Source organism: Plecotus auritus, assembly GCF_963455305.1.
Source record: "Plecotus auritus genome assembly, chromosome: 6".
NCBI lineage: Eukaryota > Metazoa > Chordata > Mammalia > Chiroptera > Vespertilionidae > Plecotus > Plecotus auritus.
In genome coordinates, this window is record NC_137773.1 from 146,880,968 (window position 1) to 147,169,325 (window position 288,358).

Consider the following 288,358-nt stretch of genomic DNA (forward strand, 5'->3'; position numbering starts at 1 on the left):
AGTAAGCCAGGACAAGTGGGATAGGGAAACTGAGACAGAGAGTTAAATGGCCAAGCAGTTTACAGCTGTCTAGTAAATCACAAAATCTTATCTTCCATAACCAAGGACACTTAAGAGTAGACAGTGTACACTTCTCCCCAACCCGAGGGTGAAAAAAGCTTAAATAACCCTAATTGAGGCGATAGCAGAAATCCATTAAGTACCATTTGTGCCAACCACACCCAAGGACAGATGAAGTTAGGGGATAAATCTCATTTTGGCACATCAGCACGAAGCTGATGATTATTCTATTGAGATCCTCCCCTAAAACCTCCCTTAAACCCCCAGCCATTAAAACCCTCAATCCAAAGGACCTAGCATGCACTCTCCTCCTGGGAGCATGCCCAAGCCTTTCCCTTCTCTTTCCCCACAGGCATGCATCTCCTAACCCCTAAGGGTCCCCAGGAGACTTGCAACCGGGGGGAGGGGAGCAATGGGCAGTGGCAGCGTGTCTGGGGCTAACCTCCTGAACCTGTGTCCAAGGCCCCCTTTGCTCTGACTTCTCAGTGAGCCAAAGCAGCCCCACCTCGTCTCTCTCCTGTTGCTTCTTCTGTCCGAAGCCTTTCCTTGTTTTACGGTCCCCAGCTTTAATAAGCACACACTCGTAATCACCTGGACTCACTGTGAAGTCTTTCCTGCATCAAGTCAAGAACCCGCACACTGCAGGCTGGCCCGGGGCTGATCCGCTCTGGGCCAGTCCCTTTCCAGTAACAGAATGAGTATTCAGTGCATGGAACTGGGCAACTGAATATTAATAAATTAAGTTATATTCTACCTCACCCCATATACAAATAAAAATCCCACACATTTAAGAGCCCGGCCAGTGTGGCTCAGTGGTTGAATGTCAACCTATGAACCAGGAGGTCACTGGTTTGATTCCCAATCGGGGCACAGATAACAAAGATGTAATTTATGGAACAAGAGATATAAATATCCAATAAAGATATAAAAAGTTACTATCCTTATTTCAGAGAAATTCGAATTAAAACAACATAAATTAGCTGATTACTATTTGAGTGTTCACAGCAGACCCAGGTGAGGTCCTGCCCCCAGCGAGCTCTGGCTGTTGCAGCCACCCCATTTGCCAGCCAGGAACTGGCCCTCTGGCCTTTGATTTTGTTTGTTCAGCATTTCTTCTTCTGAGAAACATGAAGGAATTTTTTGTGGTTCTTTGCCATGAAAAGTGGAGGAGGAGCTAAGACTGTGCCCTCAGGAATGTCTCACTGTCAAGGACAACCTGGCACAACTGGTCAGCTACCATTCAAGTGTCCTCACGTTTACACACCAGGCCCCCTGTCAGAACAGCACAGAAGCAGAGGCTGGAGCCTGAACAGAGCCAGGTTCTGAACAGACCGCTGCCTAAAGACCTGCAGGTGTGCTGAGGAGACCTGGCTGTGGGGAACAGATAGTCTGAAAATGGAAAGTTACAGGTCTCAGAACTCATGAAAGGGTTCTTATTAGTGCTTTGCAGTTAATACTACTAGTTGCTTTGTGGACTCCATCAGAAATCCCACCCACAAACTTCTGGTTATGTCTTGCCTGTGGACCTCCCCAACTGGCCCATGGGCATCCCGAATGCCTCAACTCTCATCCCTGGCTGACTCCTGGCATGTGCTCCCATGGATTGTAAGTGCAACACTTTGCAGGTGACTATTGAGTGTGTGCAGAAAGCCAGCCTGAATCTGAGAACTCACAAACTTGAACATTTTAGGGTACCATGCTATGGAAAAAAGTTCTCGGTATCTGGCTTTGTAGGATTGAGAGAAAGCATATAATTATAATTGAAAAAAAGGAGGGGTATATCCATAGAAAAGATCTGAAAAATTCTCAAGAGTTCCTAACCGGACTGACCGGTGAAGGTATTTATCTCCCAAAGCCAGTCAGTAAAAATTTGAAGTAGTGACTTTCTTCAAATGTGAATACAACAATGCAAAACTTCAAAAATAAAGAAGTTGTTGCCACCAAAATAGCACAACTTTCTAGTAACTGGCCCCCACAAATGGAGATCTATGTATTCCCTGACAAAGAATTCAAAATATTGTTATAACGAAGCTCAGTGAACTACAAGAAAACGCAGACAACTCAATGAAATCAGAAATATATATGAACCAAACAAGAGGTTCAACAGAGAGATGGAAATCATAAAAAAGAACTCAACAGAAATTCTGGAGCTGAAGAATACAATGAATAAAATCTATAAAAATAAAAGCATAATATGCTAATTAGACCGGAAGTCCTTCTGGAACAAAGCCAGGGCTGCAGCCGCAGGATCCAGGCATCCACCCATGGCTGCGAGGGATCGAGGCAGCCGCTGTGGCTGCGAAGGCCTACTGTTGGACGAATTTCGTGCATCGCGCCTCTAGTTTTAAATAATAAATAAATAAATAAATAAATACTCATTCTAAAAACACTTTGGCATTTATAAATAGGTTCTTCCAATCCCTAAAAACTGGCTTTTGGCCTCATCATATCACTGAAATGCTTCTCTCTCTCCTCATTAAAGAATTCTAAATCCAAAATAATGATAATAATAATAATAATGATACAATTTTGGAGGACAGAATTATCAAGCATTAAAACATGCAGTAATTTCCATTATTGGCAAAGCTATGGAAGAATGAGTGCTCTCTTTTCTCCATGAGCAGAAAATAAATTGGTAAATCTTTTGGAAGGGCAGTTTAATAAGTTCTATAAAAATGTAAGTGGATATATCTTTGGCTTATAAATTTTACTTCTCTAATCTGATCCTATACACCTGAACCTATATAATCATATTAACCAATGTCACCCCAATAAATTAAATTAATAAATTAATAAATCCTAAAGAAATACACACGTATACAGGAAAGTACATGCAATAATCTTGAATGCAGTATAGTTTGTAATCGTAGAACATTTGAAATGACCTAAATACCCACTAATGAGAACATTTAGTCAAATTACAGTACATTTATACTATAAAATACTAAACAGAAATTTAAAAGAATGAAATAGAGCTGACATTGAAAAGTCTTCAATACATAATGTTCAGAGAAAAAAATGATCATATATTTATTTTTAAATATATTTTTATTAATTTCATAGAGGAAGGGAAAGGGAGAGATAGAAACATAAATGATGAGAGAGAATCACTGATCAGCTGCCTCCTGCACACCACACCCCCTACTGGGGACTGAGCCCGAAACCTGGGCATGTGCCCTTGACCGGAATCGAACCCAGGACACTTCAGTCCGCAGGCCATCGCTCCATCCACTGAGCCAAACCAGCTAGGGCTGATTATATATTTAAATGTATGTGTTCTTATTTAACTGCATGCATGCTTGCATGTATACCAGTACACATACATTAAACTTTTATCAGTGGTTATACACCTGAGAGGATACTGACATTGGCCCTTGGGGAGAGTGGCATTTTCATTTTTATGTATTTTTCTGGGACTTGAAGGTTTTACGATGAACTTAGATTATTTTTGTGATTTAAAAAACGAAATGGTAATACCAGCTGGTAGGATAATACACAATGATATAAAGAAGAAAAATCAGCTTTAATCCCATCATTAAGAGAAAACCTCTGTCAACATTTTTTTTTTTTTTTTAAAGTTGCCTCACTTTTTTTTTTTTTAAATATATTTTATTGATTTTTACAGAGAGGAAGGGAGAGGGATAGAGAGTTAGAAACATCGATGAGAGAGAAACATCGATCAGCTGCCTCCTGCACACCTGCCACCGGGGATGTGCCCGCAACCAAGGTACATGCCCTTGACTGGAATCGAACCCAGGACCCTTCAGTCCGCAGGCCGACGCTCTATCCACTGAGCCAAACCGGTCAGGGCTCTGTCAACATTTTAATGTCAATCTTTTCAGTTCTTTTTCTGGGTATAACTAATTTTTTAAAAATGTTTTTATTGATTTTAGAGAGAATGAGGAAGGGAGAGGGAGTGAGAGAAACATCGATTGGTCTTGATTAGCTTTCCACATGCCCTCTACTGGGGATCTAACAGCAACCCAGGCATGTTCCCTGACCAGGAATCTAACCGGCAACCTCTTGGTGCACAGGACCATGTTCAATAACCTGGTTGAGATATAGACTGAACAGGATTTAAATTCTGTTTATCTTTCTTTTTTCACTTTAACTTTCTCTAGAAGTTATCTAGTTGGAATTCTCCCTCTAACATTGAAGTCACTGTTTCATTCAGGCTCTAACCTCTGGATCAAAGTTAATGCCTCTTGCTCTGGAGGACTCTCCCCTGATGGTCACTAGGTTTGAAGCTCCAGATCCTAGACAGGCACAGGGGTGGCTCAGCAGGAGCCCGTACCAACCGGTGCTGTGAGCCTCAGACTACTTGGGAGCTCGTGGGAAGTAAAGGCACACCAAGGTGCAGGGCTGACTCAGCTTGGGGATCAAGGGAGGGGGCTAAGGAGCCCCTGGCTGTAGCTGACCTTGATTGTTAAAAATAAATAATCAAAAGACGATAGTAACATCAGTATTCCCCCAAGTGAGGTTTGACACTGCTTCTGCCAGGAGTCAGAACTTTGCTTCTTTCATCGGGGTTGCAGGGCAGTGTGAGCTGGAATGAGAGTCTTCTGCACGATGCTTTCTGCAGTATGGATTCCTTCCACTCGAGCTTAGTTCAATGGGGAGAGTGTTTACTTAGACATCAAGAGCAAATCCACACTTCTGATTTACAAAGGACCCTTAAACAATGCTCCTGTGGATTTAAACAGTGACCAGCCTGAGTTGGTTTAGCTCAGTGGATAGATCGTTGGCCTGCGGACCAAAGGGTCCCAGGTTTGATTCCGGTCCAGGGCATGTACCTTGGTTGCAGGCTCCTTCCCGGCCCAGCCCTGGTCAGGGCAAGTGCAGGAGGCAACCAATCAATGTGTTTCTTTCATATGGATGTTTCTCTGTCTTTCCCTCTCTCTTCCACTCTCCCTAAAAATCAATGGAAAAATATCCTCAGGTGAGGATTAATAAAAAACAAACAAACAAAAAACAGTGACCAGTAGGCGTAGGCAGGCCAAGTGTGGGAGTGGGTCTTAGCCAGAAAACTGCCTGCACCATCCTCCCAGACCCCAGCTGTGCAGAACTGAGTGTGGGGGGGTGAGGGGTGGGGTAAGCAGATCTGCAAGTGGATGAGCAGGCCCTAGCCTCCAGGGAAGAGGCCACAAGTTAGATGAGCATCTGAATTTAATCTAATTGTGATCGTACACAGTATGGGACTAGAATCCATGCATAAATTTGTAATCAGAGGAAATAAACATTTAACATACAAGAGTCAAGTGACAGAGAATCTGATTACAGGATGGAAAAGGAAAGTTACCAAGATTGTGAAGTGTTTTTAAATTTCTTTCCAGTAATCATTTTGCAATATCATATATCAAATCATTAGGTTGTACTCCTTAACCTATTACAATGTTTACATGTCAATTTTATCTATACTAATAAAAGGGTAATATGCTAATTAGACCGGCTGGACTGGACATCTTCCAGTCATATGGTCCTCCTTCTGGACAAAATCACAGTGGCGGGAGCCGAGGCAGAGGTGGTTAGAGGTGATCAGGCTGGCAGGGGAGCAGTTAGGGGCGATCAGACCGGCAGGGGAAGGTGGTTAGGGGCGATCAGGCCTATAGGCAGAAATGGTTAGGGGCAATCAGGCAGGCAGGCAGGTGAGTGTTTAGGAGCCAGCGGTCCCAGATTGCGAGAGGGATGTCCCCTGAGGGGTCCCAGATTGGAGAGGGTGCAGGCTGGGCTGAGGGCCCCCTCCACCCCGTGCATGAATTTCATGCACTGGGCCTCTAGTATCTCAATAAAACTGGAAAAATACAAAATCCCTTTCCATAAAACAAAATGGTCCTCAGCCCTTCCAGTCGAGACTAAAAGATTTTAGAAGTTCCTTTAGCAAACATACTTGTTGATTTATATGCGAACACTACTACAGTAAGATATTTGGAAAGGGACACAGTCTTCTTGATTAAGTCCAAACCTGCTATCTCTTTACATCCTCAGCTCTTCTACCTTAGTGAGGAACTTGATACATTTTGTGGCTGATGGCAAAGCTATGGTGTTTCTGTAGTCAAATCTGATTATTCTCCCAAAGGAGTGTGGGAAAGGCACCAATAACGCCAAATAAGAATCCATGAATATATTTGATTTTGAAGTATATTGTGATAATTGTATGGTAAATTGTCCTTTGTTCACTTTATTAATAATTCCTGAGCATGAATTAATAGTTAACACAGGAATCAGCCCTCTCACTAAGGAAACTGTAAGTGTCCCTAGAGGATCCTTCCAACAGAAACTTCCACTCCCTGCTCCAGTATGGCATGTGACACAAGCTCCACCAATCAAATGCTCTCTCCTAGGGCTTTGGCATTTGAACAAACTGAGAGGGGGGATATGATCTTTGGTCTCAGTGGACTAAGAATGGAGTAGACCTCTAAAGAGAAAAGGGAAATTATTGTCCTTATAGTAAACTCCAAAAGGGACACCAGGATTCAATTCCTTCATTTAAGTTATGCATTTAACAGACATTTACTGAGCATGAGTGTGTACCAGGCACTGTACTAGATGCTTGCACATAACCATTTCATTTAAGCCCTAGCTGGTGTAGCTCAGTCAGTTGAGCATTGTCCCTTGCACCAAAGGTGGCTGGTTCAATTCCCAGTCAGGGCACATACCCAGGTTGTGGGTTTGGTCCCAGATCAATGTACAGGAGGCAACCATTCCATGTTACTTTCTCTGTCTCTTCCTCTCCCTTCCTCTCTCTCTAAAAATCAATTAAAATAAATATTTTAAAAACATTTCATTTAACAGGTAAGAAAAAAATTCAAACTTTCAAAAAACTTGCTCAAGGTCACACAGCCAGGACAAAAAGGCCAGGATTCAAGCTTTATTTACCAGTGCTTCACTTACTATTCCACAATTGTCTCCAAGGCTTGCCCACATTTAGTTTTAGGGATAAATTGAAGGATAAGACCAAAAATTCTTTTTCAACAGATGAGGCTGACTTAAAAGGTAGAACTAAACATATTTGAGAACACATTGCTGGTAGGGGTGGAACCTGGAAGGTAGAGAGATTTCCTAGGACAGAATGGGTGGGGACACACACAGAGAACAGAACCTCCCTAGATCAGAGAGGAAGAATCTCAATCCACCAATAGAATGATGTTGAGGTGTTTGGAATGAATAAGGTAAACAGTCAGATTCTTGGCTACAAGTGAAAGAAACTCAATTCTACTAGCTTAGACAGCCACAGAAAGTGCCTCAAGGGCAATTGCAACTAAGACAGCTCTCTTTCTCCCCTTCCTTCTCTGGGTATCTCTCTAAATATCAACTCCATTCTCTCTCAGACAAGTTCCTACAAGTGAATGGGAGAATAGCTGTTGGCAGTTTTAAGACCGCATCTCCCAACTACCCCACCCAGAAACTTTATTCCTTCCCTTAGTGCTAATTCAAACATCCTGGTGCAGGACTGGGGGAGTTAGGTAGGCGGCGGGAAGGCAGCCAGGGGCTTTGATTTTCCAGAAGAAATGGAAAGATATAAGCCTGCAGTGATAACATTAAATGTCCTCCACGTGGAGTTATGATTCTCATTGGCCTCTGTTCTTTCTGAATATAATTACATCACTGTTTCCACAAATTCAGGAAAGATGTGGATGAAACAGGAGGTTAATGGGCTCAATCCTATCCCTCATCTACATTAACAGCATCATTATTTTCATTAATGGGTATATTTTGTTGATTAGCTTTTTTGCCTATTAGCTCTTGATAGACGATGACGTATGGAAATTTTGAGTGAGTTGATTATCTCTGATAACCATCCTAGATTTTTCTGTAGATATTTTCTCTCTCCATTGACTCTTACCTTCTATTTCTGTTATGTCAGGGGTGGGGAACATCGGCCCTCAGGCCATATAAGGCCTGAGAAATCATCTGGTCTGGCCCTGCCAAGGCATTAAGAGTGAGTTAATTAAATGTTTGACCAAATATGGCAGGCTAATTTTTAAATTGATAATTTTGTATGGCCCGCAAATGATGTTATAAATATACAAGTGGCCCTTGGCAGAAAAAAGGTTCCCCACCCCTGTGTTATGTGGTCCATTAAAAAGAATAATTCCAAGTAATTATTATAGCATTTCAGAATTGGTTACGCATTGCAGATTCCACTAGATAGATTCAAACCAGAGTTTGCTTACCAAAAAATTTATTGGAGCCCTAGATTTGCATCCTTTTCCCCTCAATTAGCATAGAAAAAGAAAAAGGGCCCAAACTGGGGTGAGGATGCGGGTTGGATGGATTCCTCGCTTTATCATGCACCCTGGGACCTTGGGTAAGTCGTTTAGATTTCCATTTCATTCTCTCTAAAATGTTTAATATTACTTACTTAGGGCTATTGGGAGGAGTAGAGATAACAGATGCTTAGCACAGAGTATGGGAGGCTTAATAAATGGTGCTTACTGATTTTGGCCTAAGCCATTCTCCTACAGATGCCCTGAGGTACCCTTGTCCTGGTTGGGAGGACTCAGCAGTGCTCCACTACATACTCAGCTGTCCAAGTTACACAGAAAGTGACCAATCAGCAATTTACAGGGATCTTCCCTCTCAGAGCTGAAATTGCCCTACATGGGCTCGTGGTCCATTTGATCTTTCTATTCCGCTGCATGCTTCAGGGCATGTCTTGTACTGTTAACTCAAGACTATTAACTCCCACATTGTTCAATGTTTCACCATCGGTTGCCAAACTGACCTTATTTCCTGCCAAGCTAACCTCATTTCCGTTTTTTGATAGGGTTACTAAACTGGAAGGGTTCTGAGAATACTGCAGACACAGTATATCTGGATTCTGCAAGGGGGATGATAAGGTCCCGTGGTCTCTCTGTGGCCAGAATGGCCAAACAAAGTGGGAGAGAGGGTAGATAGCAGGAGTCATAACTGGCTGAACAATTTTTCCTGAAGCCCTTTGATCAGACCAAGACGTGTGGGAAGTCGGATAGAAAGCCCATCAACTCATTTATGTAGCAAATATTTATTGAGTGCCTGTGTGGGGCATTGTATAAGGCTCTGGGCTAGAAGAGAACAAATAGACAAAAGACTCCTGCCTTTTTAGAGCTTATATTCTAGTAGACAGAGAGAGAGACAGTGAACCCATTGTGGCCCTCGAGTCAAAAAGTTTGCCCACACCTGCCCTAGCCCCTACTTACTGCCCTATTGCCCATGTCCATGGGCTCTGCATATCCTATATAATAAAAGGCTAATATGCAAATTGACTGAACAGCACAACGACCGGTCACTATGACACACGCTGACCACCAGGGGACAGACGCTCAACACAGGAGTTGCCCCCTGGTGGTCAGTGCACTCTCACAGGGGGAGCTCCACTCAGCTAGAAGCCCTGAGCTGGGCTCACAGCTGGCAAGCACAGCGGCAGTGGTGGGAGCCTTTCCCGCCTCCACGGCAGTGCTAAGGATGTCTGACTGCCAGCATAGGCCCGCTCCCCCGAGGGCTCCCAGACTGCAAAAGGGTGCAGGCCGGGCTAAGGGACCCCCCAAGTGCACGAATTCCATGCACCGGGCCTCTAGTAAGTATATAAGTTCTTCGGTTTATCTCTTCTCATCTCCCCAACCCTACATCGAGGTATGTCAGTCTGTTCCATGCCTCCATGCTTCAGGTCTTATTTTTTTTTTTTAAATATATTTAATTGATTTTTACAGAGAGGAAGGGAGAGGGAGAGAGAGTTAGAAACATTAACGAGAGAGAAACATCGATCAGCTGCCTCCCGCACACCTCCTACTGGGCATGTGCCCGCAACCAAGGTACATGCCCTTGACTGGATTCGAACCTGGGACCCTTGAGTCCGCAGGCTGACGCTCTATCCACTGAGCCAACCTGGCCAGGGCGCTTCAGGTCTTATTTTGTTGGTCAATTCATTTTGTTCATTAGATTCCACAAATAAGTGAGATCATGTGATATTTGTCTTTCTCAGATTAGCTTATTTCACTTAGCATAATATTTTCCAGGTCCATCCATGCTGTCACCAAGGGTCTGGAAATTTCTGAAACTGGTGTTACCCAAAAAATAGCTTGACGTGGGGCAGGAGAGGAGCGCTCCTTTAGGTGTGGTTATCTAGTGACCTGAAGAATGAGTTGTCAGCTGTGAGAACTTCTGGAGGGAACAGCGAGTGCAAAGGCACTAAAATGAGAATGTGCTTGGTGTGTTTAAGGTCTAGAAAGCTAAGCAGGTCCTGGTACCTGAAATGAAGTCAGAGGGGTACAGAGGGGCAAGGAGTGGACCCTCGAGCCCACAACCCAGTAATGTGCCCCGAGGGGTTTCACGTGGTCCCAGCTGTGACCCGCTCAGCCCTCAAGGCAGCAGAAGTAGGATCAGGGGCAGCCTGATCCCTCCCTACCACCACCACCACTACAAAAAGTTCCATCTACTTACCACAGTGTTCCAGGACATATTATAATTTCCTTTATATTCTATGATGTGGAATGTTGGGAAGTGCTAATGTAGGTTTTTGTAGAACATCTTAAACACTTTAGTCTGGCCAGTGTGGCTCAGTGGTTGAGCGTCGACCTATGAACCAGAAGGTCATGGTTCAATTCCCAGACGGGGCACATGCCTGGGTTGCGGGCTCGATCTCTGAAATAAATGAAAATATATTTTTAAAAAACACACTTCAAATTTTAACTTCTGTGTAGTTTCAAAGGACAAAATTAGAACTATTACCTAGAAAATACAAAAAGACATGCACTTCAAAACAAGGGGAACTTTAAAAACTATTAGAACCATCCAATAATGGAATGGGTTGCCTCAAAAAATAGCCTGGTAGGAGAAGGAACATATATATTATTAAATAGGAAGACTCAATATTCTAAAGATGTCAATTTACAATAAATTAATCTGACATTTAGCATAACCAGGATTATTATTTTGTTGTTGTTAATCCTCACAACAAGGACATTTTTCCATTGATTTTTAGAGAGAGTGGAAGGCGGGGAGAGACAGAAAGAAACATTGACGTGAGAGAGACCCATTGATTGGATGCCTCCTGCATGTCCCCTACCTAGGATTGAGCCCATACCCTAGGCATGTGCCCTGACTGGGAATCGAACCAGCAACCTTTCGGTGCATAGGATGCTGCCCAACCAACTGAGCCACACCAGCGAGGGCTATATGTATATAACCTTGTTAGCCGAGACTGCCTCAGCATGGTAAAACAAACATACAAATAAATAAGTTTAAAAGAAGCTATAAAACAAAGTGCTAATAAATTCCACCTCCCCCCCCCCAGCTACAATGAAGTATAATGAAAAAAAATGAAATTGTATATATTTAAGGTGTGCGACATAATGTTTTGACATACATATACACTATGATTACCACAATCAAGCCAATTAACATACCTGTCACCTTACATAGTTACTTTTTGGTGGTGCTAGTAGTGGTGATGGTGATGTAATAGAATGAAATAATCAGTCCTCCTGACTTCATCTTGCTTGAGCCTGCCCAGTTCCCATGTTTGTTAGCAACTTTTGCTTTGTCCTGCATATAATGTGCTGATCATTAAAGGAATCTAACCTGTAGCGTAGGAATTATTGAAACAATCCCCCAAGGAGATAAGGAAGGCATATACAAAAATAATGATTGTTTATCAAAAGATTTATAGGAACTTCTTGGCTGAGACCACAAAAGCAAAGACGTTTCACCATTCTCCTTAGACCCTTGTTGATGTCCAGATGTCTGCAGTCATCATTCACCTTCTGGCCTCAAAACCCTCCCGTTCCTCGTTACACTGACATTTAAAAAAGCCTGAATTCTGTACTTTCTCAAGATGGTTCTTTAGGATGTTAGTCTGCCATCTTCTCAGCATGCTGGCTTTCCAAATAAAATCACTTTCCTTTCCCCAACTCCTTGTCACTCGACTTATTGGCTGTTGTGCGGCAAGCAGTTCAAACTTTTGCTCAATTACAGAGAGAACCCCTGAGATCTACTCTCTTAGCAAATTTCAACTAGATAATACATTATTGTTAACGCTAGTCACCATGTTATACAATAGGCTCCAGAACTTACTCATCTTGTAACTAAAAATATGTATGCTTTGACCAACATCTCATTTCCCCCATCATCCCCAAACACTAATAATCACCATTCTACTCTGTTAGGTGTTCCACTTTTTTAGATTCCACATATAAGTGAGCTCATGCAGTATTATTTGTCTTTCTGTAACTGGCTTATTTTACTTAAATTTACTAAATTCAACTATTAAATTTTTTTAAAAGTCTTAAAAACAATTTTTTTAAATCCTCTCCCAAGGTTATTTTTTTTCCATTTTTTTAAAGAGGGGTGGGTGGGAGAGGGAGGAGAGAGAGAGAGAAACATCAATGTGAGAGAGACACTTCAGTTGGTTGCCTCCCATTCCCACACTGGGATTGAGCCTACAACCGAGGTACATGCCCTTAACCGGGAATCAAACCCGTGACCCTTTTACTAGTAGATATTTATTGTACAAATTTGTCTACATCCATTAAAAAGATGTATAGTCAGAGTTATCCATTGCAGCCTTGTTTGTAATAATGAAAGGTTGAAAACACCAAAATATTCATAAGTAGATTGATTCAGTAAATTATGACATATCCGTACAATGAAATGCTATGCACCTGCTAAAAGGAATAAAACACCTCTAAGTAATGGTTATGGAATAATGTCGAAAGAAGGAAATATTGTATATGGTATACTAACACAGGTATTTTAAAAAGAATGTTAACGTGCTTGCAAATGCATACACAGTCTCTGGTAGGATACACATAAAATTACTAATAGTGGTTGACTCTGGGGAGGAGAAGACTCTAGAGAGAGAGGGAAGGAGATAGAAGGGAGGCTTTCTCTTCATTGTATATTCTTTTATTTTATTTTTTTAAAATATATTTTATTGATATTTTACAGAGAGGAAGGGAGAGGGATAGAGAGCTAGAAACATCGATGAGAGAGAAACATCGATCGGCTGCCTCCTGCACACCCCCCACTGGGGATGTGCCCGCAACCAAGGTACATGCCCTTGACCAGAATCGAACCCGGGACCCCTCAGTCCGCAGGCCGACGCTCTAGCCACTGAGCCAAACCGGTTTTGGCCATTGTATATTCTTTTATACCTTTTTACTTTTTATAGCAAAAATGAGACTTTTATTGATTTTTATATTGTACATATGCTATCTACTTTTTCAAATAGCTTACAATTTGAAAGTATGTGGTGAAAATGTTCATATGTGTTTGAACAAGTATAGAAAATAGCCATCCTTAACAGTCCTCACCAGCTGGTGGGAGGTGAAAGATTGGAGGTGAGGTTTCACTTTTTACTTTTCTACTCTGCATTATTGTTTCAATGTGTTACATTAAGCATATATTGCTTTTCTAATGTAAAAAAATTAATAGTAGGTTCTTTATAAGAGAAATGTTTGTATAAAGATGAAAAACAACAGCTATTTGCAGAGTACTTTGTAGGGGGAATTCTACCTTGGTGGGGAATGTAAAGACCAGATGCGTCTCCAGGCAGCCTTCAATGTAAAACATTACTTAGTTCTATCTATCTATATATATAAAAGTCTAATATGCAAATTGTCCCCTCAGGAGTTTGACTGGGAGACCGGGAGTTCGATTGCTTCCTATGACATGTGTGGACTACCAGGCGGTGGCACGGAATGAAGGGAGACCCCGGCCAGCAGCCAGAAGGCCCTGATTGGCAGCCAGAAGGCCCCGATCGGCCCTGATCGCCAGCCAGGCCTGGGGACCCTACCCGTGCACAAATTTCATGCACCGGGCCTCTAGTGATCTATAACTCCAGGTGGACTAGCTTATTACTCCAACTAAATTATAGGTTCCTAAGGACAGGGGGTCTGAATTTCACTTTTTTAAAAAAATGCCTCCCTTGCTCTGGCCAGGATGGCTCAGTCAGTTGAACATTGTCCTGTATATCAGTAGGTCCCCAGTTTGGTACCCAGTTAGGGCACATGCTTAGGTTGCAGGCTCTATCCCCAGATGGAGTGAGTGCGGAAGGCAGCCCATTAATGTTTCTCTCTCTCTCTGCCTTTCTCCCCCCGACTTCCCTTCCTCTCTCTCTAAAATCAATAAAAACATATTTTCAACATCATTTTTTTTAAATCCTCACCTGAGGGTATTTTCCATTAATTTTTAGAGCGAATGGAAGAGAGAGGGAAAGACAGAGAGAAATATCAATGTGAGAGAAACATCGATTGGTTGCCTCCTGTACTCACCCTGGAGTCTGCAACCGAGGTATGTGCCCTTGACCAGAATTGAACCCAGGACCCTTCAGTCCACAGGCTGATGCTCTATCCACTGAGCCAAACCAGCTAGGGCAAAAACATGTTTTAAAAATAAGTAAATGCTCTTCACCCTGGCTGGTGTGGCTGTTAGTTGAGGGTTGTCCTGTGCACCAAAGGTTGCCAGTTCAATTCCCAGCCAGGGCACATGGCAGGGTTGTGGACTTGATCTCCGATAAGGGGGGGTGCAGGAGGCAGCCAATGGGTGTTTTACTCTCACATCAATGTTTCTCTCTCTCTCTCCCTCTCCTTTCTGATCTCTCTAAAAATCAGTAAAAAAAAATAATAATTATATATATATATATGTGTGTGTGTGTGTGTATATATATATATATATATATATATATATATATATACTTTTTTTTTTTTTAAATGCTCCTTATTCATTAGCACAAAGGTACATAAACTTGCCAAAGAAAGGCTGCCAGTTGAATGCAGGGACATCTGTTTTTTCACAGCTGACATAGTGTACTCAGTGCTCAGAACTAACTGTAAGGTCACATATTGTTATTCCAACCTTTTCTATCACAAAGGGAAAAAATAATACAATATTCCTAATAAAGAAGGCTCAGTTAGTATATTTTGTTTCTGGTTTGGTAAAACAAGAGTTTAGTTGTTCAAAGTCAGTGGACCAAGAAGGCTTGGCCAGCACGTTGCCATGATCTCAATTTATGCACCAACAACATGGCTGCAGGTCTACAGCCTGGGACCTTTCTCTGGATACCCACGTGGATTCCTAACTAATTATTATTGATCACTCTAGTATAAATCTTATGCTTAATAAATGTATACCAAATGAATGAAAGTTGCGCCAACATGCTTAAATGAAAAGATGCTTTTGTCTGCGTTTCCTCCTCCATATCTACCCCCACACCTAGGAAAGAACCTAAGTGAGGAGTGTTCCTACTGCCCTGAATAATTCCTTAAACATAGTAAGTACTCAATAAATATCTGTTTAACTAATGAATCATTTAAAATAGTGAAAATGAAAACAAATGTGGAAAATAAAGTAATAAGTACATTTTGGCATAGATCTTTTTTTCTTTATTGAATTTATTGGGGTGACATTAATTAAGAGGATCATATAGGTTTCAGGTATAGATTTCTATGATACAAGATCTGTATATTACACTGTGTGTCCACCACCCAAGTCAAATCTTCTTGCATCACCATATATTAGGCCCTCTTCACCCCACACCTCCCACCCGCTTCCCTCTGGCAACCACCACACTGGTGTTTATTTCCACAAGTTTCAGTTTTATATCCCACATTTGAGTGAAATCATATGGTTCTGAGCTTTTTCTGTCTGGCTTATTTCACTTAGCATAATATTCTCAAGGTCCATCCATGTGTTCAAGTTCTTTGGGTATATACCCAGGAGAGGGATTGCTGAATTAGGCATAAACCTTTGATTGACTATTAAGTAGTCATTGCAAATGTAATTATAATAACCATATTAACATGGAAAATAGACATATTGTTGTGGGGAAAGCAAAATGCAAAATAGCATGCAAATGTGGTAGATGGTTACCATAAAGGACCCAATGAACCACACCTGCCTATATCTGGTCTTTCATGAAGTCTCCTCTCACATTGACTCTGGGCTTCCCCATGTGACTTTCTTTGGTCCCTGGGACATTAGCAAAGATGATTCAGGCAGCAGCTTGAACACAGTTTGCACAGTGGGTCTTGACTTTTTTCTCTTGCTTTTTTTAAAACTCAGCTGCGTAGGGAGCATGCTGAAAATATACCACCCAGCCCATAGCCAGCACAAGACACAGAATGTCTCATTCATAGAATGAGTCCATATGATAGCATCCAGCCCCAGTGGAAGCGCCGGAAGACTGCAGTGGCATGGACACCCTCGCTGATGGCAGCAGAACAAATGCCCAGCTGAGCCCTGCCCCAAATGATGACTCACAGAAATGAGTGGAGCAAGCGTAAGTGTTGTCGTTTTAAGCAAGACGTTTTGGAATAGTTTGATATAATATCTACTTGGCTAAACATAAATGTGTATACATAGAAGGGACATAAAAATGCTGTTTACACAGAAAAACCCCTCACAGCAATCCTGTGATGAAAGAAGCTCAAGTGAAGAGACCTCTTGACTAGGGCCCCAACTACCAGCACAGAGACCAACATCTTTAGAGAAAAAGTTATTTAAACAACGACAAACAAACAAACAAACAAAAAACACAAAACCAAGCACAATGAGTACAGAGGTTCTGTTTAGATGAAAAAGTTTTGAAAATAGGTAGTGGTGATGCTTGTACAGCATTGGGATTGTAATTAATGTCATTAAAATGTATATTTAGCTCTGGCCAGTGTGGCTCAGTTGGTTGGATCTATGTCCTGTGCACCAAAGAATCCTACGTTGGATTCCTGGTCAGGGCATATACCCAGGTTTTGGGTTTGATCCTGAGTCAGGGCATGTTTGGGAGTTGATTGATCAATGTTTCTCCCTCACATCAATGTTTCTCTCTCTCTCTCTCTCTCTCTCTCACTTCCTCTCTCTCTGAAATCAGTGAAAACATTTTCAGGCGAGGATTAAAAAATAAATAAAAGAAAATGTATATTTAGCAATGGTTAAAATGGTAAATATATTTTACCACAATTTGAAAAACAAACCCAAAACCATATGATCAAAGTCATCCAGCCTTCTCGGGATAACTCTGTTGAAGCATTGTCCAGATGTGCCAAGGTTGTGGATTCAATCCCCGATCAGGACACATACAGGAGTCAACCAATGAATACATAAATAGGTAGAACAATGAGTCTCTCTCTCTCTCTCTTTCTCTAAAATCAATAAATAAAAATTTAAGGAGGGGAGGGGAAGTTAACCATCACAAACTTTTTCCCAACAAGGGAAATCTCTCTAGCATGCAGTACAAATGCAGCCACCATGAGCTAACAGCTTGCATACTGGGCCAATGCCAGCTCTGGGTCACTTTCTGTTTCCATGTACCTAGGCAGAATAATACACCCTAATCCTGCCATCCTTTCAAGAGGCATGAATGTCAGTAGTGAGAGGTGGAGCTTACTTTCCTCAAAGGAACCAGACACCAGTTGGCCAGATCCCCACCCAGTTCCTCACTCTCCCCCAGGAGGCACCAAGACTCACTGTGCACTTCCAGTCACGCCCAGGACTGAGAAGATTCTTTAGTTTCAGGGACCTTTCCCTGCCTCCTGCTTCAAGATGTGACATTCACAACCATCATCTGTCACTTATCCCTTTGCCTATGTCACCCTTGGCTTTAGACAACTCTATGGCACTAAACAAAGGGTGGCATATCTGGCTGAAACCTCCTGGCAGAGGAAGGCAAGGGAGTTTAAAACAGCACCTCACGCTCAGTCTGCATGCAAATGAGACTGTGGGGCAGGGTCCAGGGCCAACTTAGTGGGATTCCTTATTGGATTGGTCAGCTAGCGCTCTCATTGGAAAGGTATTTGCCCAGTGTCTTCTCAGTGGCTCTTTTATCCTAAACTTGGATCTGCTGGGACTGACTCATCTCTCCCTTGAGGCACCGATACTCAATATGAGGCCACAGTAGCTGTGGCAAAATCCCGGCCTGGCTGGTGGCTTTCTCTCCTCCTGTCCTGAACCTGGTGGCCCTGGCCCAGTCCTTGCTGCCCACCTCAGGTGTCCTCAGTGCCTGTCCAATCAGCCCCGAGGGGTTTTTGTTTTGCTTCTCCACACCAGTGAATATTTGTTACTAATTTCCCCAACTGTCATCTTCGTGTGCTAGTTAGCTTTAGCGTTCCTTTCTGGGAGCTCCTGGGTCTGGATAATTACACCTTATAACTCAATTACAGGACCTAATTTTTTCCCCACTTCCTCTTTCCTTCCATTGTTATGCAGAGGGAGGGGAGGCTGCTAAACCTGCGAAGAATATTGAATTGGGTAGCAGGGTATCTCAGCAGCTCTTCCTGGTTCCTTGAGATCTCACTTCCAACACTCCCCACACCCAATCACACCGCCTTTCCACCTGCAAAAAACCGCCAAAGAACCAGAGATGTGAAGGAAATCAAGAAGGGTGCCTTGGCTGAGGCAGTGAAGGGAGGCGCTGGGAGGATTCAAAGATTATGGCATTGGAAGGGAGGAAAAAGTTTCACTCCACCGTCTTAGGGCCCCTGGCTGGGTCTGAAAATTAAACTGGCAAAGACAGAATAACAGGAGAAAAGCATACGGATGTTATTAACATTTTACGTGTACCTAGGAGCCTTCACAAGGGAATGAAGACCTGAAGTGGTGACCAGAGCATTTGTGAAGAATTGACAAGACAAGGGATTTGGGCTAGAAATAGTAAGTGGTGAAGAAGTAACTAAGAAGATGAGGGTTCGTTTAACAAGTTTTGCTTATACAGCCTCGGCCCCCAATTCCCTGTCTCTGAAGATGAATGTCCTCTTTTCTCCTGGTACAGGGCAGGTACCTTTCACACGAGAGTTTTATTACCTGTTTCAGGGAAGAAGGGGAGGGAGGTCAGAGTGACCCTCCTGCTTCTGCCACTTTTTAAAATTCCTTCCGCTTTAAACATTTAATATGCCAATGTGCCATATTTCAGGGTACCGTTCTGAACCTCATTAGCATATTGTTATCACTTACGCAGGTGAACAAGAGGAGATCCTGACATTACAAAATAATAAATTCAAACGATTACATACAGGAAGAAAACAGTAGTGTTGCGAAGAAAAGTAATTTGATTCAAGAAAATCAATGCTGAGAACATGTATATAAAATCTCCGTCCTGGAGCTACTTATTCAAATGACTATTCTTACCCTTTTGGGGGGACATACCCCCCGTTGGAAATCTGGTTAGTTACCCAGAATTGTATCCCCAGGAAAGTGTACATAAACACTGAAATAAACCTTAGGGGCTCACTGCCTCCTGGGATCCTGGGTAAGTAGCGTAAGGAAGGAGTTGAGAGCAGCCAACAGGCTTTTCGCTCTTTGTAAATCCCATCTAGAGTTCAGTGTAGCTGGGAGAAAGCATTCATTTGTTCATTCATTCAACAAGTAACTCTTTGAGAAACTTCCAAGTGTCAGGCCCCATGCTGGGCCACACTGTGAAGCAGAAAGAGGTGAATCGGACACAGTGCCTGCTCCCAGGATGCTCATGGTCTGTCTGGGGAGACCTACAGAGAACAGACAATGAATGTACAGTGATTAGAGAGGCAGCCGAGAGAAGGGTAGGAGCCTGGAGGGGAGGGGGCCGAGCTTCTTCCCACAGCGGTCAGTTCCTATACTTCTGACTACAAAGCAAAGCGGTTTGGAAAAGCCCAGCTATTCTCTGAGGGGTTAGCTGAACTGTGCCAGTCAGAGCTCTCACCCCCACCCCCCACCCCACCCCACCCAGCCCCATCCAGCTTTCACACCTCCACTGGGCTGGAGTCGGTTTTCCTGGCTCTCCCCGCAGGCTCCCAGGTGCTATCTAGGCTTCACAGCCACCTCGGGTCAGCTTTTAAATAAGTAACCAATCCACCCCGCACCTCCTCCTTTCTCTGCTTAAACCCTATTCATGTTGCTAGTTGAGCTGCAGGGAAATAAGGAGTAACAGAAATAACTAACTTTAAGGAAGTTACAGATTTGCAAGAAACCTGGGGAGTCCTGGTTTGAGCTGGTCTTTATTCACAGGGCGGAAGGCTAGACCACTGAGCTGGGCCTGGCTGGGCTTCCTCTCACCTCTTCCCCTAATTCTCCTTCTTGAGGGGGCCTCAGGGAAAAGTTGCTAGCTTCAAGGTTGGGTGTCAGCAATCCTGCCTGACTGGGTTGGACGCTAGGCTGCATCTGCTTATCCTAGCTGCTTCCCTGTCACACTTCGGGCCCCTGGCCCCTGAGTACCTCTTAGAAGGATCTGGCTGCCCCTCTCTCCTCCTGGGTTCAGGTCCTGGGGGAGAACGTGCTTTCCCTCTTTGGTGTTAAAGAGCCCTCCCCAAGTCTTCTTTCCCCACTCACAGAGGTTGCTCTGACTTGGATATCTGCAAGTCCTACTGTAATATGAATTTTTCACAGACTTCGATTTATTTTAGAAAATGAGTAAGTTTACAGTTTGTAAAATAAAGGCAAAGCCATTTAGAAATCTGGTAAGTGAAGATAGTAATTCTATATAAACATAGGCTGGAAGGACCAAGAGTTCCCTACCACTTTTGAGGTACTGAATATACATGAGGCACTGGAACTCTATATATTCATGAGACCCTAAATCAGGGGTGGGCAAACTTTTTGACTCGAGGGCCACAATGGGTTCTTAAACTGGACCGGAGGGCCGGAACAAAAGCATGGATGGAGTGTTTGTGTGAACTAATATAAATTCAAAGTAAAGGAGCGGAGGGGAGAGCAAGAGAACCCTCTGCTCTTTCGGCTCTGTGGGCCAGATAGAACACCCGAACGGGCCGGATGCGGCCCGCAGGCGGTAGTTTGCCCACGGCTGCCCTAAATATTCATGCATGAAGTCTTAATGTGGAGGAGGACAACCATTCTGGCCCAATCCTCTCCCCAAAATATACAAATGAAATCTATAGCTGATCAGCTGGCTCATTGGTGAGCTACCTCAATGGCCAGGTATACTGGGCTGTGTATTTCTTTGGCACTGGTGTGCTATTGATCTAGGGAGACTTCTATCTATGGGCATGCCCATTGTTCAGACCTCAACTCTGGTCCTTATTAACGGCACCATTAGCAGGGAAGGCTGATGTGGCCAAGAGACAACATACAAACATCGCGTCCCCCAGAATTCAGGCCCTGTCATGCTTGCACCCCTCTGCATCCTACCCTAAATGAGGTAACCTACCCCATCCCTTTCCCCTTGCTCTTCCCTATGTGTGCTTTAATAAAGGATGTAATTTGAGGAGTTAGCCTAGTTTGAGAGCCTTTCAGTTCTATGGGCTCTGAGATAGCTGCCTTGTTGCTGCACTTGGAGAACACCTACTCTCATACCCCTTCTTTCTGGGTATCCCATTTGACTTGTTATAACAATGAAGTTCAGTGTAGGCTCCCATCCTGCATACATTTTGCCCCCATGTTTTTTCCTTCCCCTCTCCTAGTGCCCTCCCCATGTCAAATGCTTTCCTAATGGCCTTGGGGACTGAGAGCCTAGATTACCAGTTAACACAAATCCTGTTATACAAAGGCAAGGCTCAGCCCCCCACCCCTACCCCATGTCTAGAAGGAAAACAAAACTAATTCTCTCTCTTTTTTAAAAATATATTTTATTGCTTTTTTACAGAGAGGAAGGGAGAGGGATAGAGAGTTAGAAACATCGATCAGCTGCCTCCTGCACACCTCCTACTGGGAATGTGCCCCCAACCAAGGTACATGCCCTTGACTGGAATTGAACCTGGGACCTTTCAGTCCGCAGGCCGACGCTCTATCCACTGAGCCAAACCGGTTAGGGCAAAACTAATTCTCTTAACTCTAGGTGAGCCCTTCCCTATTCCTGGGGTTCTTGGATTTTGTTTCTTTCTTTCTTTTCTGATTGTAGGCTCTCCCCTGCTGTAAGTTCATTGAAGGCAGGCCTTGTCTTAGGTTCTGCTGTCTTAGCTCCAGGTTGTCTAAGATATACCAATTGCTCTGTGGCTGTTGAACTCAGCATGTATTAAATTATCTATTTTATTCATTCATCTTGACAGTTCAGCCCCTTACCTCTATCTAATCTAAGACCAAGTCCTAGCACCTTGACCAAAATTATGTTTGCTTCTCATCACCTCTATATATTTATAGCTTAGACTATATCATAGCTTCCCCGCTTTCTTTATAAACTCCTTTAACATTTCTCCACACAGTCAATACAAAGGAAAAAAGGAAGAAGGAGAGCCTGGCCAGGTAGCTCAGTTGGTTAGAGCATCATCCCAATATGCCAAGATTTCAGGTTCAATCCCTTGTCAGGGCACATACAAGAATCAACCAATGAATGCATAAATAAGTGGAACAATAAATTAATTTCTCTCTCTCTTTCTCTCTCTCCCCCTTCCTCACTCTTTAAAATCAATCAATAATTTTATTTTATTTTTATAGGAAAAGCCCTGGCCAGTGTGGCTCAGTCAGTCATCCAGAGCACCAAAAAGTTGCTGGTTCCACTCCCAGTCAGGGCACATGCCAGGGTTGCAGGCTTCATCCCCATAGGGGGTGTGCAGGAGGCAGGCTGTCTAGGTTCCGCTCTCACATGCATGTTTCTTTCTCTTCCTCTCCCTTCCTCTTCCTATGAAAATAAATAAAAATATTTTTAAAAAATAAAGTAAAAAAACAAATTTTAAAAAAGTCACCAACTTCATAAAAGTCACCAATTTCATAAATTGGAACCTTTGAAATCTGGCATAGTCTAGGCAAATTTTTCATTCATGGAAGAATTGTGTCTCTTCTTATTTTTATTTATTGATTTGAGAGAGAGACAGGAAGGGAGAGAGAGAGAGAAAGATCAATTTTGTTGTTCCACTCATTTATTTATTTATTTATTTTGTTGTTGTTTTTTGTTCCACTTATTTATACATTCCTTGGTTGATTCTTGTATGTGCCCTGATCAAACCCACAACCTTGGTTTGGGACCACGCTCTAAACAACTGAGCTACTTGTTCTTTTTTGTTTTGTTTTGTTCATGCCCACCTGAGGATATTTTTTTTACTGATTTTTTTTTTAGATAGAGTGGAAGGGAGGGAAATAGGGGGAAAGCGAAAGAGAGAGAAAACGCTTGAGAGAAACATTGATGTGACAGAGACACATTGATTGATTGCCTCCCACATACACTTGGACCAGGGGTGGTGATGGAACCTGCAACCCAGGTGCATGCCCTTGACCACGAATCAAACCTGAGACCCTTCGGTTCGAGGGCTGATGCTCTCACCTGAGCCACACCAGCCACGGCAGGGCTTGTTCCTCTTTAAAAAAATAAATTAATTGACTTTCTACTATTTCTTTCATACTTGTAGTCAGTTACAAGAACAGAGACCCCACTAAAACCAGCACTTGGGGAGAGTGAAGTTATTTGCTCAAACACTTGCGAAGTGTTGCTAATCTGCTGGCTTTCAGGCCTGTGTGGACTCAGAGTTTCAAATGATGTTCTCTTTCTCTCTCTTGCTTCTGCAGATTGCTCTCCTTTTCTCTGTATTTCAACTTCATTTTCTTTCTTTCTTTTTTTTTTATTGTCTAAAGTTTTACATATGTCTCCTTTTTCCCCAATTGACCCCCCCTCAACATTCCCACCCCAGGCAAGCCCCACCGCCCCAGTGTCTGTGTCCATTGGATATGCTAATATGCATGCTTACAAGTCCTTTGGTTGCTCTCTAACCCCTCCACCTCTCCTGTTATTTGTCTCTGGATCTATTCTTGTTCATCAAATAATGTTGATCATTATATCCCACATATGAGTGAGATCATGTGATATTTATCTTTCTCCGACTGGCTTGTTTCGCTTAGCATAATGCTCTCCAGTTCCATCCATGCTGTTGCAAATGGTAAAAGTTCCTTCTTTTTGCCAAAACCGGTTTGGCTCAGTGGATAGAGCGTCAGCCTGTGGACTGAAAGGTCCCAGGTTCGATTCCGGTCAAGGGCATGTACCTTGGTTGCGGGCACATCCTTATTGGGAGGTGTGCAAGAGGCAGCTGATCGATGTTTCTCTCTCATCGATGTTTCTAACTCTCTATCCCTCTTCCTTCCTCTCTGTAAAAAATCAATAAAATATATTTTTTAAAAAAAAGTTCCTTCTTTTTTATAGCAGCATAGTATTCCATTGTGTAGATGTACCACAGTTTTTAATCCACTCATCTGCTGATGGGCACTTAGGCTGTTTCCAAATCCCAGCTATTGTAAATTGTGCTGCTATGAACATAGGGGTGCATATATCCTTTCTGATTGGTGTATCTGGTTTCTTGGGATATAGTCCTAGAAGTGGGATTACTGAGTCAAATGAGAGTTCCATTTTTAACTTTTTGAGGAAACTCCATATTGCCTCCCACAGGGGCTGCACCAGTCTGCATTCCCACCAGCAGTGCAGGAGGGTTCCTTTTTCTCCACATCCTCGCCAGCACTTGTCGTTTGTTGATTTGTTGATGTCAACTTCATTTTCTGATCTGGTCTCCTTATACAATGGAAGAGAGTTCAGGCTTCACTTAATCTTACATCTGCAGTCGTAGAGAAAAAGAGATCCTTTTCACATACCAAAGATGACTTCAACTGGTCCAGTTGAGGTCACTTGCTCTTCCCCGAACTAATCACATTCATCACTGTGGCCAGGGAAATGAAGATTTCTGATTGGCTCCACCCAGGCCAAGGTGGAGCAGGGCATATTGGGGCTTCCATAGGAAAAGTGTGGACATAGCCCTGGCATCTTCCCAATATGCTAAGGTTTCAGTTTGATCCCGGGTCAGGGCACATACAAGAAGCGAGGCGAGGCTCAGTGGTTGAGTGTTGACCTATGAACCAGGGGGTCACAGTTTGATTCCTAGTCAGGGCACATGCTTGGGTTGTGGGCTTGATCCCCATTGGGGGCGTGTAGGAGGCAGCCGATCAATGATTCTCATCACTGATGTTTCTATCTCTCTCTCTCTTCTCCCTTCCTCTCTGAAATCAATAAAAATATATTGGGGATTGAACCTGAAACCCAAGCATGTGGCCTTGACTGAAATCAAACCCTGGGACCCTTCAGTCCACTGGCTGACACTCTATCCGCTGAGCCAAACCAGCTAGGGCTATACATATACTAGTATTTTTTTAAAGAAGCAACTAATAAATGCATAAATAAGTGAAACAACAAATCCATGTCTCTCATGTCTCTTTCTCTCCTCCCCACTCCTCTCTCTCCCTCTCAAGTCAATCAATAAAAATAAAATAAAAAGTGGGGACAGAAACAGCAGAGCTCCAGCCCCTCTTTGGGGAGACGTGTTACACGTGCCCAACTCCTTGCCTCTGTTCATTGACATGAATGCTCTTTCCTCTGCCTGGAATGCTCTACCCATGCCCTTGCCTTTCAAATCCTACGTAGCTAATGCCCACTTGGACTTTAGGTCTCAGCTTAGATGTCTCCTACTCTGAGAGATGCCTCCCTTGACCCCACACATTAAGTTACATCTATCTGACTGACATTCTTATAGCAATTTGTAAATTTTTTAATTTTTTAAAATTTAATTTAATATTGGTTGAAAGCCTGTCTCCCTCAGTAGGCTCCAAGCTCCACCATGGCAAGGATCCTCATAGCTTTGGCTCTTAGTTTTGGCCAGTTCACTTGCACATGGTAGGTATTCACCCCCTCATTTATTCAGGAGGGAAAAGGGGGTGTTAGGTGCTAGGGACACGGGTGCATAAACTGTTTGTGTTACTGTACTCAAGGAGTATCAACTTCTGCATATGTATTGGGCCAATGTTTCTCAAATTGCAAGACTCAATGGGGGGTGAAATTAACTTGGTGGATTGCAACTACAATTCTTAAAACATAAAATAAAATAGATAAAAAATAGGAATGGGCTAGAAAACATCAGAGTGCATCACACATAATAAGGGTGTTATTCCATCACATTTTGATTTCAGTTTATAGTATAAAAGCAGACACACAAACACCCCTTTGTACTGGGTTGCAGTGTAAAATGCATCTTTCACTATTCCAGAGACCCTCCATTAAGCTGCCTGGACTGAAGTGTGTTAAGATAGTATCCTCCCTGTTCGGAGCAGTCCAGAGCTCCAGATACTGAGTCATGTCACCACTGGGAAGTAACACCTGGGAAGCTCATTCAAAGAATCAAAGTGGAAGTGGAGACACAATTTCAGGATGTTGTTGCAGGGTGAACTTGGGATTTTTGTGCTTTGGTTGGCTTGTGTTACATCCTCAAGGCCATTTAATCATATATAGAGTCAGGTGTGTTTTTTCTTTTTTTTCAAATAACAGATGACTTAATGGTTTTCAAAGTTGAATACAGAATTTTTTTTAAAAAACATTTGCTGCCATGTAAGGTTAGGCCATAAATTGCATATCCATAGAACACACTGAATTAACTAAAATCCTGGAGGAAAGGAACTCAGGGAGGCTAGAAGACAGGAGTTATGTGGTATGGAAGGCACAGGGGCTATTGTCCTAAACAGGTGGTGTTGGAGTCCCTGTTTCAGTAACTTGCTGGCTATGTGGATTCAGGTGAAGGGACCAAACACACTTTTGCTGAAGACTCACTCAGAGCAAGGCCCTGTGTCTACTGTGGGAGGTATAAAAATAAACACAATATCCATATGCTCTCCCCAAGGAGTTTGCAATCTGGTAGGACTGAGCTCAGTTTCCTCATCTGTTAAATGCATATAATAATAGACCTATTTCATTTGGCTATTAGGAAGATTAAATAAACAAACTCAGGTACAAATGGCCATGTTCCCTCCTTGCCTTGGCTGCTCTGATTGGGAAATGTTTTGCCCCTGATAGCATTGTAATTAGCTAGCTATTAATAATAGGAAAGGAGAAAGGGGGAAGGCCAGACCTTATAGGCATGTCATATGGGCAGCTTAATTGGGAAGCTGCAATTTCGAACTCCCCAGGGATCCAATAAAGGGAAGATAGACACATGCCCAGGAAAGTTGGGGTGACTACAGAAGGTGTCTGTCAATCGTACCTGCGGACAGAGATGGTTGGCCAGAATGGGTGTGGCCACAGCAAGTACACTGAACATTTGAGAATACATAATCCCGGGCTTAATCACAAGGAACAACAACAGCCTGTAATTATTGGAATCGAGAGTCTAGGTCAGTGGTCGGCAAACTCATTAGTCAACAGAGCCGCAGTTTGCTGACCACTGCCCTAAACAAAGGTGTTCGCTCTCTTGCACTCTTGGGACTCTTTATTTTTTTTTTTTTAAAGATATTTTTATTGATTTCAGAGAGGAAGGGAGAGGGAGAGAGAAATAGAAGCGTCAATGATGACAGGAAATCATTGATTGGCTGCCTCCTGCACACCCCACACTGGGGATCAAGCCCACAACCTGAGCATCAAGCCCGCAACCTGGGCGTGTGCTCTGACCGGGAACTGAGCCGTGACCTCCTGGTTTTTAGGCCGATGCTCAACCACTGAGCCAGGCCACTCTTGGGACTCTCGTTGCTTGCGTGGCTCGGGCTTGGCTTTCTTGTATTCGCCCCTTTGAGCCATGGCCATGCAGACCCCACACGCAATGGACTAATGGACTGCAACGGGAAACACAAGCTAAGCTAGCCTGATGCTGGGGGCGGCTCCAACATGGAGAGGAGACTGGACAGCAGCTCTGATTGAAGCTCTACTGGAACCCCAACTAGACTGGGCTAAGGGAAATGGGGTGTAATTCCATGGGAATAAAGCTTTCTACTATATCTCATCCTCCCATGGGGGCCTCCAAAATGCTATTCTAGCGGTACCCCAAGAACCCCACTCCCACTAGCAACTGGGAGCCCCTCCCCTCTCCTGTAACACTCCCAACTCTTTGCCTCCCTTAATCTTCCTTCAGACTTAGCCAAGTTTTCCCCTCCTTAGGGAAAAGTTTGCTTTCCCCTCTCAGTCAATTCCCCCATTATTATTTACTTCCAGAGCATCCGGCGCCCCACCTTATGGTACTTAGCTGTAATTTACAGTTAATCATGAGATGACTTCATTAAAGACTTTCTTCCTCTGCAGCATATGCTGTAGGAATCACATTGTTTTGTTCACTCCTGTATCCCCACCATTTATTCCAGTGCCTGAGACTGTTGCTGAGTGAACGAAGAAATAAATATTCTCAAGATTCTGGGAATAATTTTTTTACCCTCCAAAGAGTCAGCATATTATTGGAATTTGAGAAACATCGCCTTGTATGAATTTCTCTTAGCTCTTCTGGAACCCCAGCTTAAATTACTAAAAAACTATTGAGAAGACACTTGAAAAAAAAGAATAAGAAGACACTTGACAAATGCTTGCTGATTTCAGTCTGAAAGTTTATTCTCAATGGAACATCCCTGAACCCTCTGACAGTGTGAGTTTTGATCTCGTAAAAGAAACATCTGTCTGCCTCTGGGCCCATCTAGAGGACGGAATATGAGGAAGTCATTTCACATTTCACTCCAGTCCCTACCAGTGTTGAGCAATCCAGGTTTTGGTTGTCCAGACCTATCCTGTACCTACCAGCTTCCCCATTCATTTGCATAGGTATTTCAAGACTGCTCTCAAACGGTGAGCTCAGTTTGATTTAAGAATCAGAAGTTAGTGCAAGAAGCCAAACTGCCTTATCTATAATAATAAAAGCGTAATATGCTAATTAGACCAGACAGCCGAATGACCTTCCAGATGAAGCCACAGCAGCAGGGGCAGAGGCAGAAGCGGTTAGGGGCCATCAGGCAGGCGGGCAGAGTGGTTAGGGGCAATCAGGCAGGCAGGCAGGTGAGCGGTTAGGAGCCAGCAGTCCCAGATTGTGAGAGGGATGTCCAACTGCTGGTTTAGGCCCCATCCCACAGGTCTAAACCAGCAGTTGGACATCCACTGAGGGGTCCCAGATTTCGAGAGGGTGCAGGCTGGGCTGAGGGACCCTCCCCCCATGCACGAATTTCATGCACTAGGCCTCTAGTCTACCTATATTTTGAAATAAAGACTTAAAATGCAGAAGTTGGCAGGGGGTGCAAGGTGGAGGGAGTCAATAGGGGAAGAAAGGGGGGGGCATCTGTAATACTTTCAACAATGAAGATAAATTTTTAAAAAAGATGGAGAAGCTAAAGAAAGTCAACTCTTTGGTTTGAGTTTGCTTGAAGAAAAAGGATGTGATGGAGAGCACTTTTTTTTAGCTAAAGGCATTCCCTTTGCAGTTGGAATTTGTTTTACAAGGGTAAGGCCTTGTGAGCTGCCTAAGGAGCTGAATCTAGGCTCTCCAATAAAAGTTCAGTAATATGGTGAGTTAGGGTGAAACTGCCAACAGGCCACTGGCACTAGAGTTTGAGACACTTCTTCCTCCGATGTCTTCTTAATGAGCCAGAAAATATTTGTTTTAATTGGATTTAGTGGGGTGACATTGGTTAATAAAATTATGTAGGTTTCAAGTGTACAACTTTAAAATGTGAATCTAATGACATTACATTATCTTCCATATTTATAAAAACAGGTTAAATTGGAGTCTCCGTGGCTTGTCCACAACAACAAACAGGGCAGGGCAGTGCCTTTGTTGATGAATTGCTCACATTCCACAGGGCAGAGTCACACCCAAATCCCTTGGGAACCAGGGCTACAATCTTTGATCTACCTAACCCTGCATACCAGCACTAATTGGTTTTAAAAGTACCTGATTTATTATTTTTCAACATTCAACTTATATTTCTTTAGTGAATGACACTGTTTCTAGTGGTGCAAGTTAATAGCATTGAAGAGAGATTGTGCTTAAAATACAATGTGATCAGCCTTCTCACTTTGCAAGGCTGGTTCCTGAGCCTACATCCTGTCCTTCTAGTGCCTTCATTGCCACACAGGCTCACTCCCGCACTCGGCTCCACCCCTTCCTCTGGCTTTTTTGCCTCTCCTTTCTCAATGACAGTAGTACCTCTTGCTAAATTTTAGCCCTTTGATATGATATATATATATATACATGTGAGTGAGGAGGAGCAGAGTTTGACACATCAAAATATGCCTTTATTAGGATATTGATTATTTTAAACCTTTTATTTTTAAGAAACAAAAGACACAGGAAGAAACTTGGACCTTTCCCTAACTGTCTAAAAGAATTTAGATAGAGAATCTGCTTCAGTAAGGGATCTATTATGATAGATAATTGTACTTTAAGATGAACTAAGTGTGGCAGTCAGGGAGGAACCAGCAATCTTGCTGTTAGACTCCCCACTGTGTCCCATTGTTTCTGGGTGGCCCTGGCAAGAATTTGTTCACCAAATGTTTACTCCTTCTCATCTACCTGTGAATTGCCCACCTTCCCTTTGAAGTCCAAGCTACTATTCCCCTTTCTCCTTAGCTCAAGATTGCCTAGAAGCCTCAAATGCCCCATTTGTTCTGGGGTGCTATAGTCTTATGGAACCCCTGTATGTACATATATAATTAATTTTGGTTATTTCCTCCAGTTAATCTGTCTCATGTCAACTTGATTATTAGATCATCCAGAAGAATTATGAGGAAAAAGAGGGGAAATCCCTATCCCACAAAAGCATGATAAAAATGTCAAATAGCAGCCAGGCTGGCGTGGCTCAGTGGTTGATCAACCTATGAACCAGGAGGTCATGGTTCTTTCCTGGTCAGGGCGCATGCCAGGGTTTCCGGTTCTATCCTAGGTGTGGGGCGTGCAGGAGGCAGCTGATCAATGATTCTCTCTCATCATTGATGTTTCTATCTCTCTTTCTCCCTTCTTCTCTGAAATTAAGGTCAAATAACATAAAAGAGAACAACCACAAAAATTTATTATCCTTTCCACTCTTTTTTTCTCCTTTACATTCTTGTTTTCCAGACTTTAGTTTTCTGTCTTCCAGGCAACCACTGTTAACTTCTTATATCTGGCTGATGATAATCTATGTACATCCAAAAAGTAGCATATTTTACTGTTCTGCATCTTGCCTATTTTATTAAACAATATTTTGGAGACCAGTACATTTAGAAATGCCTATATTTTAAAATTGATTTTAGAGAGAGAGGAAGGGAAAGAGACAGAGAGAAACATTGATGTGAGAGAGAAACATTCATTGGCTATCTCCTGTATGCGCCCTGACCAGGGATCAAACCTGCAATCTTTTAGTGTATGGGACGATGCTCCAACAAGGCCAGGGTGCCTTGTTCTAAAGTTGTATAATATCACATAATTCAGCTAAAATCTCTGTGTCTGTATGTATGCATGTGCTCATGTGCATGTGTGTGTAATTGTGTTTTATTGCATTTTTCTCCAAAGCCTTATATATCTCTTTGATTTCCAGGAGCATGTAGTATCTGGTCCTCCTTGTGTCCCAATGCTTGACATTCTCCTTCTTTTCAGAATGCCCTCCCTATTTCTACAGGCTCCAGCCCCGAAGGTTGTACATTGGTGTATCCAGATACTCTACTCTAACCCTTTCCTAAAACAATATGGCTAAAAATGTGAGTGGAGAAGAGAAGTTGATTCTTCAAAAGAAAGCCTTCAATTAAAACCAGCTGCCCTTTCTGGGACCTGAAGATAGAAAAGGGAGCAAGAAAGTATTCCAGCCCTCAGGTTTCTTGCAGCCCCGTGAGAGACAGACAGGCTGGAAAACCAGTGATTGTCCAACAGAGAGGTGGGAGTCTGTGTATTGGTTTGATCCGATTTCAAATCCGTTTGTTTATGACAAGTAACATTGTTTTAATCCACCTATGGCCAAGGGACATTTAGACTATAAAAACTGAAAGTTTATGAGGACTGTTCAAGAGTTTTGGTTTGGGTAAGTGGATGCTTTGCCGACTTAAGGAGTTCTCCAGAGATCTTGAAATGCTTGCTCCTGCAATGGCCAAGGGGACTCTTTGGTGGGTGGTGGCACTAAACTGTGTAATGGTCCCTGGAGAGATAGCCCTCAGGGCAGCATAGCTTGTCTGCCAACACTGGCCGTCTTCATCCCCTAGCAACGTGCTCTAGCAACAAGGGACTTCCGTTTTGCTCTAGTAGCTGAAAATCAGCTTGCAGGTGGTTTAGCCATCTCTCCCAAGAAACCTAACTCCTATAAACAGTACACCTCTAAATTTGGACTTTATTCCTTTTGCCTCCCCTTGCCTGTGATTAATCTGTCATTTGTTTGGAGTATGTTATTTATTTGCCTTATTAAGAGATATATTATCCTGTATGCTATTGGCTCATAAAATTATTATAATTCTCACAGTGAACCTATGCAAAATAAATTGCTGGAAAAAACAGAATCAGTCTCCGAGTGTAACTTTTCTGCCTCCAATCAAAAACAAAATAAGAGTCTCATAGTGGAGCAGGGAGAGGCCAGCAGTCACAAGGAAGTGAAATTGAGGCTGAGGCCATGGAGAAGGGTTGGCCAAGATAATCAGGCAGATGTGGCTTCGATTACGGAGAGTGGTAGGGAAAATTTAAAAGTGAACCTAGCCCTAGCTGGTTTGGCTCAGTGGATAAAGTGTTGGCCTGCGGATTGAAAGGTCCCGGATTCGATTCTGGTCAAGGGCACATGCCTGGGTTGTGGGCCCGATCCCCAGTAGGGGACATGCATGAGGCAGCCGATCAATGATTCTCTCTCATCATTGATGTTCCTATCTCTCTCTCTCTCTCCCTTCCTCTCTGAAATCAATAAATATATTTAGTAAAAAAACAAACAAACAAAAAAAAACCCAACTGAACCTAAATCCCCCTGGACCTTCAGCACCAAAGTAGATACACCCTAGGAAGGCAGGCAGGAAAGATGTCACCAGTCAGGATAAACCTACTCTCCGGTGCCTATGAAAATACACTTTGAGCCCTAGCCAGTTTGGCTCAGAGGATGGAGTGTTGGCCCAAGGACTGAAGGGTCCCAGGTTTGATTCCAGGCAAAGGCTATACCTTGGTTGCAGGCTCAATCCCTGGCCCTTGTTGGGGTACATGTGGGAGGCAACCAATTGATGTGTCTCTCTCACATCAATGTTTCTCTCTCTGTCTCTCCCCCTCCTCCCACTCTCTCTAAAATATCCATGGAAAAATATCCTCAGGTGCGGATTAACAAAACAAAACAAATGCATCTTGACTCTTCTGACAAAGCTATGTGGGTGTCATCAGTCTCAGCAGTCCAGGAATGGTTCCTCAGTATTCCTAGAGAATTTCTCACTCAGCTAGGAATGCTGGCATAAGTAGTGCTTGGAAACCTAATGAGGCCATTTCAATGGGTTATGAGGAGCAACTGGCAGCACTTCAGCAAATTAGGAGCCTAAAAGATCTGGGTTTCCATGGCCTCTGTGACTAGGAGCAAGCCCCTTAACCTCTCTGGGCCTCGGTTTCTGCTATGTAATTTCTTCATTCAAAAATATCTAATAAGCATCTACTATATGTTAGGAATAAATCTCAGTCCTGGGGAGGCAACAGATAAAAGAAACAAATGTGAGGAGACCAGATAATTTTACTCCAGATATCCAGTTTAAAGGAGGCTTTTTATATTTGATATTATTGACAATCAGGCATTTGTGAAAATGTTTTTCTTATCTGGAGAAAAGACAGAAATCCATGCCTTTTGCCTTTCTTTCTCTCTCCAATATCACTGTCCACCTTTATCTGTTACCCAAGTTTTCATTTTCCTCCCAAGTTTTCTTTTCTATCGCAGAGTTTATCTTTCCTCAAGTGTCTGCTCTCACCCTTTCACCTTCTCCTCTGCCCTCCATCTGCCTTCCCCTTTCTGTTTTTTCCCCTCCCATGTTTGGTGGCCCTGGCGTGTGTGGCCTTTTTGTGCTGGTCTTTGAAGACGGTTGGAAGAGGAGGGGAGAGGAGGGCAGCATGCCAATAGCTGTGGGCAGGACAGGATGTGTGAGGCTTTGTTGGCTCTCTCTGATACTGGAGACCAGCATCCAAGCCTCCTCCTTCAGGACCTGGGGATAGCAACTAACTTGCTCTCTGGCTTTGTACAGTCTTTTCACCCTTAAGGGCTTTAATTTTTCTCTGTGTAAGATGAGTGGGCTGTACAATGTGATCTTTAAGTCTCCAAGCTCCAAGCTCTAAAATTCCAAGAAAGAAAGCTCTCAAATACTCTGCTGGCAGGAGTATAAAGAGTCCATCGTGTATGGAGGGTAATTTGGTAATATCCTTAAAAATTACATATACCTATACCTGTTGACCCAGTAATTCTGCTTCTAAGAATTTATTCTGTAGTTATACTTGTACATGTGCCAAATGATATAAATTCAAGGTTGTTCGTTGCAGGTTTGTATATCAAAAGATTGGAAACATTCTAACTCTCCATCAATAAGGGACCAGATAAATAAGTTATAGAATATCTTTACAGTGAAATATTACATAGCCATAAAATAGAAGGCAGATATAATGAAATACTATATAGCAAAGCATGAACAAAGTCCTGTTACTGCAGTAGTGTATGACTCTTAAAATAATGTGGAGGCCAAAACCGGTTTGGCTCAGCGGATGGAGCGTCGGCCTGCGGACTCAAGGGTCCCGGGTTCGATTCCGGTCAAGGGCATGTGCCTTGGTTGCGGGCGCATCCCCGGTGGGGGGGCGTGCAGGAGGCAGCTGATCCATGTTTCTAACTCTCTATCCCTCCTCTCCCTTCCGCTCTGTAAAAAATCAATAAAATATATTTAAAAAAAAAATAATGTGGAGGAAATGTAGAGCAAATGAAACCAAACACAAAAAGAGCACACACTGCATGAATTTATTTGATTGAAGTTTAAAAACAGGAAGTTAGAAGCTGGGATAGTGGTTACCCCTGGAGGCAGGGTAGTGACTGGGTTCTGAGATATTCATTATGCTCTCTTTATTGATTTAGGAACTGGTTACACAAGCGTTTGATAGGTGAAAAATTATGAAGTGCAGTTTTTTTGTATATATTCTATACACCAGCAAAAACTTAAAAATAATACAGAAAATCTATATGCACTGATATAAAACAACCTGATATATATGAAACAAACAAACAAACAAAAAAAACAAGTATAGACCAGCTGGCATGGCTCAGTGGTTGAGCGTTGACCTATGAACCAGGAGGTCACGGTTTGATTCTCGGTCAGGGCACATGCTTGGGTTGCAGGCTCAATCCCCAGTGTGGGGCATGCAAGAGGCAGCTGATCAATGATTCTCATCATTGATATTTTTCTCTCTCTATATTCCTTCCTCTTTGAAATCGATAAAAATATATTTTAAAAATAGAAAAAAAAACACAAGTATAAATCAAGCACTGCGATTTGTGTAAAAAAATGGGGAACTATGCCCTAGCTGGGTAGCTCAGTTGGTTAGAGCATCGTCCTGATATGCCAACATTGCAGGTTCAATCCCTAGTGAGAGCACATACAAGCATCAACTAATTAATGCATAAATAAGTGGAAAATAAATCAATGTTTCTCTCTCTCAAATCAATAAAAAATGTTTAACTTAAAAACGGGGAAATATATATCTGTGTTTGCTTATATATGCACACAATACTTCTGGAAGGATACTCAAGAAAATGACAACATTGCTTGTCTATACGGAGAACTTCTTAGCTGTCTGTGAAAGAGACTTTTTACTGGATAATTGGTTGTACATTTTGGATTTCAAACCATGTGAGTATATTACTTATACAAGGAAATGAAAGCACTCAAATTCTAAAAAGAAAAATTTAAAAATTCTATGAATCTAGGAAATACTCAGAAGTATTTGGAAAGAGGGGGGAAATGCCAAAAGAGTATATATTGAAAGTATAGCTCAGAACTCAGTGGTGAGAAGTGCGAGGGGTCAAGGAGAACAAATGAATCTTCTAAAATTGAAGAAAGCCCTGGTCAGTGGGTTCAGTGGTTAGATCATCAGCCTGCAGACCAAAGGGTTATGGGTTTCATCTCAGTCAAGGGCTCGTACCATGGTTGCAGTCTTGATCCCCAGCCCTGGTTGGGGCCTGTGTGGGAGGCAACCAATCCATGTGTCTCTCTCACATTGATGTTTCTCTCTCTCTGACTCTCCCCCTCCCTTCCTCTCTCTCTAAACATCAATGGAAAAAATATTTTTGGTTGAGGATTAACAGCAAAAACAACAAAATTAGTCACAGCCTGTCAGGTGTGGCTCAGTGGTTGAGTGTTAACCTATGAACCAGGAGGTCATAGTTCCATTCCCCGTCAGGGCACGTGCCTGGGTTTCGGGTTCTATCCCCGGTGGGGGAGCATGCAGGAGGCAGCTGATCAATGATTCTCTCCCATCATTGGTGTTTCTCTCTCTCTCTCTCTCTCTCTCCCTCTCTGAAATAAAAAATATATATATATTTTAAAAGAATTGGTCACAAAATTTTTTCCCCCTTTAAAACTACATTTATTAGATTAAAATAATAAGAAAATACATACACTGGTTATAACAATTAAGATAATTCAAAGATCGCCGAAACCGGTTTGGCTCAGTGGATAGAGCGTCGGCCTGCGGACTGAAGGGTCCCGGGTTCGATTCCGGTCAAGGGCATGTACCTTGGTTGCGGGCACATCCCCAGTAGGGGGTGTGCAGGAGGCAGCTGATCAATGTTTCTCTCTCATCGATGTTTCTAACTCTATCCCTCTCCCTTCCACTCTGTAAAATATCAATAAAAATATATTAAAAAAAAAAAAGATAATTCAAAGATCTATAAAGAAGAAGAACTCCCTCCCACTCACACCGTTCTCTTTCACACTCTGAGGTGTCCAGTGTGATCAGCCTAGTGTAAATTCTTCCACCCCTTTCTTTACGTTCATATGAATGTATATAAAAATGGTCAGCAATACACTAACAGGGTCATACCACTTTTTATCACTCTGAAAAGTGCATTTTACACTTTAGCAATATATTATGGACATTCCTCTGGGTCTAACTCATTTCGTCATTACCTAATATTCAGTAGTACAGAGGCAGTACATTTGATTCCTGGATTCCATTACCTATGGACAATCAAGTTGTTCCAAATTTGTTTGTATTTGTTTTGCACTACAAGTAATACAATACGCATCTGTATTTGTTTTCTTTGGCTGCTTTAACAAATCACCACAAATTGGGTGGCTTAAAACAGCAGACATTTATTCTCTTACAGTTCTGGAGTCCAGAGGTCTGAAATCAAGGTGTCATTCCTTCTAGAGCAGTGGTTCTCAACCTTCCTAATGTCGGACCCTTTAATACAGTTCCTCATGTTGTGGTGACCCCCAACCATAAAATTATTTTCGCTGCTACTTCATAACTGTAATTTTGCTACTGTTATGAATCGTAATGTAAATATCTGTGTTTTCCGATGGTCTTAGGCGACCCTGCTAGCGGTAGACCTACAGGTTGAGAACCGCTGCTGTAGAGCCTAAGAGCATCGGAAAACACAGATATTTACATTACGATTCATTAACAGTAGCAAAATTACAGTTATGAAGTAGCAACGAAAATAATTTTATGGTTGGGGGTCACCACAACATGAGGAACTGTATTAAAGGGTCGCGGCATTAGAAAGGTTGAGAACCACTGTTCTAGAGGTTCTGAGGGAGAATCTCTTCTATGCCCCTCTCCTACCTTCTGGCAGCTGCCAGCAATCCTTGACATTCTTGTCTTGTAGACGCACCACTCCCATCCTGCCTCATTCTTCCCATCTTCATCTCTGTGTCTCTTTATCTAAAATCTTCCTCTGCCTTTCCCTTTCTCTTATAAGGACTCCTGCCACTGGATTTATGACCCACCCTAAATCTAGGATGATTTCATTTCAAGATCCTTAACTTAATTACACCTGTAAAGATATTTCCAAATAAGTCTATATGCTCACAGGTGCCAGGTGCACATATCTTTCTTTAGAGGACCAACATTCAATCCACTGTGGCATCGTTGTATATATCCTTACAACTGGTAATTTCTATAGTTTTGCTACAGGGCAGAGTTAATTCCCTCCCCCCCCCCCCCCATGAGTAGGTATGTGTATTTTAAATTTTAATAGATATTCCCAGAGTTTGTGTCAATTTACATTTCTATCAGCTATGTTCCAGGGCTTGTTTCCACATGTATTGTGATTGCTTTTGTTAATGTTTGACAACATAATGAGAGAAACCTGGACTTTATGTCTTAATTTTCTTTTCCATGACTATTAGTGAAATAAGCATCTTTCAAATTTGGATTTTATCTTCTATTGATTGCCTGCTTGTATACTTTGTCCATATTTTTAAAACATTGAGCTATTCAGCTTTTTAAAAAAGTCCATTTATAGAAACTCTTTTATGTTAGAGATACAATGTGCTTGCCATATGTTTTGTGTAGTTCTATTCCGTCTATTGTTTTTTCTTTTTTTTTAAACTTGTCTTGTCATTGTGATGTCATGCAAAACTTTAAAAATATTTATAGAGACAAATGTTTTTATTTTTTCTTTAATGAGTCTGGGCTTCCTGTCTTGCTTAAAGTCCCCCCTCACTACAGTGATATTACTATTCTTTAAAAATATTCCTCTAAGTTTTTAACTTGTATATTTTATATCTTTAATTCTTCTGGAATTTATTTTTGAATATGGCATGGTTCTATTTTTGATTTATTATGAACAGAGTCAATTAAACCAAGATCATTTATCAAGCCACCTTTGCTTTATATTAGGTTCTACTTCTAGATTCTATCCCAGACTAAACTATTTGCCTGAGCTATTATAGTAGTAAGTTACAATAACTTTACAAATACTAGCTTTACAATAAGTTAAATTTTTTGTTTTCAATAAGTGAAATTCGAGTGTGCCACTAAGAAAGAGGGCCATGAAATTTCAAAGATAACAGGTATGAGTAAGGGCTGGGTAAACCATAAGGCTCTGCAGCAAATGTTAGCTGTTGTTATCGCCACAATGAACATACAGGAAAAGAATCTTGGGCTTCAAAGGCTAAACTTTTTCTTTTATGATCATTAACAGTGCAGGGAATGAAGGGCCGGCTGTGGGGCAGCTGACCAAGGGTTCCCATCCCCAGAACCAGAGTGAAACAGAGGGGAAGGGGTGAAAGCAAAGTGCTGCCTGCGCTCAAGAACCGAGGAGTCTGTTCAAAATCGCAGAACGGAATTAGGGAGAGGAACTGCGAAAAGACGGCCAGCAAGGAGACCCAGGAACAGAGAGGTCTCTCGGGGCAGGTGGTGGATGTCTCCTGAAGGCTGCTTGCTGGGGATTCCCCAGCCTGCGGTCCTCAGGCAGCAGCAAATTGGAGCAGAAGCACCGCGCAGCAGCGGGATGGGCGGGCAGCCGAGAGGACTAGGCAGCAGTCTCCTTTCTCCCAGCCCCGCCCCGCCCCACCCCGCCCGTCCAGTAGGTTTGAGGCGGCCGCTGCGGGGTCTGGGATTGGCCCGAGAGGCGCGCGGGAGGTGTAGTCACGCGCGCGCGCAGGCGCGGGCGCGGCCACGGCGGCGGCGCGCGCGTGCTCGGTCGGTGCGGTGGTGGCGGCGGCGGCGGCAGCGGCAGGGTCTGCGGCGGCGGCGGAGGAGGAGGAACGGGGCGGGCCATGGCAGTGGGCGACGGGACGGTGTAGTGCCGCGCGGAGCCAGCGGGAGGTGACTGAGAGAGGCAAGATGGGAGCGCCGCAGCTGGACGGTCGCGGTGGTCTGGGCTGCTGACCGCACACCCGAGCTTGGAGCCCACGGCGGCGGCGGAGCGCCAGGCAGGTGAGTGTGGTGGAGCGCGACCCGGATATGCGGCGCGGTAGTTGGGCGGCGAGGCGGGCTGCCGCCGCCGAGGTTCCCCCGAGCGGGCCGGCGGCGCGCTCTTGCTGGCCACAGACTGTGGTGCCGGCGACTTCGTTGCCCGCGCCGCGGTTCCCCCCGGCTCGGAGGACTCGCGCCCGTCGGCCCGCGAGGGCGCCTCGCTCGACTGCGGCCCTCCCGGTTTCTCCAAGGTGAGCGGTGCTGCCCGGCCTCCCGCGGCAGAGACGCCGCTGGGCGCCCCGGGCCGCCGGCGCAGTTGGTCGCGTTCCTGACGGGAGTCTCTGTGGAGAGGGTGTCCTTGTCCCCTGCGTCTACGCGGCCAGCTCCGGAGCCTCCCGACTCTCGGGTGCCTTTTTGCACAGAAGTGTCTTTTAGGGGCAGAGATCCTGGACTGTTGGGGTATAGTCGTGTTTTCAAATCCTCGTGCCGCCACCCATCAGCCCTGGGGCCTTGGGTCAAAGTGTCCAGTTTTGTTAATGGGAATAATAATATGTAACTTCACAGGTTTGTTGTGAGGATAGACTAGAAAGATGTGCAAGGCCGAACATCAAGTGGTCGGTAAATGGTAGGCTGTTAGGAGCAACCCTGGTGCATCCTCTTGTCAGCTGTTGCTGATTCCTGGCTGCTGCGCGGGTACGCTTGGAGGGCACATTATTTCGGAAGTACTCTGGTGGTGCAGTAACCTCCAGTGGGATTGTTTAATGTTGGAGTGGCACTAGAATCCTCTAGCCTCATCCTAGAATCCTGTAGTCTTTTGCTTCGGTTGCCTTGGAATACCTGTCTCATGTACCGAGTGGGAATTGTTGCTGGAATAAAACCCAGTGAGTTTAGGATTCGCTTAGGATGGAAGATGGCGGGACACACAAACTTGAAGTGCTTTGCTGATTAAATAATCTTAAGTGACACTTAAACTCTGTCACTTGTTACAGAGTATAAACACACGAGGAATATGGAAACAGACTTTTTTTTTTTTTCTGCACTGCTACATCCGAAGGGAGTGACAAGTGCTTTTGTAAACATCGTCGTGGGCAGTGTTACTGTCTGGTGAAGTCATCATAATTAAATTAGATGAGTACTTATTTTGAAGCACTGAATGAATGTTTGGAAATATGATTCCTAATTAAATCATCTCCAACGAGTCAGAATTCTCAGCAGTTCATTAATCATTTGGGGATTTTTTATGCTATGCTCTTAAGATTTTTATGGTAAAAAGCAGAACTGTTTAAGTCATGATAATGTAGCATGGGAGAGGGTGTTCAGGTTACAAATCCTAACCTAGTTTCAGGAGGCAAGTGTGCAAGAAAGTAAAACCCTTAAGCTTTAAAACTGGACTTGTACTCACTAAAGCAAAAATGACTAAAAACAAAGAACTTTTGTTTTATATCCCTGTTTCACACTCTGATGAGTGTCTTCTACCTTCAGGTTATTTTTTAGAAGTGGAGAAAATTGAGTTGGGTTTATTGCCGTGTTGCACCTCTTGTCTGTATTTCCTGCTTTTCCTAGCGACTCATTCATAAAGACTTTTGATCCAAGTTGCTTTGTGAATGTGAACAAAATACATAGACTACATAGAAAATAATTAAAAATGAGCTTTATCATTTAAATTATGTTCTTCCTTGTAGTCTAATTGTGTTCTTCCTAAATTATGATCTTCCCTGTTGTCTAATTTTAGACTAGTGAACCTAACAGTAGAAATACTGTTAGCACAGTGCAAAGGCTAGGGGTCAGAAGTCACATCTTGGTTCTAGGCCTGAACATGGATCCCAAATAGCTGGGGATTTGGGGATGTCACTCAGTCTTTCTGGACCTCAATTTATGTATATATTTTTATAATTAATGGAATTTGTGTGTGTGACCAGCAGATTGGGAGGATGGTGGTGGACTAGAGAATCGTATTATACATATAAAGGATATTCCAGGATATTATATTTGCCCTTCTCTTTACTCTTTCTCTTTTTTGTTGACTTTTTCTTCTCTTCTTGAATTCAAACATTCTAATGCCTCAGGGTTTTCAAGCTTGCCCCTCTACTTTTTTCTCTCTATACTCTTTCTGGATGATCCTATCAAACATGCCCTATGGTTTAAATACTCTCAATGTATTGTTTACTCTCAGATTTTTATCTTGGGTCCTGAACTTCAGATTTCTTCTACTTGCCTACATGATATCTTTACCTGTTTTGTCTGTAGGCATCTTAAACTTAACATGTTCAAAGTAGAGCTCTTGATTTCCATTTTTCAACTTATTTCTTTCCCAGCAGTCTCCATTTCATAAGAGCACCTCCTCCCCTCCTCCACCCTACTTAAGTGAAAAATCTGGTATCCATTCTTAATTCATTCTTTTGCCTCACTTCTCGCCTACCACACAAATGACCAGCAAAATCTGTAAATTTACCTCCAAAATATGTGCTGAGTATTTTTTGTTTAGTTTGTTTTTATAGCCACCATCCCAATTCTTACTGGGTAGTAGCTTCCTAACTGGTCTCTCTGCCTGTAGTCTTATTCTCCTACAGTCCATTTTCAAACAGCCATCAGAACGATCTTTACTTAGTTTCTTGCTCTAGTAGTTTCTTGTTACACTAAGAAATAAATCCAACTCTTTACCTGCACTATCAGTTAATTATCTTGCTTATTCTTTTGTTCTTTGTTTATGGTCTTTTCCTCCATCTAGCTGTGCTATAAGTTATCTGATGGCAGGGACCTCTCTGTCTTCCTGGGCTATTTTCAGTAACTAGAACAGTGATTGGAACATTTAACTAACATTGAATGAATGAACGTGCGAATGAAATAAGTTACAAAATATTCTGATTCCAAGTATAACATGTACTGAGCACACTTTACACTTTTTTGGTCCCAGATTTGTGCACATGAGGAAGAAATCAGAAGGCCTAGTTACTCTGTTAGACATCCTTATTCCTTCAGTCTTCGTTAACATGCTGTACTTCCTGAAAAGGCTAAGCATTTAGAACTTAAGCCACTGATAACAAAACAAATGCGAATTTTGTTCATTGTGTACTGGATCATTATTATTTTTGCAAATAAGAAACCAAACAAGTTTTCCAGCCTGTTTTGTTATTTTGAGGCATTGAATTTTGGTCTTGACGGGAGGGAGTTGGTTCTAGAATGTGGTAGTTTGATCTAATAATTGCATAACAAATCCTGTAGGGTAGCAGTTAGAATTTTTACAGAGAGCCAATGTCTTTGTTTCAGTTACACTACTTAAAAACAAAAATCTGAGACGTTTTCCCCCCACTTGTGAGTGCGTGTGCATACATATATGTATGTATTCTGGGAACCATTTGATTTGAAGTTGTCATAGCTTACCATATCTTGGGGAATAAATCCCTATTATTTTGTTTCTTTTTATTTTCTGCTAATCCTCACCTGAGGATATTTTTCCATTGATTTTAAGAGAGAGTGGAAGGGAAGGAGAGAGACAGACAGAGAGAAACATGGATGTGAGAGAGACACATCAATTGGTTGCCTCCCGCATGCACCAGATCAAGCCTGCAATCAAGGTACGTGTCTTTGACAGGAATCGAACCTGGGACCCTTCAGTCCGCAGGCTGATGCTCTATCCACTGAGCCAAACCAGCTACCATTTGGTTTCTATTACCTGCTCACTTGACAGCTTTGTCATGTTGAGGCAAATAACTTAGTATTTTTCTCCTCTGCCTGAGACTGAGTCTAGCCCTGAAAACTATGAACAAAGAAGGGCATGGAAAAAATTAGAAGTGTACAATTCCATTGTCAAAGTAGAAATATAGGAAAAATATGTTGGAGGAGGAAATCGGAGATTAGAGGAATAATTTTTTTTACTAGTGACATAGTTGTTTGTTATTATCAAGTATTATGCATTGTACATAATTGTATGTGCTACACTTTTGTACAGCAGTAGGTTTGTTTACACCAGCATCACCACAAACACATGATAGTGAGTTGTGCACAGTATTAAGACAGCTATGATGTCACTGGGCAATAGGAATTTTTCAGCTCCATTATATTCTTCTTTTTTAAATTCTTTTTTGTTGAAAGTTTTACATATATCTCCTTTTCCCCCCATTGACCTCTCCCCACCAGCTCCTGCCCCCAGCACACGCCCCCACCCCCTATTGTCTGTGTCTATTGGTCATGCTCATATGCAAGGATACAAGTCCTTTGGTTGATCTCTAGAGGAATAATAGTGACTGAATATTTAGTAGAAAAGGAAGATAAGGGAAAATAGAGATTTTGAGGCTTATGTGAGACAACTTTCCTCTCACCCCTCTTACCTCTCACCACCCTCCCCAAATTTTGACACTTTGGTATTTTCCCCTTTGCTTCCTCTCCATTCGCTGATGTATATGGGTTATTTTTCTAAGAAGTGTCTATGATCCTACTGTAGTCCACTGTCAGAACACATTGCAGAAAAGGAAACTATTTTTTTTTAATACCCAGAAATCAGTTGCATTTTTATTTTATTTATTGATTTTAGAGACAGGAAGGGAAGAAGAGAGAGAGAGAGAGAGAGAGAGAGATCATTTCACTTATTTATTATGTATTCATTGCTTGCGAGAGAGAGAGAGAGAGAGAGAGAGAGAGATCATTTCACTTATTTATCATGTATTCATTGCTTGCGAGAGAGAGAGAGAGAGAGAGAGAGAGAGAGAGAGAGAGAGAGAGAGATCATTTCACTTATTTATCATGTATTCATTGCTTGCTCCTTATTGGTGCCCTGACCTGGGATTGAACTGGCAACCTGGGCGTATTGGGATGGTGCTCTAACCAGCTGAGCTACCCAGCCACGGCTATCCTTTTCTTCTTTTAAAACTATTTATTTGTTTTATTTTATTATTTTTCTTTTTATATCTGTTGACTAGAGAGAGGGGGGAGGGATACATAGAGAAAGAGAGAGAGACATCTATGTGAGAGAGAAATATTGGTTGATTGCCTCCATCGCCTTCCTACCGGGGATGGAACCCACAACCTGGGTATGTGCCCTAACCAGGAATCCAACCCACCTTTTGGTGTACGGGATGATACTCCAGCCAACAGCCACAGCGGCAGCTAGCGCAGGGCCTTTTTATTTTCTCATAATTAAGATCTGTCGTCTTGGATTTTTTCAGCCATTGAGTCCAGCTTTACCCTTGAGAGTGGCTTCAAACTGGTACACTTCCTTTTTAAGTTGTTTTCCCATATATTCTACTAGAGGCCTGATGCATGAAATGCGTACACGAGTAGGGTCCCTAGGCCTGGCCAGCATTCAGAGCTGATTGGGAGGAGAGGGGTCCTGGCATCTGCCTTGGCTGGCCTGGTGCTGCCTGCTTGCCAGCCCCGCCCCCTGCCGCCACCGGTTGCCTCCCTCTGAGGGGCGATCAGGGGGGCTCCTGCTGGCACCCACCTTGCCTGGCCTGAGGCCTGCGGGCTGGGGACAGCGCCTGCATTGAGTGTCTGCCCCCTGGTGGTCAGTGCTCATCATAGTGACCAGTCGTTCCACGGGCCGTTCTGCCATTTGGTTGATTTGCATATTAGACTTTTATTATATGGGATGGTTGTCTTTATGTTATCTCCAGGTTAAATAATTCTGCGTTATAAGCCTCTACTTAAGAGAAGGAAAATGAAAGGGTTTAGATGTATGATTGGGTATATATAGTGTGTTAGCTACTTGTTGCTCTAATAAAGCAGATTGCATATCTCTAATTTAGACCTTTCTTTTTTTGAGTTAATAGACATTTCTTTTTAGATGACTAGAGATATATATGTATATTTTTTGGTTCATCCTCACCAAGAATATTTTCCCCATAGATTTTTAGAGAAAGAGAGGAAGGGAGGTCGACCCACAGGTTGAGAACCGCTAGCAGGGTCGGCTAAGACCATCGGAAAACACAGATATTTACATTACGATTCATTAACAGTAGCAAAACTACAGTTATGAAGTAGCAACGAAAATAATTTTATGGTTGGGGTTCACCACAACACGAGGAACTGTATTAAAGGGTCGCGGCATTAGAAAGGTTGAGAACCACTGTTGTAGATGGAGGAATGTTTCTAAGGGCTTTAACTTAAAAATTATCTTATACCTTTTGGAACCTGTGAAGTGATGCAGATCTCATAATATCAGGTTATAATAAGGACCATCTAACAAAGAAATTTGGGGGCTATGTCTGTGATAAAATGGTAATGGACATCATCACATATCCTCTCATGTCTCTTGAGTAAATTCAGAATTCCCATTTACTGCTGTCACGGTGTAAAGCAGAGATTAATTTTGCAAAGGATAATGCTGTGAAGTTACAGCTTTTCTCCCGGGTCTGTCTAGCATTGTCACTTTCTGCTAGCCTATCCATTTTATTCCAGCACTTAAGAGTTGCAGGTATTCAATTTTCCTAGGAGTTGAGGAGGAGGATATGTTGTTACCTGTACAGCTAAAGTACATTGCAAATGTAGCTTTCCATTCTATTAACTTGGTTCCAGCCTAAAGCAGTTAATCTAGAAATTCCATCATTTACTCAGAAAATTCACAAATCCTTCCCCTGAAAAAATCCAGGCTTCAGGATTTATATATCTTTCCCCACCTCTTTTTTTTTTTAAATATATTTTATTGATTTTTTTTTTTTTACAGAGAGGAAGGAAGAGTGATAGATAGTCAGAAACATCGATGAGAGAGAAACATCGACCAGCTGCCTCCTGCACACCCCCCACTGGGGATGTGCCCGCAACCAAGTTACATGCCCTTGACCGGAATCGAACCCGGGACCCCTCAGTCCGCAGGCCGACGCTCTATCCACTGAGCCAAACCGGTTTTGGCAATATCTTTCCCCACCTCTTCACCAAGCTATGGATATCGCCTTATTTCCTCTAATATTTAAAGCAGAACACCTGAGGTTATTATTAGTTGACCCTTTGGGAGTATTTACTGCTGAAATAATGTTAATCTGGACAGTCCCCTATTTCCTGGCATTGCTAGAGCCAGGTCTGCAGCTCAGAATCCCCTAGTGTGCAAAGCCAGGAGAGACTGCCACATTGCTGACCCTGTAGTTTGTCATTCTTAGGTGCTCTGGCCTCTTGGGAGACCACCAAGCAAATGCTCATTTGCCTTCAAGGGAAATGTGATCCTGATTATCCATGCCTTCAGGAGGAGGATTATGTGGATTAAAAGAAATCCTTGGGTAATTCAGAAGCTTTATTTAAACTGTACTTTACCCACATTCCTGACCATAGTTTTTTCTTGAATTTATAATATTTATTTCCTATCTATCTCCATTTACCATTTAGAAGTAATGGTAGTCTGTGAAGTAGTGAAAAGATGGGAGCAGTCAAAGGAGTTAGATAATCATCAGGCATTGCCCCACATAATTTGGTGTTGACTGGGTGGTTTAGCCACAATGCTTACTAGACCTTGAAGACCTGAATTCCATGAATTCCTTATCTGCTGAGCCACTGGAAGGAATCTGAGGTCACCGTCAACAAGAGGTCATACTCCATTTTGAGACATTTGCACTTTACTAGCATAGCTGATTGAGCTTTTGTGATTTAAATATGAGATTTCAGATTTAAATAATGAGATTTCAGATTGAGTTTTAAGTTTAATTTGAATTTGTAACTGAAGACCTGCTATTCGAAATAGAGATGCTGAGTTTTTGTAGCCATGTCACTAACTGCTACTTTTAAGTTACATGTAGTTAACACAGTAATTAACTTCTATTAAATAGTTGAAATATGGTCATTTAAAATTGTTTATTCTTGAGCTATTGATTTAGTGTAGGTCCTGTATTTGTGTTACATGCCATTGAGTAGTAGACAGACTCCTACTCTGGTGAGCCTATGAATGAGTGATGTCTACAATGTTCTGTCTTCAGCAGCCTTGCCCAGCTCCTGTAGACTCATGCCTATGGCTTCTTACATGGAGTCAACCCATCTCATATTTGGTCTTTTTTTTTTTCCTGCCTTCTATTTTCCCCAGCATTATTTTCTTTTCTAGAGAACACTCTTTTCAGGCTTCATTTGCTCTTGGATCCACTTGTATATCCGCGCACGCCCCGCTACTCCCCTACACACAATTGTATTCTTTCTGGTCTTCCAGGGTATGTGTAGAACTTTCCTCCAATATAAAAGTCTTGTACTTAGGTACTTTAAAATCAGTGTTTTCCTTTAGCTTTATAAATATGGTTTTTAAGTTGATTTTTTAGAAAGAGAGAGGAAGGGAGAAGGAGAGAGAGATAGAAACATTGATGAGCGGGAAACATCGATCGACTGCCTCCTGTATGCCCCCTACTGGGGATTGAGCATGAAACCTGGGCATGTGCCCTGACAGGGAATTGAACCATGACCTTCTGTTTAATGGGTCATTGTTAAACCACTGAGCCACACTGGCCTGGTGCCTCTAGCTTTTAAATCACTAGAGGCCCGATGCATGAAATTCATGCAAGAGTAGGCCTTCCTTCCCCTGGCTGCCGACACCGGCTTCCCTCTGGCACCCAGGACCCAGGCTTCTCTCCGGCTGCCAGCAGGCACCCAGACCCCAGCTTCCCTTGCAGCTCCAGCTTCGTCCGGAAGGTCATCCAGAAGGACATCCTGTCTAATTAGCATATTATGCTTTTATTATTATAGATTACAAATTTCTGCTATTATGTTATCTGAACAAAAATTATAACATGTGAGGTAGCCCTAGTTGGTTTGGCTCAGTGGATAGAGCGTCAGCCTGTGGACTGAAGGGTCCTGGGTTCCATTCTGGTCAAGGGCACATGCCCAGGTTGCAGGCTGAATCCCCAGTAGGGGGCATGCAGGAGGCACCCCATCAATGATTCTCTCATCATTGATGTTTCTATCCCTCCCGCTCCCTTCTCTGAAATATATATTAAAAAAATAATTTGTGAGGTAAAGCTTATTTTTGCAGTTGTATAATTTCAAAATTTAGGTTTTATATTTATCAGCTATATAGATGTCATTCCTCTTAATTCAGATTTATTATAGTTACTTTTTGGGAGTATGTCCTGAGGAGACACCAGGAATTCTCTTAATGTGCTTGTTTATTTTGTACTGTGAGCATAAGAAAACATCATCCATAGGAGTAGATGGTTGTTAGTTTTGGACAAGGTTTGATCATTTGAAATGATTTCATTTTTGTTCTTTTCCCCTTTTCATTGGAAATTATTAATTGTCATACATATGTATATACACATATATACATACACACAAACACATATATATGTCTGTGTGTGTGTGTGTGTGTCTGTGTGTGTATACACACACTAAAAGGCCCGATGCATGAAATTCGTGCATGGGTAGGGTCCCTAGGCCTGGCTGGCGATCAGGGCTGATCAGTGGGGCTATCAGGGGCCCCCTGCTGGCACCCTCCTTGGCTGGCCTAGGGCCTGTGGGCTGGGGGCAGCTCCTGCGTTGAGCGTCTGCCCCCTGGTGGTTAGTGCATGTCCACCGGTCGTTCCTCTGTTTGGTCAATTTGCATATTAGGCTTTTATTATATAGGATAGTGTGTATGTGTGTGTGTGTGTGTGTTGTTAATCCTCACCTGAGGATATATTTCCATTGATTTTTAAAGAGAGTAGAAGGGATGGGGAGAGAGAGAGAAAAAAAACTATTAATGTGAGAGACACACATTGATTGGTTGGTTACCTCCCACATGCACCTTGACCAGGGCCAGGGACAGGGACAGAACTGAACCTGGGACCCTTTAGTTCTCTGGCTCAGCAGTCGCCAACTGGTGGTCTGTGGACCACTGGTGGTCCGTGAGGTCTGAAAGGTTGACGACTGCTGCTCTGGCTGACGCTATCCACTGAGCAAAACAGGCTAGGGCTTAAATCATTTTTTTAAAAAAATATATTTTATTGATTTTGTACAGAGAGGAAGGGAGAGGGATAGAGAGTTAGAAACATCAGTGAGAGAGAAACATCGATCAGCTGCCTCCTGCACACCTTCCACCGAGGATGTGCCCGCAACCAAGGTACATGCCCTTGACCGGAATCGAACCCGAGACCTTTCAGTCCGCAGGCCGACGCTCTATCCACTGAGCCAAACCGGTTTTGGCTCATTCATCATTCTTTTGCTAATATTTTTCTTAACTAATTGAGAGGCTTTTGGGTTTTGCATCCTTATTCTTCCTACAAGGACTATATGTATATGTTTATAGAAATATTTTTTAGAGAGCTATATATGCCATACAACCAGCAACACTTATTTTACCTTTAACTTATGAAGAATTCACTGTTCTCCTTGAGCCCCAGGCAGTTATTTTTTAATCAGTGATTTCTTTAATTCTGTGTATTCTTACCTGCTTTCTTTTATTTATTTATTTATTTATTTTTGGTCATTCAAAGCTGTCAATATAGCCTAGTAGGAAACCCATCTGTGTGGTTTACTATATGTAACAATAGTTAACATGAGATGCTTACTTATACGTCAGGTTATGCTAAGTGTTTTTTCTACATTACTTCCTTTCATCTTTATAAAAAACTTGTAATGAAGGTTTTAATGATACTGTCATTTCAGAGATGAGGAGACTGAAGCTTTGGGAAGATAATGTGCCAGGTGGCACACAGCTTTTAAGTGGGAAGGTCAGGTGTCAAACTCAGGTCCATCTGACTATAAATTTATGCTCTTAACAATTGTATCACACAGTTTTTTTATTTTATTGGGTCTTTCGGAGGGAGGTGGAAAGAGACTATATAAGTTTAAAGTGTTATTTTTTTAGTATATAAATACCTGCATATTTGGAAACAGTAAGCAGTTTTCTAATCATTTAACCATTAAGCTTTCTTTCACTACTTTTTTTAAAATATATTTTTTTATTAATTTTTTTACGGAGAAGAAGGGAGTGGGATAGAGAGTTAGAAACATCGATGAAAGAGAAACATGGATTAGCTGCTTCCTGCACACCCCCTACTGGGGATGTGCCCGCAACCAAGGTACATGCCCTTGACCGGAATCGAACCTGGGACCCTTTAGTCCACAGGCTGATGCTCTATCCACTGAGCCAAACTGGTTAGGTCTTCTTTCACTACTTTTAACCAAGTTTATATGACGCTAGTCCTTTTTTATGAATAAGAGTTAAGAGTTAAACAATGAATTAGTTATTTGATGTAGTATTCCTTTGAATACTACAATTAGAAAGACTGTGGTTTTGTGGTTTGTCTTGTGTTACTAACAAATGTGCTTAATGTATGACCTAGCTAGATGTTCTAAAAGGTTGTGTAGGCATGTTTACAGAGTTTTCAAATAAAAAAACTCAAAATGTTTTTTTTTCCTTTTTGCTCAGGTAATTTGTTTGGGTAGTTTAGTGAAAAATGTGGCTAAGCTTGATCCTAAAGTATTGAGAATAGAAGTAAGACATTTACTTCTGAATAAATGAACCAATAAACTGTAGTTATTAATCTTTAACTTAAAAGAATGACTAGAGAATCATTATACTACTACTAGAGGCCCTTTGCACGAAGATTCGTGCAATAGGCCTTCCTTCCCCTGGCTGCCGGCACCGATTTTCCTCCGGCACCTGGGACCCAGGCCTTCGCTCCGGCCGCAGCGGAGAAGCCAAGCCTCTTCAGTCTTCATTCTTCAGTCTTCAGTCTTCAGCCTTTGCTTGGGCTGGAGCCTTCAGTCTTCGCTCCACACCTGCGTATGCAAATTAACCTTCCAGCTTTGTTGGGTTAATTTGCATACTCCTGATTGGCTGGTGGGTGTCACGGAGGTACGGTCAATTTGCATATTTCTCTTTTATTATTGTAGATGGCCTATTTCTCCCCCATATTCATGCACATGAGAAAGGAATGTGAGCATTAACATTACATCAACCATTAATAGTACTCAGACACATAGAAAGAGATGCATAGTATGTATAGATGCATAGTTTTTCTGCTAACTGGAGCCCACTCCAGTGGTTATTTTGAGCTAACCACTAATTTTGAATTAACTTATACCAAATGGTTTCTATAGAAGAGGTCTGTATAGTTATAAAATTAAAAGTATTCATTATTTCTTCATTACTGGGCATGGAGGCTTAAAGGCTGAAGTATTATCCATTTTGAAAGTGAACTATTAGTAAATTAGAGAAGTTTTGCACTTCACTTGTATGCTAAGGTTGGGATCTGATTTCAGTAAAGAAAAAAATATTTAAGGGGCTCAATTTCTTTTTGAAGACTTCATAAATTATTGACAGTACCAATAATGTTTGATTTAAAATGTAATCTTAAAAAGTAGCATTTTTTTTGGTAGCTTTATATAGTGAAATACTTTTAAGAAAAACTCAAATTCCCTGGCTGGATAGCTCAATTGTTCATCCGGATACACCAAAGTTGTGGGTTTGCTTCCTGGACAGGGCACATACAAGAATCAACCAATCTATATATATAAAAGCCTAAGCGACTGTTGCGGCGGAATAATTGGAATGACCGGTCACTATGATGTACACTGACCACCAGGGGGCAGATGCTCAATGCAGGAGCTGTCCCCTGGTGGTCAGTGCACTCCCACGGCGAGCACCGCTCAGCCAGAAGCTAGGCTCACGTCTGGCAAGTGCAGCTGCAGCGGAGGGAGCCTCTCCAGACTCCGCAGCAGCACTACCAAGCGGCTGCAGCAGGCGCAGTGGGCCGGGATGAGCGTGAGCGGTGTGGCGCCAGGCCCCGGTTTGGGCTCCTCCCTGGCTGCCTGCTGCTTGGCACACTGCTACATCCCCGGAGGGGTCCTGGACTGTAAGGACTGCAAGGAGAAAGAAAATTAATACCTGGATGCATTAGAGGGAAACTACAAAAACAAAAACAAAGGCAGAGAACATCTTAAAAGTAGTCAGAAGAAAACCGGCAGTCAGACATCTCCCGAGGGGCCCTAGGCTGCGAGAGGGCACAGGTGGGGCTGAGGGAACCTCCTCCCCCCCAAGTGCATGAATTTCGTGTACCGGGCCTCTAGTGAATGCATAAATAAGTGTAACAACAAATTGATGCTTCCTCTTCTCTCCCCTCCTCTCCCATCTTTTCCCCTTCCCTCTCTTCAAGTCAAAAAATAACTTTAAAATATTAAAAAAGAAAAAAAACAAATTATCTTAAATGACACTGAAGTAACTTGAACCTATCAGTTTGGCAAAGATAAAATATTTTAATACTTTTGAATAGGATTTGGGGAAAAGTATTTTCATACATTGTTCCTGAAAGTATAAATTGATACAACTTTTAAGAAGGGCATTTTAGCAGTACCAAATTATGAATGCACATATTCTTTTTTATCTATTAATTCTTTTTGTAGGAATTGTTCTGTAGTATTTTTACACAGTGCAAGATGATGCATGTACAAGTTTATTTTTTATATTATTATTGGTTTATTCAAATGATTTATTATGGTAATACGTAGCCATTGAAGGTTTTAAAACATATTATTTATAGCAAAATTCTTGAATTAACTTAAAAGTTTAGCAGTAGGACATTGGCTTTTAAAAAGTAGCATATCCATATGATTGAGTGATCTGTAGCTATAAAACAGAATGAGCAAAGTTTTTATGCACTGATATCACATACTAGTAAATGGGTAAAATTAAAAAAAAGAAATGGTGTGGCTACAATATGTATAGAATTCTACCATTACTAATTTTTTTTTAATCCTTATCTGAGGACCTGCTTATTGATTTGAGAGAGAGGGGAAGAGAGGGAGAGAGAAATAGAAACAGAAACAGAAACATTGATGTAGGAGAGAAACATCAATCGGCTGCCCTCCAGCACTTGCCCTGACTGGGAATCGAATCTGCAACCTTTTGTTGTATGGGATGATGCTCCAATGAACTGAGCCACACCAGTTAGGGCTTTACCATTACTATTTAAAAAAAGAAATAAGACAATAGAATATATGTATTTGCTGCTTATAAATGCAGTATTTTTGAAAGTATACATTGGTTTTCTCTGGGAAGAGGAACCTGGGTTAACTGAAGGAATCGAGCAGTAGGGTGCTTTGTTGTATACCCTTTTGTGCTTTTGAATTCTGAATAATGTATTCACCACCAAAAGTGAATATGATAAATGCATATAATTAAAAAGTAACAAAATTCAACTATTTTTGAAAATTAAGATAACCTCTAAGATATTACAAAATTAAACAAAATGGACACTAATTACAATGTTTAAGTATTATGAAAACATTAAAAATTTGTGTTCTGTCTTCTACATTGACTAGTATTACATCTGTGCTGCAATTAATGCATAGGTGGATAAGGTGGAGGTCTCTCTTCATTTGCATTCATTTTGGATTTGAAAACTAAGCCCCTAGCCCCGGCCAGTAGCTCATTTGGTTAGAGCATCATCCTGACACTCCAAGGTTGTGGGTTCAGTCTCTGGTCCGTGCACATACAAGAATCAACCAATAGGTGCATAAATGGGTGGAACAGCAAAAATTGGTTTCTCTCTCTTAAATCAATAAATAAAAAACAAAGTATCAACCAGTGAATGCATAAGTAAGTGGAATAACAAATAGATGTTTCTCTCTAAAATAAATATATACATAAATAAATAAAAATAAAGTGTAGAGTTCAGTGGTTTTTAATATATTCAGAGTTGTGCAATCATATCAAAGTCAATTTTAGAAAATTTTGATCACTGCAAAAAGAAACCTTTTAGCTATTATTGTCCAGTTTCATTCCTGCCCCAGCCCTAATCTGTGTCTCTGTAGATTTATCTATTCTGGACATTTCATATAAATGGAATAATATAATATGCAGTCTTTTGTGACTGGCTTCTTTTACTTGGCATATTTTCAAGGTTTATCCATTTGTGGCTTGTATCAGTACTTCCTTTTTATTGCTGAATAATTATTTCCTTTTTCAATTCCATTGATAAATGTGTTCTGCTAAGTATTATTAGGGCTGTTAATCAGGAGATTATCCTTGTCCTAGGTTTGCCTTCTGTATATCACTTGGTTGCTAACATTTTGCTGAATATTTATTATATTATATGTTTATTTAAAGAGTAACATTGATTTTTATTTATTTATTTTTTTAAAATATATTTTATTGATTTTTTACAGGAGGAAAGGAGAGGGATAGAGAGTTAGAAACATAGATGAGAGAGAAACATCGATCAGCTGCCTCCTGCACACCTCCTACTGGGGATGTGCCCGCAACCAAGGCACATGCCCTTGACCGGAATCGAACCTGGAACCCTTCAGTCCGCAGCCCGACGCTCTATCCACTGAGCCAAACCGGTTAGGGCAACATTGATTTTTAGAGAGAGAGGAAGGGAGAAGAGAGAGTCATTGGTTGGCTGCCTTCTGCATACCCTTACCCAGGATCCAGCCCCAAATCAGGGCATGTGCCCTAATTGGGAATGGAACCAGCAACCTTTCTGGGCATGGGATGATGCCCAACTAACTGATTCACAGAGGCCAGGCCTATTTATTTATTTTTATTTTATTTTATTTTTTTAAATATATTTTATTGATTTTTTACAGAGAGGTAGGGAGAGGGATAGAGAGTTAGAAACATCGATGAGAGAGAGGCATCAATCAGCTGCCTCCTGCACACCTCCCACTGGGGATGTGCCTGCAACCAAGGCACATGCCCTTGACCGGAATCGAACCTGGGACCCTTCAGTCTGCAGGCCGACGCTCTATCCACTGAGCCAAACCGGTTAGGGCTGTAGTGTGTGTATTTTAAAGAATATTTTCTCAGTCAGGCTTATAGGAACATTTAACTCTCATATGTTGACTTTTATAAAGAGATTGGTTCTTGAAGTGTTGTGTTTTTTTTAAATACGTTTTTATTGGTTTCAGATAGAAGAAGGGAGAGGGAGAGAGAGATAGAAACATCTATGAGAGAGGAACAACATTGATCTGCTGCCTCCTGCCCGTCCTCTACTTGGGATCAAGCCTGCAACCTGGGCACGTGCCCTGACCAGGAATCGGAACTGTGACCTCTTAGTTCCTGGGTTGATGCTCAACCACTGAGCCACACCGGCTGAGCTGTGTGTGTGTGTGTGTGTGTGTGTGTGTGTGTGTGCGCGCGCGCGCGCCTGGGATGGGTTTTTAAATAAATATATAGTCTTTCCCCCCACATAAGTATTTAAAGATCTTTTTCATGAACATGGGAAGTATCTCTTTAGTCAGACAATGTCTCCATGTCAAATTTTTGGGAGATAGAACTGGTGAGCTAAGAATTTATGAGTAGGTTTAGTTGTCTTGATGCATCATTGCTCAAAAGTGCGAGCCTGTGCTGATGGCTATGTTCACTGATATCTCACAGAAATTGAGAGTTAATAATAACATGTGGACTTGTATTTTGTCTTTTATTTTTCTATTTAATTCTTTTTTTTATATTTTAGGAAAGTATTAGATTATGACAACTGGGGTAAAAACCCCCTAGTTCTTTACTACTGACAATTTGGAAAGCACAGAGAGCTGTCAATGTCCAGGCACCAGCTTTAGGGAGCCTGTAGCTCAGAGAATTTAGGTTTTCAGGCTTATTTATTTAAAAAAAAAAAACGTTATTGTTGAAAGTATTACATATGTCCCCCCTTTCTCCCAAATGACCCCTTCTAGCCTGCCCCTGCCCCCTCAGGCTTTTTTAAAATTGAAAAAAATTTTTTTTAAATCCTCGAGGATATGTTTTTATTGATTTTAGAGAGAGAGGAAGGGAGAAAGAGAGAGAAACATCAATGTGAGAGAGAAACGAGAAACCGATTGGTTGCCTACTGCATGCATCCGACTGGGGATTAAACCCAAAACCTAGGTGTGTGCCCTGACTGGGAGTTGAACTTGCAACCTTTTGGTGTATGGGATGGCGCTCCAACCTACTGAGCCACTTGGCCAGGGCAAATTGAAATTTTGATTGATATAATTTTAGATTTATGTGCAATTGTATTAAATAATACAACAGATTCTTTGTATACTTGACTGGGTATTCCCAGTGGTAATGTTTTGTAAAATTAGCGTAGTATCACAACCAGGATATTGACATTTATACAATCATCCACTAATGTTATTCATATTTCTCCAGTTTCCTTTGGACTTTTATATGTGTGTATGAAATTTTATACAATTATGTCACCTGTCTAGGCTTTTGTATGCACCACCACAGTCAAGATACTGAGCAGTTCTAACAACACCAGGATCCCTTGTGTTACATGTTTATAACCACACCCACCTCTAGCACCCACCCCTCCCACCTTCCAGTCCCCTCTGTGGTCTTTAACCCCTGGCAACCACTAATTTGTTTTCCATTTTGCCTTTCAAGTATTGCATGTATCAATAGTTGGCTCCTTTTCATTGCTGAGTAGAATTCCATGATATGGATGGACCACATTTATTTTTAACCACTCACCTGTTGAAAGATTTGAATTGTTTTCAGGTTTTAGCTGTTACAAATAAAGCAAGGATGAACATTTGTTTTTTGTATGAGTGCAGGTTTTGTGTAAACCTAAGTTTTTGTTTCTTTGGGATAAATGCCCATGAGTGCAATTCCTAGGTCGTAGGGTAATGCATGTTTAGTTTTATAAGAAACTGCCAACAGCCCCCCCCCCTTTTTTTAAATACATTTTTTTAATTGATTTTTTATAGAGAGGAAGGGAGAAGGATAGAGAGCCAGAAACATCGATGAGAGAGAAAAGAAACATTGATCAGCTGCCTCCTGCACACCCCCTACTGGGGATGTGCCCGCAACCAAAGTACATGCCCTTGACCGGAATCGAACCTGGGACCCTTCAGTCCGCAGGCCAACACTCTATCCACTGAGCCAAACTGGTTAGGGCCAACAGTCCCTTTTAATAGTACAAGGATTAATAAAGAAGCATTATATAAATGCTAGCTGCAGTATATACATAAGTCATAGCTGAGCTGCTGTTCTGGTGGAGTAAGATTGGAGTACCACCTGCTTGATCACCACTCAGGGACTGTGCGGCCTTGTCTGCTCTCATCACCCAGGCTAAAACTGAGAGCCAGACAGGTGAAGTGACTTAAAAAAATTTTTTTTAGAAGTGATGTTAGGCTTGTCACTGGCAAAGCTGGTATGGGAACTCTGGTTTCTTGGTTCCTAGTGTGTTGCTTTTGTAAATTAGTTATACTTTCATGTATATTGTTTGAATGGTTAAATAGTCCTCCAAGGTTATGAAAAACAATAATATTCTGCTGCTCCACTCCCTTCTAAAGTAATTGTACTAGAGAATTTACTATTAGTGGACATGTTATTTTGTACTAAATTATGTTTTATTTCGCCTTTATAATATAGTTAGGACTCTATAACATATACATATATGTGGTCATTTAAAATTATGTTTAGTCTTATCTATAAATTTATTCCAGGATAGTGAAAGGGATGTTATAGAATATTCTTTTAAAAAAGGGAGCATTGAGTTTGACATGACTGAGACCACCTAAGATAGATGGGATGTAATGGTGTAGCACATAAGAAAACTCTGGTGGGAGGAAGCCTGGCATCTTGTAGAAACTGAATGAGGCCATATATAGCTTGAGAGGAGAGGGTGAGGGGAAGATGTGTAGGATAAGAGATATGTAGGATGAGTCCAAGTTCAGGCAGGATCTTGTAGGAAGAAGCTTGGACATTTGTTTGACTAGAACAAAAGCTGAGTACTTGTGAGGTGTAGAGTTGCTTGACCAAGTGGAATTTAGAGTTGAAATGGATTTTAAAGATCATATAATTTAACTGTCGAATTTTACAAATAAAGTGTAAGTTAGGGAACATTCCCAAGGTTAAACAGTTAGTGGGTGAGGTGGAGCTAGAACTCAATGATGCTAGTTCATTGTTTACACTTGACTATCAGACCGAGGGGTTAAATCTGATAGATAGTTGGGGAGCATTTCAGGTTTTAAGCAAGAGAATTCCAAGAGGGAGATGGCTGGATGGCTGTGTGCACCCAGGAGGCAGTGGGTAATGGGAAGCCACAAAGTCAGGTCCCATGTATCAGGATTTGAATTGGGCTACTAACGTACTAGAATCTTCATTTTATCTTCCTGCATTGACTTTTTACCTAGTTAAGTAGACTTGTGGTTGCCTTCAGAGATTAGTTCATGCTCTCCATAGCAAAGCTCTTCTCCAGCAACTTACTTTGATGACTGTACTTTTAAGTAATAATGAAAATGTAGATATTATAGATAGTATTAACTCTTTAATAATGTAATAAATGACTGGGCTGAGGAAAATCATTTAAAGTAAAATCTTGGAATAGGTTCCTGAGGTGAGTGGGGCCGGCGCTCTAACCACTTAGCGACACTGGCCAGGGCTGATGATTTTTTCCCCTACTCAGCATAATTTTCTGAAGCTTTATTGAAGTTGTTGCATATATCAGTAGACATTTTCTTACATAGCCATAGTATAGTTATCAAATTTAGGAAATTAACATTGATGCGATATTATTATCTGATATATAGTCCATATTCCAGTTTTACCAGTTGTACTAACAATATTTTTTACACCACCACCCAGCTTATTATCAGATGCATATGCTTTCAGGTCTTTCGAATTTCCTTTAATCCAAAACAATTTCTTTGCCCCCCCCCCCCTTTTTAAAAATAACTGTTATAATTGGAAAGTACAGGTCAGGTTATAGAATGCTCCTCAGTTTGAGTTTGTCTGTTCTTCCTGATTAAGATCCAAGTTATGCATTTTTGGCAGGAGTACCACAGAAGTGATGATGTGTGTTGCTCAGCATACACAAAATGGCAGTTCATGCCATTATTGGTCATTTTAACTCTGATTAAAGTGATGTTGGCTTGATTTTTCCATTCAAAGTTACACATTTTTGCTTTTGTCAATAAAAAATATTTTTGTGGGAAGACACTTTGAGTTTAAATAAAGTTCCCATTCCTCATCAAATGTTCATCAATTTTAGTATGCATTGAGTTTTTTGGTGGCTTAATCAGCTGTTATTATCATGGTTGCAAAATGGTGATAAACTTTTAAAGGACAGCAAAAAGGCAGAGCTGACTTCTATTTTATTATCCAATTAACAAGTAGAAAAACAATTCTTTCATACATATTAAGAATGTAAAACCAAGCCTAAAAAGACAAGGGTTGCCTGACCTGTGTGGCTCAGAAGTTGAGCATCAACCTATGAACCAGGAGGTCACAGTTCAATTCCTGATCAGGGCACATGGCCAGGTTTTGGGCTCCATCCCCAGTGGGAGGCGTGTAGGACGCAGCTGATCAATGGGCTCTCTCATCATTGATGTTTCTATCTCTCTCTTCCTCTCTCTTCCTCTCTGGAATCAATGCAAATATATTTTTTAAAAAAGGCAAGGGTTAAATTGTATAAAAAAGGATAATAAATTTAGGCCCTCCCAAAAGTATAATAATTAAGAGAAAAATGTTGTAAGTTACAATTTTCAAAAGTTAAGATTTGATTGTGAATTACAAAAAGACAAAAGCAAGTTTGAGAATCTGAAAGCAGATATAGTTAAAAAATAATCTTTTAAGAACTGTTTTAGATTTATAGAAACATTACCAAGATAGTCTAGAGTTCCCATATGCTCTGCATGTAGTTTCTGCTATTATTAACATTAACGTGGTATGTTTGTTATATTTTGTGAATCAATGTTGATAAATTATTAGGAACTAAAGCTCATATTTTATTCAGTTCAGATTTTTTTAGTTTTTAACATCCAGGATACCACATTGAAGTTAGTTGTCATGTTTCCTTAGAGTTTCTTTTAGTTTTCTTTTAGAGGTTAAAATTTTTTTTTGTTGATTGATTTTTAGAGAGAGAAAAAAAGAGAGAGAAACATCAATTTATTGTTCTACTTTTTTAGTATGCATTCATTGGTTGATTCTTGTATGTGCCCTGACCTGGGATTGAACTTGCAACTACTGGCATGATGCTCTAACCCTGGGGTCGGCAAACTGCGGCTCGCGAGCCACATGCGGCTCTTTGGCCCCTTGAGTGTGGCTCTTCCACAAAATACCACGGCCTGGGCGAGTCTATTTTGAAGAAGTGGCGTTAGAAGAAGTTTAAGTTTAAAAAATTTGGCTCTCAAAAGAAATTTCAATCGTTGTACTGTTGATATTTGGCTCTGTTGACTAAGGAGTTTGCCGACCACTGCTCTAACCAATGGAGCTACCTGGCCAGGGCTCAAGTGAGTATTTCCTGAGTGTTTATAAAAGCAAATACATATGTATTTATGTATTCCCCCCTTTTTTATTCCAAAAACGATAGCATATTCTATTGTTTTTCTTGTTGCAGTTTTTTTATTGTGATCTTTCCAAAATTTTTTTTTTTTTAATATATTTTATTGATTTTTTACAGAGAGGAAGGGAGAGGGATAGAGAGCTAGAAACATCGATGAGAGAGAAACATCGATCAGCTGCCTCCTGCACACCTCCTACTGGGGATGTGCCCACAACCACGGTACATGCCCTTGACCGGAATCGAACCTGGGACCCTTCAGTCCGCAGGCCGACACTCTATCCACTGAGCCAAACCGGTTTCGGCTCCAAAATTTTAAAGACTTCTTTTTAAGTAGGTGCAGAACATTACATTATGTGGATGTACCATAATGTGCCTAACCAGTCCCCTATTGATGGACTTTTAGTTTACAGTCTTTTGCTATTACAAGTACTACTGTACTGAAAAAAAAAAGTTTAGATTTTACTTTGAAACATTTGGTTCAGATTCTGTATAATTCAAAATATGGATTATGACCAGTGTAAGAAACAGTGAAAGGAAATTGACATACTGTAATAAATGGCTCACATTCAAAGAATAGTGTTTAACACATCTGTATGTATGAATATAATTTACGTATTTGAAGGCACTTCCATAAAGAGCTGTAGGAGCTGTGGAATGCTTATCCTATATAATAAAGAGGTAATATGCAAATTGACCCTCACGCAATCACTAATGGTTGCGCCCACAGTGGAGGCAAGCTTCCGGTAATGAGCCTTAACGAGTGATCATCAGGGACCTGAGGCTGCGTGGCCCCTGGCCGGGCTGGGGGATCTCATCTCGGCCACGTCTTCCACCCCGGTACCAGGCCAGGGGAACTGAGGCCGTGCCCCCCACCCGGTAGGGCTTGACAGGGGACCTTGGGCTGTGCCCCTGCCCGGTGGGGCTTGACAGGGATCTCAAGGCATGCCCCCTGCCCTGCCACCAGGCCAGGGGACCTCAAGCCACGCCCCCTGCCTGGCAGGGCTTAACAGGGGACCGTAAGACACGCCCCCCGCCCTGGCGCTGGGCCGGGGGACTTCAGGCCGCACCCCCTGCCCTGGCACTGGGCCAGGCTACCTGAGGCCGAGCCCACCACCCAGTGGGGCTTGACGGGGGTGGGGCCGGCCAGGTCTGGGTCTTGCGTGATTTCAAGGTGCATGTGGGTGGGCGGGGACTTGACTCTGGTTCCCATGGCGCGCCCCAGACTCTGACAGGAGGAAGGTTTTCATACACATTTTACTAATTTTCTTTCATCTCTGACACTTCTATTATAGAGAAAGGGCAAATAGCAATATTAAAATATTTCCTCTAATTAATTCCCTTTTAATGTGGACCAGGCCACTAGTATATAGTATAAAGCTTAAAAGTACAGAGGTTTATTGTAAAGAGGAAGCATTTAGTTATCTGCCTACAGATGCCTGCGATGTCCCAGTTTCTTGTGTTTTTTTTTCTCTCTCTTTTTTTAAATTTAATAAATCTTTATTGTTCAGATTATTACAATTGTTTCTCCTTTTTCCCCCCATAGCTCCCCTCCACCCAGTTCCCACCCCACCCTTTGCCCTTACCTCCCCCCACACTGTCCTCATCCATAAGTGTATGATTTTTGTCCAGTCTCTTCCCGCACCCCCCACACCCTTTCCCCCTGAGAATTATCAGTCCACTCCCTTTCTATGCCCCTGATTCTATTCTGTTCACCAGTTTATTCTGTTCCTCAGATTTTTAATTCACTTGATTTTTAGGTTCACTTGTTGATAGATATGTACTTGTTGTTCATAATTTTTACCTTTACTTTTTTCTTCTTCCTCTTCTTTAAGAATACCTTTCAGCATTTCATATAATACTGGTTTGGTGGTGATGAACTCCTTTAGCTTTTTCTTATCTGTGAAGCTTTTTATCTGCCCTTCAATTCTGAATGATAGCTTTGCTGGGTAGAGTAATCTTGGTTGTAGGTTCTTGCTATTCATCACATTGAATATTTCTTGCCACTCCCGTCTGGCCTGCATAGTTTCTGTTGAGAAATCAGCTGACAGTCCTATGGGTGCTCCCTTGTAGGTATTTAACTGTTTTTCTCTTGCTGCTTTTAATATTCTCTCTTTGTCTTTTGCTCTTGTCATTTTAATTATGATGTGTCTTGGTGTGGTCCTCTTTGGATTCCTTTTGTTTGGCGTTCTGTGCGCTTCCTGGACTTGTAAGTCTATTTCTTTCACCAGGTCGGGAAGTTTTCTGTCATTATCTCTTCCAATAGGTTTTCAGTATCTTGCTCTCTCTCTTCTTCTGGCACCCCCATAATTCTGATGTTGGTACACTTGAAGTTGTCCCAGAGGCTTCTTACACTATCTTCAACTTTTTGGATTCTTTTTTCTTTTTTTTTTTTGCTTTTCCGGTAGAGCGTTTTTTGCTTCTTTGTATTTCAAATCTTTGACTTGATTCTTGCGATCCTCTAGTCTGCTGTTGGGTCTCTGTATAATATTTTTTATTTCAGTCAGGGTATGTTTAATTTCAGTTGGTCCTTTTTCATATCTTCGAGGGTCTCATTATATTTATCGGCCTTTTCTAGGATATTCTTGAAGAGCCTTATAACCGTGGTTTTGAATTCTATATCCAGTCGTTTGTTTTCCTCCATTTCTTTCGTTTGTGATCTGTTTCTTCGTCTCCCCATTTTTCACTGCTTCCCTGAGTTGGTAGAGTAGCTCTGTGTGCTAGGTTTCCTATATGGCCCAGTGGGTCGGCCTCCCCAGTTAACCTGAGGTGGACACTCTTGGTGCACCCCTTTGTGAACTGTGTGTACAGCCTTGTTGTAGTTAAGTCTTGATTGTTGTTGGTATCACTGGGAGGAATTGACCTGCAGGCCATTTGTCTGTGAGGATCAGCTGTGTCTACAATGGGAGATTTTCGGTGCTGGAGACAGCCTTATAGGATTAGCCTTGCCAGATTGCAAAAGCCTCTGTGTTCAGCTTGGAAGGGGTGGAGTCTCAGGGCGGGGCAGACAGTCTTGGCTTACCGTCAGCCCTGCCCTTGCACGCAAGTCTCCAGACCTTTGCCTTCCGCGGTTCCCGAGTCTCCGCCCGAGAGTCCAGATTTCCCCCGTAAGAGCGTGGGTCCCCAGGGGCTTGCCCGGAACTGCGGTTCAGTGCAGTTGGAACTGGGGTTCAGTGCAGTCAGGAGCTTCTGACTCCCTTTCGCTAGGGATAGCCTGTGGTAACCTCCACAGTCAGTCTTTGTGCACACTTGCGCCTCCAGACCCCTGCCGCCGCGGCTCCCCTGAGTCTCCGAGTCTCCGTGTGCCTTTCTCTCTACCTGACAGTCCAAACTCCCCCTGTATGAGCCTGGGTCCACAGGGTTTCGCCTGGAACTGAGGTTCACTGCAGTCGGAACTGGGGTTCAGTGCAGTCGGGGGCTTCCTTCCCCCTCCCGCCAGAGAAAGCCAGCCAGGCACTCCGCTGCCCTTCCTCTCTGCGCGCGCATGTCTCCGTACCTCAGCTCTTTGCCGTTCCTTCTCCGTGAGCTTTCCTCTTTCCTTCTAGTTGTAGAATTTCCACTCAGCCAGCTTTCCTGTGGTTCTGGATGGTGTCCGTTCTATCTTTTAGTTGTAGTTTTGAAATTGTTGTGCGGGGCAGCAGTTTAGGTGCTTACCTATGCCGCCATCTTGGTTTCTCTCCAAACTGTTCCAGTTTCTTGTGTTTTAATGATGGAGTTTAACATTCATCCATGTGCAGCTATCACCCCTGGCCAGTGACTTGTTTTCCAGGATGGTCTCAAATATCCCCCATCTTCTGATTTCCTTAATGTGAGTTTATTTTTCTGCTGGCCATTTTAGCTCTTTACCTCTTGTTGGTCTCTTTTCAAGTCTAACTTTTTCCAGAGTAATTCTGAATACACAGGTTTCAGGTTCCCTGAATTCAGGGCCTCCTTTTTTCAGTCCCAGCCTTGACTAGATAGGCTGTCAACTCAGTCATTCCTGGGACTCCTTTCTGCGAGCATGTTTAGTTATGTGGCTGAATGACTTTAACAGGGATGGGCCTCTGTAAGGTTTTCTTTCAAGTCTGAAAAATCACTGAAGATTTTATAAACAAACCACTGAAGTGTTTATAATTGTGTGTCAAGATACCTTTCTCTTAATCTATACAAACTGTTGCTTTGCTGATCTAATTAAGGAAATTTGATTCTTTTTGTAAGGGGAGGAATCCTTTAAAAATACGAAGTGGACTTCCTAATGCCTGGGGAAGAAATTGCAGAAATTAAGAATTCTTAAGGAGTTGTGTATCTTGCATTTAATGACCAGATTTAGCTTTGTAGAGATGTTCTTAACAGTTGGTGAGAATAATAAACATAATCTAAAGGCCATAGGAGGCTTCTTCAATAGGTAACATGAGAAATAAATAAAATTGAAAGTATTGTGAAAAAGCAGTTTAATGTTTTCATTTATTTCAGAAAGAGTAAGGGAGAGGAGAAGAGGGATAGAAACATGAATAATAAGAGAATCATCGATAGGCTGCCTCCCTCATGCTCCCCACTGGGGATTGAGCCCCCACCAGGAATCAAATGGTGACCTCCTGGTTCATGGGTGGATGCTCAACCACTGAGCCACACCGGCCAGGCATAGTGAAATTTTAGTGAACATAATGGATAACAGTTTCAAAAGAAAAGTCTGTTTTCTAAACCATGACATTATAATGGTTCTATGAACCTGTTCTAAGGGTACACCAAAGTGAATGTCTTTGTATGGTGCTGTATTTACAAGTTGTACTGCCAAGGAAAAATGTTGTGATTATAACCACTAAAAGTTTAAGTGGTCCTTTATAAAACAATAGGAGCTAGGAAATTATTTTAATGATTATCATTTTCTAAAGTATTCACATGGCTTTATTGTATAAGAGGTCAAGTAATTAGTTTACTTCTGTTATTATTTCCTTATCTAGAAAATCTGTTAACAGTATTAACTCGTTTGTTGTAAATTATCTTACAGTAATTAAATGCTCTGCCCGTCTGATGTGGAATGCTAGTGCACTGACTTGTCTAAATTCAGACCTTTGGAATGTCAGATTTGTTCTGCCATGGGGTTGGGGCTTTCCTGGGCAGCATAGACTTCCTGAAAATCATGTTAGAGAGCCTCTGCATTTTAGAGCTTCATTTTACATTTGAGAGTGGAGAACTAGGGAAGGTGGCTATCAGCTCTGGGGGGTGCAGGCTGCAGTGGCCCTTGAACCCCAGGCTCCTTTAGCCCTGCATTCAGTTTTCCCTTCACTCCTGGGAATTGTCCCAAGAGCGTTTCTCATCCCCTTGGTGAGTGTACCATTCCACTCCAACAGATCCCAGGCCTTATTGCAAAAGTATTTCTTTTTCCTTGGCATATGTCTCTCTTTAAATACCCAGTTAAGCCCTTGCCTGTTTGGCTCAGTAGATAGAGCGTCAGCCTGTGGACTGAAGGGTTCTATTCCGGTCAAGGGCACATGCCCAGATTTCAGGCTCAATCCCCAGTGAGGGGCATGTAGGAGGCAGCCAATCAGTGATTCTCTTTCATCATTGATGTTTCTATCTCTCTCTCCCTCTCCCTTCCTCTCTGAAATCAATAAAAATATATTTAAAAAATAAATAAATACCCAGTTAATGAACAAACTAGACATATTGGTTGAGCTTCAAGGTACTGGACTAGGTATAAGTGAGAGAGACAAACATGTGTCCTATTTTCAATAATGTTATATTGGTGTTTAATTGGATTGGGAGGGTATTGTTCATTTATAGAAATAAAAGGAGGTATTGGTTTGAAAAATAAGGTGAACGAAAGTAGGACCTTTTTAAAAAAATATTCTAGTACGATTGACAACATTCAAGAAATTCATAAGCTGAGAATACCTGTTTAATTCTAGTTATCAGTCACTGGTACTCTCCCTACCTTGACACCAACACTCCCTCTTCCCCATCCTGCCATTTTTTCCAACAGTGGTGTAATTGTCTTGTTGCAGAGGTGGATACTTTTATTTAGTCAGAAGACTGGAGCTGTGGGTGTTTGTTTACAGTCTAAGATGTTTTTTAGGATCTGCTTTCCTTGTTGCCTCAGGGCTGAACTTTGAAAAGGTCTAATCTAGTGTGGTTAAGCCAGGTCTGAATGTATCCTTTATTCTGCTTTTGGCATTGCTGTCAATTTATCATAAGATTTTCTTTTATACATTTCTGTTAGCTAAAAAATTGGCCATAGGAAAATCTGGTTCATTCACATATTCCTTTATGTTAATTAGGGTGTGTGAACATGTCCCTCTATTTACCATTTTATAAGAGTGTAAAGGGCCCTAGAGGGTTTGGCTCAGTGGATAGAACACCGGCCTACAAATGGAAGGGTCCCAGGTTTGATTCTGGTCAGGGGCCTGTGCCTGGCTTGCGGGCTCGATCCCTAGTAGGGGGCGTGCAGGAGGCAGCTGATCAGTGATTCTCATCATTGATGTTTCTATCTCTCTCTCCCCTCTCCCTTCATCTCTGAAATAAATAAATAAATATTTTTTAAAAAGTGGAAATGGATCCTGAAACCAAAAAGTTTGAGAACCCCTTGAATAGAAATTTACAAACTAGTCCTCAAGGGAGAGGTAGTCAAGGAAATATTCCTGTATGAGATGATACCAGGGCTTAATCACAGGTGTATAAATAACTGCCAGCTGGAATGTAACATGGGAGGGAGTTTCAGAAGTTAGGCAGGAAGAGGTGGATCACAGAAGGCCTTGTATGCCAGACTGAGAAGTTTGTTCTGGTTCCTGTACTCAGAAATAATGAGATTCTAAAATGTGTTATTTCTACCCTTGTGAAGTACTTTTGGTATCTATTTTACTATATAAATTTTTTTATATAAAGAGATTAGAAAGTTGTGTTTATGATTTTGTGTGATTTGGTAAATTGGCAGCCAACATTTTGTATATCAAAGGGTATTCTATACACTATTTTAGCATTGACAACATATGAGTAATCCGTGACTTCAAGTCCTCATACTACGTAAATGACGTTATTTTACCTACTGTAAAATGTAGATTTCAAGTAACCACTTGTCAGTGATGCCAAATTCTTGAATATTATTTTTGATGTGCTGGTTATGGTTATAAGTTAATACTAACAAAAATCTTATTTTGAACCTTAAGGTTACATGATAGGTAAATGCAGACCCTAACATTCAAATAAAGGGTCAATGAGAAAATATTAGTAAAGTATAAATCAAATAAGGCATATATATATAAAGAACATTTACAAGTCAATAATAAAAATGTAAATAATCCAACTTAAAAATTGGCAACATGTTTAAACATTTTCCAAGAAAGACATACAAATGGCTAATAAACATATGATCAATTGCTCAGCATCATTAGTCATTAGGGAAATGCAAATCAAAACCATAATGAGATACCAATTCATACCACTAGCATGACTAACCAAAAGGTGGACAATAAGTTTTGCATGTGGAGTTGGAACTTTCATATATTGCTAGTTAGATTGTAAAATAGCATAGCCACTTCAGAAAAGTGGTTTGTCATTTCCTCAAAAAGTTAAAAACAGAGTTACCACATGACCCAGCAATTTCACTCCTGGGTATTTACCTAAGAGAATTGAAACACATGTCCATTCAAAAAAACTTTACATGAACGTTCAAAGCAGCGTTATTTATAATAGCTACAAAGTGGAAACATCACAAATGCCCATCAACTTGTGAATGGATAAATAAAACGCAGTTTATCCATACAATGAAATAGTATTCAGCCTTAAAAAATGGATACAGTTTTTGTAAATGCTACATTATACAGGGGTGAACCTTGAAAATATTATGCTAAGTTAAAGAGGCTAGTCACAAAAGATGATGTATTGTATGATTCCATTTATATAAAATGTCCAGAATAGGCAATTCCATGGAGAATTATTTGAAACTAATGTCCCGGTGCACAGATTCATGAACATTGAAAGAAAATTAATTAGAAGAAATATTTTAATATTGCTATTCACCCTTTCTCTATAATAGAAGTGTCAACCAAATTCATGATCGACAACGACAGATCGAAACACGTGTGCATTGGTGCCCGTGAGAGCTTTATACGTATTGCGCATGCGCAAGCCAACTTAGCCTTTTATATGTATATAGATAAAATTGCTTAATTAGACCTGCTTTCTGATTTAGCTCAACTTTTTCCAGCCCAGTGAAGCACCCCAACTTCTCTTTTAGGTAATTGTCAGCAACACAACAGTAAATATCAACACAAAGCAGATTATTATTGTAGATCACTCAGGGAGAACAAAGGGTAAAATATTTAACTGTAGCAGTGTTTGACTGTATTCTGCGCAGTGAGAAAATTGAAATCATTTTCAAGGTCCACCATTTCTTCTTTTCAGTGGGGCCAAGTTTCTAAATTTCTAAATCTCCGTTTTGTGGCTAATGAAAAGAAAATAGGATTCTACTGAGTCTCCTATCTACCTACTCCAGGACTTCTGTGAGGATCAAATGAGATGAGGCACGGGAAAATGTTTCACAAACATTTGGTTGAACTGTAAAATGTTTGCACCTGGCAGTAAAGCAAGTCGTGTTCCTGGGCTGAAGAAACTCCAAGGAGGTTAGTAGCTAGGGAGAGGAAGCCTGGTGTTGCTACGTTATGTCATTACCTGGCGCCCACAGCCACCGTTTCTGGGCTGGGCTGGGCTGTGGGTCACATTTTACGCCATGGGGTCTCGGCAGCGTCGGCTGTGATTTGGTGGGGCATCGCTTCGGGGTGGTGGCAGGGCCTGTGTCCCACTTGGGGGAAGCTGAGTGTTGGTTTGTCGGCACCAGGTCTGTGGTTTGTCGGTGCCAGTTCCATGGTGCTGTTTATTTTTAAATGGCCAGTGAGCATCATGGCAGCTCCTGCATTGAGTGTTTGCCCCCTGGTGATCAGTGCGCATCATAGCTGCCGGTCGGAGGGAAGGACGGACACTTAGCCTTTTATATATATATAATTTTAGACTTATAAAAAAGGTATTGAAAAAGATAAAGGTCTGTGGATTAAAAGCTATCCTCAAGACTTTCCCTTTTTGCCAGTGGAAAAACAAACATGGAAATAATAAATGAGAATTGTAAGTACTGATAAGTTTTATGAAGGTGATAAAGTGATAGAGAATGTCATCGTAAGAACTTCCAAGCCTGTAGAGAATCTTTATAAAAATTTCTTTGAACCAGACAGAGGATACTCCAAGAAGTAAGAAAGATCACAACAGACCGAGAAAACTGCTTCTTGGAATGTCCATTTGAGAGGTTTTTTAGGCATTTGAAATTAAGGAGGGAGGGAAGGAAGGAAGATTACATGAAAGTGGGAGAAAGCAAGGTGGAGATTGTATTACAGGATAGTTAACAAGATTATATGCTCTCTTGAGGGTGGCTCCTATGGGGTCTGAAAGGCATTTCAAAGATGTGTTAACCTATATGAGGGGTGGGTTATGTCTGGCCTGTGGGCTGTATAAGTCCTGCAAAATCCTTTGGTCTGGCCCTGCCAAGGCAACCGTAAGCTGGACTCAAAATTCAATAAATCTAGAAGCTTTTTTTCAAAGCAACATAAATTTATATTAAGTGAATGATATTATAAATGGCCCTTGGCAGGAAAAAGGTTCCCCACCCTTTGAGCTAGATGCACAGAAACAATGGACAAGGCTTGCTTAAAGCAAAGATAAACCTTTTACTAAAGAAGTTATATGGCCCAGGCTGATGTGGCTCAGGGGTTGAGCTACTACCCATGAACCAGGAAGTCGTTGTTTGATTCCAGGTCAAGGCAGCAGCATGCCTGGGTTGCAGGCTTGATTCCCGGTGGGGGCATGTAGGGGACAGTCAGTCAGTGATTCTCATCATTGATGTTTCTTTCTGTCTCTCCCTCTTCCTTCTCTCTGAAATCAATAAAAAACAAACAAACCATATTTTTTAAAAAAGAAGTTATGTGCCTGGGGTATGACTATCCACCATGACCTGCCCAGTTAGGAATTTATGATTAGGTCACTCTGCGAGGTTACTTTCTGTAGAACTCTTTTTTTGTTCACAAGAATGACCCAGGCTACTATCTTTAAAGATATTTTAATTTTATTTTTAAAATTTACTTAACTTTTAAAATTTATCTATATTGTTGAAAGTACCAGGTTACTATCTTTAATTGTGACGATACACCAAAACCCTCTTAAAAGAGGTAACTTTTGAGTTGAGACTTGAATGTTAGAAGGTGGTGGATGACCTGGGGCAGAACATTCCAAGCTGCTAGAACAGCGAGTACAAAAGCCCTCAGGTAGGAGCAAAATATGTGACAAAGGGATAGCAAAACCAGTATGGCTAGAGAGTAGTGAATGAGGAAGAGAGTGGAAGATGAGGTCATAGGTAGACAGATACCAAATCATATAGGATGCTTGTAGGTCCTAGTTGCAAATCAGGTCTGGTTACACTGGAAAGCTTTTGGAAGGTTTTAAACAAGGTATTGGAGTGGTCTGTTTTTTGCTTTACTAGGTACATTGTGGTTGCTCTGGCACAATAGGGAGGCTAGAGTAGAGGCAGTGAGCCCTTCTTGGGAGGTATCATTTTTCTCAGGGTCCACAGAACAAATAACTGTACTCTAGGTAGTATAGTAGCTCCTCAGGTTACGTCAGAGATCCATTCCTATGGCATGACAGAACGCGATTTTCTCCGTAAGTCGGAACCCACCTACATAAGCACCTACGTCATTCACTTGGAGCACATACACAGCAGTAATGAAGTGAAACAGTAAAAAAAATTTAAAAGAAAGATAACAATTCCTGACCTTTACTTGTGGTAAATAAAAAATAATAAACATAAAGCACATATATACATATGTTGAAATGATGGAACTTTTTTTTAATATATATAAATAAATGGGAGATGGCGACGTAACCACGAAACGACGTTCGTCGAGTCTGACGTAACCTGAGGACTGCCTGTACATTGTTTTTCATACTGGAGTGATTTAGGAATTTTATAACTACTTTATGTGAATTTTAGGATTAAGGTTTTTAATATATTGAAGATAAGAGTTTATCACTGTGGTAAAGCTAGTTATAAATATGACTGATTTTGGATTGGAATCTGAGATATCAGTATGAATTCTTTATTTTTTTCAAAACTTCGTTGTTGAGAGTATAACAGATATCCCCCATTCTCCTCCCATTGTCCCCCACCACCCTGCCCCAGGCCTTCACTACCATATTGTCTGTATCCATAGGTAATGCTTCTGTGCATATAAATTCTTTGGTTAATCTCTTCTCACCCCCTCTCCACCCTTACCTCTGAGATTCTTCAGTCTGTTCCATATTTTCATGCCTCTGGTTTTATTTTATTCATCAGTTTATTTTATTCATTAGATTTCTTGTTCATTTATTTTGATTTTTAGATTCACTTGTTGATGGATATGCATTTATTGCCATTTTATTGTTCATATATATTTTATCTTTTATTTCTTATTCTCTTTCTTCTCCTTTTTCAAGAAGACCCTTTAAAATTGCATGTAATACTGGTTTGGTGGTGATGAACTCCTTTAGCTTTTCCTTGTCTGGAAAGCTCTTTATCTGACCTTCAATTCTAAATGACAGCTTTGCTGGATAGAGTCATCTTGGTTTTAGGTCCTTGCTTTTCATCACTTTGAATATTTCTTGCCCCTCCCTTCTGGCCTGCAAAGTTTCTGTTGAGAAATCAGCTGACAGTTGTATGGGGGCTTCCTTGTAGGTAACTAACTGCTTCTCTCTCGCTGTTTTTAAGATTCTCTCTTTGTCCATAATCTTTGGCATTTTATTAACTAACTGCTTCTCTCTCGCTGTTTTTAATATTCTCTCTTTGTCCATAACCTTTGGCATTTTATTTATGATATGTCTTGGTGGGCCTCTTTGGGTTCACCTTGTTTGGAACTATCTGTGCTTCCTGGACTTGAATGTCTGTTTCTTTCACCAGTAAGGAAAGTTTTCTGTCATTATTTTTTCAAATAGGTTTTTGATTTCTTGCTTCCTCTCTTCTCCCAGCATCACCATGATGTGAATGTTGGTATGCTTGAAGTTGTTCCAGAGGCTCCTTACACTATCTTCATATTTAAAATATATATATATATATATTTTTATTGATTTCAGAGAGGAAGAGGGAAAGAGAGAATCATTGATCGGCTGCCTCCTGCATGCCCCCTACTGGGGATTGAGCCCACAACCCGGGTATGTGCCCTTAACCTGGGACCCTTCAGTCTGCAGGTTGGCACTCTATCCACTGAGCCAAACTGGTTAGGGCCATCTTCATATTTTCTTAATTCTTTTTTCTTTTTGCTGTTCTGATTGGGTGTTCTTTTGCTTCCTTATATTTCAAATTCTTGATTTGATTCTCAGCAACCTCTACTCTACTGTTGATCTGTAAATTATTCTTTATTTCAGTTAGTGTATGCTTCATTTTTTACTGGTTCTTTCTTGCTTCCATTTCATTTACTTCTTTTTCTGGATATTTCTCCTGTTCTTTCATTTGTGACATGTTTCTTTGTCTCCTTTGGGCTGCTTTCCTGTGTTTGTTTCTATGTATTAGGTAGGTCTGCTATGTTTCTCGAACTAGGTAGAGTGGCCTTGTGTAATAGGTGTCCTATAGGCTCTCCCATCACCTAAGCTGGGCAGTCCAGGTACATCCCTGTGTGAGCTGTGTGCACTATCCTATTGTAGTTGAGCCTTGAGTTATGTTGGTGTCACTATGAGGGATTGACCCCCACAGGCCAATCATTTGTGAGGATCAGCTGCTACTACAGCTGAAGATTTGCTGTGCAGGAACTGACTCTATGGAGCAGGACTTGCTTCACTGGGGCTTTGATACTCAGAGTCTGCCCCTTGAGTGTGCCACTCAGGAAGGTGGTAGGGTTGTAATCCTCTGTGGTGGACGTTGACCACCGGGTGCACTAGTTCTGGGAGGGGAGGTGCAAAGTCAGCCTTTGTCTATGCTCTGCCTGGTGCCATCCAGCATGAGCTACAAAGCAGTCTGCAGATGGCTGCTACTTGTGTTGAGCTTGGAGGTGCCCAAGAGAGGCCAAGCTGTGAACCAGGGCAGGCTGCCACTATTTCAGGCTTGGGGCCACTTATTGAGTGGTACGGGGCACACTGATGCCAGCTGCTGCTTGTTTGAGAGCTTTTAGGAAAATCCAAAGCATGAGGTAAGAGAGGTCAGTTGTATGGAAAAACCACTGGAAATGACTTGGATGAGCCTGCAAGTAGGGAGGGGCAGGTCTCAGGAAATCACCAGGATGGGCCAAAAGTGTGAGAAAGGTAGATGGAGATTGAGATATGGTGCAGCCTGTCAGCTCTGTGGCAGGGAGGACTCAGCACAGGAACACTGGCCTCTGCCAGCACCTCTGTCTGGGAGAAAGCTGCCCCTCCAGCTCTTGCCCTGATTCCAGACAAGTTAGTTCCTCCCTGAGTGTCCCTTACTCTCTGTCTAAAATCAATCAATATATTTTTTAAAAATTGTTAAAAAAATAAGTACCGCCCTAGCCAGTTTGGCTCAGTGGATGGAGTGTCAGCCTGCAGACTGAAGAGTTGTGGATTTGATTCCAGTCAAGGGCACATGCCTGGGTTGCAGGCTCGATCCCCTGTAGGGGGTGTACGGGAGGCAGCCTATCAATGGTTCTCTCTCATCATTGATGTTTCTCTCTCTCCATCTCCCTTCCTCTCTGAAATCAATAAAAAATATATATATAAAAAATAAGTACCTGTCATACAATTCTTGGGTGTATGTGAATAGTTACTTATTCTGTTCTCTGCTTCCTCTTTCTCAGGCCACTTGACACAGCCCATATGGCAAAGTCCATAAAAATTAGCGTTTGAGACACTATGTGGAAAAATGCCTGGTCCCTGTAACCTTGTCTACCTTCTTAGAAGATGTTACATATGTTTATTTTTTATCATTATATCTCAGTTTCTTTAAAACAGAAAAAATGAACAAAAGGTCATAAAAATTTAGCACTTTAACATCAGCTTCCCCCCCTTTATTATCTCTTAATAGACATACATACTTTTTACATAGTTTTATGCAATACTGAGATGTGTTCTTAATATTTTCAGTTGTTTTATATGTATGAAAACTTTACATTGAAGATATAATAGTAAATAAGGAAAAGTGTTATTGAGGTGCTGTTTCCTTCAAAAAGAGCTAAACGAAGTAAAATGCATTTCAGGATAAGCAGAACATTATGTGGGATTTACGCCACACTTAACAACCATTTGTTTACAAGCGAAGCTTTAAAAAATCATTTAGTGAACATTTTTATTACCTACCATATGCAAAGGCAATTTGCTAGTTAGCTGGCGTGGTTCAGTGGTTGATTTCAGAGAGGAAGGGAGAGGGAGAGATAGAAACATCAATGATGAGAATCATTGATCTGCTGCCTCCTGCATGCCTCCTACTGGGGATTGAGCCCGAAACCTGGGCATGTGCCCTGACCGGGAACTGAACCGTGACCTCCTGGTTCATAGGTCAGCGCTCAACCACTGAGCCACGCTGGTCTCAGGCTGTTAGCTTTATTTATATTCCTTTGTTTTCCTAATTAACATGTATAGCAGAGTATATAAATCTTAAGTAAGGGCATAGTGACATAAATTTTCATAAACCTCGACACTCATTCTGGGAGTTTTGGTGATTTTTACCAGAAAATGTCAACAGAGATTTCAGATCACAGCCAGGATATTCATTCTTACCTCAAATGGCCCTTGCATGGTTTGTGTACTGAAATATTAATGAGTTGTAGCTGTCTTATTAGGCCATCAGGAAAAAGAATCAAGGTCACATGTGTAGGCAGTGACCTGTAGATCATACCTGCTATCTGACTGATAGTGACTGCAAGATGCATTTTAATATCAGGGGTGTTAAAATGTGGAAAAAACTCCCAACTTAAATTGATGTAGTATGTTAGATAATACCAGAATCTTTTCTAGGAGGTTATACCTATTTATACTGCACCAGAGAAGTAAAATGTTTTTGTTGTTCCACATTCTCACATGCAGTTGATACTGAGTCCCTTAAAAAAAAAAAAAGCTTTTTACTGATTTTAGAGAAAGGGACAGGGATAGTGAGATAGAAACATTGATGAGAGAGAAACATCATCGATCGACTGCCTCCTGTACGCCCCCTACTAGGGATTGAGCCCACAACCCAGGCTTTTACCTTGACTGGAAATCGAACCAGTGACTTCTTTTTTTTTTTTTAATTGATTTTTTACAGAGAGGAAGGGAGAGGGATAGTTACAAACATTGATGAGAGAGAAACATCGATCAACTGCCTCCTGCACACCCCCTAATGGGGATGTGCCCGCAACCAAGGTACATGCCCTTGTCCGGAATCGAACCTGGGACCCTTCAGTCTGCAGGCCGACACTCTATCCATTGAGCCAAACTGGTTAGGGCCCAGTGGCTTCTTGGTTCATGGGTTGACGCTCAACCACTTAGCCACACCGGCTGAGTGATTCTGAGTCCTTTTGATCAGTCTGTCTGGTAGATGTGAAACAGTGGTCCACTGTGTTTTGTTTTGTTTTCTCCTTTTAACTTTTTTTTCAGTGGAGTATAATACATGTAGTGAAAGGCAAAAAATCATAAGTGTATTAACATCATGACTTGTCACAAAGTAATCAGACCCATGTAACCACCACCCAGAAGAGAACCTTGCTAGGAGTCCCAAAGGTAATCATGCTGACAGTTAACACTACAGATGAGTTTTGCCCATTTTTTTTTTTCTTCTACCCCATGCCCTGGATAAGGAAGGCACTTGCACAGAATATGCTTCCATTTTAGGGGCAGGAGCCCAGTGTGCTGTCCCTCGGGGCTTCATCATCTACTTAGCTTGGTGTCCCTGTCTGATCAACTCATCTTTGACCTCTGCTATTACTACCTCCCCAGTGGCCTGTCAGTTCTGTGCAGGCAGGGTCTATGTCTTTCTTGATCACCAAGTCTCCCCAGGACTTGAAAAGTGCCTGGCACATCACAAGAAGGAGAGCAGGAATCTGTTTCTAGAACTCACACATTCTGTTCCCTGCGCTGGTGCTGGGACCGGACCAGCCCTTGGCTGGCCCCTCACATGCACCATTAGCCCCAGGTATAATCTGTCTAGATTGTCCAGACAATGAATGGAGATGCAGACAGGAAGATGGGGTGGCAAGGGCAGAAGGTCCCACCCCATGGTATCTTAAGCTAGGGACCCCACAAAGGAGAAGGGGAACACTCTCTCTGGAAGCCTGCAGATGGGGCAGAGAAGTGGGGGTGGGGCTCCCAGGACAGCAGTAGAACTAGCTGGTGCCAGGTGCCAGTTTCCACCTGGGTGGTCCAGTCTGTGCCTTGGGCCGCCCCAGCTGTCTGCTTCCTGGTCCTTCCCCATTCCCCTAGCCCGGGCTCCTGAGCTCATGGGAAGATTCTCCTTTATATCCATCTCCCCTTGCAGAATGCTTCAGAGCTGGATTCACATGCTCAGCCTCCACTTGAGCCCAGCACCTCATTCCAGCTTTGCCCATTTTTTGGAACATGTCATGGAATCATACCGTAGGGGTATCTTTGTTTCTGAAATCTTTTGTTCAGCAATATGCTTATGAGATTTACCTGTTATGCGTAGTTGTGAGTTGCTCCATGAAGCTTTAAGATGGACAAAGCTATAATCTCATTCTCATGGTGTGTAAGAGTGGTTCCCATTATTTGTGTGTGTTTGAGGCATTTGGAAATTACTTTTGTTGCTGAAATACCTTTTTATAATGCAGATGTTCATATTTAAATTGTTTTAAAAATATGTCTATGGTATTCAAATCCTTTTTTTCTGGATTATTTACATTTGTGTTATATAATGGATTCCTATGGTTCAAAAATAAAAGATGTAAAAAGGTAAACAGTCTCCCACCCCTGTTCCCATATATCTAAATCATACTTGTCCCAAACCCCTAACATCTTACTCTGCCCAGGAAACTAGTATTACGAGTTTCTTCTGTAATCTTTCAATGTCTTTTATACATATAAGCAAATATTAATATAGATTTTTATTTCTTTACATCTTTATCCCTCTGCGAAAAGTACATTATAGCTAGGTGGTAGAGTGTTGGCCTGTGCACACCTAACTGGATTGCAGGTTCTATACAGGCCTGTTGGGGCAAGTGCTGGAGGCAACCAATTGATGTGTCTCTCTCACATCGATATTTCTCTCTCTTTCTTTCGCTTGCCCTTTCTCCCTTCCTCCCTCCCTTCCATTCTCTCTAAAAATAAATGGAAAAAATATCCTCGGGTGAAAATTAACAAAAAACACAAACCCCAACCAACCCCCCCCCCCAAAGTACATTATAACAACTATCCCATACTTGTATAATTATTTTTGCTTAACATCTTGCATATTTTATGTATCGATTCATTTTTATAATGCTCTAAGGCACTTAATTCATTTTCCATGCAATATAGTATTTCATTATGATAATATATCATAATTTATCCATTCTGTTTTGGGTTTACAGTTTTTGGCTATACTGAATAATACTGCTGTGAACCTCTAGAAAATATTTTTTGTTGAAATGTGTACACATTTAACAAATAGCAAGTGTTTATGAGGATGTGGAGTAAAGGAACCCTCATGAACTGTTGATGATATTGTACATTGGTGTAACTACTATGGAAAACATAGTAGTTACGGAGGTTCCTTAAAAAGTTATAAATAGAACTACTTTATGACCCAGCAATTCTTCTGGTTATTTGTCCAAAGAAACCCAAAACACTAATTTGAAAGATAGATGCATCCCTATGTTCACTGCAGCATTATTTACAACCGGAAGCCCGGTGCATGAAATTCGTGCACGGGGGTGAGTGTCCCTCAGCCCAGCCTGCACCCTCTCCAATCTGGGACCCCTCAAGGGATGTCCGACTGCCCGTTTAGGCCCAATCCAGGTAGGATCGGGCCTAAACGGGCAGTCGGACATCCCTCTCACAATCCAGGACTGCTGGCTCCCAATTGCTCGCCTGCCTGCCTTCCTGATTGCCCCTAACTGCTTCTGCCTGCCAGCCTGATCACGCCCTAACCACTCCCCTGCCAGCCTGATTGATGCCTAACTGCTCCCCTGACAGCCTGTTTGCCCCTAACTGCCCTCCCCTGCAGGCCTGAGCACCCCTAACTGCCCTCCCCTGCAGGCCTGGTCACCCCTAACTGCCCTTCCCTGCAGACCTGGTCCCCCCCCAACTGCTCTCCCCTGCAGGCCTGGGTCCCCCCAACTGCCCTTCCCTGCTGGCCTGATCGCCCACAGCTGCCCTCCTCTGCCAGCCTGGTCACCCCCAACTGCCCTCCCCTGCTGGCCATCTTGTGGCGGCCATCTTTGACCACATGGGGGCAGCCATCTTGTGTTGGAGTGATGGTCAATTTGCATATTATTCTTTTATTAGATAGGATAGCCAAGATATGGAACCTAAGTGTCCATTAGTGGGCAATTGGATAAATAAATGAACAAACAAAACAGAGAAAACTCATAGATACAGAGAATAAACTGATGGTTGCTGAGAGGAGGAGGGTGGGGCACTGGGTAAAAAAGGTGAAGGAAGTAAGTACTATTTGTAGTTGCTAAATAGTCTCGAGGCTATAAAGTACAGCATAGGGAATATAGTCAATAATCCTATATAATAAAAGGCTTATATGCAAATTGTCCCCTTGACCGGGAGTTCAACCAGGGGGTGGGCCAGCTGGCCAACTGCCCACAGCCCCCCCTCCCCCCGACTGGCCCCTCCTCCTAATTCCACCCCCCCAATTGGGGGCAGGGCCGACCGGCCAACCTCCTGCATCTCCTCTCCCTGGCTGGCCCGGCCCTATCAACCCGATCAGGGTGGGCCAGCCAGACCCCACCCATGCACGATTTTGTGCACCAGGCCTCTAGTATTGTAATAACTCAGTATAGTACCAGGTAGGTACTGGACTTACTGGGGCAATTACTTCCTAAATTATATAAATTTCTAACCACTGTGCTGTACACCTGAAACTAATATAAAAATATCATATCTAATGTGGAATTCCTGTCATAAGGCTATTTCCATTGCTGCACATCCTCAGCAAGCCTGGGTATTGCTAGTTCCTTTAATTTTTACCTATTTTGGTGGGTACACAGTGGTATTATTGTGATTTTAATATTTATTTTCTGAAGTGCTAATGAGATTGCCCATTTTCCCCTATGATAATTGGCTATATTGGATATTTATTGTTTGTCTAGAACTTTTTCCACCTCGTGTATTGTTTCTTCCCCCCCCCCCCCAAAAAACAACAACAACAAACAAACAGTGAAGTTGTGTGAGTGGATCTTCATATGTAAGGTCATTGATAACATTGTTTATAACTAAAGAATTATTAGGAACTTTAAGAATAAATTATTTTTTTAATTCCTTGATGAAATCAGAGTAATTTTGTGGACTGTCTAAGAACAGTAAGCAATATACTTACATTCAGTATTAGTTGATATTGTGTCAAATCTTTTTTTCCTCCCTTTTTGAATAGACATTATTTTTTAGAGAGCAGTTTTAGGTTCACAGCAAAATTAAGCAGGAAGTACAGAGTTCCCATATATCCCTGCCCCCACACACATAGCCTCCCCTACTGAGTTTACTGATTTCCTTACTTTTGAAAAATCTAAACAGTTTGATATAGTTTTGACATCATTCTAAAATTTACTTTATAACATTTCTCTCACTTTAAAAAGAGTATTATTGATCCTGTTTCAAAAACAAAGAAACCAAGACTAGAATTAAATTACTTGCTTCCTAGCTGAATTTTCTTTTGAAGGTACAATATGAAAAAGATTTTCAACCTTAATAGCAACAATTATGCTCTCTTTTTTGATTCCTACCAATTTTCATGAAACCTGAAGATTTTTCAGTGTTCGCTCCCTTCTTTTAAATGTAAACTGTTCTAACCAAATGCTTGAACTTCTTTCGTAAAATTCCTGACATGGAGTACTACTGACAAATGTAAATTATTCCAAACTTGGTGTGTAGTACAAACTCTAATCCAAGTTGAGTGAGCTTGCCCAGAAATGAATTAAATGATATTGATTAGCATGCTATCATCAAGGTTACAAAATCCTATAAAATGTCATCAGTGGAGAATGGGACATAACAGCTGAGAGGAGAAGGCTGTGAACTCTATCCTTGGGAAACACCTATGGATTAGAGCTCAAATTGGAAGGCAAAGCTATAAAACTTTATGAAGACTGTAAGATTTCAACAAGACAGAAGAGTCAACTAAAAGAATAATGATATTTTTTATCACATTAAAATGAATGTTCATCTAAGGACACCATAAATGCAATGAAAAGATAAACCACAAACTTGGGAAAGAAAACACTATATATAATAGAGAACTAGGGTCCTGAACAGGGCTGTCTTATAGATGTACAATCTGTGCAGTCACACAGAACCCCATGTTATTTTAATGCTATGCTGTCACTCTCATAAAATTTTTAATTTATTTTACTTTGGGCTCTGCAAGTTATTTAGTCAGTACTCATCCTGAATATGTAAAGTCTCCTAAAATAAGAAAACAACATCTCAATAATAATGGCCAAAATTTGTGACCAAACGAATGCGGAAAGGAACATAGATAATTAATAAACATGTGAAAAGTCAACCTAGTCAAGCAAATATTGCTGAAATCATAGTGCGATACCATTTTATATGTTCTATAATGCTACCAATTAAGAAATCGAGCTTTACCAAGTATTTGGAGAGAATATGTTATTGATTCATACACTGCTGGTGAATTGGTAAAGTGATACAATTGGAAGATAACTTGGCATTTAGTAAAGTTGGGAATTTGCATGTTTTATAACCCTCCAATTTCATGTCTATGTTTAAAGCATGCCCTAAAGAAATTCTTGTTTGTATAATAATGTTGATAAAAGCAAAAAACTATAAACCATCCAAATGTCTTTCAACAGGATGGTTAAATACATTGTGGCATATTTATATAATAAAATGCTATAGAGCAATGAAAATGTAATATGAATAAAACTTAGAAAAAAATTGAGTGGAGAATTCATATAGCACACCAATTTATCAAGCTGAAAAGGAAGCAGGGGACACAAGCAAATAAAATATAATTTAGAAATATATGCATATGTGACAGTTATTTTTCAAAAAGTAATAATAACTTTGGGTGGCAAACACACAATGTAATATACAGATCATGTATTATATAATTGTACACTTGAAACCTATATAATTTTATTAACGAATGTCACCCCCATAAATTCAATAAAAATTAAAATGAAAAAGCAGCCCAGCCGGTGTGATTCAGTAGTTGAGCATCAACCTATGAACTAGGTGGTCACAGTTCGATTTCTGGTCAGGGCACATGCCCAAGTTGCAGGCTCAGTCCCCAGTAGGGGGCATGCAGGAGGTGGCCAATCAACAATTCTCTCACGTTATTGATGTTTCTATCCTCTCTCAATCTCCCTTCCTCTCTGAAATCAATACACACTCACACACACACACACACACACACACACACACACACACACACACACACACCCCTCTAAAGGCTAATATGCAAATTGACGGCACAACTGGTCGCTGTGGCGCGCACTGACCACAAGGGGGCAGATGGTCAGTGCAGGGGCTGCCCCTTGGTGGTCAGTGCGCTCCCACAGGGGGAGCGCTGCTCAGCCAGAAGCTCTGAGCCGGGCTCGTGGCTGGCAAGTGCAGCGGTGGTGGTGGGAGCCTCTCTCACCTCCGCGGCAGTGCTAAGGATGTCCGGCAGCGCTAAGGACGTCCGACTGGCAGCTTAGGCCCATTCCCCGCGGGGAGTGGGCATAAGCCAGCAGTCAGACATTCCCCGATGGGTCCTTAGCGCTGCTGTGGAGGCGGGAGAGGCTCCCGCTACCCCCACTGCACTCCCCAGCCGTGAGCCCAGCTTCTTGCTGAGCGGTGCTCCCCCTGTGGGAGCGCATTGACCACCAGGGGGCAGCTCCTGCATTGAGCATCTGCGCCCTGGTGGTCAGTGCGCATCATAGCAACTGGTTGTTCTGTGGTTCGTTCTATTTGCATATTAGCCTTTTACTATATAGGAAGGTTTAAAGAAAGAGGAGAGCATTTAGTTGCATAGAATATCCACTTAAGCCCCTCCCAGTTCTAACATTCTATAATTTTAATGTTGTGGTTCATGTGTTTTTTATATTTCGCCCATATTAAAAAACTAGAAGCTCTGCGCATGAATTTGTGCACAGTGGCTCTCTGCGGGGCCTGGCTGCTGCACACCCGCTGCCCAGAGGCCCATCTGTGGCCAGGCGTGGAACGCTTGCATCGTCACCATGACGACGAAGCAAGCATTCGGCCAGGCCACTCACGCTGCCCACTCTCAGCGGCTGCCCCCACCGGGACTGGGGGACTCCGGTGGGGCTGAGAGGACTGAGCGCCACCATCTTTGTGATGGAGTGATGGTTAATTTGCATATTACCCTTTTATTAGATAAGAGGATATAGTTCTCAGCAATTAAATGTCATAAAAGTAATAAAATTTATTTTGTTTATTTTTAATTTAGCACATTTAATGTTAATACCTTTTATCTTTACTTTTTTTTGTAGTGTATCTTCCAATCTGATAAAATCTTGCATGAAAACTTCACTTTAAAAAAATAAGTAATGCCATCTGTTTTCCTAAAAGACTGAAATGGGGGCTACCATTTCGAGGTAAGTGTTCAATTTTGTATCTTTGATTACTTACATTATTTTTCCAGAAGTAAAATATAGAAGGAAACTGTGAATATTGGTTAGATTCTAAATCTTTTAGTTTATTTGGGGTGGGAGCTGGGGGATACTAGGTCTTGTTTTAAGACAGTGGTATGTTTAGTATTAGTTTACCACGGAGATAACAGAGCTTCATGAAAGAGAGAGGAGGGGCCAGTAGTGCTGAAAACTTTTTAGAGAGGTTAATTGAAAACTAAAGAAACTTTTTTGAATTTGGCAGTTAGAAGGTAATTGCTGGCTCTAGTAGGGCCCATTTCAAGACAGTGTTTGTGGCTGAAAGTAAGCTTGTAATGGAGTAAAGAATAAGGAGATGATAAAGTGAATATTTCAGCTCTTAATTCATTTACTAAACCATCACGTAGTATGTACTTAGGATGCAGCAATTATTTAAGCATTAGAATTATAGTTAGTGTAACCATATGTATCCTGGTTTAAGGCTCTTATAGATCAACTAATGCCCAACTATTTTTTCCAACTTTGAAATATAATTGACACATAATACTGAGTAATTACCGAGCTATTTATTTATTTATTTATTTTAAAAAATATATTTTATTGATTTTTTTACAGAGAGGAAGGGAGAGGAATAGAGAGTTAGAAACATCGATCAGCTGCCTCCTGCACGCCCCCTACTGGGGATGTGCCCGCAACCAAGGTACATGCCCTTGAACGGAATCGAACCCGGGACCCTTCAGTCCACAGGCCGACGCTCTAGCCACTGAGCCACACCAGTTAGGGCAACCCAGCTATTTTTAATGCCCTTTTTACTCTCAAGTCTACTGATTTGGATGATAAATAACGTAGTTATACTGTTAACACCCTCGTTATACTATTAACAAGGGTGGACATTCCCTGCCCGAAGTTGTTATCTTGCCTGCTAGTCTAAGCTTTTATTCTAGCAGGCAAGTTAGGAGTTTAACAAATAGCTATGAAATTAATTGGTTAAGTACAGCATTGATAAATGCTGAAGAAGTGAAATAATGACAACCTGAATGAGTAGTAGGAGTGAAAGTCATTGATCTGTGAATTCATTTTGCAGGGTAGATTTCATAGGTAGATTTGGCAGGGAATATGGAAGAAAGAAGTCATATGAATGAATCCAAGATTTGAGTTTCAGTGGTTAGAAGTATGATGGTTCCATGAACAGAAAAAGAAAAGTAAGGAAACTGTGAGGAAAGATTGGTATTAGAGGTTCAGAGGGTAGGACTGTAACATAATGAATTCTGTTAGACATATTTGTATTTTGGGGGTACAGGTAGAACTTTGAGAATTATCTCCTTAAATGTGGATATATGAGATTGAAATTTAGGAAAAGATAATTTAGGCTATGAAGATACAGAAATAGGAGAAATTCACATAGCGTTTAAGCTCTGAAAATAGATAATATTTCCAGTATCTTAGCAGAGAGCAGAGAAAAAAAGGTAAAGCACTGAACTTTAGGAAATGTCTGTTATAATGAGTGGCTGTTGTTAAAAAGAATCAGTAAAGGAAAAATAAAGGCATGAAGGAAACCATAATCGTGCAGTGTTTTTCTCTCAAGCACAATAAAGAGTTTTAAGGAGGGTCTCTTCAGAGGGAAGAGATACTGTAGAAAGATTAAGGATTTTATTACCCTAGAAGGGGCCATTGAATTTAATTATTAAGAGGTTATTGAATGGAGAACAGATTGAGTAGACCAGGATGAATCGTAAGAGTTTAAGTAAATGGTTTTACAAAACATATAGCCGGAAGAATAAAATAGAATGTGTTTCAAGGAGTTTGTGCAGAATGTGAGACAGTGATCATTTTGAGGAGTTAGCCACATAGGAAAAGATATTTTTAGCATTAGCATTTGGTATACAATATTTTGTAAAAAGGAATGATCCATTAGATAGTTTAAACATGTAGAGTAGCTTAAAAATTAGAGTGATTAATTGCCCAGAGGAGGTAAGATGTTTTGAGATCAAGGACACTGGCAAAGGGCTTAACTTTTACCAAAAAGTACAACCTTTCTGCTTAGAAAGCAGACAAATGGAAGAGAGGGTGAATCAAGGAATTTTTAGGCAAAGAGAAAGAAAACTATAGTTTGTATCCTGCTTTTTAAATAAGCTGGGGCTTGAGGTTATCTATTAGGTTTATAATCAGTGGTGGGTTGGTATCCTGGGAGAGAAACATTGATTGGTTGCCTCCTGTATGCGCCTTGACTTGGGATTGAACCCACAGCCTTTTGGTATATGGGATGATACTCCAGCCAACTGAGCCATTCAGCTATGATGACCATTTTAACAATTTTTAAGAGTACAATTCACTGGTATTAAATACACTCATAATGTTGTGTAACGGTGACCACTCTCTTATCTCCAGAACTTTTTCATCATCCCAAACTGAAACTGTACCCATTAAACAAGGTCATGGAGATTGCTCTCTCACCTCTAGTTCCAGATATCCAATATTCTACTTTCTGTCTCTGTGAATTTGCCTATACTAGATATCTCATGTAAATAGAATCATACAATATTTATCCTTTTGTGGCTGGTTTATTTCACTTGGCATAATGTCCTCAAGGTTCATCCATGTTGTAGCATGTGTCACAATGTTCTTTTTGAAAGTAGATCATACTCTACTGTGTGTATAAGCCACATTTTGTTGATCTGTTCATCAATCAGTGGACATAAGGGTTATTTTTCACCTTTTGGCTATTGTTAATAATACTGCCATGTATGTGGATGTATAAATGTCTATTTGAGTCCCTGGTTTTAGTTCTTTTGGGTGTATAGCCAGAAATGGAATTACTGGATCATATGCTAATTCTATGTTTAAATTTTTGAGAAACCGCTGTACTCCTGTACACATCAATTGCATTATTTTACATTCCCAGCAGTAATACACAGAGTTGTCTTTGCCTGAATTTGGTTTACAGTGTATCTTTGCTTTTGGGCAGTAGATATTTTCAGTATATTTCCTTAAAAGAATGTTTGTCATATATTGTTTTCTAGTAGTTTTGGAAGTAACACAAATCCTCATATTCTACTATGAAGTTAGAACTAGTTAAGGAAGTTGTCTTCTAGTTAAATTTTAGTGAGAAATCCTCACAGGAATTAAAATTCTGGGGCCTTAAAAAGAATGCATTGCCAGGAACTTGTGGTTACTATGTCTGTGTAACTTGGCTATGAAGTGTAAATATACTAAAATATACTAAGTACTTTCAGTAGTCTCAGGAGAAAGCCGCATGTTTTGGTTTCTAGGTAGAATAACTTGATTGCTCAGGATTGGAAAAAAGGATTATATGAGCTAGAATGATTTTTTTCTTCCTCAAAGAGTATACGTGTTAATCTCTGAGATTGGAAATTTAAAAGTAGTTGGAGGAGTTTTATCTTCCTGTTGATTGACACATTATTTATGTAACAGGTGGGGAAGACATTCCTTGTTCAGTTGGATAATAGACCAATAAAAGTTACTACGGGAAAAAATGTTGGTGGGATTACAGCCCCTGCAGAGAGGTTTTTGAAACTTTGCACCTTGTTGCAATTGTCGTTAAGATTATATTGTATAATTATGTTTTCCCTTGGTAAGTGGTGTTTTAATTTGAAAAAGTTTGCTTTAGAAGCTTCTTATCATGTTATATGAACAGTATGAATAAATGGAGTGATTTATACTTGCCTTGCAGTTTTTAGCAGTTCTTCCTCCTCCAGTTCTTTCTTTGCCGCAGGCTTCTTTTTCTTTAATTGCATTGGATGTTTATGCAGTTAGAAAAAATGTTCATAAAGATTATATTGTTGAGTGCCTACTGTTCCTGGTCCTTTGATAAATAACATGCTTTTTGCTTTACTCAGAAAATAACTGTGGTCAGATTGTCATATAGTCTGTCATACACAGTAAGGATATTGTGAAAGAAATTCTGGCTATCTGTGTAACATGACCTTTCAAAATTGTTTTCTTTGCTGCAAACATCTCACTTAGCCTTTTGACTGTCACATGACAGGGGAAGTAGTATATAAAGGACAACATAAATGACTGCCTTGTTGATCTCAATACATTTTTCCAATATAAGAGCATGCTGAACAGTCACATACGTTATTAAATATTATTGTTTTATTTAGGTGGAGGATTAACTAGCTTTATGCATAATGCAGAGTATATTTTACGTTTGATTTTGTAACATTTACTAGTGGCCCGGTGCACGAAATTTTTGCACATTAAAAGGGAATTAATTAGAGGAAATATTTTAATATTGCTATTTGCCCTTTCTCTATAATGGAAGTGTCAGAGATGAAAGAAAATTAGTAAAATGTATATGAAAATCTTCCTCCTGTCAGAGTCTAGGGTGCGCTGTGGGACCGAGAGTCAAGTCCCCGCCCGCCCGTGCGCACGCCTCGAAATTGCACGAGACCCAGACCCTGTCAGCCCCACCCACATTGGTCGAGATCCAGACCCTGCCGGCCCCACCCCTGTCAAGCCCCACCGGTGGTGGGGGGACGCAGCCTCAGGTCCCCTAGCCTGGTGCTGGGGCAGGGGGCACAGCCTGAGGTCCCCTGGTCCTGGCTGGGGTGTGGAGTGCGCCTTGAGGTCCCCTGTCAAGCCCCACCGGGCTGGGGGGTGTGGCCTGAGTTCCCCCATCAAGCCCCGCCAGGGCGGGGAGCGCGGCCTGAGGTTCCCCAGTCCGGGCCGGTGCGGGGGGTGCGGCCTGAGGTCCCCCAGCCTGTCCCAGTGCCACGCAGCCTCAGGTCCCTGCTGATCGCTCATTATGGGAACCCCGCCTCCGCTGTGGGCGCAGCCATCTTGTGTTACGGGAACCCCGCCTCCGCTGTGGGCGCAGCCATCTTGTGTTATGGGAACCCCGCCTCCACTGTGGGCGCAGCCATCTTGTGTTATGGGAACCCAGCCTCCGCTATGGGCGTAGCCATCTTGTGATGGTGTGAGGTTTAATTTGCATATTACCTCTATTATATAGGATAATATTTAAAATTTAAATAGAAAAACGTTACTTTGAAAAAAGATCTAGATTTTTACTCAAAATATTAATAATTACTAGTGAATAGAGATTTATTACATATAGCCATGAGTACAAATCCACCTTTTTTGTAGACAAAGATTTTTTAAAAATATATTTTATTGATTTTTTACAGAGAGGAAGGGAAAGGGATAGAGAGTTAGAAACATCAATGAGAGAAACATCAATCAGCTGCCTCCTGCACATCCCCTACTGGGGATGTGCCCGCAACCACGGTACATGCCATTGACTGGAATCGAACCTGGGACCCTTGAGTCTGCAGGCCGATGCTTTATCCACTGAGCCAAACCGGTTAGGGCGTGGACAAAGATTTTAAAGCAGTTTTGGAGGTGTCTTTCTGGTGTTTTTGAGCAGTCAAGAGAGGCTTCTTTAAAACTGTGAAGGGCCCTAACTGGTTTGGCTCAGTGGTTAGAGCGTCGGCCTGCAGACTGAAAGGTCCCAGGTTCGATTCCAGTCAAGGGCATGTACCTTGGTTGCAGGCACATCCCCAGTAGGAGGTGTGCAGGAGGCAGCTGATCGATGTTTCTCTCATTGATGTTTCTAGCTCTTTATCCCTCTCCCTTCCTCTCTCTAAAAAATCAATAAAGTATATTAAATAAAAAAATAAGAACTGTAAGCACCAGCCTGATTTTAAACTTTGATCTTATTTTTCACTAGTAACACTAGTAACGTAGCTCTATTATTTACCTGTTTAAATAGTTACCGAGGACTTGTATCAGGCACTGTAAGATGAAAAAGCCTGTCCCTGTCTTTCAGGTACACACTATCCAGATATCAGCAAGGGTGACAGAAATAGAGTTTAGCAGGATCACACCTCCTTGCTATTAGTGCTAATGTCACTTCCCTCCTAGAATCTAGAGGAAGGGGTAAAGGTTATAAGGAGAAGCATTAGGGGCGCGAGGATAGTCAGGATTCTTAGGTGAGACTAGTGCTGGCAGGTGACAGTAGAAATCTGGAGCTTGAATTTGATTATCACCTACACTGAGGTCATAAGCAGAGGAAAATAGAAATGGATTCCCATCAAATGGTTTTCCCATGCCAGGTGCTGTTTAGGGCCTTTACACATATTATTGCTCTTAATCCATTTTTAAAAGTTGTGAAATGTAGCATATATACAGAAGAGCACATGAAAACTCAAATTTATAATTTAAAGAGTAAAAAATAAAACATATATGTAACAGCTTAGCTAACTTATGTACCTTCCTCTATCATATTTCCCTCCTTCTCCCAAAGATACACTTTGCTGAATTGTTTACTTCCTTGCTTTTCTTTATAACTTTATCACCTACATTTATATCTCTGAACAATATTTAACTTTGTATTTATACTTGAGAAATGGAATCACATTGTATATATATATGTTTATTTGTTTCTCTTAACATTGTATGGTTCATTCGTAGTGATGTGTCTAGCTGTATTTTGTTAATTTTTCATATTATAAAATAGTCAAAACAACATATTGATCATTCTATTAATGTACATTTAGGTTATGTCTAGTTTTTGGGTATTATGAAAAATTACACATTGAATATTTATGTACTTGTGACATTTTTGGATAAGGATTTTCCTAGTATATAAACCTAATAATGGAATTTTGATGCCAAATTCTTTGTAAGAGGTTGAATTGGTTTATTCTCCCACCAGCGGTGATCTATGAAATGTCATAGCATTATGGTTTTAATTTACATTTCCTTGGTGACTGGCTAATGACATTGAACATTTTTGTTCCCATATGTTTCTGGGTTTTTTTGGGTTCCTGTGAAGTTTCTGTTTAATTATTTTGTCCATTTTTCTATTGGGATTTTGTTCCTTACATATTCATTTTTTCACTGTAATTTATAAAAATTATTTGATCAATTTTTATTTACCTGTTTAACATTCTTCTATTGAATCTCTTCTTGTTTTTTTGCATTAAGAGCAACCTTTTATATGGCCTACCAGAATCTGGATCTAGCCAACCTCTCCAATACCATTCTCCCTGTTTTCTGCCTTTCTGTGTGTGTGGTTTTTTTTTTAGGTCTTGGCATATGTTCTTTCTCCTTTTGCCTAGAATTTCTTCTCTTCAGATCTGTGCTAAAATTCTGCTTTTCTAGGAAATTACTCTTGGCTTTACCTGCCTCAAATTCACATACTTTGTACATCTACACTTATTTCTGAGAAATATAGTAATTCTAGTTAGATGACTGGTTAGGTCGGAGCAGAAAGATAGTAGTCAATATTTCTGCCAGTGAATTAAAAAAAATGCATTGTGCAAGTGATAAACTAGGACGAAAACTGTTGAGTTGAAATAGGAGAGAAGGATCTGCTAGTGTCATAATGGTACTCTCATTATGATGTTCCCTCACTTCTCTTCATGATTTTGTTTTCTGTTTGGTTGGAGAAGAGTGATAAGGAAAATACCGTGTAGAGTAAACCAATCAATGGACTGAATATGACTGAGGAGGATATGTGGTATTTATTTATGCATTCATTTTTTCATTTGTTCGTTTATTTATTTTTAAAGGAATAAATTTCCTTTTAAATCTATTTCTGTTAATTTCAGGGAGAAAGGGAGAGGGGGAGAAAGATAGAAACATCAATGATGAGAGAGGATCATTGATCAGCTGCCTCCTGCACACCCTCTACTAGGGATCAAGCCCACAACCCGGGCAAGTGCCCTGACGGGAATCAAACTGTGACTTCCTGGTTCATAGGTCAGTGTTTAACCACTGAGCCAGACTGGGTAATACATGGGTTTTAATCATGGCCTTGCAGCTACCTAAACCAGCGATTTTCAACCTTTTTTATCTCATGTCACACGTAAACTAATAACTAAATTTTTGCAGCATACCATAAATGTTGTTTTGCTGATCTGCCATAATATAGGTATAATTTTGATTGACTTGCAAAAATATATAATAATACTAATTACCTACCCTTTTTGCTCCAGTGTGACTTGAAAAAACACACAACACAACAGGTGCCTATATTTGTATATAAGAATTTCTGGTACCAAGAATTACCCAATTAGACATAACCTTATTGTGTGATGTGATCAATAAGATGCCATTCTATTATATGACTTATATATTTATGGTTCAAGACAGGGCATTCATACTGGTCAGCTATTTTGTTGGCTGTTGTCATTTTTTTATTTGACAATCCAGGGGAAAAGAGGTCAGTGCCCCTGACTAAATAGTCAGGTATTGCGTGTTTTAAAAATTCTTGCGGCACACCAGTTCAAAAGTGCTGATCTAAACTATGTGTTTGACTAAATTTAGTGAAGTCCAAATTGCTGTAGCAGACTGAAAATGAATAATGGTTCAAACACAGTAGATGTTTGTTTTTTACTCATGGAAGAGCCTAAAGTGCATTGTCCTCTTTGGTGGGTGGATTCTCTTCCAGGTGATTTCTTCTATCTTACGACTTTCATTCTCTATGACCAGTGGAAAAGAAAAGAGAAGATATAGGCAGCACACTAACTTTTTAAAAAGACCTCACCTGAAGTGGCATTTCCATTCAACATTCCCCTGGAGAACTCTTAGAACATGACTATTTCTAACTGCACAGCCTCCAGTCCCATGAGCATGCATATCCCCTCTCTGAGGTCATCACTGTTATAATTTTGTGAATTTTTGTTATTCTTGCTTGCCTTTCATACCTTTACATACATATGTTATTAAGCAATGATAGTTTTGTATTTTTAATATACATAAACTACTTATGTTACGGTGTTTTGCTTTTATCTAGAGGAGGTTAGAACATCTAGTCTGCCAAGTGTACAGCCCCAATTCCATACTGTGGCAGGAGAAAAGCAGTCTCTTTCACAGTGGCCCTGGTAATCTTTTATTTTTGTAGATCTCATAAAATAAGGCATCTATACTCAAGAAGACTTATAATATAGTACATATCCTTCTTTCTGAGAGATTAAAATTAAAAGGCACAAGGAAAATGTTTCCATTGTGTCTCCATTCACCTTGTTCAATGCAATTTCGAAGGAATGTGAGATGCTAAAGCTTTTACATCACTATTGGCTCCTTGTCATCACAACTAGGCTACTCATAGTTTTAGCTTTATCCAGGCCCTGGGTACCAGCTCTACCATGAATGGAAGCTTATTATGTGAGGTGAAATAATTCTGATGTTACGTGTTTGTACAAAGTAGTAGGCAAATGTGTTATTTTTTAAATGCTAAATTAAGAACCTGTTTACATAGTCTATACTTTCTCTAGAAAATAGAAGATTATTAAGTGTATATATAAACATGTAGTTAAGGAAGCTGACTAGAGCTTGCATCAGTTTATTATAAATTTGGACTGTAAGTTTCTTCAGTTATGATTTAAAGGAAACTACTTTGATAGTTGTTTTCTTAACTGAAGTTTGACAGATCAAAGTTGGGTAATGTAAGTTTCATTTTTACACTGTATATAGAACTAAAAAACAAAGTTGAACAGTTGGTGGTTGCCAGAGGTAGGAGGTTAGAGGTTGGCAAAATGGATGCAAGGGGTTAAGAGGTACAAACTTTGAGTTATAAACAAGCCCTGGGGATGTAATATACAACATGGTGACTATAGTTAATAATACTCTCTTGTATGTTTGGAAGTTGTTAAGAGAGTAGGTCTTAAAAGTTTTCATCAGAAGGAAAAATTATGCTGCTTTAAAAATAATGGATTTGATGGTTTTTAAATAATGTGATATATTAAATGTTGTAAATTAAATATAGGACATTATCTGGAAGCTGAATTTGAAGCATAAATAAATGAAGATAACAGATCTTTTGGGAACCTAGGCATAGTGAATTCCTGAGATGAATTATTACTAGTATATCCCAAACCAGTGATTTTCAACGGGTATGCTACAAGAATTTTTAATACATATAATTCTTATTTAGTCAGGGGCACTGACCTCTTTTCCCCTGGATTGTCAAATAAAAAAAATGACAACAGCCAATACAACAATAGCCGACCACTGTGAATGCCCTGTCTTGAGCCATAAATGTATATAGGTCATATAATAGATTTGCATCTTATTGGTCATATTGCATAATAAAGTTGCATGTGATTGATTAATACTTGATACTAAAAATTCTTATGAACAATATAGGCACCTGATTTTGTTAAAAGTCACTTTGGAGCAAAAAGGGTAGGTAATTACTAATGTGTGTGTGTGTGTGTGTGTGTGTGTGTGTACACACACACACACACACACACACACACACACACACACACTAGTGGCCCAGTGCATGAAATTTGTTCCCGGGGGGCAGGTGGGGGGAGGGTGTCCCTCAGCCCGGCCTACACCCTCTCCAATCTGGGACCCCTCAGGGGATAACCGGCAGTCGGACATCCCTCTCACAATCCAGAACTACTGGCTCCTAACCGCTCGCCTGCTTGCCTGATTACCCCTTACTGCTTCTGCCTGCCAGCCTGATTGTCCCTAACTGCTCCCCTGCTGGCTTGATTGCCCCTAACCACCTCTGCCTCGGCCCCACATCCGGGACCCAGGATTCCCTCCTCCAGCCGACCACAGGCACCCGGGATCCAGGTTTCCCTCCCTCTGGTCAGCCATAGGTGCCCAGGCCAGCTGCAGCCGCAGGGGATGGTGGGCAGGTGGCTTCTCCCAGGCTGCAGCCACAAGTGCTGGCGCCCGGGACCGCGGGGTGAGCGGCTTCTCCATCTACCAGGCTGTAGCCAGCCGCAGGTGCTGGCGCCTGGACCGCAGGCAGGCGGCTTCTCCGTCTTCCCTGGGATGCAGTGTGGGCGACTTCTCCGGCTGGCTGCGGCCTGGGATCATGGGGCAGGCGGCTTCTTCGTCTCCCCGGCCCTCACCCAGCCTCAGGCGCTGGGGCGCAGTTTCACCGTCTCCCCCAGGACATGGGGCAGGCGGACGTGAGGCTTCTGCTGCTGGCTGCAGCCTGGGATCATGGGGCAGGCAGCTTCTTCGTCTCCCCAGGGACGTGGGCAGGAGGACGTGGGGCAGGCAGCTTCTGTGGCTGGCTGCGGCCTGAGATCATGGGGCAGGCAGCTTCTTGGTCTCCCTGGCTGCAGCCAGCCTCATGCGCTGGCACCTGACTTCTCTGACTCCCACAGGCCTGGAGCGGCTGCCAACATCTTTTCAGGTTAATTTGCATACTCACTCTGATTGGGTGTAGCAGAGGGATGGTAATTTGCATGTTTCTCTTTTGTTGCTGTACATTAGTGTAGATATTTAAATCATACAAAATTATACCTATTTTTTGGGTCAGATCAGCAAAATATATATTTTTTGCAGAGTTTTAGTAGTTAGTTTTTGTGTGCCATGAGATGAAAAAGTTTGAAAATTGCTGTTACAAATCATGTAACTCCCAGTACTTACTCTATTGTGCACTGGTCCTTGTGGTAGGCAGGGGCAGTTAGGAAATGAGGGGGATTTCATGGCAGCAATACTGTGGTGCTACTTAACCTTTAAGGTCAGGTCTCCTGATCCCTAGACACTATTTTCCAAACCTCTTCCTAAAATTCCCAATATTTCATCCTCATCTTTTGTGGTTGAGGCTCTGTGGGAGTTGAGGTGGAAAATACTTATAACTGGTCATATAAGCCTTCACTATCTTTGTTTTATTCCCCCCAGCAGTCTAAGAAGGAGCATCATCCAAATAGAACAGTCGTACCTCCCACTTGTCTTTCTCAGCTGACCTAAGTGCTCTGGTGCAGGGTGGGTTGCCTAAGGGCTCCATGTTTTATTTTTATAATCCCATCTTTTCCCAAACTATGGTGTGATATGATATCTTAAACAGAGTGAGTTCTTAATAAATATTTATTGACTTGAAGTCTAATAATTTTTTTTCCTTTCTCTCTTAATCAAGTACTAGCACTGAGCTGACACTATCAGCAAGCCTCTCTTGACTTACTGTGTCCTCTAGAGAATAGGCAGTGAAAGAAGAGTTGGCACCAAGGACAATTTTCCCTACTTTTTGTTGTTGTTGTTAAATTTTCAGTTTATGTCAGTAGTGAAGGGATAATAAAAACTACACACAGAAGCATTTGTCATTTATGGCTGGATAGCTTAGGAGGAACATTGGTCTCCAAGTAAAAGCTGTAAAACAGACAAACAAATAGTTGCATAGACCAACTTAAACCGGCATGCGAAGGAGTAATCCTGAAATGGCTTGGGAGAAATGCCAGCTTTTTGGGATGCTCTGTTAATTTTTATATATTATAACTTATTTTAAACATGACAGCACACAGAAATAACTAAAAGGTTCAGAGTCTGGAATAGTGCTTTTTCTACAGCTGTAAGCTATTTAAAATTCTTCTCGTGTTACTGTTTGCCATCCAGATGGCTTTCTGGCACTGGTTCAGTTCCTAGATGTGAAGGCTGCTGGTTATTTACTCACCAGTATCATCACACTCTTGTACAATTTGACTCATGACTCACAATGCTTACATGTGGGTACCCTTTACTATACAGTCATTCCTGATTGTCATATTGTCCCTTGTTCCAGAATTGATTGGACACCAATTCCAAATGAAGATTTGTTGACATTCAAAAGAACACTCTGGTTAGTCTGTTGGTTCCATTGCCACTGGAGTGAGAAACAGAAACAGTCATCCAGACAATGAAACTTTTGTCTGAAATATTTATGTGCATGATAGATGCAAAAGTGTACCCAATAAACCAGAATTATTTGCTTCACTTTTTTACTATTAACTAAAGTGATTAAAATGCAAAAAGGGCTTACTACAGAAATCAGTATTGTGGTGAGAGGCTAGGGAGGGGGAGGGGGTTGCTATTTAAAGATGCAGACAGTGTTGTATTTCTTTTTTTTAAGTCCTCAAGGATATGTTTTGATTAATTTTAGTGAGAGAGGAATGGGCAAAGAGAAATATCAATTGGTTGCCTTCTGTACGCGCCCCACCTGGGGATTGAACCCGCATCCTAGGCATGTGCCCTGACTGGGAATCAAACCTGAAACCTTTTGTTGTATGGGACAACACTCCAACTTACTGAGCCACCCAGCGAGGGCAGTGTTGTATTTCTTGAGCTGGACTGTGGTTTGCTTTATAATAGGTGTTGCTTTTCAAAAAATTTTTTTGGTACTTTTTAATTTATGTGTTATTTTAAACAATAAAAATGTTTAAAAATACTTTATAATAGATGTTAGTAGTAAGTCTTTGTCCTGTTAATTTTTATCTATTTAGGAAAATATCCAGTTTTGCCCTAAAATACGGTTATGGTCAAATAGTGATTGAAATAGGCTTAACAGTTAGTTCCCCTTTTCACAATACTACTCATTTGGGCTTCAGGAAGAGAAGGGACAGGTTGAGGAGAGAATATAGTGGGGATGAAATATATCTTTCTTATAAATATATACCCCGTTAGAATAATCATCCTTTTTTGTTGTTGGTAAGCAAGATGAAAGAAAATTAGAACACTGAAAAAATTGATTAGCATTAATTAATAAAAAGTTAAATATTCTAACTCAAGTTAATGTGAGTAATTTAAAATCGAATATTTTATAACACAAAGTAATACAAAGGATTGTAAGAATATATTATGACAACTATATGCCAACAAACTGGACATTCTGGATGAAATAGATAAATTTAAATTTATACATACAATCTTCCAAAACTAAATCAGAAAATATCAGAGAATCTGAATAGATAGATTACAACTAGTGAAATTGAAGCAGTAATAAAAAAAACTCCCAACAAACAAAAGTCCTGGACTGGATAGCTTTATAGGTGAGTTTTTTCCAAACATTCAAAGAACTAACAGCAAACTATCTTTCTCAAACTATTCAAAAAAATTCAAGAAGAGGGAAGACTCTCAAGCTAATTTTATAAGGCCAGCATCCTAATTCCAAAACCAGATAAGGACATGACAAAGAAAGAAAATTTAGGTTAATATCCCTAATGAACATAGATGCTGAAATCCTCAGCAAAGTATTAGCAAACCGAATCCAGCAATACATTGAAAAGATCATACACCATGATCAAGTGGGATTTATTCCTGGGATACAGGGTTGGTGCAGTATTTGCAAAACAATAAACGTGATATATCACATAAACAAAATGAAGGATAAAGACCACATGATCATATCCATAGATGCAGAAAAAGCATTTGATGAAATCCAATGTCCATTTATGATAAAAACTCTGAGCAAAGTGGGAATAGAGGGAACATACCTCAGCCTAATAAAGGCCATATATGACAAGCCCACAGCCAACATCATACTCAGTAGGCAAAAACCTACAAGTGTTCCCCTTAGATCAGGAATAAGTGTCTCTTAGAAATTTATGTGCTTTATTTGATCACAATGAGAATTATTTTCATAGCAAATATTCTTTAAGATACCAAATTATTCAGTTTATTTGCATAGAATATTTTAACATATTGAAAGTTACAAAGCCTGAGATAAGCAAACCAACAGGTCAGTAACTCAGAATTCTAACATTTTTACATATTATTCATTACGAAATGCAAAAAGACAGTTAATGTTTAAATAGAATGACCTCTAACCTATAAATTACACTACTATGACCAAACACATATAGAAACACAGATTCCATTAAATATTTTAAAAGTTTGATTTTACAAGTAATTAGAGAAATGCAAATTAACTCAATTACAATCCTGTTAATGGATGCTGTATACTAGTACAACTATTAAGGTAGTGGGAATACAGATTGGTAAAACTTATGTATAAAGAACTTTAAAGAATTTTATACCAGTGATTCTAAACCCTGTTAGACCAAAAGTCCTTTTTTTTAATAGCATGTTTTGTAACACTTATTGTTGCAAAGCTGACATCAGAATTTGCCAAGAGGAATGTTAAGCTGATCGCCCTTTCAGTAGACAGTGTTGACCATCATCTAACCTGGAGCAAGGATATCAGTGCTTACAACTGCGAAGAGCCCACGGAAAAGTTACCTTTTCCCATCATTGATGATAGGAACTGGGACCTCGTTATCCTGTTGGGCATAGAAGGACAAAAAGGGCATGCCTGTGATGGCACACCTGGTGTTTGTTTTTGGTCCTGATAAGAAACTGAAGCTGTCTATCCTTTACCCAGCTACCACTGGCAGGAACTTTGAACAGATTCTTGGAGTAGTTATCTCTCTCCAACTGACTGCAGAAAAGAGGGTTGCCATCCCAGGTGATTGGGAAGTTGGAGATAACGTGATGGTCCTTCCAACCATCCTGAAGAGGAAGCCAAGAAATCTTTTCCTAAAGGATTCTTCACCCAAGAGCTCCCATTTGGCAAGAAATACATGGGCTACACGCTCCATCTGTAGGTCTCCTGAGGAGGTGGTGCTATAGATGCTCACTTGGCATAGTGAGCTAGAGGGTGCCAGCTATCAATCAAGTGTTCTACAGCAATTCCATAAAAACATCTTGCTGTGATCACAGCCACAGTCTTTAGGTTGCTGTACTATTGGCTTATTAAATGAAAATGGCATTGCCCTGACCAGTTTGGCTCAGTGGATGGAGCGCCGGCCTGCAGACTGAAGGGTCCCAGGTTCTATTCCAGTCAAGGGCATGTACCTTGGTTGCGGGCAAATCCCCAGTAGGGAGTGTGCAGGAGGCAGCTGATCGATGTTTCTCTCTCATCGATGTTTCTAACTCTATCTCTCTCCCTTCTCTCTGTAAAAAAATCAGTAAAATATATTTTTTTAAAAAAATGAAAATGGCATTAAAAAATAGATTAACTCTAACTTGAGTCTTTCATTTGGATTAGTCAAAGTGTCCTGAAAATGAAACTTTGAAAAATGTATAAGCTGTATGCTGTCATTAATGAAACTTTGAGAAAAGGAAATATTTATTCATAGTTACTTTCGAACTATATTAATATATTTTCTTGCAGTCTTAATTGTATGCATTAGGTTGTGCTCATGGTTTTTCCTCTTTTTGCAGTAAGCAGAATTCTAATTATACTTTTGTACAGTTTTATATTTTGCTGTTTCATATCATTTATAAATACTTCTATAGTATTGCACACACTTGACAAGCCAGTTTAAATGGCTACTTAATATGCCATCAAATGGGTATATCATTGTTTATCTAATTATTGCTTCATGTTTGGACAGTTTGTTTGCAAGTTTGTCATATTGCATATTTTGCTTTATGCCTGAAAATTTTTGTCTAATCAAGTTTTAAATATGTAAATTATAGAACTGGAATTACTAGATTAGTAGGTATGAAATATTTTAAGAATATATTTTCTAAAAGCAGTTTAGAGTGCCATCTTCTACTTGAGAGGATAAACTTATAATGTTTTAGCAATTATTCTTTAGTAATTTGTAGACTTACTTTAGAGATATATATATTTTTTAAAATATATTTTATTGATTTTTTACAGAGCGGAAGGGAGAGGAGGGATAGAGAGTTAGAAACATCGATGAGAGAGAAACATCGATCAGCTGCCTCTTGCACGCCCCCTACTGGGGATGTGCCCGCAACCAAGGTACATGCCCTTGACCGGAATCGAACCTGGGACTCTTGAGTCCGCAGGCCGACGCTCTATCCACTGAGCCAAACCGGTTTTGGCTAGAGATATTTCTTACATAGAATTATAATGATTTGGATCAAATAACTTTTTTTATAAAATGAAATTCTACACTGTTCAGTTTTTCATTGCTCAGTATAATGTATACTTCACTGTTAACAAATCAACAATAAAGGCTGATTTGTTGTCTTTGAACAATGAGGACAGGAGGGCTGAAGTCCAGATGAATCAAAATCCTATCACTTAAGTTGCCTTTGATTGAAACATAAAGGTTAAAAATATTATAGTAAATGTAGTGCAGTGCATGTCGTCAGTGTCTGGCCCCTTTCAATGCTAATGTTCTATTTTTTTAAAATAAATATTTTTATTGATTTCAGAGAGGAAGGGAGATGGAGAGAGAGATAGAAACATCGATGATGACAGAGAATCATTGATTGGCTGCCTCCTGCACACCTCTTACTGGGGATGAGCCTGCAACCTGGACATATGCCCTGACTAGGAATCTAACTGTGACCTTCTGGTTCATAGGTTGATGCTCAACCACTGAGCCACAGTAGCCAGGCATAATGTTCTATTCTTTTATGAACATGCACTTTTCTTCTAGGTATATCAGATAACAGGAAAGAGAGACATACTGGGTAAGCTCTATTGCATTTAATTTTTTAAAAATTCCCTTTCAGTCTCTCAAGATTTTTCCCATGATTTTCCAAAGTAGTTTTTGGTTGAACTTATTAATGTATGTAACAAGTTTATGTTGATTTCTGCTTATCATTTAAACTTGAAGTAAAATCCAATGGCTCTGCTGGCACTTGCCAGGGAAGCTGAGAACATTTAAATGCTTTCCTCTCCTTCTGCCAATGAACAATTGACAGGATATGGGTTTGTATTTACAGTCTAAGGGTTTAGTTGGCTAATTGTCACTGTGAAGTTCCTGTGCCCTCTTATAGCTTCCTTAAAAAGTTTTCATAGTTGTTTCATGCTTGTCCTTCGTCTTTCATCATTTGATACAAGACTGAGAATCTTGCTGGGTTAGGTAACCCTGTGAAGAACATTTCCTTTAAAGAAAAAATAAAAAAATAAGGGAAAAAAATAAAGAATTTAAAAGTATGCTAATTACTTGGAAAAAAAATTCTTTTGATCCTGGCTGTGACTCTGTGTAATCCTAGATAATTTACTTAATTTCTCTGGGTCTTAGTTTCTTATCTTTAAAATGGGAAAGGTCTGTAACTCCTAAATCACCTATCTCCTATCCTGAAACTCTGTGTTACTTCACAGACGGAACTCTTGTGTGTGGTGTTTCCTATAAAAGAAGGGTGGGTGACATAGGGAAGTACAAACTATTTTACTTTCAATAATTTTATTTTCTTCAAAATATCTCTACAAAAGATTATCTTTTAGCAGTTGGCTTATTACCTCATTTATTTTTATTTTTTACTTAGCCTGTCTTTTACTCTTCAAGAATTAGCCCCAGACAACATGGGCAAATACACAAAACACCATTGATTGAAAAATAGAAATATATGCTAAGTTATGTTCCTTATACTGTTTTAAATACACACTTCAAGTAGGTCTAGATAAATTGTGCAAAGAGCCCATTCATTATGACTTTTAGATATCATAGGAATTGTCCTAGAGCTGTGGTTCTGAAAGTGGACAGAGTGAACTTCCTTCATAAGATGCTTTGTAAATTTGTGGGAGGTGATTTTGTTGTGCTTGTTGTTGAGTCAGTGATTGGGGGAGGTTCTACTATTTTGTAAGGGATGATTGGATATCCTACAATGCACAGGACAATTTTTATTTTTTGGGGGGCGGGGTTTTTTTTCCAGGGGAGTTTACCTCTAAGGGACAAGATAGTGGATAGAAGAGAGCAGTGGGGGAACCTTCTGGGATATGGACAGTCTTGGACAACAAAAAAGGATCTGATGTATAATACAATTTTGAATTTCCTTCTAGATATTCATGTAGGTGAAAAGTCTCTTTATTGTATGTAACAAGTTTATGTTGATTTCTGCCTATCATTTAAACTTGAAGTAGAAGATGCTAGATCTGAACTCTATCCTATATAATAAAGAGGTAATATGCAAATTGAACCTCACGCCCTCACAAGATGGCTGCCTACGACCAGGCCAGCAAGGGGGTTAGTAAGGGATGACCAAACAACTGAACAAGCAGGCTGCATGGGGCAACCAGGCCAGTGTGGGGGGGGGGGGGGGCGGCACGTGGGGTGACCAGGCCAGCAGGGAGGGCAGTAAGAGGAGACCAGGCCAGCGGGGGGGAGGGGTGCAGTTGGGGCAACCAGGCCGGCGGGGGGGGGGGGGCAGTTGGGGGCGACCTGGCCAGCAGGTGGAGGCAATTAGGAGTGACTAGGCTGGCAGGGAGGGGGCAGTTGGGGGCGACCTGGCTGGCAGCGGGGGGCAGTTAGGGGTGATCAGGTCGGCATGCAGAGGCAATGAGGGGCAATCAGGTCGGCGGGGTTAGGGGGGTCAGTTAGGGGCAACCATGCAGGCAGGCATGTGAGTGATTAGGAGCCAGTGGTCCAGGATTGTGAGAGGGATGTTCGACTGCCGGATTAGGCCCGATCCCCGGGATTGAACCTAAACCAGCAGTCAGACATCCCCCAAGGGAGAGGGTGTAGGCTGGGCTGAGGAGCCCCCCCCCCCCCCATGCACAAATTTTGTGCACCGGGCCTTTAGTATTACATAAAAATATAATACCCAGTAAATTTATATTATTTTAATTATTGGTTTCATAAGATAGAGATTTGGAATATATAGATTTGGAAAATTTGTGGTTCTAGTGGCATTTGTGGTATTTGATCATCAAAACAACACACCTGGATCAGTCTGCATTTATAGTTGTCATATCCAAGGTGATTCTTTAAAAAAAAAAAGTTCTTTTATTGATTTAAGAGAGGAAGGGAGAGGGGTATAACCTTGTAATATTCCCTTTGAGAATTTATCTCTGGTTGACAAAAACATTTTTAGGTCTCTTATTTAAACAGTATTGCTTTATAAACATCTTTAATATCTTGCTGAATTATTAGACTCATTCTAAATTGTTGACATTTTGAATGTGTGGATTTTGTCCTTGAAATTGAAGATAGGGGAATTAATTTTGGAGATTGGTGTGGTGTTCCTTTAGTGAGCAAAGAGAGCATGGTTAGCTGTAAAGCTAAAGGATTAAACTTTCATTTATAATGCATTTTGAGATGGTACCAAAAAAAAATGCTTGATATTGCAACCGATTTGGCAATTATTAACTATGCCCTGACCAGGAATTGAACCTGCTACCTTCTGGTGAATGGGACGACACTCTAACCAACGGAGCTACTTGGCCAGGGCCTAAACTCATTTATTTTTATATTCCTATCACTCCTCTTCCCTCCCCTTCAGCAACCACTAGCTTGTTCTCTATATGTATAGATATGTTTCTGGTTTGTTTGTTTGTTTGTTTGTTTTTGTTAATCCTCACCTGAGGATATTTTTCCCATTGATTTTTAGAAAGAGTGGAAAGGAGGGGGAAAGACAGAGAAACATCAATGTGAGAGAGACACATCGATTGGTTGCTTCCCACATGCACCCTGACCAAGTCTGGGATTGAGCCTGCAACCAAGGTACTTGCCCTTGACTGGCATTGAACCTGGGACCCTTCAGTCCTCGGACCCATGCTCTATCCACTGAGTCAAACCAGCTAGGGCTGTTTTGTTCATTCATTTTTTTAAAAACGATTCCACATATAAGTGAGATAATATGGTGTTTGTCTTTCTCTTCTGACTTACTTCATTTAGCTTAATACCCTCCAGGTCCACCTATTTTACCCAAATGGCAAGCTTTTATTTTCTAATTTTGAATAATATTTTATTATTAATACATGATGTACATGATGATGCTCCAACCAACTGAGCCACCTGGTCAGGGCATGACTTCTAGTCTTTATTTCCCTGGTAGTTTGGCGAAGGCAGGTGGAGCCATGCAGAAGTTTCTGGAGCCTTGGGCACTAGCTTGCTTGCCTGGAGTAGCTCCAGGCAGGGAGGCCAGATGTGTGTTGTGACATCATTTTGTTCATGCTTGTTCTCTGTGTTTATTTATTTATTTTTATTTAATAAATCTTTATTTTTCAGATTATTACAGTTGTTCCTCTTTTTTCCCCCATAGCTCCCCTCCACCCGGTTCCCACCCCACCCTCTGCCCTTACCCCTCACCCCCCACTCTCCTCACCATAGTTGTACAATTTTTGTCCAGTCTCTTCCCACACCCCCCCACACCCCTTTCTCCCCGAGAATTGTCAGTCCACTCCCTTTCTATGCCCCTGATTCTATTATATTCACCAGTTTATTCTGTTTATCAGATTTTTTTATTCACTTGATTTTTAGATTCACTTGTTGATAGATATGTATTTGTTGTTCGTAATTTTTACCTTCACCTTTTTCTTCTTCTTCCTCTTCTTAAAGAATACCTTTCAGCATTTCATATAATACTGGTTTGGTGGTGATGAACTCCTTTAGCTTTTTCTTATCTGTGAAGCTCTTTATCTGACCTTCAATTCTGAATGATAGCTTTGCTGGGTAGAGTAATCTTGGTTGTAGGTTCTTGGCTATTCATCACTTTGAATATTTCTTGCCACTCCTGTCTGGCCTGCATAGTTTCTGTTGAGAAATCAGCTGACAGTCATATGGTTGCTCCCTTGTAGGTAACTAACTGTTTTTCTCTTGCTGCTTTCAAGATCTCTCTTTGTCTTTTGCTCTTGGCATTTTAATTATGATGTGTCTTGGTGTGGTCCTCTTTGGATTCCTTTTGTTTGGGGTTCTGTGCGCTTCCTGGACTTGTAAATCTATTTCTTTCACCAGGTGGGGGAAGTTTTCGGTCATTATTTCTTCAAATAGGTTTTCAGTATCTTGCTCTCTCTCTTCTTCTGGCACCCCCATAATTTCGATGTTGGTACGCTTGAAGTTGTCCCAGAGGCTCCTTACACTATCTTCGTATTTTTGGATTCTTTTTTCTTTTTGCTTTTCCGGTTGGGTGTTTTTTGCTTCTTTGTATTTCAAATCTTTGACTTGATTCTTGCAATCCTCTAGTCTGCTGTTGGATCTCTGTATATTATTTTTTTATTTCAGTCAGTGTATGCTTAATTTCTAGTTGGTTCTTTTTCATATCCTCGAGGGTCTCGCTATATTTATCAGCCTTTTCTAGAAAATTCTTGAAAAACGTTATAACTGTGCTTTTGAACTCTATATCCAGTCATTTGCTTTCCTCCATTTCTTTCATTTGTGATCTGTTTCTTTGTCTCTGCATTTTGGTTGCTTCCCTGAGTTGATAGGGTGGCTTTATGTGCTAGGTGTCCTATAGGAACCGGTGGCTCAGTCTCCCCAGTTACCTGAGGTGGACACTCTTGGTGCACCCCTTTGTGGGCTGTGTGCACAGTCTTGTTGTAGTTAAGCCTTGATTGTTGTTGGTATCACTGGGAGGAATTGACCTCCAGGCCAATTGGCTGTGAGGATCAGCTGTGTCTATGCTGGGAGAACTTCTGTGCTGGAGACACCCTTATGAGACAAGACTTGCAAAAGTCTCTGTGCTCAGCTTGGATGGGGCAAAGTCTCCGGGCGGAGCAGATAGCATTGGTTTCCCATGAGCCTTGCCCTAATAGGCCCCTGTGTCTCAGAGTCCCGTGGTAATCGCTGCGAGCACCTCTGAGAGAAAGCCGCCCTCAAGTTCCGTCCACTGCCAGACAGTCCAGTTTCTCCCCGAATGAGTCTGGGTCACCAGAGTCTCGCCCAGAACTGGAGTTCAGTGCAGTCGGTACCTTTCGTCTCCCTCCCGCTTGAGAAAGCCAGCCGCGCACTCAGTTGCTAGTCCTCTCCATGCGCGCGTCTCAGTACCTCTGCCTCCTGCAGCTCCTCTGAGTCTCAATGTGCTTTTTCTTGTCTTCTAGTTGTAGAATTTCCACTCAGCCAGCCTTCCTGTGGTTCTGGATGATGTCCGTTTTGTCTTTTAGTTGTAGTTTTGAAATTGTTGTGCGAGGCAGCAGTTTAGGGGTTTACGTATGCCGCCATCTTGATTTCTCCCTCTGTTCTCTGTGTTTAGAAGCAAAAGGCTTTAGGCAGTGTAGCTGGGAATGTGCTGTAATCATCTTGCAGGTAGGCCAAAGTACCAGAAGAGAATTCAGCCCACCATATCTAAGTGGAGGAGAACTAAACAGTGGCACTCGCTTACTCCTCCACCCTAGAGAGTTCCTTCTGTATTCTGTCTCTTTCTCTCGGCTATTGTTCAGAAGCTATTCATTCAGCCCTTAGTTGTCTTGTAGGAGTACTTGCTCTCCATATACATGTACTAGTTTATTTAAATTTGTTCATTAAAGAGCGAGATTAATGTACTCCTATGCTGTGGCCATCTTGACCTCATAGTATTTATTTTTTTAGTTAATGGAAGTTCAGGAAGTTTCAGTGACTTACCAAAATTCACATATAGGGTAAGTAGTTTAGATAAGATGTAATAAAAATGTTTTATTATGAAAAATTACAAACGTACACAAAAGCAGAGGAGTAATAAAATGTACTTCTCATCACCCAGCTTCAGCAAGTATCAACATTTTGTTTTTCTTGTTTCATCTATCCCTCTCACTTTTTAAAGAACTTTAAAAAAGCTTTATTGAGGTATAATGAAGTACACATATTTAAAGTACATAACTTGACATATTTTGATGCATCTATAGAACTTGCAAGCACAACACAATCAATATAATGAACACAATACATCCATCACTACCAAGAATTTCCTTGTGTTCCTTTGTATTCCTCCCTTTCCCTGCTTCTCCCACCCACTTCCCCACACAAGTTAACCATTAATCTGTTACTATAGTTTAGTGTACATTTTCTGGAATTTTATGTAAATGGAATCATTGAGTATGTACTCTTTTTGTCAGGCTTCTTTCAGTCAGCATAATTCTTTTGAGATTCATCTATAATGCTGAATATATTAGTAGTGCTTTTTTTGCTGTGTAGTATTCCATTGTATGAATATGTCACAGTTTTTTTATTCATTTATCTGTTGATGGACATTTGAATTATTTCCAATTTTTGGATAGTATAGGTAAGGCTTCTGTGAACAGTTGTGTACAGTTTTTGTATGAATATGTGTCTTCATTATTTCTATTTTTAATTTATATTTAGTAGTGGGATAATGGATTATATAGTAGATATATGTTCAGAAACTGCCAATAGTGTATGAGAATTCTAGTTCCCTCTGAATCTTTCCCAACATTTGGTATGATTGGTCTTTTTAAATTTTAGATTTTGGAATAAGTGTGTAGTGGTATCTCGTTGTACTTTTCACTGACTAATGATATTGAACCCTTTTGCCATCTACATATCTGCTTTGATGGGTGTCTGTTCAAATATTTTGCCAAAGTTTAAAAACTGAGGTGTTTGTTTTCTTATTATTGTATGTTAAGAGTTCTTTATGTATTCTGTATATAAGCCCTTACTATGATTTGCAAGCATTTTCTCCCAGCCTGTGGCTTGTTTTTTTTTAAAATATATATATATTTTTTAATATATTTTATTGATTTTTTTACAGAGAGGAAGGGAGAGGGATAGAGAGCTAGAAACATTGATGAGAGAGAAACATCGATCAGCTGCCTCTTGCACACCTCCTACTGGGGATGTGTCCGCAACCAAGGTATATGCCCTTGACCGGATTCGAACCTGGGACCCTTCAGTCTGCAGGCCGACGCTCCATCCACTGAGTCAAACCAGCTAGGGCTTAAATATATTTTTATTGATTTCAGAGAGGAAGTGAGGGGGAGAGAGATAGAAACATCAGTGATGAGAGAGAATTATTGATCTGTTGCCTCCTGCACACCCCACACTGGGGGTTGAGCCCACAACCCAGGCATGTGCCCCAACCGGGAATCCAACTGTGATCTCCTGGTTCATAGGTCAATGCACTGAGCCACACTGGCCAGGCAGGCTTTTGATATTATGAACGATTGTATCTAAAAGGTCAGAAGTTTTCAGTTTTGATGTTTATCAATTTTTTAAATTTATAAATTCTGCTTTTGGTGTCTTATCTAAGCAATCTTTGCTTAATCCAAAATCACAAGATTTTCTCTTATTTTCTTCTTGAGGTTTTTTGGTTTTGGAGTTTACATTTGGACCTGTGGCCCATTTTGAGTTCATTTTTATTTTTAGCTTAAGATAGGAATTGAGGTTCATTTTCTTAGTATATGGATGTTCGGTTATTCCTGCACCATTTGTTGAAAAGATTTTTTTTCATCAGCTTATCTTTATACAAACTTTTGAAACAAGCTGCCCATTCACTTTTGAAAAAAATGGATTTAAAGCAAATGCCAACATAATGCTATTTACACCTACGTGTACTGCCATTATGCATTTCTAATGGATAAGGACTGATTTTTAGAAACATAATAAACATTCCAATATTATATGTCACAAACTTAACAGTATTTCCTCACTATCATCTAATATTCAATCCATATTTAAATTTTCTAGGTTGTTTGAAAGATAGTTTTTTATAGAGAATCTGTTCAAATCAACATTGAATTTGGCTATGTCTCCTAAGTATTCTTTTATTATTTTAACAGTCCTCCCTCCAGCCTTTTCCTTCCTGTTATTAATTAGTTTGCTTTCTTATTATTGTTTTACTGATGATCCAACATTTTGGACACTACTTACTGATTGCTTCCTTGATGGTTTAACTTTCTCCCCTATTTCCCCTAGTTTCTATAAACTGATAGATATATCAAATTTGGAACTTCATTAGATTCAATTACATTTTTTAAAAAGTCTTAAGTATACCGTATAGGTAGTGACTGTGTAGTACTTACTGCTGTAGTACAGGAACAGACATGTCTGGATTATTCAGAGAGTTTAGGTGGTGTCAGCCTGAATTGTAAAGTTCCACCTGGATTATTCAGAGAATTTAGATGGTGTCAACCTGAATTTTAAAGTTCCCTATTATCTTTTCATCTTATATTGTAAATTACTTTTTAGCATTCATTAATGATCCTTGCCTAGATCCATTATTTCATTAGAGGTTGCAATATGGTGATTTTTCTAATTCTATTATTCTTTTTGCATTTATTAGCTAAAATTGTTCTTAAAAACACACACCTTAATCTCATCAATTATGAATTATTATAAACAAGCAGGTAAATGTGTAGTTTACAGGTCCTAATTCTTTATCAGTTTTCAAAATAATGAGTTGGTCTAAGCAGCCTTCAATGGTGACCAATAAAGGGTTTATTTATTTTTTTATATCATTATTAAGTCACACATTGTATATATTTTATGTATTTCAAGCCATGGGTGTCATCATTATTTTTGATGCTCAAAATGCTTTAAGTTGGCGCCTGTGTCTTTTATTGTGACACTTTCATACTTTGAATAAAGGGATTTGAACCTAGGTTTATTTAACTTCAAAGCCAATGTTCTTCCCACTGTTACTGTACCTTCTTGAAGGAAGCTCTTAAAGAATAGATGAGACTTAAATGGCACAGTTTAGGGGGACATTTGTTGGGATAGGGTTTTGATGCAGGAGTGTCAGCCTCAGTGAACATAGGTCTAACAGTAGGAAGGCAAAAGGCACTTGTGGCACACAGGTCTGGGCTATGAAGTGCTGGGAGGAAAGGAACATAGGCCAAAAACATAGAACCAAGGACTTTGCTAGTTGGTTGGAGGGATTTGGTCTTTTTAATACTTAAGTGGCGGGTCATGGGATTAAATTGATGATATTTTGTTTCTCACATGAGATTGGAAGAAAATTATTTTCTAAAGAAGGCCTCTTGATTGCCGTTTTCATTGGAGTTTGCAAAGAAAAACTCAGCCAAAGAAGCCAATATAATCTAAGTAAAGTCTGGAAATAATCACTTGTTGAGTGATTGTTAACTTTTTCAGGACCCTGTAATCCTTAACTGTTCATCTTTTACATGGGATATACTTATGTTGAATTTGAGTCAGTGGGATCTGTGTGTGTGAGTGTGTGTGTGTATGTGTGTATGTGTGTATTATTTATGGAGTGATAACCAAAGTATATTTAAGTAATTTATTTCTGTTGGCTTACTGTTGCTTGATTTAATTGGCCTCCTATTACATTACTGGCTATGTTGAAATACAAGGACTAATTATGGATTGGTGGGCTTTATCATATTTTAGTGTAATATCTGGCTAAATATTCACTAAATTTTATTTACTGATTTCTAGGGCCCCATGGTTATGAATGTGCTTCAATTTCATAATGCCTCCTGCTATGGCAGACATCCTTGACATCTGGGCAGTGGATTCACAGATAGCATCTGATGGCTCCATACCTGTGGATTTCCTTTTGCCCACTGGGATTTATATCCAGTTGGAGGTACCTCGGGAAGCTACCATTTCTTCTATTAAACAGGTATGATAATAGTAGAATTTCTATAAATGTAGCTTATTACTACAACACTTAAGGGAACATGTTCTTCTATTGTGGAAAGTATTTATAATGTAAACTAAAGGATAAATTTGAGGGACTTTTAACCTTTAGTTCATGACATTTAAAAATTTTGATTCATGCTTTATCTCTTATGAACATATAAAACATTCTTATTCCCACCTTTAATTTTAAAAAAATCCTTATGTTTAATACCTGAATTAAGAAAAATAAGCTTATCTTAGCTAGTTTGAAATATTTGTTCAGTTTATTAAAAGGAATTTGACATTGCCAAAGAAAGTTTTATTTTGAGTTAAAATCTTTGTATTTACGATCTTTGAGCTTATTATGCTTTTTTTTCCCCCCATGTGATTTTTGGTTGGTTGTCTCTTTTCTTCTCTCCTTTTCCTTCTCCTTCTCTTCCTCTTTTCCATCCTTAACCCACTACTTTTCATTGTGACTCTTGGGGAAGAAAAAGTTTTCTGCTATTCACTAGATTTATTTCTCCCCTCAGTAATGAATGGTATGTCCTCATTTGGAAGCTATTTCTTTTACATGACAAGGCTTGCCTGTCTTGTTGGATTATTCTTTCAAGTGAATTTATGAGTGCCATTGATTTGTGAAGACTCTGACACATAAATGAAATTATTTTTCTAAACTTTCTCTTTAATGTTTTTCAAGTAGCTGAACCCAATATGGAAAGCAAGGGTTATAATATTTAAAGAAAAATTATTTGACAAACTTTTAAAAAATGTTTATTGATTTTTAGAGAGAGAGGAAGGGAGAGCGACAGAGAGATAGAAACATTAATGACAGAGAAACATCATTGATAAGCTGCCTTCTGCACACCCCCTACAGGGGATTGAGCCTATGATTTGGTCATGTGCCCTGACTGGAAATTGAACTGAGATCTCTTGGTTCCTGAATCAATGCTCAACCACTGAGCCACACCAGCCAGGCGACAAACCTTTTTAAAGCTCATGACTTTGGACAGTGTTTTTTTTTTTTACTCTTAACCCATGCTTCTTCATCAGGGAGATATGAGAATTCTAAAAGTACATGATCCATGAAGTTAAAAGAAAAACAGACACTTTTTAGGTATCCTGCAGGTGCAGAGAGTACTTACTTTTATTTTGACCAAGATGCCTATGGCTTTACTTGAACCTGGATTAACCATTGATACCCTCCTCCTTTTTTGTTATAAATTGTATGCATATTATAAAATATGCATAACATAAAATTTACCATTGGAGTCATTTTTCCGTGCACAATTTGTGGCATTAAGTACATTCACAATATTGTCCGACTGTCATTACCATCCATATCCGGAACTTTTTATCATCCCAGACACTAACTCTGTACTCTTTAAAATATTTTTTTATTTTTTTTATTTTATTGATTTTTTACAGAGAGGAAGGGAGAGGGATAGAGAGTTAGAAACATCGATGAGAGAGAAACATCGATCAGCTGCCTCCTGCACACCCCCTACTGGGGATGTGCCCGCAACCCAGGTACATGCCCTTGACCGGAATCGAACCCGGGACCCTTCAGTCCGCAGGCTGACGCTCTATCCACTGAGCCAAACCGGTTTCGGCCTAACTCTGTACTCTTTAAATGACAAACTACCCTTTCTCCCAATCTGGGTAATCTTTATTTTAGTTTCTGTCGCCTATGAATTTGTATATTCTTGCTCCTTCATGTAAGTGGAATCATACAGTAGTGGTCCTTTGTATTTTGCTTCTTTCACTTAGCATAATAGTTTTAAAGTTCATTCATGTTGTAAAGTGTATCCAAATTTTATTCCTTTTAAGGCTAAATAATTTCCAGTATATGGATCTTACCACACTTTTGTTTATCCATTCATCTTTTTTCTTTTTTCTTTTTTTTTGTTAATCTTCCCCCGAGGATATTTTTTTCTATTGATTTTTAGAGAGTGGGAGGGAGGGAGGAGAGGAAAGACACAGAGAGAAAAACATTGATGTGAGAGAGACACACCGATTGGTTGCCTCCCGCATGGCCTTGACCAGGGCCATCATCAAGCCTCAACCGAGGTGCATGCCCGATGCTCTACCCACTGAGTCAAACCAGCTAGGGCTCTCTCTCTCTTTTTTAAAATAACATTTTCATGGCTGTGAAGGAGTATCTTATTGTAGTTTTTTATGTGTACTTCCTTAGTGACTAAGGATGTTGAGCATCTTTTCATGTTGTTATGCATATTTTTAGAATTGTCTGTTTAAGACTATTGCCTATTTTAAAATTCAGTTGTTTTGTTTTTATTGTTGGTGAGTCATAGGAATTTATTATATTTTCTTTATTAATCTCTTATCAAATATATAATTTACACATATTTTCTTCTAGTCTGTGGGTTGCCTTGCACTCTCTAGATAGTGTCAGATGCAAAAAGATCTTAATTTCAACAAAGTTCATTTGCCTATTTTTTCTTTTATTGCCTATCATTGCTTCTCTTTTTTATATAGCTATGAGAATTGGCCATGGTTTTAACCTAGGTCTCGTCTCTTCAGCTTCTGGTTTTCGTACTAGCTGTAGTTAAAATATGCAATCCCATCTTGCATTTGTAGGGTGATTATTTTATATAATCTCATCCAGGAAACCTGAGGAGAGATGAAGAGAGATTGACTGTGTTCATTTTGACAGGGCAAATTTAATAAAATGACCCCTCGTAAATAGAAAAGAATGCAGGACAAAAATAACACATGTTTTGTATGGGAGTGATGATACATACTTTAAAATTTCTCAATGATTGGTTGCCTTCTGCATGTGCCCCAGGGCTGGAGATCGAGCCTGCAACCTAGAAATTGAACCCAAGACCCTTTTGTGCACAGGCCAATGCTCTAACCACTGAGTAACACTGGCTAGGGCTCTCTTGCAATTTTTTATTTTAAAGAAACACACCTTAATATGTCTTTGATAGCTTTTCATATTTCTATTTTATATTCATAGTTCTTTAATGTTCTACAATTTATTTAACCAATCTCTTACTACTAAACATTTGTCTTGTCTTCAGTTTTTGAGTTTTACAAACAGTGCTATGGTGAGTATCCTTGTAGATGTGTCTTTGTGCACTTAAGCAAGTACCGTTTCAGAAAATGTCTTATTTTTATCCTGCAGATGTTGTGGACACAGATTCATAATTACCCAATGTTTAACCTCCTTATGGAAATTGACTCCTATATGTTTGCATGTGTTAATCAAACTGCTGTATATGAGGAGCTCGAAGATGAAACAAGAAGACTCTGTGATGTCAGACCTTTTCTTCCAGTTCTCAAATTAGTGACTAGAAGTTGTGACCCAGGGGAAAAATTAGACTCAAAAATTGGAGTCCTTATAGGAAAAGGTAATTAAAATTTTTTCTAATATGAATTCTTAACATGTTTTTTTGTGATATATACAAACATGTAGTAAGTATGATCTAAGACATTGCTTTGCAAAATGTGGTCCACAGACCAGTGATGGTCTGTAAATTGTTACCAGTTGCTGAGGCAAGTACAGAAATCAGGAATAAAAACTCCTCTAGCAATGTGATAGTGCCACAATATCCAAGGGCTTAAGTTTTGTGTTTCTTTTTCAAGTGACTTATTTTTATTTTATAAAAATACTGTTTGTATTTTTATAAAAATACTGTTTGTAAAGAAATATGTTCCTTTGCCTCAGATAGTTTGAGAAGCCCTTTTCTAAGAGATACTGAACTGCCCCTACAGTATGAACATAATTTTTAAAATATGTTTTTATTGGTTCTTTTTAAAAAATTTATCTTTATTGTTGAAAGTATTATAGATGTCCCCCCTTTTTTTCCCCATTGACCCCCCCATCCTGCCCCTACTCTCCCATGAACATAATTTATATACAACTAGAGGCTCAGTGCATGAAAATTCATGCACTGGAGGGGGGGTCCCTCAGCCCAGCTTGCCCCTTCTCACAGTCTGGGAGCCCTCAGGGGCAGGAGGCGACCCGGTGATCAGGAGAAGGCAATGCCGCATCACACCTCTGCTGCTGCCACTGCTGGCAGTGCAAGCCTCAGCTGGCCCTGGTTACCTGAGCCTTGGGCTGGCCCTGGGTGGTTGGGCAGCCGCCATCCAAGGCTTGCCTGCACCTCGGGCTGGCCCTGGGGGGCTGAGGGGACTGGGGGACTCTGGAAGCAGGTGTGTGGAGCGGCCAGGCCCGCCTGGGGGTGGGCCCGGCCTTGCTGCGCACCTGCCACCCCGGCGGGGCTGAGGGGACTGGGCGCCACCATCTTGTGGCTGTGGGCGCTGCCATCTTTGAGGGCATGGCAGTCAATTAGCATATTCCCTCCTTATTGGCTATGGGCGCCGCCATTTTTGCGACAGCATGAGGGTCAGTTAGCATGTTCTCTCTTTATTAGATAGGATTCTCTGTGCCAACCAAGACTTTAAGCTGATAAGTTTCCATAAGTAACCCATATTATTGACAAATTTTACTCCATAACTAAAATTATCTTTAAGAAGTTAATTTTGTAGTGAGTCAAGATACAGCATGTCTGTAGTATTCTTTGCAAATTAATTTCAGGGAGAATTGTTAGTAACAAAATAAAAAACAAGGACAAGTCTCTCTTCTGTAGTAATCTAAGAGGCCAGTATTTACTATCAATATCCTCCTCCCTTAGACAAGATACTGATTTGAAGTGAGTACCATAGGGTAATTGAGGAAGAGACTTGGAAGTTTAAATACAAAACCAACAAATCCACTGGAGATTATTGGATCTGGTTTGGCTACCTATATTAATCAAATTTAGTATTAGAATATAATATAGTACCATCCCAAGAACCATCCCATTTAAAATAGTATTCTTTGATCTTGACCTAAGGTAATTCAGGGTAGCCAATAGTTACACTGTGAGGCTGATCTCTTCCCTTTGAGTACTTAGAACAGAACCCTGTTTATTTGCTAATGGCACCCTGTTCTTTAAAATGTTTGATTACTTACCATACAGATTTTTTCTTATATATTACTAGACTTCATAGAAAGCATTCTTTTCCATTTTCTCCAAATGCTCCAAAGATTTTTATAGGTTATTAAATTTCTCCATTAGAAAAAGTTTTTCCTTCACTTGAATTGAAGAATATATGGAAAAGTAGAAAGAATTAAAAATTACTTATAATCTTTTATTCTCTAGGGTAAGACTATCCACTTGATAATATTTTGATGTATCTAAAACATTTGGTAATCCAAAAGGGTAGCACCACAGAGATAGCTAACTTTCTTCGGAATATAGGTATCTTTTTAAAATTTACCATCTTTTCAACCCTTAGATCACTGTGTTCCCTTCTGGTCTTGATTTATAAAACATAGGATTCATTAGCTATCATTATCTCTACCCAAGCTTGCCAAATTTAGTAAATAAAAATATAGGCGATCCAAATATTAAATAGGATATATTTATGCTAAAAAACTATTCATTGTTTACCTAAAATTGAAATAGAATTGGGCATGCTATTTTTCTTTGGCAAACCTAACTTTACCTTACTACAGCACAGGAAATATATATATTAGAATTGAATTTCTCTTTCTATAAGCAAGGTATTATATTTCACTCAGAATCATAAAGCTTATTGTATAATTTTATTTTGCAGTGTTCCTTGCAATTTAAAAGATCAGCATGTAAGAAGTGTTTTACTGTGTTAAATTAAACAGTTTATAAACTCTTAACTCTTTATAAATTGTACTGTAGATCTTCAGCATCTCTAGAAAAACTGGTGTTTTGATCATATACACAAATTTAAATGTTAACATTCATTTAGGTAGTTAAATAAGTCTGTTTTAATGTTTTAGAATCAGTTTTCACTTTAAATACCTAACAAGTAAATTTTTGCAATTGTTGTTTTGTATTTCATGACTACAACCGGGTTTAGTGAGGTCATGCCTCCTGGCAAAACAATAAACAATTATTTCAATTTAACTTCAGGAACAAGTTTGCTGCCGCCTCCTCCCCAAAGAAAACAATAGAACCTTCACAGATATAACTGCCTAATGGGTCTAAAAATACCCTCTTTTAAATATGATGTGCCTGATTATTTTATTTTCTGTTTAATTCGAAATTATCATTTATAGAGCAGTTCAACCAGTGAGCCACACCAGCTGGGCTACTTTTAGTATTTTATCTGGCTATTCATTGATTTTGTATAATATTTTTCTGCCCAGTTTTGTTTGCTTGATAAAAGCCAATTATCTATATACGTTTTCATTGAATATTATTTATATTCTCTTTAATATTAGCTACTCAAAATGACTACTTTAAAAAATGTGTTTAGGTTTGCATGAATTTGATGCCTTGAAGGATCCTGAAGTGAATGAATTCCGAATAAAAATGCGTAAATTCAGTGAGGAAAAGATTCAGTCGCTTGTGGGATTGTCTTGGATGGACTGGCTAAAGCAAACATATCCACCAGAGCATGAATCATCCATCCTTGAAAACTTAGAAGATAAACTTTATGGAGGAAAGCTCATTGTGGCTGTGCATTTTGAAAATTGTCAGGTAATATTATTTTAATAAATATTTTGTAATAAATCTGTGACTTTTACCTAAATACAGCTCCACCCTCAGAGGAGGCGCTCTTGCTTGCCTAGAAAACTTTTATAAAGAGCCATTTTTATTTTTATATATTTTTATAGATTTCAGAGAGGAAGGAAGAGTGAGAGAGAGAAACATCAATGATAAGAGAGAATCATTGATCGGTTGCCTCCTGCATGCCCTACTCTGGGGATTGAGCTCGCAACCTGGGCATGTGCCCTGACCGGGAATCGAACCGTGACCTACAGGTTCATAGGTTGACGCTCAACCACTGAGCCACATTGGCTGGGCAAGAGTATTTTTAGATTTAGTGTGGAAATATATTTAGGATTATAGTAATAATCTAAAATGACACATCCTTTGCTCATATATGATTTTTTGATGCAATGGTATGTTAACAAACTACTGTTTTTGAATAGTTTTTATATTTTCAATGGGTTATAAAAAAGTAAAGAATTTTAAAGGGATGTTAAAAAGAAAAGAAAGAATATGCGACAAAGATACATGTCTTCAAAGTCTGGTGCTTTACAGAAAATATTTGCTAACTCTTATCTAGATAATGTTCTTTAGGGCAGATATTTTATTTTCTCATGTGAATTTTCTCTTTGTCTATAAAATGAAAGGTTTGACCAAATGATCCCCCCGAATATTCTTGTATTTGTTAATATGTAAATTATATGGAGTTGGACATTTCCATGAATGTTTATACAGTTAATCCTCATCTGAATGGAGTTGGACATTTCCATGAATGTTTATACAGTTAATCCTCATCTGAATGTTCAGAGCAATTTTACAAACTGGATTATGCTACTACCTTTGTATTATTATTTTATCATCTAGGGTCAGCTTCAAGATTAGTGTAGAAGTTAAAAGATAGTTTTATTCTTCAATTACTATGATAACAATGACAAAAACCATTATCTGTAGCCATTCTGTTTTGAGCACTAATACTATGCCTGGATCTATGAAAGGAATTTTTAATATATTTGCTACTTCTCACAACTCTATAAAGTGAAGTTATTTTTTCCACATTTTATAGTGAAGAAACAGAAAAGAAGAGAAATTTGGTTATTTATGCCAGGCTTCATAACTGGCCAATGGTAGAACAAGGATTTTATCCTGGTGTTTATGGCTTTATCCAGTCCTACCACCTTTCAAACAGCATGTTATAAGTATTTATTAGGACAAATATGAGAAAAGGATCCTGCCTTCTGGCATTTTACAAAGGAAGTTTGTGTAGGGAACAAAAATCATTTGTCACTCTATTCAGGGATATGTTGAGATTAAAGTTCAATTTGAGCCAAGATTAGGATATCATGAGGTATCAAGATCAAATTTAAAATACTGTTTAGTGGATTCTGCAGTATTGGAAGATCTGGAATAGGGAATTTTACTGTTAAGAGATTATTAGAGTTTAAGTTAAAAACAGTAGAATTTAACTTGAACACAGCCTGGATTTCTAGATCAGTCTGAATTTCATTAAGTACTAGAGACCCGGTGCATGAATTTGTGCACATTGAAAGGAAATTAATTAGAAGAAATATTTTAATATCACTATTTGCCCTTTCTTTATAATAGAAGTGTCAACCAAGTTCATGATTGACAATGACGGACTGAAACACATGCATGTGATTGGCACCAGCGAGAGCTTTATATGTATTGTGCATGCACGAGTCAACTTAGCCTTTTATATATAGAGAATAAACTTGATTAATTAGACCTGCTTTCTGATTTAGTTCAACTTTTCGCAGCCCATTGAAGCACCCCAACTTCTTTTTCAGGTAATTGTCAGCAACACAGCAGTAAATATCAACATGAAGCAGATTATTATTATAGATCACTCAGGGAGAACAAAGGGTAAAATATTTAACTGCAGCAGTGTTTGACTATATTCTGTGCAGTGAGAAAACCTGAAGTCATTTTCAAGGCCCATCATTTCTTCTTTTCAGTCGGGTGAAGTTTTTAAGCTCTCTAAATCAACGTTTTCTAGCTAATGAAAAGAAAATAGGATTCCACTGAGTCTCCTATCTACTACTCTAGGACTTCTGTGAGGATCAAATGAGATGAGGTACAGGAAAATGCTTCACAGACATTTGGTTAAAGTGTAAAATGTTTCCACCTGGCTATAAAGCAAGTCAGGTTCCTGGGCTGAAGAAACTCCAAGGAGGCTGGTCGCTAGGGAGAGGAAGCCGGCCGTTGCTATGTGACTTCATTACCTGGTGCCCACAGCCTCTGTTTCTGGGCAGGGCTGGGCTGTGGGCCGCATTTTGCGCCATGGTGTCTTGGCAGCGTCAGCTGCGATTTGGTGGGCTGTTGCTCTGGGGTGGTGGCGGGGCCTGTGTCCCACTTGGGGGAAGTCAAGTGTTGCTTTGTAGGCGCCAGGTTCGCGGTGCCAGTGCGCGTCACGGCAGCTCCTGCATTGAGTGTCTGCCCCCTGGTGGTCAGTGTGCGTCATAGCACCCGTTTGGGTGGTCGGACACTTAGCATATTAGCCTTTTATATATATAAATTGGTCAAATCTCTACTGGACCCAAATTTTGATGTAATCATCATTGTAACTAAATATATGTGAAAAGAAGTATTTTGAAGTTAGAAGAGGAATGGAAATATTCAGATATCGTACTAGATTCCAAGTAGTCATAGAATTTACTACTGAAAGTTTAGAGATCATGAGATTGTCTTATAGTTTTATATTTTTTGAAGAGTTTATGTATGAAATAGAGAGTAGGACCATAGAGTAATTATATTAAATAGTATGGCTTTATCATTCAGACCTGTGCTATTGAATACAGTAGCTACTAGTCACATGTGTAATTTTATTTAAAAATTCATTTGTGTACCACTGCTTTCTTCACAGTAGCCACATATCGAGTCAGTTGTGGGTATTGTTTGATGTATTAGCACATATTTTTATTATTAAAGTTCTATTTGTGTACCACTGCTTTAAATAGTTATGAGCAATTGCATTATGTTAAAAGAGACTATCATATCTTTTTGCTGCTCTTCTTTTAAAGATAGATTACTTTCTAAGCTCGGTGAAGGTTTGTTTTGAGGTGGATAGTACAAGAGTTAGATCAAATAAGAAGCTATATTGCTCTTTAGGAGAGATGTAAAGAATCACTGAAGTAGAAGAGTGTTACTGGAGATGGAAAGAAGGTGACCATTGTTATGAGAACTGAGGCAAAGAAGTGGTATGACTTATCAAGTGACTCTGTGGATCTTAGTTCCTGTGCTATGATGCATAAGGCACCAACTCAGAGAAAATACAGAAGAAAGGGGTAAAAATACTGGAGAAAATAGATTGGAAGACCCAGTAGGTTTAGGCCTTTAAAGTTTGAATTTGAGATACCTTGTGGAAAAGGGAGGTGACGTAAATTAATTTGGTGGAAATTACTGCAAAATCAATTCCAGGTCAGTATAGAGAGTCTATATATATAAAAGGCTAATATGTTAAGTGTACCTCTGGTCAGCCGACTAGTTGCTATGACGCACACTGACTACCAGGGGGCAGATGCTCACGCTCAATGCAGGAGCTGCCATGATGTGCACTGGCCGTTTACAGAGAAACAGCAGCGTGGATCTGGCGCCGCCAAAGCAACACTCGGCTATCCCCAAGTGGGACACAGGTCCTGCCGCCACCCTGGGACGACAGCTCACCAAATCGCAGCTGACGCTGCCATGGTGTAAAATGCAACCCACAGCCCAGCCCAGCCCTGAAATGGTGGCTGTGGGACACCGGGTAATGACATCAGGTAGCAATGCCCAGCTTCCTCTGCCTAGCAACTAGCCTCTTCGGAGTTTCTTCACTCAAGAACATGACTTGCTTTATAGCCAGTTGCAAATATTTTACACTTTAACCAAATGTTTGTGAAGCTTTTTCCCGTGCCTCATCTCATTTGATCCTCACAGAAGTCCTGGAGTAGGTAGATAGGAGACTCGGTAGAATCCTATTTTCTTTTCTTAGCTGGAAAATGGAGATTTAGAAAGTTTAGAAATTTGACCCCACTGAAAAGAAGTAAGAAATGATGGACCTTGAAAATGACTTCAAGTTTTCTCACTGCGCAGAATATAGTCAAACACTGCTACAGTTAAATATTTTACCCTTTGTTCTCCCTACATGATCTAGAATAATAATCTGCTTTGTGTTGATATTTACTGCTGTGTTGCTGACAATTACCTGAAAGAGAAGTTGGGGTGCTTCACTGGGCTGGGAAAAGTTTAACTAAATCAGAAAGCAGATTTAATTAAGCAAGTTTATTCTATATATATATAAAAGGCTAAGTTGACTCGCCCATCCTCGATACATATAAAGCTCTCGCTGGCGCCAATTGTACGCATGTGTTTTGATCTGTCATTGTCAAACGTGAATTTGGTTGACACTTCTATTATAGAGAAAGGGCGAATAACGATATTAAAATATTTCTTCTAATTTCCTTTCAATGTGCACGAATCCGTGCACCAGGCCACTAGTGTTCTAATAATCATAGTTGTCCAGGGTAGCAGTTGGCTGCTGTGAAAGAGAGTGAGCTTTCTTATATCTTTGATATATGATCATTTGGTGTGAAATTATTTTGCTGTATTATAGAAAGATTCAGGTATTATTAAACAATCTTTAATATCTCTACCTTTGGGATTTATGCATAGGTTTAATAATATTCCATCACAACTATAGCTCCATTTTTCACTAGTTAAAATTTCTCTGTTTCTTTTTACATGTTTATAAAATCAGACAAAAATTTTAAATTATGGTTCAATTTAGTATAAAGTAAAAATCTCTTCTTAATAGTGACTATATATAACTCTTTTATTAATACAGACTAAAAACACAGGGTTTTGGGTAACGTTTTAAAAGAAGGATATTTACTGGAAAATGCATGTGATAAACTACCTGAAGATAAATTTTAGTTAAATATTATTAAACTTTAGTTAAATATTTATCTGACCTGTGGAAACTGGCACACTCTATAGTGTAAGATGAATTGCAAATTATCAGAAATCTTAGCATATTTGGCATGGACACAGTATAGTTAGAAAACAGGAAGATTTACTGAAATGGTAAATCTAAAGGATGTACATATCTGAATATTATGTGTAGCTATTTATAATGTAGTAATAAGTACAAATGTAAAGAGTGTTTTGTGTTTAGCACAAGTGTTTAAATGTGGTGTGTTTTTTTTCTACCTCTCTCTTTAGGATGTGTTTAGCTTTCAAGTATCTCCTAATATGAATCCTATAAAGATAAATGAATTGGCAATCCAGAAACGTTTGACTATTCATTGGAAAGAGGATGAAGTTAGCCCCTATGACTATGTGCTGCAAATCAGTGGGAGAGTAGAATATGTATTTGGTGATCACCCACTGATCCAATTCCAGGTATGAGTATTAACTCTCAATTTACCAGAGTAGTGTGTGTGTGTGTGTATATTTAACAATTTGACAATTTAAATTTCTGATATAAAAATGTGTTAACTATAGTCAGCATTTGGAACCTACAGAAAATTATACTCAAATAATAGCCACAATCCTACCTCCCTCTGAGTTAACCATTGTTAACATTTTGGCATGCTTTTGTCATTTTACTCAAAAGTTACATGTATTTTTGGCACTATGTGTGTATCTATAATGTTTTTATTCTGCTTTTTTAATTGTTTCAGTGTCATAATTTCATATAGTATTATGAATTCTGATACAGTTTGTTATAGCTGCCCACTATTTCATCATATAAACAATGATTTAGATATGAAATATTCTGGGGGAAGCAAAACAAAATATTTTAATTAAATGGACACTAATTGAATTATATAAAAACTTATTTGCAATGATCTGTTAACTAGGTAAAGTAATATTAAAAATTTCCATTATGTATTATAAAACTTTTCAGTTTAAGCCTAATATTTATATGTGTAATTTCCCCCTTCACCCCTCCCCCACCTTCTTTGTTACTTCCATATGTGGTAGAAATTTTGTAAGAATTAAGTTTCACCATTCTCCAAAAGTCTTTCCTTACCTTTCGGTTATTTATTACCATTCAGTCATGAATTCTCTGTTTATATGTGTTATGAAAGGCACTGAAGTGCCTCAGATTATTTTTGGAGTAAAGTGGAGTTTAAATAAGATATGTGCAATGCACTACCTCTTCCCCCACCATATGGTATGCTATTTAAAGGATAGGATCCTAGCTTTGCCTTCAAGGAATTTGAGGATTATTTTTTGAAATTACATTTGGAGACTAAAAAATGATCATTAAGAACAATAAGCTGAGTGCCAAGTTAGATAAATAACAAGATTTTAAAGTAATATGTGATCACTTTTATTTTTGTTTTGTTTTAAGAAAGAGGAATACAGACATGCCAAATATTAAGTGATGTTTGTTTGAGAATAAGGACCTGTGATTTATTAAAAGGAATAGGGAATTTTACACCTTTGTTTTCAGATTTTTGGTGTGACCTTCAATTCTTGTGCTTTAGTAGGTAGGAAGTCTAACAGTGATGACAACTTCTGTGCTCAGCTTTGGGAGTAAGTGCTTGAACTCTAGCTCAGAAGAGGAAGCAGGAAGTTGTAAAGTGCTTGGTGGGAGCATAGAAGTACTGCCTCTTCCCTTCATGTTTTGCCATATTTTAAATAGCCTCCTGCTCCTTTAACTTAACACCTTTTCTTAACTTAATAAGAGGAAGGTATATTGTTTTGCCAAAAACTAGAATTTGTTATTAAAAGAAAAAGCCATGCATACATTTTTGTACAAGGTCATATTGGAAAGAAAATATACAGTATCAGCAAAGGAATATGAAGGAAATGTAATGATACATCTTATAGTAAAAAGTTTTGAATGAATACATTTATCACAGTATCATGTAATTCCACTTATAGGCCATCCTGGAAATGTTTTTTATTTATTTCAAAAAATATATTTTTAGTGGTTCTACATTTAATACAATACATGGAATCACACTTCATATCTGTACTAGAGGCCCAGTGGACAAAATTCATGCACAGGGGTGGGGGGGGATCCCTCAGTCCGGCCTGCACTCTTTCGCAGTCCAGGACATCCCTCTTACAATCTGGGACTGCTGGCTCCTAACCGCTCACCTGCCTGCCTGTCTGATCGCCCCTAACCACTCTGCCTGCCTGCCTGATTGCCCCTAACCACTTGCCTGCCTGCTTGATCGCCCCAACCCCTCTGCCTGCCTACCTGATCACCCCTAACCACTCTGCATGCCTGCCTGATTGCCCCTAACCACTTGCCTGCCTACTGATCGCCCCAACACCTCTGCCTGATCGCCCCTAACTGCTCACCTGCCTGCCTGATCGCCCCTAACCGCTCACCTGCCTGCCTGATTGCCCCTATCCACTCACCTGCCTGCCTGATCTCCCCTAACCGCCTCTGCCTCGGCCTCTGCAGCTGCAGCTTCGTCGGGAAGGAAGTCCGGAAGGTGGTTTGGCTGTCCTGTCTAATTAGCATATTCCGCTTTTATAGATAAGAAAGTTTTTCTTTTGAGTAATACATTGGATTTCTATTCATTTTGTTAAGAATCTTTGGTAATGTGAATAACCATCCCCTTTTTTACATGCCTCTGGAGAGTCATCCTGGTTTCATGGAAATAAAACAAGAGCCTGGAGCTGAGAGGCCAATAACTTTTTTTTTTTCTGGGAAATAGTAATGGTTGCCTGGAGCCCTGTGCTAAAAAGGTACCAGGTCTACCTCAGGGATCCATAGGAAAGTGTGAGTGGCCAGTTGAGATGACTTAAGAAATGGCCACATGGGTATTACATGCTAACCTTTCTTGACTGATTGGTGAAAGCTTGTACTGTGACATCAGTCTACGATATTCATGTCCTGCCCTAGAAAGATATGCCTATTGTCAAACTGTCAGGTATTAAGTGCAGAAAAGAGAGGATAAAACATCTAGACTGAGGCATGTATTTCAAGGTTTAGCCAGTAAACAAAAAAAAAAAGTAAGGCAGGTGGATTTAAATTCAGGTCTTAAAGATACTAGATGTATAACTCAACTCTTCCAATTTTTGTTCTTTAATATATTAAATGGGGGATAATTGCTCTAATAGAGTTTTTATGAAGATTACCTATAATGTATAAGAATTGTCTAGCTCAGTTCTTATGTACTTAGATATTCAGTGAATGGTAGTTTTTTTATGGTGTGACTTTATTTCTCCTATTCTTGACATTAAATTGGTTAAGATATACTTTCATAGTCATTTCAATCTAGTGTTTTCAGCTTAATTTTATTCTTCTATTGATTTAAGTATTTGCTTGAATATCCTTACCTGTTGTTTCTTGCCACTGTTAGTATATCCGGAACTGTGTAATGAACAGGACCTTGCCCCATTTTATACTTGTGGAATGTTGCAAGATCAAAAAGATGTATGAACAGGAAATGATTGCCATAGAGGCTGCCATAAATCGAAATTCATCTAACCTTCCTCTTCCTTTACCACCAAAGAAACGAATTATTTCTGTAAGTTTCATGTGTGAACTTTTGCCAACCCCAAAAGGCATGTGATTTTGTTAAGTTGTATACGTAAGTCTCTCTCTCTCACACACACTCACTTTTTTTCCACTTCTCCTTCTGTGAAAACCAATGCATACAAATCCCTTTTCATTTATAATAATTATCTGTTTAGTTACTATTATTTTTCTTTACTCAAGCTACATATAAATGTAAATATGACGTTTATATTTCTGTTGTTCTTTTGGTTCCAAATAAAAATGCCATTAAATTAGAGATATTTTTTAGATTAGAGCTGAACATAGGACTTGAGTAATTTGAGACTTTGTGGTAGAAAAGTTAGATGTGCAGAAATAGTTGATTTACTGTTATATTTCATTTCTATCAGCTTAGCTATGGTAGTGTTGTGGTATACACCGAATAGCCAGATTATTATGATCTCTGAACGCATAATAATCTGGCCACTCAGTGTGTGTGTGTGTGTGTGTGTGTGTGTGTGTGTGTGTGTGTGTGTGTATTAGAGGCCCGGTGCATGAATTCGTGCATGGGTGGGGTCTGGCCAGCCTGGCCAGAGGGAGGAGACATGGGCGATTGACCGGCCTGCCTGCTGGTCGAACTCCTGGTCGAGGGGACAATTTGGATATTAGCCTTTTATTATATAGGATATATACTGAGTGGCCAGATTATTATGCGTTCAGAGATCATAATAATCTGGCCACTCGGTGTAATTTGCCTGTCTTATTGAATACTTTTAGACTTTAATTGTATCAAAAGAAGAAATGTTTGTGTTCATGGGAACAGTTAACACTTTTTAAATAGTTATTCAGTCTTAACAAATTGTATGAGTAAGATATTATCTGTATATTAATTTAAATGGTAAATTCTTTATTTAAAGCTTTTAATACTATTTGTTTATGATATTTAGCTTAGTGAATCTCTTAGCAATATTGGAATGCTGCTTGTGTTTTACTGTGAGAGATAAGTGCTACTGGTTATGATGCTTAATTTAGCATATGTGACTTTCAGTTGTTAGTTTAGAGGTCTATTTTCATTATTTTGCCAGTGGACATGAGAATTGATGAGATGATTTCATTGTTGGCATAAGATATTCATGTCTTTAATTAAAATACCTTGTACTTATTTCATTCTTTTACAGCATGTTTGGGAAAATAACAACCCTTTCCAAATTGTCTTGGTTAAGGGAAATAAACTTAACACAGAAGAAACTGTAAAAGTGAGTACTTGCTAAGATTTGAATTTGTCATCTGCTCCATCATTTAAATAACTCACTGATATGCTCAATGAATGTCACATTGGAAATTAAATTTTACTAACATTGGTCAATTATATGAGGTAGAATATGGCAGTTAATTATAAGACAAGAATTTTTGTTATTAATTAAAAATGTTTTTTTGTTTTAAACTATTCTTTAAATACTTACTTGGAGATGTAATGGATAGATTGACATTTTCCAGTATATTATATAAAAGAAATTGCGTTAGAACGGGGATATAGCAAATGAAATTTAAGTTGAAACTATAGGTTACGTGTTTGTATGCAAGCTTACTCTTCTTTCTTGGCCTTCCTTCGAGCTGCACCCAGCCCCCCCCCTTTTTTTCTTTTAAACTTGCTGAGCACAAAAAATGTGATACCATTTCCTGCAAGAAAATAGATGATTACATTATAGACCACAAGTTGTTAACACATGGAGATTTATTGCACAGCCCCATACAGTTAAGTGAAGACTTAACAAGGCATTTTGTCTCAAAGTATAAAGCATGCATTTTCCCCTGTTTTGTTTGGCAGGAAATTAAGTGAACAGTTTTGTGATCCAAGAAAGAGATTCAGTTAGTTTGAGATGTTTGCTGGCATGACAATATATTCAGGAAGCACCTTACCAATGATTACCAATAGCTTGCTTTTGTAAATGGACATTAAAGATTCTTTGGGTAGCTGTCATTAAAATAAGGGTGTGTTTTTTTCTCTTACATTCTTAGCTAGATTTGAATTTTTAATGAGTGTGTGTATGCCAATTAGCTTTTGTTTTCTGTTTTAGTGGTAATTTTATTTTTTCCTTTAATTTAAAATTTTCTTATTAATTATTTTCCAATTGTAAAAGTGTAACATTGTTGCAACAGGTTAAAAAAAATCCAAACATGATTAGAGAAAAAAGTTACTGATCTCTCCTACCTATCTCTTTATCATCATATATAACCAGTATTGTGAGTGACTTCCATATTTATATAAATACAATATATACATATAGTTTGGGGATTGAATAGGTTTTGATTGTGTTTATTTTGTTGATTGGTTGGTTTGTTAAAAAGGGATGATATTGTATGCATTATTCTACAACCTGATTTATTTACTTTATAATACATCTTGGAGTGTCATAAATAGTCACTAAAGTTCCTTGGGTATTATATTTCTAATGGCAGAAATCACATATAGGCAAATCTATCCTCAGGTCATATGGAGAATTATATATGTTTATATAGTTTTTTCCCTTGATTTGTATATATGGATGTATAATTTACATTGTAAAAATGGGAATTCTTGTTCTTCCCATTTGTAGTTTATTGTATTTGTCTTCTGTAGGTCATTTGTGTTATTTAATTCTTGTGTAGTTATTAAATTTTCTACGGTCTTCTATTTTCTTCTGAAGAAGACCAAAGAAGCCTTCACTGCCTGCTTTATTTTTTTGAGTATTACATTTTATATGTCTTTGTCAGTGACATTTTATTTCCATAGGTTTTTGCCAACTTCCAACAGATATTCCAAGCTGAATTGATTCTGTTGTTTGTGGTCATGCTCTAAGGAGTAATAGTCTTAATGACACGTAAAATGTGTCCTAGTCCACTTCTTCTAGTTTGCTAATCTCCTCTCGTCAGCCCCCCCCGCCCCTTTTTTTTCCATTGGGGTTATATTGTTGAATGTAAGTAAGTTAAGGCAATTATGACATGATTTATTTTTGTAGATACACACCATTCTGTTTAATTGCTACACAAGTTAGGAGCTCCAGTACAATGTTGAAAAGAAATCTGAAGGGGAAAAAAGAAGGGGATATGCCGCTTTACTTCTTTTCAAACTTTCTGGCTAGGACCTTCAATATATGATGTTAAATGGAAATGATGAGAGTAGATGTATCTGTCAGGATTCCTCAGAGAAACAAAAAGAACTAGTAGAATATGTGGTGGGTCGCGGGGGCGGGAAGGGGGCATGCAGACATGCACATGCAGACACATATTTATTTAAGGAATTAGCTCACATGATTATGAAGTTGGTTAAGTCCTGTGATCTGTAGGAATAGAGGCAAACTGGAGACTCAGAGCTCAGAGTTTAATTCTAGTGTGAGTCTGAAGGTTTGAGAACCAGGTGATTGTTTTGAGTAGTTCCTGTTGAAGGCTGACAGGCTCAAGACCAGGAAGAGCTGCTGTTTCAGTTCTGATGACAGGAGAAAAGCTGATTAATCACTCAGGCAGGAAGAATTCTTACTCTTCAGAGGGTCAGCTTTTTTTTTCTTTTCTATTTTATTCTTCAACAAATTGGATTAGTGTCACCCACTTTAGGAAGGGCAATCTGCTTTAGTCAGCCTACCATTTGAATGTTTATCTCATCTAAAATCCCCAAAGGAACACCCAGAACATTTGGACATCCCAAGGATTAGTATTCTTAAAAGAAAACATTCAGTCTTACAACTTTAAGTATAATGTTAGCTGTACATTTTTCAAGATGCCCTTTATCAAGAAATTCTCTTCTCTTCCTACTGTGCTGAGAGTTTGTATCCTGAAAGGGATAAAAAAGGTTGTACTTTGTCAAATGCTTTTTCTATATTTATTGAGATGATTGTATGTTTTTTACATTTTAGTCTGTTAATTTGATTGATCTTAAAAGGTTGAAACCAACTTTGCATTTCTGAAATATGCTCCACTCAGTGAAGATGTAGCTTATATATTTTTGGATTCGTTTTATTACTATTTTATTACAGATTTTTATGACTATACTCAGGGAAAATATTGATCTGCACTTTTCTTCACATGTAATAACTTTCTCTGATTTTGGTATCACGATAATGTTAGCCTTATGAATCGAGTTGAAAAGCCTTCCCCTCCTCAATTTTCTGAACAAGTTTATGTAGGATTGGTATTATTCCTTCTTTAAATATTTGATAGGATTTACTCCAAGCCATCTGAGCCTAGAGTTTTCATTGTAAGAAGGTTTTTAATTAGAAATTTAATTTCTTTAATGGATATATAGATTTTCTTTTGTGTCAATTTTGATAATTCTTGTCTTTTGAATAATTTCTTTTAAGTTGTTAAATTTATTAGCATTAAGTTTATAGTGGCCCTTTAAATTGGTTTTCTGTTGCTGGGTAACAGATTACTGAAAACTTTGCAGCTTAAAGCAATATCTGTTTTATTAGCTCACATTTCTATTGGTCAGTAGTCTGGGCATGGTGTGGCTGGGCTTTCCGCTTGTTGTCTTTACAAGGTTGAAATCCAGGTGTTAGTTGGGCTGCATTGCTTCCTGAATGCTTTGGGAAAGAATCTGCTTCCAAGATGATTCAAGTTACCGGCCAAATTCAGTTCTTTGTAGTTGTAGGACTGAGGTTCTAGTTTCCTTGCTGGCTGTTGGCTGGGGATTGCTCTCAGTTAATAGAGGCCTCTTTCAGGTCCTGGCCATGTGGCTCTCTCTCCATTTTAAAATCTAGAAATGGAGAATTTCTCAAGCATCAAATCCTGCTCACTGTTTGAATCTATTGCAAGGATTTAAGGGCTCATGCATCAGGTCCCTAACAGATAATCTCCCTTCCTTAAAGCCAGCAATATCATATAGTATAACCCAGTGGTCGGCAAACTCATTAGTCATCAGAGCCAAATATCAACAGTACGGTTGAAATTTCTTTTGAGAGCCGAAAACCGACTTCTGCACATGGGCCACGAAGTTTCAATCGCACTGTACGTGCGCGCCTGCACGTGGTATTTTGTGGAAGAGCCACACTTAAGGGGCCAGAACCGCATGTGGTTTGCCGACCACTGGTATAACCTAATCATGGCAGTGAGATACATTATATTCACAGTTCCAGATGATTCTCTGTAGTCTGTAATGAAAATCCTAGCTGTTTAATGAGGATTCACTACTCTGCCTGGCTGGTAATTGAATGTGTTTCAACCCTGTGAGAGTGCTAGAGTTCTGTAGCATTCCGCTTCTTTCCTGGTCAGTCTTTTTTCAACCTTGTGACATTTCATTTTTCTGGTGCGCATCTTAATATTTACCAGAAGCTTAAATTCAATGCTGCCTAAATCTAGAAGATGGTGTCAGTGCAGTCAGAAAGCATTCAAGAAGCCCGCTAGTTACAGCTTTTGTGGGAAAAGGGTCTTCTAAGTATCAGAGAAAGTTCTCCCCATTTTACTCCTTTTTTTTTTGTTTTCTGTTCTTTTCTCTGTTCTCATTTGCCCCAGTCTCTAAAAAGTCCTGTGTGGCAACAGCAACACCAAAGAAGGGACAGGCTTAAAATGCAGAGTTGAACCTTCTTCCTCTTTGATTGGAGGAGTTGTAATCTCAAGAGAATGTGATAAATCCTCATTTATTCCCCCCCAACTCCCGTTCTGTTCTTCCTGCTGTTTGGCATAGTTGCAGGAGGTGTGGGTGAATAAAGCCTCAGCTTTCTGGCTGGATGACAAGAAAAGGGGAGCCCTAGCAACTAAAATATACTCGAATGATTGCAGAGTGCAAGAGCTTGGGAAAGCAACCCCTTTAAATGTTTGTATGTTTATGCTTATATGTTTATTGCTGAGTTGTTCATTGTGAATCTGAGTCTTACTTACTTACATAGTTTGAGAACTGAACTATAGCAGAAATCACTACCCAATTCTCAGACTGGTCCCTGTATGATGAACACATAGGACAGATCCAAATAATCCTGCAAAGAATTTGAAAACTGAACTGGTATTGGAACCACAGCTCATTGAAGGCTTGTTGGAACTTGCAGCATGAACTTAATCATGATCTCCTAAAAACAAACATTAATTAGGATATAAATGAAACCCAGAGTAGTATAACATAATGATCAAAATGTCTTGGAGACAATTCAAAATTAATTGGCATTTAAATAATCAGGAAAGTCTGTCCTGGCTGGTGTGGCTCAGCGGTTGAGCATTGACCTATGAACCAGGAGGTCAAGGTTTGTTCCCCGTCAGGGCACATGCCCCAGTTGCAGGCTCAATCCCCAGTAGAGAGTGTGCAGGAGGCAGTGGATCGATGATTCTCTCTCATCATTGATGTTTCTTTCTATCCCTCCTCCTCCCTTTTTCTCTCTAAAGTCAATAAAAACATATTTAAAACAATAAATAAAGGACCAGGAAAATCTGAAGTTGTATGTACAATGATAACAATAGATACCAATGCTGAGATAACAAATTTTTAGAATTATCTCACAAAGTTATTAAAACAGTTATAAAAATGTGCCAACAACTAAGGGTAGTTATAATGGAAAGTAATGGAAAAATAGAAATCTCAGATAAGAAATAGATGGTATAAGGAGGAACCAAATGGAAAATTTAGAAATGAAAAAAACAACTGTAATTTAAAGAACTCACTGAATGGACTCAACAATGGAATGGTAATGAGAACAGAATAAGTCAGTGAAGTTGAAGATTAATAATCAAAAAAATTTCCAATTTAAACAACAGAGAGAAAAATGATAGGGAAGAAAAAAGCTACAGGGCCCGTGACTATCAGAAGGTCTATCATTTGTGTAATCTCAATCCCAGAAAGCAAAGAAAGAGTGCAGTTCAGAAAAACTGTTTAAAGAAATTATCACTGGGAGCTTTCCAAAGTTGGCGAAAAATATAAATATTATGACAGATTCTTAAACTTATAGAATTCCAAGCCCAGATATATCTCATATATCACACTTATTAGTCATAAATCATAACACCTCATAGCCTATTTATATGGGTCTCAGCACTCTTAACCTGCTAAAATATATGTAACCTGGGGAAAGAAATTGTGTCTTAATCTTTTTATCTTATTTTAGTGCCTAAATCCTAAATAAACTTTTGTATAATGAATTAATAATACATTTTCATGGAGCTATAACATCTTTATATCCTTAGTTAAAGGTAGCACATGGCTTCTCCCACAAATGAGAACAAATCTGTCTCTTTACAAAAGTGATATACTTCATGGAACTGAGAATTTCAGTCTACTATTCATGCTACTGCCCGCCCCCCCCCCCCCCCTCTTTTTCGTGTCTAATATCTAAAGGCAAAAATGTAGTGGATTTTGGCCATATTGCCAAATTAGAAGGAAATTAAGTGTTGATGTTGGGAAAAATTTTCATATCTTGCCCCAAACAGAACATTTTTAATTGGTGAGTTCAGGAATACAGTCTGTGTGTATGCTTGGCACACCCTTGCTGGAGCACAGTGGCAAGGCCTTTTCATTATAAAGCCTGCCTTCTCTTGCTCTCCATGTGTTCTGGGGCTTGTGAAAATGTTTCTCTTTGGAAGTTTACTACAGTCAGACAGTAAAATGTGTGACTGTATTAAGCATAATGGTGGCTTTAAAGTTCTGCACTTTTCAGCGTCTGAAGATGATCCAGACCAAGCATCAGGATATGGGACAATTTTGACATTTCACATGATAGAAGTTTAGGGAATGGTTTTTCTTACTGCTTTTTCTGAAAACAAAACCTTTAAAGAGATTTCTTAAGCAGACATAATCTTAACTTGGTTTTAAATAAGTCACTCTTTGACTGTTAGATAATGAATGTTATTTCAACAGATTTCTTCAAAATGTGCAGGGTCTCTTTTTTGTTTATTGTTACCATGCCCAAGTTACACTCATTCTTTATTGTTATTCTTTTCCAGATCACACCCTTTTCTGTTTCTGTTTACAGCTAGTATAGGACTTTGCTATTCATCATTCTTGAGGGTTTTTTTTAAGCTTTCTAGCCATCTGATCCATAATTTTATTTCATTCCTTATGTCAGAATTTTGCCTGAAGTTGGTTGATGGAATTATAACTAGCATTTTTTTGTTTTTATTTTAAAATATTAACATTTATTGAATACTTATGTAGTGGGCTTTTGCTTGTATTTCTGTTTTTAAGCTCCACAGTTTATTGTAAATAGCTTGGCTTTATCACAATAATGTTGAAAAATAATTTATTTTTTTAATAATTTATTTTTCAAAAGGTGGTTAATTCATAAGTCTTCAAGGTCACTGAGAGTGAAAATTGAATAAATTTTTTTAAAAATATATTTTATTGATTTTTTACAGAGAGGAAGGGAGAGGGATAGAGAGCTAGAAACATCGATGAGAGAGAAGCATCGATCAGCTGCCTCCTGCACACCTCCCACTGGGGACGTGCCCGCAACCAAGGTACATGCCCTTGACCGGAATCGATCCTGGGACCCCTCAGTCCGCAGGCCGACACTCTATCCACTGAGCCAAACCGGTTTCGGCAAAATTGAATAAATTTTTATCCTAAAAATTCTAACTTCCATTATATCATACAAAAGATGCAAAATATGTTTTATGTATGTTTTGTCTTATGATTTATTTACTCTCATTTCACAAATGATTTTAGTCAAGTGCAGTTGTGCACATGCACTTGTCTCCTCTCTCTCTCCCTCTCTCCTCTCTCTCTCTCTCTCTCTCTCTCTCTCTCTCTCTCTCTCTGTCTCTCTTTCTGTCTCACATATACACACAAAATATACAAAGTTTTGACTTTTTAAAAAATAATTGAGGCCCTGGCTGGTGTGGCTCACTTGGTTGGAGTGTTGTCCCATACACTGAATGGTCATGGGTTTGATTCCCAGTCAGGGCACATACCTAGATTGTAGGTTCAATCCCCAGTTGGGGTGCATATAGGAAGCAACTGATCAGTGTTTTTCTCTCACATTGATATTTCTCTCTCTCTCCCCCTTTCTCTCTCTCTAAAGTCAATAAACATATCCTTGGGTGAGGATTAAAAAAAAATCTTTAAAAAAATAATTGAGAAAAAAAATTGAGGATATTTAATGGCCAAAAAAAATCAGGAGCAAGATTCACAGTAGGTATGCATATACAGTAATAAGAATTTGTGGCCTACAGATTTTGCTCTCAGCTTGCAATATAGCTAGTAGTCAAAGCAAAGAAAACATGATCATTTACAATATTCAGAATCTCCTAAGATAAAAACAAACTAGCTATTCATTTGTTTGTAGCTCATCCTGATACTGAACGAGACACAGTGGGTGATAAAGTGAGCACCATTACCACTCACAGCATCATTACAGTAGTAAAATAATGTTCCACATATTTGTCCCTTATAATATGTTTTACTGGGTAGACTTAAAAAATAATATTGACAGTACAATTCAGAAAAAGTTACTCTATGAGACACCAAAATAATTCAGTCTGAGTACTGTACTCAGCCAGGTGATGGTTTATTCTTAATTGAATGGTAACATTTGGACTTTCCTAAGAAACAAATATATTGTGTGTCTTTTAGGAAATTCTATGTTTATTTTTACTCAGGGATGAAAGGGTAATTTTACATTTGTGATTGGTCAGTCATTTGGCATGGAAGAGAGGCAGGCAGTTAGGTTTATCTAGAGCAGTTGTCGGCAAACTCATTAGTCAACAGAGCCAAATATCAACAGTACAACGATCGAAATTTCTTTTGAGAGCCAAATTTTTTAAACTTAGACTTCTTCTAACGCCACTTCTGCAAAATAGACTCACCCAGGCCGTGGTATTTTGTGGAAGAGCCACACTCAAGGGGCCAAAGAGCCGCATGTGGCTCGTGAGGTGCAGTTTGCCGCCCACTGATCTAGCATGGGCTTCAGATGAGTGTGACAGAGGGAAAGACAGGCACTTACAGGGAGTTTGGGGAGAATGAAGTCAGACAAAGCTGACAGAAAGGCAGGGAGGGGTTGGTCATTGAAATGGAGGCCTAATGAGAGCAAGGGAGCTTTCCTGTGTGATGTGTACCTGAGGGGAAGGAGGGGAAATACTATGGTGCTTTTGAGGCCAAGTAACTCAGAGATTAGATGGATTATTTGCTTCAGGCATGTGGACCCTGCCTCAGCACTCTCAGTGCTTTCCTCTCACTGGGCATTCTTCAGTTCTTGGAAAACAATTACTGATCACTTCTTTGCTAGAAAATTGAAAAACATACCACCTTTGCTTATGATTCTCAAGCCTTTGCCCAAATATCTCCTCACTTCCAGGCTTCTATCTTCATACACATTTCTAAAGCCAGTGGATACCTAAAGTCCCCAATTCATTCTCTTCCCTCATTGACTGCCTTTCCTATTATGTTTGGTAAACCAGCTAAAGTTGCCCCTCTCTCTCATCTATCATATCTGATCAATTGATCATATACTGTTGATCCTTCCTTAATATCCTTTACCTTCCATTCCTTCCTTCATCTTCTGACTCTGTCATAGTTCCAGCCTGGACTGTCTCTCCCTGAATTACAGCCTCCCAACTGCTCTTCTTGCCTCTCTTCACACCTTACCTTGAACCCCAGCATTTCTCCTCCCTGAAGAAAAAGTGTTGTGGGTTTTGTTTGTTTGTTTGTTTGTTTTGTTTTGTTTTGTTTTGACATAATAGCCTTTTTTTTTTTTTTTTGGAGTATTTTCAAGTGGTCTGTTTAACTTATATTTGCGCTTAATAGTTTTAAATGGCACTGACTTTATTGTTAGCCTCTCCAACCCAAGCACTTTAAGACTCAAGCTGTATGGGGCAGTTTTGGGTTCTTAAGGCATGCCAGGGGAGTTTGTCATTGTTTTCTTTACCCGTTGAATTCCTTTTAAGATAATGTGTAGTACAAAATGCTGGAACCTTTTCCTAACCTCCTGATGAATTCAAACTTCCATCCATTGTGTGTTCTTTAACTGATGCTCAATCTTCTGAGGTATGTTAGGAAGGAAAAGAAAACTTAGAAATCTAGGTTTTGTGTTTTTTCTTTCTACCTTCCATATAATTTTACTGACACCAAATGCCATTTATTGTGCGTTTCATGATGGGGCCATTGCTTAGAAAATAATTGTTAAATGATTCTTATAGGCAATTAAACTTTTCTTTAGAGAATAAAGTAATTATGAAAACGAGAAATTGTGTGTCAGTATGCTTTCTTATTCCTCTTCTGTCTTGGCTGTTAAAAATACTAATGTCTGTTTCTCATAGTTTAGATACTTTGAGTATAGCATAAAGGTAGATTCAGAGATTTCTTTAAAGTACTGTTGTATAAAATCTTTTTAATTTTTCTTACCATATCCTTTATAAACTAAATATGAAAATCTCCAGGCTTTTAATCTACATTTGGGGAAGTATCATTTACAACAGTTTAGAGACATGGACTTAAACAAAGGTTGCTTAAAGTTATGTCTACTCAATCTAGAAACTATTTAAATAAACAGGGAGAAAAACATGAATGGTGGTTTTTAACAGTAATACCAAAAATATCATTTTCATTTTTATCCATACCTTTTTAAATGGAATGAGTTTTAGGTTGATTTTGGACATTTGCTGTTATGTCTGTGTAATAAGATCTTAAATTTAGATCACCAACTTGCTTCTTCTCCCTGTATATGTTTCTTTATTCTCCGAAATTAGAGGTGCGGCCGTGGTACAGTATCCATGAATCTGTATTTGTTTTTGTCTCCCTCATTACAGGTTCATGTCAGGGCTGGCCTTTTTCATGGTACTGAACTCCTGTGTAAAACCATCGTAAGCTCAGAGATATCAGGGAAAAATGATCATGTTTGGAATGAACCACTGGAATTTGATATTAATACTTGTGACCTGCCACGAATGGCTAGATTATGTTTTGCTGTTTATGCAGTTTTGGATAAAGTGAAAACGAAGAAATCAACTAAAACAATTAATGCCTCTAAATATCAGACCATCAGGAAATCTGGGAAAGTGGTAATTATATACTAACTTCTGAAAATTTTTATAGTTGATTTATTTTTATTATTTATGTTTTTTGAGCCTAACTTCTGAAAATTTTTAAAAATGAAGTAACTTAATGGAATAATATTATAATGAAATAATTTTAAGACCCTTTGACATAATTGAGTAATATAAGTGAAATTAATATAACTTTGGTCCCTAAGAACTGATTTCAAAAAGATAATAAATCTCCTTTTTTTATGTCCTGCTCATTCATTTCTCTTTTGGCCAATTTATTTTAGTAAATATCATACTATAAGTGCTCTATTATAAATGTTATACTTTTTAGGAGATACTGATGAAAAAGAATAAAGACATTTTAAAAATCACAAGTCCACAATCTCTTAACTGAAATTTCAGGTGCCACATGTTCGAGAATTAAGAATTTTGTGCATTTTAGAAAGATCATAGATCATCAGATTGCATTCAACACACCTTGGGGGTCTGGGGCTCAAATCTGTAATCAAACACATCAGTATCTAGAAGGAAAGTATATGAATAGTCATGTTAAATGAGGCAAATATTCATTTCATGTTATTTTTTTTAACTATCAAATGAGCTATGAACAAGCCTTTAGTTTTCACTTTCTTCAATTTTGAAATTGTGAATAAAGGATGGTGCATTTTTTCCCATATTCTCTTCCATTTAATATTTTTAGTCAAGATTTTTTCATTTTTCTTTTTTTTTTTTTTTTTTTTCAGAGAGAAGAAGGCAGAGGGAGAGAGATAGAAACATCAATGATGAGAGAGAATCATTGATTGGCTGCCTCCTCTACACCCCCTACTAGGGATCGAGCCCACAACCCAGGCATATGCCCTTGACTAGAATTGAACCTGGGACCCTTCAGTCTGCAGGCTGACACTCTATCCACTGAGCCAAATTATTTTTCTTCTTTATAAAAAAGTTGTGAGTTTTTTGTTTTGTTTTTGAGAGAATTTTATACCTTAAAAAAATCTTGATTATTACATTTATCTATATGGATTTATATACTTCTAGAAGCCTGGTGCACACAATTCGTGCACTCAGGGGATGTCCGACTGACGGCTTAGGCCTGCTCCCCACGGGAGCAGGCCTAAGCCGTCAGTCGGACATCCTTAGCACTGCCACAGAGGCGGGAAAGGCGCTCGCTAGCCGTGAGCCCGGCTTCTGGCTGAGCAGCGCTTCCCCTGTGGGAGCGCACCGACCACCAGGGGGCAGCTCCTGCATTGAGTGTCTGCCCCCTGGTGGTCAGTGCTTGTCATAGTGACCGGTTGTTCCACCGTTCGGTTGATTTGCAAATTAGACTTTTATTATATAGGATTCTTAACATCAGAATGTAAATATTTTCTCTAATTATTATAATTTTTAAGAACTATATATTTTTATTGATTTCAGAGGGGAAGGGAGAGGGAGAGATATTTGGAAACATCAATGATGAGAGAGAATCATTGATCGGCACCCTCCTGCACACCCCCTACTGGGGATGGAGCCTGCAACCTGGGCATGTATCCTAACCAGGAATCAAACCTCCTGGTTGATAGGTCGGTGGTCAACCACTGAGGCACACCGACTGGGCTGGTTATTATGATTTTTTCAAAATAAATTTTCACGAAAAAGTCACAGAAGAGTTACTTTCTTAGTCTTTTCCCCCCCATTGATACAGAATTTTTTACTCAAAGCATTTGAGGGTTAATAAGGTTTTTTGATACACTGACTTATTAGTCTAAGTGTCTACATAGAAGTCCTATCAGCTTAGTGCTTCCTTTTTAGACATATAAATAAATTCTATGATATCTAGAGGCATTGCCTTCTTCTAGTTATATATGCTGAAAGGTCTTAAAACATACAACCTGACAATATATTAGATATATTTTCTTGAATCATTAAAAGTTTCTCCTCATTTTCAGTGGATGTATAGCAACATTTCATTTTTTGGATATACTATTTTGTGAAACTTTCATTGGTTTTTAGGGTTTTCTTCAACCATTGTAAAGACATTGAACATTTTACAATATATATCTGGGGGGATTTTGTTTGTTTGTTTTGGTGGGGGATAATCTAGAACTCTAGACAGTTCTAGAACTAAGATTATTGGAACAAAGACATGTACATGTTTACACCTTAAAATTCATTCTTAGCATATTGATGCAATGGTATCTTTTTCAACAGCATTATCCTGTAGCATGGGTAAATACAATGGTTTTTGACTTTAAAGGACAGTTGAGATCTGGAGACATAATATTGCACAGCTGGTCTTCATTTCCTGGTAAGATTTACTTTCTAATTCTTAGTGTTAAAGAATAACTTTTGGCATGTGGACTAGTTAATGTTTCTGACTCACTATTCTTTCAGTTTAGTAAAACTGTCATTTCATAATCTTTATTGTTTATTTTAAAACAAATTTCCATAGGTTATTTTAATATACTCAAAAAGTTATTTGTGTCTGCATATATTGTGTTCAATGAATGTGTTCACGCTGTAAGCATTTTATATTTTTAAGTTTTTGAGAAATTCTCCAAAGGATTAATGTCTTTTTGTAACATTGTCTTTTCTTTATTGTTCCTTGTTGTACTAATTTCTATAGTAGTAGAAGGAACATTCACTAATATGGGAAGAATAATAAAAACACTTATTTATTAGTTGGCTTTAGCCTGAAATTTGAGCTAAGAAGAGCACCTTCTACATGCCTATATTTTTCAAATACAGCTCAGAGTACTCCTATCAGGTCGATGGTTTTATCTCCATTTTACAAATGAGGAAAGTGAACCTCTGTCAATCGTACATAATTGGTTCAAACCTAGGATTTGTAAAAAAGACTGCTTGGCTCTTCTCATTACTCTATACTTACCCAAATGTTGGACATTTTTAGTGTGTAACTTGCATTATAAGTGGGTGTGTTTTTTTTCTGTCTTCGTAGATATTTAATAAAATTTTGAACTAGAATTGTAAAATTATTTTGTGGGTGACAAACATTTGAAAAATGTTCATATATTAGTAGTTGCTAGCATAGAAGTTGTTTTTGGACACACCCACACACATAATTGTTTTGTACATAAATTACAATTAGTTATTTATGGATGTATATACTCATCTCACATTCTAATAGTTTATGTGTGTTCATATTCTGTTGTTCCTATCCTTTCCTGCATATACCTCCAATAATTTCACTAATCACATTAATCCCCAATTACAGGAAAGCAGTGTGCATGTACACATTTCTTAAGAGGAACTATGATTTCACCGTTAGGGTAAAAATTTTGCATTTCAGCAATATACTTTTTTTGAAAATCTGAATTTAGATTCACACATGTTCTTCAGAATCATCAAGCAACGTGACTGGTATTTTTAGAAAATATTTTGGTGGTATGAACTAGGTATACCATGAACTTAACTTTATCATCTAACAAAATGTAAGGTGAAAAATAGTAAGTGAACACCTTTGCTCTGCATGTATCAGCTCTAGAATTGTCACATTTATCCCAGTAGGAGGAGCAAGTCAGAAATGAACTATAAATCTATTATCTTGAGTTCCTAGGTCATCATTAAAAGGTATATCATTACATTTATTGTTTGCTTTTGTGTCTTCCCAGAATTTTTCATGTATACACTAGGCAATATAAAAGTAGATTTTTATTTTTCCCCCCATTCTTCCATAAAATAGCATATTCTGTGTAGTGTTCTGCTCTTTGGCCTTTTGACCTTTTCTCTTTACAAAAGCAGAGTTAATGTTGTGATAGTTTTAACAGTTATAATGAATAACCTTGCTTATGTGCAGGTATATATCTAAATTCTCAAAGTTGGATTTATTGAGACAAAGAACAAATACATTTGTAATATTGGTAATCTCAAATTGTTCTCTTAGAGATTGTACCAATGTGTACTCTTCATTTGCCTTTTTTTGTTATCACTTTTAAGCAAGGTTACCTCCATAAGTTTGGGGCTGATAAGAATACTAAAATGCTACATTTGACTTTAGATAGATTGCATTTGGTAGGACAAATAGGTATAATGCCACTAGTTAGCAAATGTAAGATCATAATTTGCCAAGAAGGTAGTTTTAGAGGTGTATAAATTATGAGGTTTGCTTCAGTCCAGTAGAGATGGAATCTGTGAGATGAGAGTGTTTAAAAAGATAAGCCAAGAATTAAGTAGCTGAAACTTGTTAATTTTTAAAAGATTTTCTAGTTTTAGGAGATAATTCTGATTGTACATACTCTCTGGACATTAGGCCTAGACAGATTTTTCTCAGGAAGTATAAGAGTAACGTTTAAAAATCAGTATAAGAAAAGAGAAAGTAGTTTAGAGAGGGGGAGCTAGCTCTGTTCTCTCATCTTAAATTTTATGTCTCCAACATTTTACTTAGCTATGAAATGAGAAAGTTAATGAACTCCCGGATTTTATGAAAACACTGAAATGCTGAGATTCCTGTGCACAGTTCTGTGCATGGACTGTGTTTAGAGTGGTAGAGAAGAGGAAGGAGTGCCTTGAAGAAAGAAGCAGTTGGTGAGGTTAAAGGAATACCATTTGAATGGAGTGTTGTAGAAACTGCCAGAGAAGGTGTTTAACTGTATCAGTAGTTATAGGATAATAAGGAACATTAAGTTTGTCAAAAGGAATGTCATTGATGACTGAAAATACCAGTTTGGGTACTGTGATGACCATGGAAATCAGATTAAATGTGATTAAGGAGTCTATCTATACTGATGAAATAATGAGTCCTATGGGCCCTTAATTTTTTAAAATGTTTTTTATTGATTTTAGAGAGATAGGAAGAGAGAGGGAGAGGGAGGAAGAGAGTGGAGGCCAGGAGGGGAGGAAGCCGGGAGGGAGGGAGGGAGGGAGGGAGGGAGGGGGAGGAGGGAGAGGGAGGGAGGGAGGGAGACACTGAGTGGTTGCCTCCTATGTGCACCCTGACCCGTAACCTGGGCATGTGCCCTGACAGGGAATCTAACTGGTAACCTTTCGGTGCATGGAAAGACACTCAGCCAACTGAGCCACACCAGCTAGAGGGCTGGGCCCTTAATTATGATGGAGGAAGAACAGTTTCAATTAAATTTTCTTCTCCAAAATTGAGACTACTTACCAAATTGAAGAATGAGGTGATGCAGCTATTAATTTTTATTAATTTTCTCATTTTAAAAATGTATATAAAAACTCAGATTCAAATTTTGTGTCAAGCATTAACAGAAAATTAAAGGCTTACTGATAAAATTGTCTGCCATACTTCCTAGGTGACACACTTTTAAAATCATTTTTATGGTTTAAATCAATTAAAGTTCTATTTCTTTTTCAAAAATATATTTTAAGAATCAAAATTATTTACATGTTTTAGATGAACTTGAAGAAATGTTGAATCCAATGGGAACTGTTCAAACAAATCCATATACTGAGAATGCAACAGCTTTGCATATCAAATTCCCAGAGAATAAAAAACAACCTTATTATTACCCTCCCTTTGATAAGGTAAGATAATTATTTAAAGGGCCACTATGTGTGAAGTAATTGAATTATTAGTTCCTGGTTCTGAAGGTTTATAGTTGAAGCTCTATTTGTCTATTTCTATTTCTGTTTCAAAACATCGCATAAATTGCCAGCTTGGTTCAGTGAAAAGATCACTGGAGTCAACTCTGTTTGGTCCTGGCTTTGTCACTGACCAAGTGAGATATGTTATCTTTAGAGTTCAGGTTCCTCATTTATAAAATGAGGAAATCATAATTGTTCTCAGAGGTTTTTGTTTGTTTTTCAGTTTACAAGGGCTATAAATGCAGTTAGATGTAATTCTGAACATGTGAAATATGCCAGCATGTTGGTTCAGAGATTAAAGACATAATAACTGCTGTGTTAGAGTTGGTATTCAAGAAAAGATGATTTATGTAGAATATTACTTGTAGTAGGACTTCCGAAGGCACTGTTATTTTTGTAGAATCTGTAGCAAGGATTTCCATTTCTAAACACATGTCCTTCGTGTGAATTGGCATGTCTTGAGGATAAGGAGAGTATCATAGTATGTCTAATTTACATGCTAAGAGAGTTAAGAAAGCTGTCATTTTTTATCTTCAGGTTTGGTATCTTTGTTTCAGGTATGATTGCTGATTTTTACGATGAAATCTTTGAGCAAATTCTCAAATAATAATGTTCCTTTTATTTCCTTAATCCATTTGTGAACAGCTACCTTTAAAAGTTGATGTTATACTAAGTAGTATTTAAATTATTCCACCTATATAAACTTAATTGTGTTTTAATGTTTAACACTACCAAACCTGTAGAGAGTAGGTTTTAAAAGTAGTATGTAAATTAAATGTATATAATTTAAAGTTTCTTCCTTTACTTGTATTTTAATTGAATTTTATCCACCTAAGAAATAGCTCTCCATTTCAGGTTCTTATAAAATGTTTTTCTGATCAATAATACTTTGTGATTCTTACAATAAAAATCCTAAATATGTCAAGAACCCTCTATCTTAGTGTATTTGAGTAAAACAAGATACATTTTGACTCATCCATTACATTTATGCCATGGTTTTATTCCTTAGCATAGGAATAGAATAGTCCTAGCTGTGCCTATTTTTGTGTTTAATTATGGTATATTTGACAATCAGGTATAATTTTTTTGAAATCAGATGAGATCGCATTTCAAAGCATTTTTACAAATATAACATCCTGTGCAAATATAAATGTTTTCAATCTAATACTTCAAGAGAAGTTTAATTTTTTAAAAATGTGTTATTTCAACATTGCATAAGTACTCTCCATTCGGTCACTAAACTTTCCTTTGTCTTTGAAGATCAACTTGGGATGAAGATTTTAGTCTTTAAGTATGTCTAAACACATTTATACTTACTGGGTTTTCTTTAATAGTACAATTTTTATAATAGTACAACTTTTTGGTGTTTTATAAACACCAAATCAAATAATACAGATATAAAAAGTGAAAGTTCCCCATATTCTTTTTCATGTGTGTTGTTTTTTTTTGCTGTAATCTCACACGCATTTTGCTTTTCAAATAAACTATTTTTATTGCTTAGTTTTAATAACCATAATCTCATTTTACTATTATAAAAGCCCTATGAAATAGGATGGGAATTATTCTTACATTTTACAGATGAGGATACAGACAAATTATTAGCTTGTTACCTAACTCAGATATAGATTCTCAGATTCTTTACCACTGATCTTCTTCCTGAATTCATGGGGTCCCATCTTTTCAATAATTAGAGCCCTTTTGAACTTAATGATTTAAAAAATATTTTTAGGTTTTTTGATATCTGTTAATTCAGAAAAAAAGTGATGACAAATGACAAAACTTTATCATTAGTAACTCTCACATACCTTTTTATTTTCTTAATCAGAAGACATTTACCTATATTAAAAACTTTTTTTCTCCACCCCCATATGCAAGCCACTGCTCACTTTATCTACAGACAATCCTAGTGCATCCCAGGAGTCACAGTCCCTTATAGTTATGCCATTGGTTCCTAGTTTTGGGGAGTTTAAAGATTGTGATCACTGCACAATACCATTTTGCATTTCAAATTCATGTTTACATTATAAAGCATTGAAATGCCAGACTATATGTACAAGTGAAGTAATTTATATTTAAAACTTTACAAATACAAGAGCCAAAATTGATTTTTTAAATCTTTTTAAACAGATTATCGAAAAGGCAGCTGAGATTGCAAGCAGTGATAGTGCTAATGTGTCAGTAAGTATCAAGGTTTTTAAATGACTCTTATTATAAAGTTGTGCTTATTATTAGGTACCTTCATCTCACTTATGGCAATTAACTTACAGAAGAGTGTACTCATGCATATGTACATATTAATGTTTTGTTAAATAGCAGCTGTCTGAAGGTGATCTGTGTTCCATGGTAAGCCCTTTTCTGAGATAAACACAAGTTCAGCTAGTTTGTAAGGGATGCTATGACATCTCATAGATTAATAATACTCTGAATACCATTCAGTTGAATGAGGAGGCTGTAATTTTCTTTTCCTTTTTTAATGTGTTTTTATTGATTTTAGAGAAAGGGGAAGAGAGCAAAATATCAGTGTGAGAAACATTAATTGGTTGCCTTCCATATGCACCCTGACCCAGGCCGAACCTGAAACCTGGGCACGTGCCCTGACCAGCAATCGAACTGGCAGCCCTTTGGTGCATGGAACAATGTTCAGCCCACTGAGCCACACTTGTAGTTCTGTTGTCTAAACTACACATTCCATTCAAATTTAGCCAGTTGTCTCAGTAATGTCCTTTATTAGGTACAGGATCCAACTCAGGATTATTTGTTGTATTTCATTGTTGTGCGTCTTTTGTTTCCTTCATTCTAAAGCAGTTGCTCAGCCTTTCCTTATTTTAATAACTGACTTTTTAAAGAAAACAAGCCAGTTACTTTGTAGAATGTCACTCACTTTGGATTGCCTAATATTTTATCCATGATCAGAAACCAGCTATGCATTTTTAGCAGGAATACTATAGAAGTAATGGAGTGTTCTTCTTTACTGAATTTTATCAGGAAGCAACAATGTCAATTTGTGTGATTAATATTGATACTAATTGTTATCATTTAATCTACTAGGTTTTTCTCTATAAAGTTAGTATTTTATGGGGGTGGGGGGAATATTTTGACTCCAAGTAGACATCCTGATTCACATTTTTACCCAGTTGTTTTAATATTAATATTCCTTGCTTGAATCAGTATTATTACAGTGGTTTGCCAAGTGCTGAATTTTAAATTTATTTTTCCTGTTGGATTTATTAGTTGGCTTATACCATAAGATAGAGGTTTTCTTCTCCATTTTTTGCTCACTCTCTTTTTTTTTAAGGTATAGTAATACAGACTCATGATTTCCATTTTATTTAGTGATTTATAATTAATCATGTCATTTATTTTGATTTTCAAAAATGACCCAGACTTGGCCAGTGGCAGCCCATTCAAGCTCTCCTGTGACTTCAAAAATTTTTTTATTTATTTATTGATTTCAGAGAGGAAGTGAAGGAGAGGGGAAGAGAGAAGCATCAATGATGAGAGAGAATCATTGATCGGCTGCCTCCTGCATGGCACCCACTGGGGACCGAGCCTGTAATGCAGGCATGTGCCCCGACCGGGAATTGAACTGGTGACCTCTCCGTGCATAGGATGATGCTCATCCAACTGAGCCACACCTGCCAGGGCCATTGGTTGCTTCTTGTATGTTCCTCGACCAGGGATCGAATTGCAGCCTTTGCATATGGGGATGCAGCTCTAATCAACTGAGCTACCTGGCCAGAGCTACTTTTCTTTTAAAACTTAATATGTTTGGTTTATCTTTTTGTTTGTTTGTTTGTTTTTGATAGGAACTGAAAATTAAAGGAGAAATTTAGTTCAAATAATAACTTGTTTTTAATCCAGATTGCAATTCTGCCACCTAGTGTTTGCATATGGATTTTTAGGAAACAATATTTTTCTTTTTTCAGAACTGCTTGAGAATAATTCATTCCTTTATTCTTTGCTTACAGATGTTATATTTGACAATAAAAACTTTAAAAGGAGAATTTATCTTTACTAATCTTTTTGAGGAATTCGATTTTAGGTATCTCACATGTTAAAGCTGATAAATTGTTTATAAATTCATTGTATAAAATTTGCTAAGTGTTTGCCAGGGATGTTTGCACAATTCAGTTCTATAATGAGTAATTTTACTTTCTTAGAGTCGGGGTGGAAAAAAGTTTCTTGCTGTACTGAAGGAAATCTTGGACAGGGATCCCTTGTCTCAACTGTGTGAGAATGAAATGGATCTTATTTGGACTTTGCGACAAGACTGCAGAGAGAACTTCCCACAGTCACTGCCCAAGTTATTACTGTCGATCAAGTGGAATAAACTTGAGGATGTTGCTCAGGTAACAAAAGATCACTTCTGTAACGCCTTTTGGGAGTATATGTTACTTTGTTGCTTTTGTGTAAATTGTCCTTTCCTACATAGTAGGTATATGTGTATAGGTTGGCTATTTTTCTATAGGAGAAATTTTGAGATTTTAACTCTTATATATAATCTAAGTAGTAGTCCAGAAAGTATTAAGATTTAAAAAGCCCAGATTCTGTGTAGATTTCCTGTATCTTTCACTAAACACAATAAAAACAATGGTTTTGGTAATAATAATTACACATACACACACACACATATATATGTATATATATATATGTCTATATAGTAATTACTGACAGGTTGTAGGTCCTGGGTTACTTTTTTTTTTTTTTTTTTTTAAATATATTTTATTGATTTTTTACAGAGAGGAAGAGAGAGGGATAGAAAGTTAGAAACATCGATGAGAGAGAGACATCGATCAGCTGCCTCCTGCACGCCCCCTACTGGGGATGTGCCTGCAACCCAGGTACATGCCCTTGACCGGAATCGAACCTGGGACCCTTCAGTCCACAGGCTGACGCTCTATCCACTGAGCCAAACCGGTTAGGGCCCTGGGTTACTTTTAACAGGTCAGTGAACTCCCAAAGTTTTAATCTTAAGATCCTTTGCAGTGGCTATTCTAAAATGAGTATATTATTTGAAAATTACCTCTATTTGTGGAAGTTAACATTTTAGAACATAAACCATTCAGCTCAATTTTAACATTCATTTCTGTTTGGCAGAGTTGAATGTTTGCCTTTAGGCAGAATAGAGAAGGGAAAAAAAATTTGCTTCCAAAAGGCCACTGAATTTTAACTCCTTTTTTGATTTTTTAAGACTGTCAGAAAGCACCAGCATTAATTAAATTTAATTGACCATAAATGATCTATAGAAAGATCCTTGAAATAGTTTGTAATCAGAACAGATACATTTAGAATATTGAAATAACCAATTTTGTTTACTTAGTTGAATTCACCCAGTGTTTTAAAGAGTTTTTTGGGCTTAGTAATTCTATAATGACTTTAAAATTTTATTTTAATCAAATGCATTTTTAAAATCTATGTTACAGTTTTTCTTCTCAAATTAAGTATAGAAAGGATTTCTTTTGAGTTTATTTCTTAATGATTTTTTTGAACATGTTATATAATTATTATGGGCCTTGTTTAAACTGTTTCTATAGTTAGACCACACGCACATTACTTACTCTGAAAATAACTAATTTTGTCCTTTAGATAGGTTTTATTGTTGTTACATCTTATTTAAATTCAAGCTTAGTTTTCTATGAGCACTCATAATGGTGGCGTACCAGATATAAACATTTTTTAGTTGGCACATTTGCCTACTTCTCATAGGTAGGTTTCAGTTCTAAGAACTTCCTGATCCTACCCTCCACCAAGAAATACATCATATTATTTTGTATAAAATTATAGAGTAGGAAATATTTCTTGCTGTATACTTAAAAGATATCTGAGAAAGAGGTTTTACTATATGTCAATTGTCAGAAAATGTAATGAACTAATTTATGGTTAATATTTCTTTATTTGTACCCTAGCGACAGTAATTTTTATATTCAGGAATTTAGCATGCTTATCTCATTTCCATGAGGAAATCTAAAGCATTATTTTCAGATAGTTTAACGTCCTCCATTTTGACATTAAAAGAAAGCTAGTAGTGTAACTTAATACTCAAGTAGACACACCTAAATGTGTGTAAACAAGTGTAAAAGCATGAATTTTACAATCCTAATCTCCTTTTTTAGTAGTGTAGAAAAAAATTTAATAGAATAAAAAGTAATGTGGTTTGGCTTTTCTCTCAACCCTGCCCCATTGCCAGTTACAGTAAACTGGTACAAAAGAATGTAAATTGTATTTTCAGTAAACCTACTACCTTAAAAAGTGAAGAGTCAGAAACCTGGTGCATAGTTTGTACTCTGATTCTGCAGGTATAGGCCATAGATGAAAATTCTATGGAAGAGTAGTCTCCCATTAATCCACAGGAAAATATTCTGTTGGCATAATGCAGAAGGGGTTTCAATGGTCTTTGCAGCAGGCAGATAAGTAATTAGCCAGCATTGCTTTTACTATTTATATTGCTGAGTCCGATTATTTCCCTTTCCTGTTGGTTTCTGTAGGTTTCCGTAAACTAAAGTCATGGGTTTTGGTAATTAAGTTTATATAATTGATTTTTAAATAATTATAAATAATCTTACCAAAGTTAATTACTTTTCAATAGTAGGGCTGTTTTTAACCCACAACATAGTTGAACCTCAAGTATTGGAGTATTATCTATCCTTTGCAGTATTGTTTTTGTGGAGTAATGTATTCCAAGTGTTAACTCGAGATGCTGGAACTTTTTTTACTATTGTTTCAGACCCTCAGGAAATGGTGCCCCCTAATTCCTCTATCCATAATGAGGACTGCTGGTCCTTTATGTCCTTGAGCAAAGTGGGGAGGGGGCCCCATCAGTGATAAAAAGTGGGGTGGGGTGGGTATTTCATATCTTTAAACCAGTTTTTCTCAAACTTTTTTTAATATTACACTCTTTAGGAGCCTTTTTAGTCTCCTAATAGCCTCATTCCCATGAGATTTTGATACCACAGACAAGTATATGTCTGTTTATGCACTGTATGTATATATGTGCTTTAAAATATATGAATAACAAGTATAAAGCTTATTTTTATTCAGTGCAACTTTTAAGAATAATTAAAATTTTAAGGTAGGTAAAAGTTAAAATAACATTTTACCATTTGTTGAAAATTTTTCATGTAATTATGTATATTATAATAAGCTTTATATGTATCAATTTATATAAATGTATACTAATAGCAAGGTAATAAAATCTTTAAAACTTACTCAAGAGCTATTCTGTAAATATAAAACTATTGAAAAATTAAGTTAATTTCTTAAATTATCTTTAGTAAACGTTGAAATTTCTTTGATATAAGAAAATACCTTTTAACTTACCTATTAGATATTCAGATATTACTGGTTTTAGGGGGCACTGACATAATTAATGAGAGCTTGAATAATTTGTAGAATTAAATAATAAAATGTAAACTATTTTTATTTAATTCTCAAAGCCCAAATCTCACATAACAGCTCAAATGATATATACAAGGCAGCTTGCAGGTAGTAACAGACCACCTCTCACAACATGACTTCAAGATTGGGGCAGTCAGTGGAGAGAACGTTCTCCACTCATTGCCATCTATTTGCCATAGTTTGTAACTTATCTTGTATACATTTTGTGTTTTCTCCTTGGTCTTGATGTCAGCGATAACCAAGGAAACCCAACAAGATAAATATTAAGGAAAAAGATTTTATTAGATAGAGTTGAGCTTTAGAGTGCTACATTCATAATTACCAAAAAATGTTTTTGATCTCCATAACCAATTTTCTTCCCACTTAACCATCCCTGATAAGAATGCATGCTATAAACATATCAAAAACGTGAGGAAGGAGCTCTTGCCAAGAGCAATCCTGATGAGTCTCACTGTGCTCTGATAGGATGCAGATAAAATACAAACTATTTTTACTTAATTCTTTTTTTATATATTTTTATTGATTTCAGAGAGGTAGGGAGAGGGAGAGAGAAACATCAATGATGTGCCCTGACTGGTTTGGTTCAGTGGATAGAGCGTCAGCCTGCGGACTCAAGGGTCCCAGGTTCGATTCCGGTCAAGGGCATGTACCTTAGTTGCAGGCACATCCCCAGTAGGGGGTGTGCAGGAGGCAGCTGATTGATGTTTCTCTCTCATCGATGTTTCTAGCTTTCTCTCCCTCTCCTTTCCTCTCTGTAAAAAAATCAATAAAATATATTTTTTTTAAAAAAAACATCAATGATGAGAGCCCTAGCCCAGTGGTCGGCAAACCGCGGCTCGCGAGTCACATGCGGCTCTTTGGCCCCTTGAGTGTGGCTCTTCCACAAAATACCACGGCCTGGATGCGCGTCTATTTTGAAGAAGTGGCGTTAGAAGAAGTTTAAGTTTAAAAAATTTGGCTCTCAAAAGGAATTTCAATCGTTGTACTGTTGATATTTGGCTCTGTTGACTAATGAGTTTGCCGACCACTGCCCTAGCCGGTTTGGTTCAGTGGATAGAGCATTAGCCTGCGGACTGAAGGGTCCTGAGTTCGATTCCGGTCAAGGGCACATGCTGGGGTTGCGGGCTCGATCCCCAGTATGGGGCGAGCAGGAGGCAGCCAATCAGTGATTCTCTCCCATCATTGATGTTTCTCTCTTTCCCTCTCCCTTCTCTATGAAATCAATAAAAATTGTATTTAAAAAAAGAAGAAACATTATTCTTAATTCTTAAATTCTTAAAGCCTAAGTTTTGCACAAAAGCTCAAGAGGTTTGTGCTTTCTGGAACTCAGGTTTCCAAAGATGTGGCCATGTGTACCCAAACCTGTCCTCCACCTGTAGTCCCAACTTATCTCCCCAAGGGATTCTTTTTCATCGTAAGTCTAGACCAGTGGTCGGCAAACTCATTAGTCAACAGAGTGGCAAACCACGGCTCGTGAGTTTGCTGACCACTGGTCTAGACCATTTCTAAGTGGCATCTGCAAGTAGAAGACTAGTTGTATTTGTCTTTTTTATAGAAAATAAACAACTAGGTACTATTTATTTCTAATGAGTTACTTATTATGATTTAGGGTTTAAGCATGTTATGGTCAATAAAAAGTTTCATCAAGTCATAAGATTCTCTTAAAATATTAAGAGTTAAAAGTAAACTCCCTCAAAATAATTTTATGTTGTTATTAATGAACTTTACATGTAAATCACTCATTAATTTGAGCATTGCCACTTATATTTGTACTTTGAATTTTACTTTTAAGTATTTCTTAATCATTTTGTGCACACGTACTCTTCCTCACCCTCTTTCTTTCCTTTTAAAATTATTTAATGGTCATTGATTGTAGAATTCATATATTCAGTGCATCATCTATTTCCAAGTAAGTATTTAATAGCTTTTATTTTCTGCTTATCTATAGAATATTTCAACTGTGACAATCTTTATTATTCCATATTAACAGGAATGGATTTTTGAGGCCTCTGTAATTGCAAGTATGCTTCTCCTTTTGACCCATCTCTTCTCCTAACCCCTATAATTTCTGAACCAGTTTCAATTTTTAAACAGCTTCAGGCACTACTTCAGATTTGGCCTAAACTACCTCCTCGGGAGGCCCTGGAGCTTCTAGATTTCAACTATCCAGATCAGTACGTTCGGGAATATGCTGTAGGCTGCCTGCGACAGATGAGGTATCTCCTGCAGTTGGCTTTTTGGGGGGCAAGGAATTATTTGGGTGTGGATAGAGAACGTAATGTCTGCTTGAATATCTAATAAGAAAGAAAAGGGGTAGGAATTATTCAGAATTTAAACCATTTGTGTTCTTTCTCTCTCTCCCTCTCTCTCTGCATTTACTCTATATTGTAAAACAAAAACATACTGCATCAGAGGTCCCCAAGATCACCCTCAGGTTCTGTGATTCACTAGGATGACTCATAGGTTCAGCATATAATCATACTCTTGGTTATGATTTATTACAGCAAAAGGATACAGAGCAGAATTGGCAAAGGAAAAAGATTCATGGGGCAAAGTCTGGAGGAAACCAGGCAAGTTTCTAAGGTTCCTTTCCCAGTGGAATCAAACTAAATACACTTAATTTTCCCCCAGTAATGAGGTGAAATGACACGTTTGAAATGTCTACAAGAGAAGCATTAGAGACTTGGTGGCTAATCATATAAGCACCCTCTATCTAGCACATACCAAAATTCTAGAGTTCCAGAGAAAAATGGGTATTTAGCATAAAATATACGGTTTGCACAGTTTAGGCACATTGAGCTCCTCTTTTCTGTTAGGTTGGTAGAAAGCCTTTTATATCTGTTTCCAGATGCCAGCCAAGGGCCAACCTTTTTCAAAGTATAGCAGTTAGGCCTGCTCTGTTAACTCCTTTCTATCCACACTCAGAATTAATAAATGTTAATATTTTGTAATGATTATTTAATTTTAATTTTTAAGTAAATAACATTACAGTTAAAGATAAAGTCCTTGTAGTTTTCTTACTGAGCCCTGATTTTTTTCCTTTTACTTTCCAGAGACAGCCATAATCATGAATTTTGTATTTATCCTTCTATACCACACTTTCTGGTATATAAAAATATAGATACAGAATGATAATATAATACTTTTAAAATTCACACTAATGTGTTTTGCTGTGTGTATTGTTTTCCACTTTGCTTTTTTTAAAAATTCAACATTAGGTTTTTGAGGTCAGTCTCTCTCATTACATATAAATATAATTTATTCCTTTTACCACTGTGTAATATTCTGTCATAAGGATATATCTTAATTATTTCAATCCCCTATTGAGGAACACTTTAAGTTTTCTCTCGATTTGTCTGTTATAAGCAATGCTGCAGTGACTATGCTTGTACAGTCCCCTTTGGTCAATACTGTGTGGAAATCTATGGCATTTACTTGTAAGTAGTGGACTTGGGATTCATATCTTACCCAACTACTGGAATTGCCTCTGATGGGAGTGTGTTTACTTGTGAATGGTTTTGGGATGGACACCCAGTAGAGAACCACTAATCTTAATTAATTCAACTCATGTTAATTACAGTATCACATTATATTGATTCAGTGGTTCAATACTCACAAATGTACTCATTTTCTTATCCTTCAGACTACTTAAAGATTATTTGTACATTCATTAGCTGGGAGAAGAAATTACTTAATCCTAATGATAGGAGAGGAAAATAAATTACCACAGTACTGGTACAGTTTTTATTTTTAAAAACTGATTGCTTGACTGAGTATACAACTTTTTCAACATGACCAGAAATCAGTACTGAATTTTATTGTAACTCTGGCTGATTGTAAGTACAATCATCACTTGTATCAACCTAAATAATTTAATAAAAATGCCCCATATATCTGTTCTTTGCTCCCTTCCACTCTCCCTCCTGCTGAAATCTTCAGCTTTTCTTGTGTTACTGTAGCAGTGGACCAGTGAATGTAAGCATGCGACAAGCATGACCCAAAAGAACCATTGTGTTTCAGTAAGTTCATATTCAGTAGTTCGATAGGAAGGGATCTTTTTCTGGCACAGGATGTTAAGTGACTTATGTGTTTTTTGTTTGTTTGTTTTGTTTTTTCAGTGATGAAGAACTCTCGCAATATCTTTTACAACTGGTGCAAGTTTTAAAATATGAGCCTTTTCTCGATTGTGCCCTCTCTAGATTCCTATTAGAAAGAGCACTTGCTAATCGGAGGATAGGGCAGTTTCTATTTTGGCACCTTAGGTAAGTAAGTGTTTTATAAACATCTCAGGGAATAAGGTATTCCTTCCTGTTTCAAATGTATACACATCCTTTAAGTGAGAAAAATTGAATAGAAGCTAATTGAGAGATTTAGTCAATTGTGTGATATGAGTCAGATCTTTGTAAGTATCTCTAAATTGGTAATATTACCTTTTCACTCCAAAAAGCAAATAAGGTAATATGTAAAATATTTGGATTTCTTGGAAGAATTAAGTAACTATAAAATTTTATACCTTTTTGTACTATGATGTTTAAAGAATTGAAAAGTTGACCATCCCACTAAAATTTTTTTAGCAAGTGGATGTGTATTTTTATTTGGTTGGCATCGTAAGTTAATTTTATCATATAATAAAGACCTAATACGCTAATTAGACCGGACAGCCAAATGTCCTTCTGGACAACCTTCTGGTCGAAGCCAGGGCTACAAGGGCCAAGGCAAGCCACCCTGGCTGCAAGGGCCGAGGCAAGAACTACCTTCCTGAACGACAGGTGGGTGGGGGGCGGGGCCATCGAGCCTACACCACCAGGCCAGCCATGGCGGTCCCGGTGCCCCTTCTTCTGCAGAGGCAGCAGGAGAGGCGGGGCGCAGGCCTGGTCCCAGCGCCCCCCTTCCGCAGAGGTGGTGCCCCCTTTGCGCAGAGGTGGCGTCTCCACAGAGGTGGGACGGGGCGCTACCATGGCACCTCAGCCTCTCACACCCGGGGCCTCAACTTCCCATGGCCCCTCCCACAGCCAGCCCACCCCCAATTGGACCCGCACCCCCACCAGTGGGCGGGGTGGGAGGGGGCGGTCCAGCGCTAAGGAGCAGCAAGCCAGCTACTGGTTGAGCGGCATTTCCTCCCCTTTCCCCCCGCCCCACCCCAGTTCAGCCCGAAGCCAGGCTCACTGCTGGCGCGCACAGTGGTGGTGGCAGGAGCCTCTCCTGCCTCCACAGCAGGCTGGCAGTAAGGAGCGAGGGGTCCTGGACTGGGAGAGCCCCGGACTGCAAGAGGGATGTCTGAGTGCCGGCTTGGGTTCAGGGGGATTGGGCCTAAGCCAGCAGGTGGACATCCCCCAAGGGGTCCCGGACTACAATGAGGGATTACCCCCCCCCATGCATGAATTTTGTGCACCGGGCCTCTAGTAATAAAATAAAGAAGTCATTACTTTCATTTGGTGAATCTGAAGTGTTTGATAAACCATCATAATATTAACTTTCTGCAGATCAGAAGTGCATATTCCTGCTATCTCCATACAGTTTGGTGTCATCCTTGAAGCATACTGCCGGGGAAGCGTAGGGCACATGAAAGTGCTTTCCAAGCAGGTATCAGCTTGTTTTTTGTTTTTTGTTTGTTTGTTTTAAATATATTTTTATTGATTTCAGAGAGGAAGGGCGAGGGAGAGAGAGATAGAAACATCAGCGATGAGAGAGAATCATTGATTGGCTGCCCCTCTACACCCCCTACTGGGGATGGAACCCGCAACCCAGCTATGTGCCCTGACCGGGAATCGAACCGTGATCTCCTGGTTTGGTTTATAGGTCAACGCTTAACCTCTAAGCCATGCCAGCTGGGCGATATCAGCTTGTTTTAATCTTCTATTGAATTTGCCCACATGGTACTTGATAAATTGTGTCATTTCTTCCATTTCATTACTTATAGAGGTTTTAGTAACTGAACCTTGTTAACATATTTTTTTTTAAATAAAAATTTAAGTCAAAAAATGAAGTTTCAACAATTTTAGCAGAAGATCCAGGAGAGCCAATAGTATATAAGTTTTGGTCTGAAAGCAGACAAGCTTGGCACCTAAGGAGAGCCCATGTTTCAGTTCAAGTCCAAAAGCAGGAAAAGACCTTTGTCCACGTTCAAGGCAGTAAGACAGGTGGAGTTTCTTCTTTCTCACAGGAGGGTCTGCCTTTTGTTCTATTCAAAATTTCATGCTTGGATGAGGCCTACTCACATAGGGAGGGCGATCTGCTTTTCTCAGTCTACGGATTCAAATGCTAATCTCACCTTAAAACACCCTCACAGACACACTCAGAATAATGTTGGACCAAATATCTGGACACTCCATTGCCCAGTCAAGTTAATATATCACATTAACCATGGCAGATGAAGCATTCATATGCAGAATGTTAAACCATACTTAATCTCCAAATAAGGGCAATAACAAGGTCAAAATTTCACCTAACATGATACAACTACACTGAGTATAACTAAAAATGACCGACCTCTTTCCCAGAAGAGGAAGTGATGTCCTTGATATACTGTAAATTAAATACTATGTTTTTTCTTCTTGATAGACCGTAAATTAAATACTATGATGTAAAATTAACATTTAAATACTGTAATATAAAGTCAATTTATCTTATGTTTTGTGATAAGGGAATAAGAGCAAGAAGAAACAGACATTTTCTATAAACACACCACACACAAACACATAACAAAATGAGGAGATATTCATGACAATTAGTCCTCATTTTTGTAAGTGGTCACATGGTCATAGCTGGTGTTTATTACTACCTTCTTCCAACCTATTCTGTATTTCCTTTGCCTTTAGCAAGTTCCTCAGTTGGTTGTGGTTCTTTACCTGCTGGAATGACTCTAACCTTCATTCTTGAAGAGTGTAGGCCATTAGTAGTCCTGCCTGAATTGGTTTATAATTTTCCATTGATCTTTTTTTTTTTAATATATTTTATTGATTTTTTACAGAGAGGAAGGGAGAGGGATAGAGAGTTAGAAACATCAACGAGAGAGAAACATCGATCAGCTGCCTCCCGCACACCCCCCACTGGGGATGTGCCCGCAACCAAGGTACACGCCCTTGACGGGAATCGAACCTGGGACCCTTGAGTCTGCAGGCTGACGCTCTATCCACTGAGCCAAACTGGTCAGGGCTTTCCATTGATCTTAATCACAGAGCCTGATAATACCAAGTGATCTATGTTCTAGAAATATTCTTCCTTACCTCCATTGTGGAGTAGTAAGCCAATTTCACCTTGGTAGTTAGGATCAATTACTCCAGCCAGCTTCGTGACGCCCTTCTTCTTTGCCTGTTCTCCCATGAGGAGCGCAAAAAGGCTGGAAAGGAGTCTTCAAGTTCCATGGCATCATTGTTTTGTCTTCCAGTGGAAGCATTCTTCCTTTGTAGCTAAGATAAGAACAGGAAACAAAAGTTTTGCTAGTGGATTACCATGAGCATAATAGTGGTACCATCTCCATTTCCACACCTTGATTCTAAGACCCATGAATCTGAGCTATGGGAGAAACAGCACCATATATTGGCCACTGATTCAGAGCACATTCAGTCTTCTGGTGAACCTTGCCCCAGCTCTGGAAGGTATTACCACATAGCTGGTGCTGTAACGGAGTCTTAAAAAGGCCATTTCACTGTTCTGTCAAGCCAACTACTTTACGGTAGTGGGGAATATGGTAAGACCAGTGAATTCCATGAGCACCGAGCCCATTGCTGCATTTCATTTTTGTGAAACGAGTTGCTTGTTCAGAAGCAATGCTATATGAAATACCTCGATGATAGATAAGGTGTTCTCTAAGTCCATGGATGGTAGTTTTAGCAGAAGCATTGAATGCAGGGAAGGCAAATTCGTAGCCACTACACTTTTCTAACTCATTTGCATTACCAGAGAAACTCCCATAGGTTTTCAGAGATAATTTTAATATTGATGACTTTTAATTCATGTTGAAATGAATTATATCTGATCCCTCCCTTTTGGAAAGCCCTTTAATGATGATAATAATAGCTAAGCACTTATTATGGGCCATTTATTCTTCACAACAATCTGAGATTGATACTACTAATCCCCTTAATTTTACAGTCCCCTTAAATCTATCTCATACCTATCAATGTCTCTTGTGTTCATGGCTACCACCCTAGTTTCACCCATTATCTTCTCACTTGTATGTCTTCATTAACCTCCTAAATTGTACCCTTTCTTTTCATTCTTTCCCCCCTCCCTTCACCCCTTTTCTTTACAGATAAAGTTATGTTTTTAAAATGTAGATGTATTATGTCATTTCCCTTTTTAAAATCCCTACAGTGATTTTTATTGCATGGAGAATAAAAATCCAAACTCTTTGTCAAAGTCTGTAAGGCCACACTTTGATGAAGTCCCTACTTCTTTGGCTTCACTCATGCTCAAATCACACTGGACATCTTCTTGGTTCTCTGGGGACCTCAGCTTGACTTTTATAACAGCAATCATATGACATATGTATGATCATATTAGTCTTACTTTTTTCCTATACTGATGAATTGCAAGGGGAAGACTACCCTTTACATGGCAGTTCTTGTTATCACTGTAAAGCTGTAAAGAGACAAGGTGTTGAAGCACTTATGGCCAAATGGGTATTCAGGACACTGTTCCAGGAAATGGATATCAACACATTAGTGATGGGGCATGAAAATTCCCAACTGTACAAACATGGAAAAAATTCAAATTTGAAATACTTCTAAAAGTTCCTGTTTGCATAGCCCATTTTTTGCTGGTTCCCTTTTCACCACTGTTTGTACAGCTTCTGGAATTGTTGAGAAACGAAGTGTCTGTGGTTTTGACAGATGACTAACTTGGCAGGTTGGTCAGCCATCTCAATTTTATCATCAAGCTAATAGAAATTTCCCAGTTTCCTGTGAGCAAGCCCTCAGCCTGTCTGTAGAAACTGTATGCCTGAATTCACCTCCCTTCAGAGTCTTAGTAGTTTCCTTGAATAGGAACAGAGTTTGAAAATGAAAATATGGTATAAAATAAACCTCATGTTCATGGAAATTCAAGCCATGGTATTCATAATATTTTTTGTATACATATTTTATATGCTTGTTATATACAACTTACACACACTTTGTTTTTATCATTAGTTGTTTCCAGTTTTAATGCCATAATGATAAACTATTTTGATTTATGGTTGGCCAAGGCTGTCTTATGGAATTTTACATAACATGATAGAAAGACCCTCAGTTATTAGACAAAGTTACCTTTTAAACACAGTGGTTTGATTAAGTTGGCCATTGTTGATTGACCTTGTACTTCTTGCAAGTCATTAATTTAGACTTGGACAACAAATACTGTGTTTGTATTTTTATTTATTAAACAAAAATCCATTTGAACATACTATTAATGGAAAGAGAATATTCTGAGAAGATGTCATATAAGAATGATGACAAGAAGCAGGTAGTAAGGTTGAATATTAGGAACCCCAGGTTACTTGTACATAAATTTTCCTCTTATACTGCAGAGTTGGCCAAATGGAGTGGTTCAGGTTAGTTGTGTTTTAAATTCTATTACTTAGTGAGTTGCAGAGTTCTGTGTAGTTTAAGTTTCATACTTATCTTTTTATCCACAATCTATGTCCCTTTACCTTTTCCTGATTGATAAGATTCCATTTAAGAAAAGGGTTAAAGAAAGTTTGAAAAATGGTGTTTTAAGTAACAAGTGATAAAAGTCAGTTTTTTATGCTGTTGTATCTGTTTTTCATAAGCCAAGTACTGTTTTTACTTTAGCTGGTTGGTGTGTGTGGGGTTGGGGGTGTGTTCTGAGTGGTTGCTGATTAATATGATCAAATTGTGTCATAGTACTTTATATTATTTTTAACCATGAATTAATTTTGGTGGTGGGAAACTTATTTTTCAGGTTGAAGCACTCAATAAATTAAAAACTTTAAATAGTTTAATCAAACTGAATGCAATGAAGCTAAACAGAGCCAAAGGCAAAGAGGCCATGCACACTTGTTTAAAACAGAATGCTTACCGGGAAGCCCTCTCTGACCTGCAGTCCCCTCTGAACCCATGTGTCATCCTCTCAGAACTCTAGTAAGTGACAGTCTGTGCTGTGTTCAGTGGATGTTACATGAAAACAGCAATAAAGAAAGGATCTCTAAGTGACTGCCTTGGAGGAGGAAAAGGGCCACCTATTAGCACCAATAAGTGGAATATAATTAAAGAAGGGAAATCTTAAATGTCCTCAAAGGTTATTCTTGTGTTCAATAGGATGTATGTCTGCTAGCTAAATTTACCTGTGGGGTTAATGAAAGTTATTACAAGTTAACTTCCTTTCAAGTGTATATACTAGTAATTAAATTTGTTTTCTATTACTGGTTTTCTAAGAGTTGAAAATCCTATGTAAGTAAAAATATTGGTACCCATCATTTGATAATTAACTTATTTTAAAATTATTTACTAATCAGCTTTCCTATTTCAAAATGAGACCTTGAATAAATTTGGAAAATTATTTCTCACTTTTTCATTCTCTCTAGAAGTAATAATGGAGAAGTAATAATATGTATTCAGTATATCAGTATTCAAAACTGACCCCTTTTTAAGAAATTAAGAATGAACTCTTAATAATTTTAATTTAATAATATTATTGACTGTACATAAGAACATAAAGAAGAATAAGGAAAAGAAAGGAGGAATTTTAAATGTAGGTAGTAAGAAGGGTAAACCTGGGTTTTTAGTCCAGCCCATCCGGCATCGCTACATGCCAAAGGTTGCTTTTCTGCCAAGAGGAAATGTTCTAGTTCTGATTTCTGTAGACTGGAACAGGTGAGGGGTTCTCCCTCGACTAGTATATCACAGCAAAATTATAATCTTGTCCTGTCTTTAAATTGAAGTGGGCTGATTTTCCCCTTGTTTGATTTCAGTGTTGAAAAATGTAAATACATGGATTCTAAAATGAAGCCTTTGTGGCTGGTATACAACAACAAGGTATTTGGTGAGGATTCAGTCGGAGTGATTTTTAAAAATGGTGATGGTATGTACTGAAGTTTTTATAGTGCCAAATTTCTTAGTATTTCTTTTGTTGTTGGTTTCTTTATCTGAAATGTGTAAATGTGTAACAGCAAATGGCATCCAAAAGAGCTAGCTATCAGTGGTCGTGAGGTTGAATTCAGTATGTCCTAAATCTTTTCCTCCCCCTTTTGGAAATGGACTTCTACAGCTTACTTACATACATTGTTCTAATATACCTTCCCTTTTCCCCCTACAAAATACAAAGTCTATTCCTTTGGTGAAAAGCTTGTGAAATACAACAGAATATTTCCAATAATATATTCATACATCTTATTTCAGTGATAACAATTTTGATATTGCTGCCATAGTTTTGTTTTTTAAAATACCTTACTGAGTCTTGGCCGGTGTGGCTTAGTTGGTTGGGCGTCATTCTGTGCGCCAGTTCGATTCTTGGTCAGGGCACATGTCTGGGTTGAGGGCTCGATCCCCAGTAAGAGCTGTGCAGAAGGCAGCCAACCAGTGTTACTCTCACATCGATGTTTCTCTCTTTCTCCATCTCCCTTCCTCTCTCTCTAAAAATCAGTCTTTAAAAAACACAACAAAAACCTTACTGGCCCATACTTTATAAAGGGAATGCCTCTGAAGTAATCACACCAAGTGCTACCACTTATTATTTGTGTGACTGCAGACAAGTCGTGCAAAATACATTGAGCTTCAGATTCTTCATGTACATGAGGATTATAGCATGTGTATGTTGGGTTATTAACAGGAATTAAGTGAAATAACAAGTAAATGTGCTTAGCATAATATGTGCTTACAACTATTTTTAAAAGAAGTTGTGGTGTTTTGCCAGACATTTAACATCACTTGACCATATGAATGTCATTATGTAGAAGTCGCTACTTTCACAGCCTCTGTTACCTGAAAATTACCCCTGGACATCATAAATAAAAATCAGCTATTACTGTTTGTGAATGCATCATGCAATTATTACTTTAGCAATTCTTGAGAACTTCCTGTGTATTCCTAAAATTAAAAAAGAAGGAAAAAAATTAGTGTGAATTGTGTGGATGCTTTAATATTACTGTGTTAAAGCTGTATTATAATTAGTAGAGTAGCTTACACATGGTAAACTAAAATATTTTTACTCTCCATTTTTGAAATAGTGTTACTGGGACATGCTAACCAACAAACCTCTTAATGAATATGGTCAACATTAAAACTTTGGGGAAAAAATTATCAGAGCATTTGCCAATAGTTTTAGTTAATTCTGGCTGTATCAGCTAATCTTAAATTAATGTTAGCAGTTATAAAACGGAAAACATTTGTAATAATGCAGATTTTTTCTCTTAGATTTACGACAGGATATGTTGACACTCCAAATGCTGCGTTTGATGGATTTACTCTGGAAAGAAGCTGGTCTGGATCTTCGGTGAGATTTCTAGTGAATTATTATTATTATTATTTTTTTTTTTTTTTTAAATATTAGTTACAAGTTATTTTTTAAAATATATTTTTATTGATTTCAGAGAGGAAGGGAGAGGGAAAGAGAGATAGAAACATCAACGATGAGTCATCAATTGGCTGTCCCCTCACACCCCCCATTGGTGATCGAGCCCGAAACCCAGGCATGTGCCCTGACCAGGAATCGAACCTGGACCCTGCGGTCCACAGGCCAATGTTCTATCCACTGAGCCAAACTGGCCAGGGCACTAGTGAATTATTTTTGTCTCATGTTATATTCCTTCCACAGCAGAATTTTTAGAATTTATTGATTCCTTCCCTCCTGTTGTTATTAATTTTTTATAATAATATTTGTGTACCTTTTTATAGTTTGCAGTGTACTCTCAAATATATTATCTTATTTAAACCTCATCAGGTGTAGAACTAGACATGTGATGGTGAATTCAGAAAGAAGGAATCGGTTTACTCTCAGGGAGGAATCACTGGGAATTATGGAGTGACAAGGCCAGCGAAAGGATTGCCCTTCTTTTTAGCCTAGTAACATTGTTTTCTCTGCCTTCCTGAGAGCCAAGAGTTTTGGTGAACTTTTAGGGCTTTTAACTTACTGCCATTATTAAGGGTAGACAGCGAGCAGGAAGGGCTTATGGCAACAGAAAAAAGGAAACATACTTTAAAAGTTTAATTATTATTAAATTTTCTAAGGTAAAGAGCAGATGATAATTGCAAATGAAATGTTGATGTACTTATATAAAAACTAGAGGCCCAGTGTACAAATTTGTGCACAGGTGGGGTCTGGCTGGCCCAGCCCCAATGCGGGGGGGGGGGGGGGAGGCAGATCAGGGCTAGGCCTGTCAGGAGGAGGAGATGATGGGAGGTTGGCCAGCTGGCCCGCCCCCATCAGGCTGATCAGGGCTAGGCTGGTTGGGGGAGGGATTGCAGGCGATTGGCTGGTGGGCCCCGCCCCCAATTGGGGTTAGGGGGCCAATTGGAGGCGGGGCTGGCCATGGGGAGGGGATAGGGTAGGGGTGCCGACCGGGAGCCAGCAGCCTGGGGGAGGGGCCATGGGTGTTTGGCCAGCCGGCCCTGCCCCCGAATGGGGTGGGGGTGCCGACCGGGGCCAGCGGCCTGGGAGAGGGGCCCAATCTGGGGTGGGGCCAGGTGGAGAGAGGGACTGTGGGCTGATCAGGGTAATGGGGGCCCATTGGGGGCAGGGCTGGTGGGGGGGAGGGGCTGCAGGGGGTTGTGTGGCCCGGCCCCACCCCCTGATCAGGCCAGTTTGCTGGCCACAGTGGGCATTGTTCCCCGGGGGGGGAGGGTGCAGGGGGGGGGTGTCCCTCAGCCCAGCCTGCACCTCTCCATTCTGGGACCCCTCAGGGGATGTCCAACTGCTGGTTTAGGCCCTCCACTTAATATTTGGCTATGGCCTTCTTTTCATGTCAATGAATTGGATGTACAGACATAATTTTTAATGGCTACAGTGTTATTCCTGACTGTTTGATATTACTGTGGTTAACTTCACTAACCCTTTATTGTGGGGCAGGTTTTTCCGATTTCCCCTGGCATCAACAACTACAGTAAACATAATTGCTTATTTGACCATTTACTTAGGACACATTCACAGACATGGAACTCCTGGCCCAAAGCTAATTCACTTGAATTTTGATCCACATTTCTAAATTGACTTTCTAGAAAGTGCTTCTGTTTGTTTAGTCCATTGGTTTTAAATCGGATTACAGTCCCACAAACAGGTTAAGAGAAAACTGTTCAACGTGCCTTGGGCAAATCACAAACTCTTGCTGAACTTGAGTGACCCCGGGGCACAGGACCTGGAGGTGAAGTCCAGGGAAGGCGGGTGGCGCAGTCAAGGGCCCTGTGTGGGTACAGGTGTGTGAGTGTGTATCACTCGGGTCCACGCTCGTGCACACACCCACACGCCCGCATTCCCGCTCTGCACCCTTGGCCACCAGGAACCTCTCGGAGTTCAGCCCACTCGCCAGTCCCCGCCCACTTGGTCGAGCCTTCAGTTGTTACAGACCCAGGCAGGCTCTTTATATAAATACATACAGGTATTAAGATTTGAATGTCAACCAAGAAAATTGAAAGTCAGACCTCACACTAAGCATTATATACATAATGAATAAGATGGGGGATAATAATTCTAAATATTTAAAGAGCTCATAAAAATAAATATATTGGATAAAGATGTGAAGACTATATAAGATATAAAATAAGTAAACTAATAATTACTGGTATGTGAACACTGTCAGTTCCAATGTAAAAGTACAGATTACAAGAACAATTGGATAGCATTGATTTCCTAGCAAAGGTTTTGTTAAATGATAGTCTAGTCTAGGAGACTCTTGGAGCAACAAAAATGCAAGTATTTTTATAAACCACTGTAAGTTAATATAATCCTCTGTGTAGCAAGTTTATTTAGACCCTGTATCTAATCCAGCCGTGGGCAAACTACGGCCTGCGGGCCAGATTCAGCCCGCGGAGCCGAAAGAGCGGAGGGTTCTCTTGCTCTCCCCTCCGCTCCTTTACTTTGAATTTATATTAGTTCACACAAACACTCCATCCATGCTTTTGTTCCGGCCCTCTGGTCCAGTTTAAGAACCCATTGTGGCCCTCGAGTCAAAAAGTTTGCCCACCCCTGAATCTTTCCAGAACTTACTTTAAAATTAGAAATTTGGAAAGAGATGTATGCACAAAGATATTTACACTTGCTTTATATACAGATTTAAAAATTGAACTATCCTTTTGAATATTTGCTCAATAGTAGGATAACAATTTAAAAAATTACTAACTTTTCCAGTATGACCAGATACCTCAAGGTATTTTAAAAATACTGTTTATAGAGAATTGCTAACAATTTGGAGAAAGTGATTACCTTCAAATATCAAATGAAATATTTGATGCAAAAGTATTTTTATAAAATTACTAGAGGCCTGGTGCACGTTATTTGTGCACTGAGGGAGGAGGGGGATCCCTCAGCCTGGCCTGCGCCCTCTTGCAGTCCGAGACCCCCAGGGATTGGGCCTAAGCCAGCAGGTGGACATCCCTCTTGTAGTCCGGGACCCATCGCTCCTTACCACCTGCCTGCTTGCTGCTCCTTACTGCTTGGCTCACTGCTCCTTAGCGCTGCTGCGGAGGCGGGAGAGGCACTCGCCAGCCGTGAGCCCAGCTTCTTGCTGAGCAGTGCTCCCCCTGTGGGAGCACATTGACCACCAGGGGGCAGCTCCTGCATTGAGCATCTGCCCCCTAGTGGTCAGTGCACATAATAGCAACCGGTCGTTCTGGTTGTTCCACCGTAACAGTCACTTAGGCTTTTATTATATAGATTTCAACCATGTTAAAAATTCACTGAACAGTGACACACTGATGTTGACAGAAACTAATGTCAATAGTCATTTCAGGTGGTAGGATTGAAAATGATCCCCTCCTCTTTGTGTATCTATTTCTCTAGTTTTCTACAATGGTAATCTTTTACTCAAGGAGAAAAAAACATGAAGCATGTTTCATGATATAGCATAGGTCCATACAGTTTTTTAAACTTTTAAAATGATAGTTAATAATATTTAACTTTATCATTTACCTAATTCTCTCTATGTTTTTTTAATTGTGGACTGTTTCAAACATGAAAGTACAGAAGAAAATTTACAGCAATTTTTATGTTCTGATGTTCAGATTTAATAAGCATATATTTAGCAATTAAATGACAGATGTTAGCATGTTTCCATATGTTGGCCAGCTTTTTATTGTGCTGTTGGTCATTTGCGTGTGTTCTTTGGAGAAATATCTTTTCAGGTCTTTTGCTCCTTTTTGAATTGGGTTATTTGTCTTTTAATATTTGAGTTACAAGATTTTTTATATATTTTAGATACTAGAACCCCCTATTACATAAATTATTTGGAAATATTTTTTTTTATTATGTTGGTTGTCTGTTCACTTTCTTGATAGTGTCCTTTGAAACAAAGTTTTTACTTTTGATAAAGTCCAGTTTATCTATTCCTTTGGTTACTTCTGTGTTTGGTGTTTGGTCTAAGAAACCATTGTCAAATCTAGTGTCATGAAGACTTACACTTATTTTTTCTTTTAAAAGTTTTATTGTTTTAACCCTTGTAATGGAGGTCATTAATTCTTTTTTAATTAATCTTTTTATATGGTATGTGGCAGGAGTCAAATTTTATTCTTTTAAATTCGATATCCAGTTATCTTAGCACCATTTGTTGGAAAGATGTTCTTTCTTCATTGAACATCAGTTGACTAAATTTGAGAGTTTTTTTCTGTACTCTAAATTTTTTTTTTTTTTTTCGGTTAATCCTTGCCCAAGGATATTTTTCCATTTATTTTTAGAAAGAGGAGAAGAGAGAGGGAAAAACAGAGAGAAACATCAGTGTGAGAGAAACATTGCTTGGTTGCCTACTACATGTGCCTCAGAGCCTGCAACCAAGGTCCGTGCCCTTGACTGGAATCGAACCTGGGACCTTTTGGTCCACAGGCCAATGCTCTATCCACTGAGCCAAACCAGTTAGGACTGTACTCTAAATTTTATTTCATTGATCTACATGTCTGCCTTTGTCATAGGCTTTATTATTGTGGCTTTTTAGTAAGTTTTAAAATTGGAAAATGTGAGTCCAGCTTTTGTTCTTCCTCTGTTTTTATTTATCTGGGAATTTCTTAATTTTTCCATTGTGTTTGAAGAATAATTTTAATGGATATTGAATTCTTGTTTGAGTCTTTCAGCACTTTGAATGTCATGTCACCTTCTGGACTTCAAGGTTTCTAAGGAGAAATCAGTTGTTAATTTTATTGAAAATCCTTGTCAGTGATAAGTCACACCTTTACTGTTGCTTTCAAGATTCTGTTTTTTAATCTTTTTTTTCCCATATATATATATATATATTTTTTTTTTTTTTATTTATTTCAGAGACGAAGGGAGGTGAGAGAGAGATAGAAACATCAGTGATGAGAGAGAATCATTGATCGGCTGCCTCTTGCATGCTCCATACTGGGGATCAAGCCCACAACCCAGGCATGTGCCCTGACTGGGAATCGAATCATGACCTTCTGGTCCATAGGTTGACTCTCATCCACTGAGCCCTGCGGGCTGGGCTCTATTTTTCAATCTTGACAGTTTGACTATAATGTGTCTAATCCTACTTGGTGTTTATCTCACTTTGAATTTGTTGAGCTTCTTGGATGTGTAGGTTTTTTTGGTTTCTTTTTTCTTCTCCTTATGAGATTGCCATTATGTACTTTTTGGTATGCTGGATGGTATTCTATAGTTCCCTGAAGCTCATTTTTTTCTCCACTCTTTTTCTTCATTCTTTGACCTATCTTCAAATTTGTCTACTCTTTTTTATGGCTGCTCATATCTGTTGTTATGTTCCTCTAGGGAATTTTATATTTAGTTATTGTACTTTTCAACTTCAGAATTTCTATTTAGTTCATTTTTAATAATTCCTGCCTGTTGATAGTCTCTTCTTGGTGATTCATTATTCTTATATTTTTCTTTAATTCTTTAGAAATGGTTTCTTTTAGTTCTTTGAACATACTGAAAATAGGTGTTATAAAATTTTTGTTTAATATGTTCAACATTGGGGTTTGTGTGTCTCAGTTCTTTTTTTAAAAAAGCTTATTTCTATTTATTTCAGTGAGGAAGAGAGAGGGAGAGAGAGAAACATCAATGATGAGAGTCATTGATCAGCTACCTCCTGCACACCCCCTACTGGGGATTGAGCCTGCAACCCGGGTATGTGCCCTTGACCAGAATCGAACCCAAAACCCTTCAGTCCACAGGCCGACACTCTATCCACTGAGCCAAACCGGCTAGGGTGTGTTATTCCTTTTTAACAGGAGAGAAAATTAAGGCTCAAAGGATATTAAATAATTTGTCAAAACTTACAAAAATATTAATTAGCAGAGCCACATTCAAATCCAGCTCTGTTAGACTCTAAACTTGATGTCTGTCTATTATTTTACCAGTCTAAATGAGAAAACAATTATGTTAAGATCTATCTAGTACCTCCCCCTTCTTTAAAAATATGTTTTTATTGATTTTTTAGAGAGAGAGAAACATCATCAATTGGCTGCCTCCTGCATGCCCCCTACTGGGGATCAAGCCTGCAACCTTGGCATGTGCCCTGAAAGGGAATCGAACCAGTGACCTCTTGGTTCCTGGGTCGATGCTCATCTGCTGAGCCATACCGGTTGGGCTATATAGTAATCCTTTATTTATCCAAGTGTTCTGGTACCCAGAAAATGTGTGTTTTTCCCATTGATTCTCTCTCTCTCTCTCTCTCTCTCTCTCTCTCTCTCTCTCTCTCTCTCTCTCTCGAAAGTTTTCTACTCTTAAATCCTTCCAGGGTAAACTTTTGCTGTGCTGTTGGGGTAGAAAGAACACTCACAGGTATTGTTTTCATGAGACTTGTAGATGTGATTGGAATAAGGAAGAGAGATTATAGTTCACCTGAAAATGACCTTTTTAACACCATAAATTATAGTGTTATTTTTTAATTAGGAGGAATTTCTAATACAGCTGTGTAAAAATGGAATTAGTAATTTTGAGTAGGAAACAAGTTTTTTGGTCAACCACTCATATTAAATACTGCATAGATAAGAGGCATGGTGATTGTGAGAAACTCTGCCTGAGGGATATAAACTCAGGGGGATCTGGTCTGGTTTTTTTTGTTTTTTTTTAATGAAGTTTTATTAGCACACAGCCACAACCCACTTATTTGCAGATAGTCTAAGGCCACTTTTATGCTATTAGCAGAAATGAGTAGCAACCTAATAGTCTGCAGCATCTAAAATATTGTCGCATTCCAGCAAAAGTTTAGAGACCCTTCTAAAAACAGTAAACCGCAATAAAAATGTTTTTATTTGACTTATACCATAAAAAATGGGGGAAACTTTTCAGGCTTAGGCTAATAACTCATTGATTCCTTTAAAATTCAGTGTTTAAAGTACATAGTGGTCTCCTTTTACTAAGAACAGATTCAGGGCATATGATGAGTCTTATCTATATATATAAAAGCCTAAGTGACCGGCTGACCATTCAACCATACAGCCAACCATTCGACCGGCTGGCCGGTAGCTATGACGCACACTGACCACCAGGGGGCAGACGCTCAATGCAGGAGTGGAAACCACAGGCATGGGAACATGGAACAGACGGATGAATCTCAGAGCGGGGAGGGGAGGATAGGAAGAGATTAACCAAAGATCTTATATGCATACTAGAGGCCCAGTGCATGTGGGGTCCCTTGGCCTGGCCTGTGCCCTCTCACAATCTGGGACCCCTCAGGGGATGTCTGCTGGTTTCAGCCCAATCCCCTCAGACCAGGCCGAGGGACCCCACCGGTGCACGAATCTGTGCACTGGGCCTCTAACTTAGTTATAAAAGGCTGAGCTAAAGATTTTGCCCTTAGTTCCATCAGCCTAATTGAAAGCCCCAACCAAGTTCTTTTCCTTTAGTTTTGATTTTACATTCTGATCAAATGTGAAGTATGTTTAGCATTATCTGAAGTTCAGTGTGACCTCAAGCAAAGGGAGGCAGCCCCATGTAGGGCAGTGCTAGAAATAAACCTGGTGTATCCCTGATGGGAAGCAATGTGTGTCTGACAAGAAAAAGGAACTTGTCTGTCCAGTGAGATCTTTGCTGACTTTTGGTTCTCTGACCCCATGTTTAAAAAAATATGCAGGACTTTAATTCTTTTGAGTTCATTTCCAACTAGTACCTTTTCCTCACTAAACATTTTTTACTGTTTCTATAAATATACATGCTCCAGTGTTTCTATTGTGTTTGTTTTTCTTTTGGCCAGCTGTTCAGGTTAAACTGGGTCACGTAGCACATACTCTTAAGTTTAATCTAAAATCTAATGTAACTTCTATACTGCGCTATTTTGATCAGAATATTTTAGTACTTGTAACAGTGCCATTTAGCTTGAACCAAAGTGCATATTTCTCGTTTTCATTTTCCCCTGATGTCTTAAAGTACTCTTTTGGCATATTTAATTTCAAATCAGAACATTTGTAAGCCATCAATATGTTAGAACACCCTGACCTCCTTTGCTCAACAAATAATAGTTAACCTTTTCTGTCAAGTCCAATATGTTTTCTACATTTAAATCTATCAAGCCTTTGTTAAAGTTGACAGTCCTCCCTCTTTACCCCCTCAACACACACACACACCCATAAATACATGTGACATTAAATTTTGGACAGTTGTCTTCATTGTGACTTACATCTGAGTTGCACTAATGGGGTTTACATCCCTATTAAGAGAGAGTGCTTTAATGACACTGGTATCAGTGGTCTCAGAATGGAGGGAGAAGATAGAATTAATGAAATAATTAGGTAAAGGTGTTATGCTTTCCTTCTTTGGAGGAAATGGGCTAAGGTACCATTGAGACTTGAGTCAATGTGTCAGAGTCAAGGCCAGAGAAAACTTTCTACATACCCATTCAGAGTAGGGTTAGTTAAGGAGCTGCCTCCCCATTGTAGAATTTATTTCATTATTCTTCCTTTAGGGGGAAGGTAGCAAATTACTCCTTGGGTCAGAGAGTCAGAAAGGAAGGTAAACATTGCTAATTGTTGTCATGGCCTTTATAAGAAGTGTAGAAGTCGAGTGCAAAGGAGGCCCATGTAGAATGGTCAGGATTTGTCCCCAGCTTGACTCTGTCAAACTGTCTTTCAGACAAGAATGCTTTTTCCTTCCTATTGTGAGTGTTCCATCCTCAAGACACTGAAAGCTTTCTTCATTGCCTGCTTTTGAAGGGGAAGTTGTTGGATTTTTGCCCAGTTTGGCTGCAAGTAGGGTGGAGGAGGTGCAGGAAAGTGAGCCAGAGTGCACTTGAATCGGCAGTGTTTACTTCACATGTGTTGTGTCATGATAAGGAAATTGGTAAAAACCTCTCATGCACCATAACTGCCTTTTTTATTGAGGGGTAAATTCTTAAAAGGAGAAGTAAATTAATAATGCAGATGTAAAGCAGTCTATTGGTGTATCAGACTGCCAGCATGTACTTTGACAACTCTGCTCTCAACCTTATTTTGCTAGAACTAGGAAAGTGCTTCAAGAGGCATAAACTTGCTCAGCAGGTATGGCTCAGCGTCTGGGCATAGACCCAGGAACCAAGAGGTCACCAGTTAGATTCCCAGTCAGGGCACATGCCCAGGTTGCGTGCTCGATCCCCAGTAGTGGGGGTGCAGGAGGCAGCCGATTAATGATTCTCTCTCATCATTGATGTGTCTATCTCTCCATCTCTCTCCCTTCCTCTCTCCCTCAAATCAATAAGAGCATATGTAAAAACAAAACAAAAAAACCTGGCCATTCTTTCAGGTTTTTTTAATTTTTAAAAAATATTTTTTTATTGATTTCAGAGAGGGAGAGAGAGAGAGAGATCAATGATGACAGAGAATCATTGATTGGCTGCCTCCTGCATGCACCCTACTGGGGATCAAGCCTGTAACCTGGGCATATGCCCTTGACCAGAATCGAGCCCAGGACCCTTCAGTCTGTAGGCCGATGCTCTGTCCACTGAGCCAAACCAGCCAGGGTGCCATTATTTCAGTTTTTTAAAAAAGAGGCATAAACTGGTTGAATTGTTGTTTGGTAGGAAATTTAGGAACTACTTAACTCTCTTGTTTTATCTGATTGTTACATGCACTAGCACACATTCCCCAGATTGCAATCTCTCTCTCTCTCTCGCTCTCTCTCTCTCTCTCTCTCTCTCTCTCTCCTCTCTCTCTCTCTCTCTCTCTCTCTCTCTCTCTCTCTCTCTCTCTCTCTCTCTCTCTCTCTCTCTCTCTCATAAAGTCCTTCCAAGGCTTTGTCAGTGATTTTGGGAGAAGACGGAAGTCTTTGCATGGCCTGTAGAACCCTGCATGCTCTTTCCAGCACTGACTGTTTCTTGCCCTCACCTTGCTTTTGTGCTCCCCTTGCACTCTCCTCCAACTGTACTGACCTTCCCCTTCACAGGGATCTTACCTAACTCTTGCAGGTTCTTGTGGCACTTCTTATTCATAAGAAGATCATATGTAGTATATTGTGCATTTGTGATTTGTCTCGATGAGAGGCTAGTATTTTTGCTCATTTCTGCATCACCATCAGTTAACACAGTGCTTGGCACATAGCTGCACCCAAATACTTATTGAATCAATGAATTCCATCCATTTCATTTTCTGTATTTACCAGACTTTTATGTGAACTTTTCGAGGTATCTCATTTCATTTTGGAATTGCTGTAATGATAATACAGTTTTTGGAAAACTGGAGAAAATGTTCACAACCAGAATTAGAAAAGGATATCTATACTAATAAAAGGGTAATATGCAAATTTGTCGGGACGCCCTCACAGTAACGTCTAAACAGCCGGCTGGGTGGGTGGACAAGGCCGGCAGGGTGGTTAGTGAGGGACAATCAAACGACTGAACAGCAGGCTGCGTGGGGCAACCAGGCTGGCAGGGGTGTTAGTGAGGGACGACCAAACAACTGAACAGCAGGCTGTGTGGGGCGACCAGGCTGGCAGGGGTGGGCAGTGAGGGGCGACCAAATGACCGAACAGCAGGCTGCATAGAGCGACCAGGCCAGCAAGGGGGGCAGTGAGGGGCGACCAGGCCAGCAGAGGGGGCAGTTGGGGGCGACCAGGTCGGCGGAGGGGGGGGCAGTAAGGGACGACCAGGCCGGCGGAGGGGGGGGGGGCAGTAAGGGGCGACCAGGCTGGCGGGGGAGCAGTTGGGGGCCGCCAGGCTGGCGGGGGGGGGGGGCAGTTAGGGGTGATCAGGCTGGCAGGGGGGGCAATTAGGGACAATCAGGCAGGCAGGCAGGTGAGCAGTTAGGAGCCACTGATCCCAGATTGTGAGAGGAACGTCTGACTGCCGGTTTAGGCCTGATCCCTGGGATCGGGCCTAAACCAGCAGTCGGCCATCCCCCAAGGGGTCCCGGATTGGAGAGGGTGCAGGCTGGGCTGAGGGGGACACCCCCTTCCCCCCACCCCGTGCACGAATTTCGTGCACCGGGCCTCTAAACTAATATAAATCACAAAGGAAAATATGTAAAATCCTAATAAATAGGCAAAGATGTGAATAGCTAATTTACAAAAGAAATTCTTCTTAAAATGGCTAAAAGAGAGCTGAGAAATTTTGTTTTCACTAGGGGTCATAAAAATGCAAATCAAAGCAAAATGCTTATCAATTTGGTGAAAATTATTTTGCACAAGAAGGAGCTTTACAGGCTTCTTATATATATTTAGTGACATTGCAAACTATATAATGTTAAAAAGATAGTTTTGGAGCCTCATAGACATAGTGTTAAGCATTGGATCTTTTATTTAGTTAAATGTATGACTTTTTGCACATTACTTTATTTCTCGTGTGTAATATTGGTAACTTACATTATAGGGATTTTGTTATTAAATGTTTATTCATTAAAAATATTTGTTGAGTGCCTGCTTCGTTCTAGGAACATTCTCAGGCACTGAGGATTCTGCAGTGAACAAAGCATACCTGCCAGTGGAACTTATACCCTGAGGGTAGAGACAGACAATAAGCTAATAAATAAAATCTATAGGATACTGGATAGTATTGAGGTCTGTAGAGGAAAATAGAACAGGGAAGAGAGAGCAAGTTTTGTACCACAGATAGTGTTGCTATTTTAGATAGGATGATCCAGGAATTTTTCACTGAGATGGTAACATTTCAGCAAAGGTTCCCAAAAGGCAAGGGAGTAAGTCATGTAAATACCTTGGGGAAGAATGATCCAGGCAGAAAAATTACACTTCTAAAGGAATGAGGGAGTATTAGTGCCTGATGTATCTGAGGAACGGAAAGGAAGCCAGTGTAGTCTGAACAAAGTGAGCCCGGGAAGGATACTAGGAAAGGTAAAGGGGGAGTAGACTGAAGGCCTTGTGAGTTATGACAACTATATTGGCTTTCATTGTAAGGTGGGAAGCCGTTGTAGACATTTCCCTCAGGAGAGTGACATAATATAAGTATATCTTAAGTGGATTATGTTGCTGTTGTATCTAAAACTATGATGTTGAAGCAGGAAGACTAATTAGGAAACTGTTGAATAATTAAGGGTTGATAGTGACTTGAACTAGGGTGGTAGCAGAAGGAACGATGGAGGCAATATACATATTCACGAAAGGTAAACGTTGGGCATGAGAGAAAGCATAAAAGGTGACCTTAAGATTGTGGGCTTGAATCTGGACACATGAAATTGCCATTAACTAAGGTAATATGAAGTACTTACCTTGCTATGTATTACATTTTAGATGCTCCATTAAGGGTTGTTTCCTTCCTCAAAATTTAGAGTAAAAAATGAAAGACTTTTATCTGATGTATTTCTGTCCACCTATGTGAATTAATAGAATACTTCACCAGAATAACTAGATAACAGATTTTACATTTAGTTGGCATATTGGAATTCTAGTAAATTACTCCATCTGTTGGCCAAGAGATTTACTTCCTAACCGAAGGTAGAACTCATATTTTTCCACATGATAACAATACAGTAATGGCAAGGATATCAAGTAGTAGTAAAATGTTTTTAAAAATAAAAGAAAAATTTACTCTGTTAATATTTCATTTAATAGATAATTTACACATGTGGCTCTTTATTCCCATTTTTTTTCCTTTCAGGATGTTGCCTTATGGCTGTTTAGCGACAGGAGATCGCTCAGGCCTCATTGAAGTTGTGAGCACCTCTGAAACAATTGCTGACATTCAGCTGAACAGTAGCAATGTGGCTGCTGCAGCAGCCTTCAATAAAGATGCCCTTCTGAACTGGCTTAAAGAATACAATTCTGGGTTAGTTTATTTTGTTTATTATTTTTCTGAACAAACAGCTAAATAACTGTTCTTCCATTTAAAATCATCAGTCTCCTAGAGGAAATATTAATGTATTTATTGCTTCATTTCAGGTTAGGTCAAAATGACAAATAAGACTTCCTAAAGTCTTACAGATGATCAGTGTTGAATTCTACTTTATCTAAACCTTAAATTCCAACATTTAAGTATTTTAAAAAGAACTTACAAGTTTTATAAGTATGTGAATGTGTGAGCTTAAGTGAGTTCTCAATGGATTTTTGTAATAGAAGTAAATGAGTTTGTAGACTGATTTCTCCACACTAAAAAATAAAGTGCTTGGATCTGTGTTTTTTATGGTTATTGTATTGAAAAGCCCTAATATATAGGAAATTAAGGAATTACACAGTGAGAGGAAAGCGCAAGTATTTTTAGCTGAAGACCTCAAAATCAGGCTTAAATTTGATTATTGACAAAAATCCAAGCTCTTATATGTATCAGTTTATAAATTTTGATCTTGTCTCTAATGGGTCTGTTCTAATTTAGGTCAGTGACATGAATGATTAGAACTGCAATACTTAACTCTTAAATATGGAATTCTAGTGTTAGGTCAAAACTGACCAAAATGTTCCAAAGCCCCAGCATTATCCAGAAAAGCTAATGGTCTCCTCTCATTTCTATGCAAATGAACCTGCTCCCATCTTCATTGAAACATGACCCCAGGACATGGTCATTTGAATGGCTGAAGTCTAGTCTTATGGCTTTAAGCCAGCCTGTTCATGTTTACTCCTTTCTGTCCTGCTCCTGTGATGACCATCCTCACCCTCCTGGCTGAGCCAGCAAGTTCTGATCATATGGTTTTGGCAGCTCTGTGTTGCAGTTCTCACAATTAAAGAGGAAACAAGTTTGGGATTGGGTCTTATCTCACTCATTTGGAGACCAAAAACGTTTGTTGCTGTATTTTTTCTTATGTTCAGGGATGACTTGGACCGAGCCATTGAGGAGTTTACCCTGTCCTGTGCTGGCTACTGTGTAGCTTCTTATGTCCTTGGAATTGGTGACAGACATAGTGACAACATCATGGTAAAAAAAAATGGCCAGGTGAGCTGTTCCCCAGAGTCTGCCAAGGGCCTCAGGGATGCTTACTTATGTACAGCACAGTCTCTTGTGAAACTCAGGCAGATTCTGTAGTGATTCTCGGAGTCATGTGTTTGTCTTTGATTTCCTATCCTTTGTTTCACCTACCATCTGCTTCATCTATCCATTGGTTTGTTTGCTTAGAGTTAGGTGATGAGAATTTATTTAAATTTTTTAAATTACTGTGGTTATTTAAAAGTGCCCTATTCTTTTAAATAGAGTAGAAGGAAGAGATGACGTACAAAATGTATTAACTTTAAATAAGATAACCAGTGCGTAAAAAGAAAAAAAGTTGAGATGAAATTTGCTTGACCCATTTTCTCATTTAGAATATCAATCTAATCATACATAAGAGTAGGGAGAAGTGGAGTATGAGTAATATCACTCTGGGGTAACCAGGGAACTAGACCAGGTTATTTATGAAGAAGCTCTTAGTTTTCAAATGAAGATTTTTGTGTGTGTGTGTGACTTATTTTTTTGTTGTTAATTCCTTTAATTAAGCAACGTAGATGAGATATTTGGGATAATTTTTTCAGTTTCGCCACCCTTAGGATTCCCTGCTGGGAGAAGCACATTCCAAAATGAAAATGTTTAGGCTCCTGTGCGAACTCTGGCTCTAGGTGGGGCCCAGGGTTTTAGACCTCGTGAGAGATTTAGGTAGTTCGTCTTGGGCTTCGACAGTTGGACCTTGTGTTCACACTTAAAAAGATTCCTTACGACTTCTAGTTGATCAGATTGAACACATGAGTTTTTCTTTATTCTTTCTGACACTCTTCTAATATGATATTAAGGAATAAGAAATATGTAAATCCATGAAATAAAAAGTAATATGAAAAGAGGTGAAAGACATCAGCAGATTTGGGAATGATAGACAGCATGAGGAAAAAGTGGCAATGACTTAGCATAGCTGAGGAAAATTGAAACCTGTGTACTTTTAGAGGAGTCTGTCAGTCTGAGAAAAGCTTGGGGATCAGATGCATAAGGCACTACAGAAGGTGTGGGTGGGAGAAGAGGATGAAACACGAATGATTGGTAGTTTTTATGTGGAGCAATTAGGTGTGTATATCCCCACTCTCAGCCAGACTCTAGAGATTCTTCTCAAGAGACTCTGATTGGTTCCAGTGAAAAGTCCTACAGATCCTGACAATTGAGGTCTCCCCCCAGTCACTTTGCAAGTAAGCCCACCAATCAGTCCTACCGTGTACATGGAATTTTCATTCAACTTTTTAGCAACTCATTGTTCAATATGAATGGTCGGCCAAGCATTAGCAGAAATTTGAGGGAAACCTCAACATAAAAAATATAGACCAAAACAAACAGAAGGGGTGAAAAAAAACCTAGGAAAACAGAATAACTACAGTCAAAAAAAAAAAAAAAAAAGATGCTGAAACTGGTTTGGCTCAGTGGATAGAGCGTCGGCCTGCGGACTGAAGGGTCCCGGGTTCGATTCTGGTCAAGGGCATGTACCTTGGTTGCGGGCACATCCCCAGTGGGAGGTGTGCAGGAGGCAGCTGATCGATGTTTCTCTCTCATCGATGTTTCTAGCTCTCTATCCCTCTCCCTTCCTCTCTGTAAAGTATCAATAAAATATATATATTTTTTAAAAAAGATAATTAAAATAGCAAAACAAAAGGAACATTGCACCTATGAAATAATAATAGGATTCTGTGGGGTTTTTGTTAAACAGAAAATAGAATTCTTAGAAATTAAAAAGAAGGACAAATAAAAAGTTAAAATAAAATTAGTGTAAACCAAAGATTAGATAATATTTATTGAACTCTTAACCTGTGGAAGGCACAGTTCTAAGTTCTTTAGTTAACTTCTTCAATCTTCAGGAGAACCTTAGAGAATTAGTGGTAGGGTAATCACCACTTACCAGTGAGAAAATTGAGGCAACAGACATACCATTTAAATCCTGATTATTTGGCTCAGAGTCTGTTTTTTAGCCACTATACTCTCTGTTGCTCCTTAATATACCAAAGGAACTAAAACATCTGATAAATAGAAGAAAGAAGATCCAGTAATGATGGTGAATCAATCCAGGGAGGTCAACCATCACTCTAATAGGAGTTTCAGAAAGAAGAAGAAGGAAGGAACTTACCAAGCAAATAATATAAAACATTTCCTATTTATGAATATCCAGTGAACAGAGCACAAAAGTTTCCTTATATTAGATGAAAAGGTCCTCATTAAGCCCTTCACTATGACATTTCAGTGCACCAGGCATAAAGAGACGGTATTAAAACTTTCCCAGAGATGCAGCAGGCCACATACTTGGAGTCAGAAAGACTTGGCTTCTCAGTAGCAATACTGGACACTATAAGAGAGTGGAAGTTAGCCTTCATAATTTTTAGGGAAAATGAGCTCTATCCTAGCAACCTAATCAGACTATGAGTCAAGTATAAAGGTGAAATAAAGACATTTTCAACCATACAAGATCTTAAAAGCTGTATCTCCTGTGCATCTTTCCTAAGGAGGCTATCTGAAGAAGGACATCCTCCAAAACAAGGGTATAAACAGTAGTTCTCGATTGGGGTGCTTTTGCCCTCAGGAGACATTTGTCAATATCTGAAAACATTTCTGGTTGTCATAACAGGGGAGGTGATATTCTGTTGGCATCTAATGGGTAAAGGCCATGAATGCTTCTAAACATCTTTAGTTAGTGTACAGGACAGAACCTCATAACAGGATTATTGGGCCCAATATTGAAAAATTCTGGTCTAAACCAAACAAGAATGTGATGTGGGACAAGAGTTGAAAGGAGAGCCCAGGATGATGGCTGTGCAGCAGCCCTAGGGAACAACCAGCCCAGAAAGGAACGATTAGATTCCCTGACCGTGTGGGAAAATGATTTTTAGATTTTTAAGAAGATTTTGGGAAGAATTAATGCTAGGGTCATAGAACTCTAAAAAAGTTAAAAAAAAAAAAAAAAAGTTGTGCCCTAGCTGGTTTGGCTCAGTGGATAGAGTGTCAGCCTGCGGACTGAAGGGTCCCAGGTTCGATTCCAGCCAAGGGCACGTGCCTGGGTTGCAGGCTCATTCCCCAGTAGGGGGCTACAAGAGGCGGCCAATCAATAATTCTGTCACATCATTGATGTTTCTATCTCTCTCTCCCTTCCCTTCCTCTCTGAAATCAATAAAATATATATTTTTAAAAAAAGTTGTATCAAGGAAAAAGGTGAGCAAAAATAGAAATGTAGTCCTAGTATTCCAATACCCACATGGCTTAGCTTTGAAATGCATTTACGTAGTTGAACAGTATAAACATTGAATATTAATTTGATCAGAAATTATATAATGTTCCAAATTGTGTAGCATTACATCAGTATAAGAGCACTAAATCTTTATCTTCCATAATAAGAATAGTAATCCAAAATTAGGAAGTAAAAAATAAGTATAAACATACTATTCAGAAAAATGGAAGCAGATATCAGGAAAAATGTGTGAAAATGGGGAGATGTTACCACTAAGTAGTAGCACTCAAAATGGTGAGGGAACTACTAGGGCAAGAATATACTCTCTTTGTTATGTTTCTACATGTAGAACTATAGAAACAGTTCTGTATGTAGAACTATTGGTTTTTTAAAAATCAGACATGTTTATTATTTCATATATATTTTTGCCTTTTAAAGATTTGCCTTCCTCACTGGGTATATGCATTTTATGATCGGTTATTACTGAATATAAAAGACCTATGAATGTTAGACATGCTCTGTTCCCAAGAAGGCTGTGGAAAGAGAGAAGGGCTCAAGCTGAGGGTGGGTGTAGTGTATGTGGGTCTAGGACTGCTGAGATCTTGCCTTTCTATTTAGAACCCACAAGAAAAACAAGGGAAATGAAATCCCATTTGTTTTCCAGCTCTTCCACATTGACTTTGGACATATTCTTGGAAATTTTAAGTCTAAATTTGGCATTAAAAGGGAGCGAGTGCCTTTTATTCTTACCTATGATTTCATTCATGTGATTCAACAAGGAAAAACAGGAAACACAGAAAAGTTTGGCCGGTAAGTATTGTCCTCCTGTTAAGGGTATAAGCACACCTAACGTTTTCTCCTCTGACCAGCTGGCCCTGCATTTCTTTGCTGAGCAATATTTAAGTCTGGGAGATACTCAGTCTGTTAATAGGAGGTTTTGGAGGGAATTTGCCTTGTAGATCCAGGTTGTAATTCAGATGCACTCAGAGAAGAGAAACAATGCTACAAAATTGAAATAAGTTACTGTGTTTTATTCTAATAGTGTATCACCTTTTCCTGTCTGAGAAAATTCTCTGAAACTGTTAAGACATTTGAGAGTGAGATGCTGAGAACAGGCACTTGGCTATCATTCAGTGTGGAGTACAGTACGGGAGCCAGGGTTCAGGGGTAGACTTTGTAATCTCTGATCTATTCCTCACTCCTTGTATGTTTCCAGGCACATAACTTGTCTTCCTGTCTTTGTTTCATCTTAAAATGGATACAAAAATAATTAAATTTCAGGGCTATTTTGAGGTATGTTATATGATGTGACCAACTCATTATAGCCTTACTAAATAATTGCTATTATCATTATCATTTCTAGTTCTGCCTGGGTTTCTGCAGAATATACCTTTGGGTCCATTTTTTTCTTTGGCAAAATTAAGTTTGGATGGTCCTCTTGAATGACCATCTTGAAGAGGAGCAAGAAAGATGGAAAGATGACAGGGAGGCCCAATGCAAAAGCATTGACACTGATTTCAGGGACATTAAAGAAAATCTCTGGAATCAGGCCACAAATCTAGAAGTATGTTCAGGAATCCTCATGGATTATAATTATCACTTTGTTTTTATAACTTTTTTTTTTTTTTGCCTCATAGAATTTCAAAGCCTAAATTAAGTTTTTTATTGCCTTTATCATAGAATTTCTATTTGATTTTGGTTTTGAAAAAGATATGTGTGGCCTGGCCAGCGTGGCTCAGGAACCAAGAGGTTGCCAGTTCAAATTCCCGGTCAGGGCTCATGCCCAGGTTGTGGGCTCGATCCCCACTGTGGTGTGTGCAGGAGGTAGCCAATCAATGATTCTTTCTCAACATTGATGTTTCTATCTCTTTATCCCTCCCCCTTCCTCTCGGAAATCAATTTTTTTAAGAAGGAAAGAGATAAGTGTGATTTTAGAGAGCTTGATTTATTTTATGTAAATTTTAGTCCAGGCAGTTTTCAAAGAAGCAGAACCATTAATTAATTCGATAGAAAATGTTCAGCTCTTATGGAAAGCCTAGCTATGTCTCTCTTGTTTTCTTGTACTAATTTGCTATCTCCCCCTCTAACATCATGCTCTTGTGATTTGCTACATCAACTAAAGGTTCCGCCAGTGTTGTGAGGATGCCTATCTGATTTTACGACGGCATGGGAACCTCTTCATCACTCTCTTTGCACTGATGTTGACTGCAGGGCTTCCTGAGCTCACATCAGTCAAGGATATACAGTATCTTAAGGTATAAACCCCTTTCTATGTATATAGGAGTTCAAGTATGCCTGCCTATTTTCATTCAGATACTCAAAGGGAATGGAACAAAGTCATGTTCAGTGAGATAGTTCTTATCAGGAGTAGTAGCTCAGGAGTGGTAGCGACAAACACTTGAGTAGCTGTCTTGCAGTAATCATAAATGCATTTCATCTTCAAAAACCCTTTGGCAGAGGTCATATTATCACCCTACCTTGGTGTTCATGCTCCCTGCTGCAAACGGCATTTAAATAAAAACAGTAGGTCCAGAGACTAGACTAGTCTGCATGGACTAGACCAGTGGTCGGCAAACTGTGGCTCGCGAGCCACATGCGGCTCTTTGGCCCCTTGAGTGTGGCTCTTCCACAAAATACCACGGCCTGGCGAGTCTATTTTGAAGAAATGGTGTTAGAATAAGTTTAAGTTTAAAAAATTTGGCTCTCAAAAGAAATTTCAATCGTTGTACTGTTGATATTTGGCTCTGTTGACTAATGAGTTTGCTGACCACTGGACTAGACTGACAGATCTCAGAGGGGAGGACGGTGGAAGGGATGGGAAGAGATTAACCAAAGAACATATATACATAGCCCACAGACCAGTAGTGAGGTAAAGGCCTGGGGTGGGGTGGAGGCTGGGTGGAGGTGAGAAAGGGGGAGGACTTAGGGGCATCTGTAATACTGTCAACTATAAATATAAAAATAAAAACATGAGGCGCACAACTTCATGTTGGCTGGGGTGGCATGGCCAAGTAAGCTTCCTGCAGACATTTGCATATCACTTTGGAGCATGTATAAAATCTGATTTTTTTTCCCCTTCAATTTTCAGGACTCACTTGCCTTAGGGAAGACTGAAGAAGAAGCACTCAAGCAATTTAAGCAAAAATTTGATGAGGCACTCAGGGAAAGCTGGACTACTAAGGTGAACTGGATGGCCCACACGGTTCGGAAAGACTACAGATCTTAATGACCAGCCTTTTGTTTCATTTTCATTTTGCACTTGCACTAAATTGAACATGACCCTGCCAGAGATTTTATAAAGGGAATGAAATTCTGAATCTCAGTTAAATTAAGAACAATGCATCAACAGAACCTAATCTGAACAATCCCCAATTACCACCCTCTGCTTTTTGTATGCTTCCAAGATTCATCACGAAAACTGTCAACATTATGGATAATCATTTCCTGCTGACTTTGCACGCCAAGGAATGCTACTAGAGATTGTTTTTGTCTTTTTAAATTTTATTTTCATTATTTGGTACTTTTCCAGAAAGGTGTAAATACTTATTTTATGAATTGTGACCAAGTGTTATCACTCAGCCAACTTATCCACACCTGGGAACTGGTGGCTGCTCTTAATTTCCAAACGAGGCTTAAAAAACAGTATCTTTCTTCCTTTTTAAATTGTGTAAACTACAAATTATAATATAATATGAAATTATGATTATTTTTCAAAAGAAATCTTTTAAACCTGTGGGAACATTAATTCTTTTGTTGATATTTATCTATCGTGATAGCATCATCCCAGCCAGACTTGCTGAAAATCTACTGGTGAGGCAAATATAATATATTTGCTGCCTATATATTTATAAAATTTCTAGTGGGAGTTCTGTATAAAAATATGTTGTTTTTTTTTTGTTTTCCTTCAGCCTCTGTTTTATAGAAAGCAGAGCATCTCCCTAAGTTACTTTTTAGTTAATTATGTGATCCAGTTCTTCCAGCTGCTTCTGTACTGAGGCACACATTAATACAGATTTTACTGTATCTGTGAAAGAGTTCACTTCGTAGAGCATAATACTTGAGCAAATGTATCCAAGACAGAAAACAAATGAAAAGGAAACTCTTATGAAATAAACTTCAGACCTAAAATTCAGTATTTTAGTAAAATGCCAGCTGTTCTTACTGTATTTATTAAAACTTATAATGATGTGATTTTTTTTAAGGATATTAGTTGAAAATGAAATGGTTTCATGGAATTCTTTAATTTATTTGTTGAGGTACCATATATTTAGGGTGCTAGACGGCAAATAATGTTGTTAATATGTGCAATAGGGACTACTGGTTTGAATGTGTAAATGGATGCTCTTTCTGAGTACTGGCAACATCCAGCAAAACTACTGCTTATTCTCCAAAGACTATTGGGATCTCCAATCCTCAATGACATGGGAAAGAAAACTGAGTATTTGCCCTGTGACTGAGTTTTCTATAGGAATTTCATTAAAGATTGTTTAATTTTGTTGTCTTCCTTCATGTTTTCAGTCAAATAAATGTGTGAGATGGTTTCAGCTGCTCTTGGGATGTATGGGCCTCTTCTTTATGGGCAGCACAGGCCTTTGGACCTTGGCACTGGGACTCTGAAGAAACAGTCAAGTCAAGACAAACCAACCTCAGGAATTGTAAGGCACACGGACTCTTCCCTGACTTCTCTCCTTGCTTCCCTATCCCATTAGTGCTATGGGAGGCCTCTGGACTTTGGTGGGAGCTCGAGGCAAGAGGGTACCCTCATCAAGTTTCCATATGTTTGGGAGGTACCCAAGGGTCTAGAACGCCTCTTCAGTTACTCGGTACCCAGGCCAAAGCCAGGCTGTACCACTTTGGCACTCTCTTCCACAGGCAGATGTTCAGAGCAGGGCACAGTTTCTTGGAAATAACTCGGCTGAGAATGGGGGTTGATCTCTCAATATTACCAGGGCTGATGTAGACTCAGTGAGAGTTCCAGGAATAGGACTGTAGAAGGATGGTATGTTCAGGGATTTTTGTCTGGTATCAGTCCATCATTACATGCACCAGATTGCAAGCCTGGGGTTTGGAGGAGAAAACATTGCCTGGCAGAAATGGACACCACTGTTTCCAGAGGGGTCTCCTCGGTCAGTGAATGTGAATGTCTTTAAGAGCAAAAAAGGGAAATGACCTCTCCGGACAGTGCTGGACCTGAGTCCAGAATGGCTTGTTTCATACTGTAAGCCCCCTAAAGATGCCAGGACACTGTGGGACAGGAGCCCTCAGTAGCTGCTAAGCATACTAGTAACTAGTACAGGGGTGGGCAAACTTTTTGACTCGAGGGCGACAATGGGTTCTTAAACTGGACCGGAGGGCCGGAACAAAAGCATGGATGGAGTGTTTGTGTGAACTAATATAAATTCAAAGTAAAGGAGCGGAGGGGAGAGCAAGAGAACCGGATAGAACAGCCGGATCCGGCCCGTGGGCCGTAGTTTGCCCAAGGCTGAACTAGTAGGTGCTCCCTACAGACTTGCTGAATTGCATGTCTGATTCTCAGGGCCTCTGGCTGAGCCAGAGAGGAGAAAGTAAAAGGCAGAGGATAGCCAGCCTCTGGGATGGGCTGGGGTCTGAGCTGCAGGATGAGCTTTTTTTGCCTGGGGCTGGCAAATCTTACCCCAACACACTTAGCTCCCTCTCCTTTGATACTTTCCCAAAACGAGGTTTTTGAGACCCTGTACATTTCCATACTTGAGGACAGCATCTGTCTGGGAACACAAAGGATGACTTTGTTGAACAAGTAATTCCTGAGTATCGTCCTCATGTCGTTAGGAGACCCTGGGCTGCAGAGGCCAATGTTTGCAATCCAGCTCTGCCTCTGTAACCCTTGAGTAAGGTACTTATTTCTCAGGGTCTGAGCTTCCTAGTTGGTAAAATGAAACTGAAAATAACTGCTCCTCACTCAGGCAAGCTCATTTCTTTCCCTGCTTCCCCCTCTTAAAGGCCACTTCCCTGAGAGCTCTATCCTGTCTCCTAATTCAGCACCAAACCTCGCCCAGGCAGTTGAATGTAGGGGTCACCCTTCTACGGAAGGTGAAAGATTGGTTAGTCCTTGGACCAAGTAGAGAGCAGAGAGGTACCCATGCCATGGGACCCTGACTATTGGAGATGGGCAGCTCTTAGGAGGGGGAAAAACTGAGTCTTCGAGGACAGATAGGAGCTAGGTGAAGGGGTAGTAGTGTTGTATCATAAATCAGCAAATGCGATACAAGACGCCTTAATGAGCCAATTAATTAGGAGTCATTTATTGCGTGCAGCCCAGAGGGAGGTGTCTCTTCCAAATCTCTGAGCACCACATACAGGAAGTCTCCCGTATTTATACTTATCGAGCCTCTTTGTTTGCAGATATTACAAAGGGCTCTGTGTGAGTTATTGTTACAGACAGTTGTAACCTTGAAGACATAATGAATTTGTACTTGGCATAAGAATATGGGAATTATTATCAGTATTAGTCTATTTTAGTCTATTACATTGGATGGCTAGCTTGCAAGGTCAGACAGTTTATCTTTTTCTATTATTTGAACTAAAAACAAAGTCATTTTACAGAATAACAGACTGTCTTAAAGTGACAGAGTTTATAGGACTAGGGACTATCTAACATAACAGAGTTTGAAACAGCAGTTTTTTTATATAAGATGGAGGTTATTGTGCTTCAGTAGGAAGAGCAAACTAGGCGGAAAGCATATGGAGTTAAGATAAGGCAGGGTTCATGGGCAGTAACACGCTCAGCAATTATTTCTTTCCCCTTCTACTCCAGAATACAGCACCTCTTCTAGGGATCCAGGTAGGATCTGAACATCAGTCATTTGGATTTTCTCCTTTGTGAAATGCCTGCTTCAGTCCTTTGTCCATTTATTTGGTTGCCTCCTATCACTTTAGTGTAGGGTGGATTTTTTAAATCTTTCTTTTTGGCCCTAACTGGTTTGGCTCAGTGGATAGAGCATCGGCCTGCGGACTGAAGGGTCCCAGGTTTGATTTCGGTCAAGGGCATGTACCTTGTTTGGGGGCACATCCCCAGTAGGGGGTGTGCAAGAGGCAGCTGATCCATGTTTCTCTTTCATTGATGTTTCTAACTATCCCTCTCTCTTCCACTCTGTAAAAAACCAATAAAAATTTTTTTAAAAAATCTTTCTTTTTGGTTTTTGTTATGTGAAATTATATATATATACTAGTGGCCTGGTGCACGAAAATTCATGCACTGGGGGGGGGGGGGGTCCTTCAGCCCAGCCTGCCCCCTCTCACAGTCTGGGAGCCCTCAGGGGATGTCCTACTGACGGCTTGGATGTCCTATGGAGAGCGGGCCTAAGCTGTTGTCCGGCCCCCCTCGTGGGAGGTGACTGGCCGATCATGGGAAGGCGATGCCCTCATCACCCCTTTGCTGCTGCTGCCTCTGGCCTCCCTCTGTGGGAGGCAACCGGGCCAATCAGGGGAAGGTGACGCCCCCATCACACCGCTGCTGCTGCCACTGCCAGCTGCCGCGACTGCCTGAGCCTTGGCCCGGCCCTCGCAGCAGCAGCGGCTGCAGTTTTGTCTGGAAGGACGTCTGAAAGATGTCCGGTCTAATTAGCATATTACCCTTTTATTAGTATAGACTAGAGGCCCAGAACAAGAAATTTGTGCACTGGTAGGGTCCTTAGTGGCTGCTGGCCGGCAGGCAGGGCCTCCCTCCCTTCCCCCAGCCAGCCTGCCCCCTGGCCAAACTCTCAGTCAAGGGGACAATTTGCATTTTATGCTTTTATTATATAGGATATATACATATATATGTACACTAGAGGCCTGCTGCACGATATTTGTGCACTGGGCGGGGGGTGGGGGGAGTCCCTCAGCCCAGCCTGCGCCCTCTTGCAGTCCAGGACCCTTCAGGAGATGCCCATCTGCCGTGAGAGTCTCCCGCCGCCACTGCACTCGCCAGCTGTGAGCCCAGCTTCTGGCTGAGCGGCACTCCCCTATGGGAGAGCACTGACCATTAGGGGGCAGCTCCTGCATTGAGCGTCTGCCCCCTGGTGGTCAGTGTGCATCATAGCAACTGGTTGTAATGCTGTTCAGTTGATTTGCATCTTAGGGTTTTATTATATAGGATATATATAATTTGCATGGGGGATGGCTACCCAGTGCCTTGGCTGTTAAGTGCTTTGGTCAACAGCAAATCTTGTATATTTCATATACAAGCTCTTTATTAGTCATATGTGTTGGAAATACATTTTCTATTGTGTGACTTTCTCATTTTTGTAATGGTTTCTTTTAACAGGATCTTAATTTTAATGTCAAATTTACCATTATTTCTCTTTATGATTAATATTTCTTGTGTAGTATTTAAGAAATCTTCCTTTATCCCAAGGTAGGTATTCTCCTAGATTATGCTAAAACCTTTACTTTTTACCTATTTCATTTAGAGCTATCTGTTTGGAATTGCTTTTTATATATAGTGTGAAGTGGGAATCAAATTTTGTTTTTTCCCATATGGGCACAAAGTTGTCCCAGAATCTTTTATTGGAAAAGTAATCTTTCCCCACTGTTCTATAGATTCACCTCTATCATAAACCAAGTGCCCATATATATGAGTCTGCTTCTGGACTTTAGAAGACACCCAGTAGATTTCATCTCCCTATTTTTATTTTATCAAACTCATACATACCATTTAGTGTGTTTGAGGCACATATCTAAACTATATATATTTAATCCTTATAACTATCATATATGATAGGTATAATTGTTCTTCCCCACTTCACAGATGAGAAAACTGAAGCATAGAAGGTTCAGTAATTTGTCCAAAGGAGGAACCAGTATGCAAATCCAGGGAGTTTGTCTTAAGTGTAAGTTCTTTACTTACAATTATTGATGATGTTTTCATACATATTTCAAAATCTGTTAATTGATATTCACCAAAAGAAACCTATGGAAATTTTGAATGTTATTGCATTAAATTGTAGATTAGGTTGAGGCAAATTGACATCTTCAGAATATTGACTTCCAATCTGTAGTATCCTTTATTTAGATCCTCTTTTATTTATATCCATAATTATTTATAGTTTTCTATGTATAGTCTTGTATGTCTTTTGCTAGATTCCTGGGTATTTAATTTTCATTGTTGCTAAAATATCACAGTAGTTTTGGAAGAGTGGTCCCCTGACTAGGAATATTAGTTAGCATCCCTTAGAAACTGATTAGAACTGCAAATTCTTGAGCCTCACACTAGACTACTGAATCAGAAACTCTGGAGATAGAATTCAACAATATGTGATTTTAATAAAATTTTACAGTTTCAAAGCAATCAATAAAAATAGAATTGATGTTGTATTTATCAGACTTACTAAACATTCTTATTCTATTTATAGAAATTACTTTAATTTCATATAAATCATCTACAGATAATTGCAGCTTTATTTCTTTCTATTCCCTTCAACATTTTATTTCTTGTTCTTGCCCTTCTGCATTGGTTAGGAATTCCAATAAAAGGTGAAAGTTTTCAATATTAAGTATGGTGTTTGTCCTAGACTCTGGATCTTTTACCAGATTAAGGAAGTAAACTTCAATTCCCAAGATATATATTGTTTTAATTATGGAAGGGAGCCTCTGGATTGGTAAACGCATGTATATACCAGATGTTGGCACACCAGCTCCTCAAAGAACAGGAGCTCCTGCACTCAGGACCCATCCGGACCTTGCCCTGTGGACCTCTTCATCAGTATGTTATTTATAACCTTTATAATAAACCAGTAATGGTAAGTTTTAAAAAATCATAAAAGGATGTTGAATTTTATCAAATCATTTTTTTCTATATTTTATAAAGATGTTCATAAAGTTTTTCTGATTTGGTGAGTTATATTGATTGATACGCAAATATTAAACCAAGTTTACGTTCCTAGAATGAGCAATTTGATTGTAATGTATTATCCTTTTTACATAATGCTGGGTTTGATTGCCAATATTTCATTTGGGGTTTTTGCATCTATTTTCATCAGTGGAATTGACTCAAGTTTTTTTTAAGGTCTGTGTCAGGTTTTGTTATTAAGGTGTTTATGATGTTATAATACAAGAAAGATTGACATTACTTCTTACTTAAAAATTTGAATTTTGCCAGCGACCTTATGTCTGATGTTTTCTTTGAGATATGGATGTGATTTATTTAATAGCTAGAAAATATTCAGATTTTTGTAGCTTATGTTCATCTTAAAGAGTTACAATTTTCTAGGAATGTGTCCATTTCATCTACATTTTCAATTTATTTTTATAATGTTTTGAGTTTAGTGGATTGATAGTGATGTCTTTTTCAGTCTTGGTATTTGTTAGTACCCTCTTTATTTTCTGAATTGGTCTTGGTAGAGGTTTTCCAGTTGCATTGATCTTTACAAAGAATCAGCTTTCTGCTTTTTTATCCTATTGTATGTTTTTAACTCTCCTTTATCTATATTTCCTTCTATTTGTATTTATTTTGTTGTTATTCCTCTCCTCCAATTGTATGTTTGCTTAGCTGATCAATAACAATCCTATATAATAAAAGCCGAATAGGCTAAGTGCACAGTCTTCCGGTTGGCTGTTCAATCAATCAAAGTGTAATATGCTAATGATATGCTAAGGCCGCTCAACCACTCTCTATGATGTGCACTGACCACCAGGGGGCAGATGCTCTGACTTGTAGGTTAGCTTGCTGCTGAGGTCCAGCCAATCTGGACTGAGCAAGATGGGCCAGACACGCCCTGGAGCCCTCCCACAGTCCCTCTCTGGCTGGACAACCTCCCATGTCCCTCCCCAGCCCCAATTGTGCACCAGTGGCATCCCTTAGGCTGGCCTGCACCCTCTCGCAATCCAGGACCCCTTGGGGGATGTTGGAGAGCCAGTTTTGGCCCGATCCTACAGGCCAGGCCGAGGGACCCCACTGGTGCACGAATTCGTGCACTGGGCCTCTAGTCTTTATAATAGTAATCTTTATCTGCATCTCATAAGTTTTGATATGAAGTCTTCATTACCATTCAGAACAAAATATTTTCTAATTTCCATTTTGGTTTCTCCATGACCTACTGCTTACTTAGAAGTATGCTTATTAATTTCCAAATACTCATGGATTTTCTCATTACCGTTTTGTTGATTCCTAGGTTGCATGGCATTCATAGAACATCTTCTGTATGATTTCAGTTCTTTGAAATTTGTGGAACTTGTTTTTATGACTCACACTACGGTCAAGTATTATAAATGTTCAGTGTGCATGTAAAAAATCCATATTCTTCAATTATTAGATTGTTCTACCTATGTTCATTAGATCAAGTCTGCTAATTGTGTTACTGTTTAAGTGTACATATCTTTACTGAGTTTTTGCCTAGCATTTATGAGAGAGATAAAATATCCCACTATGATTTTGGATTTGCCTATTCTAGTTATGTCAATTTTTGTTTTATAGAGTTTGAGGCAATATTATCAGGTACATACAAATTTAAAGATGATTGCTCTCCACCATGTGAGGACACAGTGAGAAGGCAGCTCTCTGCAAGCGAGGAGGCGGGCTCTCACTGGGGAACCAAATTAGTCAGTATCTTGATCTTGGACTTCTCAATCTCCAGAACTATGAGAAATAAATGTCTTGTGTCATCCACAGTCTATGGAATTTTGTCATAGCAGCCCAAGATGATTAATGACCACCAATGAAGACATATTGCAAGTTGCCAGTCCTAAAATGGTGAATGTGAGTTGAGGTAGATGAGAAGCAGTGAGGACCTCCCCTCACACCTCTCCCTCTCCTCCACCCCCAACACATGCCCAGTTAGGAAATTGTCATCATTGTTCCATAGCAGAAAAGCAAGCAGGTTGAAAGGTACCTGTCTATCTCAGGATTTTGACCACATGTTCACAGAGGCTAGTGCTCTAGGACTTGGATAAAAAAAAATTGGGATGTTGGTGGTGGAGTCTTCTAGTGGACTTTAATAAGTCCTGTAAGAAATACACACTCTTTGCTCGCAGCTGCCTTGTCTGAAAGTGGAAAGGAGGAGAAATGCAGACTGTGTAAGGCAGGTTTTCCGACTATGGCTCAGAGCCAGTGTTAAAGCCAAATTTGCAGCCCCAAGATAAAGTCAGTAAGAATGAAGACTGAAAAAAACAAAAACAAATTTAGAGATGATTTATATCCCTGGTGAACTGAACTATTTAAAAATTATTTTAAAGTGTTATGTATTTCTGATAATTCTTTTTTGCCTGAAAGTCTACCTTAACTGATGTTAATATCATTATACCAGCTTTCATTTTTTAATTCTGCTATATTTTTTCAAAAATGTTTCCTGTTCCCTCTGCAGTTCTCTGAGTTGTCTTTTATTACCTTGAACATTTTAAACATAGCTCTACATCTAGTGAACTCTCAATCTGTAGCCCCTGTGAGTCTGTTTCTACTGTTGGTTATTTCTGTACACCCATTCATGTCCTGTCCGATATGCACAAGTGAGAAATATATGAAGATATCCATTTTTAGAAACACAATCAAGCAGCACCAATTTTATTTTATAATGTTTATTATAGTAAAAGGTCCTTTTGTAAAACATTAGTGATTTTGGTCCATATCTTATTTTCCATTTGGCTTTGAAACATTTTTACATTATTTACAAAATAAATTGCAGGTCTTTTTTATATAATATTTTTCCCTGACTCTTGGAACATTACAGTTTCAAGTAACTAAAAAAATAAAAACATGGCAGATTAAATGTACTGAGAAGTACATATTGAACATATTTAATTACCACAGTAATGTAAAAGTCCTGATTGTTACTTCTTAAGATTAATGAACATGAAGTCATTCAAGAATCTCTGGGATTTCCCTGTTATCCACAATGAGAGTATGAATAATTCCTTCTCTCCGCTTTCCACTACTGACAGCCTTTATGTAACAGTCGTGGTTCCCAACACTGAAGTGAGTTTCAGTCCCATCATCTACAAACTCACCCTAGGCCAACAGAGAAGGAGAAATTAGTGTTCAGAAACACTTACCTTTGCCTAGAGCACTAACACCATCTAAAGGGGTGGTAAAATGAATTACATGGTAAATGTTGAGCTTTGTAAAGTTAGAAACTAGTATTTAGGTGCTTTTACATTCTGCTATGAATTGAAAGTTTCTTATCTGTACTCTCTACAATCTAAGAATCTTAAGTTTCAGAGAAAAGTAAAACCATGCACCTCATGGCTCTGTGTATGTAACATGTACTATGCAGACATACAGAATATTTTCAAAAGTAAAAAAATAAACACGATAGAAAACATTTATTAGTTACTTATTCTATACCAAGAACAGTTTACATCATTATTTTATTGCATCCTCACAAGATCCCTGACAGAAATACTATTATCCTCATGTTACAGATAAGGAAAGTGAGGCGCAGAGTAAATAACTTGCTAAAGACCCTAGTCAATAAAAGATGGAGTGTTCTTAACCGCTCTGAAGATCTGACTCCTCAGGGTGTAAAGTGGCTTTATAATAAAATACAGAGGTAACATAAACACTACCAGATCTAGACTTCCTCTGTCCAATACAATAAGCCACTAGCCAAATGTAGCAAAATCGAGCACTTGAAATGTGTTGAGTCTGGACTGAGATAGGCTGTTTAAGTGTAAAATATACACCGGATTTGGAATACTTAGTATGAAACAAAGAATGTAAAATAACTCACTAAAAATTGTTTCTATTGATTGCATGTTAAATAATACTATTTTGATAGATGGATTTAAACCAAATATATTATAAAATAAATTTCACCTTAAAACATTATGGCTAATAAAAAAGTTACACTCAAAGCTCATGTTTGTGGCTCATACTGAATAGTACTGATCTGGAATAAAAAAAAATAGGGGTCAAGTAGTATACAGAAGGAAGGAAGAAGAGGAGGATTAAGGATAAGAATGAATTACCCCAGAAAGCAAGGAAATCCCAGTCAGACTTAAAACTTGGCTGTGAGCTTCCTGGCAGCCAAAGCAGACAGAGCAAGGTCCCGCAGCTATCGTTACCTAACCAAGGCAAGCACAGGTGCACCAGGGAGAAGCATTTTCCTAGCTCTGAGAAGGATGTGGTCACTAGCTCTTAGGAGAGCTGTACTGAACACCTCCAAAGCGAGCGGGTCTGGACCTGGAGTGCAATGTGTTTTCACTCTTTTTTATACTGAGCCTTGAAAAATGTCCTTTAAGTCACACTTCTGTAAAGATCAATTCAGAGGGCAGGGCAATGGTTTAGTAAAATAATTCCTCTAAGTAGCTTCTTGACAATTTGACAGATTCATAACCTTGGTCATGATGCTTGGAGATAAAAAGGAAAAGGAGAAAATAAGATGTAGCTTGCAGGTGTGTGCAGTATGGGGGAGGCTGCCCGAACACAGAGTTGCCGAAGTGTCCTGCAAACTAGGCTGTAGTTACAATGAGGAGGCAACTGGGTCATAAAGAGCTATTGTCCACTCACTTGTGGTTTCCTATCAATTACTGAGAAACAGAGACATCTTAGGGTGAACACTATTTTGAACCAATTTACAACCATATTAATATCATAAAACAATGTTCTCTTTACATAGGCACTGGAGAATTCTGTGAGTGTGGAAGGGAATGTGGTTCAAACTGCTCATTCTCCACCGAGAGAACTGCAGGGTAGGAAAGTAAGAACAGGAAGGAGTGCCGGCGTGGTGCTGGGCACGCAGCAGGTGCCCCGTCCATGTGAATGGTAACAGAAGCTGTTCCAAAAGGGGTCACAGGATACCGAAACCCATACCGAAGAGCTCGCCAAGCCTCTCTGCATGAAAGAAGTCAATGAGGAGATTGAACTTGGAGAGTGGCTTAACCTCAGAGGAACAATTTTGAGTGAGTCCTGGTTAAATTTCCCTTCAAGAATTAATGCCAGGATTAAGTCTTGATTTAAGGCTTGGGCAGTTCCTCAGAGCAGACATCTATAAGACCCAGCAGGTTCTAGATAGTCTGAATAAGTTTATCCCAGACCAAGCACCTCTTCTCATCTTTCTATACCTACACCAGACAGAGGAGATGATGGCAGCACCTACTATTGTGCAGCAAACTAAAAATGACTAAAGAGAGCGTCTCGTTCTCTAGCCCTGGCGCACCTGAAGCCAGCAAGAAAAGCAGGTACTCCCTGCTTGCCAGGTGACCCAATAACATGTGGCAATTTCAGTTCCTAGTCCCAAGCTCCTGCTTCCCAATATAGTCTCCTTTGCTTTCACCCCCTCCCCGTGCTATGTATATTACACTATTCTTTTTTTTTTCTTTAATTGAATCTATTGGGGTGGTATTGGTTTATAAAATTATATAGTTTTCAGGGACACAATTCTATATACACCACTATTATTTAATTCCAGCGTGGAATTCACTCCTATATTCATCTTACTCACAGTGCAAGCAGCTGATAGCAAAAGCCAAACACACTGGGGTTTAGGTAGGGATTTCATCCTGTGTGGCCACAATGAGTGTGTAGCCTCTGGCACTGCTACTCTATAAATTCCACTTGACTTCTGGGGGTTGTGACAATGCCCTTTCCTGTCTGCCTTTGTGTCACCATCTGACATTATGTGCATCGTTTCTTTTTCAAAAACTTTGCTTTTAGGAAAGTACCATCTGTTTGAGTGTATGGTATAAAGCCTCCTATTCAAAGTGACCTGTGGATCAGCAGCATTGGCCTCACCTGGGGAAATGTTAAAAATGTGCATGTATGTTTGAGAAGCTGCAGGAAGCACCACCTTGATGTGAATAAACACAGAAGTACGCAACTTTTGGGGGAGGAATTTTCTAATGGGGGAACTCTTTTTAGGATAGAGCCTGGTCCAGGAAATGAAAGGTAGAGTGGGAGGTCGGGCAAGCTTACAACGTAAATTGTTTCCAAATTCTTGCTGCCCCAAGCACTTTCCAGGAAAGGTTTTCAAATTTTGGAGTCTGAAATAATTTCTCCCTTTTTTTTTTTGTTTTCAACTAAGAGGACCTTCTGGTTAATTATAAAACCTTCATAATTAGGAAATGTAGCAACATTTCAACATAACTTACACACATGGTGTGAAGAATAATCAAAAGGTCAACCTACGGAGAAACCAAGATGGTGGCATAGGTAAACACCTGAACTTGTCGCCTCGCACAACCACTTCAAAACTACAACTAAAAGACAAAACGGACATCATCCAGAACCACAGGAAGGCTGGCTAAGTGGAAATTCTACAACTAGAAGGAAAGAGAAAAGCACACTGAGACTCAGAGGAGCTGCGGAAGTGAAGTACAGAGGTACTGAAGCGCGCGCACAGAGAGGGCTGGCAACTGAGTACACGGCTGGCTTTTTCACGCCGGAGGGAGACACAAGCTCCCCACTGCTCTGAACTCCAGTTCTGGGTGAGACTCTGGGGACCCAGACTCATACGGGGAGAAACTGGACTGTCTGGCAGCGGGCAGAACTCAAGGGCAGCTTTCTCTCAGAGGTGCTTGCAGTGATTACTGCAGGACACTGAGACCCAGGAGCCTCTTAGGGCAGGGCTGACAGGAAGCCATTGCTGTTTGCTCTGCCCCTGAGACTCCGCCCCAATCCAAGCTGTGAGCAGAGTTTTTTGCATATGAAAGGCCTGGTCCTTTGAAATCTAAACTTACCTATCAAACTGCAGCTGAGTCAGAGAGACCCAGAACATCCAAAAGAAGACCCAAGGCCCCACAGTAGCTTGCATTGCTTCACAGCTGGGCCTCATCTGGGCACCTCCAAAACCCAAACAAAGAAGAGGAATCTGCAGATCTCTCCATAGCTCCTGCTGGGTGGCCTCAGGCAGAGGCTAAATTAGCACCTCCTTGGAGATCCAAGAGCCAGTGTACCCAGGGGTCAGAGTAGAACCATCGAGATGACAATTCCTCAGATCCATAAGGGACACACTCAGGGGGCAGACTCAGTGAGCACCAAAGCCCCACTGAAGCAAGTCTTGCCTCATAAGGGTGTCTCCAGCACAGAAGTTCTTCCAGCGTAGACACAGCTGATCCTCACAGCCAATTGGCCTGGAGGTCAATTCCTCCCAGTGATACCAACAACAATCAAGGCTTAACTACAACAACACTGTGCACACAGCCCACAAAGGGGTGCACCAAGAGTGTCCACCTCAGGTAACTGGGGAGGCTGAGCCACTGGGCCCTATAGGACACCTAGCACACAAAGCCACTCTATCAACTCAGGGAAGCAACTAAAATGCGGAGACAATGAAACAGATCACAAATGAAAGAAATGGAGGAAAGCAAATGACTGGATATAGAGTTCAAAACCACGGTTATAAGGTTTTTCAAGAATTTTCTAGAAAAGGCTGATAAATTTAGTGAGACCCTCAAGGATATGAAAAAGGACCAACTAGAAATTAAGCATACACTGACTGAAATAAAAAAATAATATACAGAGATCCAACAGCAGACTAGAGGATCGCAAGAATCAAGTCAAAGATTTGAAATTCAAAGAAGCAAAAAACACCCAACCGGAAAAGCAAAAAGAAAAAAGAGTCCAAAAATATGAAGATAGTGTAAGGAGCCTCTGGGACAACTTCAAGCGTACCAACATCAGAATTATGGGGGTGCCAGAAGAAGACAGACAGCAAGATACTGAAAACCTATATGAAGAAATAACAGAAAACTTCCCCCACCTGGTGAAAGAAATAGATTTACAAGTCCAGGAAGCGCAGAGAACCCCAAACAAAAGGAATCCAAAGAGGACCACACCAAGACACATCATAATTAAAATGCCAAGAGCAAAAGACAAAGAGAGAATATTAAAAGCAGTAAGAGAAAAACAGTTAGTTACCTACAAGGGAGCACCCATACGATTGTCAGCTGATTTCTCAACAGAAACTATGTAGGCCAGAAGGGAGTGGCAAGAAATATTCAGAGTGATGAATAGCAAGAACCTACAACCAAGATTACTCTACCCAAGCAAAGCTATCATTCAGAATTGAAGGTCAGATAAAGAGCTTCACAGATAAGAAAAAGCTAAAGGAGTTCATCACCACCAAACCAGTATTATATGAAATGCTGAAAGGTATTCTTTAAGAAGAAGAAGAAGAAGAAGAAGAAAAAGGTAAAGATAAAAATTATGAACAACAAATACATATCTATCAACAAGTGAATCTAAAAATCAAATGAGTAAGAAATCTGATAACAGAATAAACTGGTGAATATAATAGAATCAGGGGCATAGAAAGGGAGTGGACTGACAATTCTCGGGGGGAAAGGGGTGTGGGGGGTGTGGGAAGAGACTGGACAAAAATTGTACACCTATGGATGAGGACAGTGGGAGGGGTAAGGGCAGAGGGTGGGGTGGGAACCGGGTGGAGGGGAGCTGTGGCGGGAACAAAAAGGAACAACTGTAATAATCTGAACAATAAAGATTTATAAAAAGAAGAAAAAAAAACTGGGTAGGAACTCAGAGTTGATTCAGTAGTAGATTCTTATACTAGTAGGTTTCCCATCCCCAAATTCCTTTAGGACATATTATTTCATCTTATCCTTATGTTGTGGGAGAAGAAGAAAAAGAAAAGTTTAAATGGCATACAACAGAAAGAGGAACAACTATAATAATCTGAACAATAAAGATTTAAAAAATAAAAATAAAATTATTACCACATTTAAAAAAAAAAGTCAACTTACTGCTGTCTCCATTTTTTTACCATTGCACCATACATCCATAGTGTCTTTTTCTGTAAAAGTAACAAATTAAAAATTATAATATATGATTTAAAGATAAAGTTAACTCTTTATATTTATTATTTTTAGAAAGGTTTGATACACTGGATTCCTCAAAGTTCATTAACTTTTCACAACTTTGAATTGGTTCTAAATTTGAAGAAACAGATTATTTTCTTCACAAAATCAAAATGAAACAAACTTTTAAGAGAAAATCATGATCCCAATACAAATTGATGAAGACTTGTTAAACTCAAAAGTAAATAGTGAAACATAATCTTCGAAGGAAGATGCACACACGTAAATGTGAGGAGGACTTCCCCAAAAGGAATGTCCTTCAGTATCAGTGACTAGATGACTACCCCGGCCTCTCACACTGGCTCCCCTGGAAGATGGCATAAAAAGACCACCTGGCCCTGGGCAGTGTGGCTCCGTTGGCTGAAGTGTTGTGTCATACACCGAAAGGTCACAAGTTCAATTCCTGGTCAGGGCACATGCCTAGGTTGCCGGTTCAGTCCCCGATCGAGTGAGTACAGGAGGTAACTGATGGATGTTTCTCTCTCTCCCATCAATGTTTCTCTCGCTCTCCCTTCCTCTCTCTCTAAAAAAATCTGTAAAAATGTCCTCGGGTGAGGATTAAAAAAAGACCACTACAAAGGGCTGCCACAGAGCTCATATAGAATAGACAGGATAAAGTTCTAAAGGGTTAGAAACGTAGCCTTACTAGTAAATTTTTTAATGGATAGTGCAATAATCTCTATTCATTTATGTAATGGTTTCACTTGAGGGAAAAATTACTGGATCATAAGAAAAAATATAAGTATACCTGGTGGACTGTGCTAAGTGCTGACAAAAGAGCAAAATGCTGCCAAAATACACCTGAGAGAGAGAGAAATATCAATGTGAGAGAGAAACATTGATTTGTTGCCTCCCATACTCACCCTGACCTGAGATGGAACCCGCAATGTGGGTATGCGCCCTGACTGAGAATTGAACCCCAGCCTTTTGGTGTACAGGACAACGCTCCAACCAATTGAGCCACCTGGCTAGGGCCTTTTATTTTTTTAATCTACTTTTACCTGGACTCAACAATTTGATCTGCTGCAGTCCTAACCCTATTGCCACCTAGAGAAAAATTCCCTTCTCACTTGTGAATCTTAAATTTCCAACTGCCTTTAGACATGCTTTTAAAGTGAAATATCGAATAATAGCAAATGTCTATATCAATATTTCTTTTTATTTATTTAAAATGTTATTTATTGATTTTAGAGAGAGGGGATGGAAGAGAAAGAAACATCAAGTTGTTGTTCTACTTATTTATGCATTCATTGGTTGACTCTTGTATGTGCCCCATCCAAGAGTGGAACACATAACCTTGGTGCAGCTGGCCGATGCTCTAACCAAGTGAGCTACCCAGCCAGGGTCCAATAGTTCTTTTTTTAAACCTAAGTTTATATTCCTCAAATCCATCACTATAAACTCTGGCTCTCACATTTTATATATAAATCAATCGATTAAATGAATACTTCATTCACACAGAACACATTAAGAATACACCTATTCAAAGCTCCCATGGCGGGGGAAGGCCTGAGGGGGGAAGGGGAGGGCACTGGGGTAAAAGGGAACATATGTAATACTTTCAACAATAAAGATTTAAAAGAAAAAAAAAAAAAGCTCCCGTAAAAGATCTGGACAGTTAGAGAAAGTAAACAGCCATTATAAAAAGCCAATTAATTCTGTAGTAACAGCAATCACTTACCCAACACAACTCTCAAGTCTTCACCATCCAAATGTAATACCCAAGTATTGGTGGTTTTTGATCTGTTCTCCATATACTTCTTAAGACTTTTCCCATTAATTTCCAGAGTATATTCATAAGCAAAACCACTGACAGCATCTATATTTATGGTTGCTTTTGTCTTTGCAGCTCCAACACAGAAGGTTTCTTTGCCCACTAATTTGAACATCCATTCTTTTCTTATCTCTTCCTAAGTAATAAAATAGAAAAGTTGAAAACACACAAATGGAAGAAAATGTAATGTTTAATGTTAGAAATAATATAAATTTTTTTATTTTATTGATTTTTTACAGAGAGGAAGGGAGAGGGAGAGAGAGGAAGGGAGAGGGAGAGAGAGTTAGAAACATTGATGAGAGAGAAACATCAATCAGCTGCCTCCTGCACACCCCCTACTGGGGATGTGCCCCCAACCAAGGTACATGCCCTTGACCGGAATCGAACCTGGGACCCTTCAGTCCACAGGCCAACGCTCTATCCACTGAGCCAAACCAGCTAGGACAGAAATAATATAATTGAAGTGAGCAAATGATAATGCTAGTTAGATGTAATATTAATTTGTGATGCAAAGGTTTTAGACTCTAAAGGCATTTTACATTTAAATATTAGATGTTATAGTCTATGAATTCCTTAACTATGATTCAATAGCTTTGTACAGCAAAGTGATACAGGCCAAAATATAACCACTTTAGTAAGAGAAAAGCCTGAATTCACATATGAAGAATCTACACTAACAAAATAAACCTTCTCTGTATACCATATTTACAAAGTAATATGCTTTTTTTCCTACCTTCCCATCTACATATACCACTCGTTTGCCGGATGTGGTCCCATGTTCAAATTCAATCTTATGGACTCCATCACTCAAAGCAACATCCCAAACGGCTACTAGATCTGTCATTTTTACCAGGCTATCCGGAGGGCTAAGGGAATAAAATACAGCAATTATAGCAGGCCAGAAACAGTTATAGGATAGCCAACTAATCCTTCCAAGATGAAAATAACAGATGTTTAAAACCCATAAAATTACAAAATATTAAAGTGATATTACCTAAGAAATCTCACTCACAGTACATGTAACTGTCTTCTCCCTCTTATGCACTCTTCCTTTAAGATGAAAGTACTCTCATGGGTATACACAGTCAGGTAATTCCAAAGTCACCTTAATTTTAATAGGATTAAGAATCTATCAGTTTATCCACAACAGTATTCTAAAGCTAGGCTATAGAATAATGCTTGGAAAGGTCAGTAAGAAGTCTCTATTTCTCCCTCCCCTCATTGAAAAGCATAGTATTTAATTTTGTTGGTTTTTTTTTTCAGATCCAATAATTCCAAAACAAGAATTCTACAAACCTTTCATACTTAAACCAATGACTAAGAATTAATTTTAACAAAAACACTTTTTAATTTACTACAGTAAGACTGAGAAAAAGAGAAGTCATGGAAGAAATGTCCTATAATAAAGATTAAAATGTTATGAAAAATAGTAACTCTTGTCATTGCTATAGAAAATCTTATTTAAAAAAAGATTTTATTTAGTCAGAAGTTTCTGGCATAATTTAAACACATTTTAATATAAAACATATACATATTTTAATATAAAACATATGTTTCCTATGTAAATGGCATATATAATATTATATTGATAGAGGTTTTTAGCTTTGAGAAAAGTAACATTATAGCCTTAATGATCATAGCTAACAGTGAAGTGTTTACTGTGTGCCAGTCACTGTTCTAAGAGCTTTACATGTATTAACTGGTAGAATCCTCATCATGGATGGGTACTATTATTATCCCTATTTTATAGGTGAGGAAACTGAGGCTCAGAGAGGCTAAGGGCTTGTCTAAGGTCACAATGACAGTAAGTGGGATGGGATTTAAACTTAGGACTCTGGCTCAAGAGACTGTTCTCTTAACTGCATCCGACTCTTCATTCCCTCTCATCTCCTTTGTGTGTTCTAAATCAGAGATCCTGAATGGGTTTTATATCATTTTGAAGTGATTACCAAGAACTGTGTGCTGAGAGGGATGTGTAGATCTTATATCCAGGTCCTATAAGGGATGCCACATTAGCGGTGGCCTCCCTCAGACGGGGTATTTACTATCCTCGTTCGCATCATGGAAAAGCAAAACCATGCATTCTGCAATTTTACACAATGTGTCCTTTAAAAAGTAACCTGGATAAATAACTCTTCTGAATGACTAAACAATCTTCAAAGTTTCAAAAGCTAGTTTGATTGCAATGCAAGATATTTACCTTTTGTCATCTTCAAAGATAGGACTCTCATCTCCAGATGCCATGGTTGGCAAAACAGTCTTTAATCCAATTAGCAGCCAGGAAAGAAAACAGCAGAATTGCAGGCAAGAAAGATTGAGAGCAACAAAGATGACATCCGTAAAAGCGTTTTTCTAACTTTGCAATTCATTTCTTAAAATGAAATGAAGTTTCTGATGAAACAGCTTTTACATACAATAGAATTGCAATCCCTAATTTTCAGAGAAAGAAGTCATTCAAATCGGTTAATCATATTTTTCTGTGGTATAGATTTATAACTTCCTGAAACTAGAGAATAAACTCTAGTTTATTTTAAGGGTTATACCACATCAGAGCATCAGGAGACCTAGAAGTCTCCTGGGTCCCATGCTTCTCAAATTGAGGCAGAAGAAGCCCCACGGGTCTGAGGCAGTGGGTCAGGGAATACATAAAACTCTAGGATAAACAGAATGCATCTTTTGGAAGCATCAATGTTACAGGTGGTTACAAATTTAAAATGCAATCTTTATATTAAATTTTAGAAGGCTACATTATGGTAGAATATATAATTAAAACAAATTTTTTAGATAACTTCAAAGAAATGGTGAGTTTGCAGGAAGCAGCCAAGAATAAGCTAGCTGGCTTTAGAAGAGCAAACTTAATTTACCTGTTTACTCAAGCCCACTTAATGTACTAGTGCCAAAAATGAATCCACAAAAATTACGTGGTTTGCTCAGGCCACTAGCAGGGCCCAAGCCAAACCTAGAGCCCAGTGTTCCTGTGCGATTAAACGGTAACTGGGCTATAACGCTAATTAAGTTTTACTGCGATCAGAAGCACAGATGTACTCACATACACAGGAATACCTCCATATTTGAAGATTTGGGATTAACGGTTATACCCCTGCCAAACCTACTAAACAATGGGCTCACTAATTTTTTTTTTTTAATTTCTTTATTGATTTCAGAGAGGAAGGGAGAAGGAGAGAGAGATAGAAACATCAATGATGAGAGAGAATCATTGATTAGTTGCCTCCTGCACGCCCCCTACTGGGGATCGAGCCTGCAACCCAGGCATGTGCCCTTGGCCAGAATCGAACCTGGGACCCTTCAGTCCACAGGCCGATGCTCTATCCACTGAGCCAAGCCAGCTAGGGCTGGGCTCACTAATTTTTGCTCCCAAGTTCTACCCTAGCCTAGCCTTCTTCCTACTGATGCCCAAAGGGTGCTCTCTCCTTCTTAAAAATGGAAGCTCAAACAACCAGAAACCACAAATTGTTTTTTAAAAGATGTTAAGAGATTAGCATCCATAGAAGCAATATAACAGGCAAAGAAAAGCTAAGAATTTTAGAATGAAAACTAGGTATTTAAAACACTTTGTACCTAAAATAAATCCCTCTTTTTTTATTAGCACCTTAAAATTTTGTAGATTTTTCTAGTCTTAGGAAGCCCTAGGGTACCTCCTATGAAAGTGGAGGGTAGATGGCACTAGAGAGCATTATGCTAAGCAAAATAAGCCAGTGGGAGAAAGAGAAATATCACATGATCTCACTCATGTGTGGGATATAATGATCAACATAATTTGATGAACAAAAATAGATCCAGAGACAGATGGCAGGGGAGGTGAGGGGGGGTGTGGTGGTTAGAGAGCAACCAAAGGACTTGTATGCATGCATATTAGCATAACCAATGGACACAGACACTGGGGCGGTGGGGGCTTGCCTGGGTGGGAATGGTTTTTTGGGGGGTGTCAATTGGGGAAAAAGGAGACATGTAAAACTTTAGACAATAAAAAAATAAATAAAAAGAAAGTGGAGGGTATCCTACAACTATAAAAGCAAAGGGAATGCATTGCAATAGAGTAAGCCAAACAGGGTAATATCAACTTGGATAAAGCATCCTCTGCAAATCAGAGTGGACTTAGGGATATCGTTAAAATTTTGCTCTACAACTTGTAGAGACCCTAGAAAGTTCAGTAATTCAGCATTCGAACTTGAACGAACTGCCCAGTTATCCATTATAAGGAACTTCAAGTATTATTGGACTAAGATAATGCATGGTGCCATCTTAGTTATAATAACTTTTCATATAGGTGTAAAAGACAACACAACAAATAAAAAGGGGGTTAGAAATCAATATTAAAATTGTTTTCTTTAAATTATCAACATCCATTCATATATTTATTTATGGAGTATCTGTTTAAGGTGTAAAAATGTTTTGGAAATAGTGGTGATGGTTGAACAACATTGTGATTGTACTTAATGTTATTAAGTTCTTAACACTTAAAAATAGATAAAGTGACAAATTTTATGTCATATATATTTTACCACAACTTAAAAAAAGCAATACTGTAATATATCAAAAAAATTGAATTGTATACTTTGAATGGATGAATTATATGGTGTATGAATTACATATCAACAAAGTTGTTAAAAAAAAAAAAAAAAAGACCTAGGTGACCTGCTGCTAGTGTTTCTTGGAATGTAATACACTTAAAATCAAGAGATGATCACAGCTGCCCTGGTCACCTTATGCATTTGAATGAAAAGTCAGTCACACACAGATCTGTAACTTACAAATTGGACTTAATAAACACGTCATATTCTGAATGCATCCACCATGCTAATAGTTATCAGCCACTTGTGTGCCAGGCATGGAGCTGGGCACTAAGCTCAGAGTGAGGGACCCTGGAGAGACGGAAGGAGGACCACAGCACCACCACGGGAGTGTCTTATACAGGGAAGCAGGAAAGGACAGAATGGGCCCACGGAGAAAGGACCCCAGCCCTGCCAAGTGGTGGGAAGGCTTTGGTTTAATATTCGGGAGAAAGGAATCAATCCGCTGTAATTTTTAAACTCCTATCTACACATTTAATTTTCAGGATCATGTGACCAAACAGGAAAATGATCATGACAAAGAAAAATTCCCTCTATTTTAGCACAAAACTTTTAAAATGTAAATGAAACGAATGGAAAAACAAATTCCATGTATTTTCACTGATGAGGACAATGTCACTCACTTGAAGTCTTTTTCAAGTCTTCAAGGTAAGATTTTTGAGTATCTAGTGACTAGCCGTCAGCAGAATCTCTTAAAATCCCTTCCCTTACAACCCAACACCCATGTTTCAGTGTATGACTTAAACATTAAAACGTTTCCATGATTCATCTAAGCCCGGCCTGAATTTTGCATTAACCTAAGTTTAACCGTATTGGGGACTGTAGTGGTTTGTCCAAGCCAAATCTAAATCAAATTTTAAAATTACTAAGATACTCATCGTTCCCTTTTCAGCAAAAGCTCTAGGTAAGCACAGCCGCAAGGCAAGCCATTTGCTCCCTGTGCCTCGTGGGACCTATAACAAAGGCAACCAGGAAGTTTCCTTGAGCCAGGTATTCCCAAACACCAGTGAAGGCAGAAAATCCGGAATAACTCTTCCAAGGAGCATTCTGCAATGTGTATCTACTGCAAGCCCGATGAAGGAGTCACTGCACACAAAAGCCAGACGGAACAGTGCTAACCACTTGCTTCTGTAAAAACTGAAAACCACCTGTATGTTCACCACCAGGGAGGGAACCCATGAAGTAAATCGCAGTCCTGTCATTCAACGGTCTGGAGGGCGAGCCAGGTCAGACCGCGGAGAAGGATGCAGAGGTCAACCCGGCCCGCAGGACCGCAGCCTGGTGTCCTCCATACAAAGAAACCCAGAAAACCATTTCAAGCCGCGGGTGATGCCCGCGATGTACCGAGAGAAAGAAGCCAAGTTACACTACTTTCTGACCCAGGTCCTGCAAAAGCACAGTCTGATCACGTTTATAGGGAAAAGGCAGGAGATGCAGCTTCAAGTTAACGCGGGTTGTTTTCCGGGCGCATGTGCTTCCTTCCTTCGCTCTCCTGTTCCACTTTTTCAACAGCCACAAGTACCAACTTCAGAGTTGGGACGAGGCCGGAGGCTGGAGCGGCCGATCGCGGGGCCTGGCCGGCACCGGGGTCCCCGCCTCTGCCCGCGCGGCCGGGCGGCCGGGAGCCGCCGGAACACACCCCGCGGGCCCGGAGCCTCCCGCCGCCCTCCCGGCCGCGTGGACGCGCCCACAGCTCGCAGCGCCTGCCGCTCCCGGAGATGGCGGCCGCCGCGCAGCAGAGGGGGTGCCGGGGCTGCGCGCAGGGGCCTCCGGGGGGTCTCACCTGTGCGCCGTGGGCTGCGGGAGGCTCCGGGCCACGCCTGGGATCGGTGCGGACCCGGCCGCTTAGGCCGCGGGGCCTTCTCCCTCCGCCGAGAACCGGACGCAGCCCCCGCGGAAGCCGAAACTCGGCGAGCGCGAGTCCCATGCGCGCCGGTTGTTTGTCGGCTTCAGGTCCCCGGGGGGCGCCGGGCGCAGGCCGCCACCGCCCGGCCGCGCCGCTGCCCAGCCCCGCCCGCCGCCTCCGCGCACCGCCCCGCCTCAACCCCGACCCCAGGCACAGCCCGGCTGCGGCCCCCCTGCCAGCGGTGCTGCTGAGAACCCGCTGATGGCAGGCGCTGGGCTGGCCCTGGGCGGTAACCTGGGGGCAAAAGCGGACCTGTGCCTGCGCTAAAGACACCGGGCAGGTTAATCTGATCGCGGCATTCGCTCCTTGAAACCTCTTGATGGGTTCTGACTACTTCTCTAGTTTAGAGACCCAAACTCCTCATGAGAGGCCTGAGGCCCGCTATATGATGATCTTGCCTACCTAGGTTCGTGGATGCACGCACCTTCTCCCCCCAGGGCCTCTGCAACGCTCCTGGCTTCTTTCCTTAGGTTACGTCCATTTTGTTGTTGACATTGTTCCGCATAGATCATTTCTTAAGGAAAACTACTCTGGCCTCTAAGATTTGCAGCACCTGTAACTCTCCTTCTTAGCCCCTTTCAAGGTGTGCAATTTTGTGTGTGATTTTTGCTGAAAGTGTATCTTAGCAGAGTGAGGTCCGTGAAGGCAGGGACCATGGCTGCTTGGCTCTCACTCTTGTAGCTCCCACATCTGCCCAGTGCAGGCTCATACATAGTAGGCTCTGATAAATGTTTGTTGAGTGAGTGAATGAACATCAGGCCCCGGTTATGTTTTAGGTAGCCTTGGGTTTCACTTTAAGGAGGGACAATGTCACCTGCAGAGAGGGAGGAAGGTTGTTGAGTAGGCCATCTAAAGACAGCGACGAGTGGTCTTGGGACCAGCAACAAATTAGAGACATGTAAAGTGTTCTGGAGGGGTTCTGAGGGCCCAGCAGATTTGAGGGCAGAGAGGCAGCCAGGCCCCTTGTGTGATTTCTTCTTGCAGCTGATATCAATGTAAAGGATTGTCACACCCTGGTAGGTAGGATGGATTTGTTTCTACATGCTGGGCCAGTACGTGAATCAAGGGAGAGTTGGGAGACAACAGGTAACTATCTATTGATTAGGTTAACCCAGTGGTCGGCAAACTGCGGCTCGCGAGCCACATGCGGCTCTTCGGCCCCTTGAGTGTGGCTCTTCCACAAAATACCACGGCCTGGGCGAGTCTATTTTGAAGAAGTGGCATTAGAAGAAGTTTAAAAAATTTGGCTCTCCAAAGAAATTTCAATCGTTGTACTGTTGATATTTGGCTCTGTTGACTAATGAGTTTGCCGACCACTGGAACCAGTCTGCAAGGTAATAAAAACGGGTTCTTAAGCAAATTATGTTACAGGGATTCTGCTTAGTGAGTGCTAAGTTCTTGTTTGCTACCCTGTATTGAAAGTCCCCTGAAGACAAAGACTTTTCATATTTGCATTTTCTCCTGTACCATTGTCTTGAACAGAGACTTTTCAAATAAACGATTGTTGAAGGAATGAATTAGGGGGGAAAGGTAAAAGGCTCCAGTGTGACAAAATTTCCAGAGCTGGGACAAGACTAGGTGAAGACATCTCCTTAATTTTTTCTTCCTAGTCCTTAGTTCTTCTGAGAAACAATCCTAAATTGTTGGGTTAGGACCAGGAAATCCTGGTTGGGATATGTTGTCATGTCAAAGATATGTTAATGAAGGATCAGATTTTCTTAAGAAACTTTAGGAATCTGGATTTATTTTTTTTTTTTAATAAAACCAATATGTGTAATTGAATACTTGCTATGTCTTGTGTATCATTACCTATAGTTCTTACAACAACCCAGTGATTACATTTACACCAAATCACAGCATGTGGAGCCAGGCCTGGGGAATCTGAAATGCTCATGTTAGTAGGGCCTTATTAGGAAAGTGTTCATTATGATTGAAGGAAAATCCGAGTCCTGTCTTCGAGGCCTGGAAAGTTTCTCTGTCCAGGGACACCAGAGTCAGCTCAGAAGGTACATCCAAGTCTGCACCCAGAAAAGGCAAGGCAGTTTGTGATTCCACAGAGAACTTGTACTGTGCCACTATTTTCTCTTTGGGTCTAGTTTCTAGGATACCTGAATTAAGGAACATACCTGCATTTTCTACCTACTGATTCCCTCCATCCAGGACACTGGAGGTAGGAATAGTGAATTGTTACCAGACAGGATTGTTATGGAGAAAAATACAGTCTGAACAAAACATTGTGAAAGCTATTGAGATTGAGTACAAAACATATTCATTCATTCAGAGGTATCCTGCTCTCAACTTTATTCTCACTCTGAGTTGTTTGTTTCCCAGGAAGTACCTATATGCATCTCTTTCTTCTTAAATGGCCTCTTATCAATTTGCCCATAGACATCAGTGATTTATTTTAAGAGAGCAGCTAAAAATGCTTTAATTCACAAGAATCCATGTTTTTATTGGGCCTCCTTTTGAAAAGGGAATTGTTAATGGATTGACTGATTTTCTGAACTTGTTTTTTAAACAGCATGAATGGAGATCAGAATAGAAGGAAAGGGTTACATAATCTGATGCCTACAGATTTAAGATTTCCATGTGCCCTTCCAGAATTGTTTCAGTGTGACTACTGGTTATGTTAAAGGAAGAGGCACCAGCACTTTAGAAATGAGCTCAGGACCCAGGATTCTGACCTCAGAGGATTGTGTGTCAGAACCAATGCCAGTAACTATAGCCTCATGCTGCTGGCCAGGCTCTCCCTCAGCTCAAGGAGGCTGTGGCACAAATACAGAAAGTGGAGAAGCAGCAAACCAAGGGGATTTTGTAAAACTTCAAACCAGAAAATCTTGAGGAGAAAATAGGTTTGGTCTGAGTCATGTGGAGAGTGGGGTTTGTAGATACACCCTTAATTAGAGTAAAGAGCCAAAGGAAGGCAGTACAGACATATGTTTCAATTGGTTAAGAGTTTGAAAATTTGTATCTTGTTTATTTTTATTTTTTTAAAGATTTTTAAAATTGATTTTTAGAGAGAGAGGGAGGGAGAGGAACAGAGAGAGAGAAACAGAGATGTGCGAGTGGAACATCAATTGGCTGCCTTCTGCCTTCTGCACACTCCCCGTGGGGGATCAAGCTGCAACCTGGGCATGTGCCCTGACTGAGAATCAAACTAGCAACTGTTTGGTGCATGGGACAACGTTCCACCAACTGAACCACACCGGCCAGGGCATATCTTGTTTATTTTGAGAAGTTTTTAAAATATAGAGAACAGGGTATAATTCCTACATTTCTGCTACCCAGAGTTGACTGACCATCATTAAATATTGACTCAATAAAAATCTTAATAGAAGAAAATGTCGCAGATAAAACCCTATTTGACTTTAAATCCCAACACCATTATATTCTTCTCCTTCCCAAAGGCCAATGTTCTCATGAATGTGGTGTTACCTTCCAAATCCACTTCCTATCTGTTTATATAAAAGCCCAGCGACCAGAATGGCAGAACAACCAGAACAACTGGTGGCTATGACGTACACTGCAGCAGCCAACCAGCCTGATCTGGGCCCCGATTGGCTCCCAACACCCCGATCAGGGGAGGGGCTGGCTGGCCAACCACCCACGGCCCCTCCAACAATGGGCCCCCCAGGGCAGGCCAGCCAGACCTCACCCATGCACAAATTCATGCACCGGGCCTCTAGTAGTTATATAGAAATTATATACATAAGTAAATGTTCTTGGGTATGGATATAGTCCTGCTTTTAAAAATTATTTCAATGGTATCATGAATGGCAGCTATCTGTTTGTTATATGACAAGGATTGAGCTGAGTCCTGCTAACAGCCACATGTATGAATTTGGAAGTAAATCCTTCAGCCCCTGTTGAACCTTGAGATGGGTAGCCCTGGCCAACAGGTTGACTGCAAACTCATGAAAGATTCTGTCCAGACCATCCAGCTAAGCCACTCCTGTATTTCTGAACCACAGAAATTTTGAGATAGTAAATGTTTGTTTTAGGCTGCTGTGATGAGGGGTAATTATTGTTATACATCAATAGATAACTAATATAGAGACAGATGAAATAATTGCAAATGAAAATAAGTGCATACACCAACTTACAGTAGAGCAGATGCCCATCATGAGAAGTGGTATGGTCACGTGATTAATGAAATAGGCGCTGGAGCCAGAATTTTAATTTCAGATCCTGGCTCTGCCACATACTTGCTGTGAGACCTAAGCAAGTCTGGTTTGTTTGTTGTTGTTTCTTCCATTATATTTTCTAATTTGATAATTTGTAACATAAGATAATAACAGTATTTACACTACAGTTGTTGTGAAGAGTCAACAAGTTTTAAGATGAAAATGTCCCAGAGCCTGGCACATTTTAAGGGCTCAATTAATATAACTGTGGTTATTCCGTATAGGTTCTTGAGCATTTGTTATTAATATATTTATTAATATATTAATATTAATATATGAAGGCATGCCTGAGCTATGCCTTGGTGGTCCATAAGAAGGGGATATTTTCAGAGGACAATGATATAGAGCTTCCTCCCCTCCACTTGCTACACACGAAATCCAAGAGTGATGAGAAAGGGGGCCCTCTATTGTTAGGAAATAGAGAGCAATCAGGCTTCTTGTGCTTTGAAGATTGTGAATACTGGTGATCTGTTCATCTAGCATCCACTGTCCTCTCACTGCTTACAGGACTTCAGTTTTACTTAAGTTGCCTCCACCTTCCAACCCATGTGATTTAAGGAACACCCACCCCACTGCCAATTCCAGTTATGGTAATCCCCTTTTGCATGGGGGCCAGACACAGAGATCAAACTCACAGTATGGTCCCAGCTGCCTGGAATAAGGCTGTGTATGGGCCTGAAAGTATTGAGCTATGAACCTAAGACCTTCCTGTGAGCGATACCATGGCTAATGTCTTGTGTGGGAGAAGCCTTGTTGGCCATTGTGGGACCTGCATCACTGCAGACCTGCATCATTTAACTAGTTGGAAAATACAGGTTGTTAACAGCGACATCATGTGGCTATATGATGCAATGACAGCCGTGGGCAGATGAGCCGCCTGGCCTTCTCTTCAGGTGGGTGGAAGTTGTATTTTCCCTTAGGAATTTTTGGATCACTCAACTACCTATGAATTTTTAAAAAATGAGTATGGACCCTATTTGTATATCCTCAACTTATTAAACTGAGAAGTAGAGAATTGAGCTGACTTCCTTTTGTGAAAATAAAAATAAAGCAGCAATCATATTTGTACACTGTTGGAGCTGTTTTTATAGTTGTTTTTGTGTTGTTGTTTTTTACAATTTTCACATATATAACAGGATGCAATACCCAGACCAAAAACAAACAAATAAAACTTTCCATTTCATGCCTCTTTTGAAAACGTCTATTGTTTCCTATCACCTCCAAGATAAAGTCCCAGCTTCTTAGCATACTTCCTGAGGCTTTCCTCCTCGACCTCTCTAGTGATGCAACACATTCTTCAACTTTCTCAGGAAGCCCTCAGTAAGTTCCATAATATTTGTAAGTGTTTGGGGAGTTAGGTTTTTTAGGGAGGGTAGATATGAGCTGCATAGAAGGGACCCAGCCAGGCTTCATTACAAAAAACAACAACAAAATGGTAAGGTTTGCTAAGCACTTGTGAAATAGGCATTACAATAATGTGCTTTTGAGTTATTTGCACATGAAGTTTTCTCTAACTTTTCTTCCCTCTATTGCTGGGGAATTCTTATTCATCATTCAGAATAATTCTTCTTAAGTATTTCTCGAGGTTTGCCATTCTCGAGTATGGCTGCACATTAGAATCACTTGGGAAGCTTTCCAAACTATGGACACCTGGGTCCCACCCTGGAGATTCTGATTTAATTGGTCTGAGGCATGAGCAACAAGGGTTTCAAAGCTCCTGAGTTAATTTTAATGTGCAACCAGGGTTGAGAACCACTGGTTTCGGAAGACTTTAGTGACTGACTTAGGTAAGCCTCCTTCTCTGTCCCTCCTGGGCCCGTCACAGCCTTCTCTGATCATATCACAATGTCTCTTAATTTCAGAGTGTTATACCCATTCTCCCTAACTAGACTTGAGTATCTCTAGGCAGCCACCTCTGCACCTCTGGAGCCCGATGTAGGTCCTGACATTTTGTGGAGATTTGGAAAATGATGAATGGGAGGGTAAAATGTCATCAACAAACGCTTTTAGGGTCCTCCAAATGCCAGACGCCGCAGTGCTCAGCTAGGTCTGGAACACAGAGAACAGCTGATGGGTCCTGCAGCAAGAACTCACAATTAGGGCGAGGGTGGGTGTCGGGCGGGCAGTCTGTGGTGGCCACGTGCCCCGGGCCTCCCTTTCACCGATAGCCTTAAATGTGTGTTTCTTACCAGTAAGTCGCCCGGACAAAGTAGAACTCAAGGTAAAGGTGGTAAAACACCTGCGAGCCAAGAGCGAATTACAAGTGTGGAGGAAGTGCGCAGGCGCAGATGGCAACGCCGCGCCCAAACTTACAACTGTTTTGATGTAAGCCCCGCCCCCAGCAGCGGAGCCAACCAGAGGGCGCGGGGCGGTTCCAGCCTCCCCGTGGGGCCCGAGAAATCGGTCGAGGTCGTTCGGGAGCGGGGCAGAAGGAGACTCCTCGATGTGCTCGGGCTCGATTGGTCGGCCTCCCACAGCGCGGTAACGGTCGCGGAGGCGGGGCCCCAGGCCGCGGAGCCGGCCCAGCTGGGCGCGCTGCTGGTGGGAGACTGGCGGCCGCGGAAGGTGAGTGCGGCGCTCGGGGTTCGCGGAGGCGGCGGCTAAAGTTCCTCTGCGAAGCACCCCAGAATCGGCTTCCTCTGGGCCCTGCGAGTGGTCACACGGACCCTTGTCGTGGTCCCCAGAGAGGAGCCGCCGGGGACGGGTTCGCGCCGATTAAAAATCTCAGTCGTGTGTGAGGATTGGGTACCGGACGACCCTGGTTCCCGCCCCCGCTTTCTGATCTTTGGCTGCTGGCCTAACGTCTCGGCGCCGCGATTTCTTCCTTGACTGAACACAGCTGGTCATTCTTGCCTGGCGTGGTGGTTGAGGAGGTTAAATGGGGCAATACGTGTAAATCTTAGAGCAGCGACTTTCAACCCTTTTCATCTCATGGCACATAAACTAATAACTAAAATTCTGCGGCACACCAAAAATATATATATTTGCTAATATAATAAAACAAACAAGCAAAAGGTATAATTTTGACTCATTCACGCCGGGTGGCTATTGTGTTTGACAGTGGAAGGGAGAAGAGGTCAGGGCCCCGAGTAAACGGGGGCTGCACGGGTCAGCGATCCCGGCGGCACACCGGCGGACAATGGCTGCATTAAGTGATGCCCGCGCCGGCCGGGCTCTGGATAAATTGTAGGTAATTGGCAGTCTGAGGAGGTTGCGTGGCTAGTGGACGCTCGGAGCCAAAGGCGGGGGCCATGTGCGAGTGGGTAGTAGGTAAGTATCCTTTTCTCCGGTTTCTTCATGCTCTTTCCTGATTCCGGGCGCATCGGACTTTATGGGGCGTCTGATTTGATTCTGTTAAGGAAATCCGTGAGGTGGAAACGTCAGAGGCTAAGAGACCCGTAATACAGAGGCCAACCAGAAAGGGTTTCTACCACCCCTTCATTTTCAGACTCTAATGGTATTAAACACCGCGCAGGCATTACCCATTTGTTGTTGTTGCTTTACTTTCTGTATTGCCAAGTGGGCCCGGGCCTCCCCAGCTCCACTTTGGGGGAGAGGGAGCCCCACTGGGGTTTGGCCTCAGCTTCAGCTTCAGAGGGGGAGAGGTGTGTTCGGGCCTTTTATGTAACCTCTCCTGGGGCAGGATGATTGGGTTGAGATAATATCCAGTTCTAACTCCATTTCCTTATTTGTGGTAGATTCCATTCTTTTTAGGAACATTAAACAGGGTGTTGGCATATTTTTGGAATAGAGCTTTTGCATTTAATAGACAGTAGGGACTTGGAAAACAACGCGTATTCCATTTGTTGCAATAATGTGAACGACATGCTTTTGAGAAAGCTAATCACAGATTTTAACGTGACCCACTTGAGAAAGAACAATGACTCGCCATGGTTTATTTCCAGCTTCTCCCCCACCCCCCAAATGGTGAAAAATATTTACAGTTTAATGTATGGTGCACGTTGCAGGTGCCTCAGACCTGTAACAAGTGATTACCAAAGGGCTCTTGGGAAACCTGGACAGTGCCAGAAATACAGCTGTGTTTTGCATTGGCTTTCTATGCCACATACGAACCAACTCCTACCCTGCAACCCCTATGCCCAAAATCTTAAGGTGAGGTATCAAAAAAGCCCCAGACCCATTGCAGCTACAGCTTCTGCTTTGGCAAGCCTTTGCTCTCTTCCTGCAGCTCTTCCTGTCACAGCTCTAGTAGGGAAGGGCTGCTGCAAACTATTGACACATTAATTTCACAGTATGGAGCTCTAAAAAGGAGCATTTGGTTACAGGTGGAATTGATGCCTTTGCCTTTTATGTTCAGTGGTATTTATCTCTCTGAGCATGCTTCTTTTTAGTACCCTTGCAAATGAGAATACCCTACCTGTGAAGCCAGGAGTCAGAATTAATGAAAGATAGATTTGGACCCCAGCAGGGAGAGGAGAGTTAAGAAGGGGTGGTGAGCATCGGAGTCCATTAGCAGTTACTTCAGTTGTTCAGCCTCAGTTTAGTGGTTACCAGTACCATGAATTCCTGCTCTGGGAGTAACACAAGACCGTTCTTACTAGGAGGCTGGACATTTTAAGATTTTGGCCTGTTTATTTTTTTGAAACCTAGATGAAGATCCAGTTTCAAACGTGAGATTCACTGGGTGATCATTTCATTGAAATCAACTTGAATGACCAGATAAAAAGTGCAAGAGGAATGTGCTGTGACTGAGGTATGCCTAATGTGACAGATGACTCTGTGGATGTTGGGAGACCATGGAAAAAATCTATTGGTGTTTTTTTTTGTTTTGTTTTAATCCTCAAAAGAGGATATTTTTCCATTGCTTTTAGGCCAGGGAACCAACCGACAACCCAGGTTTGTGCCATTGATTGGGAACTGAACCCAGTGTAGGGGCTGATGCTCTAATAATCACTGAGCACACAGGCCAGGGCAGATCTACTGTTTATTGACTGCTATACTGGGTATAATACATATATTTCCCTTTGACCTCCTGATAATCCTATCAGGTAGATATTTTAAATTCAGTTAAGACAGTGGTCGGCAAACTCATTAGTTAACAGAGCCAAATAGCAACAGTACAACGATTGAAATTTCTTTTGAGAGCCAAATTTTTTAAACTTAAACTTCTTCTAACGCCACTTCTTCAAAATAGACTCACCTAGGCCGTGGTATTTTGTGGAAGAGCCACACTCAAGGGGCCAAAGAGCCGCAGTTTGCCAACCACTGAGTTAAGGAAATTGAAGCCCAGAGAGGTTAAATATCTAAGCTAACACAGCTGATCACCCCCTAACTCTGATCACTACCTCTGTCCTGCTATGTGCCAGGTACTGTTCTGTTTCCTTTCTACAGGCATACCTTGTTTAATTGCACTTAATTTTTCCGCACTTCACAGTATTTTTTACAAATTGAAAATAAGACCCTTTATCAGCAAAAAGATTACAACTCTCTGAAGGCTCAGATGATGGTTAGTATTTTTTAGCAATAAAGTATTTTAAAATTAAGGTATGTACATTTTTTAGACATAATGCTATTGCACACTTAATAGAGTATAATGTAAGCATAACTTTTATATATGCTGGGAAACCAAAAAATTTGTATGACTTGCTTTATTATGGTGGTCTGGAGCCAAACCTGCAATATCTCTTGAGGTATGCCTGTATATTAATGCTCCTAATCTTCACAACAACCTATGAGCTAAACACTTTTATTATTCTCACTTCATGATAAAGAAATTGAGGCACAGAGAGATTAGTACTTTTCCTGGCTGTGTGGCAGAATCCACAATTCAAATGCAGGCAGTTTGGCTACAAAATTATACCAGCTTTCTTCGTATTTCCTTTACTTTTTTTTTTTTTTAAATATATTTCATTGATTTTCTACAGAGAGAAAGGGAGAGGGATAGAGAGCCAGAAACATCGATGAGAGAGAAACATCGATCAGCTGCCTCCTGCACACCCCCCACTGGGGATGTGCCCACAACGACCGGAATCGAACCTGGGACCCTTCAGTCCGCAGGCTGACGCTCTATCCACTGAGCCAAACCGGTTTTGGCACGTATTTCCTTTACTTTTATTATTATTTAACTAGAGGCCCAATGCACGAATTTGTGCAAGGGCCTGAGGTGGCTGCCGCTGCTGCAGCTTTGTCAGGAAGGAAGGACGTCTGGTCTAATTTGCATATTACACTTTCATTATTATAGATACATTTTTTAAATAGTAAAATGAATTTTATTATGAAATCAAGTAGAACCAGATGCATAGCTTAATGGATTATTAAAAGACGTACCCTCTAGGTCAGGGTGTAGAACAGTACTCGCCATGCCACAGCTGCTCTGTTGCCCCATCCCAAGCACAGCTACTTCCATTAGTAGCCATTCTGCTTACTTTTATAGTAATTGCTTCCTTGTGTTTTAAAAAAACATTTTTTTCATAAATGCATATTCCTAGATATTATAATGTGGTTTTGCCCATTAAAATTTTTAAAAAATGTTTAATTTGTAGTTTTTCTCTCTATTTCTTTTTTTTTCTAACAATTTTTTTTTTTTCTGATAAAGAACCTGAGTCATTTGACCTGTATATCTTACAGTCTGGATTTTGCTGATTGTATAATCATGTATAGTTCATATGTTCATCTGCCTTGGGTAGTTCCTGCACATTAGTAGTTGGATTGCAGACTGGATCAGACTTAGTCATCCCCTTGGCAATTGTCTAAATGGTGGTTGGCAAGACCATATGAGGTGCATAATGTGTCCTTGTTTCTCTCTTCCTGATCTCAGCAGCTGGTGCTACTTGATGCCTATATATCTATTCACTGAAGGTTGCAAAAGAGTGGTATTGTATTTCTATCAAATCTTTTTCACTTATTGGTTGGAATACTAGTCCCTTATCTATCATTTGGATAGGCAGCAGTATAATTCCTTCAGGAAAGGCAGCATTTATTCTTGATTCCTACCATTTTTTTTTTAATATTTATTTTTACAGAGAGGAAGGGAGAGGGATAGATAGAGAGAAACATCGATGAGAGAGAAACATCGATCAGCTGCCTCCTGCACACCCCCTACTGGGGATGTGCCCGCAACCAAGGTACATGCCCTTGACCGGAATCGAACCTGGGACCCTTCAGTCCGCAGGCCGGCGCTCTATCCACTGAGCCAAACCGGTTAGAGCGATTCCTACCATTTACTTACCAGTTTTCAAGATTATAAATTGGGCCGAAGCCGGTTTGGCTCAGTGGATAGAGCGTCGGCCTGCGGACTGAAGGGTCCTGGGTTCGATTCCGGTCAAGGGCATGTACCTTGGTTGCGGGCACATCCCCAGTGGGGGGTGTGGAGGAGGCAGCTGATGGATGTTTCTCTCTCATCGATGTTTCTAGCTCTCTATCCCTCTCCCTTCCTCTCTGTAAAATATCAATAAAATATATTTAAAAAAAAAAAAAAAAAGATTATAAATTGGTTCTTTATTTCCTTTTTTTTTCCAGTTTAGATATTATTGAATTTACATTTTAATGTAAATATTGACAATGTTAGACATTCACAAAGTTGAATTTTCCTATTTGAATGCATATATATTGAAAGTATTCACTTAAGTCACTATTTTAATAATTCTGGTCCTTCCCTAAAGTCAAAAAATATTTTTTGTTTACTGTATTTCTTTTCTTTTTAGGAAAGCATTTATACATAAACAAGAAATTATGTGCATTTATACTTTTCCCAGTGAAAATTATGTACTGTCCTCTACTTGATTTTTTTTTTTTTAAATATATGTTATTGATTTTTTTACAGAGAGGAAGGGAGAGGGACAGAGAGCTAGAAACATCGATGAGAGAGTAACATCGACCAGCTGCCTCCCGCACACCCCCCACCAGGGATGTGCCCGCAACCAAGGCACATGCCCCCGACCGGAACCGAACCCGGGACCCCCTAGTCCGCAGGCCGACGCTCTACCCACTGAGCCAAACCGGTTTCGGCTCTACTTGATTTTTAATATACAAATATGTCTTTGAGATAATTCATAACCGGTATGTGAAGAGCATTATTGTTTATATTTACATCTACATAATATTTCATTTGTCTATCCTGGTACATTGTATGTTACCAGAATTTATTTACCAGTTCCTAATTGATGAATATCTAGTTTGCTTCTATTTTTTTTATAAATAACATTGTAGTAAGTAATCTTGTAATTTTGTTGATGGTTTCTTTTGCTGTGCAGAAGCTTTTTATTTTGATGTAGTCCCATTTTTTTTTTTAATTTTCTCCTTAGTTTTCTTTGCTCTTGGAGATGTATCAGTAAACATATTACTGTGAGAGATGTCTGAGGTTTTGCTGCTTATGGTTTCTAAGATTTTTATGGTTTCATGTTTTACATTTAAGTCTTTTATCCATTTTGAGTTAATTCTTGTGTACGGTGTAGGTTGGTGATCTAGTTTCATTTTTTGTATTGTCCAATTTTCCCAACCCCATTTATTGAAGAGACTATCTTCACTCCATTGTATGCTCTTGCCTCCTTTGTCAAATATTAATTGAGCATAGTGGTCAATTTCTGCGTTCTCTGTTCTGTTCCATTGATCTATATGCCTGTTCTTATGCCAGTACCAGGCTGTTTTGAGTACAGTGTCTTTGTAGTATAATTTGATATCTCCAACTTTGTTCTTCTTTCTCAAAATTGCTGTGTCTATTTGGGGTCTTTTTTGGTTCCATATACATTTTTGGAGTGTTCTAGATCTGTAAAATATGATATTTGTATTTTAATAGGGATTGCATTGAATCTATAGATTGCTTTGAGTAGTATGGACATTTTGATGATGTTGCTTCTACCAATTCATGAACATGGTATATTCTTCCACTTGTTTTTTTTTTTTTTCCCCTTCTGTCTCTCTCTTTTTTTTTTTTTTTGATGTCCTATAGTTTTCTTTTTTGTGTTTTTTAAAAATATTTTTATTGATTTCAGAGAGGAAGGGAGAGGGAGAGAGAGAAAGAGATAGAAAAATCAATGATGAGAGAGAATCATTGATTGGTTGCCTCCTGCACGCCCCACACTGGGGCATTGAGCCTGCAGCCCAGGCATGTGCCCTACCGGGAATCGAACTGTGACCTCCTGATTCATAGGTCGATGTTCAACCACTGAGCCACCAGCCGGGCATCCTGTAGATTTCTGAGTACAGGTCTTTTACCTCCTTGGTTAAGTTTATTCCTAAGTATCTTACATTTTTTGTTGCAATGGTAAATGGGATTGTGGGGTTTTTTTTGTGTTTTTTTATTGATTTTTCACAGAGAGGAAGGGAGAGGGACAGAGAGCTAGAAACATCGATGAGAGAGAAACATCGATCAGCTGCCTCCTGCACACCTCCCACTGGGGATATGCCCACAACTAAGGCACATGCCCCTGACCGGAATCGAATCTGGGACCCTTGAGTCCACAGGCCAACGCTCTATCCACTGAGCCAAACCAGTTAGGGCTGGGATTGGTTTTTTTAGCTTCTCTTTCTGCAAGTTCATTATTGGTGTATAAAAATGCCATAGATTTCTGGGTGTTAATTTTGTATCCTGTTACATTGCCGAATTCATTTATTAAATCTAGGAGTTTTTTTATGGAGTCTTCAGGGTTTTCTATGTTCAATATCATGTCATCTGTGAATAATGACAGTTTTACTTCCTCCTTTCCAGTTTGGATGCATTTTATCTTTTTCTTCTTGTCTGATTGTTATGGCTAGGACTTTCAGTATTGTTAAAAGTGGTGAAAGTGGGCATCCCTGTCTTGTTCCTGTTCTTAGGGGAAATGGTTTTAGTTTTTGTCCATTGAGTATGATGTTGGCTATAAGTTTGTCATTTATGGCTTTTATTGTGTATGATCCCTCTATTCTCACTTTGCTGAGAGTTTTTATCAAAAAAGGGCATTGGATTTAGTTGAATGTTTTTTTGTTTGTTTTTGAAGCACTTCTATAATCATGTGGGCTAATGTTCTATCCACTGAGCCAAACCAGCCAGGGCCAGTTCTCATTTTTATGAAGCCAAATTTGTTCTTTTATGGATCACGCTTTTGATGATATAGTTAAGAAAGTTTTGCCTATTCCAACCAAGGTCACAAAGGTTTTCTATGCTTTTTTTCTAGACACTTTGTATTTTTAGGTTTTTAGAGTTATGTCTATGATTCATTTTGAGTAAATTTTTGTTTATGGTGTGAGGTATGAATCAAAGTCTATTTTTTTGGCACATAGATATCCAGTTGCACTATTTTTAAAAAGACTATCCTTTCTCTGCTGAATCACGTTCTCACCTTTGTCTTATATGTGTGGGTTTGTTTCTGGGCTTTATTTCTTTTTAAAAATATTTTTACTGATTTCAGAGAGGGTTAGAGAGAGAGAAACATTAATGATAAGAGAGAATCATTAATCAGCTGCCTCCTGCATGTCCCACACTGGGGATTGAGCCCACAAGCCAGGCATGTGCCCTGACCAGGAATTGAGCCGTGACCTCCTGGTTCATAGGTTGATGCTCAACCAATGAGCCACACCACCTGGGCTCTTTGATCTTTATTCCTTTCTACAGCTCTTTCTTTGTATCAAGGAATCTTCTGCATGAAGCATCTTTAGAATTTTTTTTATAGAGCAGATTTGTCATATTTGTTTTGTTTGAAAATATCCTTTGTCTTTATTATTAATGGATATTTTCACTGGGTTTAGAATTTTAGATTGACAATTTTTTTTCAGCACATTGATGATATTAGTCTACTCTTAGTTTTCATTGTTACTGCTAAAAAGTTAGCTGATGTTCTGTCACTTCTTTGATGATAATCTTTTTCTCTAATTGCTTTTGAGATTTTTTTTTTATACTTTAATATATGTCTAGGAGTGATTTTTTTTTTTCTATCCTGATGCAAGATTATGTTGAGTTTCTTTCTAGAATCTGTGGACTTTTATTTTAATGGCTCTCAAAACTTCTTAGTTTTATCTCCAAATGCTGCTGCTGCTCCATTTTTTTCCTCTCTTTCTTGGATGTGCCAGTGTTCCCTTCATTTAAAGTTTAATCTCTTCTGTGTTTTCCTGAATGCAGCACAGAGAACTAAAAAGATGGTAGTCTCTTCTAACTTCCCTTCTAGTTAATTTAATTTTCTCTTCTGCTCTTTCTAATCTACTGTTAAGCATGTGATTGAAGATCTTAATTTCAGTTACTGTAACTTTTTTCTAAAGTTTTTATTCTTTTTCAAATATGTTTTGTCTCCTTTCAGTTTTAGTTCTCTGCCAGAAGTTTCAAGTTTTTATTTTTATGAACATTGTCAGTGTAGTTATTTTATGGTCTGTGCCTAATAATTACAATATTAGAAGTCTTTCTTTGTTGTCTTTTTTTTTACTGTTGCTTCTTATTTCCTATATGTCTTGGTTATCTTTGGCTGTTTTCTGGATATTGTACTTAAAACTTTTTTTGTGGGGATAATTTGAGGCCTTTTTCCAGAGATTTCATTTGTTTGCCAGGTGCTTGGAAGCACTATTAATTTGGGACCTTGTTGAGATATTGGAATGAAATAGAGAAGTGGGAGCCAGATTTCAGTTCATGGCAGAGATGGTTTACTTCTCGCTCACCTTTCTCCTGAGAGTTGTAGCCCTTCCAGGCAGCAATTTTAAATAGGGTGGCTTTGCTCTTTTTAAAAATTTTTATTATATATTTATTTATTTTAAAAATTATCTTTATTGTTGAAAGTATTACAGATGTTCCCCCTTTTCCCCTTCCACCCCTCCACCCCCATTCCATACCTTTACCACACTATTGCCTGTGTTCATGGGTCATGCATGTAAGTTCTTTGGAAAATTCCTCCCTCCCACTCCCTCCTCCCTCCCCCCCCCGCCCCCGCCACTTTCCCTCTGAGATTCGTCAGTCTGTTCCATGCTTCTGTGTCTCTGGATCTATTTTGTTCATCAGTTTATTCTGTTCATTAGATTCCACATATGAGTGAGATCATGTGATACTTGTCTTTCTCTGACTGACTTATTTCACTTAGCAAAATGCTCTCCAGGTCTCTCCATGCTGTCTCAAAGGGTAAGCGATTCTTTTTTTTTTTTTACTGCTGCATAGTATTCCATGGTATAAATGTACCATAGCTTTTTTTTTTTAATATATTTTATTGATATTTTACAGAGAGGAAGAGAGAGGGATAGAGAGCTAGAAACATCGATGAGAGAGAAACATCGATCAGCTGCCTCCTGCACACCTCCCACTGGGGATGTGCCCGCAACCAAGGTACATGCCCTTGACCGGAATCGAACCCGGGACCCCTCAGTCCGCAGGCCGACGCTCTATCCACTGAGCCAAACCAGTTTTGGCGAAATGTACCATAGCTTTTTATCCACTCGTCTGCTGATGGGCACTTGGGCTGTTTCCAGATCTTACTAGTAGCTATTGTAAATTGTGCTGCTATGAGCATAGGGGTGCATATATTTCATCTGATTGGTGTTTTGGGAGTCTTAGGATATATTCCTAGAAGTTGGACAACTGGGTCAAATGGCAGTTCTGTTTTTAATTTTTTGAGGAAACTACATACTGGGTTTTTTTTTATATGTTTTTATTGACTTTTTAGAGAGAAAGGAAAGGAGAGGGATAGAGAGATAGAAACATCATTGATGAGAGAGAAATATCATTGATCAGCTGCCTCCTGCATGCCCACCACAGGGGATCGAGCCTGCAACCTGGACATGTGCCCTGACTGGGAATCCAGTCATTGGCCTCTTGGTCCCTGTGCTGATGCTCGACCACTGAGCTACACCCAACCGGGCCATACTGTTTTCCGCAGTGGCTGCACCAGTCTGCATTCCCACCAGCATTGTATTAGGGTTCCCTTTTCTCCACATCCTCGCCAGCACTTGTCATTTGTTGATTTGTTGATGGTAGCTGGCTTTGCTCTTTAGCACTCATTCTCACAGTTTTTTCTTTGGATTTGGCAAATGCCTTCAGGGAAAATGTGTGTTCTCATCTTCCTGATTTTTTTGTCCTGGTAATTCCTCATTATCTTGTTAGTTCTTCAATGCTTTTAAGAAAAAGAAAAGGCCACAGTGGTCAGCAAACTCATTAGCCAACAGAGCCAAATATCAACAGTACAACGATTGAAATTTCTTTTGAGAGCCAAATTTTTTAAACTTAAACTTCTTCTAACGCCACTTCTTCAAAATAGACTCGCTCAGGCCGTGGTATTTTGTTGAAGAGCCACACTCAAGGGGCCAAAGAGCCTCATGTGGCTCGCGAGCCGCAGTTTGCCGACCACTGCCCTAGCTGGTTTGGCTCAGTGGATAGAGCGTCGACCTGCGGGCTAAAGGGTCCAAGGTTCGATTCTGGTTAGGGCACATGCCCAGGTTGTGGGCTCAATGGTGCAGGAGGCAGCCAATCAATGATTCTGTCTCATCATTGATGTTTCTATCTCTCTTCCTCTTTCTTCCTCTCTGAAATATATTTAAAAAAAGAAAAAAAAGCATTTTATTTGGCTTTCTTAGAGGCAGATTGCCTATTCGACTATTTATAAAAAATAGACTACTAATGTCCTGGAATTTAGATTTATATATATATATATATTTTTTTTATTGATTTTTTACAGAGAGGAAGGGAGAGAGATAGACAGTTAGAAACATCGATGAGAGAGAAACATCGATCAGCTACCTCCTGCACACCCCCCACTGGGGATGTGCCCGCAACCAAGGTACATGCCCTAGACCAGAATCGAACCTGGGACCCTTCAGTCCGCAGGCCCACGCTCTATCCACTGAGCCAAACCAGTCAGAGCCTAGAATTTAGTTTTACCTAGACATATTATGTAAAACAACTTGTAACAGATAGTTGAGTAATTTGTAGAAAAAGTTCTAAGATAATATATGATTGTATGCTTAGGTAAGTTCCATTTTGTTCAGCATACTTGTATATAACAACTACCAATTATCTATACATTTCTATGTGTCACGCACTTGTACTAAATACTTTCTACATGTTGTCTGATTTAATTCAACTGCTGAGGTGTAGATATTATTATTATTACTCTTTTATAAATGAAGTTATCAAGGCTCAAAGATGTTAATGAATTTGTTCATGTCACACAGTTTAATAAATGGTTAAGCTGGTAGTCACTCAGGCCATCTGACTCTGAACTCTAAACCTCTATACTTTATTCCTTATAGTGCTACAAGAGCATATAACAAGAGAACCAGATCTAGTCATGGAATCAGGGGAGATTTCCCTGAAGAAGGAAATTTGAGCTGACATCAGAAGGTCAAGTATCAGAAGGAAATTTGAGCTGACATCAGAAGGTCAAGTATAAGTGAAGAAGAGATTGAACTCCTAGGCCTTGAACATGGAGGGAGATGGCATTTTGAAGATTTGAGAGAGGTCCAGGGTGGCTGTTAGGAAGACTGTTAGAATATGTGGCTCCATGCTTTTTGGAAGATTCTCTTACATTGATGTCTACTAACGTTATGTCTGGTTTACATGGTGTATTCTTCCCACTTTAAAACTTTAACTGATTACTAATGGTGATGTGGTAGGAAGAATAATTCACTAGCTCTGAATTATTCTTGCCATAAAATACTGAACCGAAATTTAATAAAGCCTCTAGATATAACCAGTTTACAAGAAATATAGGACATGGAGAAATATGTTAAATGATAATGCAATAAGCTAAATATGAAATGCGGGTAACTGAAGACAAATGGCCTATTTCTTTAACAAATAAATGCCATATTAAAAAGGAGACTGGGACTTAAAAATTAAAAGAAACTTAAGAGTGCTATATATGGACCTTGTTTGAAAAAAAATCACAAGATATTTGGGGGAAATTGAACATGAACTAGATATTAAGTAATAGTACAGAATTACTGATATTTTTATGGGGTGTGATAATGAGTCTGTATTTGTTAGACTTGTTTACCGAAATAAGTAGGTAAGGAAGAAATGTAACAAGAATAGAAGAATGTTATTGAAGCTGGATTGATGAATACATGAGTTCATTATAGTCTTTCTCTACTTTTGTGTATTTTTTGAAAAATTTCTCGAATGAAAAGTTAAAAAGCTAGTAACTGAAGTTGGTTGGCATTTTTAAAAAGGATCTTTATTTAAAACTAGAGGCCCGGTGCACGAAATTCGTGCACGGGGGGTGGGGGGTGTCCCTCAGCCCAGCCTGCACCCTCTCCAATCTGGAACCCTTCAAGGGATGTTCGACCACCGGGATCGGGCCTAAATGGGCAGTTGGACATCCCTCTCACAATCCAGGACTGCTGGCTCCCAACCACTCGCCTGCCTGCCAGCCTGATCACCCCCTAACCACTCCCCTGCCAGCCTGATCAATGCCTAACTGCTCCCCTGCCAGCCCGATTGCCCCTAACTGCCCTCCCCTGCTGGCCCAGTCACCCCTAACTGCCCTCCCTTGCCAGCCTCGTAGCGCCTAACTGCCCTCCCCTGCTGGCCTGGTCGTCCCCAACTGCCCTCCCCTGCAGGCCTGGTTGCCCCCAACTGCCCTCCCCTGCAGGCCTGGTCCCTCCCAACTGCCCTCCCCTGCAGGCCTGGTCCCTCCCAACTGCCCTCCCCTGCAGGCCTGGTCTCTCCCAACTGCCCTCCCCTGCAGGCCCAGTTGCCCCCAACTGCTCTTCCCTGCTGGCCTGGTCCCCCCTAGCTGCCCTCCCCTGCAGACCTGGTTCCCCCCAACTGCCCTCCCCTGCAGGCCTGGTCCCCCCAACTGCTTTCCCCTGCAGGCCTGGCCCCTACAACTGTCCTCCCCTGCTAGCCTGGTCACCCCTAACTTCCCTTCCTTGCCAGCCTGGTGACCCCTAACTGCCCTCCCCTTCAGGCCTGATCGCCCCTAACTGCCCACCCTTGTAGGCCTGGTCCCTCCCAACTGCCCTCTCCTGCTGGCCTGATCGCCCACAACTGCTCTCCCCGGCTGGCCATCTTGGGTGGCCATCTTTGACCACATGGGGGCAGCCATCTTGTGTGTTGGAGTGATGATCAATTTGCATATTACCTCTTTATTATATAGGATAAAGGCAGGAGGGTTGAATGTAGTATGTAATTGAGTTATTGAAAGAGAAAAGAGTTTAAAGGGAGAAAGGACCTGATGTGAAACCGCAAAAGTGGCAGCATTTGAGAATGTGTAATATGTTACTAAGTTTAGCTAAAAATAAATTATTAGTGACTGATAAATTGTTTAGTTGGATTTCACTATCTGAAGCAGAAGGGTGCTTTGGATGAAACATTGAACTGGCAGGAAGGAGGCCTACCTCTAATCAGTCCTGGAAGATTATTGCATCTCTCTGGGCCTCAGATGTCTCTGGTACCTGATAAATTGGTACAGCTCTCCCTACACTCTTTTCTGCCAGCTATGAACAGCTAGAGATTTAGGATTAAACAATTTTCAAGGTCCTCTCAAGTTCTAAAATTCCATGATGCTAATGAATATGTGGGATTGTGCCTCTGGAGGGGAGGAATTATACCTATATATCAAACAACCCAAATAATTTTTTTTCTGTAGAATGGTACAGTCTTAGATAATGAGAGCAAGTGATGGTAGGTTAGACTGAATATAAACTTCTGTGTGTGCCTGTCAAACAGAATCCTTTGTTGTTAACCTCTGATCTTAGAAATAAAGTCCACCTAATAAAGTGGCACTCCATTCACCCTTGGAGTCAGTCCAGTGAATTGTTAGACTGGCCCGTAACTTTGGGGTCAGGCACAATTCTTTTAGTTTTTTGAAAAGCAGCTTCCAAAAGATAACAGTTTATGAGCATCATGTACTTTTCACATCCAGTTAAAACAAAAATATTTTTCTTTGTGTTGGTATGTGTGTAAACCCCCATATTGTTTTATATCTAGAGGAAAACATTATAAGATAGGGTATATTCTAATCATTCTTTAAATCAGCTTTCTAAGAAGTAACAAAAGTTTTGACACAGGAATGGCTTAAATTGCTCAAGAGTAGTGGTTCTTTTAAGTATAATTTCATTTAACACCTATTGCACTTTTTTCTGTTTTAATTTAGGCAACTCAAAATTTTTCACTGCCAGTCTCTACTTCTTTGGTTCGGCAAAGGAAAACTGTATCTCCAGCAGCCCCTAAAGCCCAGCAGTCCAGTAAATCATCAAACAGACTCATGACTGAAAAACAGGTAAATGTGAAATATTTGAAACCAGTGTTTTTCAAAGTATGTGGGGCAAATAATACTACATCTACAAATGTGAACAATCTTAAAAGGATTCTTAATTTAAAAGGATTCAGGTGTACAGCATAGGGCAGGGGTCCTCAAAATACGGCCCACGGGCCACATGCGGCCCGCCGAGGACATTTATCTGGCCCGCCGGGTGCCGCTGCCTGTCCTGCTTAGCAGCCGACTCATCCCAGGCCCACAGTGCGCATAGGAATTTGTTCATAGTTTTTTTTTTAAACTATAGTCCGGCCCTCCAATGGTCTGAGGGACAGTGAACTGGCCCCCTGTTTAAAAAGTTTGAGGACCCCTGGCATAGGGAGTATAGTCAATAATACTGTAATAACTACGTATGGTGCCAAGTGGGTACTGGAAATATTGGGGGGACAATTTGTAAAGTATATGATTATCTAACCACTATGACCACTATGCTGTACACCTGAAACTGATACAAAATAATATTAAATGTAAACTGTAATTGAAAAATAAAGTAAAAAGATTCTTTTATTTAGTAAAACTAGAGGCCTGGTGCACGAAATTCGTGCACTGGGGTGGGGGTCCCTCAGCCCGGCCTGCGCCCTCCCACAGTCTGGGAGCCCTTGGGGGATGTTTGACTGACAGTGGGCCAAAGCTGTCAGTCGGACATCTCCAGCGCTGCTGCAGAGCCGGGAGAGGTTCCCACCACTGCTGCTGCGCTTGCCAGCCGTGAGCCCAGCTTCTGGCTGAGTGGCGCTCCCCCTGTGGGAGCACACTGACTACCAGGGGGCAGCTCTTGCGTTGAGTGTTTGCCCCCTGGTGGTCAGTGTGTGTCATAGCGACCGGTTGTTCTGCTGTTTGGTTGATTTGCATATTAGCCTTTTATTATATAGTATAATTTTGGGAAATGCTGGGCTAAAGACTATTAAATGATTTCATTACTCTAAGATATCAGTCTCTAAAAGGAGTCTCAAGTATAAAGTGTTCTGCAGCACATACTTTGGAAAATGCCATTCTTAGCTCTTTTCAGAATTTGCAAACAGTTAATGTTATTCTTTCTCTTAAAAGGTATTAGAGGTCCTGGCCAGTATAACTCAGTTGGTTGGAATGTTGTCCCATACACCAAAGACTGCAGATTCAATTCCTGGTCAGGGCACATACCAGGTTGCAGGTTTGATCCCTTGTTGGGGTGTATGCGGGAGGAAACTGATTGATGTTTCCCTCTCTCTCCCTTCCTCTCTCTCTTTTTTTTTTTTTCTAAATATATTTTATTGATTTTTACAGAGAGGAAGGGAGAGGGATAGAGAGTTAGAAAAATCGATGAGAGAGAAACATCGATCAGCTGCCTCCTGCACACCCCCTACTGGGGATGTGCCTGCAACCAAGGTACATGCCCTTGACCGGAATCGAACCTGGGACCCTTCAATCCGCAGGCCGATGCTCTATCCACTGAGCCAAACCGGTTAGGGCCCTTCCTCTCTCTCTTAAAAAAAAAAATCAATTGAAAAGATAAGGAACAACATGTATAACTTGATCATTCAAAATTCATGACATTATTATTTACAAAGCATTTTGTCATTATGAGTTATACTAGGTAGACCTCCACTGAGATATCCACACAGAGCTTTTGGCTCCTAAAACAGATATCAGTAATAATTTTTTTTACTTACTGATTTGAGAGGGGGGTGGGACAGAAACATCAATTTGTTGTTCCACTTATTTATGCATTTATTGGTTGCTTTTTAAAAAATTTTATTGATTTCAGAGAGGAAGGTAAAAAGAGAGAGAGAGATAGAAACATCAATGATGAGAGGGAATCATTGATTGGCTGCCTCCTGCATGCCCCAACTGGGGATAGAGCCCACAACCCGGGCATGTGATCTTGGCCGGACTCGAACCCAAGACCCTTCAGTCCACAGGCTGATGCTCTATCCGCTGAGCTAAACTGGCTAGGGCTATTGGTTGCTTCTTGTATATGCCCTGACCAGGGAGCTTATCAGAACAACACTCCAACCAATTGAGCTACCCAGCCAGGGCTATCAGTAATAATTCTAGTTCTGTGTCATTAGTCTTTGTGACCAGAAGACCTAAGCATAAATAAGAGGAAAGGTTTGGGGAAGGAGGAGAAGTGTAGAAAAGATAAAGAAGGGAAAGAAAGTCAGCAATCAAAAGGAAAGGTTTATTTGGCGCTGTGGGTCATAATACTGACAAAGAGTTATCAGGGTAATTTGTTCCTTTTTTATCCTGATAGAATCTTTAGTGTCAGAGGAGCATTTGGATGTGGAGAGTAATGCTTTTATTTTGCTTTGTCTGTCTAAATTATTAACCTTTAAGCTATTACAGTATTTACATACTATACCAGTAATAAAAATGTATTTATTGTATAAATGATATTTTTTCAAGCATTTAAACATTGAAAAGTCACTCAAATTGGCTTTTTACAAATATCCTTTAATACCTTAAAGAGCATGCAAAGTACCTCACACAGTGATTTCAAAATTGATTATTGTACTTAAATTAAAAGCCCATTATAAAACTATATCAATATCAGAGATTTAAATGTGTCATTTAAAAAATTATCTCTATTATTCCGTTCCATCTTTTTTTAAAATATATTTTTATTGATTTCAGAGAGGAAGGGAGAGGGAGAGAGAGAGAGAAACATCAATGATGAGAGAGAATCATTGATCAGCTGCTCACTGGGTATTGAGCCTGCAACCCAGGCACGTGCCCTGACTGTGAATCGAACCATGACCTCTTGGTTCATAGGTTGACACTCAACAGTGAGCCACATCTGCCACGCCTGATCCATCTTTTATGTCCTTATTATATTTTTCTTCCCATTATGTTTTATTTTGTTAAATATATTTTTATTGATTTCAGAGAGGAAGGAAGAGGGAGAGAGAGAAAGAAACATCAATGATGAGAAAGAATCATCGATTGGCTGCCTCCCACACGCCCCCACTTGGGATCAAGCCCGCAACTGGGGCATGCACCCTTGACCAGAATCCAACCGGACCCTTCACTCTGCAGGCTGACGCTCTGTCCACTGAGCCAAACCAGCCAGGACCCCATTATGTTTTTATTCACTTAATCTAGAGAGTTAGAGTTCCCCTCTCAGCTTTATGGCATAATGACATACTTAGAATCAGGGGTACAAGACTTGAGAATCACTCAGAAAAACAAAAACAAAAACAACCCCCCCCCCCCCCAAAAAAGAGAATCACTCAGAATGATTCTACTCAAATCGGTTACCTGAATGGACAGGCTCCTTTTTATAGCTAGATCATATCCATTATACAAGAAACTATTTAAATTATTCGCTCCAGCCATTCAGATATGTTTTGTGTGTATGTGTGTGTGTGTGACCTTAGTCATTGTTAAAATGACACTTATTTCCAAGTGACTCACCTTCTCTTTACTATTCAATTAATGTAACTCAGTTTGCAGTTGTTTCTTTTGAGTGGGGCCTGATCTGGTTCAGTTAAATGAAAAACCTAAGGTCTGTTTGATTCACTGCAATTACAAGGTGTTTTTTAGTTGTTTTGTTTTCATTTTAATTATTTTATGTATACAAAACTTCATACTAAAATTTTTTAAATTTCTTTATTGATTAAGGTATTACACGTGTCCTCATTTCCCCATTACCCCCTACTCCCATTCATGCCCCCACATATTAACATTTTTTGGAGAAAAAGTTCTGTTCTGAAAACAAAGGAAATTATATACAAGAAGGTATATTTTCATTTTATATCATAAACTTGATTCTTTTCTCTCTTCTTTGTAATTGTAGCAGGAAGAAGCAGAATGGGAGAGCATAAATGTGCTGTTGATGACGCATGGCTTAAAACCTTTAGTTCTAGTCAAAAGAACAGATCTTAAAGGTAACCAGATCCTACTCTTGCTCCTGATGGTAAAAAGCTGTTTTTTCCTTTAAAATTTTTTTTATCTTAAAAATTTTTGCCTTACCTTTATTTTTACTATTTGTATTCTATTTTTAAAAAAATGTAGATCTCATTGTTTTTGACAAACGGTCATCACAAAGGATGAGACAGAACTTGAAAACGTTGGTGGAAGAAACAGCGCGTCAACAGAACGTGATCCAGGAGCTCATAGAAACTAATCAGCAGCTTAAGTAAGAAAATGGGGGAGGGGGAGCTCTCTTGGATTTTTTGTATCTAGGTAGATGCAAATACAAATATATATTTTTTAAATATATTTTTATTGATATCAGAGAGAGGAAGGGAGAGAGAGATAGAAATATCAATGATGAGAGAGAATCCTTGGTTGGCTGCCTCCTTCATGTCCCCCACAGGGGATTGAGCCTGCAACCCGGGCATGTGCCCTTCACTGGAATTGAACCTGGGACCCTTTAGTCCGCAGGCCGATCTTCTATCCATTGAGCCAAACCAGATAGGGCGCAAATATAAATATTTTTAATAGGTAATCTTTTGTTAATAGCTTAGCAAAGAAATTTTAGAAATTCATTATGTTGTAAGATGAGTAGATTTGGTGATGTGGTTTATGTTTATTACTAAGGAAGGACTTGTGTGTCTATCATTAGAAAAGAACTTCAGCTAGAAAAATGCCGAGCAGTAGATCAGGAACAACGAGCTAATGACTTGGAACAAATAATGGAGAGTGTGAAATCCAAAATTGGTGAATTGGAGGATGAATCCCTAAATAGAGTTTGCCAGCAGCAGAATAAAATGAAAGATCTTCAAAAGGAGCATAAAGCTTTACAGGTACTGAGTTATATATTTTCTTACATGATAGTATAAAACAGCTCATCAAGGTTACAGGTGACTTCCATGTTGCTTAATTCAATGGTCTTTACCTTACCTGGCCTATTACTGTTTCTTCTTGATATTCTCCCCTTCGTTTCTAGAATATTTCCTCATTTGGTTTCCCTCTAACCCCACTGCTGATTCTTCTTATCTCCCTAACCTCTCAGTGTTGGTATTCCCTAGTAGTAATTCCTTAGTCCTTTTCTCTTCCCTATATACTCTAACTCCCTTGGTGATGCTCAGTCTTTCTTAGCACCTAATTTAAATCTATAGTCCAAACCTCTTCCCTTACTTCCTGACTCATTTCCCACTACCCACTTGACATCACTCCTGGATGTCTAATAGGCATCTGGAACTTTACATGTCTACAACTGAGTTCCTGTATTTCCTCTCCAAAACTTTCTTCTTTTAGTCTCCCCTCTGGTCCAAGTCACCTTCATTTATCCTCTGCTTATCTCTTGGCTTTGCTGCTTCTTACCTTTTTTCTTTTTCTTTCCTTTTTTGTTAATCCTCACCCGAGGATACTTTTCCATTGATTTTTAGAGAGAATGGAAGGGAGAGGGAGAGACAGAAAGAGAGAAACATTGATGTGAGAGAGACACATCTATTGGTTGCCTCCCGCACGCGCCCCAACCAGAGCCAGGGATTGAGCCTGTAATTGAGATACATGCCCTTGATGAATCAAACCTGAGACCCTTCAGGTAGGGCCGATGCTCTACCTACTGAGCCAAACCAGCTAGGGATACCCTTGTTTTTTGTTTTTGTTTTTTAACATATTTTTATTGATTTCAGAAAGGAAGGGACAGAGAGAGAGAGAGAGAGAACCATCTATGATGACAGAGAATCATAGATCACTGCCTTCTGCATGCCCCACACAGGGGATGGAGCCTACAACCTGGGCATGTGCCCTGACGGGGAATCAAACCTATGACCTCCTGTTCATAGGTTGATACTCTCAACCACTGAGCCTTGCCTTTTTAATGTGCTCTCAACATAGTAGTTCAATACTCTCTAATGGCTTTCCTTTTTTCTTTAGTGTTAATGGAGATTCTTGGATTCCTTTACTATTATGAAACCTTGAGTGCAAGCAGTTATAAGCCATAATTTCCCTATTGTATACCTATTTTACTTGTTAAATGTTTACATTTATGACAGTGTTTCTGGAGCTAGTACCTATTTAAAAACAGCCTCAGTACTGAAGTTCTTGAATGAAGCAACTTGATAGAAACTGTGAAGATGGCTTTGTGTACAATACTGTTAGAACTGCATGTCCTAGATGTACATATTATAATTGTTGTTTTTTTTAATTTCTTCTAGGCAAAATGTCAGCATTATAAAAGAAAACAAATGGAGCAACAAGAGACTATTGCTTTTTTGCAAAAGGATATCTGTAGATTAACAAAGGAGGAGGAAGAGCGCATTGTCACTCAAAACAGAGTATTTTCTTATCTCTGCAGAAGAGTTCCTCATACCATCTTGGATAGACAGTAATGTTTACTTTATAAATTGATATATGGATAGATTCATCATTTTTTAAAACTGATTTTATCTTGGGAGTGGTTATGTATATCTCTTATAAATTGGGTTCTGCTTTCTTTATAGCAGGATAAAAATCCCCAGGATTTCTAAGCAAAGAAATTAAGCCCAGAGACAGAAAGACAAGTTAGTAATGAGCTGTAATAATCTAGGTGGGAGATAATGAAGGCCTGTGTTAGGGCTAAAAGAGAGATATTGCAGAGATGGACAGAAATTGTCCAGACTGACTGGCTATAGTTGTTGAGAGGAGGAGTCAAAGATTATTAGATTTCAAGTTAGATTTGGGGAATGGAGAGGAAAGATGATGAATTCATTTTTGGACATGTGCCTAAGCACCTTTTGCCAGCTCTGTAGAAGTATCAGGGCTGCAGTTAGAAGGACCAAACTCCAGAGAACTTCCAAATTTCAGATAGACAGAAAAGAGACAGAAGAGAAGTTATGTTTGGGCGTCAGGAGAACCAAGGAACCAGAGTGTTTCAAGGAGAGGGTGGTACGAAGTGTTACATGCTACCTCATCAGTTTATATGTTTACCTTCTTCTTGTCTTATTTGCTCAGAACTCCTATTTGACACATAATAACTCCTCACTAAAAGTTTATTGAAGATAGCAGGTAATAATCACCCAGAATGAATGAAGTTTGCTAAGGAGGAAAAGATAAAAATGGAATGGTAGCTTAAGGGGGAAATGTGGGGATGAGAGGGCTTGTGAAGGATAGAAAGGATGATATGTAAGCTAGTATATGTTGGGATGGGGAAAGGTTGAAAAGAAAGACTAATCCAGAAAGTTATATTAAAAGCACAATTGGTTGAATTAGATCTAAAGGCAGGAGATGGGTAAGTTCCCCAAGATAGAGAAATAGTATGAATTCTTACTTTAAAAAGAATAACATGTGAAAGTATAGTGTTATTTTTCTTTGAGGATTTTATAAATTAAAAAAGCAGTACATGCTTATAAAAATTCAAATAATATAGAAGTGTTTAAAGTAAAATGTTATAGACCTGCCTGTCCCTCCTAATTCCCACACCTTAGAGATAACCACTTTAATCGTTTGGTTTGTGCCCTTCCGAGTGTTTCACAACAGGAGTGCTCTTGGTATTTTGGGTGGGTGGGACAGTTTATTATTGTGTAGGGCTCTCATGCTCATTGATGAAATTTTAATATCTTGCCTTCTCCCCAACCAGTCAGTCTGCAGCCAACTCTGTTCCCTAGATTATAGTATTATCCCCCAGCTAAGAACCTGTGGAGTTCTTTTTCAGTACACATACAAAATCATGTACAATTATTTCTTTAAAAAATAGTAGTGGTATACATTTGGCTATGCAACATTAATTTTTCCCTTAATCCTTATTGGGACATACAAATATACGTTATTTTTCTAATGCTTCACCATTTTCTATAGTATGGATGTGCCATTATTTAACTTTTTCCTTGTTGAAGAATAAATTGTTTCTGTGTTTTCACCTTTCTAAATAATGGTACAATGAGCAACTTTGTTCATCATGACTACAACCTTGGGGCATATATTTCTGTGAGAGCGATTGCTACAGGTAAAACTGTTGGGACAATGAGAATATACATTTAATATGCTGAAATATGTTTGTGGTTATTTTTAAAACTATACTTTGAAAGTAATAATATGATTTAGTATAATACTGGAAAAACCACTTAAATTTTTTATAAACTTGCTAGATTATCTGTACACTTAATCACTGTAATTTGAAATTATGTAGAAAGAATAGTAAATGCTACAATATCACATTTTGAAATAATTTACTTCCTGTTTTCTAGGTTGCTTTGCCTAATTGACTACTATGAATCTAAAATTAGAAAACTTCATAAACAAAGGTACAACTAATCCTGTATTGCAATTTTAAAAGATACTACCCAGTTGTGAATCTCACACCAAAAGTAGTCAGCATTTTGAAACCTAAAATATGCTTTGGAAATCTACCTAATATGTAACTATGAATTTTTAATAAAGATCTTGAAGGCTGTATTTTACTACTTATGTTAAAATCTATTGTTGCATTTATATTAAATATATATATTTATTTCACCAAAATATTGGTTACAGAAGAAATAGGATTTATTTTATATTTTAAAGTATTATAATTTATTCTATTTGATGCCATCAGGCCATCAGATAGATACTGAGTATATTCACAAAGTGATATGATTAGATTAGCTATCTACCAACGTGCATTTTAATTAGTGTGCAGATTTATATGAGCTATAGATAAAATGTCATAGTGAAAAATCAAGCATATAGACTAAAACACAGTTTACCTCTCATTAAAGAAATTAAGGGTAAAGATAAAAATAATAGTCTTCGATTAATCTAAAGTAGCTGAATAATCTAAGGCCAAATAACCTAAAGTGCTTTCATGTACAGTCATTAAAACAGTAGCTATTCTATTTCATTGCTTATAGATGGAACAGTTCTTTTAACAGATATTTATTTGAGCACCTTCTTTGTGCCATGGTCTGGTTTAGGGACTAAGGATACCATGATAAACTAAGCAGATAAATCTCCACTTTGATTAAGCATACATTCTAGTATTCTTAAGAAAAATAACTTTCCAGAAACTTGGCAGGACCAGTGACAGAGCTGTGCTGGTTGCTGATTCCTTCTCCTTGAGACTCTTTCAAAAAGAGAGCAGATGGAGGGAAGAAGGGGAAAAAAGTGAAAGAGGGAGGAAGGAAAGATAAGAAAAGAACAGCTAATGATAGAGTAACTCCTTGCTTCATTCTATTCAGAAAGCAATATTATAAGTAACTTCAGGGACCTCATTTTCAAAAGAAACTTATGTTTTAGATGGTAGGCATGGTGTTAGATTCTACAGAGATAGGACAAAGTTTTAGGTAGGGTCCTTACATTCTAGGATTTTGCAATCTGTTAAGGGAGATAAAATGTCCACTTATACTCTACATTTTTTCATATAGTTTTTTGGTGACATAAAAGTACTAGAAGGAAAAAAAAAGTATACTTTATTTACTCATTCAACAAGTGCTTTTTCATTCACTCTTAGGCTCCATACTCTTCTAGAAAATGAGATATCATGGTGAACAAGACAAAGTTCTGGTTTCCGTTGATCTTATATTTTAATTAAGGTGATAGCAGATAAATACTCTACTATTAGGTAGTAGTACTTAATACCTAATACTATTCTCTGTGAGGACAAGTAAGAAATTTGGCTTAAATTGTAATTCATATTTGGGTTATCAAAATCTTACTGGATTGATTTAATTTTTGTTAGCTAAATCATTTCTTATGGAAAAGATAGATTTTTTTCCATAAGTGTACTGCATCTATTTTTTTCATAGGCAATATAAAGAAGATGAAAGTCAGTCAGAAGACGACGACTACAGCAGTCTTGATGCCTCACCAACTTATAAAGGCCTTCTACTGGTACAGGGACTACATGACTCATAAATACTTTTTTATAAAGTAAAATAATCATGTAGGAAAGTTAACTATTTTTTTATATGAAATATGTTGCAGTCATTACAGAATCAACTAAAGGAATCAAAATTTAAGATTGATGCACTTTTAAGTGAAAAGCTGAATCTCCAAAAAGATTTGGAAACCAGGTGAGAGAAACTTAAGTAATTTTTATGTAACCTTTGAAAAGTAAACACATACTGGAATTTAGAATGTTAAATGAGTCATTCTAGCCCTTTTACTCTAAAACTAATCTTGAGGAAATTCATACTCTCATATTCATTTTAGTCAGTTGTCTGTCATGATGGAAGGAACAAGAACACATAGGTAGGCAAGGGAAGTGAGAAAATAGGAGTCTACATTGAAAAGATAAAACTGGGTAGGAACTCAGAGTTGATTCAGTAGTAGATTCTTATACTAGTAGGTTTCCCATCCCCAAATTCCTTTAGGACATATTATTGCATCTTATCCTTATGTTGTGGGAGAAGAAGAAAATGAAAAGTTTAAATGGTATGCAACAGAAAGGTATACTTATATACAGCATACTACCACAAAAGAATAAGACTCTACATGTGTACAGTGATTAGTAAGGAATGAGACATTTAATTCAACAAATATTTGTTGAACATCTATTATAAGTTAGACACTTTCCTAAGCTCTAGTATAATATAAAGACCAAAACGAATACCTTGTTCTCATAAAGCTTATACTTTAATGGAGAGGGCATTGATACCTATAGTATAAACATCTTATATAAATTTTAACAACCTGCCACATAGTAATATGGAAAAGTATGATTATATAAATAGTAAAAATTTTTTTTTAAATATATTTTATTGATATTTCACAGAGAGGAAGGGAGAGGGATAGAGAGCTAGAAACATCGATGAGAGAGAAACATCGATCAGCTGCCTCCTGCACACCTCCCACTGAGGATGTGCCCGCAACCAAGGTACATGCCCTTGACCGGAATCGAACCCGGGTCCTTTCAGTCCGCAGGCCGACGCTCTATCCACTGAGCCAAACCGGTTTTGGCAATAGTAAAAATTTTAAAACATGCATGGGAATCATGAACAGTGAATTCGGGGTAGTGGTTACTTAAGCAAAAGAGAGGAATGACATTAGTAAGGGACACACATGGAGTGTAAAATATATGTATAATGTTTTAGTTAAGAAGAGATTTGAACCAAATCTGTTAATATTCAATTTTAATATAGTAAAACTATTGTAAAATACTATTTGTTTTACTATTTATTCTTGTCTGTACATTTGAAATATTTCACATAGAAACAAATAATAGGTTTACAATGATAAAAATGGGTAAAAAGTTTTGAGTAGGAAATATAGAGAAGAAATCCAATGACCAATGAACCCTCACTAGCAGTCGTGAGATATTTTAAGAATTTTAATAAGCATATTTGTGACAAGTAACAAAGTATATACTACTATTTATTATTAAATATCCTTACATGTTTATTTAATAAATTGAATATATTCAATATGATTTATTTTCTACAGGCCCACACAGCATGAATTAATACTTTATAAACAACAGGTGAAGAAACTGGAGAAAGCCCTAAAGAAAAGCATCAAGTAATTATATTTTATGAAAGTTACAAATTTATTAGGCTTTTGTATTTTATTACCTCTCATTTTCCCTCATAGTGAGCTTGGCTTAAAATTACCAGGCTGATGGAGGGAAATGACATTAAAAAGGGGTATTTCTGGTTCCACAGTTTAATAACAATTTCTACTGTGTTGGATTTGGCTATATATTCATCTTAAATAGGAACAAGAAAACGAAATTTGCCTAATTTAATAAAGGGCAAGATTTTAACTAGAAAATTGTCTTTGGAAATTGTGGAGGGATTATAAGAGAATCATTGAAATTAGAAATGACAAGCCCCAAATCATAGTGGTAGCCATGACCTGAAGAATATATAGCCTCATCATACTTTAAAAGTACCAGAATGAATGCAGTGATCCATTCATATTCACCATTTGTATCTTTCTTGACTTTGAAAAGCATGTACTCAGAGGAGTTTCAAAAAATTTTTCCTCCAATAGTGGTAATATTTTCTGAAGATTATCTAGGTGTACTCTTTGACTCAAGGGAATGGGACTTAAGGGATTATTGGGATGAAATATTTTGAAAACTATATGAATTAATATATGTATTAGATGTATTAAATCAATTGTATTAGCATAAGTTGATTCAGTTTTTAGTGACAGCTGTATTTCCTTCTGTGGCAACACATGCCACAGTGAAAGGCAAGTATTCTGGATATCCAAGAATTATATATTGAATTAAATAAAATGGTACAGAAGGAAAACTTAAAAAAGAGAGAAGTGAAGGTTTGGAAAAGCTGCATTCATTCATTCAATTAATATTTTTTTCCTTCCTACTATTGCTTGACATTTTGGGTACTTATGATACCTCCTACTATCTGCTTGGCATTCTGGGTACTGGAATTACAGTGGTAAATCAAATAGAAAAGGTTCCTGCTCTCATGGAGATTACACAACGGGAGAAGGCCAGTGAAAATGACAAGACAGTTTTGATATAAAAGTAATAAATGTAAAATAGTGTACGAGTTGCTATTGTGTGAGTTTTGGACATGATCAAAGATGGCAGTAGTGGAGGTGTTGAAAAGTGTTTGGAGTATTAGAATGGATAGATTGTGATGGATTGAATATAGGCAGCTGGGGGGCAGAGGGGAATCAAGACTTCTAAGTTTTAGGCCCGAATAACTAGGTAATTGTTGGTGCATTAACCAAGATGAGAAAATCGGTTGAGAAACAACTAGTAAAAGGAGGCTATAGGGAGGTAATAAGTCAGAGGAGAAAGTGTGGGAGAGGAAAAGCTTTTCATTAGCCCTCTTAGAGTCTCTGTCTGGGCCTGAAAACTAAACTGACAAGGACAGATTAACATGAGAAAAGCATATAGATTTATTGAATATAAGTTTTATATGACATAGGAGCATCCTTAAGGAAATGAAGATCTGAACATGCAGTTGATGAAGAGTGGAAAGTTGTGGAAAAATGTGATAGGACAAAAGAGTATGAGCTAAGGGTAGTAAACTGGGGGAGACTCAGATTCTTCTTGGTGTCCCTCTGTCTTCCTCCTGGTACAGGGAGGGTACCTGTCACAGGAGGGCTTTATGATCTGCTTCAGGAAAGAAGAGGGAGGTCAGAAAGACCTTCCTGCACCTGCCATTTTCAGAGAGGAGGAGGAGAGAGAGATAACAATGATATGAGAGAATCATTGATGGGCTGCCTCCTGCATGCCCTGCACCTGCCATTTTAAAATTCCTTCAGCTTAAAACATTTCTTATGTCAATTTGGCATATTTTGTAGTGCCATATCTTGATCCCCTACAAAGAAATCTTACTGACTTCAAGGCAAGTATAATAGTGAAGACACATACCCACACACATGCATGTATTTATATATACAGCGATAACAGAGTCAGTCCTTATTATTTGCAGATAACATATTTGTGAACTTACCTACCTGCTAAATTTTATTTTTAATCCCAAATCAATATTTGCCACACTTTCATAATCACTCATGGACATGCCCAACACAAACGTTTCCAACTGTTGAACAAGGTGATTTTCTGCCCTCTTGTTTCAGCCCTTATACTGTAAACAAGCATCCTTCTTGTTATCATAGTGCCACTCTTTTTTTTCTTTTTCTTTTTTTTCATTTTTGGGCTTTTTGTTGGTGATTTCTCTGAGATGGCTCCCAAGCCCTCATGTGACAGGTACACTCCCTTTATCAGGAGGAAAGGAGCAACTTTATCTCTGAGGACAGAGGGACACCAAGAAGAATCTGAGTTTCCCCCAGTTTACTACCCTTAGCTCATACTCTTCTTCCATATATACAAGAAGGCTGTGATGTGCCTTACAGAAAAAATACACGCGCTGGGTAAACTTCATTATGGCATGAGTTCTAGTGCTGTTAGCCCTGTCTTTAAACATTCACACACAGTTGAGAAAGTGTGACCAGATGCATGCAGGAACCTGACCTTGTGTTTCCCCTAGGAATAGTGGTTTCATCTTTGCTAATTTAGTGTCTATTGTTTAGTAAGCATATTTGTGACTTTATAGAACATAGCTACCACAAATAGGAATTGACTAAATATGTTTTGTGTTGTTCATTAGGCTCTAGTCTTTAGATTGACTTTTCACTATTAGCCTTTAAAATTATGATTCATAACCAATCCCTGCCATATTTTTCTGCTAAATTTGAAGAAATTATATTTTTTATTAATTTAAATTTAGAATTTAAAAAATGTATTTTTGGTATATGGGACGATGCTTCAACCCACTGAGCCACATTGGCTAGGGCTTAAAAATTTTTTTTTTTTGAGTATCTAGATGTGGAAACAGAATTTGGAATGTTAGATAACTTGCATCACATGGGTGGTACGTAGAAGAAATCAGATCTGTACCCAATCATTCTTACTCCAAAGCACACACACCTAACCACCACACTAATAATTAGAACCAAACAAAACACCCAATGAAAAAAAATTTTTTAAGGTAAAACATTTCAAATTTTTATTTTAAGTGGCAGGGGTAAAATAATTTTCAAACAACTGATGTTGGGAGAAATAATTAAGAATATGATCTGTCAATCCAGTGAATCCTTTCTACATATATAGAAAAAAAGAAACTGTTTCATTACTGAATAAACATTCAACCAGACTGATGTGTGCTGATAGGCAGTCTGCTGGCAAAGACAGAAAGAGATCTCACCCTTTTGTACAACCAGGCAGATACCATCCATTACGTATCTGTGAATTGTCTTTATCCAAAGGAAAAAGAAAACTTTTCATAACCTTAGCCAAGCAAGAAGTTACAATTTAGAGCCAGGAGCCTTCGATAACCTCCAACAGAGACGGAGACAAGGGACAGTCCTCCCTAATGTCCACATTCAGAGAGATGGTTCCAAAGTTTCCAAGGCAGGCATTACAAATTGGCAAGAGGCTTATGTAAATCTTAAAAATTTACATTCTTTTTTAAGAGTAGTTTATTGATTTATAGAGAGAGGAAGGGAGGAGAGAGAAAACATTGTTGCAAGAGTACAACATTGATTGGCACCTCCTGCATGCCCCCTACCAGGGATTGATCTCTCAACCCGGGCATGTGCCCTTGACTGGGAATTGAACCGGCAACCTCCTGGTGCACAGGATGCCCAACTAACTGAACCACAGCATCCTTCTTGTTATCACTCTTTTTTTTTTTTTTTTTTGCATTTTTGTGCTTTTTGTTGGTGATTTCCCTGAAATGGCTTTTTGTTGGTGATTTATATTATTCTTAAAGAGACAGAGACAGGATTTATAGCTACAAGTTTTCCAAAGGAATTACTACAAAAGAAAGAGGGAAAAATCTCTTTCCCTTTTAGAATCAAAGAAGATTGTTTTTTTCCTTTAGATTTGTAGTTACCTTTCAAGTAACCAACCTTCAGTATCAGATAAGGTGATTAATTTAACATGCGGAAACATGGACTCCTCTTGTTTTTTTTTTTTGTTTTTTTTTTTAAATAAATCTTTATTCAGATTATTACAATTATTTCTCCTTTTTCCCCCCATAGCTCCCCTCCACCCCTTTCCCACCCCACCTTCTGCCCTTACCTCCCCCCCACTGTCCTCATCCATAGGTGTATGATTTTTGTCCATTCTCTTCATGAACCCCCCCATACCCCTTTCCCCCTGAGAATTATCAGCCCACTCCCTTTCTATGCCCCTGATTCTATTATATTCACCAGATTATTCTGCTCCTCAGGTTTTTAATTCACTTGATTTTTAGGTTGGCTTGTTGATAGATATGTATTTGTTGTTCATAATTTTTTCTCTTTACTTTTTTCTTCTTCCTCTTCTTTAAGAATACCTTTCAGCATTTCATATAGTACTGGTTTGGTGGTGATGAACTCCTTCAGCTTTTTCTTATCTGTGAAGCTCTTTATCTGCCCTTCAATTCTGAATGATAGCTTTGCTGGGTAGAGTAATCTTGGTTGTAGGTTCTTGCTATTCATCACATTGAAAATTTCTTGCCACTCCCGTCTGGCCTGCATAGTTTCTGTTGAGAAGTCAGCTGACAGTCGTATGGGTGCTCCCTTGTAGGTAATTAACTGTTTTTCTCTTGCTGCTTTTAATATTCTCTCTTTGTCTTTTGCTCTTGGCATTTTAATTATGATGTGTCTTGGTGTGGTCCTCTTTGGATTCCTTTTGTTTGGGGTTCTGTGGGTTTCCTGGACTTGTAAGTCTATTTCTTTCACCAGGTGGGGGAAGTTTTCGGTCATTATTTCTTCAAGTAGGTTTTCAGTATCTTGCTCTCTCTCTTCTTCTGGCACCCCCATAATTCTGATGTTGGTACGCTTGAAGTTGTCCCAGAGTCTTCTTACATTATCTTCAACTTTTTGGATTTTTTTTTTTGCTTTTTGCTTTTTCGGTTGAGTGTTTTTTGCTTCTTTGTATTTCAATTCTTTGACTTGATTCTTGTGTTCCTCTATTCTGTTTCTGGGTCTCTGTATAATATTTTTTATTTCAGTCAGTGTATGTTTAATTTCTAGTTGGTCCTTTTTCATATCTTCGAGGGTCTCTTTATATTTATCGGCCTTTTCTAGGATATTCTTAAAAAGTCTTATAACGGTGGTTTTGAATTCTATATCCAGTCGTTTGTTTTCCTCCATTTCTTTCGTTTGTGATCTGATTCTTTGACCCCGCATTTTCACTGAATCCCTGAGTTGGTAAGGTAGATATTTGTGCTAGGTTTCCAATATGGCCCAGTGGGTCTGCTTCCCCAGTTAACCTGAGGTGGACACTCTTGGTGCACCCCTTTGTGGACTGTGTGTACAGCCTTGTTGTAATTAAGTCTTTATTGTTGTTGGTATCACTGGGAAGAATTGACCTCCGGGCCAGTTGGCTGTAAGGATCAGCTATGTCTATGCTGGGAGAAGCCCGGTGCTGGAGACAGCCTTATAGGATTAGACTTGCCAAATTGCAATAGCCTCTGTGCTCAGCTTGGATGGGGTGGAGTCTCAGTCTTGGCTTCCTGTCAGCCCCGCCCCTGCGCGCATGTGCGCTTTCAGTCCTCCGCCTTCCCCAGCTCGAGTCTCCGCCTGAGAGTCCAGACTCCCCCCACAAGAGCGTGGGTCCCCAGGGGCTCGCCTGGAACTGGGGTTCACTGCAGTCAGAACTGGGGCTCGGTGCAGTCAGAATCCTCTGACTCCCCTCCACTAGGGAAAGCCTGTGGCAACCCCCGCAGCCTTTGTGCGCACCTGCGCGGCGCGTGTGCGCACTTTCAGTCCTCCGCCTTCCCCGGCTCCTGAGTCTCCGCCCGAGAGTCCAGACTCCCCCTACAAGAGCGTGGGTCCCCAGGGGCTCGCCTGGAACTGGGGTTCACTGCAGTCAGAACTGGGGCTCAGTCAGGATCCTCTGACTCCCTTTCACTAGGGAAAGCCTATGGCTACCTCCGCAGCCTTTGTGCGCACTGGCCCGTGTGCGCCTTCAGACTTCTGCCTTTCCCAGCTCGCGGTCCGAGGCTGCCTTCCCCCTTCCGCCAGAGGAAGTCAGCCAAGCTCTCAGCCGCCCTTCCTCTCTGCGCGCACAAAGCCCCTTTGCCGTACCTCCAATTCTCTGTGAGCTTTTCTCCTTCCTTCTAGTTGTAGAATTTTCACTCAGCCTGCTTTCCTGTGGTTCTGGATGGTGTCCGTTCTGTCTTTTAGTTGTAGTTTTGAAATTGTTGTGCGAGGCAGCAGTTTAGGTGTTTACCTATGCCGCCATTTTGGTTTCTCCGGACTCCTCTTGTTTGAGTTAATATTACGAACAAGTTTGCCGAAACCGGTTTGGCTCAGTGGGTAGAGCGTCGGCCTAGGGACTGAAGAGTCCCGGGTTCGATTCCGGTCAAGGGCATGTACCTTGGTTGCGGGCACATCCCTAGTGGGGGGTGTGTAGGAGGCAGCTGGTCGATGTTTCTCTCTCATCGATGTTTCTAGCTCTCTATCCCTCTCCCTTCCTCTCTGTAAAAAAATCAATAAAATATATTTAAAAAAAAATATTACGAACAAGTTAATTATAAAATTCTGTTGCTAGGAAGTGATCAAATAAGTTTGCCATTGCGAGATAACCAAAGCACAATTCCATTTAATTTTTCAATGGTATTTGTATTTTGCTAGAAGGAAACAAAATAAGAGTCCCATCACCTAGTGTTGAGATGACAGCCACTGAGGTGTTCAGTTCCAGTGGTCGGCAAACTGCGGCTCCCGAGCCACATGCGGCTCTTTGGCCCCGTGAGTGTGGCTCTTCCACAAAATACCACGGCCTGAGCGAGTCTATTTTGAAGAAGTGGTGTTAGAAGAAGTTTAAGTTTAAAAAATTTGGCTCTCAAAAGAAATTTCAATCGTTGTACTGTTGATATTTGGCTCTGTTGACTAATGAGTTTGCCGACCACTGAGTTAGACCAACAAGCCAAATTGAAATGAACAATCTAGGTATTATTCACTTACTGCAGTAGTGTTAGCAAGGGGTCAAAAAGAAAAAGGCTGGGTCCTCAGTGTTCCATTTTCCCCAGGGAATGGCACCAGGCAAGGGTCATCAGTGACATGTACAACAGATGGGAGGAAGCATCTCAGTGCTTTAGGAGCCTGGCACAAAAGACCCCTACTGTTTCATGGGCCTAGGAGGAGGCCCCGGAGTAGAAAAACAGAGTCAGGCTGGAGAGAAGTGTTTCAGTTAAGGAGAAGTGAAAGTTGCCTCTCTTAGAGTCCCCCAATAATAAGGGCTCAGAAAGGAGACACTTGGGCTAGGAATGCAGAAATGCATATGAGCATGGCCAGCCGGGAGGGGAGAGGTTAGGGGGACTGAATTCTTGACAGAAACTCCCTTCAAAGATTGTGATGCACAGGCTGTATACCCAGTCTGGTGTGGGGAGGGGAAGCTTTACTCCATGAGGCTTCCCAGGCAGCCTGTATAATTGCCTACGGTTTGGGCCTGAAAGATAACACATAGGATTTGGGGCTGGAGCTGGACTCCCCTCCTAGAGAAACAGTTGCCTTTGGAGTTGTGACTGCTAGACTGAAGAGAACCATATTCTTTTCATCCTAATCATTTACAAAATTGTAGGAGTGTGGGGGAAAGAACTTAGGAGCATACAACTTTGAGAGGCTCATGTTGATGCAGATGTGTTTTGTTTCATTGTGGCTAAATTAGCATGATTTTAAAAATAAAATTGGCTTTCCACTTTTCAACTCGTTCCTCATCTTCAGAATGGAATCACATGAGATCATGGAAAGCCTTCAACAGATACAGCTGAAAGCTCTGAAGTGCCTGCACACAGAACGTTATCTTATGGAGATAACACAGCATATTTTAAGTTGGAAGTGCAGTTTTCTGGTTTTCCCAGACTCCACAAAGAAGCAGAGCTGTTGCTGTTGTCTACATAGAATGAGTGTCTGCTAAGTACGCAAAATATCCCTTAGTCACTCTTAGGGGATTTTTATGGCCTTCAGGCCCTGCTCACTGTTTTGGAACTACAAAACAACCCTAGCATATTTCTGAGTACAGCCTATTCTGCTACAATATAGGTTTCTCAAACATTGTTAACTTAATGGGGGGGGGGGGGAGCTTTTCCTCGTTGGCTGCTTGAAGGTCAGCCACCATCATGAATGACACAGTAACTAGTTGGACCAGAAAGTTCATGACCAGTAGACTGCTTGCGCTGAAACAAATGGTCATTGATGTCCTTCACCCTGCAAGGCAACAGTACCTAAGACAGAAATTGGGGGAAAGCTAGCCAAAATGTATAAGACCACACCAGATGTTATCTTTGTATTTGGATTCAGAACCCACTTTGGGGATGGCAAGACAACTGGCTTTGGGATGATTTATGATTCCTTGAATTATGTAAAGAAAAATGAACTCAAACATAGACTTGTCAGACATGGTCTGTATGAAAAGACACGACTTCAAGAAAACAGCGACAGGAATGCAAGAACAGAATGAAGAAAGTCGGGGACTACAAAGGCCAATGTTGGTGCTGGCAAAAATGAGTCAAGATTCTTCAGTGACTCTCTGTGGTAATTGTGTAGATTTTTTATGATAGGATTAATAAACTAAGAACTTAAAAAAAAAAAAGGCCAAAATGAGAGACAACAGCATTTTTGGTGGGATAAAAAAGAATTTAATACAGATTGAGACAGAAACTCAAATAGTGTCCCAATTACATGGTGAAAACAAGGGGTTTTATGAGAAAAGGAAGGGAACAATTATGTGAATAGAAGTGTTAATCTAAAAAAAAGCCACAATGAGCGACGACAAGCATTTGTTTGAGATCCAAAAGAATAGCTAATCAGGAAGCACTGATTCAGGCGGAAACCCAAAGTGTCCCAATTGGGGTTAATGGCAAATGGTTTTTATGAGAAAGGGAAGGGGAGTAATTACATGAATAGAAGGTAGGAGTTTCTATTGATGTTAATAAGTAAAGGAAGGCCGAAACCGGTTTGGCTCAAGTGGATAGAGCGTCGGCCTGCGGACTGAAGGGTCCCGGGTTCGATTCCGGTCAAGGGCATGTATCTTGGTTGCGGGCACATCTCCAGGGAGGTGTGCAGGAGGCAGCTGATCGATGTTTCTCTCTCATCGATGTTTCTAACTCTCTATCCCTCTCCCTTCCTCTCTGTAAAAAACCAATAAAATATATTTAAAAAATAAATAAATAAAGGAAGGAAGGAATTTCTATAGGGGCACGAAAGCTAGGTTATTCTTTAGCTAAATATGGTGGTGCTAATTCCAAAGAATGTCTTTACTTTTCAGTCCAGAGTGTCAGCTTTCCTGTTAGCTTTACAAATAGTTGTTTGAAATACAGTGATGTTTTAGGCCTAGTCCAAAGGTTGTTTTGCCCAATTTGAATATTCCAGAGGTTCAAGGAGCAAGACTGTAAAGTTAACTAACATTTAAATTCAGATATATCAGTTTACTGGTATTCCCAATTTACAAGCTGTAAAGTATGTGAATATGGAAAATAGGTGGGAAATCAACTGGAAAATGGATTATGAGGTCTTTGTGTCTACTAGAGGAAAGAGGCTGACTTTTTACCTAGAGCTAATCCATTAATTTAATTTATTTTTATTTTTTTCATATACTCACCAGAGAGCAGAGAAGAGCAATTGAGTGAAGATCAAGGGCAATACATATGACTGGAGTAGATAATTGTAGGATAGTAGTAAGAGATGAGGTAAGAAAGAAGTCAGTAGAAATATTGGGTTAGGACTAACCGCATGGAGAGATTCAAATGCTAACCCAAGGAGATTAGATTTAATTCACAAAGCAGTGGTAAGCAATTGATTGTTTTTTAGCAGGCAAATGACATGATGCATATTGCTATCCTATTTTACAGATGAGTCATGGAATCAGTTTGATGAGTCAAGATTCTGTAGGAAACTGATAGGCATACTCAAAGTTAAGATAGTTAATTTAAAGTGGGTATAAATAGACCTGTTTTTCAAAGGTAGGATGGAAGGAGGAATGTCTACTACAGTTTGACTTCAGAGATTTTTGGAGAAGGGCAATGGTTTGCTACTAGGTAGATACACTCATACATAGTTAGGTTTCTGGGCAAAGAGACTCCACCAGCATTCTAGTAGCATCCTGGAATAATGTTCTCTTGGGTTTTCATGCCCTCTTGACTGGCCCAAGCATCATGTTATCTCTGGAGCATGAAGAAGGAAGAACCATAATCTCTAGCTCAGCAGTTGCCAACTGGTGGTCCATGAGGTCCAAAAGGTTGGTGACCGCTGCTCTAGTTCTTGCTGTCTCAGTGCCCAAGCCAGTTGCCCTACCCATTGCTTCTTTCTTCCTTTCTTTAGCTTCCAAGCTTGGATCCCTTTGAAGCTGCTTCCATTCTTTACTGTAGTTCTTTTCCTATTCTGTATTTTTTGGAAGTGTTGGGGAGTGGTTAGAACTTTCTTCTTCAGTCTTATCCCTGTTGTTATCAACGATTCCTTCTAATTTGTGGTCTATTGAGAGGACCTTCTTATTTCCAGTGACAATATGGTTTAAATTTTTAAAAATGCTTGTATGCATGTGTATGAGCACATGTACACACACACATGCATAAAATGACATAAAGCTGTTGGGAGGGTAGCTGGATCATTGACTGAGTTTGTTGTCTTAATCCAGTATGTAGGAAAGCATTTTGTATTATCTTGATTTTTCCTCCCCTCTAGATTACAGGATTGTCTCAGTCAAAAGACTGAGGACACAGAGAAAAAAGATGATCCCAGCAAAGATAACCAGCGGCAGGCCCTAATTGACCAGAGATACTTTCAGGTATGGAATAGCTGGCAAAGAGACTAGTGTTTGTAGTCAACTTTGGTTTTAATTGCAGTGTCCTAAATTATCAGTTGGTAAGGAATATTTGTATCCAGTATTTGTTGTGCTTATCCTGTCATGTCTTGCCATGACATACCTGTTCGGCTAAAAACATTATAGTTAGTTTGACTTAGAATTTGTCTTTACCCTTAAAAGAGACTTTGGCCTAGTTCAAAGCAGGGTACTAAAAAGCTGGTAAGATTTTAGAAAGATTTTATCCTTTTCTCTGCTCTCCTTACTTAAGCCATTTCCCTTTTTATTGTTTTTGGTATTATTATTACTATTAGTATTATATAAGTAAATTTTCTTAAGGTTCTTGTATGATTCTTTTTTTAAAATTTAGATATTAAGTTCATCTGAAATTTAATTTTTTATGTGGTGTGATACAGAGATCTTACCTTACTGATTTTATAGAATAGGTAGATGAGCATTTATTGACTACATGTGTAGTTAAGCCTGATTAGTTACTGACTTAACTGGGCCTGCATTTTTATTTTATTGGACCTACACGGTGTTTTTTTTTAAACTTTGAATTAATTACTAATACTTCTTAAATTAAGAGATTTTGTTTATTAAGTGCTTATTTGTAGCTTCTCTTAAAAAGTGAATCTGGCAGCCTGGCTAGGTGTGGCTCAGTTGGTTGGAGTCTCGTCCCAGGCATCGAAGAGTCATGGGTTCAATTCCAGTCAGGGTACATATCAAGGTTGTGGGTTTGACTCTTGGTCATGGTACATATGGAGGCAACTGAGCAATGTCTCTCTGTCTGCCTCTGTTGGTCTCTCTTTCTCCCTCACTCCCCTCCTTCCCTTCCCTATGAACTTCTGAAGCTCAGCTAGCATCAGTTCCCTGGTCTCTTTTAGGAGTGCTACTGCTTTCCTTAACTTTGGGTCTGAGGCAGGAGGAGGACTATGTGGATTCTAATAGGTCATAACTACTTTCAAATCTACATCATTTAAAAAGACATTTTAGTTTTTGTGTGAAGTCTGTGGTTCTCATTAGAACTTATGTTTAATCATGTTGATGAAACTGTTGTATTTCCAAAACATTACAAGTGTCAGTCTTATTAAAGATCTTGCTCTCAAGTGATAATTTAGTGGAGGGAAATACTTTCCCATTAAAATTGTATTTAAAAAATTTAAATATAATAGAAGTGATATACTGAAATGCACTAAAATAAGCAATAAACAAAACTGCTTGTAAATAAGCATCAGAAGTCAAATTCTCAAGAGACCTTATAGCTTTTATGGGGAGAAAAGAAAAACAGCACAGCATTTTTCACTCACTAGTTCTGCCACTTTTTAAAAATACATCAATCTTGGTAAATACTGTCCAATGAATCGCTAACATTTTCTTACATAGGCTGGTCACTATCCAGGATCAATTTGATCACCTCTTAGCAAGACCTGCATGATGTTTTTTAGGATTTCTGTTTAGAATGTGTTAGGCTTTATAATTCACTAGAGGCCCGGTGCATGAAATTTGTACACAGGGGGCGGGGGGTGTCCCTTAGCCCAGCCTGCACCCTCTCCAATCTGGGACCCCTCGAGGGATGTCTGACTGCCCATTTAGGCCCGTTCCTAAACCGGCAGTCAGACATCACTCTCACAGTCCAGGATTGCTGGCTCCAACTGCTCGCCTGCCTGCCTGCCTGATTGCCCCTAACCTCTTCTGCCTGCCAGCCTGATCACCCCCTAACTGCCCTCCCCTGCCAGCCTGCTCACCCCTAACTGCCCTCCCCTGCCGGCCTGGTCGCCCCTAACTGTCCTCCCCTGCAGGCCTGGCCACCCCCAACTGCCCTCCCCTGCTGACCCAGTCACCCCTAACTGCCCTCCCTTGCCAGCCTGGTTGCCCCTAACTGCCCTCCCCTGCATGCCTGGTCACCCCCAACTGCCCTCCCCTGCATGCCTGGGTCCCCCCCAACTGTCCTCCCATGCAGTCCTGGTTGTCCCCAACTGCCCTCCTCTGCCAGCCCAGTCATCCCTAACTGCCCTCCCCTGCAGGCCTGATCACCCCCAACTTCCCTCCCTTGCAGGCCTGGTCCCTCCCAACTGCCCTCTCCTGCTGGCCTGATCACCCACAACTGCCCTCCCCTGCCGGCCATCTTGTGGCGGCCATCTTGTGTCCACATGGGAGTGATGGTCAATTTGCGTATTACCTCTTTATTATATAGGATTGTCTTTACTCAGAACTTCAGCTGAAGCTGTGAAACATCAGGAAATGCTCCCATTTAATATCTAAATTAGCTTAAATATGAGAAGATAGGAATAGGGAAATGTGGGACTCTAGCTAAGGATATCTGGATGATGATTCTTCTCTATGTGGATTATAATAGGTCATAACTACTTTCAAGTCTACATCAGTTAAAAATACATTTTAGTTTTTTGTGTGAAATCTGTGGTTCTCATTAGAACTTATTTTTAATCATGTTGATGAAACTATTGTACTTTTGAAACATTACAAGTGTCAGTCTCATTAAAGACCTTCTTAATGCCTAAAATTAACTTTGAAAATGATGTTACATTGACATATAAAGCACTCCTTTTACTTATGTCACTTTTAAAGGACTATGGTAAACATTTCAACTAAAAACAGTCTTTTTTTTTTTAAGATACTGAGTAGCATCAATTCAATTATTCACAATCCAAGAGCTCCAGTAATACTTTTTAAACAGAGCAAAGGAGGAGTCCAACATTTTAATAAAGATTTTGGTCAAGATTGTGAATTTGAGCATCTTGTTCCTATCCTAGAAATGTGGGCAGATCAACTGACTTCCCTGAAGGTAAGGGGTTGAATAGTTTTTACATGCTTAGAAAATCTGTTGGAGTTGTGGACTTCATTAATAGGCTAGGCTTAATTTGTTTTGTTTAACTGTAAAGCTGAAACGGCTTATCTTATTAAATGTTAATCTTGCTACTTAAATATCTGTTTTAAGTACTACATATTTGATGTTGTCATTACTATAAGCTGCCTCCTATAAGATTCTAACAAACGACATTTTTTAGGCTCATTGCCTTATTGGAAATCTATAGTAGATCCACTTTGACTTCTAGGTGCTTCCCTGTTCTACTTTCATCTCCCTCTTTTTGGTATCCCCATGGTACAGATTTTCCTGGCCCTTATTCCTCTTCAAATGTAGTGTTTTATCCTTCATTTCAATTGGGAATGTTGCTTTTCTCTTCATATTTAAAATTACTATTTTTTCTTTTAAAGCTTTTCTCCATGTCTGTCTATTCTGTGGAGCAGATTTTGGTCAGATGGCTAGCAAGTACTACTATTACTTATTCTTTTTATCCATGAAAGATGAAATTTTCTTCACTTTATAGAGTTGTATATTTTTTATTAAATTCAGGTTTTTCCAGTTTTTGTTGAGTAGCTTACTGAATGGTGAATTGCTAAAGTCATAGTATTTAATTTCTGTACCCTTTAAATTTTTATAACTATATATATATTTTTTAATTAATTTCAGAGAGGAAGGGAGAGAGAGATAGAAACATCAGTGAGAGAATCATTGATTGGCCGCCTCCTGCACACCCCGCACTGGGGATGGAGCCTGCAACCCTGGCATGTGCCCTTGACCGGAATCAAACCTGGGACCCTTCAGTCTACAGGCCGACACTCTATCCACCGAGCCAAACCAGTTAGGGCTGTACCCTTTAAATTTTAGATTTTTCAGTAACTAATATATATATAGCATTCCTCTGTTCATGAAGGTGTGATTCAGTAATAGTATTTGTCAGTAGAAGCCTTATCACACGAAGTATAAAGGATGCCGAAGATACGTGTAAGAATGTATAAGCTTCCCTAACCCGTTTGGCTCAGTGGATAGAGCGTCGGCCTGCGGACTGAAAGGTCCCAGGTTCGATTCCGGTCAAGGGCATGTACCTTGGTTGCGGGCACATCCCCAGTGGGGGGTGTTCAGGAGGCAGCTGATCGATGTTTCTCTCTCATCGATGTTTCTAACTCTCTGTCCCTCTCTCTTCCTCGCTGTAAAAAATCAATAAAATATATTTAAAAAAAAAAAAAAAAGAATGTATAAGCTCCAGGGGTTTTTGTCTTTGTCCTCTGATGTGTTCCAAGGAATCTCCCGATATATAATAAATACTCAATATTTGTCAAAAGAGTGAATCAGAATAACACAGTCCAAGGCAACAAAATAGAGAAGATAGTCCTGAATTTTAAAAGTTTTTAATGAAAACACACCTGTAACTGATGAAAGAATTTTCACATTTCAGCCTAATTTTTTCTTCCCTTTTTAACTAGGGCTCAGATAGAACTATAAAATAAAAATAAAAAAATTTTAATTGAGTGACAGTGTTGGATTAATATACCTATTTTATAGGCTTGAGTTCTCCAGTTTGTATCTTATGAGAGTGAAATAATTAGTGATTAATTATGTAAATCATGGCATTTTCCAAATTATTGCTTGTCAGGGGATTCTTCCAGTAGGAGAGAATAGTGCTGACTTCACTTTTCTCCTTCTCAGGGCAGATGGGCTAAAAAAAAATGCCCCAGCCTTCCCAAGACAAGGGAAAGATTAGAAGAGAAAGGAAGCAAAGGAAGAATCAAATAAATATATAGTTACTGGTTATTTACTGTGTTCATTATGGGAGGTATCAGAAAATATGAACACAGATTCAGATTAATTGGAGAGAGAAAAAATGCTAAAATATATGAAATAAAATTTACTATATGAAAACAGATAGGCCATGAAGTGCCAAGTGGATGATGCAAATAATTTGTACTCCAGATTCTGGAGGAGGAAGGAGCCCCAAAGAAAAGCTTTACAGTGGTGGTGAGTTCTTGCTACTGTATATTTTTCCCACTAGAAGGAGACAAGGAGAATTAGTTTTATAATTAGAATATCCTGAGGACCCCCAACAGGAATTTAGTGACTTTGCCACTGAAGTAACTCAGAGATTTGGGGCCGTGAGTCAGATATTTACCTTATACTGCAGAATCGGGATCCAAATTGAGGAAGTACGTGAGGTTCTTTGAGGTCTTCTCATATGAAAGGTTTTCTATACTGTAGCAGCCTCTAAGTTTGGGACAACCATTTTCCCAGATTAGTTTATTTCTCAAGTTAGATTTGGCATAAAAGAGAAGGATGGAAAAAGCATGGAGCTAGCTAGCTAGCTGTCTCCTTCCTTCTATCTTTCCCACCACCCACATTTCTCGGAAAGTTGAGCTACAGACTCTGTAGCTTTCCCAGCCCAATGCTGTGGTGTGCTGTGGCTTTCCCATCCCCTAGTGCTCCAGAGGCCAGCCATCCAAAGTCAGACATAACCTGTACTTCTACATCCCTTAGCTGAGCAATGTGGAGAATCTAAAAGACCCTCTTTTAGGTTTTTCAGGGCTTACTTGATGGACCACCACTACAGCCATCCTGCACTGCTAAGTATATCAGACATCTTTTCCCCACTTAATCTTGCTAAGACTTTTATTCTCAAGCAGAAATTTATAATTGGTGTGGTTTGTACCATAGGCCATTTGTTTATGACTGCATCTTGTTGATGGAACGTTGGTTAATGAAAGTATCATTAAGCTGCAACTTTTGGACTTTTTAAAAAATTCTGCTGTCACCCAATGTTTAAAACATTCATTTGACACTGAATGTATTGCCTTGAATTGCTAAAATAGGTAATTACCTTCTTACCAAATGAAAGGTTAAAGATATAAATATGTGAAGTCTGGGCATTAATTGGAAAGTGTTAAATAAGTGGAGGACTAAAAGATTTGGAAAAGGAATTTCCTGTATACTTCTTTCTGTATTCTGAAATTGCACTAATACAGTAACCACCTGCCACATGTAGCTTTGATCATTGAAATGTGGCTGGTTCCAATTGAGATGTGCTGTAAGTATAAAATACACGATTTAGAAGACTTAGTGTGGAAAAAAATAATATTAAATATTAAATGATAATAGTTCAGATATATTGGGTTAAATAAAATAAATCATTAAAGTTAATGTCACGTGTTTCTCTTTTTAAAGTGTGGCTACTAGACAATTTAAAATTACTATGACTCACATTACATTTCTTTTGGACAGCATTGTTCTACAGGGCCAAGTATTGTGCCGTGCACAGTAAATATTTGTTTATCAGTTGAACAGTCTTAAAGTTCTAAACTTTCAGTAGCCTTGCCCCTATGCAGTTTAAAATAGACTAGGGCAACGTGTCTAGACCAGGAAAACTAAGTAGGCCATCATCAAGATTAAGTACAATTAATTTAGGCATCCTTTCAAATTAAAAACTGCTTGGAGATATATGCTATAATATGGATGAAGCTGGAAAACATTATCCTAAATGAAAGAGGCCAGTCACAAAAGGCCATTTATTATATGATTCCATTTTATGTGAAATGCCCAGAATAGACAAATCCATAGAAAAAGAAAGTAGATCAGTAGTTACCCAGGGTCGTGGGTCAGGGCAGAATGGGGAATGACTTCAAGTAGTTGCAGGTTTATTTTTGTGTTGATGATAATGCTCGGGAATTAAATAATGGCTGCACATCTCTGTAAATATACTAAAATACTCAGTTGTACACTTAAAAGAGGGTGAATTTTATATTGTGTGAATTACATCTTAATAAGTCTGTTATAAAAAATTTCAGGCCAAAATATAAAGAACAAACTTATTTTTTATCCATCAATAATCAAACCAATTACTTAAATTACATAAGCTGATAATAAAATAATATATAATTGCTTAAAACATCCAGTTTCAAGACAATAAATATGGAATATTTTATGTAAAGCCTATATTTACCTGGAGAAAACTATTTTAACAGGCTTCCCTAAACTGGTAATGGTATTTAAAAAAAAACACCTGATAATAATTAATGTACTTAGTAGATCCTAACATAAATCCTAATTTTTAAAAAGATTGAAACATAATTATATTTTATTAGTATTTTTATGGAAACTTATTTTTAAATCAATAATATCTTGTTATTTTTTGTTGTTGTTATTTCTTTTGTTATAAAGGATTTGTATAAGTCCTTGAAAATACTATCTGCAGAATTGGTGCCTTGGCATAATTTAAAGAAGCAGGATGAAAAGGAAGGTATCAGAGTTGAAGATCTGTTGTTTATAGTAGATACCATGTTGGAAGAAGTTGAAAATAAGGAAAAGGTAATACTACTTATCTAAATGTTTATATTTTAAGTAGAGGCCTGGTGCACAAAATTCATGCACTTGGGGGGCGGGCCTCAGCCTAGCATGCGCCCTCTCACAGTCCGGGAGCCCTCGGGGGATGCCCAACTGATGGCTTAGGCCCAATCCCTGTGGGGAGTGGGCCTGAGCCGGCAGTTGGACATCCTTAGTGCTACCGCAGAGGCAGGAGAGCTCCCGCCACTGCCGCTGTGCTTGCCAGCCTTGAGCCGGACCAGCGGGCAGCTCCTGCATTGAGCATCTCCCCTCTGGTGATCAGTGTGCGTCATAGTGACCAGTCATTCCACAGTTTGGTCGATTTGCATATTAGCCTTTTATTATATAGGGTGTAATCTCAACTTAAAATTGGTAACAATATGGGTATTGATAGTCTACTAGGACTCTATTTCTCTTTTTAAAGTTTTTATTTTTTTAAAGATTGGGGATTATTTTTAACACATGAACTTTCTTTTTCTCCCTCTTTTGGACAGGACAGCAACATACCAAACTTTAAAACTTTGCAAGCTATTGTTTCTCATTTCCAAAAATTATTTGATGTGCCTTCTTTAAATGGAGTCTATCCCAGAATGAATGAAGTTTATACTAGGCTTGGAGAACTGAACAGTGCTGTGAGAAACATCCAAGAACTCTTAGAATTAGGTGATGACCTTTTGTCATTTTGGGCCCCCATTTAAGAATTATTTGTAATAAATCAACAAAAAGTAGGTAAAAAATTTTAAAGTAAAAAAATTGAGGATAAGTGAGGGATAATTGAGGATAATTGGGTTGATAAATTAATGATTTTGAGAATTCTTTTAAAATACCTTATTCTTCTTTTTTAAATTTTATTGTTTAAAGTATTACAAATAGTAGTACATGTGTCTCCTTTTTTCCCCATTGACCTCCCCCTGGCCTCCCCTACCCCTGGCACATGCCTTCACCCTGCCCCCCCACCACAGTGTCTTGTGTCCATTGGTTATGCTTATATGCATGCATACAAGTCCTTCAATTGATCTCTTCTCCCTCCCCCCCCCTCCAATCCTCCCCTGCCTTCCTGATGTAGTTTGACAGTCTGTTTGATGCTTCTTTGCCTCTGTATTTTTGTTCATCAGTTTATGTTGTTCATTATATTCCACAAATGAGTGAGATCATGTGGTATTTATCTTTCTCTGACTGGCTATTTCGATTAGCATAATGCTCTCCAGTTCCATCTATGCTGCTGGCAAATGGTAAGAATTCCTTCTTTACAGCAGCGTAGTATTCCATTGTGTAGATGTACCACAGTTTTCTAATCCAATCATCTGCTGATGGGCATTTAGGCTGTTTCCAAATCTTAGCTTAAAATACACTATTATTTCTTTTGCAGATAGTTCATCCTCATTGTGTGTGCTGGTAAGCACAGTTGGAAAATTGTGTAGGCTGATTAATGAGGATATGAATGAACAGATTATGCAGGTATTGGGACCTGAAGACCTCCAAAGGTATTTGTTTTAAAAAGCTTGCAAAATATCCAGAATGCTTGGAGTGGTGAAATTAAAGACTCAAAACTTTATAAGTTCTTTACCTTTCCTGTTTGGAATAGCATCCTTTAAATAACTTGACAATCTAAAATAATTTCACACCTTAGGGATGGAGAGAATGCCAAGTATTTTCAAGATAAAAATAGATTGTAGAGCCTATAGGCTTACAAAAGGTGGATATGTTTACATAATCCAGCATTATTGCTATAAGCCTGTTCCCAGAGGAAATAATATGTGGAGAAATTCAAACGTTGTTAATGACTTCATGTGAGTTTAGAATATATAAACAAGTTCTATTTTTAGTACACTACATATTTGATTAGAAGATAAAATGTTAAGGGTTTGTTTTTTTTTTTAAAGCTAGGCATCTCTGTTATAAAATCCTTCCTCCCCACCCCCCCACACAAATTTTATATTGCAACATATTGTTTGTAAGGGAAACACGCTATTCCATATGTTCTATAAATTTTCTAAGAAGAACCTTTACCTAACCTGACACTTTAGTTTTCTGATACTTAATGCTTTTATTTTTAAATATATTCTTATTGATTTCATAGAGGAAGGGAGTGGGAGAGAGAGACAGAAACATCAATGATGAGAGTGAGTCACTGGTCGGCTGCCTCCTGCATGTCCCCTACCAGGGACCTGGACCAAGCCCACAACCAGGGCTTGTGCCCTGACCAGGAATTGAACCGTGATCTCCTGGTTCGTAGGACGACACTCAACCACTGAGCCACACCGGCTGGGCTACTTAATGCTTTTAAAAGGAACATTTATCTCACTACTGGTCTTTTTCCCCTTCCCACCATTTTACTAGTACTGGCTACTAATACTTAATGTTTAAGAGAATCTACACTAATAAAAGAGAAACATGCAAATTAACCATCACTCCGCTACACCCACAGCCAATCAGGAGCGACTATGCAAATTAGCCCAACCAAGATGGCGGCAGCCACAGAGCTGGAGTGAGCAGGAGGCTTGGGTTGCCCCTGGCAATGGAGGAAGCCAAGTTTCCTGCCCGCCCTGGCTGACCCTGGCCTCCGCTCAAGGCTACAAAGTTTCAATTGTAGAAGATAAATAAATCCCAGATACCTGCTTCCAGCCGGCCCTGGCCTCTGCTCAAAGAGGTGCTGAAAAAAAAGGAAGAAAAGAAAAAAAGGAGGGGCTGGGACCCTGGATTGCCGGGGGGCGTGGCCAGCCTGAAAACAGCCCTCAGCTCCTCACCCAGGCTGGCCACACTCCCATGGGGTGAGGGTTCCTGCTGGGGGGCTTGGCCAGCCTGCAAACAGCCATCAGCCCCTCATCCCGTCAGTGGGGGTCAGTTGGAGGTGATCAGGACAGTGGGGGTTGGGGAGCATTTTGGAGTGAGCAGGCTAGCAGGGGGCCAGTTGGGGGTGAGCAGGCTGGCAGAGGAGGCAGTTGGGGGCAAGCATACTGGCACAGGGGGCAGTTGGGGGTGATCAGGATGGCGGGGGGGCATTTGGGGGCGAGCAGGCCAGCATGCAGAGTGGTTAGGGGCAATTAGGCAGGCAGGCAGGTAAGCAGGCAGGTGAGCGGTTAGGAGCCAGCAGTCCTGGATTGCGAGAGGGATGTCTGACTGCCGGTTTAGGCCCGATCCCTGTAAACCAGCAGTAGGATATCCTTTGAGGGGTCCCAGATTGGAGAGGGTGCAGGCCGGGCTGAGAGACACCCCCCCGCCCCCGCACCCTACCCCCTGTGCCTCTAGTACTGGATAGAAAAGCCAATTTTTTAATATATTATAGAACATGGTCTCTTAAGAATCCTTGAGCTAAATGGTAGGGAAACTTTATATGAATTTACATAATTTAACCTTGGAACAGATATTTACACTGATAAAAAGATATATATATATTTTAGAAAACTGATATTTGATGAACAAAGAGCTCAAAAGAAAGTATTACAGTAAATTATGAAATTTACTAGAGGCCCAGTGCATGAAATTCGTGCACGGGAGGGGTGTCCCTCAGCCCAGCCTGCACCTGCTCCAATCTGGGACCCCTCGAGGGATGTCCGGATGCCTGGGCAGTCGGACATCCCTCTCACAATCCACGACAGTCGGACATCCCTCTCACAATGCTCCCAACTGCTCGCCTGCCTGCCTTCCTGATTGCCCCTAACCGCTTCTGCCTGCCAGCCTGACCACCCCCTAACCACTCCCCTGCCAGCGTGATTGATGCCTAACTGCTCCCCTGCCAGCCTGTTTGCCCCTAACTGCCCTCCCCTGCAGGCCTGGTCATCCCTAACTGCTCTCCCCTGCAGGCCTGGTCACCCCTAACTGCCCTCCCCTGCAGGCCTGGTCCCCCCCAACTGCTCTCCCCTGCAGGCCTGGGTCCCTCCCAACTGCCTTTCCCTGCAGGCCTGGTCGCCCCCAACTTCCCTCCTCTGCCGGCTTGGTCACCACTAACTGCCCTCCCCTGCAAGCTTGATCGCCCCCCAACTGCCCTCCCTTGCAGGCCTGGTCCCTCCCAACTGCCCTCCCCTGCTGGCCATCTTGTGGTGGCCATCTTGTGTTCACATGGGGGCAGCCATCTTGTGTGTTGGAGTGATAGTCAATCTGCATATTACTCTTTTATTAGATAGGATAGAGGCCTGGTGCATGGGTGGGGGCCAGCTGGTTTGCCCTGAAGGGTGTCCCGGATCAGGGTGGGGTTCCATTGGGGTGTGGGGCAGCCTGGGCTAGGGGCCTGTGGTGGTTTGCAGGCTGGCCACGCCCCCTGGCAACCCAAGCAGAGGCCCTGGTATCTGGGGTTTGTTTATTTTCTACAATTGAAACTTTGTAGCCTGGAGCAGAGCCAAGCCTTCTGCTTGCTCCCAGGCGGCAGCCATTTCTGTTGGGGTTTATGTATCTTCTATAATTGAAACTTTGTATCCTTAAGCGGAGGCCTGGGCTGGCCAGGGTGTGTGGAAAGCTTGGCTTCCTCCATTGCCGGGGAAACCCAAGCCTCCCTCCTGCTCTCTGTGGCCGTAGCCATCTTGGTTCGGTTTATTTGCATATTCGCTCCTGATTGGCTTGTGGGCATGGCTTGTGGGTTTAGCAGAGTGATGGTAAATTTGCATATTACTCTTTTATTAGGATATTTAAATTAGGACAGTTTCTATTTTGAAAATGTTCTGTGTTCAATCAGATGCAATAACTTTAAGTTGGAAATTCAGTATAAATTGCCCCCCCCCCTTTTTTTTTTTAAAGCATTATCATCAAATTGCAAGAACACGAGGAATTTTTTCCAGCGTTTCAGGCATTCACTAATGATCTACTTGAAATCTTAGGTAAGATCTCTGTTAATGGTGTTTAAATATGAAGTCTCAAGATGTCTGTGGGTTTGAGCGAAGACCGTTCTCCTTAATCACTGAATTAGGATTTTAGAGTGTTTGGTAGAAAGTGTCTGGAAACCATGAACAGTTCTGCAAAACACTCCTAATTTGCAGCTAGAGGTGATTGGGATTAGTCTACACAACAGAGAAGCACATATCCTTTTAAGAGCAGGGGCTGCCTTTGTCCTGGGACCTTGAGATGAGAAATGGCATTTACTTTGGGTAGGCCCTGACTCTGTGATTACCTAATGAGAAACCTTGATAGAATTTATGACCTTGAATAGTGTTTTTTCTCTTCCTCCTCCTCCTCTTGCTCCTTTTAAAAGATAGTACCTGTCTACTGTGTTTTTTAAATATACAAATTATTCCTGGCCAGTGTGGCTCAGTTGGGTGGAGCAGTGTCCCATCCACCAAAAGGGTGGTAGGTTCGATTTCTGGTCAGGGCACATACTCAGGTTGTGGGTTTGATCCCTAGTATAGAATAATATGATTTTACTTGCTTCTGCATAGTTAACTTAAATAGTGAAGTTCTCATTATTAATAAATATTTTATTTTTTTAAATATATTTTATTGATTTTCTACAGAGAGGAAGGGAGAGGGACAGATAGTTAGAGACATCGATGAGAGAGAAACATCAATCAGCCGCCTTCTGCACACCCCCCACTGGGGATGTGCCCGCAACCAAGGCACATGCCCTTGACTGGAATCGAACCTGGGACCCCTCAGTCTGCAGGCCAACGCTCTATCCACTGAGCCAACCGGTCAGGGCTCATTATTAATAAATATTTTAATAGATGTGCTGGTAACACTTATTTCAGAATCCTTCTATAAACTTCCTCTCAGATGTTATCAGCATGGTTCATGTGAGATCATTTGCTTCAAGAAGCCAAGTCTCCCTGCAGATGAAGTCTGCATTTTAATCACAGTTGCAATTCTGGAGTTAAATATTATATATAACATTGGGAAAGTTAAATCTGTTTTGGCAAGCATGACTTTTTGTTACTAGATGTCATATTAAGCATCTATAATAGAGTGATGTACTGAATATCAGATATGAAGGTCTTTCTTCCGAATTTCATATTAGCTGAGAAGATTCTCATATTAGCCAAGATTCTTCTCTGTGAGGTTCATTTATCAGGTAGATTTCTCATTTAGTGAGAAAATAGGTGTGATTTCAGTAGCTTGCTCTTGTACCTTACCAGGATATAATGTGTGAGCCAAATTCTTTGTTGTAAATTTGCTTATAATTTTTCCTTTCTTATATCTTGATGCTTTGTAAGTGGATCAGACAAGTATTCTGACTGAAGTCAGAAGCTTAAATAAGTCACATGTTTAGACAAAAGGAAGAACAACCAAAATCCAGCTAAACATCGAGGGAGGAAGGTGAATACTAAGGAAGCATGTTTTATGTAAGATTTATGAACAGTGGCCTAGCAGAATAATCTAGAAAAAGTGGTGAGAATCTAGAGAACCTGCCACTGGGGCTTACTTTAAGTAGGGCTGGAGTTTATTTTTTTATTTTTATTTTTTGTTGTTAATCCTCAGTTGAGGATATTTTTCCATTGATTTTTAGAGAGAGTGGAAGGGAGATGGAGAGACAGAAAGAAACATCAATGTGAGAGAGACATGTCGATTGGTTGCCTCCTGCACACACCCCAATCAGGGAACCTGCAACCGAGGTACGTGCCCTTGACCGGAATCGAACCCGGGACCCTCCAGTCCACAGGCTGACACTATATCCACTGAACCAAACCAGTGAGGGCATGGAGTTTAGATAATCAGAGAAAGGACTGTGCTTCCCTCAGTAGCCAGGAGCTTTCAGACAGAGTTCTGACTTAGGCTGGTTGGGAAAAGATAGTTTTAGGAAGAAAGGTCAGATTCAGAAAGAAGCTGGCGGAGAAAAACAAACTGATTTATCTGGGAAGCTGGAGCAGGCTAACCTCTATAATATATTGCATCTGATATTTATACTTTGGGAAGCTTCACATCTTTTATTAGATAGATACATTTCATCCTAAGAAGTAGACTTAAGAGTGATCCTACTAATGAGAAATCTTTCCAAGAGAATTAAGGACAGGACTATGTTCCATGCAAAGAAATCCTTAGGAACCCAGGAGAGAGATGGCCTCTACCTAGGATTTCACCATGTAGGCTCACCCACGTAATTATACAGACTTAAAGAGGCAATAACATAATATCATAAATGTGGCCAGAAAGATCTATTAATAAGAGCATACTGCTAATGAATTTAATATCAAAGTCAGTGAATGCTTATACTATACTAAGCAGTGGCTCTCAACCTTTCTAATGCTGCGACCCTTTAATACAATTCCTCATGTTGTGGTGACCCCCAACCATAAAATTATTTTCATTGCTACTTCATAACTGTAATTTTGCTACTGTTAATGAATTGTAATGTAAATATCTGTGTTTTCCAATGGTCTTAGGCGACCCTGCTAGTGGTTCTCAACCTGTGGGTTGTGACCGCTGCTGTAGAGCCCAAGACCATCAGAAAACACAGATATTTACAATTCATTAACAGTAGCAAAATTAGAGTTATGAAGTAGCAACGAAAATAATTTTATGGTTGGGGGTCACCACAACATGAGGAACTATATTAAAGGGTCGCGGCATTAGAAAGGTTAAGAACCACTGGCTTATAGGTATGTGGTAGCTTTTACAAACAAGATGCCCTGTGAAGCATCTGTGTCTGAATTAGTGATACTGTTATCATCACTATTGGAGAAAAATGTCATGTACATGAAGGCACTAGTGTTGTTGCTTTTGTGTTTGAGGTTTGCCTTTGCATAGAGATTCTCATTTCATCTGAGCCTATCACTAGACAATGCTACTCTTTTATTATTCTTGTGTTTTTTTATTACAGAAATTGATAACTTGGATGCCATTGTACCTGCAGTAAAGAAATTAAAAGTACTTTCATACTGAAAACAAATCATTTTTACTGTGTAAATTGCATTCTTAACATTCTAATTATTTTGTAGGATTGATCTTACCTTTGAGATGAGTTATGAAAAGTATTTACTTCCAGAATTCATTCCCTTCTTAGTATTGGGTCCTCAAATCTTTTTTTTAACTTTGAGGTTCTTATGTAGAAAATAGTTAAGTTAAAGGAGTCAGTTAACTTTAGACCATTTAATCATTTCTTAAGCAATTCTTAAGTGCTTAAAATTTAAGATTGATTTAAAGTATAGTGTGTAAGTAAAAGAGAAACTCAGGGAGAGATTGAAAATAATATAAAGGTCACATTTAAGTTCAGGATTTAGTGACCTTTCTGGTTCTGGGAACAAGGATTGCCAATGGCTCTCTTAAGTCCAGTAGGAAGATATTGCTTTCCTGGCAAGAAAATGGCACCTTCTATTAAGATATCCCTCATGGCACTTATCCTTTCAAAGCAAAAGTAAGAAAAGGAAGAAGGAGGAAATGTGTTAGGGTAGGAAATGAATTACGAGGTAACATAAATGTGTAGATAAAAGTTTCTCATAAAGAAGTGTCCTTTTTTTTTTTTTTTTGCAATCTTGATGTAATGTACTTTTTATAAGGGCAAGAGATCTTAAATAAAATTTTTATGAAGAATTTTCAAACATAAGCGTCCTCAGTGACTTATTTGTATCACTCACAAATAATGAGTCATATTCTCTTACTAGGCTGAGCCTTCCTTGGGCAGCAAGTTATCCCTTGGCTGCTGTCTACTTATTCTTTATTCTCAATATTCAAGTCTTTAATTTCTTAAAGGACTAATGTTCTGCTTTACATCTATGAGTACAAGCCACTTTGGGTTACCACTGCTTCCTCCTACCACACCCCTGTACCCTCCCCCCCTCACTTTCATAAGTAGTAGGCCTAGGAAGACTACTTATTCTTGTTTGTTGTTGTGTAGAATATTATAAAGAATTTCCAGGAAGCAGCAGGCTAATGTCAGTAGATATGCATACAGATCCTTGGTTGTTGTGACCTTAGGGATTAGACATAGTTCTTTCTAGATTTAAAATTCTCTGTTTTGTTAGACTGCAATTACATTTCCAAACACTAGCCCATAATCTGTGAAAGAACCTGTATCTGAGGGTTGGATAGAAAAAAATATTTGGGACCTGGCCAGTGTAGCTCAGTTGGTTGGAGTGTTGTCTTGTTCACCAAAAGGTGGTGGGTTTGGTTTTGGTCAGGGCACATACTCAGGTTGCAGGTTCGATCCCCAGTTGGTGTGTGTACGGGAGACAACCGATCGATGTTTCTCTCAAGTCAACAAAAACTTAAAAAAAAAAATAATAAAAAAAAAAATATATATATATATGTATACATATATACATATACACACACACACACACATATGTATGTATTTAGATATTCAATAATGTAAATATGCTGAGTTGATTAGATTATTCGAAGAAATTGCTATGAGACAATTTGGAGATTAAACAATATTTGAAAGGAAGAAATGCAGTTTAAAAAGGTTAATTTAAATTTTGTCAGCTAGTTTAAGAGCCTGTGGCTAACTCTTAGTTTAAAACAAAGGTTTTTCAGACTCTTCCTCAAAGGCCTAGGAGTCTTTGGGAGGGGGACAGTGCCACTAGTAAAAATGTTAAGTCCTCTTTATCAGATAATTAGTTAAAATATAAGTAAAGTTCTGCAAATATTATTTAGCTCTTGATTTTCTTACAATTTTATTGATGTATAATTGACATATAAATTATACATATTTAAAGAATATGGTTTGATAAACTCTTATACACCTGTGAAACCATCACCACAAAATAATAAACATACCCATCACTCCAGAAGTTATTTCTTTGCCCTGGCAATAAATGATCTGCTTTTAGTCATTATAGTTTGCATTTGATAGGATTTTATATAAATGGCGTCATACAATGTGTTCTCTTCTTTTGTCTGTCTTCTCACTTGGCATATTTTGAGATTTTTGCATGTTGTTGCATTTATTAACAGTTTGTTCCTTTTTATTGCTTTGCAGTATTCCATTGTATGAATATACCATAATTTGTCCATTCCTTTGTTGTTGGAAATTTGGGTTATTTCCAGTTTTTTACTATTTCTACAAATAAAACTTCTATGAACATTCATGTTCAGGTCTTTGTGTGGACACATACCTGGTATTCAGTGACTTGAAAACTATTGTTTTCATGTATTTTGTCTTTTTGTTGTTTGATTTTGGTTGGTATAGGCAGAAGGGTAAATCTGGTTTCTGTCAGTCCATCCTGGTTAAAAGTGGGAGTTTAGAAGAAAATAATGCAGGGTTGTCTATTTTTTCTAATTTTATTGCATTGTAGTCAGAGAACATGGTCTTTTGGATATTAAGTCTTTGGAATTTGTTGACTATGTGATAAATTATATACCTGTTCTACATGTGCTTTAAAAAAAGTCTAATTTCACACACACACATATAGCTACTATGTTGTTTAAATCTTCTTTTTGTCTGTTTGATTTGTTTATGGGCGATACTGAAATTTCTGGATTTTTCAAATTTTGTTTTATATATTTTGAATCCATTTATAAGTAGTTATAAATTCAGAGTTGATAATATCCTCTTGAGTAATATCTCTATTTATTGCTACTCATGCATTTTGCCTTGAATGAAATATTGTCCTTTCTTTTAATTAATAGTTGCTGGATATTCTTTCTTTTCATGTATTTCACTAATCTTTTATTTATTGTAAAATATATGCTAAAAATGTTAAAAACCATAAATGTCAAGTATAACAAATGATTATAAAGTGAACACTCTGCAACGACCAAGAAGTAGAACATCACAAGCACTCCAAAAGGCCTTCCCCACCCACCATTAGAGGTAGGAAATGTTTATTTTGTAAAAAGTTTTTTCATTTTTGTGTGTATGGCTAAACCAAGATAGTTGTATTTTGCCTGTTTTTGAACTTTATAAAAATGGAATCATGTGTATTTTTAACATTTCTTATTTTGGTCAGTACTGTGTTTTTACTCTACATCCATGTTGTTGTGTGTAAGTCTAGGCCTGTGGTCGGCAAACTGCGGCTCGTGAGCTACATGCAGCTCTTTGGCCCCTTGAGTGTGGCTCTTCCACAAAATACCACGGCCTGGGCGAGTCTATTTTGAAGAAGTGGTGTTAGAAGAAGTTTAAGTTTAAAAAATTTGGCTCTCAAAAGAAATTTCAATCGTTGTACTGTTGATATTTGGCTCTGTTGACTAATGGGTTTGTCGACCACTGGGCTAGGCCATTTGTTTTCACTGCTGTCTAGTATTCCTCTGAATATTCTACAATCCATTTATTCTACTGGAGATTGATACTTAGGTTGTTTCTAGTTCTTAGCTACTATGAACTGCTGCTATGAAAATTTTTGTAAATGGAACTTTGTACACTTGTGTGCAAGTTTTCTAGAATCAATATCCAAGAAGTAAAACTGCTGGATCTTAGGGGAAAACACTTCTATATGTAGCCACAGAGGCTGTGTACTGTACAAATGGAGTTAGTACCATTTCTATAGGTAACAATGTAAATGGAGCCTCTGGGATTATACAGTGTGACTACTTTTAATAGGGAATGTGTACCTGCAGTTTTAGAAGAAAATGCCAAACTATTGTCCAAAGTTGTTGCACCATTTTATTCTCCCACCATCTGTATAGGAGTTCCTATTTTTCCATATCCTGACCAATACCAGGTAAATCAATTTTTAAACTTTTTTTTCCAGACTAGTGTATAGAGCTATTATTTTTAATGTTTATTTCCATTATTACTAATGAAGGTAAGCATCTTTTTATTTGGTTAATGGACATTTATATTTCTTAAGGTGCATTTATGTGTCTTTATTTTTCTGTTGGACTTTCTATTTGTAAGAGCTATTTATATATTCTGGACATGAGCGATTTGACAGTTACATGTGTTGCAAATGTCTTCTTCCATTTTGTGTCTTCTTTCCATTTTCCTGTAGTTTCTTTTTATGAACTGAAGAATCTAATTTTGATAGTTATAGTTAGTGCTCTTCGTGTCTTATGAAATCTTTCCGTAGTCACAAGTTGTAATGTTATTTTCCTATATTATCTTATAGCTATATAGTGTTGCCTTTCACATTTAGTCTGATATATCTGGAGTTGTTTGACTTGTTTTTTTAAACAATCAAGACTTACTGAGGGTTACCAACATATTTTACAGGTTTCTTTACTCTCTGTTTCCCAAACACCACTTCTGACTTCTTACTGAAATACATCTAGCCATTTTTGTATAATCTGCCCATGTGCTTCATATTTTTAAAATTCTTTTTATAATTTATCCAGCGAGCTTCCCTTTAGTGGGAATTATCTGCTGCAATAGTCCACCCGTGCCCTGGATGGGAATGGCAACCCTAAGGGCCATTTGGTTCCAGGTTCAAAACCAATTTTCACGTAAGTTTCAAGTTTGGGGGGGTTCCCATACCAAGTCAGTTGTGTTAAATTTAGACCCCATGAACCCATAAGGGAGATTAGCTGATTGTTTTCACCCATTGCTGACAACCAATTCCTTGTCTTTATTGATAAGGACTTTTCTTGATGACACTAGGTGAGGGACAAGGAGCCTGAAAAATTTAGTAAGTAGCCTTGTCTCCTGGCTGGTGTATGCTAAAATTTGGTTCCCTTCAACACTTCAACAGCTCCTCTACATTGCTTTAGATTGCCTCTTTAGCCTTACCTGTGTTACTTTTTAATTAACCATGTTTAAAATAAATGTTCTTGCCCTGGACGGTTTTGCTCAGTGGATAGAGCGTCGGTTTGTGGACCGAAGGGTCCCGTGTTCGATTCTGGTCAGGGGCACATACCTTAGTTGCAGGCTTCTCCCCAGTGCAGGCCCTAGTCAAGGCTCGTGCAGGAGGCAACCAATCAATGTATTTCTCTCACATCGATATTTCTTTCTGTCTTTCCCTCTCTCTTCCAGTCTCTTTAAAAATCAATAGAAAAATATCCTCAGGTGAGGATTTAAAAAAAAAAAAAGATTAAAAAAAAATAAATGTTCATGCTTTAACTAGGTTTTCTATGTTTGGAAGAGGAAAGATAGGTTTTCACTTTGCTTTGCCATTTTGATCAGTTGTTTTAGGGTTGCCAGATTTCAGGATGTGATATATAACATTCCCTTTTACTTCTTTGGTACTTTACCATTTTCAAGACCTTTGTCTACTTAGTGAACATGACAATGCCATTGTGAGGTAGATAGGACAGGCATCAGTTGCCCCATTTTATTATAAGAATTTTTCATTCAAGATAGAAATCTCAGCAGAAACAAATTTATTACACACCTACCATGTATTTAGTATAATCTTGGATGATGGAGGTGAAAATCAATTCAAATAGCTTATATAGTCAAACCTCATTTCTCCAATGGCTCCCATCTCCAACAATTCTGTTCTTGACCAAGTTGCTCACAGAAAAAAATGTCTAGGTTGTGGAACCGAACTTCGGTTTTCAACCTGACAATCCCTTCATGCTGATATCTCAGCATGAAAGGCTCAGGCAACAAAGAGATAATGCTTTTGTTGCTGGGGAAGTCATTAATTAGCACAATTTTAAAACATAAAGAGGTCGAGAGTGCTAATGTTGCTAACTGTGAAAGAAACAATGAAGAGGTAGAAAAACGTTGATTTGGATAAACAAAAAGCAGTCAGTGACAGCCATTTCGGAGGCAGAGATAAATGAACAAATAAAGATGCTGCTGCATGCTGACCTGAAAGTGATTCGTTTAAGGCTAGTAGGGGTCATTTGATAAACTTAAGAAAACAAGTGCTTATTTATAGATTAAAAAGTACATTAGACATGTACTGTATATAAGAAAGATTAAAGCAGTGAATCATTTGGGGGTCTGGCATAGATTAATTGAATTTACATTATTTCTAATGGGAAAAATGATTCGGTTTTCGAACAAATCACTTCTTTAACAGCCTTCCAGAATGGAAGAACCGAGGTTCCATTGTAGTTCAATTGGAGAGTAAATGGAAACAAAAAATACCAAACACAATACAAGCAGTTGCTTAGCATGTAGAGACCTAGTAAACTTTCTTTAAATTAAATGTTACAAGACAGGGAATTGTTAAAATGAAAAATGCACAGTATTGACAATATTGCTATACTATAGGTGGTGGGGAGAGGCCATTTCAGTGTGGATTGGCCTAGTGGAGGAGGTGGATTTGAGATAGGCCTTTAAGAGTTGAGTAGGGCCAAAGCCGGTTTGGCTCAGTGGATAGAGCGTTGGCCTGTGGACTGAAGGGTCCCAGGTTCGATTCCAGTCAAGGGCACGTGACTTGGTTGCGGGCACATCCCCAGTGGGAGGTGTGCAGGAGGCAGCTGGTCGATGTTTCTAACTCTCTATCCCTCTTCCTTCCTCTCTGTAAAAAAGCAATAAAATATATTTAAAAAAAAAAAAAAGAGTTGAGTAGGATTTTAATAAGCAGAATGTAATATTTGGACTATTCTAGAATAGAGCAAATAAGCAGCAAAAAACTGGAGACTAGATTATGTTAGATTTAAAAGGCAAATTAAGGAATGGGCTTTAATCTTATAGAAAAGAGAAAATCATAGATAATTTATAAGTGAGAGTAACAGAGTAAACTTTGTTTTAAGATGTTACTATTCTTCAGAAAAGCTGCAGCGAATGCAGTGGTGGGGAGAGAAAACTGATGGCAACAGGGCATTGCCTAATGGATAAAAGAGACGAGGACATGACAGTTCTAGGAACAGCTGAGAACAAGAATATTTGGTTTTATAGTTTGAAATGCAAAAGAGGCACTTGTTTAAATATACAATTTACATGGTTTGCTTTTTACATGTTATTTATTAGGGGAACCAGCTGTCTCTTAGAAAGGTGGAGCTGAATTTCCACATCTGTCTGAGAGGATACAGAAAGCCTCTCTGGCACTGACTGCAGCAGAGTCCAGCTCTGCTAGGGGAGTGCAGACATAGACCTGGGTCTGGAACTTGGCTTGCATTTCCTATGGAAATATGCTGGAGTTTGGTGACAGGCCATCCACACTGGGTTATTTAACGCAAGGTGTTTGGGTATATCATCGTTCCCATCAGAAAAACAAAACAAAACATTATAATTCCAATTCAGATACAGGAATAAATCCCCATGCAGAGGAGTACCAGAGGTGGCAGCCAGAGGGCTTAGGTAGTGTTAGCTCTGAGCAATGTGGAGGTGGGTCACCTTTTAGTCCCATAAAAGAAGCCGCCTCCCTTGGTCAGCCATTGCTCCAGGAACAGACCTCCCCCAGCCCCTATGTCTGAGATAGGGCGTTTCTGACACATGCATTCAGGCAAGGCCTGAATTCAGATGGTCTACAATTACCTATCAAAAGTGAAAAATCACCACTGAGGTAATAATTTATTAGCCATGAATACCCCATTTCTTTAGGGATTTGAACAATTAAATCCAACCAAGAGAGAGTAGTTCTTGCTTTCACTTACGTTTATCTCTTCCTAATACTATCCATTCAGTTAAATTCACACAAGAATATATATATATATTTCAAATGGCTGTTCTGAATTAAATTACAAAATATACATATGTACACATTTTAATATAAAGGTGATTATGTTTCTCATCATCAACTCCTGGGCTGTCCATCTGGAGTGAGCTCATACCTGTAAGACAATTGGGTTTGGATTTATGTTAGTATTGAGAGTGTGTTGTGATAGCATCAGGACAGTCTAGCCTGTATGGGACCAGCAGAACTCATCCTATATAATGAAGAGCTAATATGCTAATTAGACCAAACAGCAGAACGACTGTCCGTCGTGCATCAGGCCTCTAGTCTCTTTATAAGCCAGGATTAAGGCTAGAGCTGACAGATCCTCTAGGTAAGTGAGATGTGCAGACAGTAAAGGTGATTGATAATCAATCAGCCTTCCTCGACCAAAGGAGCTGAAATGTTCTGAGAAGGAAAAACTTTGAAGAGAGATATGGGCAAATAAGACGATTAATGTGATAAAATGAAAGGGCTCACTTACCATTGTGAGAAGCCCATAATCAGATCTTCTTTTGATAAATCAATCAGTACCTAAACAAACACAAATAAATCAGTTCCCTTCCAAAAATGTTGCATTAAATGGAAACATACAAATGGAATTGACTGTAAAAAGGGTCTTTTTGGCTTTCAACATGGAACCTCTCCAGGACAGTTGACCTCAGTGTCCTGGGGGGATGTGAATTGCTGTATACCCCAGGAATGTCTATATGAATGTTACAGAAAGAGAGAACAGCTTGCCTTTACTCATTAACTGGTCATAATTTAAAGCAAGACACCATAGTTGCCTCAACTGTAAAAATGGGGATAGTATCACTTACTTCATAGAAGTGGGCTTTAAAAAGATGAGCATAAGGAGATGTTTATTAGAATACAACTATTAACAAAATATAATTTTTTGTCTCCCCTTGGCATCTTCCTGAAGATTCTATTTCTACTTAAAGCAAAATCCTATCATCACAAAAATATTGATGTAATAAGATCCAAGCTTCACAACAAACAATGCTATATATATAGAAATATATATAGAAACAATACCTAACACCCTAGTAGATGTTCAAATACTGTGTAGTAATTAATTGGGATATTCTTGAGTTTTTACAGTAGGGTTTATCATATTAATTTATTCATCTACATCATTTAGTTTTAAGACTATTTCAAGAAACACACCAAAAACCTCTCAATGAGGCCATACCTTCCTTGAATTCAGTTCTCGTAACAGTTGAATGGTCCAATCAGAATTTCTACAAGGCTGCCATTCCACCAAGGAACTAGCTAGAGTACCAGGAGGAACAGAGTACCAAGAGTTCCTGTACTTACTTTTCCTAGCTCCTTCCTTCTGTGTGAGCCAAGTGGCCTACTGTTTTTCACTGCAACGTCTAGTGACCTCTTCTGTACTTCTTCCAAGGGAACAAAAAATTCAAATCTTTAAGAAGCAAAAAGTCAGGAAATCAGTTACATATTTTCATTGAAAATTGAAAATGTGACATCTATTTTCCTACTTTTAAAACAGAAGATATAGACTATTGAGAATAGATTATAGAACAGTATTGGCTCATAGCAGATACTCAGGGCATCACTGTCATACATAATCGTCCTGGAAGTGTCAAGAGCCTTGTTTGCCTCTCTTAAGTCATCGGACTACTGTGCTTTGTGTTCTTGGTGCTGTTGTTGACTATTAGTTGATCATGTATGTGTGGGTTTATTTCTGCGTTCTCTATTCTGTTCCATTGATCTATGTGTTTTTATGCCAGTACCTTTCTGTTTGATTACTGTAGCTTTGTAATATAGTTGAAATTGAGGAGCATGATGCCTCTGGCTTTGTTCTTCCTCAAGGTTGCTTTGGGTCTTTTATAGTTTCATGCAAATTTTAGGATTGTTTGTTCTATTTCTATGAAATATATCTGGGATTTTAATAGGGATAGTGTTAAATCTGTAGATTGCTGTGGATAGTATTAATTTTTTCAATTCATGAGCACAAACTATCTTTCCATTTATTTATGTCCCCTTCAATTTCTTTAATTAATGTATTGTAGTTTTCAATATACAGGTCTTTCACTTTCTTGGTTAAATTTATTCCTAGGTATTTTATTCTTTATAATAAAATTTTAAATTGGATTTTCCCCTGTTCATTATTAGTGTATAGAAATGCAAGATATTTTTGTATTGACTTTGTATCCTGTAACTTTGTTGCATTTGTTGATTAGTTTTAACAGTTTTTTTGGTGGATTCTTTAGGGTTTTCTATGTATAATATGTCATCTGAAAATAGTAACAATTTTACTTCTCTCCAATTTGGGCGCCTTTTATTTTTTTGTTGACTGATTGCTTTGGCTAGGACTTCCAATACTATGTTGAATAAAAGTGACAAGAATGGGCATAGCATACTTGTTTTGTTCCTGATCTTAAAAGAAAGGTTTTAAGTTTATCATTGAACATGATATTAGTTGTGGGCTTGTCATATATGGCCTTTATTATGTTGAGAGTTTTTATTATGAATGTTAAATTTTGTGAAATGCTTTTTCTGCTTCTATTGAGATGATATTTTTATCCTTCATTTTGTTGATGTGTTATATCACCTTAACTGATTTGCAGATGTGGAGCCATCCTTGTATCCCTGGAATTAAATCCCACTTTATCATGGTGTATGAACCTTTTAATGTGTTAAAATTTGGTTTGCTAATATTTTGTCCAGGATTTTTGCATCTACATTCATCAGGGATGGTAGCCTGTAATTTTCATTTCTTACAGTGCTCTTGTCTAGTTTTGGTGTCAGGGTAATGCTGACCTAATAAAAATGAGTTTGGAAATGTTCCCTCTATCTTTGGGAAGAGTTTGAGGATTGGTGTTAAATTTTTTGAATGTTTAGTAGAATTAACCAGTGAAGCTCTATAGTCCTGAACTTTCATTTGTTGAAAGGTTTTTGATTACCAATTCAAAATCCTTACTAGTAATTGGTTTATTCAGATTTTCTATTTCTTCATGATTGCCTTGGTAGGTTGTATGTGTCTAGGAATTTATCCATTTCTTCTAAGTTGTTAAATCTGTTGATGTATAATTGTAGTCTTTTATGATCCTTTCTATTTCTGTGGTATCAGCCCGGCCCATGTGGCTCAACGGTTGAGCATCGACCTACGAACCAGGAGTTCACAGCTCAATCCTGGGCAGGGGGGGGCATGCAGGAGGCAGCTGATCAGTGATTCTGTCATCATTGATATTTTGAAATCAATAATATATATATTTCTGTGGTTCAGTTGTAATGTTTCCTCTTTCTGATTTTGTCTTTTTTCCTTGTTATGTCTAGCTAAAGGTTTATCAACTTTATCTTTTCAAAGAACCAGCTCTTAGTTTCACTTATCTTTTCTTTTGTCCTTTTAGTCTATTTCAGTGGTCGGCAAACCATGGCTCGCGAGCCACATGCGGCTCTTTGGCCCCTTGAGTGTGGCTCTTCCACAAAATACCACAGCCTGGACGAGTCTATTTTGAAGAAGTGGCGTTAGAAGAAGTTTAAGTTTAAAAAATTTGGCTCTCAAAAGAAATTTCAATCGTTGTACTGTTGATATTTGGCTCCGTTGACTAATGAGTTTGCCGACCACTGACCTAATGCAATATATGGATTTAATGCAATCCCGATGGTATTTCTCACAGAAATAGAACAAAAAAATTCCTCAAGTTTGAATGGAATCACAAGACCCTAAAATAGCCAACACATTCCTGAATGTAGCACACTCTGATTTCAAATTATACTACAAAGCTATAGTAATCAACAGTATGGTAATGACATAAAACAGACACAGACCAATGGAACAGAATTGAGAGCCCAGAGATAAACCCACACATATGAGCAACTAATTTTTTTACAAACGAGCCAAAAACATACAATGGAGAAAGAAAATTCTCTTCAGTAAATGGTGCTAAGAAAACTGGAAAGCCACATGCAAAAGAATGAAACTAGACTGCTGACACCATGCACTCAAAATGGATTAAAGACCTGAAACAATAAGATACATAGAAGAAAACAAAGACACTAAACTTATGGACCTTGGTCTCAGGGGGGTCTTTGGGAAATTGATCCCAAAGGCAAAGGAAGTAAAAGCTAAAATGAGTAGTTATTCCAAGATAAGAGGAAACCAAAATTATCAGGTATACTGTATCTTCCTTGGCTGGCTAGAAATGTCTTCTCAGAATCCTGAAGAAAGAAGCAACGATGAGGTTTTTATTTCTGCACCTTGAGGCCAACTTGAAATCAAGAATGGATAAGACTTGCCACAAAGCCATCGAAAACAAGCAGTGTCCCCCAAGGACATGGGTGGACAAGGTATTGAGGGTATCTGTTTCACCTGTCACCTATGCTTTGTTGTAGGAGGGAAGAGAGGCCAAAGAAGTTGCTTTAGAGAAAATGTTAAGCTTATTTTAAACTTTTGCTCTAAAACAGATTCAAAGAAAATAGATTTAACTAGATTAAAATCCTTTTCCTGCCAAAGAGGCTTCATTTAAAGGTATGGAACATTACATAATCAGGAACACTTTAGCTCCTATGACCAAGAAAAGTAGTCAGCTGTTTTGCTAAACTGCCCTGGCAGTCCTTTTCTTCCACTAAAGTATAGAGAAGCTTCATGAAAGCATAGACCGTGTTGTCCTGCTCAACCCTAGCCCTTCACATGATCTGGCAGGACTGCCAGGCACACAACAGGTGCTCAGCAAGTACCTGAATGGGTGAGGCACTCTAGGCAGGCTGACTGGACCACTTACGTCTCATCGAACAGGGGTTCCACGGTCTTCCGCTTCACTGAGGTCTTCTTACGACTTGCCCACCTCCTTTCTGGCAACAAGTAGACACGGACATAAGGATCAACTCCACTGCTGGTACAGGGTGTCAGGTTTCTGATTTGGTTTCAAAGACATTAAAGAAAAAAGGTCCTGGTTTTCAAACATTGAAAACTCTCATTTGGAGAAAGCTGTACTAGCTATTCGGCTTTAGGTGGCCTTGAGGATAAAAATGCCCAGGAGTCTAGATGACCAGCAAAGCAGAAGTCTGTAGAATTTGGAGGACAAAACATCAGATGCATGGTTTTGACAACAAGTTTTTGTCTAGTTTGGAGTACAGCTAAATACTTTCCATCTAAAGGAAGCTGAGAAAATGTACTGACTCCACTACCCCGGACGGTTTGGCAGTGCTTGCTTCTGAGCAAAGCCCTTGGCTTGAGCTCATCAACACCTTTGAGGACCTTGTCACTCGCACCAAGACAGCCTTCAAACCTCACTCTTTCCCACTGTATTGTCTGTCTGGGGGCTGCCCATCTCTGCAGTGCTCCAATGCTCCCACTCCTTTTTGGTCACCTGATGCTCCCAAAGGACCTTTCCTGGCCCCGGCCTCCTGTTACCTGCAGCCGTTGATTAGCACGCTGAGGCAGCGCCGCAGACACACATAACGCACAGTGAGCTGAATCTCGCCCAGCCTCCGCGGCCTGAAATCCCTGCCTCTGTAAAGAAAGGGCTTGTCACTTCTTTTGCCTTTACAAGTGTTGGCCTCTCTCCCTATCCTCAAGACAGAGCATGTCCTGCTTTCGGAATATGGGTTAATTTAAAAATTCTTCAGTTGGAAGTCAGTTCCCTCCTGCATTCACATATAATTATCCTACTATACCATAGGAAGTGCATGAACCCTGGAGTGGGACCTGCCTTACAGTGTGATTGCTTGTGGGGTCCTGGGTGAGTTATTTGACTTTTAGGATAGTAAGTTCTATTTCATAGGGTTATTGTGAAAATCGAATTAAATAGTGCACTATCCCCATAATAAACACTTAAGTGGCAGTCATTGATTATATAATTCCATATTATCCCTGCGTAACTCTTCAGAACTCAGGAAAGGTTTCTGCTGTAACAACCAAAGTCCAGGGTCTATTTATGGTTTTGTATGTAGACTATTGGGTGTACATGTGCTCACTTGCGCCGCCCCCCCACCCCCCCCATCCTGGGTTCTTTCTACCACACCATGCTGCTTCTCGTAAAGCCATTCTGTGAAAAACCAGAACTCGAACAGAAAAGTAAGTTCATATCTACTTTTCCATTCAGGGAGTTATTTTTCATGCAGGTGATCTTAGAAAAGATTAAGTAAAGAAGTGCATACTCCATGTTGAGGCTGATATCGGTCAGGTCAAAGCAGGAGGTGGCCAGGGAGTTGAGTGAGGACATGCTGGGAGCCAGCCTCGTGGGCGGCCATGCGAATGGGGAGACAGGGCATTTCATGGGTCTGGGTGACTTGATGGGCCCTGGAGAGTGGGGGCCTGGGACAGTCAGGAAGATGGAGGCCGAACTCTTCTTCTCCCCCATGGGCTCACAGAAACCTTTGGCACTGTCCTTGCCTTTCGGCTCTGGGCCTGTCGCTTGGGGTGTGGGCTCGGTGGCAGCAGTGGTGGCACTGGTGGCTGTTGTGGTGCTCTTGGAGGCTTCCTTGGTACCAGAAGCAGGGTCTGGGGGGCATGGCAAGTCTGCAGGACCCTCTTCCTGGGGTGGATCTTTGGGACCTTGATTGGTGGCCACCTTCTTAATGAACAGAGGGCCTTTCTTTAGGGCTTCAGGTCCCGTGTATGGGCTGCCCATCTCTCGTTCTTCCACACGTAGGAACTGCAAGCAAATGACAGGGTTGTTTATGCGCTGGGCCCACCACTTCCATTTCGCTCTCACCTTAACCTCTGGGAAATGGTTCCTTCTCTTTTCTTTCTGGGAGGAACAGTTTTCTCAAAACTCCCAGTTCCTTCCTGACTGCCCAGTCCAATGAAATTTTCTCTCCAGACCATGTTTTCCTTAACCTCTTTCGGCCTTGGCCCCCTCTGACCAGTACTTCTCTATCTTTCCTCTTCCTCCTGCCTCACTTGTGGGTCTTCATGAAGATACAGTCCTGGTCCCTCCTTGCTATACTCATACTGGCTGCAGGAGAGTTACACTCTCAGCATGCAATTTCCCTCTGTGCAGAGACCTCCCAGACCTATACCTTCAGTCTTCCCTCACCTTAACCTTCACACATATCACCAGCTACCTTCTGGATATGGTCGTTTTCCAACTGTAACCTTATTCACCATTACTTTCCCTAAAATGTGTTTTCTATCCAGACATACCTCTGTAGTCCTAGCACCAAATTTTCAAACTTCAGCCATTGCATTTCCTCTTTTCCCCTCATTCATTACTTATCAGGACCCTTGCAAAGGCTTTCCATTTCCAGCAATATGGTGGTTACAATACTTCGAAAAACATCTTATTAGGAATGCCTCAATAAAATAAACATCCTTTTAAATAGCCAAAATCACAATAAAGAAAGTAAAATCCCTAGGGCTTAAAAAAAAGGGTGGGAGGGGGGAGAAAACTAAAAAATAAAGGTTAAGCTTTCTGAGGGTCATTTATCAACCTTGGAATCCAAGGGATTAGGAAAAGAGGCCTTGGTCAGTGTGAGACTGGGAGTTGAAGTAGAACCTATGAAGGTGGGATCTCTTTAGTGAAAAAGTAGCCTAGGATAAACATTCCACCCACCAGCAAAAACTAATGACAGGACACGTGTCTGTCTCAGCCTGAATCTGGTTGGGGGGAAATTAAGTCTTTTCTAACAATAAAGCACCTGTCTCACTATCTATGGTGTCTTGAAACCCAAAGTTAAAAATTAGCATAGGCCCTGGCTGGGTAGCTTGGTTGGAGCATTGTTCCAATATGCCAAGGCTGCAGGTTCAATCCCCAGTCAGTGCACATACAAGAGTCAACCAATGAATGCATAAATAAGTGGAACAAAAATCGATGTTTCTCTTTCCCTCTCTTTCTCTAAAAATCCATACATAAGTTAACATAAAAAAGAACCCATATTTGTAGTGCCCCTGAGGTTCTTGGCTGCAGCAATAGCAGAGTCTCTTTAGAAGTGAACAACCTCAATCCAGCTCACAAGGGAACACTGACCATGTTTCAACCCAAGTTGCCAAACATAGAAATGAATCATCATGAAAAAGCATCAACAGACACAACAAAATTCAAATCATAAGATCTTCAGGTAATAGAACTAACAGACATGCCTTATAAGTATTTTCAAATGATTAAAGATGAAATAAACATGAAAAGATAATAAAGTTAGAGATGAAAAATAGCCTTTGAAATAAAGACCATGAACAGGTTAAAGAGCAGATTAGGCATAGCCAAAGAAGGATTTAGTGGACTGGAAGGTAGATCTGAAGAAATTAGAATACAGCACCAAGAGATAAAAAGAAAATATGAAGATGATGAGAAGGTTCAGCATGGAAGGGGTTCTGGAAGGATTAAAAGAATGGGAGAGGCAATACTTGAAGAGGTAATGGCTGATAATATTCCAAATATTCCAAATCTATGGAAAATATGAATCCATCTCCTAGCTTCTTCCCAACATAGAGCAAGTACTTAGTGTTGGGGCCATCTACCTTGAACCAGGGCTCTGCCCCTTCCTCATGGCGGGGAGGAAAGGGAGAGATTTACCCGAAGCACCAGCCTCATGGAGATGAGGCTGTCCAGGCCCGAGTGGTCCAGCTGGAAGCGCTGCTCGAGGGTCAGGTCTGCATAGGGGAGAATCTGGCACAGGGGTAACTCCAGCACTCCCAGAGCATACTCCTGGTCGTCATCCAGTACCTGAGCAGTGGGCCAGTCACAAAACAAGAGAATCATCACCACCACCACCACCCTCTGGGCCCAGCCAAGTCTAAATTCACTTCTGTAAGTATGGACTGTGCTTCTGTTGGCCTCTGATCCTGTTCTGAAAACCGGGAATGGGATCAGGCCTGCTCCCTGCCTCAGTCAGAAAGAGAGGAACTCAGGGTAGAGGCAGTTATGGTCTATGTAAGGCAAGTGTGTCAGAGACAACAAGCCTGGGGGCCTTCAGGGCTGGTGAGCTGTGCTGCTCCAGAGGGGACACCAGGCTGAGGCCCCAGATCCCCCAAGGTCTCAGACAAGTCATTGTTTAATCCTCCATTCGCTCTTCCACAAATCTTTTGTGAAGATTAACATTTTAAAATAAAAAATAAATACATCAGTAATGTCCTGAGTAGATTTCAACACAGGCCACTCTGGGAGCTGTGTAACCAGAAAGACTTTCACAGGGAGAGCCAAGGGATCTGAGAGGTGTGCCCACGGCCACCAGCCTCCCTGAGATGTGGGGCCTGGTACCGCTCCCACACACAGGGATCAGACCCACACCCACTTGTGGGAGGCCTTAGGGCGGGGCTGACTATGGCCAGGGGAACCTGCTCGAGGTGCACTTTGAGCTCCCACCCTCCTGGCTTAGACACCTCTTAGCTCTGATCCAACAGCCCAGCTGCCAGCAAACCTTGAGATGCAGCTGCTCAGATGCCACACTGCCCACAAAGAAGGAGAACACCTGGCTCCACACAGGGTCCTTGCTGCGGGGACAGGTCTGGGGACAAGAAGAGAGACCATTAAAGGGTCTGGTTGGGCAGAGCAGGACACCCTGTGCTCTCACTCTGGCCACAGGGACCTCTGGTGGCCTCTGCCCATGATCAGACCCACACACGCTTGTGGGAGGCATTAGGGCGGGGCAGCCAGACTCAAAAGCAAGGAGAGCTTTGCCAAGAAGTTTTACAGGGGCTGAGAGTCATGCTAGCAGAGTGCTCACTTGGGAGGGGAGGGGTCTGCTGCTGGACTGGGAAACGGGGTGGTGGAAAGGACTTAAGAGTCATGCCTAACCTTGAACCCCAGCTCTGCTGCTTTCTAGCATGTGCCCTTGGGTAAGTCACTGATCTCTCACCCTCAGATTCTTGAACTATGCAACTATTTGTGAGGTTACTTTGAAGACTAAATAAAATATAAAGTGTCTAGAATGTGTCCTGGCACCTACTTGGTATTCAGTGTAAGCGAATGCCCTTGTTTTTTGCTTCTCTCCCTGAGGAGGGTTGGGGCCCCCATTTGTGTATCCCGTGGCTACACACCAAGCTGTCTTACCTTGCTCACATACGTCTTCTTGCCTACAGATAGCTTGACATAGGAAGAAGGGTCTCTGCTCACCTTATTCTGTGAGGAGGCAAATCACAACAATGAGGGTAGCATCATCAGTGTCAGCTTAAGATGCCACACCCTCACCCCACCTCCCAGCCCACAGGAGCATCAGTGGGACTTGTGGCCAGCCAGCGGCTTCCCTTTGGCAGGACCCCTGGGCTGCTGTCACTGTGCAAGCACCTGGACAGGGCTGACCAAGGGGGGCCTCAGGTGAATAGTGAGCTGGCTGGGTACAGGCTCTGGCTCCCTGGCATTATGGAGACACACAGGGTGGATTCAAGTTCCAGCTCCTCCCTTAGGTGTGTGACCCAAGCACTTAACCTTCTGGGTCTATTTGTAAAATGGCAATAAGATTGGACATGGTCATCCTGTTTCACGGGCACAATGAGTGTGGGGGAGGAGTTGCCAAGCCCAGTGCCTGGCACCAGGAAATTGGACAAGGACAGCTCTTGCCAAACCCAGGCTGTGTGTGCAGACTGTTGCCCAGAAAACATGGGGCTAGATTACTCTGGGGGAAAGGAGTTCTGACTTGCTCTCAGGTTTTCAGCCGCACACACACTCACCTTGGCAAATCTGGAGAGTTTTTTGGCTCGATATTCACCATTCAGGTAGTCAAAAGGGTTTCTCTGCAGCACAAGAAGACATTTCCATTTCAAGTGAGCATTAGAAAGGGGCGGGCACAAGGCAGGCAGGGTGTGTGTGACACTGACCATGTCACCACTCACCGGCAGGTTGCAGGCGCTATCCAAGAAGACCACAAGGATGGCAGTGGAAAGGCCAGCGTGGTCCTGCAGGCAGACAGACCTCATTAGGTGTCCCATGGAGGGAAGCCAGCTCCCGGCAGAAGGAAGCCAGCCCGCCCCTGCCCTCCAGCTGGCCAGAAGATCCCTCCCAACCTAGCTTTTCTGTTAGCGCTGAGACTCCAACTGCAGCACGACAGCTGCACGTCAGACACAGAACTAGGCTGTGGTCTCTCTGCCGTCTGGGCTGACAGGCACCAGCAGCATTTAAGGATCCCAGCTTCCCTGAAGGAGGCTGAGATGCTCAGAGGAGAGAGGGGAGGGAGAAGGAGAGAGACCGGGAGCTGCCCTGTGTGGAGACAGGGCTGAGGGACAGGTTCTCTAAAAGGCGGGGCTGGCCTGGAGACTAAACAAGATCTGGGGGCTCAGCCCACATGTGACCAGCCCCGCTTTCTGCTAGGGAGCCCCAACACCTTGCACTCACCTCAGTCAGAGCCTCAGGGTCAGCGATCAGCGAAAGCCACTCCAGCCGCAGGTGCAGCCGCCCAGTGGTTGTGTCATTCAGGACAAACCACTGCGGAGAGATGAGGAGGGAAAGGAAAGCTTGGGGACAGGGCCAGGGAGGTGCTACTGACCCTCTGCAGGCAGCTCAGTTCTGGGACCCTGTGGGGCCCCAATAAGGCTCGGGGAAAAGGGGAAGCAGCTCAGACTCTGGCTGAGGGACTGGGACATGTGGTTTAGGAGGAAGTGCTACACTTTGGGATGGAAAAACCCTCCTACCCAGGCCCAGCCCTGCAGTGTGACCGTTCCCTGCTAGAGGTCCTCAGTCTGGGCATTCCAGGGAAGCTTCTTCCAACCCTGGCATTGGAGGGTTCCCTGGACCCATCTGTGTCTCGCCCAGCTCTTGCCCCTGAAGACCAGTATGTGTGGCTCAGCATGTGAGGGGCAATTTCATAGACCAGCTGGGCTGAAGCAACCTGCCAGAGTTGTCCACGGGGAGGGGTGGCACGCACAACCCTACCTCATCCACCACTCTGTTGGTCATGACATCCCCGAGGGAGATCTGCAGGCTGGAATACAGGGAGGGGTCAGCTCAGCTCCGAGGAGGCAGGCAGCAGACGGTGTGGCGGCCCACCCTGGAATCTGGGTTCAAATATCTGAGTGGGCCCTCAAGACCCAGGATCTTATTCATGCCAGGGAACCAATGGGAAGCCACTCGCAGCTCAAGGAGGAAGGACTGTCTTAGCCATCTGGGCATACTGCCCCAGAGGCAGGTGGCTTCCACCCTCAGAAGGGAATAAGCAGATAATGCTGGACACATCGGCTCTGAATTCTCAGTGACGGTGCTACTGGCATTTGAGTGGAACTGTCAGGTGCCCTCTAAATACCATGGCTCCACTTCCCGCAGTCATTGTAACATCCCCAAATGCCTCTCCATTTCCAGAACTGACCCAGTGCCTTCCACAGGATCATGTTGGCATGTGTGTGAAAAGAGGTAACACCCACATTCTCAGCGTGCCTCCCACCTACCCTGACTCAAGCCAGAGGGGAAATTAATTGCATGTAACTGTTAGAAGTGTGTTTGAGCTCCAAACACATTTGAAATCAATTATACAAAATATGAACCACAAGCCACACTTCAAACTTGCAATATTATAGAAGTTACTAAGATGAGAAAAAAGGATAAGCAACATTTGCTTGTGAGCTGTTTCTTAGGCTGTCAGGTTGTGCCCCTCCCACTGTGTTTTGTTCACTTTCTAAAATTCTGTTCATGGAAACAGGCTACACAACACAGGTGTATGAAGCTTCCTGTAAAATTCGTTTCCGCCTCCCAATCCCAGCCCTCTGAGACGAGCAGTGTGAGCAGACTGCTGTGTACATGAACACGCACGCGCACGCGCACACACACACACACACACACACACACACACGGGTCCCCCTGGGAAGGTGACTCAAACTGCATGGTCACTCCCACCTGCCCCTCTGCCTACTACATAACGGACGTCCTCCAGGTCAACACATAGATCCTGATCAGTGTTTAAAGCTGCAGAATATCCTCTCGTTTGGCGACGGCAAGTTTACTCAAATACTCAGCCAGGGTCCCCTGAGGCTGGACACTCTGGTGTCAGGCTCTTGCTTTGCCACCTCAGTTCTCCAATAAACACTTCCGGTTAATGCGTTTATAGGACCTGGAAGTGGGCAGTTGTGATAGGCAGCCCCAGCCTGGCCGTGTCAGTCTTCATACACCCTGGGTTTCTGTGTTCTGTCCCCGAGTGAGTGGCCAGGTTTCCCTGACACTGGGGACCTGCCATCCGTGTCAGCTTTGCCCCTGCCCCCTACCCCCAATGGGGGCTCTGGGTACATTATAAGAGATCAGAAAACGGGGCCTATGGTACATAAACCTTGGGTCCTCTCTGTATCCCTTGGGCCCAGAGTCCAGGATGGAACACTCAGGAGACACGGAGGAGGGAGGTGTGGAAGGCCCCGAGATAGAAGGCCCAGCGCCCCAGGCCCAGCGCAGCCCTCCTCACCTGCCCAGGAAGTCGTCCCTGTCAGGATCCTCGTCATACAGGTCCACCTCCAGGTCCTGCCCAGGGACTTCGTACACTAAGAACTGGAAGGAAAGGTGACGTGACCCTCAGGCCACGGCAGCGGGTGAAGCAGACTCACCCATGACCCCTGGGGAGCCAGGTTCCAGCGCCAAGCTGCCAGCTGGAGCCCGGGCAGTGCCCGGGAAACCCTCCTGTGAGAGGCCCCCATGCAGGTGGGGAGATGAGAGGTGAGTGCAAGCCCATGCGGGGAGGTGTCCAGGGCACAGCAGCTGCAGCGTGTGCTTGGCAGGCTTTGCAGCTTCCAGGGCACTTCACAGGCGGCGGGGCCTCTCCTTCACGGAGCAGGGGTTGTGGTTAAGCTTAAGGGAGAACTTCAGCCCCTGGGGTCTGGCTCTGGCTGAGAGGATTGGGCAGAACGGCCTCGAGGTTTTCTCTCTTACTTTGATTTGAAAGCCTCCAACGAAGCTGACTTGGGGGAAAGGACATGGAAGCTCATCTATAAGCTGTCCCTCCGGGGCCACAGCAGCCCACCTCTGGAAGCGCAGTGGGTTTGGGAAGAGGGAATAATGCAGACCATCCTGCCAGTCCCCAAGGCCCACTCCTTTGGCCAGTGTTGCCCCACAGGCATGAGGCCCATGAGGGCAAGGCCTCCCGCCTGTCCCCAGCACAACCCAGAGTGGAGCCCGGAGGACATCAAAGTGGCCAGTTGTGGCGGAGGAGACCCTCACCTCAAACACCTCGTTCCAGGTGGGGCTCAGGTTCTTGTAGATGGTCTTGCTGCGGAAGTGCTGCAGGCCAATGCTCACCTTGGCGTAGGGGTCTGACTTGCCTCGGATCCCCAGGAAGTGGTCCATCTTGGCCAGCTTCTCCGCCTCCAGCAAGTGGACTCGGATCACCCCCTGGAAAACACCCAGCGCAGGGCTCACCGCTGCTTCCTGGGCTGCGCCAGCCCTCAAGGCCCGCAATACCAGGCCAAAGCCATCAGACACCACCCACCCACCTCACTCGCCCCTCGGTCTGGATGGGGAGACGGCAGCCAGAGGCGGCAGCCTCCTGACCAAGGCCACGCAGCACGTGAGGGCAGGGCCCAGAGCTCTGTCCACTATATCTCAGTGCCCTGCCCACACTCCTGGCCTTCCCAACCTGCCCTGGGAATGGCTTATTCCACGGCAGCCATTTCCACCGATGCCAACAACCACGGCAAACCAAGCCTCCGAGGTTTCCTGTCTGTAACCGGCATGCAGACTGACCTCCAGCGTCATTTCTTCCCAGTGCCCAGGTGTATACAGCCCGTGGGCATTGCTTGCTGCTGGCAGTGGGTCCCTGCCCTCCTAAAAGCCCCAGCACTGTCTCACCCGAACCCCGTCCCTAGCTATGTCCTAAGGCAGAACAGAGCCAAGGACTGGGAAGAGTAGCCTTCCTGCCTGGAACGATTTCTTTTTAAATATTAGTAAGTACGTATGTATTTTCCCTTGGACCCAGCCATCCCGTTTTGTAGCCCCAGAGCCGTACTGTAAAAAACGTCCTGACAGCCTGTTTGTCCCAGCAAAACACAAGACACAACTGTGTGTCAGTGGGGAACCGATAAAATACGTGCAGCACGCCTGCACGTGGAGCAACCAGGTGGCCCTCAGAATGAGGGCTCCATCCACACAGTGAGGGAGTGATCCCAGGACACGGCCTGACACAGCAAAGCGGGGGAAGTGCTATGCGGCCGTCCACCAAGGAAAGGGGGGTTCTGAGGACAGATATGCATGCATCAACACGGGCGTATCTGCCATCTTAGAAAACAGTGAAAAATAGTGTGTGTGTGTTGGGGGGGGAGGGGGAGAGAGGGGAGAAACTTCCAGGGAGAAGGTGCAGAGTAGGTGGAGGGACAAGGGCTAGAAGCCAGACTCCTTAAAATATAACTTGTTCTTTATATTGCACTTTGGAAGCATGCACATCCTATATAATAAAAGGTTAATATGCAAATAGGCCGAATGGCAGAACAACCGAACAATTGGTCACTATGACGCGCACTGACCACCAGGGGTCGTGCGTGGAATATGGCGGGCACTGGGTCCCTAGTCTATATATATAAAAGCCCAGCGACCAGAACGGCAGAACAACCAGAATGACCAGTGGCTATGATGCACACTGCGGCAGCCAACCAGCATGATCCAGGTCCTGATCGGCCCCCACCCCACCTGGTCCGGCCCCCAATTGGCCCCCCACACTCCCATCAGTGCAGGCCAACTGGACCCCACCCATGCATAAATTCATGCACCGGGCCTCTAGTGTTTTTATATG

The 288,358-nt window shown here is 40.0% G+C and overlaps 4 protein-coding genes and 2 pseudogenes across 20 annotated transcripts in view; 4 read left to right on the forward strand and 2 right to left on the reverse strand.

Moving 5' to 3' along the window:
• The first annotated feature begins 39,295 nt into the window (after positions 1-39,295).
• Positions 39,296-184,322, forward strand: PIK3CB (phosphatidylinositol-4,5-bisphosphate 3-kinase catalytic subunit beta). 3 transcript variants are annotated; one of them, XM_080672464.1, is made up of 25 exons: positions 39,296-39,551; positions 83,269-83,373; positions 110,106-110,292; positions 113,437-113,662; positions 116,595-116,818; positions 122,048-122,227; positions 125,158-125,325; positions 126,473-126,550; positions 136,989-137,240; positions 139,416-139,512; positions 142,579-142,709; positions 144,897-144,947; positions 146,930-147,118; positions 152,259-152,380; positions 152,669-152,734; positions 154,283-154,426; positions 155,648-155,747; positions 160,068-160,246; positions 161,077-161,186; positions 162,518-162,596; positions 175,276-175,443; positions 176,418-176,541; positions 180,435-180,580; positions 181,893-182,025; positions 182,859-184,322. In XM_080672464.1, exons 3-25 carry the CDS (start codon positions 110,122-110,124, stop codon positions 182,994-182,996), a joined length of 3,276 nt encoding a protein of 1,091 aa, XP_080528590.1. In that variant the 5' UTR covers positions 39,296-39,551; positions 83,269-83,373; positions 110,106-110,121; the 3' UTR covers positions 182,997-184,322. The 3 variants fall into 3 exon arrangements, with proteins under 3 accessions (XP_080528590.1, XP_080528592.1, XP_080528591.1); XM_080672466.1 differs by lacking the exon at positions 152,669-152,734; XM_080672465.1 differs by lacking the exon at positions 83,269-83,373 and having other exon boundaries at positions 39,321-39,551.
• On the forward strand, positions 95,520-98,678 carry LOC308251853 (peroxiredoxin-6-like; annotated as a pseudogene). The gene is made up of 2 exons: positions 95,520-95,529; positions 98,158-98,678. The product of its transcript is annotated as a peroxiredoxin-6-like (transcript).
• Positions 184,323-192,264: 7,942 nt separating the features above from the next.
• Positions 192,265-206,914, reverse strand: FAIM (Fas apoptotic inhibitory molecule). Of its 6 annotated transcripts, none has more exons than XM_080674424.1 (7): positions 206,682-206,914; positions 202,507-202,565; positions 201,301-201,411; positions 201,040-201,172; positions 200,214-200,442; positions 198,419-198,468; positions 192,292-192,728 (listed from the first exon to the last, which is right to left on the reverse strand). In XM_080674424.1, exons 4-7 carry the CDS (start codon positions 201,148-201,150, stop codon positions 192,579-192,581), a joined length of 540 nt encoding a protein of 179 aa, XP_080530550.1. In that variant the 5' UTR covers positions 201,151-201,172; positions 201,301-201,411; positions 202,507-202,565; positions 206,682-206,914; the 3' UTR covers positions 192,292-192,578. The 6 variants fall into 6 exon arrangements, with proteins under 6 accessions (XP_080530549.1, XP_080530550.1, XP_080530548.1 ...); XM_080674422.1 differs by lacking the exon at positions 201,301-201,411 and adding an exon at positions 199,281-199,333 and having other exon boundaries at positions 206,682-206,907; XM_080674425.1 differs by lacking the exon at positions 202,507-202,565.
• Positions 206,915-213,367: 6,453 nt separating this feature from the next.
• On the forward strand, positions 213,368-265,874 carry CEP70 (centrosomal protein 70). Of its 8 annotated transcripts, none has more exons than XM_080674699.1 (19): positions 213,368-213,553; positions 215,600-215,702; positions 225,143-225,271; positions 227,992-228,117; positions 231,923-232,042; positions 232,141-232,264; positions 232,694-232,874; positions 234,234-234,403; positions 236,241-236,297; positions 237,777-237,861; positions 237,955-238,043; positions 239,413-239,487; positions 250,123-250,225; positions 252,876-253,046; positions 257,250-257,396; positions 257,906-258,074; positions 258,781-258,895; positions 262,143-262,222; positions 265,153-265,874. In XM_080674699.1, the coding sequence occupies exons 6-19, from the start codon at positions 232,176-232,178 to the stop codon at positions 265,212-265,214; spliced, it is 1,593 nt and encodes a 530-aa protein (XP_080530825.1). In that variant the 5' UTR covers positions 213,368-213,553; positions 215,600-215,702; positions 225,143-225,271; positions 227,992-228,117; positions 231,923-232,042; positions 232,141-232,175; the 3' UTR covers positions 265,215-265,874. The 8 variants fall into 8 exon arrangements, with proteins under 8 accessions (XP_080530825.1, XP_080530818.1, XP_080530819.1 ...); XM_080674692.1 differs by having other exon boundaries at positions 213,395-213,553; positions 225,143-225,233; positions 231,923-232,013; XM_080674693.1 differs by having other exon boundaries at positions 213,401-213,553; positions 231,923-232,013.
• Positions 247,563-247,981, forward strand: LOC308250631 (small ribosomal subunit protein eS24-like; annotated as a pseudogene). The gene has a single exon. The product of its transcript is annotated as a small ribosomal subunit protein eS24-like (transcript).
• Positions 265,875-272,057: 6,183 nt separating the features above from the next.
• The window catches only part of ESYT3 (extended synaptotagmin 3), a gene marked incomplete at its 5' end in the record, with an annotated part of 40,650 nt that continues 24,349 nt past the window's right edge, over positions 272,058-288,358 (reverse strand). The window contains 15 exons of the mRNA XM_080675524.1: positions 272,058-272,876; positions 273,243-273,292; positions 274,079-274,184; positions 277,510-277,641; positions 278,142-278,240; positions 278,888-279,384; positions 281,245-281,394; positions 282,089-282,175; positions 282,721-282,789; positions 283,338-283,400; positions 283,500-283,562; positions 283,999-284,088; positions 284,536-284,584; positions 286,046-286,128; positions 286,795-286,965. Coding sequence (XP_080531650.1) covers positions 272,840-272,876; positions 273,243-273,292; positions 274,079-274,184; positions 277,510-277,641; positions 278,142-278,240; positions 278,888-279,384; positions 281,245-281,394; positions 282,089-282,175; positions 282,721-282,789; positions 283,338-283,400; positions 283,500-283,562; positions 283,999-284,088; positions 284,536-284,584; positions 286,046-286,128; positions 286,795-286,965 — 1,746 coding nt within the window. The 3' untranslated portion in view covers positions 272,058-272,839. The remainder of the gene's footprint in view (positions 272,877-273,242; positions 273,293-274,078; positions 274,185-277,509; positions 277,642-278,141; positions 278,241-278,887; positions 279,385-281,244; positions 281,395-282,088; positions 282,176-282,720; positions 282,790-283,337; positions 283,401-283,499; positions 283,563-283,998; positions 284,089-284,535; positions 284,585-286,045; positions 286,129-286,794; positions 286,966-288,358) is intronic.

Bases quoted from the DNA above. Each gene is read 5' to 3' on its own strand.
- PIK3CB (XM_080672464.1), top strand. From the start codon at position 110,122: ATGTGCTTCAATTTCATAATGCCTCCTGCTATGGCAGACATCCTTGAC. The intron at 125,326-126,472 runs GTAAGTTTCATG...ATTCTTTTACAG, and splicing joins CAAAGAAACGAATTATTTCT to CATGTTTGGGAAAATAACAA. The intron at 175,444-176,417 runs GTTAGTTTATTT...TCTTATGTTCAG, and splicing joins CTTAAAGAATACAATTCTGG to GGATGACTTGGACCGAGCCA.
- FAIM (XM_080674421.1), bottom strand. From the start codon at position 206,825: ATGGGACTCGCGCTCGCCGAGTTTCGGCTTCCGCGGGGGCTGCGTCCG. The intron at 198,469-200,213 runs GTAAGTGATTGC...TTACTTTTACAG, and splicing joins AGACTTGAGAGTTGTGTTGG to AAAAAGACACTATGGATGTA. The intron at 192,729-198,418 runs GTAAGTTGACTT...CTGTTGGCCTAG, and splicing joins GTAAAAAAATGGAGACAGCA to GGTGAGTTTGTAGATGATGG.
- CEP70 (XM_080674692.1), top strand. The intron at 234,404-236,240 runs GTAATGTTTACT...CCTGTTTTCTAG, and splicing joins CATACCATCTTGGATAGACA to GTTGCTTTGCCTAATTGACT. The intron at 258,896-262,142 runs GTATTTGTTTTA...TTTTTTTTAAAG, and splicing joins GGACCTGAAGACCTCCAAAG to CATTATCATCAAATTGCAAG.